The sequence below is a fragment of the Schistocerca serialis genome, chromosome 7 (genome assembly GCF_023864345.2).
Source record: "Schistocerca serialis cubense isolate TAMUIC-IGC-003099 chromosome 7, iqSchSeri2.2, whole genome shotgun sequence".
Taxonomy (NCBI): Eukaryota; Metazoa; Arthropoda; class Insecta; order Orthoptera; family Acrididae; genus Schistocerca; species Schistocerca serialis.
Genome location: NC_064644.1, coordinates 260,589,104 through 260,877,461, shown reverse-complemented (window position 1 = coordinate 260,877,461; position 288,358 = coordinate 260,589,104). Strand labels below are relative to the sequence as shown.

The window sequence follows — 288,358 nt, the reverse complement described above, 5'->3', positions numbered from 1 at the left end:
GCTGCAGTACGGCCCCTCCTACCATGGACCAGCCGGCCTTCCAAGATACACCGAAGCCGCCTTTGTCCCATCCCCTGGCCGTCTGCCAAAGCTGCCCCCTTTGTATGAGGACAACCACGTATCATGGTTTGCACTTGTGGAGCATCTGTTCAAATTACATCGTATGTCTGACGATAACTCTAAATTCCTATGTCTCGTCACGCACCTTCGGTAGCATTGCTGTTGCCAGTGTTTTCTTCAGTTCATTTTTCAAAGTACTTTGGCAACTGCAACAAACATTTTTCTAATCTTGCATTTGAAATGAGAATTGTTTCTAGCTCTGTATTTATTGCCGAGTTATCATTTGGTAATTCACTTGTTAACTTGAAAAGATTTTGTACTAATTGTAATAAGCTGACATTATTCTTAACACAATACTCTAATTTTTTACGTTTCTGTGTTCCTTTTTCACTGAAAAGTTTGATGACTAGCCTTTTGATGTAAGCTTCACAATAACATATATGCTATTTTGAACACCTCACAGAAAAAGCTTCACTGTTACTTCAGCCCACACAATAATTGTGGAAGAACTTTCTACAGCCGGCCGCGGTGGTCTAGCGGCTCTAGGCGCGCAGTCCGGAACCGCGTGACTGCTACGGTCGCAGGTTCGAATCCCGCCCCGGGCATGGATGTGTGTGCTGTCCTTAGGTTAGTTCGGTTTAAGTAGTTCTAAGTTCTAGGGGACTGATGACCAAAGATGTTCAGTCCCATAGTGCTCAGAGCCATTTGAACCATTTGAACTTTCTACACCACAATCTAGTCATTAAAACTATTTCTGTGCTTTTCACTAGTTTTCTTCCACTTTAAACGTGATTTACTATCATCACTCACTGCCATCTTGAGATCGCATTGTAGAGCCTCCACACAGGAGTGACGGATCGCAGAAATCCGTCGCGTGTGCAATCGATCACTACCGGCTAGAGATATTGAGTACCAGCAAACACTAATGCCTGCTTGACCCTCCCTTCTCCTCCCCCCTATTAGCAACTGCTGTGGGAAGTGATGTCAAACCAACATGACACTCGATGTGACATTCACCATATTGGTTTTCTGGCTTCTTGCTTTTTTTTCCCTTAAAACTTGCAGTATGCTGTTTCAATGTTTCGATGGAACAGCGCATTGAAGATTTAACATAAAAATATCATCCTTGGTACAGTTCTTGTAATCAAATGTCAGTAATGACATAATGACAATATGACCTTCAGGATATCTAAAGATCCATAATAATGTTGATTGTTTCATGTACTCAGAGTGGCCATGTGCATCAAGACATCGAGTTATGATGCCCATGAAAGGAGGTTCCTGTCCAGCTGTACTATTTTTTTTTATCTTTACCTTTTGTAAGAGATTCTGGTACCAACAATCACATTGTATTCATCCTCATGTGAAGCTAACATGTCGTATTTGGTGGTTTCTGTATTTACATTGGTGTATTATGAAAACACACAGGTTTTGTGGTGTACCACATTAAACAACTCTCCAAATTTCATCATTTTCAGCATGGTTAGTTGTGCTGAAGTGTTCAGGAAATGTACATAATTATGAACTGTGTGGAGGTATTGCACTGAGCACTGAACTTAAGTCAGAGCTTACATTGAACATACCGTATTTACTCGAATTTAAGCCGCGCTTTTTTTCGGTTTTTGTAATCCAAAAAACCGCCTGCGACTTAGAATCGAGTGCAAAGTAAGCGGAAGTTCTGAAAAATGTAGGTAAGTGCCGCCACAACTAACTTCTGCTGTCGAATATATGTAGCGCTACACAGGTATGTTTTGCAGACACAAAGATAAATACTGGCGCCAAAACCTCTGCGTCAGTAAATAAATTTAAAAAAAAGTAGAAGACGAGCTTTTTTCTCCACCCCGAGTTTCGACCACTGCATTTTCATACATTATCCAACGAAGTAAATAGGAATTCTGTATTGTTCATCTTCGAATGTTGTAGCCTTTCAAATATTTGTAGCAAAAAAAAAAAAATTCGTTACACAAAAGCAACAACAATGCACAAGGCTTTAGGATTGTTGCACGAATCGATACGGTGGGGCTCATTAAGATTTCACGTAGCGGCACCTATTGCTTCGTGGAATTTTGTGAAGTGCTTGTTGGTGTTAGTGGACCATAATGAAGCCCTTTCATTATAGTTCCGAATTCAAGAGGGGAGTTATTTCTTATGCGGAACAAAGTTCTAATCGTGCTGCAGGTCTGCGATAGCCTATGGGATTGATGAGAGCAACGTCAGGCGATGGCGACTGCAGAGAGGCAAATTATTTGAATGTTCAAATAGTAGGAAAGCATTTAGTGGGCCAAAGTGTGGGCGATATCATGCGCTAGAAGCGATTTTAAATGAATTTGTTAAGTAACAGCGTCAGTAATTCCTGCCTGTGAACACCGAAGTCTTAAAAATTAAGGCACATGGAATTGCCAGAGAGCAAAAAATCGAAAATTTTATGGCTAGTCCCAGCTGGATTGATCTGTTTATGAAGCGCTGGGGTTTTTCACTTCGGAGGCGAACTTCAGTTGCACAGAAGCTGCCGAAAAATTATGAAGAAAAACTTGTGGAATTGCAGCGCTTCATAATCAGGCAGCGCACAGAAAAGCAATACCTTCTTGGTCAGATAGGAAATGCTGACCAACCTCCCGTATATTTTGACATGCCGTCAAATTATCCGGTTGACGCCAAAGGAAAGAAAGACATCAGTGTTCTTACATCACAGGGTGAAAAACAGCGGATGTCCGTCATGCTTGCTTGCACAGCAGATGGACATAGATTGCCGCCATTCATAGTTTTCAAGCGAAACACTTTACCGAAATGGGAGGTGTTTCCAAAAACTGTAATTGTACGAGCAAACGAAACTGGGTGGTTTCCGGAGGACATCGTACTGGAATGGTTGAGGCGTGTGTGGAATCGTCGTCCTGGCGCAATGCTTGGTTTACGCAGTCTGCTGGTATTAGATGCGTACGCAGGCCATACAACACCTGCAGCAAAACGAAAATTAGACGAAAGCAAAACGGACTTGGCAGTAATTCCAGGCAGGATGACGTCAATTTTGCAACCACTTGACGTTTGTTTGAATAAACCATTGCGGACAAGCTCAAACGCATGTACACAGACTGGCTCTGGAAAGGCGACAGACAACTGACACCAACAGGACGTGTAAAACGTGCAAGTTTGTCGCAAGTGTGCCAATGGATTTATGACGCATGGAAGTGTGTTCCAAATAAGACTGTGCAACAAGCATTTAAAAAATGTTCGATATTCAATGCACTAGATGGTACGGAGGGCGATGCTCTGTATGAAGAAATGAGCAACAAAGAATCGAATGATAGTGATTCAGAATTATGACTGGTATTTTAAACATTTGTTTTAAATTTCAGCGTTTAATTTCTAAGTTATTTTCGTTCTTATTTTATACGTGTTGTTACTCTACATTACACAGTATAGAATAGCGTGGAGAGCTCCATCAAACCAGTCTACGGACTGAATACAACAACAACAACACACACTGCATTTGAATTTTGAAGTCATCACTAAAAATCAACTACGAAAATTCGACTGGCGAGACTGTTTGGGATGTATGCTTCGACCATAGATATTTATGGTCGAAGGATGTATGTCAATATGGCCAACTCAACATTCTGAATTTTATCCTACTTGTGACAAGAGATGGTTTCTAATAGGAACTTTTATGGACCGTGAATCACATGCAGTATCCTCTTCGTCAGAAGAATAATACGAATGTAAACATTATGCCATGTATTCTTGTGTTTGCTGCTATCACATTTAAATCCTGTCTGCCTAATACACTACGAAACTTGAGCGAGACAACAGCAAGCGCGGAAGACTATACATATCATGTCATGTTTATATTCGTATTATTCTTATGCCGAATAGTGATACAGCCAGAAATGAAGCACGGCAACTGATTAGATTTTTAAATCTAATATGACTCTAATTTCTGTGCAGAATGTAATGTACTAAAGATGCGTCTGCAAAGATTTTCAAACGGAGAAAAATTTTCGCTAAACTCTTTTTGCGAGCACCTTCTGTCACACACAGTCTATTATTTGGTTCTTGTTGATCTTTATCAAAGAAAGCAGCAGTGTAAGTAACAAAAAATAGCAGTCTCTTGCCATTGTTTTGCTAGTGAGACAATTTCTCTTTTTTTTTATTGTAAGCGGTGATAGCTCTCACAAAAGCAATCCATCCCGCGGGCGGCGACAGGTCGTAAACAGTCATTATCAGAAATTCAGAATGTGACGAATAGTACATGACATAGTGCAATAATGCATTTTCATCTTTGAGTGACGTAACACCTATAACAAAGAACTGCACTCATCAGATCAAAGCAAAGTAAGCAATCGATTCAAACCCGACGAAGCACGTGAAAAAGGGAGATTCCCGTATAAATACGGACGGAGCGCCGGACGCATAGCAATGGCTACGTGGCGAAGCTTAAATGCTGAGGTTACGACTCGAACCAAACTGCTGTAGCTGTATCTTCATCCATTCGACCTAAATTGTGTCTCGTGTTACAATGGTCCACCATTGTTTAGATTTGGAGGTGCGGTCTAAAACTTTGCTCTCCCCTTGAATTTCGAGTCTAAAATTTCAGGTGCGTCTTAGATTCGGGATATGTTTTTCCCTTGATTTCGAGTCTAACTTCTCAGTACAACTGAGCAGGTTATTTAAAAGTAGAACAGTAATTACTGATAACCAACACAACCTGATGAAAGACTGCGATTAACACTCCAGTTTTTAGTAGGCGGAGAGAGATGTAGTGACATATGCAAAGCAATTCAAGGAGTAATGAAATGTGAAATAGACATTGATAAAGTCTGGTACGTAGCTTTTTAGAGGTCAGGTAGCATGATACAGGGTAAACCATTTTTATTTATAGTCAAAAATCTCTGTCATAACAGCGATGTAGCTCACTTGTAATTACAAATAGCACGAATTTGGGTAACAAGCATGATCAGGTCTGTCATATATTTTTAATCAGCATAATAGATGCATACTCTGTCACAATCCTATGGCAGCCCAAAGCTGATTTATTAGCCGGCCGTAATGGCCAAGCGGTTCTAGGCGCTACAGTCTGGAACCGCGCGACCGCTACGATCGCAGGTTCGAATCCTGCCTTGGGCATGGATGTGTGTGATGTCCTTAGGTTAGTTAGGTTTAAGTAGTTCTAAGTTCTAGGTGACTGATGACCTCAGAAGTTAAGTCCCATAGTGCTCAGAGCCATTTTGATTTATTAATTTTAAAGTAAGTTAATAATTTGAGCGGATGGTCACATTTCCACAGCACTTGGCACTCCGAGATAGTGAAACACTGCAGAGAATAGTAACAGCGGTAGAATTTGAATAAACAGTTTTCATAATACTCATCTGTTATTCTTCTTTGTTATAAGTTGTAGGCTCAAAGCCCATTCTCAAATGTAATTATTTATACTGATCTAGAGGATGCTCGGCTTCATTTTGCTAAATAATATGAACACTGGTGGACTGTGTGATGTTGAACACATATATTTTCAATCATTTCATGTCAGAGTGCAAATAAACATCAACCACGATGCTAACACAACACACATAACTTGTACTCCATTTTCACACTTCAAAATTGGACTACTAACTATCCAAAGACAAAATTTACCTCTAAAAACATGTAGCAAAGAAAATACTATCATTTATTGACCTATCTGTACAAAATCATCTTTGAAACATACATTTCAAAAATAAACTACAAATTATTGTTTATCATTGCTTATCTTTTTAAGAAGATCATAATCATCATAATAATTACATTAAGTGTTTCTATATGTTGACATTGCATGGAGAGCTGCATCAAACCAGTCTCAAGACTGAAGACCACAACAACAACAACATGTTGACGTTTTCACAATTTCGTATAGCCACATGTATAGTTCCCCTGTGGTCTGGGGTTAGTGTCTTTGATTATTAATCAAAACATCCTTGGTCCTGCATTCAAAACCTGCCACCGCTTAAATTTGTATTATTAATCAGTATTGGCGGCTGAAGACTTCCAGCATAAGAAGTCACTCTCATTCTGCCAAACAACCTTGTCAAATGAGGGTTGAGGAGTGGACACAGTTTCAGGGCATTCTCTTGTCCTTGGGATGGGGAATTGCCCCTAAAGCAATGATCAAAGGCATGAGGATGCAGAAGTCAATGGACACCACTGCATTAAAGACACATAATGTGTATCCACAGGACATGTAGCCTGTAATTGAAAAAGTGTCATGATGATTTTTATTGGCTAAAGATTCTGGAATAGTCTCCCATTCAGATCTCCAGGAGGGGACTGCCAAAGGACAGGTGACCATGAGAAAAAGATTGAATAACCTACGGAAGGATAACATTCTACGAGTTGCGGCAGAAGATTGAACATGGTAGGGAACCTAGAAAATCTGAAAAGGGAAGTGCAAAGGCTCAGTCTCAATATAGTAGGGATCAGAGAACTGATATGGAAAGAAGACAAGAATTTATGATCAGATGAGTATTAAAGTAGTATCAACAGCAGCGAAAAATGGTATAACAGGAGTAAGATTCATTATGAATAGGAAGGTAGACCAGAGAGTTTGTCACTGAAAATAGATCAGTGATAGGATTGTTCTTATCCGAATCAACAGCAAAACAACACCGACAATGATAGTTCAGTTATACATGCTGATGTCGCAAGCTGAAGATGAATAGATAAAGAAAGTATATGAGGTTATTGAAGGGTAATGTGGTACATAATGGGAGATGAAAATTAACACTGACAATGATAGTTCAGGTATACATGCTGATGTCACAAGCTGAAGATGAATAGATAAAGAAAGTATATGAGGTTATTGAAGGGTAATGTGGTACATAATGGGAGATGAAAATTTAATAGTCATGGGGAACCAGAATGCAGTTGTAGGGGAAGGACCAGAAGAAAAGGTTACAGGAGAATATGGGCTTGGAACAAGGAATGAGCAAAGAGAAAGACTGATTGTGTTCTGTGTAATAAAGGAGGAGGAATACTGGGAAAAGGCCAGATCATACAGGAAGATTTAGTTAGATTACACCATGGTCAGGCAGAGATTCCGAAATCAGATACTGGATTCTAAGGCATACCCAGGAGCAGATATAGACATAGATCACAATGTAGTAGTGATGAAGAGTAGGCTGAAGTTTAAGAGATTAGTCAGGAAGAATCAATACGCAAAAATACGGGATACGGAAGTACTAAGGAATGATGAGATGCACTTGAGTTCTCTTAGGCTATAGACATAGCAATAAGGAACAGCTCAGTAGGCAATGCAATTGAAGAGGAATCGGCATCTCTAAAAAGGGCAGTCACAGAAGTTGGAAAGAAAAATGTAGGTACAAAGAAGGTAACTACAAAGAAACCATGGGCAACAGAAGTAATTCTTTAGTTGATCAATGAAAGAAGGAAGTCTAAAAATGTTCAGAGAAATTCAGGAATACAAAAATATAAGATGCTGAGGAATGAAATAAATAGGAAGTGCACAGAAGCTAAGACAAAGTGGCTGCATGAAAACTGTGAAGAAATTGAAAAAGAAATGAGTGGCAGTGGACTGACTCAGCATATAGCAGAGTCAAAACAATCTTCTGTGAAATTAAAAGCAGAGGCGGTAATATTAAGAGTGCAACTTAAATTCCACTGTTAAATGCAGAGGAGAGAGCAGATAGGCGGAAAGAGAACACTGGAGGCATCTGAGCCAAATGGCTGATCACCATCAGCAATTGGCTAGTTTTTCTTTCCTATTTACAACTAGTGTTCTTTGTCAGAGAGGTTAGAAGCACAGGGGGAGAGTCTTTGGAGGGGTGGGCAGTAGAGAGGCATGCCTTGGCTGTCAATGCGAATGGTCATACAGAGAGTTCTGCATTGGTTTGGCATGTGATAGCGTGTACATTGCATGTTGTGTGGTTATAGCGGGAAGTAGTGGCCTGTATGAGGAAGTAAAAGACACCTGGCCTTGCTGGAGAGGAATGAGTACGCGTATGCCACTGCTTCTAGTGTTTCACTATGGGATCTTGGCATGGTGCAATGTGCTAGTTGCAACTCATAAGGAATTATGGAATGACGGCCTTGGTGTTTGTGTGAGACGCACAGGTGGGATTTGTTAGAGGCTATCCATTCCAGTTTTGCTAGATCAGCATTGAAATCAGCAGTCTGCTAGTTGTTACGCAGTTTGAAGTGGCTGACTGTACTTATTGATCTGATCTTTGTGTCGGCTCAATATACCCCTCCCTATATTAAGATAGTCTGGTGTGTTGGTATCTCATGTGTGTTTGTTTAGTTGGCAGCTGTGGCTGCAAACTTGTATTTCAGTAACAAAATGTTTCCTTGCGGCACCAACGTGGGGCCAGCATTATTCAGTTTACATTCTCATTTCTCTTATTATTGTATTCAGTTGTCAGTACTGGCTGGTAATTTAATGTTTTAGTCTGTTGTAGACTTGTGGAAACTCCTACATTAAACTGGTGATTTGCGAACCGGCTGTAGTGTAACAGCCAGGTCATGTATGAGCAAAATGTGAAAGAACTCACACTAATTTAGAATTGAGAAACAAATCTTCGTTATTTTATTGCTGATTGTAATTATTATCTGTGGAAATTTTAAAGTCTACCTATTAATGTGATTCCTTTGCTAAACCTTTTGCTTCTGTTTAATGTGCCTTGTTAATTATTCAGTCAAATAGCTTGTTTTCAAATAGCATGTGTTTAAGATAGCCTTCAGGCCTGTTTCAAAATTAACTTTTCAAGTACTAGTTAATTACTGAGTTTTTAATTGTATTTCTTTAATTAGCCCTTCAGGCTGTGTGTGGGAAATTTTATCTGGCTAAGTTGTTACCATTGTTTTTAAAATAACTCATAAATTGATAAAGATCACTAGCTTGTACAGTCAAGGCTAACTTAATGTTAAATAAAGTCTGTGGTGCCTTCCCATCTAGTGTGTGCAAATAAACCAAAATTGGCCCTGTCCTTCCTTTGGTTATTTGGTCACGAGGCACTGAGTTGGATACCCATCCTTGTCTATCAGTGTCTATGAGGGGGAAGATTTGTCTGATATAGTAGAAGAAGAAACAGGAGTCAGTTTAGAAGAGATAAGGGATCCAGTATTAGGATCAGAATTTAAGAGAGCTTTGGCAGAAGGGATGGATAACATTCCATCAGAATTTCTAAAATCACTGGGGGAAGTGGTTGTAGAATGTATGAGTCTGGCAACATACTATGTGAGTTTCGGAAAAATAACATCCACACAATTGTGAAGACTTCAAGAGCTGTCAAGTACGAGAATTATTGCACAGTCAGCTTAACAGCTCATGCATCCAAGTTGACGACAAGAATAACATACAGAAGAATGGAAAAGAAAATTGTGGATGTGTTGGACGACAATCATTTTGGCTTTAGGAAAGGTAAAGGCACCAGAGATGCAATTCTGATGATGCAGTTGATAATGGAAGCAAGACTAAAGAAAACTCAAGGCACGGTCATAGGATTTGTTGGCTTGGAAAAAGCTTTTGCCAGTGTAAAATGATGCAAGATGTTTGACATTCTGAGAAAAATAGGGGTAAGCTATAGGGAGAGATGGGTAACATTCAATAGGTACAAGAGCTGAGTGGGAATAATAAGAGTGGACAACCAAGAACAAAGTGCTCAGATAAAAAGGGGTGTAAGACAGGGATGTAGTCTTTCACCCTGCTGTTCAATCTGTACATTGAGGAAGCAGTGACAGAAATAAGAGAAAGGTTCAGGAGTGGAATTAAAATTCATGGCGAAAGGATATCAGTGATATGATTAGCTGATGACATTGCCATCCTGAGTGAAAGTGAAGAAGAATTACATGATCTGCTGAATAGAGTGAACAGTCTAATGAGTACAGAATATGGATTGAGAGTAAATAGAAGAAAGATGCAAGTAATGAGCACAGTGAGAAACTTAACATCAGGATTGATGGTCACAAAGTAGATGAAGTTAAGGAATTATGCTGCCTAGGTAGCAAAATAAGCAATGATAGATGGAGCAAGGAGGACATAAAAAGCAGACTAGCACTGGGAAAAAAGGCATTTCTGGCCAGGAGTGGTCTACTAGTATCAAACATACACCTTAATTTGAGGAAGAAATTTCTGAGAACGCATATTTGGAGTGCAGCACTGTATGGTTGAGAAACATGGACTGTGGCAAAACTGGAACAGAACAGAATCGAAGCATTTGAGAAGTGGTACTACAGACAAACATTGAAAATTAGGTGAACTGATAAGGTAAGGAATGAGTAGATTCTGGGCAGAATCGGAGAGGAAAGGAATATATGGAAAACACTGACAAGGAGAAGGGACAGGATGACAGGACATCTGTTAAGACATCAGGGAATGACTTCCATGGTACCTGAGGGAGATGTAGAGGGCGAAAATGGTTGAGGAAGACAGAGATTGGAACACATCCAGCAAATAATTGAGGACAGAGGATGCAAGTGCTACTCTGAGATGAAGAGGTTGGCACACAAGAGGAATTCTTGGCACCTCTTCCTTTTAATAAAGACTTGTGCTTATTTACTCAATTTCTGCCTGGTACAAGCATGTACAATGAAATTTATCATCATTGTTACATCTGGAATGGGAACAAATTGCTGTGAGTGGAATATTTAGCTGTTATTTCTGAGATTTCTGGTGGACCATTCAGCCATGGGACAAGGTGGTGTCTGTGTCAAACTAAGCTTACTCGAAATGTGCTGCTGGTCATGTACATGTCATTTGGACGTCACATCCGGGTCTCTGAAGGCATGCAGGCTTGAAGCTGCTATGTGGATTCCTCATGCGGATACCCAAGGCAGATACCTCATGACTCAAGAGATTTGTTTTTGTATTTGTATCTCCTGTGCTTTACCTTTCCAGTCTCCCACCACTTTCTAGAGCCCCACCGTCTGGCCACAGAGGAGAATTCCCCTCATAACTCAGTACCAGCCAGGACTGGAACAACTGAATTACATTCTCCGCCAGGGTTTCGATTACCTCTTGTCGTACCCTGAAATGAGAAATGTCGTGCCCGCTATCCTTCCCACCCCTCCCACAGTGATATTCTACCACCCACCGAACCTACACAATATACTTGTCCATCCTTACACAACCCCTGCTCCCAATCCCTTACCTCATGGCTCACACCTCTGTAATAGACCTGGATGCAAGACCTGTCCCATACGTCCTCCCACCTCCACTTACTCCAGTCCGGTCACTAACATCACCTATCCCAGAATGAAATTTTCACTCTGGAGCAGAGTGTACACTGATATGAAACTTCCTAGCAGATTAAAACTGTGTGCTGGACCGAGACTCAAACTCGGGACCTTTGCCTTTCGCGGGCAAGTGCTCTACTATCTGAGCTACCCAAATGAGTACACTCCACTGCAGACTGAAAATTTCATTCTGGAAACATCCCCCAGGTTGTGGCAAAGCCATGCCTCCCCAATATCATTTCTTCCAGGAGTGCTAGTTCTGCAAGTTTTGCAGGAGAGCCTCTATGAAGTTTGGAAGGTAGGAGACGAGGTAGTGGCAGAACTGAAGCTGTGAGGATGGGGCAGGAGTTGTGCTCGCATAGCTCAGATGGTAGAGCACTTGCCCATGAAAGACAAAGGTCCTGAGTTTGAGTCTCAGTCCAGCACACAGTTTTAATCTGGCAGGAAGTTTCATCACCTATCCCATCAAAGGCAAGGCTACATATGAAACCAGGCATGTGGTCTACAAGCTAAGCTTCAACCACTGTGCTGCTTTCTATGTAGGAATGACAACCAACAAGCTCTTTCCCCACAAGAATGGATAATGACAAACTGTGGCCAAGACACAAGTGGACCACCCTGTTGCTGAACACGCTGCCAAACATGACATCCTTCATTTCAAAGACTGCTTCACAGACTGTGCCATATGGATCCTTCCCACCAACACCAGCTTTTCTGAATTGCACAGGTGGAAACTTTCCCTGCAATACATCCTATGTTCCTGTAACCCTCCTGGCCTCAACCTTCATTAGTTACTGTCCTTGTCCATTCAGCCCCTACCCTGTTCCCATTCCAGCACTACACAGCCGTCATTCCACCACCACACCCAGTCTTTTTATTTCTCTCCTTTTCTGCTACTTTCTCCCCCCTCCCACCTCTCCCCTGCCCTCCGTCTAATCTGCAGCACTTCACTGTCCACCACCCCCACATATTATCCCTCCCCCTCCCTGCTCAGCCTCCCCCTGACCCCCACCCAGTCGCCACTCCCATCATGCACTGGTGCTGCTGCTCGCAGTGTGGTTTCAGTTGCCTGAGACTGCAATAGTGTGTGTGTGTGTGTGTGTGTGTGTGTGTGTGTGTGTGTGTGTGTGTGTGTGTGTGTGCATGCGTGTGCGCACGCGCCTGCATGTATTTGTGTCTATTGTTAACGAAGGCCTTAATGGCCGAAAGCTTTAATCGTGAGAGCCTTTTTTTGTGCCTATCTGTGACTCGGCATCTCTGCTATATGGTGAGTAGCAACTTCCTTTCTCTTATACTGTTACATTCCATGCTGGATTTTCCATTTGTTTGATTGGTGATTTGAAGCATTTTTTGGAGAGATTTTCAGATCACGACAGAGCTGAGAGTGAGATTCTTCTGTTCCAGAATCTGTTTCATTGTAACCATGACGATACAGTTGGAGCCAATGATCTGCAAACAAATGAATTGTTGAAATAGAAATTCTTCCAATCCATATGTGGCATACAGCAAACCAGTGCTTAACAGTATTGGTTAAAAACAGTCTTGGTTGCAATTTTAGTTTTTTTATTTGTCAACGATGCATTTCACCTTATTTAAACATCTTCAGGTAATCGTTTCTAGATGGACACAAGAGGCACCAAGATCTGCATAATGCGTTCCCGTTCACAGGAGCGCATGGGAACGCATTATGCAGATCTTGGTGCCTCTTGCGTCCATCTAGAAAAGATAACCTGAAGATGCCTAAATAAGGTGAAATGTGTCGTTGAAAAATAGAATTGGAACCAAGACTGTTTTTAACCAATACTGTTGAAATAGAATCACGGAGAAGAAAAACTTCTTGAATTTGACCGCTGCTTATCTGATGTTGAGTTTCCAAAATTTGACGCTGGTATGGCAAACATTTTCAAAAAGGAAGCATGTGAAATCCACACACCAAATGAGATTGACTGAAGAACATTTGAAAGCAATTCTCTTTATTGAGTGCAGCAATACCAAACCAAACACTGATGATATCTTGAACAGTTTAACAAATCTCGCTAATGTATTTTGTTGCTTAGTTTGTGAGATTCGAGTATGTGCACACTAGGTCTGATGTTACTACCTTTCACTACCATTGCCTCCTTTGATAACTTTTTTGTAAATAAATACAATGACAAAAAAAATCGCAAAGCCAACAAGTTGTGTGACAAACGGAATTCGGTAGGCGTGTTTCAAAAATATGTTGTCTGTTCAAAGTTCACACCAGTCGCATAAGAGAGGTGTTAGTAGTGCCACTACGACAACGCAAATCAGGTTTGCCTTTAATACATGCTGTAACTGCCATGAGCTTTAGTTACCTTCAAGATTGGATGTGGTGCGTTGACGTCAGTTACAAATGCCTTTAAGGCTACAAAGACGCCATTATCAGTACCTTGCTGAGTTTGAATAAGGTCACGTAATAGGGCTACGAGAAGCTGGATGATCCTTTTGCAATATTACAGAGAGGCTTGGCAGAAACGTAGCCACTATAGACGATTGCAGGCAGCGGTGGTCACAGGCTGCAGAAGAATGGGCTCCGGATGGCCACGTGGCACTACTGAGGGAAGACCATCACGTTCGGCATATGCTTCTGGTGCTTTGCACTGTTTCTGCAGCACCAATCTGAGCAGCATTTGGCACCACAGTGACATGACAAACTGTTACAAACTGGTTACTTCAAGGACAGCTCCGAGCCAGACGCCACCAACAATAAACCACCGCCACCTGCAACTTCAATAGTGTCAATCAAGATCTCATTGCAGGGCAGGGTGGAGATCTCTTGTGTTTTCTGATGAAAGCTGGTTTTGTCTCAGTGCCACTGATCCCCATGTGTTGGTTAGGAGGAGGCCAGTTGAGGGTGTGCAACCAATCTGTCTGCGTGCTAGACACACTGGACCTACACCTGGAGTTACGGTCTGAGATTTTGTATGACAGCAGGAGCGCTATTGTGGTTATCTCGTGCACCCTGACTGCAAATTTGTTCATCAAACTGGTGATTTGACTGACCTGTTGTGCTTGCATTCATGAACAGCATTCCAGGGGATGTTTTCCAGCGAGATCATCAGATCTGTTTCCAATCGAGCACATGTGGGATGTCATCGGACAACAACTCCAGCGTCATCCACAATCGGCATTAAGTGTCCTCGTATTGACTGACCGAGTGCAACTCCATCCCATAAACTAACATCTGGCACACATACAACACAGTACATTCAATGTTTGAATGCTTGCATTCAATATTCTGCCAGTTATGTACCAGCAGTTCACATTTTCACTGGCACTTACATTAATGCATGATCTTGCAATCACTTTATGTAGACAAATGTATTCCCAAAATTTCGTTACTCCATATTAATTATTTTTTGGTATTGTGATTTTTTTTCTGTCAATCTATGTTGGTTGTCGTTGATTTTGGGCATTGCTTGCCACTCACCTACAATTAACACAGAATGTTGAACTTAGTTTTCCATCTTTTTCTTCGGAGTTGTTTGCAAGTGTCGTACAAAATGTTGACGCTACCCACACCCACGATTTTGATAGTTATCCGGCCTGCTGTGCAAAGTGTTTGGTGACCTCTGAGCTATTTTAAGGTAGTGATGTGCCACAGACCACTGCCTCTGGCAAAGGGAGAGTTACTACAAGCACTGAGCACGGAATGATTTACAAAGTGAGGAACTGTTGTGCATTCATTATAGTTATAAGTTTAGCCTGTATAGTGGTATTTTATTTGACACCTGGAGAGGAGCAGCGTTTGTGGTAGGAGCAACCCGTGTCAATTTTTCTAGTGTTTGTTGGCTCAGTACCACAATGTTACTAGGACAACATTTATGGCATTAACTGCCAAGTCTCATATTTTGTGCAGTCTATTAATAATATTAACAAATTTGAGTAGATTCCTAAACAGGTATTTGCCCACAGACTTGTGTATAAACAATTTCCAATGTTTCTTCCTACCAAAATGCCTTAGCTGTTAGAAGCCATAATGTGGAATAGAAAACTTTTGCATAAATGATGCAGAGCAAAAATAATGCGAGATCTGCAAATTTTTGCGACAATGCATAATCACTGGTTTTTACTAACTTTCGCAAAACTTGGCATTTTCCCCATTCCTGTGAAAAAATAATGTAAGTGACGCCAGAAGTTTACTAATATTGGTAACTAATAGACACCAAAATATTGGATTTTGTCTATTTTCTCAATACTGAGAACAGAGGTTAGCACAGGAAAGGAATTCGTGGCGGGCCGCATCAAACCAGTCAGTAAACTGATGACCAAAACAAAAAAGTGTAATCTAAAGGACTATGGCTCTAGATGCAACATCGGACATATGAACATGGCACATTTTTGAAAGATTTTTAATGTGATGTATCAAATAAACTAGATATTTTTATGATATGCAAGCATAAATATGAAAAACATCAAATAACGCACTTTTGTTTTCTAACACCATAAACAAGATAGAGTTGCAGCTTACAATCTGACTTAGTCACCAGCCCGTGCAAGAGATCGTGTTGTTACCACAAACTTCATTCGTAAAACAATAAAAATAATATTGAGTAAATATAGAAATAAATATTCTTTACAGTGTAATATTACTAGTGTGTCCTTCATTACAATGTTCTCTCCACATACTATGTCCATTTTTGAAATACCTCTCCCAATTGCATTAAATGTGTGTTAAAATGATTCATTTGTGTGGTCTCCCTCCTCACTTAGCGCTTTCAAATTTGGTGGTATTAGTACTGTTTGGATGGTGCGACTTTTGCTGTCGAGAAGGAGTGTGGTGCAGAGAGAGAGTGCTATTCTGTGCAGGTACCTTGGCAAGTCATACAGATTGTTTGCTATGGTAGAATGATGTGCAAAAGTAGTTTGTATAGGTTGGCAGTAGCTCCGATGACTGCCAACTTCTGTAGCGGGCAAACAATGTACAGAATAATGTGTAATTCAGTCACTGGTGTTGTTTGTTGATGTTTAGCATTTCATCAACTTGTCAAACTGTGTGCTGGTGTAGAGTTTATGCCACATCTCTGCCTACATTTTCTGTTACATTTTAACATACAATGTAGAAAGGCTTTTGTGTCATGTGCCCATGTTTAATTTAATGTAATTCCCATGGATTTGGAATCCCTATGGCCTCAAAAGTGCAGGGAGTGTTACTGTTTCCAGTAGAGGGCAGGTCGGAGGAGAAGGTAGTTAAGGGCTGCAGCAACCTGGAGAATGGTGAGTGTAACACAGGCGGCAAGGTGCACAAAGTGAGGTGGTGTGTTGTTGTGACCAAGCATCTGCCTTGGCCCGTTGGCAAGAGTGGTGCCTTTGCTCACTGCGGGTTTTGTGGGACCGAGTGTCGGTCGCAGCCATGAACATTGCTCATTAAAAGCTACTTCGGCTGGATGCAGAGTACTCGGTGTGTCCTCTGCTATTGAAGTTGTAAGCAATTTGTGCCCATTGTGGTGCCAGGTTGGAGTCCGGTCCGACCTTTGCAAGTACTGGACGTGGTGATGTCTGCCAGTTGAGATCCGTGGGTTTCAGACTACGAGTAATCTTAGTTACATCCTTCTCTTGGCACTCTCTAAGCAAGCATCTGGCAATGGGTGCTGGATTTTATGAGAAATCACGATGAGCATCCGATTAGTAGTAGTAGTAGCAGTAGTAGCTTTAGGATATAGGACAGCTCAAAGTATTTACAAGTTTAGACCCATTTAAAATCAGCTAATTCATATACACATACATTTACAGACTTCTGGTTAGATACAATCATTAGATTTACTTCTGGTATACAATACTTTTTTTTTTACAAATAACTTAATAAATAATGTAATGCCACACTGTTTACTCATATCTCACTATCAGTCACTGCACAAACTATACAGACATTGTTTCATAACACTTCACTCACTACACACACACACACACACACACACACACACACACTGGTGGTCTCTGGGCCATTTTCTGTACCACAACTTCCCATTTGCTATCCTGAAAAACTGACTCAGCATCCCTCTTTTATGAGTGAGATGTTGAGCTCAGAAAGAGGAAGAGGCGTTAGTATTGTGCAATGCATAGCTTGGGGGTAATTTTTTCTAGAAAAGGAAAAAAGAAGGAAAAAAACATTGTGTGAAGGTGTTATGTGGAATGTTGGATGTTTTATAATCATTATTATTATTATTTATTTGAATAACTTTTTTTAACCAAACCCCTACTCTATTTTATCTAAGTAATCCTTAAATGTATAAAATGTATTGCCTAACAGGTACTTTTCAGCTGCCTTTTTAAATACGTGTATTTTTGCAATTTCTTTTATCTGTTTTGGTAATCTATTGTACAGTTTTATTCCCTGATAGAAAATACTGTTTTGAGTTTTATGTTTATTTTTTCTTGGCAAATGTAAATTGAGTCTAGCTCTTGTTCCTTGGTCATGGACAGAACTGTTTGTGCAGTAATTATCAATGTTATTTTTGATGTGTAAAACTGACTGGTAAATGTATTCACATGGAGCAGTTAAAAAAGTCCCCAGTGTTTTGAACAGATCTTTACAATGACCTCGACTACCATTTTTGGTTACAATTCTTATGGCTCTTTTCTGGAGTTTGAAAATTATGTCCATATTTTGTGCATTTTTCCTAAAAAAAGACATTCTGTTTGCAAGTACCTTTTTGTGTTCACACCACTTCAACTGACAAGGGAACCTCCCCATCGCACCCTCTCGGATTTAGTTATAAGTTGGAACAGTGGATAGGCCTTGAAAAACTGAACACAGATCAATCAAGAAAACAGGAAGAAGTTGTGTGGAACTATGAAAAAAATAAGCAAAATATACAAACTGAGTAGTTCATGCGCAAGATAAGCAACATCAAGGAGAATGTGAGTTCTGGAGCGCCGAGGTCCCGTGGTTACCGTGAGCAGCTGCAGAACGAGAGGTCGTTGGTTCTAGTCTTCCCTCGAGTGAAAAGTTTAATTTTTTTATTTTCAGACAATTATTATCTGTCCGTCCGTCCGTCTGATGTGATCACTTTTTTGGGAGTGACTATCACATCCACAAGAAAACCTAAATCTGGCAAGGTAGAAGACTCTTTTTACCCATTCGCCAAGTACACAAGTTAGATGGGTCGACAACATATTTCTGTCATGTGACGCACATGCCGTCACCAGTGTCATATAGAATATATCAGACGTGTTTTCCTGTGAAGGAATCGGTTGACTTTGCGATCAAATGTTTTCGGTTCCCATTGGAGAGGCACGTCCTTTCGTCTATTAATCGCATGGTACTGCGGTGCGGTCGCAAAACACAGACACTAAACTTATTACAGTAAACAGGGACGTCAATGAACGAAAGGACAGATCATAACTTTGCGAAAATAAAGAAAGTAAACTTTTCACTCTAGGGCAGACTTGAACCAAGGGCCTCTCGTTCCGCAGCTGCTCACACTAGCCACGGGACCACAGCGCTCCTGAGATGATACGCTCCTTGATGTTGCTTATCTTGCACATGGACTACTCAGTTTGTGTATTTTGCTTATTTTTTTCACAGTTCCACACAACTTCTTACTGTTTTCTCGATTGATCTGTGTTCAGTTTTTCAAGGCCTATCAACTGTGCCAACTTATACCTAAATCTGAGGGAGGTGCGATGGGGAGGTTCCCTTGTGGGAATCAATATTCACTCCTAGAAATTTTGCATTTGTTACACAGTATGTAGAGGTGCCATCTACATTTAATTTAACATTGTCATTTTCTCTCTTCAAACTGAAATTCATGGCATTAGTTTTCTTTATGTTCAATGTCACTTTATTGCTTATTGACCAGTTGTAAACTTCCTTGAGAGCATTCTTTGCAAGGAGTTCTCTTGTTTTCTCAGTGACTACAATATTGCTGTCATGAGCAAAGAGAATTTTTTCACCACTGGGAAAATCATTGATGTATATCAGCAATAGATTGGTCCTAATATGCTACCTTGCAGAACCCCTATATTAATGTATTTTGGCTCTGATAAGTGTTTTACTAAATGTTTAGATCTATTTAAAGTATGTGTTACCTCTGCTCTTTGTACCCTATCTGCTAGGTATGATCGAAACCAGTCATTAGCTACCCCTCTTACTCCTAATGCCTCTAATTTAACAGAATCTTGTGGTCAACTGCATCAAAGGCCTTAGAAGGATCCAAAAATATGCCTGTGACACACTCATCTTTAATGTGCATGTCACTTGGTGTCGCGAGGTGGCTGTTTTGACTCCGTAACCTGGTTGCCCATTGTTATATATATGAAATGTACTTTATAGTCAGTGAAAACTGTTTAATCTAGCTACCTTATTTCTGAGGCATGTCTAGTTACCTGTTGGCTTGTATCATGAGCTTGAGCTGTTTACTAAACTGTTTGCATCTACTAAAAACAAAATTAAGGAAAATTTGATGCCTCAGTAGTCAAGTCAAAGTTTCCTGCATAACGTTTGTGCTTTTCTGCATTTGTAGTATGTTTAATTTTTACTAAATAATTAATGAGTTGTCTATGTGTTACAGGATAGGTGATTGTATCTCTTGTTAAGTATGGTCTGCTTAAAGATGCCTGTGTACCATGTGGAAGTTTTTAATGAAGGTTTCAAGTACTGTGGTAGTGGCAGTTGCCGTCCTATGTTACTAGAGAAGGAGGAATTATTGCTACTGGCGTTGCCTCTGCCACCGCTTCTATCATCATAAATTTGAACCGAATTTGTCAGTCATTCTGGCTACTCGAAGGCAATGGCATTTTGATAATTACTGCCAATAGCTGATGGTTGATATTTGTGACATATTCATTTGATCGTATGTTTTGCTGTTTGTAATGTAAAGGTATTTTTACTTCATTTAATATTCTTTACTAAAAGGAAGTGATTTTGTACTGATGCCGTTTTGTGGTGTTTGCTATCAGTCGTGTTATTGAAATTTAATCTTTTCAGTTCTGGAGGCAATTTGTTAATGTTATTCTTGGAATTTTGCTTTTTTAAAAATAAATTCATTAGTAAGAAACATTAATAAATCCATTATGGCTCAATACCTTTCCATTCAACACCAGCTACCTACCGCATTTCACTGGTAGCAGAGCGAGCTTGTAAACGAGTGGCAGGATTCTGATCATGTCTAGTGGTAGGGGTAAAATTTTATGATTACATTTGTGTGAACCAAATTACTGTTTGAATATTTTTGGTTTCAGGTGTATTTGTTACCGATGGTGGAACATGGATCCAAGATCGGTGGTTGGAATTTCTTATTTGACAAAACAATAAATTAAGTATGAGCTGGCTGTACATGGGGAAAATCAGTAAGGTAGCATGGGTGAAAAGGTGCAGCGCCTGCACGGGTCGCTGAGTCATGCGATTGTTGTCAACACGGACACCGTAGGTGAGGTATGCAACACTTGTTCTGTTTGCGACAGCCTCCTGCACAGCTTGCAGGCCAACCTTCAGTTATTGCAGGGCAGTGTGCCTACGCGTGCACGATTGTTTCACATTTCAGCACAAATGAATCACCTTGTTAATCACGTTGGCAACCTTAGTGTAATTAATTCAGATCCTAAGCAGAAGACAGTCATTGAAAGATTGAAGGATAAAGTAATTAAGCTTCAGATTGATAGGAGTCTCGCGAACTGGCAAGCAAATGCGGTGAAGGAAGAGTGTTCTGATCCCAGGGAAGGTTACAGTTCTAAAGTTGGTACTGTAGAGGGGGATAATTGTCATAACTGGAATTTATTTAGTAAGTTGCCTAATCCACTTCTGACTGTAATTCAGGGCATTTCAAAGTTGGGTATGGACACGAATGATCAAACTGTTGACTTGTTAGGGTTAACAGTTTGTCTGCAGAATAAGGGCAGAGTTTTACAACTTGCCGATATTGTCATTTTTCAGGCTATGTATCCGTTAGCCCAAGGCAAACTTAGCATAGTAATTGCTGACGCTATTGGAGGGGGGATGTCACTCACCAGGTTTAGGCAAAAGTTGTTAGAAAATGGTTTGTCTAGCAGGTTTCGTTAAGGACTCAATAATCGGTATGTTTATTGTGTCCAGGGTCCTGAGGAGAATTTGGCCCGGTATATTGAGGAAATTAGAATGGCAGTTACAGCGTTGTCTCTTAATGTTCCTGAACTGGAAGTTGTGAACAATATTATCGAAGGAATGCATCCTATGGATTGGTCGCGAGTGCTTTTTGTTGAGAGGCCACAAAGTATTTTGGACCTTGATGGGTTAGTTACAGAGATTGAGGAATTTCGTTTTAGGGATAAGAGGCGAGGCGCTATTCCAGATGATTCTAGCTTAATAGGTGAGAGATCTGTTGGCAGAGAAAGTTTGTTAGAGCATAGACCCATAAAGTCGGGTGCTTGTTATCATTGTAATCAGCCTGGACATTTTGTGCATGAATGTTCGGCACCCTGAGAGAAAGGGAAACAGAACTGACGCCAGAAGGGTGCAGGTTTCTGTGGAAGCCTGCGTAAATTAATTAGCAGGACCTGTAAAATCAGAGCGTCCGCTCCAGGGAATCTGCCTTTTATGCATGCCACTTTAGGCCATGAGCCAGTTTGTGCATTGTTAGATTCTGGCAGCAACCTTCCGCTACTTAGTGAATCTTGGTATCGTAGGTTTTCTCGAATTTGTAAATTTCCTAAGCTCCAAAAGTCCCAAGTTAAGTGTCAGAGTGTTAATGGCGGGATAATTTCAGTCATAGGAAATGTGGTTTTGTATCTGAAGATTGAACAGTGGCCACGGCCATTTGAGTTTATGGCGGTACATGGTTTGAGTACCGATGTATTATTAGGGTGTGATTTCTTTGAACACACTGGTTGCATGTTGAATTAAATAAATTTTGTCCTGGAAGAAAGTACCTGTTGTGATCATAAGCGATCATGACGAATATGTGCTGTGGTGGAAGATGGGTCTTCCTTTAATTTTTCGTATATTACATGTGTTAAATCAGTACCTGGACGCCACTAATAAGATTAAATACACCATTCAGCTAACAGGCGAGGTGCCAGCTCGGCAATCCCCTTAGTGATTATCACCCCCTAAAATGAAAGAACTTCACAAGATAATCGTTCATCAATTGGCCGATGGGGTTATTCATCCAACCACCTCTTCCTATGCTTTTCCAGTATTTTTAGTGGCAGAGGCCGGGGATCAAGGGTTCCAGGCAGTGGTTGATTATTGCCAGTTGAACCAGAAGGTGACTTTAGACTCAGTCCCGCTTTCGGATCTACATGATTGTTTTACCTGGTTTTCAGGTAGGTGCGTGGTATTTTTCTATCCTGGATCTGAATCAAGCGTATCATCAGATACTGTTAGCGGAGGAGTCAAAGCCCTTGACTGCATTTTGTATTGACTGGAATATATTTGAATATAATCTTGTCCCTTTTCGTTTGGCTATGGGAGCTGCTGTGTTGTCCCATCTTTCAGATTCTGTGTTAAGGGACTTAAAGTGTGTATATATTTACCTAGATGATGTCATGATTTATAGCGAGAACTTTAAAGAAATCTTAAGTCATTTAGGTCAGATGTTATGCTGGCTGCAGAATGCGGGGTTAATGGTTAAGGCATGAAAAGTTAGCCTGACTAGGAAGGAAATTTCTTTCTGGGATCACGTAGTTTCGGGCAGTGGGGTAAGAACTGATCAAGAACATACTAAAGCCATCCATCAGTTTCCGGTGCCCCAGAATAAGAAGGATATTGCAAGATTCGTCAGGATGACAAATTTTTTTCAAAAATTTGTGCCAAAGTTTGCACATCTAGTGGCCCCTCCTAATCAACTGAGGCGGAAGGGGGAGAAACTTGTTTGGGGCGAATCTCAGCAAGCATTCTTCGACACTCTGAAAGTCACTTTATCTAATGCTCCGGTTTTGGCCTTATCTTATTTTGAGAAGGATTTTGTTCCCCAAACCAATGCTTCTAATTCTAGGATTGCCATGGTCCTCTTACAAGAAAACGAGGGTGAACTACAGCCAGTTGGCTATGCCTCGAGATCTTAGTCCACCATTTAGTATATGAGTTAGAAGCGTTGGTGGTGTTATTTGGCTAGGAGTGTTTCAAGATCTATCTTGAACATAAATCTTTCCTGTTAGAAACCAACAACCAAGCATTATCATGGCTTCTAGCTTGGCCGTGGAAAACAGGACGCATAGCCAGATGGGCAGTGAGAGTTTCTGTATTCCGTTTTCAGGTGCGTCATATCAAGGGCATGGATAATAAAGTGGCTGATGCCCTACATCAAATGTTTCCTGAAGACGATTATGGCCAATCCAGTGAGTGTGACCAGGAGTATGTTTGTGTGGCAGCAGTTTTAGCCGAGATTCTGGGCTGGTTTGGTGATCTGAGTCAGCAGCAGGATGAGGATCCTCAGTTAGAGGGGTAGAGGTTCCGTGATATTCCATTTAAAGGTGAATTCTGTGTTTTGGGATTCGTTATGACTGCAAAGAGAAGTTGTGTCTCCCCAAGGGGTTGGTGCTGGGTGTGTTTCAGTATTTGCATAAGTCCTTATATGCGGGTCATTTGGGTGTTTATAAGACCATCATGAAAATATAGCAACACCTTACCTGGCCCACCTTAAACGGGGACGTTCAATAGTTAGTGGGCTGATGCCAAGAGTCTGTAAAGCAAAACTCGTTCAGCATATGTGTAAAGGGGAACTAACTTCGACCAGGGAGGAAAACCCCATGAACAAAATCTATGTCGATTATCTTGGACCCTTGCCACGCACCTGGCCTGGAAATAGGTGTCTCTTCATCATGGTTGATGCGTTCTCTAGATTTGTGTGGTTAATGCCAAGCAAGTCAGGAACGTCTGGAACCAGTATTGAACTTTTGGGTCAGCTGTTTGCCTTGTATAGTCCTCCCAGCGTATTAGTGAGTGATAATGCGCCGGCATTTGTCTCAAAACAATTTAAAAGTTTCTGTTTTGGTAGTGGGATATCTACATCTACATCTACATGATTACTCTGCAATTCACATTTAAGTGCTTGGCAGAGGGTTCATCGAACCACAATCATACTATCTCTCTACCATTCCACTCCCGAACAGCGCGCGGGAAAAACGAACACCTAAACCTTTCTGTTCGATCTCTGATTTCTCTTATTTTATTTTGATGATCATTCCTACCTATGTAGGTTGGGCTCAACAAAATATTTTCGCATTCGGAAGAGAAAGTTGGTGACTGAAATTCGTAAATAGATCTCGCCACGACGAAAAACGTCTTTGCTTTAATGACTTCCATCCCAACTCGCGTATCATATCTGCCACACTGTCTCCCCTATTACGTGATAATACAAAACGAGCTGCCCTTTTTTGCACCCTTTCGATGTCCTCCGTCAATCCCACCTGGTAAGGATCCCACACCGCGCAGCAATATTCTAACAGAGGACGAACGAGTGTAGTGTAAGCTGTCTCTTTAGTGGACTTGTTGCATCTTCTAAGTGTCCTGCTAGTGAAACGCAACCTTTGGCTCGCCTTCCCCACAATATTATCTATGTGGTCTTTCCAACTGAAGTTGTTCGTGATTTTAACACCCAGGTACTTAGTTGAATTGACAGCCTTGAGAATTGTACTATTTATCGAGTAATCAAATTCCAACGGATTTCTTTTGGTACTCATGTGGATCACCTCACACTTTTCGTTATTTAGCGTCAACTGCCACCTGCCACACCATACAGCAATCTTTTCTAAATCGCTTTGCAACTGATACTGGTCTTCGGATGACCTTACTAGACGGTAAATTACAGCATCATCTGCGAACAACCTAAGAGAACTGCTCAGATTGTCACCCAGGTCATTTATATAGATCAGGAACAGCAGAGGTCCCAGGACACTTCCCTGGGGAATACCTGATATCACTTCAATTTTACTCGATGATTTGCCGTCTATTACTACGAACTGCGACCTTCCTGACAGGAAATCACGAATCCAGTCGCACAACTGAGACGATACCCCATAGGCCCGCAGCTTGATTAGAAGTCACTTGTGAGGAAAGGTGTCAAAAGCTTTCCGGAAATCTAGAAATACGAAATCAACTTGAGATCACGTGTGGATAGCGGCCATTACTTCATGCGAATAAAGAGCTAGCCTGTGTTGCACAAGAACGATGTTGTCTGAAACCATCAATATATTGTTCCCTTCGAGGTGATTCATAATGTCTGAATACAATATATGCTCCAAAACCCTACTGCAATCCGATGTCAATGATATAGGTCTGTAGTTCGATGGATTACTCCTACTACTCTTCTTAAACACTGGTGCGACCTGCGCAATTTTCCAATCTGTAGGTACAGATCTATCGGTGAGCGAGCGGTTGTACAGGGCTATTACAAATGATTGAAGCATTTTCATAAATTCACTGTAGCTCCATTCATTGACATATGGTCACGACACACTACAGATACGTAGAAAAACTCATAAAGTTTTGTTCGGCTGAAGCCGCACTTCAGGTTTCTGCCGCCAGAGCGCTCGAGAGCGCAGTGAGACAAAATGGCGACAGGAGCCGAGAAAGCGTATGTCGTGCTTGAAATGCACTCAGATCAGTCAGTCATAACAGTGCAACGACACTTCAGGACGAAGTTCAACAAAGATCCACCAACTGCTAACTCCATTCGGCGATGGTATGCGCAGTTTAAAGCTTCTGGATGCCTCTGTAAGGGGAAATCAACGGGTCAGCCTGCAGTGAGCGAAGAAACGGTTGAACGCGTGCGGGCAAGTTTCACGCGTAGCCGTGGAAGTCGATGAATAAAGCAAGCAGGGAGCTAAACGTACCACAGCCGAAGGTTTGGAAATTCTTACGGAAAAGGCTAAAGCAGAAGTATTTCTTAAACAGGAGATTGGAAAACCGATGGATCGGTCGTGGTGGAGATCATGATCAACAATTCATGTCATGGCCTCCACGCTCTCCCGACTTAACCCCGTGCAATTTCTTTCTGTGGGGTTATGTGAAAGATTCAGTGTTTAAACCTCCTCTACCAAGAAACGTGCCAGAACTGCGAGCTCGCATCAACGATGCTTTCGAACTCATTGATGGGGACATGCTGCGCCGAGTCTGGGAGGAACTTGATTATCGGCTTGATGTCTGCCGAATCACTAAAGGGGCACATATCTAACATTTGTGAACGCCTAAAAAAACTTTTTGAGTTTTTGCATGTGTGTGCAAAGCATTGTGAAAATATCTCAAATAATAAAGTTATTTTAGAGCTGTGAAATCGCTTCAATCATTTGTAATAACCCTGTATATGATTGGTGCATAATCTGAAAGGAACCTAATTGGTATACAATCTGGACCTGAAGACTTGCCCGTATCAAGCGATTTGAGTTGCTTCGCAACCCCTAAGGCATCTGCTTCTAAGAAACTCATGCTAGCAGCTGTTTGTGTTTCAAACTCTGGAATATTCCATTCGTCTTCCCTGGTGAAGGAATTTCGGAAAACTGCATTCAATAACTCCACTTTAGCGGTACAGTCGTCGGTAACAGCACCATCAGCACTGCGCAGCGAAGATGACTGCGTCTTGCCGCTTGTGTACTTTACATACGACCAGAATTTCTTCGTTTTTTCTACCAAATTTCGAGATAATGTTTTGTTGTGGAACCTATTAAAGGCATCTCGCATTGAAGTCAGTGCCAAATTTCGCGCATCTTTAAATTTTAGCCAATCTTCGGGATTTCGCGTTCTTCTGAACGCATGCTTTTTCTATTGCCTATGCAACAGCGTTCGGACCTGTTTTGTGTACCATTGGGGATCAGTTCCATCTCTTACCAATTTATGAGGTATGAATCTCTCAATTGCTGTTGCTACTATATCTTTGAATTTGAGCCACATCTCATCTCCTTTTGCATAGTCAGTTCGGAAGGAAGAGAGATTGTCTCTTAGGAAGGTTTTTAGTGACACTTTATCCGCTTTTTTAAATAAAATTATTTTGCGTTTGATTCTGGTGGATTTGAAAGAAACAGTATTGAGCCTAGCTACAACGACCTTGTGATCACTAATCCCGGTATCAGTGAAGATGCTCTCTATTAGCTCTGGATTGTTTGTGGCTAAGAGGTCAAGTGTGTTTTCGCAACCATTTATAATTCGCGTGGGTTCGTGGACTAACTGCTCAAAATAATTTTCGGAGAAAGCATTTAGGACAATCTTGGAAGATGTTTTCTGCCTACCACCGGTTTTGAACAAGTATTTTTGCTAACATATCGAGGGAAGGTTGAAGTCCCCACCAACTATAACCGTATGAGTGAGGTATTTATTTTTTACGAGACTCAAATTTTCTCTGAACTGTTCAGCAACTATATTATTGGAGTCTGGGGGTTGGTAGAAGGAGCCAATTATTAACTTAGTTCGTCTGTTCAGTATAACCTACACCCATACCAATTTGCACGGAGTATCTACTTTGACTTCACTACAAGATAAACCACTACTGACAGACACAAACACTCCACCACCAATTCTGCCTAATCTATCTTTCCTGAACACCATCTGAGACTTCGTAAAAATTTCTGCAGAACTTATTTCAGGCTTTAGCCAGCTTTCTGTACCTGTAATGATTTCAGCTTACGTGCTTTCTATTAGCGCTTGATGCTCGGGGACTTTCCCAGCACAACTACAACAATTTACAACTACAATTCCGACTGTTCCTTGATCCAAGCACGTCCTGTATTTGCCATGCACCCTTTGAGATTGCAGCCCACCCTGTACTTTCCCCGAGGCCTTCTAACCTAAAAAACCATCCAGTCCACGCCACACACCCTCCGCTACCCGTGTAGCCGCCAGCTGAGTGTAGTGAACTCCTGACCAATTCAGCGGAACCCGAAACCCCACCACCCTATGGCGCAAGTCAAGGAATCTGCAGCCAACACGGTCGCAAAACTGTCTGAGCCTCTGATTCAGACCCTCCACCTGGCTCTGCACCAAAGGTCCGCAGTCAGTTCTGTCAACGATGCTGCAGATGGTGAGCTTTACCTTCATCTCGTAAGCAAGACCGGCAGCCTTCACCAAATCAGATAGCCACTGGAATCCAGAGAGAATTTCCTCAGATCCAAAGCGACACACGTCATTAGTGCCGACATGTGCCACCACCTGCAGCTGGCTGCACCCTGTGCTCTTCATGGCATCCGGAAGGACCCTTTCCACAACAGGAATGACTCCACCTGGAATGCACACGGAGTGCACACTGGATTTCTTCCCCTCTTTAGCCGCCATATCCCTAAGGGGCCACATTATGCGCCTAACATTGGAGCTCCGAACTACCAATACGCCCACCCTCTGTGATTGCCCGGACCTTCAAGGCTGAGAATCATCCTCTGAAACAGGGCAGGCAGCTGCATCTGGCTCAGCCAGAGACAGTACCTGAAACCTGTTTGTCAGACGCACTGAGGAGGCTTTCTGATCAGCCTCCGGGAACATCTTTCGCTGCCTGCCACGCCTTGGAACGACCTCCCAATCAACCACAGGCGAGGGCTCAGCCCCACTGCGGGCAGCAATCGGGGCAACCACAGTGGCAGACCGATCTGGGAACAGACGGGATGAGGTTGACATCTCCGTGACCCAAGTCTGGCTCCCCACAGTGGTGCCCATTGGCAACAGCCTCAAGCTGCACGACCGAAGTCAGCGCCGTTTGCAGCTGTGAGCGAAGGGATGCCAACTCAGCCCTCATCCGAACACAGCAATCACAGTCCCTGTCCATTCTAATCAATGTTGAACAACAGTTACTGAAACACGAGTCCATAGCCTAGACAATGCAAGGGAAACACGCAAAGAATGTATGAACTAACCTGTACAAATGCCTAACGACTGTGCTACAATCTGCCAGAATTTACGATTACAGTAACAAAAACTCAAAATTACACCTCCTATACGAAACTCACATGCAATTTAAGTAAGAATCTACGAAGTAAATACAGAAAAGAAGCTATATACGTTTCTTTCTGCGCTGTCAATGTGCACCAACTGCGAGCTCAGGCCACATAACCACGATACCCCCAGCCATCGTTTGCAAAGAGAGTGAACTGGAATTTGAAGTCAGCTCTTACCATCTTTCACTCACACTCGCAGACCAAGTGGGAACAATCTGTTGGGTGGCTAAACTTTGCTTTGACATGAGGCCCACAAGATGACTCCTGCCAAGTTGATGTTTTCTTATACTGTCAGTTCTCCACTTTCTAACATATGGGGGATCAACAATTTGTTCCCAGAGGATAGTGAGCATGAAACCATAAGGAAAAAAATTGGGAGGCTACTAAGAAAATATTCAGCTGGCGCATAGAAGGGAGGCTGCTCGCTACACTCAGGGAAGGCCTCCGGTCTCATTACCGGTGGGCAGTACAGTATTTTTGAAGAATTTCTGGGCACAAAGTAAAGGTGCTCAGAAGATCACTGCTACAATACTTCCTAGATTTGTTGGGCCTTATACGGTCGAAACAGCTATTCCCCAGTCAGTTTTCTGATCCAAGATCCATTTTCCCAGAAACTTAAAAGAGCCCATATAAGCCAACTAGTGGTCAAGGGTAACGAGGATGCTGGGGCAGGATTCAATGGACCCCCCACCCCCCCACACACCTTTTCAAGCAGAATTGTGCCGGGTGCCCGTGTTTCATTTCCCTAATTCATATGGATTTGGAATCCCTCTGGGCACAAGAACTTATGGAACGTTACTGTTGCCGCTAGAGGGCAGGTCGGAAGAGAAGGTAGTTAAGGGCTGCAGCAATCTGGAGAATGGTGAGTGTGACACGGGCAGCGAGGAGCGCAAGTGAGGCAGCATGTTGTTGTGGCCAAGCGTCTGCCGTGGCCCGTTGGCTAGTGTGGTGTCTTTGCTCACTGTAGGTTTGGTGGGGCCGATTGCTGGTCGCAACAGTGAACATTGCTCATTAAAACCTACTTCGGCTGGATGCAGAGTACTCGTATGTCCTCTGCTGTTGAAATTGCAAGCAGTTTGTGTGCATTGTGGTGCCGCATTGGGGTCCGGTCTGACCTTTGCAAGTACTGGATGCGGGGGCATCTGTCGGATGATACCCATGGGTTTCTGACTACGAGTGATCTTAGTTACACCCTTCTCTCGGTGCTCTCTAAGCAAGCATTTGTCAATGGGCACTGGATTTTACATGAATCACGGTGAACATCCAATTAGTGTGCACGTCACTTGGTGTCGTGCAGTGGCTATTTTGACTCCGTATCCTGGTTGCCCGTCGTTATATATACGAACTGTACTTTATAGTCAGTGAAAATTGTTTAATCTAGCTACCTTATTTCTGAGGCATGTCTATAGTTACCTGTTGGCTTGTATCAGGAGCTTGAGCTGGTTACTGAACTGTTTGCATCTACTAAACACAAAATTAAGGAAAATTTTATAAGTTTCCTGCATTTGTAGTATGTTTAATTTTTACTAAATAATTAATGAGTTGTCTGTCTGTTACAAGATATGTGACTGTATCTCTTGTTAACTGTGGTCTAGTTAAAGATGCCTGTGTACCATGATGGAAGTTTTTAATTAAGGTTTCTAGTGCCATTGTAGCGGCAACTATCATCCTATGTTACTAGAGAAACAGGAATTATTGCTACTGGCATTGCCTCTGCCACTACCTGTATCATACTTGAAGCATACTGGAAGCTTTTCTGGTTCCTACTAAACCAAAAACTATTGATGCGCTTCACATAGTTAAGCATTAGGTTTTGAGTTTTGGAGTTGAAGATGAGGCTACTTTGAAGGCAATGGCATTTTGATAATTACTGGCAATAGTTGATATTTGTGACATTCATTTGATCGCAGGTTTCACTTTTTGTAATGTAAATGTACCTTTTACTTCATTTAATATTCTTTACTAAAATGAAGTGATTTTACACTGTTGCTGTTTTGAGGTATTTGCTATCAGTTATGTTGTTGAAATTTCATCTTTTCAGTTCTGGAGGCAATTTGTTAATGTTATTTTTGGAATTTTGCTTTTTAAAAAAATAAATTCATTAGCATTTTTAGAAACATTGATAAATCCATTATAGCTCAGTACCTTTCCACTCGACACCACCTCCCTGCTGCATTTCAATTTTCATTACTGGAAGTTAGCACCAAGGTAATACGATCATTAGGTGTACTCATCCCACTACATGCCAGAGGGTCTTTGACTGTGAGAACAGTGTGTCTAGTGGAAGCTGTTATCATGCTGGAACATAAGAGGGATAGCAGAGATTTTTCTGAGACACTGGATGCCAACAGTGTATCTTTTATTATTTAGATTTACTGTTTAAATGTTAATTTACACCTCCGTCCATGCTCCTGATGTTACTTGCACTGAGAACTTGTTACCAATAATTTCTGTAACTTCATTTCACATTCAGAGCAATTACAAATTTCAGTAACTATAGATAGTCACTAGTGGATAAGAAGAACCAATCAAAAGTATGCCCTGGGCAGGTCCCACAAAGGTAACATAGCTCACTGCTAGTGTAAGATCGGATTCTGGAGAGATAATACATGAATTCAAGTATGACGTCTGATCGTGTGTAAAACAGAACAATTTGTTGGAAACTGTCTCAGATGACGTTCATGTGCAATACCAAGTTGACCTTAAAATCATGCTAGGTTTCTGGGGAGGATATGTGACAAAATGGCTAAAAGTTGCCCCATAAAACATACATGTGTGATCTCTAGAAATCTAATATCACATGAAGCATTTTTTGTAACTTTTTACAGTGCTCTGGAAATAAAAGTATACAGAAACTTTGCTACGAGTATTAATCGTAGACTGGCTCTAGGAACCATTTTCTTCATTTTGTGATTCTATGTATAAAGTCACTAAATCAAGTGTGTTCCCAATATTTCTTAATTACATTTTTTTTTTTTTTTTTTTCACACTGAGATTTTTTCCATTTGTCACTTCATTACGCACTGTTTACTTGTGTGTGGCAGAATCAGTGGCCAGCAGAGAAGAAACCGATTGGGACTACCAACTAAGTAATCTTTAGAAGACAAAAAGATGTATGCAAGTTACATGCAGTTTTACTAGGGAAAGTGGGCACAGCTGTTACATTCAAAAATTCACTATGTCTGTTACACCTGGGATCTTTTTCATGGACTGCCTTACATTCAGCAACCCGCCATGTAGTTTATGAAGTTACAGCTTGCATCTTTTGGGAATTGTACGAATATTGTACTTTTAAGCTTGCCCTTGTGCAGGAAAAATACTGTTAAGCAGCAGATAATTTGAATAGGATGTTTTAACCCTCATTACACATTACACTCTTATGTCCTGGATAAAAAGACCTGATACAGTTAACGAAGTGAAGCGCATTTTTAGGAAGTGGGCAAAAATTTACATGAGCTCTGCTCCTACTGCACAGACTGAACATTCCTCCATGAACATTATATGCAACAGTGAGAAAATGAAGGATATTCAAGCAGTATGTTTACAAAAAGAAAGCAGCAAACAAAAACAAGTATGCGACGGTCAGTTTCCAGAACTGGAACCTTCCTACTAAAGTGGATAAAAGAAACTCGTAAAAAAGTAATATATATATATATAAAATGGAAGGAAACATTCCACGTGGGAAAAATTATATATAAAAACAAAGATGAGGTGACTTACCGAACAAAAGCGCTGGCAGGTCGATAGACACACAAACAAACACAAACATACACACAAAATTCAAGCTTTCGCAACAAACTGTTGCCTCATCAGGAAAGAGGGAAGGAGAGGGGAAGACGAAAGGAAGTGGGTTTTAAAGGAGAGGGTAAGGAGTCATTCCAATCCCGGGAGCGGAAAGACTTATCTTAGGGGGAAAAAAGGACAGGTATACACTCGCACACACGCACATATCCATCCACACATACAGACACAAGCAGACATATTTAAAGACAAAGAGTTTGGGCAGAGATGTCAGTCAAGGCAGAAGTGTAGAGGCAAAGAAGTTGTTGAAAGACAGGTGAGGTATGAGTGGCGGCAACTTGAAATTAGCGGAGATTGAGGCCTGGCGGATGACGAGAAGAGAGGATATACTGAAGGGCAAGTTCCCATCTCCGGAGTTCGGATAGGTTGGTGTTGGTGGGAAGTATCCAGATAACCCGGACGGTGTAACACTGTGCCAAGATGCGCTGGCCGTGCACCAAGGCATGTTTAGCCACAGGGTGATCCTCATTACCAACAAACACTGTCTGCCTGTGTCCATTCATGCGAATGGACAGTTTGTTGCTGGTCATTCCCACATAGAACGCGTCACAGTGTAGGCAGGTCAGTTGGTAAATCACGTGGGTGCTTTCACACGTGGCTCTGCCTTTGATCGTGTACACCTTCCGGGTTACAGGACTGGAGTAGGTGGTGGTGGGAGGGTGCATGGGACAGGTTTTGCATCGGGGGCGGTTACAAGGATAGGAGCCAGAGGGTAGGGAAGGTGGTTTGGGGATTTCATAGGGATGAACTAACAGGTTACGAAGGTTAGGTGCACGACGGAAAGACACTCTTGGCGGAGTGGGGAGGATTTCATGAAGGATGGATCTCATTTCAGGGCAGGATTTGAGGAAGTCGTATCCCTGCTGGAGAGCCACATTCAGAGTCTGGGCCAGTCCCGGAAAGTATCCTGTCACAAGTGGGGCACTTTTGTGGTTCTTCTGTGGGGGATTCTGGGTTTGAGGGGACGAGGAAGTGGCTCTGGTTATTTGCTTCTGTACCAGGTCGGGAGGGTAGTTGCGGGATGCGAAAGCTGTTTTCAGGTTGTTGGTGTAATGATTCAGGGATTCCGGACTGGAGCAGATTCGTTTGCCACGAAGACCTAGGCTGTAGGGAAGGGACCGTTTGATGTGGAATGGGTGGCAGCTGTCATAATGGAGGTACTGTTGCTTGTTGGTGGGTTTGATGTGGACGGACGTGTGAAGTTGGCCATTGGACAGGTGGGGGTCAACGTCAAGGAAAGTGGCATCGGATTTGGAGTAGGACCAGGTGAAACTGATGGAACCAAAGGAGTTGAGGTTGGAGAGGAAATTCTGGAGTTCTTCTTCACTGTGAGTCCAGATCATGAAGATGTCATCAATAAATCTGTACCAAACTTTGGGTTGGCAGACTTGGGTAACCAAGAAGGCTACCTCTAAGCGACCCATGAATAGGTTGGCGTACGAGGGGGCCATCCTGGTACCCATGGCTGTTCCCTTTAATTGTTGGTATGTCTGGCCTTCAAAAGTGAAGAAGTTGTGGGTCAGGATGAAGCTGGCTAAGGTGATGAGGAAAGAGGTTTTAGGTAGGGTGGCAGGTGATCGGCGTGAAAGGAAATGCTCCATCGCAGCGAGGCCCTGGACGTGCGGAATATTTGTGTATAAGGACGTGGCATCAATGGTTACAAGGATGGTTTCCGGGGGTAACAGATTGGGTAAGGATTCCAGGCGTTCAAGGAAGTGGTTGGTGGCCTTGATGAAGGATGGGAGACTGCATGTAATGGGTTGAAGGTGTTGATCTACGTAGGCAGAGATACGTTCTGTGGGGGCTTGGTAACCAGCTACAATGGGGCGGCCGGGATGATTGGGTTTGTGGATTTTAGGAAGAAGGTAGAAGGTAGGGGTGCGGGGTGTCGGTGGGGTCAGGAGGTTGATGGAGTCAGGTGAAAGGTTTTGCAGGGGGCCTAAGGTTCTGAGGATTCCTTGAAGCTCCTCCTGGACATCGGGAATGGGGTTACCTTGGCAAACTTTGTATGTGGTGTTGTCTGAAAGCTGACGCAGTCCCTCAGCCACATACTCCCGACGATCAAGTACCACGGTCGTGGAACCCTTGTCCGCCGGAAGAATGACGATGGATCGGTCAGCCTTCAGATCACGGATAGCCTGGGCTTCAGCAGTGGTGATGTTGGGCGTAGGATTAAGGTTTTTTAAGAAGGATTGAGATGCAAGGCTGGAAGTCAGAAGTTCCTGGAAGGTTTGGAGAGGGTGATTTTGAGGAAGAGGAGGTGGGTCCCGCTGTGACGGAGGACGGAACTGTTCCAGGCAGGGTTCAATTTGGATGGTGTCTTGAGGAGTCGGATCATTAGGAGTAGGATTAGGATCATTTTTCTTCGTGGCAAAGTGATACTTCCAGCAGAGAGTACGAGTGTAGGACAGTAAATCTTTGACGAGGGCTGTTTGGTTGAATCTGGGAGTGGGGCTGAAGGTGAGGCCTTTGGATAGGACAGAGGTTTCGGATTGGGAGAGAGGTTTGGAGGAAAGGTTAACTACTGAATTAGGGTGTTGTGGTTCCAGATTGTGTTGATCGGAATTTTGAGGTTTTGGAGGGAGTGGAGCTGGAAGTGGGAGATTGAGTAGATGGGAGAGACTGGGTTTGTGTGCAATGAGAGGAGGTTGAGGTTTGCTGGAAAGGTTGTGAAGGGTGAGTGAGCTGCCTTTCCGGAGGTGGGAAACCAGGAAATTGGATAGTTTTTTGAGGTGGAGGGTGGCATGCTGTTCTAATTTACGGTTGGCCTGTAGGAGAATGCTCTGAACAGCCGGTGTGGATGTGGGAGAGGAACCGTTTTTCCCACACCACTGACCATTTTTAGCCGCTTCCCACAGGTTTTAACGCGATTATTTCTTCGTCAGACAATTGTTAGCCTCATTTTCATAATCTGCCACCACTCCTTTTAATATACTACACGCAGTTTTTTCGAAATTTTCCCGAATTTCTCCGTCCTTTAACGTGTTTTGGCGGCAACACAACCACCTAACCTTTATGCACATCGTTGTCTACCAACCCATGTCCAACATAGCCCAGCTGTAACCAACACCTTTTCGCCTTTTTTCATTCCAGATCTCCAGTTTCTTTCCGGTTCACCTTTATCTCTCCCCATATATTTTTATTTTCATTTTCATTTCACCTCATGTTACACTGTCCACCTTCTAATACCATGTCACCCTCACAACACCCCCACAATGACCCCATTAAGTTTTATTTACATTCCCTCCGCAAACATGCCTTCGCCCTAGCCAGATTACACTCCCATATCCTATTTTCTCAGGCTTGTCTGACATTTGGCATCACCCCCAAAGGCCTCACACTTAAAGTTCCCATCTCTGGCTGCAACCCTTCCTTCCATCAGTCCCTATACCAGTTCCAAACTGAACAATCCATTGCCCTCACCCACCTAATCCTTCACCTACACATCAACTCAGCCAATGAACACACCCGTCAACTCCTATCCTTGCAGCATCCCTGAATATGGAAGTTAATAGGAATATAAAAAAAGGGAGGAAGGTTTATCTGTTTAGCAAGAGTAATAGAAGGCAGATTTCAGACTACCTAACAGATCAAAACGAAAATTTCTGTTCCGACACTGACAATGTTGAATGTTTATGGAAAAAGTTCAAGGCAATCGTAAAATGCGTTTTAGACAGGTACGTGCCGAGTAAAACTGTGAGGGACGGGAAAAACCCACCGTGGTACAACAACAATGTTAGGAAACTACTGCGAAAGCAAAGAGAGCTCCACTCCAAGTTTAAACGCAGCCAAAACCTCTCAGACAAACAGAAGCTAAACGATGTCAAAGTTAGCGTAAGGAGGGCTATGCGTGAAGCGTTCATTGAATTCGAAAGTAAAATTCTATGTACCGACTTGACAGAAAATCCTAGGAAGTTCTGGTCGTACGTTAAATCAGTAAGTGGCTCGAAACAGCATATCCAGACACTACGGGATGATGATGGCATTGAAACAGAGGATGACACGCGTAAAGCTGAAATACTAAACACCTTTTTCCAAAGCTGTTTCACAGAGGAAGACCGCACTGCAGTTCCTTCTCTAAATCCTCGCACAAACGAAAAAATGGCTGACATCGAAATAAGTGTCCAAGGAATAGAAAAGCAACTGGAATCACTCAATAGAGGAAAGTCCACTGGACCTGACGGGATACCAATTCGATTCTACACAGAGTACGCGAAAGAACTTGCCCCCCTTCTAACAGCCGTGTACCGCAAGTCTCTAGAGGAACGGAGGGTTCCAAATGATTGGAAAAGAGCACAGATAGTCCCAGTCTTCAAGAAGGGTCGTCGAGCAGATGCGCAGAACTATAGACCTATATCTCTTACGTCGATCTCTTGTAGAATTTTAGAACATGTTTTTTGCTCGCGTATCATGTCATTTCTGGAAACCCAGAATCTACTATGTAGGAATCAACATGGATTCCGGAAACAGCGATCGTGTGAGACCCAACTCGCCTTATTTGTTCATGAGACCCAGAAAATATTAGATACAGGCTCCCAGGTAGATGCTATTTTTCTTGACTTCCGGAAGGCGTTCGATACAGTTCCGCACTGTCGCCTGATAAACAAAGTAAGAGCCTACGGAATATCAGACCAGCTGTGTGGCTGGATTGAAGAGTTTTTAGCAAACAGAACACAGCATGTTGTTATCAATGGAGAGACGTCTACAGACGTTAAAGTAACCTCTGGCGTGCCACAGGGGAGTGTTATGGGACCATTGCTTTTCACAATATATACAAATGACTTAGTAGATAGTGTCGGAAGTTCCATGCGGCTTTTCGCGGATGATGCTGTAGTATACAGAGAAGTTGCTGCATTAGAAAATTGTAGCGAAATACAGGAAGATCTGCAGCGGATAGGCACTTGGTGCAGGGAGTGGCAACTGACCCTTAACATAGACAAATGTAATGTATTGCGAATACATAGAAAGAAGGATCCTTTATTGTATGATTATATGATAGCCGAACAAACACTGGTAGCAGTTACTTCTGTAAAATATCTGGGAGTATGCGTACGGAACGATTTGAAGTGGAATGATCATATAAAACTAATTGTTGGTAAGGCGGGTACCAGGTTGAGATTCATTGGGAGAGTGCTTAGAAAATGTAGTCCATCGACAAAGGAGGTGGCTTACAAAACACTCGTTCGACCTATACTTGAGTATTGCTCATCAGTGTGGGATCCGTACCAGGTCGGGTTGACGGAGGAGATAGAGAAGATCCAAAGAAGAGCGGCGCGTTTCGTCACTGGGTTATTTGGTAACCGTGATAGCGTTACGGAGATGTTTAATAAACTCAAGTGGCAGACTCTGCAAGAGAGGCGCTCTGCATCGCGGTGTAGCTTGCTCGCCAGGTTTCGAGAGGGTGCGTTTCTGGATGAGGTATCGAATATATTGCTTCCCCCTACTTATACTTCCCGAGGAGATCACGAATGTAAAATTAGAGAGATTAGAGCGCGCACGGAGGCTTTCAGACAGTCGTTCTTCCCGCGAACCATACGCGACTGGAACAGGAAAGGGAGGTAATGACAGTGGCACGTAAAGTGCCCTCCGCCACACACCGTTGGGTGGCTTGCGGAGTATCAATGTAGATGTAGATGTAGATGTAGAATAAAAGTCCTTAATCTTTCCTCTCCCACATCCACACCGGCTGTTCAGAGCATCCTCCTACAGGCCAACCGTAAATTAGAACAGCATGCCACCCTCCACCTCAAAAAACTATCCAATCTCCTGGTTTCCCACCTCCGGAAAGGCAACTCACTCACCCTTCACAACCTTTCCAGCAAACCTCAACCTCCTCTCATTGCACACAAACCCAGTCTCTCCCATCTACTCAATCTCCCACTTCCAGCTCCACTCCCTCCAAAACCTCAAAATTCCGATCAACACAATCTGGAACCACAACACCCTAATTCAGTAGTTAACCTTTCCTCCAAACCTCTCTCCCAATCCGAAACCTCTGTCCTATCCAAAGGCCTCACCTTCATCCCCACTCCCAGATTCAACCAAACAGCCCTCGTCAAAGATTTACTGTCCTACACTCGTACTCTCTGCTGGAAGTATCACTTTGCCACGAAGAAAAATGATCCTAATCCTACTCCTAATGATCCGACTCCTCAAGACACCATCCAAATTGAACCCTGCCTGGAACAGTTCCGTCCTCCGTCACAGCGGGACCCACCTCCTCTTCCTCAAAATCACCCTCTCCAAACCTTCCAGGAACTTCTGACTTCCAGCCTTGCATCTCAATCCTTCTTAAAAAACCTTAATCCTACACCCAACATCACCACTGCTGAAGCCCAGGCTATCCGTGATCTGAAGGCTGACCGATCCATCGTCATTCTTCCGGCGGACAAGGGTTCCACGACCGTGGTACTTGATCGTCGGGAGTATGTGGCTGAGGGACTGTGTCAGCTTTCAGACAACACCACATACAAAGTTTGCCAAGGTAACCCCATTCCCGATGTCCAGGCGGAGCTTCAAGGAATCCTCAGAACCTTAGGCCCCCTGCAAAACCTTTCACCTGACTCCATCAACCTCCTGACCCCACCGACACCCCGCACCCCTACCTTCTACCTTCTTCCTAAAATCCACAAACCCAATCATCCCGGCCGCCCCATTGTAGCTGGTTACCAAGCCCCCACAGAACGTATCTCTGCCTACGTAGATCAACACCTTCAACCCATTACATGCAGTCTCCCATCCTTCATCAAGGACACCAACCACTTCCTTGAACGCCTGGAATCCTTACCCAATCTGTTACCCCCGGAAACCATCCTTGTAACCATTGATGCCACGTCCTTATACACAAATATTCCGCACGTCCAGGGCCTCGCTGCGATGGAGCATTTCCTTTCACGCCGATCACCTGCCACCCTACCTAAAACCTCTTTCCTCATCACCTTAGCCAGCTTCATCCTGACCCACAACTTCTTCACTTTTGAAGGCCAGACATACCAACAATTAAAGGGAACAGCCATGGGTACCAGGATGGCCCCCTCATACGCCAACCTATTCATGGGTCGCTTAGAGGAAGCCTTCTTGGTTACCCAAGTCTGCCAACCCAAAGTTTGGTACAGATTTATTGATGACATCTTCATGATCTGGACTCACAGTGAAGAAGAACTCCAGAATTTCCTCTCCAACCTCAACTCCTTTGGTTCCATCAGTTTCACCTGGTCCTACTCCAAATCCCATGCCACTTTCCTTGACGTTGACCTCCACCTGTCCAATGGCCAACTTCACACGTCCGTCCACATCAAACCCACCAACAAGCAACAGTACCTCCATTATGACAGCTGCCACCCATTCCACATCAAACGGTCCCTTCCCTACAGCCTAGGTCTTCGTGGCAAACGAATCTGCTCCAGTCCGGAATCCCTGAATCATTACACCAACAACCTGAAAACAGCTTTCGCATCCCGCAACTACCCTCCCGACCTGGTACAGAAGCAAATAACCAGAGCCACTTCCTCGTCCCCTCAAACCCAGAATCCCCCACAGAAGAACCACAAAAGTGCCCCACTTGTGACAGGATACTTTCCGGGACTGGCCCAGACTCTGAATGTGGCTCTCCAGCAGGGATACGACTTCCTCAAATCCTGCCCTGAAATGAGATCCATCCTTCATGAAATCCTCCCCACTCCGCCAAGAGTGTCGTTCCGTCGTCCACCTAACCTTCGTAACCTGTTAGTTCATCCCTATGAAATCCCCAAACCACCTTCCCTACCCTCTGGCTCCTATCCTTGTAACCGCCCCCGATGCAAAACCTGTCCCATGCACCCTCCCACCACCACCTACTCCAGTCCTGTAACCCGGAAGGTGTACACGATCAAAGGCAGAGCCACGTGTGAAAGCACCCACGTGATTTACCAACTGACCTGCCTACACTGTGACGCGTTCTATGTGGGAATGACCAGCAACAAACTGTCCATTCGCATGAATGGACACAGGCAGACAGTGTTTGTTGGTAATGAGGATCACCCTGTGGCTAAACATGCCTTGGTGCACGGCCAGCACATCTTGGCACAGTGTTACACCGTCCGGGTTATCTGGATACTTCCCACCAACACCAACCTATCCGAACTCCGGAGATGGGAACTTGCCCTTCAGTATATCCTCTCTTCTCGTCATCCGCCAGGCCTCAATCTCCGCTAATTTCAAGTTGCCGCCACTCATACCTCACCTGTCTTTCAACAACTTCTTTGCCTCTACACTTCTGCCTTGACTGACATCTCTGCCCAAACTCTTTGTCTTTAAATATGTCTGCTTGTGTCTGTATGTGTGGATGGATATGTGCGTGTGTGCGAGTGTATACCTGTCCTTTTTTCCCCCTAAGATAAGTCTTTCCGCTCCCGGGATTGGAATGACTCCTTACCCTCTCCTTTAAAACCCACTTCCTTTCGTCTTCCCCTCTCCTTCCCTCTTTCCTGATGAGGCAACAGTTTGTTGCGAAAGCTTGAATTTTGTGTGTATGTTTGTGTTTGTTTGTGTGTCTATCGACCTGCCAGCGCTTTTGTTCGGTAAGTCACCTCATCTTTGTTTTTATATATAATTTTTCCCACGTGGAATGTTTCCTTCCATTATATTGATATCATTAATTTGAATCCAACAATTACGTTTGCTATTGTCACTGTTGCATTTCGAAATCTTTTCTGTCGTCTTATTTTCCTCTTTCTGGTTTTGCCAGTAGTTTCACTTTGTATTCACCTTCTCCTTTTTACCGTAATCTGCTATACTATTTTATCCCGCCTATATACACTCCTGGAAATGGAAAAAAGAACACATTGACACCGGTGTGTCAGACCCACCATACTTGCTCCGGACACTGCGAGAGGGCTGTACAAGCAATGATCACACGCACGGCAGAGCGGACACACCAGGAACTGCGGTGTTGGCCGTCGAATGGCGCTAGCTGCGCAGCATTTGTGCACCGCCGCCGTCAGTGTCAGCCAGTTTGCCGTGGCATACGGAGCTCCATTGCAGTCTTTAACACTGGTAGCATGCCGCGACAGCGTGGACGTGAACCGTATGTGCAGTTGACGGACTTTGAGCGAGGGCGTATAGTGGGCATGCGGGAGGCCGGGTGGACGTACCGCCGAATTGCTCAACACGTGGGGCGTGAGGTCTCCACAGTACATCGATGTTGTCGCCAGTCGTCGGTGGAAGGTGCACGTGCCCGTCGACCTGGGACCGGACCGCAGTGACGCACGGATGCACGCCAAGACCGTAGGATCCTACGCAGTGCCGTAGGGGACCGCACCGCCACTTCCCAGCAAATTAGGGACACTGTTGCTCCTGGGGTATCGGCGAGGACCATTCGCAACCGTCTCCATGAAGCTGGGCTACGGCCCCGCACACCGTTAGGCCGTCTTCCGCTCACGCCCCAACATCGTGCAGCCCGCCTCCAGTGGTGTCGCGACAGGCGTGAATGGAGGGACGAATGGAGACGTGTCGTCTTCAGCGATGAGAGTCGCTTCTGCCTTGGTGCCAATGATGGTCGTATGCGTGTTTGTCACCGTGCAGGTGAGCGCCACAATCAGGACCGAGGCACACAGGGCCAACACTCGGCATCATGGTGTGGGGAGCGATCTCCTACACTGGCCGTACACCACTGGTGATCGTCGAGGGGACACTGAATAGTGCACGGTACATCCAAACCGTCATCGAACCCATCGTTGTACCATTCCTAGACCGGCAAGGGAACTTGCTGTTCCAACAGGACAATGCACGTCCGCATGTATCCCGTGCCACCCAACGTGCTCTAGAAGGTGTAAGTCAACTACCCTGGCCAGCAAGATCTCCGGATCTGTCCCCCATTGAGCATGTTTGGGACTGGATGAAGCGTCGTCTCACGCGGTCTGCACGTCCAGCACGAACGCTGGTCCAACTGAGGCGCCAGGTGGAAATGGCATGGCAAGCCGTTCCACGGGACTACATCCAGCATCTCTACGATCGTCTCCATGGGAGAATAGCAGCCTGCATTGCTGCGAAAGGTGGATATACACTGTACTAGTGCCGACATTGTGCATGCTCTGTTGCCTGTGTCTATGTGCCTGTGGTTCTGTCAGTGTGATCATGTGATGTATCTGACCCCAGGAATGTGTCAATAAAGTTTCCCCTTCCTGGGACAATGAATTCACGGTGTTCTTATTTCAATTTCCAGAAGTGTATATACTCAATAATACGTAACCCACTTCCAAACCATAACCAAAAAAATTTTTTTGCCGCTTTCAGCACTACCGCCGCTATAATATCCACCGTTTCTAGTTCACAAACAGCTCCTTTCACCTTTTAAACAACCATTTCGGCCAGTTCTAATAACTTTCGCTTTATTTCCATTTCCGTTTTTACCACACCACTGACCATTTTTAGCCGCTTCCCACAGGTTTTAACGCGATTATTTCTTCGTCAGACAATTGTTAGCCTCATTTTCATAATCTGCCACCACTCCTTTTAATATACTACACGCAGTTTTTTCGAAATTTTCCCGAATTTCTCCGTCCTTTAACGTGTTTTGGCGGCAACACAACCACCTAACCTTTATGCACATCGTTGTCTACCAACCCATGTCCAACATAGCCCAGCTGTAACCAACACCTTTTCGCCTTTTTTCATTCCAGATCTCCAGTTTCTTTCCGGTTCACCTTTATCTCTCCCCATATATTTTTATTTTCATTTTCATTTCACCTCATGTTACACTGTCCACCTTCTAATACCATGTCACCCTCACAACACCCCCACAATGACCCCATTAAGTTTTATTTACATTCCCTCCGCAAACATGCCTTCGCCCTAGCCAGATTACACTCCCATATCCTATTTTCTCAGGCTTGTCTGACATTTGGCATCACCCCCAAAGGCCTCACACTTAAAGTTCCCATCTCTGGCTGCAACCCTTCCTTCCATCAGTCCCTATACCAGTTCCAAACTGAACAATCCATTGCCCTCACCCACCTAATCCTTCACCTACACATCAACTCAGCCAATGAACACACCCGTCAACTCCTATCCTTAATAAAAGTCCTTAATCTTTCCTCTCCCACATCCACACCGGCTGTTCAGAGCATCCTCCTACAGGCCAACCGTAAATTAGAACAGCGTGCCACCCTCCACCTCAAAAAACTATCCAATCTCCTGGTTTCCCACCTCCGGAAAGGCAACTCACTCACCCTTCACAACCTTTCCAGCAAACCTCAACCTCCTCTCATTGCACACAAACCCAGTCTCTCCCATCTACTCAATCTCCCACTTCCAGCTCCACTCCCTCCAAAACCTCAAAATTCCGATCAACACAATCTGCAACCACAACACCCTAATTCAGTAGTCAACCTTTCCTCCAAACCTCTCTCCCAATCCGAAACCTCTGTCCTATCCAAAGGCCTCACCTTCAGCCCCACTCCCAGATTCAACCAAACAGCCCTCGTCAAAGATTTACTGTCCTACACTCGTACTCTCTGCTGGAAGTATCACTTTGCCACGAAGAAAAATGATCCTAATCCTACTCCTAATGATCCGACTCCTCAAGACACCATCCAAATTGAACCCTGCCTGGAACAGTTCCGTCCTCTGTCACAGCGGGACCCACCTCCTCTTCCTCAAAATCACCCTCTCCAAACCTTCCAGGAACTTCTGACTTCCAGCCTTGCATCTCAATCCTTAAAAAAACCTTAATCCTACACCCAACATCACCACTGCTGAAGCCCAGGCTATCCGTGATCTGAAGGCTGACCGATCCATCGTCATTCTTCCGGCGGACAAGGGTTCCACGACCGTGGTACTTGATCGTTGGGAGTATGTGGCTGAGGGACTGCGTCAGCTTTCAGACAACACCACATACAAAGTTTGCCAAGGTAACCCCATTCCCGATGTCCAGGCGGAGCTTCAAGGAATCCTCAGAACCTTAGGCCCCCTGCAAAACCTTTCACCTGACTCCATCAACCTCCTGACCCCACCGACACCCCGCACCCCTACCTTCTACCTTCTTCCTAAAATCCACAAACCCAATCATCCCGGCCGCCCCATTGTAGCTGGTTACCAAGCCCCCACAGAACGTATCTCTGCCTACGTAGATCAACACCTTCAACCCATTACATGCAGTCTCCCATCCTTCATCAAGGACACCAACCACTTCCTTGAACGCCTGGAATCCTTACCCAATCTGTTACCCCCGGAAACCATCCTTGTAACCATTGATGCCACGTCCTTATACACAAATATTCCGCACGTCCAGGGCCTCGCTGCGATGGAGCATTTCCTTTCACGCCGATCACCTGCCACCCTACCTAAAACCTCTTTCCTCATCACCTTAGCCAGCTTCATCCTGACCCACAACTTCTTCACTTTTGAAGGCCAGACATACCAACAATTAAAGGGAACAGCCATGGGTACCAGGATGGCCCCCTCATACGCCAACCTATTCATGGGTCGCTTAGAGGAAGCCTTCTTGGTTACCCAAGTCTGCCAACCCAAAGTTTGGTACAGATTTATTGATGACATCTTCATGATCTGGACTCACAGTGAAGAAGAACTCCAGAATTTCCTCTCCAACCTCAACTCCTTTGGTTCCATCAGTTTCACCTGGTCCTACTCCAAATCCCATGCCACTTTCCTTGACGTTGACCTCCACCTGTCCAATGGCCAACTTCACACGTCCGTCCACATCAAACCCACCAACAAGCAACAGTACCTCCATTATGACAGCTGCCACCCATTCCACATCAAACGGTCCCTTCCCTACAGCCTAGGTCTTCGTGGCAAACGAATCTGCTCCAGTCCGGAATCCCTGAATCATTACACCAACAACCTGAAAACAGCTTTCGCATCCCGCAACTACCCTCCCGACCTGGTACAGAAGCAAATAACCAGAGCCACTTCCTCGTCCCCTCAAACCCAGAATCCCCCACAGAAGAACCACAAAAGTGCCCCACTTGTGACAGGATACTTTCCGGGACTGGCCCAGACTCTGAATGTGGCTCTCCAGCAGGGATACGACTTCCTCAAATCCTGCCCTGAAATGAGATCCATCCTTCATGAAATCCTCCCCACTCCGCCAAGAGTGTCGTTCCGTCGTCCACCTAACCTTCGTAACCTGTTAGTTCATCCCTATGAAATCCCCAAACCACCTTCCCTACCCTCTGGCTCCTATCCTTGTAACCGCCCCCGATGCAAAACCTGTCCCATGCACCCTCCCACCACCACCTACTCCAGTCCTGTAACCCGGAAGGTGTACACGATCAAAGGCAGAGCCACGTGTGAAAGCACCCACGTGATTTACCAACTGACCTGCCTACACTGTGACGCGTTCTATGTGGGAATGACCAGCAACAAACTGTCCATTCGCATGAATGGACACAGGCAGACAGTGTTTGTTGGTAATGAGGATCACCCTGTGGCTAAACATGCCTTGGTGCACGGCCAGCGCATCTTGGCACAGTGTTACACCGTCCGGGTTATCTGGATACTTCCCACCAACACCAACCTATCCGAACTCCGGAGATGGGAACTTGCCCTTCAGTATATCCTCTCTTCTCGTCATCCGCCAGGCCTCAATCTCCGCTAATTTCAAGTTGCCGCAACTCATACCTCACCTGTCTTTCAACAACTTCTTTGCCTCTACACTTCTGCCTCGACTGACATCTCTGCCCAAACTCTTTGTCTTTAAATATGTCTGCTTGTGTCTGTATGTGTGGATGGATATGTGCGTGTGTGCGAGTGTATACCTGTCCTTTTTTTCCCCCTAAGGTAAGTCTTTCCGCTCCCGGGATTGGAATGACTCCTTACCCTCTCCTTTAAAACCCACTTCCTTTCGTCTTCCCCTCTCCTTCCCTCTTTCCTGATGAGGCAACAGTTTGTTGCGAAAGCTTGAATTTTGTGTGTATGTTTGTGTTTGTTTGTGTGTCTATCGACCTGCCAGCGCTTTTGTTCGGTAAGTCACCTCATCTTTGTTTTTATATATAATTTTTCCCACGTGGAATGTTTCCTTCCATTATATATATATATATATATATATATTACTTTTTTACGATTTTTTTTTATCCACTTTAGTAGGAAGGTTCCAGTTCTGGAAACTGACCGTCGCATACTTGTATTTGTTTGCTGCTTTCTTTTTGTAAACATACTGCTTGAATATCCTTCATTTTCTCACTGTTGCATATAATGTTCATGGAGGAATGTTCAGTCTGTGCAATAGCAGCAGAGCTCGTGTAAATTTTTGCCCACTTCCTAAAAAATGCGCTTCTCTTCGTTAACTGTATCAGGTCTTTTTATCCAGGACATAAGAGTGTAATGTGTAATGAGGGTTAAAACATCCTATTCAAATTATCTGCTGCTTAACAGTATTTTTCCTGCACAAGGGCAAGCTTAAAAGTACAATATTCGTACAATTCCCAAAAGATGCAAGCTGTAACTTCATAAACTACATGGCGGGTTGCTGAATGTAAGGCAGTCCATGAAAAAGATCCCAGGTGTAACAGACATAGTGAATTTTTGAATGTAACAGCTGTGCCCACTTTCCCTAGTAAAACTGCATGTAACTTGCATACATCTTTTTGTCTTCTAAAGATTACTTAGTTGGTAGTCCCAATCGGTTTCTTCTCTGCTGGCCACTGATTCTGCCACACACAAGTAAACAGTGCGTAATGAAGTGACAAATGGAAAAAATCTCAGTGTGAAAAAAAAAAAAAAAAAAAATGTAATTAAGAAATATTGGGAACACACTTGATTTAGTGACTTTATACATAGAATCACAAAATGAAGAAAATGGTTCCTAGAGCCAGTCTACGATTAATACTCGTAGCAAAGTTTCTGTATACTTTTATTTCCAGAGCACTGTAAAAAGTTACAAAAAATGCTTCATGTGATATTAGATTTCTAGAGATCACACATGTATGTTTTATGGGGCAACTTTTAGCCATTTTGTCACATATCCTCCCCAGAAACCTAGCATGATTTTAAGGTCAACTTGGTATTGCACATGAACGTCATCTGAGACAGTTTCCAACAAATTGTTCTGTTTTACACACGATCAGACGTCATACTTGAATTCATGTATTATCTCTCCAGAATCCGATCTTACACTAGCAGTGAGCTATGTTACCTTTGTGGGACCTGCCCAGGGCATACTTTTGATTGGTTCTTCTTATCCACTAGTGACTATCTATAGTTACTGAAATTTGTAATTGCTCTGAATGTGAAATGAAGTTACAGAAATTATTGGTAACAAGTTCTCAGTGCAAGTAACATCAGGAGCATGGACGGAGGTGTAAATTAACATTTAAACAGTAAATCTAAATAATAAAAGATACACTGTTGGCATCCAGTGTCTCAGAAAAATCTCTGCTATCCCTCTTATGTTCCAGCATGATAACAGCTTCCACTAGACACACTGTTCTCACAGTCAAAGACCCTCTGGCATGTAGTGGGATGAGTACACCTAATGATCGTATTACCTTGGTGCTAACTTCCAGTAATGAAAATTGAAATGCAGCAGGGAGGTGGTGTCGAGTGGAAAGGTACTGAGCTATAATGGATTTATCAATGTTTCTAAAAATGCTAATGAATTTATTTTTTTAAAAAGCAAAATTCCAAAAATAACATTAACAAATTGCCTCCAGAACTGAAAAGATGAAATTTCAACAACATAACTGATAGCAAATACCTCAAAACAGCAACAGTGTAAAATCACTTCATTTTAGTAAAGAATATTAAATGAAGTGAAAGGTACATTTACATTACAAAAAGTGAAACTTGCGATCAAATGAATGTCACAAATATCAACTATTGCCAGTAATTATCAAAATGCCATTGCCTTCAAAGTAGCCTCATCTTCAACTCCAAAACTCAAAACCTAATGCTTAACTATGTGAAGCGCATCAATAGTTTTTGGTTTAGTAGGAACCAGAAAAGCTTCCAGTATGCTTCAAGTATGATACAGGTAGTGGCAGAGGCAATGCCAGTAGCAATAATTCCTGTTTCTCTAGTAACATAGGATGATAGTTGCCGCTACAATGGCACTAGAAACCTTAATTAAAAACTTCCATCATGGTACACTGGCATCTTTAACTAGACCTCCCAATTGTACAAACTGCTTTCAGCCACTTGACCCAAGCATTATAAAATTCCAGAAACAAATGTACAGGAAGACTCTTGTATGGAAGAGGCTGGCCTGTCTTGATACCACAGTGAGGAACATTACCATCTTTTACGCTATGCATTTTGTGAGAAACCACAATCTCAGACTGCTTCAAGACACCTGGGTTTCAGCGGATACATACAGAACATCACACTATAAAATGAAGTACTTGCAGCTTAACAATGGCTGCAAATGAAGAGGCAAGAAGAAAATGCCGACTACCTTAGCTTTGATGAATATTTTGAATTTGACAAAGGTGTTGCAGTCTGTCAGTCCATGACAACTGATGAAGTCTTTTAGGAACAGATAGCAGAGAAACACGATTAAAGTGAAGAAGAGAATGACCTGGAAGCTTTTCTGGTTCCTACTAAACCAAAAACTATTGATGCGCTTCACATAGTTAAACATTAGGTTTTGAGTTTTGGAGTTGAAGATGAGGTGAACACGATAACTAAGATAGGCAATACAGTAACCTTTTGTGAAGTCAGGACGATGCACTATACATTATTGTGCTATAGTTAGTGTACAGTTTGTCAAAATGACAACTCCTATTCAATTACCAGTAGTGATTCACTTATGGAGGTGAGATATGAATGACTTTAGTTTGTTTTGAGAAGTGTAATAAAAATTGCAATTTTAGTGTAATTATATATTTTTTACATCAAATGCCAGGTGCATATTTTGACACTAGAGATTACATTCACGTCACATGATTTTTCAAATTGGCTGATAGAAGTGTACATGTCTGATATCGTATTTAGCCTATGTTGCCCTATTTAACACTTTTTTTTTCTTGTATACTACAAGGTGTACAACTTCGCTTCCGCCGTTTGCCGATAGGTCGGAAGAAACAGATCACAGACGTCAGGCAGTTAGCTTGGACCTCAATCAACATAACCTTATTCAAACATTAGTCGATTTGTGTCTGCATCAAAGTTGTTCTTGATTGAGAATGTCAGTTTACGAAGCTAATTCTCGTCATTTGCTGGAGGTGTTACTGTTTTGTTTGAATATGAAGGAAACAGCAGCTGAGTCTCTCTCAATTGGAGACATTGCTGAGTGAAGACTCTTGTCGGACTCAAGAAGAATTGGCACGATTAGTCAGAGTGACACAGCAAGCATTTCAAAACGTCTTGAGGCTATGGGCATGATTCAGAAAGAAGGGACTTGGATCCCGTGTGGGCTGAAACCAAGAGACGTTGAACAGAGTGAGTGTGTGTGTGAACAGTTGCTTCAGAGGCAAAAATGGAAGGGATTTCTGCATCGCATTGTGACCAGGGACGGAAAATGGGTTCATTACGATAACCCTAAATGCAAAAAATCGTGGGGATATCCCGGGCCTGCTTCCATATCGACGGTCAAACCGAATATTCACAGCTCCAAGATAATGCTCTACATTTGGTGAGACCAGCTTGGCGTCGTGTACTACGAGGTGTTAAAACCAAGTGAAACAATCACAGGTGCTTATTATTGAATGCAATTAATGCATTTGAGCTGAGCATTAATAGACAAACGGTCGCAATACAGCGAGAGGCATGATAAAGTGATTTTGTAGCATGACAACACTCAAACCCATGTTGCAAAAGAGGTCAGAAAGTTAAAATGGGAAGTCCTACCCCACCCGCTGTATTCTCCTGTCATTGCTCCCTCTGATCATCACCTATTTATATCATTGGTGCATGGCCTGGCTGACCAACAGTTCCAATCTCATGAAGAAGTCACATGTTGGATCGATTTGTGGATCGCTTCAAAAGATGAACAATTTTTTCGATGCGGGATTCACACACTGCCCGAAAGATGAGAGAAAGTAGTGGCCAGAGATGGAAAATACTTTGAATGATACAGGTGTAACCAATCTGTTCCATTGAAGCCTCAAATGTTGGGGAAAAAAACGTTGGAAGCAAAGCCGTACACCTGTTAACATAAAATTCTTAGGGCTTCTGGGTTTGATATTCCAAACATGATCTTTAAAAAGACACATTTTGATGTATAACTTATAGAAATAGGGTGTCAGGAAGACTACATTACCCCACAATGGAAACATCTACACATTATCAAATTGTGATTTTCCGTAGGAGGTTTTTCCACTTATGTTCAAAATCTGTGGTTCTTTCAAAAACGTGCTATTGAGATTCCACTGTATTCTGTTTTATGGGACAAGTTTGCATTAGGTCACATGTCCTGTGCGTTGATTGGCTAATGGAAGCAAACTGAGTGGGCGCAATGTTGATTTGCCTGTTTCTGACCAATTTTTTATTTACATATTTACACAGATGTACTAGAAAACTGACAACATGCTAACGCTCTCTCCACACTGAATCATTTTTGGTACGATTTGTTGCACAAAAATATCAGAACATCCGACATTGCTGGATCAAACAGTACCTGTATTCCAAGTTAAAAATAAATATTGCTTGTGGAAAAATTAATTTTTCCATGAGTAATCCATTAATCTTTTGAGGAACATGAAGTGACCATCACTTCAGGCAGAAGTGAATGAAACACAAAACACACTGCGTTGCACTTTCAAATTAGGCTGATAATTTTTATGATCACAGACTTATGTATCATGTCTGTTCCCAGAGCCAAATTTTATAGATGATGAACTAAATGACAACACGGCAGTGTGTCTTATGGACACCTCGAAGGGCAAGTCTCAACTCTGTACAATATTCTGAAGAGATACAGATCCCTTCACACTTTAGTGCAAAAGCAACTCTCAATGCCAACAGAATATGTTGACATTGTCAAATGGCTGGTGGCGTGCTGAAGTGCGAGTCTTCCATGTTCAAATTTAGACTCCGGGCACTTGTTTTCCCACTACAGTGATATATTGTCAAGTCTTAGAAGAGAATTTTGTCGTAACTTAAGTGTTTTCTTTTGAAAAACTTTCAGTGGTGAATGGTTGCCAAGTTTCTTTTCTAGTACTGCAAATAAATTGGGTCTTTGATGTCAATACATATAACTGTATAGTTATATTAAAAAACAAAGATTCTGTGACTTACCGAACGAGAAAGCGCTGGTAGATAGATACAATAAAAAACACACAAATTTCAAGCTTTCGCAAGCCACAGTTGCTTCATCAGGAAAGAGGGAAGGAGAGGGAAAGACGAAAGGATGTGAGTTTTAAGGGGGGGGGGGGGGGGAGAGGGAGGGGGGGAGAGGGAGAGAGAGAGAGAGAGAGAGAGAGAGAGAGAGAGAGAGAGAGAGAGAGAGTGTGAGTGTGAGTGTGAGTGTGAGTGTGTGAGTGTGAATTCTTTGGCCATACAAAGTGGTTGTTATTCTTCACGCCTTTGTCCAAAGAGCAAAGTACTGTCCACTTTTTGTTGTGCTTTCTCGCTGTTTACTTAAATCTCATTCACAGAAGCAGTTTTCGTAATTGTAAAAAATGTCGAAGCACACAGTAATGCCAACAAAAGAGCACAGGAGTTTGAAACTGATCGTCTGCAGCTTCTGATATTCTGTAAATACCGCAACAGCATAATATTTTGAGACAGAGAAGATAATATACTAAATGTGCAGAGCAAGAAGCACAAAGGAAATAAAGTAAATTCCAATATGCAAATGAAGCACCAAGCTTTGATCAGCTGCACCTCTGAAGTTGCCAAGAAAACTGAAAACTACTGAATATCTGGCTCGAAGGACTGTTTAAACACAAAAGCGAACATTCCACTTCATAAACTGGAAACTGATGATTTTCGGCAGTGGAGGAATTAATTAATTGAAGCTAAGCTGTGGTTACTAATAGTAAATAACATGATAATCAAATTGAAGTGTTCAGCTTGCTACTGTATATTCAATTAAGTAATAAATTTTGTTAGCACAGATATAAATTATTTTTAAATTGAATGGTTACAGTGGAGTTACTTTCGTTTGAGGAGCTGGTGACATTCCATGTGTCAAGGCATGGAGGCAAACTGTTGTACCTTCAAAATGATGAAAGGATGAGGTGATGCAGCAACTAGCTAGCAAGGATGTTTTAGTTTTAGCATATGAGACCACTGACAAAAGAGGTCATCATGTTTTTGACGTGATAGTAAAAACTGTTGAGGTGTGTAGAGAACAAACTTTTTGTTGCAAGTGTGTAAGTTTTCTGAGACAGCAAACTCTGCTCATTGTGTTCGTACAATACTGGGTCTTTTTGCAAGACTGTAATATTCAGTGTACACAGTTAAGGCTACTGTAACTGACAGTGCTACGTAGATGAAAAGGTGTGTAAATTCGTCGAAAACAATCATATGAGACCGTTTGCGCCATGTTCAATGTTGGGCATACAAGCTGAATCTGGCTGCAAATGTTTTTTCCAAGCATCTTTTGAATGAAAATGAACTCCGCTATAACCAACATAAAGAGTGCTTTCCCGAGTACCGGGAACAGAAAACATTTATATCTGTAGTTTGTAAGATGGATCCGAATTGTTTTCCCACAGCCAGTTATGTGGCAGAAAATTTTGAAGACCTAGTGAAATTGATTACGTTAATTCACCATCTTGTGATGAGGTAAGTTCAATTCTTGTGGAGACCATGTTCATTAAGGAACATGCAAACACTGATGGACATCAGTGTCTACTTAGGAGTCTTCAAATCATCCTACCTCAAATGAGTAACATTCATTCAAAACAGCTGGAAAATGACTTTGCTACTGTGGCAGATGGAATTTTTGATGAGGAAACCAGCAAGCTTGTGAATAAGGTGAAGAGAGAGACTCTTTAGGCGGAAATGAGAGAAACCCTTACGCATACCGGACTGCATCTCCAATCAAAGGTGGCAAAGCTTATTGCTACACATCCACATAAGTCTCTGTTCTCATTCCTAGCACTGTTTTTCGAGCCCATGATAGTAATCACAAACTACTGTTGACATGGCCAAGAGTCTCTGGTGTGTACTTTGAATGGCAGCCCTTAGCAGCATAGATATTCTGAAGCAATACAAATCTCTTCACAATTTGATTCAACAGTAGCTTTCAGCAGGCACTGCGGACATCATTAAATGCTTGCCGGCAACAAAACTCAATAACCCCTAATTTGCTGCAGTTTGACTGAAGGCAGTTTAGGTTGCACTTTCATACTCAGAGTGGTTATTTTCACAATATAATGAAGTGCTAACAGACAAGTGGCACAAGTCTACAGTAATCCCCATCGGGATTTGTCTAAATCAATAACTTGACTAAAAACCCTTGAGACAATCAAACAAGCTTCTCCTCACTGAAGCTTATGCCCAACATTTTAGCAGAGGGAGATGTTTATTATTTCTATTAAGATGCCCACAAAGATACGTTTAAGAAAGTAACTGGGAAGTTGGTCACATGTGTGTGAGGTGTGCTTGCTTGTGTGTATGGATGGTGTATGTCTCATACTGACAAAGGCTGTGCCCAAAAGTTGTGTATGTAACGCGTCTGTTTACATGGCCACCATCTACAACAAGCACAGAAAAATTTGTGTTATAAATAAAACTATAAGTAGTTCTAACTTAATCATTTTCGATCAAATGTATATGTTGGTAGAAAACTGATAGTGCATAACAACGACAAACGAAAAGTGGGAAGAAAAATGTTTGAGACCTAAAAAGCATGCTTATGTTTCGTAAATTGAGCGATACTGTGACCTCCAGCATGTGAGCAGATGAGAGGAAAAACAAATGCCAACTAAAGACACGAAGAACATTAAGTAACCACTTATTTACATAAAAAGCAAGACGTGAACTGTTTTAAGATCTACAAATAATACATATCAAAACAAAAGTATATCATTATAGATCCCATTGTTAATGCCTTAAAATGAAAAAAGATATGCAAAACACAGTAGAGAAGGCATTTTTTATTTACAAAACAAATACTTAGTGTGTCTTAATTGTGCCTGTCTGCAACTTGACATGTCTTCTTTACGGTAAGTAGCAATCTGTATTTTGCTACACTATTGTAAGAAAGTAAAATATTCAACAGAAGACCAACTGCTGTCGCCAGTTACCATGGAAAATGGCCTTTACTACAGCAAATGTTTCACACAACATGGTAGAATAGTGCAGCTACATGTAGGTAAGAAAGGAAGCATACTTGTTGTTCTAGACTGTCTAATATACTGACCAACTGTGTTGTCATAAGAAGAGTGAAACATTTCAATTTACTGCAGACGTAAGTCATACTGTACAGTCAAATTTGTTGTCTTCAATGTACCGTATTTCTTCATGTAACATTCAGCTAACTACAATGCCATCAAGGTATTTAAGAGAAGTCGACATTCAAGCAAACAAAATATTTTATTGAATACCATTGTAATACATAGACAACAAAATGACACGAAAGACTTAACTGTCTAGTTACAAGAACCTTTCAACAAAAAGGAAAAGTGATAATGAATATATGACATTAACATAAGATGACATTTTGAAACAAATAATTGTTTTCAGTGTACCGGATAATGAGGAAGAACATTACAGATCACCATTTCTTTTCCTGAATGCTGTAAGATCATTATAATCATGTCTTATTAACTTTTCACAAGAAAAAGTTTAAGCCCTTTTCAAGTAGAATTGATACTTCAGACACTGCAAAGTTCAAAGCAATGGTAATTTTTGTTCTGTAATGTATGTACTAACAGAACATTGCTGAAACGGATTCCCACCTCCCATACACAAAAATAACAAGATGCTGCCTTTTCGAATTTCAACTTTTGTCTCCACTGACGTATCATAATGAATGATTCTACTTGATATTTCACAGCTTGTGCTCTGTCTTCTGTCAATTAACATGTGGTAAATGTGTAACAATCTTAATTATATCCATGGAACACCACAACAGTCTTTTTTTTTAATTTTATGTATTATTTCATAAAACTGACCTGAACTCTATGACTAGGCACACATTTTAACAAGAAAAAATGTTCTATGGAAAAATAGAAACTTCTGACAAAATAATGAAACAAAAAATTCAAGATCATGAAATATCTGCTCAACTACAATGAACCATATATTTTTTTAACTGCTCCTTACTGAATTACAAAACTAAACATATCCTCAATATTCTCACAACACTCTGTGGCATCTTTCAAATACGTACTCCACATAACATATAAATACAGAGCTTCTGATATAATATGGGAGCATAACATGGTCAAATATTTGTCTTTGGAATGTTGCATGTAACACATTATTAATCTGTACATTGGAAATCTTGAACTAATCATTACAGATTTTTCAAATGACCACTAAAAATGTGTGTTTAAATCACAAAAAGTACAGTATTGCTTTTATTCTTCATGGTGAATGTATACTTACTTGACAGTTACCAAAACAACTGAGTTCTGTTTAATACACAGTTCCTGTGGTATTCAGACAGAACAACAGTTGTTAGAAATACTGCTGGTTTAATTGCATTTACTGACATATAAAACAAGACGTTCAGAAACATAATCAAAGATGCATCAGTACAGTGTGAAGTATGGATGAATTTCTATTACACCCAATTGTCATGAGGCTACAGGAGTGAAAAATCCATCCATCCCTCCCTCCCTCCCCCCCCCCCCTCCCCAATGTATATGATGGATATTTTCAAATAAGTTTGTCAATAAAATAAAAGTACCCCAGAACAATTTAACAATTTAGTTATTTGGTTCATTACATTTCAGATACACATGAATAACAGTTTAAGGCTCAGGCTTGTAAAGTTATTATTTTTTTTGTCGAACAACACTTGGTACAACAGAGCAACAACATACTGAAAAATTCCTTCGCAACATACTAAAACCAACAGATTATTGTCCACTGTTATAATACTATGAACAGTGAATTGTTAAAAAAAAAAGAGTCCTCCCAAGCAAAAATAGCCAACATGGGCAAAGTGGCCAGCTTTTGAACTCAATATGTTACGCAAATTCGTACCCGATATTTCCTGTGGAGCAATTTTACAGAGACTATCGAATATCTATAATCAGAATTTGATTCTACAGAAAGTACAGACTGAGTAAACTGACATTGCTAGGAACAGGTAAACAGTAGCAGCCTGTAAAATGACAAATTACAGTGCCAGAGATCAGAAGCAAACTACTGAGTTTTAAGCCTTGAGTATATCACCTTTAAGCCAAAATTAAAGAAACAAGTGTCCTCTTGTTATATTTCAGTAAAATATTCTTAATATAGACAATTTTAAAATAAATAAAGTTAACTTTTAAATATTCAGTACCTTTTCTTAATATGTGAACCATATTAACAGAATTGACTGGTAACAAGCAGATCAAATGACACACCAATACCACAACTTCCATTAAAAAACTTAAAAGCCTGCTTTCTTTCTTTTTTAATATTATTCATTTATTTCAGTCTTCAAAGGTTGAGTTAAATAGGCCTTGTCTGCGCCTTGAGTTGCAGGTATAGGACAAAATTCAAATTTTAACAAACTAGGCAACAATTTTATTTTGCCATCCCCCCTGCATCTATACAGTCACTGAATTGTAAACAGTGAAGGCAAGTACCAAGACTTGTTATGTCTGGCATTAATAAGGTAATTACAAAAATCAAATATGCGTATGAAAGTGAAGCCTCACACTACGAAGCATCTAATATAGAAAAATGAAGCCAGTCAAACTACAGGTACAAATCCTACTTTTTTTTAATCCTTGCTTACAAATATATTAGGATATGTCACTGACAGATCTCTCTATACCAAACACCTACAATATTACAAATATCAACATTACAAATCCATCGTTTAGAGATTTCCAGTACAAAATATTTGATTGAACAACTTTTTGTCTAAAGTCTTGCAACAATCCAAAAGGATTATTGGTAGAAAAGGGCTCTTAAATTCTGACTGTATCATACAACATTAAGATCAACAAGTAATTTGACAGTTGTGTCCTATTTAGATTTTCTTTTTAAATTTGAGCATAGGTTCAAACGTAATTGGGAAAAAAGGTGTGTCGCCTGCTCACAAATATTCAAGTAATGTAACATCAAAAACAAATCACAAAAAAAAAAAAAAAAAATGAAAGATAAAAATGAAAGCAAATATCAAATTATAAAATCTACATTATTGTTACATAAACCAAAATATTAAAATGAAACAGATAAAATGAACAACAAATACTTGGTGATAAATACAACACAAACTTAAGTAAAACAAGTTCGCAGAAACTTGATGAAATAACAAACATGCTTAAGCAATGAAGTGACAGTTTCTTATGAACTACAACAGAATGCTAACAAACTTAATGTCATCAATAAAAACAGTATAATAACATGGTTCAAAGAAATGTATACATTGAAAACAATACCTGTGATACTTTTACTTTTCAAACATATATTTTTAACTCATTAAGTGAACTGTGGCAGAACTGCAGTCTGCACACAAAAAAGGACTAGCAAAGTAACCAATGCACAAATCTTAAGTTTGATAACATCTGTACCATCAACTCTTGGCACATCATACTTAAAAAGAAAGGAAAGTCTTCATTTTGTACCAAAAACCCTTAGATATGAGTAACAAAATGGACCACCATTATTGGACCAACGACCTTACAGATCTTTTGGATTTGAATCAGTCAATCAATCATTCAAGAGTGACATTATGAATGAAAGATAAGTATATATACATGCACACGCACACACACACAATAGTACTTTACCTACAGATCTACCAAGCAACACATTACATTAAAAATGTTGTTTCTAATGGACTTAATATGCAAGATTGCGATTATTCTTACATTTCTGTGATGAATACATTTCTGATAAAAATTAATAAATATAAAATTTCAGCAATAACTCAAATTAATTTCAATATATTAAATTAAATTTGTAAACTGACTCATTGAGTCTATGAAATAGAACTGCAATGCAGGTCAAATAACCTTACAAATATGTTATGTTCCAACAACATTTATCATTTTAATTGTTAGTTTTAATAAAGTGATTTATAGCAGCAACATTTCCAATAAAATGAGTATCTGACTAAACGAAGAAATGTAAGAACACCTGCCTTAGAAGGTAATCCAATTCAAGTGCTATTATTCTATTATTTCTATTAAATAAATTATAACATTTACAATACACACAAGTACAACCTGTTGGTCCTATAACTTAGTACACACTGTATTCTTTCCTTATAAACTAACAAAAAGTGGCAGTAATAGGCCTACAACATCAAGCTTCTCATTTCTGGAGCCCCCTCTCAGTTACCCAAACATGACTTCAATTTCATGAAACATCCACAGAACTGTAAGTACTAAGTGTTAAGTACACTCTGGTCATCTGTCAAAGTATCATGAAAGTTCACAGTTAAAAACAGCTCTCATTTGAGCCAATTATCTACAGCATGATAAAAAAGAAGCAATACTACATGTTACATGTGTTTTGACGATATTATACACCGCACACTTTTCGGTTTTGTCAACAATATTCAACTGGTAATAAGACTAAACTACAAAAATGTAAATACCACAACATTTTTTACTATAAAGAGGTTTACCCACTTATTTAGGATTCCATAAATATAGATGACGAACAATACAACATGGCAATATTATTTTGCAAGTTTTATTATACCATAAAAATACACTTACATTGGCATATATCTTGGAAACAGTCTGTGAGCTTCAATAATCTATGTGCTCACAGAAAATACGTTCAAGGGGCAACCAATAACTGGTCACATTTAAAAAATAGTGAAGCAAATTATTAGTGAAAAGATTATATAAAAGCAGCTCTGAAAAATTGGACCATTTGTCAAGAATTGGTCTGTGCGACTTTAACTGGATGGACAAATAAGATAACTGCTGCAGATAGATCAGTCAGATTAAAATCGAGCTAGAACAAGAAGGGCTAAAAACATCATAAAAGTCCCTGTGGACTTTTAAAAATGACACCTGCAAATGCTTTTCTTTTATAAAAAATACTTTTGTGCGATAAGAAGCGAAGTTTGAATAGTAATCAATTACACATTATCAAATAAATGTTTGCTATAAAATTAAAGCTCTGACAAAATGAAAACGTGCTCACATTTTTATCTTAAAATTTCGAACTACATTAGGCTAAGAATGTTTATTGGTGTTATATGATATTTCTTAACAATAGTCTGGAACTGCCACTTCCTAAAACTGATTATAAACCTGGTGTCACTGGGTGCTCTGACAGGAGTAATTTGAATTATTCTTTAGTCATCAGAAGTGAGCACTTTCTGAATTGTCCAGGTATGGGAAACCTAATATGCTGTTGAAACCTAATTGTACTAAACTTGTTTTTTTTTTGTTTCTGTAAGAGCAGTTTATGTTGAATGTAGGATAATATACACTATTAAGAACAATAAACAAAAACAAACACAATGTGCACTCGGATACAATGTCTGTTGCCGTCTTCTTGCATTATTCCATGTACCTTGAAAAACATGGGTCTGCTCTGCCCAAGGATCATCAGTGACTCTTTCAATTACTATGTATCTTAATATTTGCCATCACTTTATTAAAAAAAAAATCTGTGTGCTCACTTCTGTAACATCTTGTTTGTAATGAATACTGTACAAACTAGTTTTCATAACCACTCCTGCCCCTTATTCACTATTTCTTCGAACAGCTGCAGAATTGTTTAAATGTCAAGACTCCAAATATTCATTCTAGTACTACAACACTGAGTTTAACAGTAATTCAATGACAAAAATTATATTATTTTTTTCACAAATTTAACAACTAATATCAAGTCCTCCTTGTGTGTTTCACAGGGGTAACTTAAGGAACAGTTTCAGATACTTCACAGTTCTCCACTAACCTTATATGAGGAAACTGCAATGATTAGTCCTCGATGGAAGGCAAAAAACTTTACAGAAGCAATCCACAATATTGTAACAAACTAGATGAGATACTTTATGTTTAGAGCATTGTATCGCAGTTACAAAAAGCAGGAAAACGCTACATTTTTTTTAAATACTATCTCAAACACCCAGTGGATAAATGTTCCCAAGAGTAATTGACTTGTTTAACAAGTATTTGATAAAACTGCTTGCAGCAATGAAGGACATGCATGATACCCCCTTTAAATTGAATTGCATATTTCACTTCAATTGCACCACAATTGAGGTTACCAACACAGTTTTTCTGTGGAGCACACAACCCATCACAGATTTGTCAGACCTACAGAAATTAACAATAGCCACAACATACAGTTTTAAAGTATCAACACATGCTATCAAAATAGATAATTATTAGACAATATTTGAAAGCATTCAACCAGTGGACTGCTTTCAGCTTAGCTTATCCAACCTAAAGAACAGTCAATTTTTTTTTCAATAACTGAGTAGAAACTTCACTATAAAAAGAGGCGTACAAGATGTTTTTTTAAAAAACTCAACCTGTCAGTCTTACCCATTACTTTACACTTCTCATACATAACATTCCAATTCACTATTTTACAAAATTTTGTACTTAATTACAATGGAACCTGACATGCTGATGTCCTGCAGATTTAAAGTATAGAAGTTGAGTATTACCCTAAATCCAAGTTTCTATTCTAAACAAAAACCTACAGCAGATCAGTGTCACGCACACACCTACCAGAAGGAAATATTAAATTTATTGTGTAAAAGAATGTTTTTCTGGAAGATTACATAGAAAAAATAAAATTTTTTGTTTCTTACTTCTTTATATGAAAGGCTGCAAAATTTTTAACAAAAATCTCTCATATATAAGGCTGCAAGTATAAGAGCATTTGCAGATGAAGCACCATCTACAGACTGCTGAACTTCTAAGTCCTATTGCAAAATACTTAAAATTTTCCCTATATATAAAAAACAAGTTTTAAAAGTTGTTAACTTTCCTTTGTTCAAAAGATTTCAGAAACAAGAGAACTTAGTTGTACTAACAAAGAAACAGACAATGGTTTTTATTAATCATTGTTAAAAAAAACCTTCAACACAATTCAGAAAAGTATCTACTGGATGACTGTTGCAATTCACTAAACATAAGACACTAATATAAATGAATAGCAAGGGGTCACTACCAAAAACAACAGAATTTCTCAGAACTCAATAGGCATAATATTTCATCTGAAAGAAGAAACTAACAAATGAGAACTTCAAAAACAATATATTTTTTTAAAACTCAGGAACCTTCTGTTTATCGCAAGTAAAAACTACAGCTCTATTTCAAGGACACGTCAAAATGTAAGCACTAAAATATTGTTGAGGGTGTAATGGAAAGAATTTATAATCTATCTCCAGATCATACAATTACCTCAAAGTGAAATCAGAAAGTATAAAAAGATATATACACGCACACAATAATCAACTTCAGTATATCTTATTAGTGGCAGTACCTTGTATCAAAACACAGTTCTGGAGGTCACTGATGACATCCCACTCAATGCATTTTCTTACAGAAAAAAGTAACAACAACAAACGGAAAATACAAAACAATAATATAAATTGGTCATGTTCTTGTGCTTCGCCACCGACAAAGACTGTAGCTATGTCACAGTGGTGTAGGCAATGTTACGCAGAGTGACTAGGACATAACTGATCTTGAAATGTTGCACTTCAAAGAACATAACAAATAATAAAATGAGAACAGTATAACAAAGGAAAGCCAACACTGCCATTCAAACAGCAAACACTTCAAAATTTTCTTTTAAATAAAAATTTAACAGGAAGCTGTTATGTTAACAGTGTTGCCTTTTTGTAGAAATCTTTGGACTCCCTTCATCAAATATATAACAGCATTCTGTTTGTGAATTTATAAATGTCATTTCTAAGCTATTCTACTCCTATGTCACAAAACGGCACAAAAACACTTATAGTAAAATAGAGCTTATTATGAAACAGGTGCAAGATTTCCAGAACTATACAACATGGCCCAGGCACCATTGCTTTTTCTTTTAAATGGTACACTGCTCAGAAGATTGTTACAATATATAAAAAACAAAATGTTTCGCCCATTTCTGTTAGCTGGGAGAAACACAGAAATGGTATACATAAAAGCACATAAATTATTCAGTGGTCAATTGGTAGAACTGGGACTTTAGAATGTATTTCATGCAGCTGTGAGAGTTAACACTGTAGCATAGTACAAAACTAACACTACTGTTCATAATTATGAAGAGAGGAGACTATGTATATATGATTCAAAGAATACACATCTGCATGAACACAAGCTCATCTGCACTCCTGTCTCATTTAAAAATGCATAAACAGTTAACAGCATTAGGAATGGTTACTCCACTTTCAAACTTTTCTGTAGCCAGTACTTCATTCCTTCAGTCAGTCATTCTGAATCTGTTACATTCCATTATGGAATGCAATCTAAACATCAGAATGGAGCAATTCACAGCAATGTGTGTATAAAAAAAGGATATGTTTCTGCCAGGATTTATGAGAAAGTTCTCTACAGAGAAACTTATCCGATGGCACAAAGGAATGGTCAATACAAAAGTTTCTCATTTTGAGATGTTAAGTACTGGAAACTAATATTTGTGTAAGAAAGGACAAGGACAAGATAACAAAGAAATGCACAATGCTAAAAGCTGGATTTATACACAATTCCACATTAAAAAGAGTTGTTCTTGCACAGATTGTCCCTCAGACTTTTACTGAATTTGTGATACTGCATTCATAAGCCGATAGGAGGGACTTGGACATAACGGTAAATATACAGTCTGTAATCCTTACTTGCAAGGACAACAGAGCCATCATCCATGAGGGCAACATCAAAGCATTGCGCATGTTTGACTTTTGACTCTAATGCAGATACAAGCTGTCCATCTTGTGTAAAGATTGTTAAATTGAAATTATTATGATTGTCTGCAATGAGTATTTCACCAGCAGAATTTATACCAACTCCAATGGGATAGTTTGTGATTCCTTCGCCACCAATTTGCCTGAGGTATGCACCTTCATAATTGAACACTTTAACACAATGAGCACGATTGTCGCTTATAAAAATCTCCTGGCGATCATTAACAACAACACCATTTGGAAATTCCAAGTGCTTAGAACAACCAAATTTCTGCAGTACGTTGCCCGACTGGTCAAAGATGATAACACGCATAACTTTGCATTCCACAACTACAATACGCCCTTTCCCATCAACAGTAACACCACGTGGGTGCTGCAAAATGTTGGCACCAAATTTGCGCACAAACTGGCCATACTGGTTGTAGATTTGGATCTGATGAGTTGGTGAACGCTCCGTGACGATAATATCACCTGATGTGCGAACGACAGCTACACGATTTGGATACAACAGCTGCCCGTCTCTTTTTCCACATTCACCAAATTGGAACTTGAATCGGCCTTCTCTGTCAAATATCTGTATGCGGTGGTTGTTGGTATCTGCTACGATTATGTCATTCTGTGCATTTACTGCAACTCCACTCGGTTCTGTAAACTGGCCTTCCATTACACCAAATTCACCAAACTTACAATGATATATCATCTTCTGTCGCTTTATTTGTGACTTTGGTGGAAATGCTGCAGCTGAAACCAATTTGGATGTGAGCTCAAGTACACTGTCGTGTGATGTTAAGCCATATGCATCTCCACTTCCACAACCATTCTGAAATGGACTCCCTCCTTCCGAACCACCATTTGACCATTTCTCGTATGGATTGCTTCCATTTAATCCATTAATGTCACCACTTACAGTTGCCCCAAAAGGCCCAAGACTGTTGGCACTGCTGAAACGTTTTGAAATTATGTTTGACTCAAATGGTGACGGTGATGGTGCCAGCCCATTCGAATACGGCCTCTCTAATACTCCGTTGGTAGGTTGTTGAGGAGCATGATGAAGCCCATTTATGCCACCATTTGTGAGACTTCCAACTGTAGTTCCATTCACTGGACGAGCTATAGGTGGTTGTTTAGTAGGGCCTACTGCAGGTAACTCAGACCCTGCACTGGATCGCACATATCCAAATGTGTTACGAACACCAACCTATAACAATGAACAAATTGTTTTTACATGCAAGACATAAGCAAAACCACAACTGAAATTCTTAAGCTAAACTAAGTGAAAATATTTTACCTAAATTAAGTATTACATTAATGAAAAATGTCTACACTAGGTAACTCCTGAGTTCCAATTTTTTGTGTGTGATCTATTGAACCAACATTTGATAAATATCCAAGATCAGTGTTACTCCAATACTTTAGTTTTGTTACAAATTCTGTACAGTATTTCCACGGTTTTTTTATTGGAATGATGTGGAATGACTCCATTTGCAAGAAGCATGTACACAATTTGCTTGTTGGGTGTGGTTACACGATAACCGTTTACACGATACTAAGTAATACACTGGCTCACATTTACTAACATTAGTCTTTGGCACTACTCAGGAAATATCACACACGTTAACATCTTTAATTTTAAATATTCTTCATTATTAGTTCAGTTCCAGTCTACCATTTCTGTAAGTATGCCATTCACTTTGACTTGCAAATTGTGTGTTGAGAAGGAAGACAAGAGGAACTCATTATGAATGAATGACTTATTGAGTAACTGAGTGTGTGGTAACTGCTAGTAGGAGCCTTGTCTTTAAGGTTAAGTCTAATACCACGAGTGAAAAATAATCTGAGAACTCACCTGTATTGCCTGGTAATTTGAGACAAACTCCAAGTCACAGTTGGTCATGACTGGTGTTGTAGTAGCGTCCTGTCCATAGCTTGAGAATGTGGCAAACCGAGAATCAAGAACCTTTCTAAGCATCAATGTTTCTGGCAAAGATGCATGTTTAGCTAACCTCTCAGCAAATTCGCAAGTGTTGATAATTCTGTCAGCAGCTTCTTGGGCACGCTGCCCAAGTGCTCCAAGAGACATGTGCCGAGCTGAGAAAATACTCTCCAATTCCTTCAGAAGTTCCTGCTTCCGTTCTTCTATCATTGAGCGATAAAATTGGAATGTTTCGTGTATCTCATTTTGAGCCTTATGGTACTGCACCTGTAAGATTAAAACTGACATTTAAAATAAAATAAAAAACCAAATCCAATAGAAATAACTTTTCTTACATCAGAATCTGAAGTATTTAGTAATCGGCAAAAAAGCATTTCCCACAGCTAGTGTGTGCCATAAGCTAAAGTACTTTTCTACAACACATACAAAATTTGCTTATCATAACCACTGGTGTGTACTGGGGTCTGGATTGTGCTTGTTGCCTTACTTAATCTCTTACAAGCTGTTTGGAGGTCTGGTACTACAAATGGCAAACTTTAAAGGACAATACTTTCGTACTAATTTACCGTAATCGTCATACGATTATTAATAAAGTATTAAGAGATTTTTTAAAAGCAAGCATGCCTAAAGAAAATGCAACTTTCAATATATATGCTGCTTTACTTTAAGGGGGGGGGGGAAATCAAGTCTCTGCTACTACTTTCGTGAGACATAAGCATAGAAGAATAGTAACAATCTGGGCAAATATAATAAGTATGAATATAAACTTTGTTATATCCCCCGCTCACCAATGATTTTTGGTTTAACAGATCAAATCAGAGAAGATGCTGGAAACTCCTATGGCAGTTTACACTATCCACATCCACATCTAGGAACATCTCTCTCTCAACAGTTATTGACTTTAACAATTCTTTGAAGCTTTATAATCATCAGCCACAGCTTGACAAACAGAAGTTTACATTCAGCATTGCAGACTAAACTAAGCAGAATTTATAATAAAAATTGCAGTCTTTATGTTATATCATGCATATGGTATCTGAAACCATAAAGAACTAGACAGAGATGATTTTCAGCAATTACCTGTAGTCGACTGGCAGCTAGCTCTATATTTTTGACAGTAGCTCTTATGTCTGCAGCTTTGCTACGCCCTTCTAGAACAGTACGTGCCACCATTTCTTGTTGTCTAGGACCCGCTTCCGAAACACGCTCTATTTCATGTGAACCTCCACTGTGATCCACACGTACACACTCTGCACACGCCACAACAAGACACGTGCGACAGAAAAGTGACACAGCTTCTGACTTGTGACGAGCACACCAGGCAGCTGAACTGTTTGTTCCCTTTTCACCAAGAAGTGTTGTTGGTTGCTGATTTGAAGAGAGAAAGAAAACAAATACTGTTAAAAGAAAGTCCATTTACTACTTTACCAATGTGTGTAAATACTCTATGCAGCACTTGCCAAGGCAGCCACTGATCTCTGAGCCAATGTACTGGGATCAAATTTTTTGAAGGCATCACTCTCTACGTCAGGTATAAACAACAAAATAATGAATGTATTGAAAGCATTCTCACGAAACAAAGAAAACCCATTATGTGCCAGAATAAAAGCCATCATCTGGTAAGCAGTCTTTTTGAAGCTGCAAAGAGGAACATTTTCATTTGTTCCGTATGGAGGAAGGTGAATGTTCTTGGCTTGGCACAGATAGTGGATGTCAGACGGACAATTTTTTATGTTGGTACTACACAGGTTGTTCAGAAATTAGGGGGCGTGTGGCAGGAAACAGTGATTTTGAAGTACGAAGTGAGCAATAATAGTAGTCAAATGTCAACTTTAATACTTATTTGCCATACTGGGTACTTTTACAACAAGAAAGAAATACAATCAGAAATATCAGCAAAAATTTGTTGGAGGTGCTCAGCGAAAGATCAACTTCCAGCTATACAGATAAATTTTTCAACACTTACAGCCACATCTCTTTCTCCATCTAAACATGGCATCCTCAATTTTAAGACTAACATATTACTTGTAATTCACTGATTTCAATAATCTACAGCATATTAATATGGGGCCACACACAAGGTAACTCTTAAGAAGTTTTGTGTTAACTCCTCAGTTTTCGGGGAAAAAAGTCTGGGTCAAGAGTCATGACACAGGATTCATTTTGAAACAGGTGGGATGTTTGTCACTATAGGTACAACAATGAAATTTTGTTTACACACAACAGGCCTGCAGTCAAATAATTTTCAAGATAAATAATAATTTGTTATTTCAATCCACTGCAGAAACTTCACAGTTGAGTGGCAACCTAGTAGTGTAACATCCGTCTTCAAATCACAGGCAACTTTTGTACATGCAAATACAAATCACACTTCTTGCATTTCTAATAAGGCTTTGGCAAAAGCAAAACACTGTCACAGATTTATATACTGCATTATGCCGAAACAATTTTTTCGGAGAATAGGAAAACTATCAGCGCATAGGCATACAAGCTTCAGTGAGGTGTCTTTGTTCTTACGTGGGGACTTCTGTTTCTGTCTACTGCATTTGCTGTGTTTTGACCAAAAGCAAACAGTTTTGGATTTGTTAAGGTTGGAATATTTGGCAAAAAAGTAAACTAATTTTGTAAGCCAATTTGTTACTGTGAAGGAGACCCATGTCTACAGCTTCACGTCTGAAACCGAACAGCCGAAGTGTGTGCAAGAACCTGTAGGTCTGCAGGAAAAAAGAAATCTATTTCATCTGCTCTAACTATGCCACAGAGCCACGAGCTCTGATGAGCAAGAAACCTACAAGGCAAGAGCCCATTTCACCAGCCTGTGTGGTTTCAGCAACCGACAAACCACCCTGTGCTTGCAGTCATTAGATGAACAGTACACCCTGTACATTAATTTATACAACAAAATTTGGTGCAAACATAAAATGTACCTTATTACATTCTGATGCTCTAGCTTGTGATGGCCTTGTTGGATAAGGTGCACCACCTACGCTACAAAGAAATGAATAGCCATGTACTATGTCACTCGTTATTACTATAGAAGTAAAATCTTATTACTTTACCAGTTAAATAAAAATTGTTTATTTTATTGGAACACTTATGATGACAAACGAATAAACACATCTTCTTCTCTATTGCTTAGTACTCTTGATACCCTTCCGACTTCAGCTATTACTCCACTAAAGATTTTAGCTTCAGCCTCACTCGAACATAATCCAATTACCTCAACACAGATAGTTATCTTGCAACCGTAACCTTACAATATCAATCACAAGATTCACAAATGACATTACTACTGTCAATGAAAATTAAAGAATTACTGGACTATTGAAATAGAATGAATAGTCTACTGAATTCACACTATCGATTGAGATTAAACTTCAGAAAGTAACGAGAAAAAGCAGAAACACGATTAGATACAAACTTACCAAAATTGTTAACCGCACAGTAGACGAGGTGAAGGAATACCATTACCTCAGTAGCAAAATAACGCAAGATGTCCGAAGCAAGGGGGATATAAGGATTGAACTTCAACAGGCACAAAGAGCATTCTTCATTTATAGCCATCTACTAGTATCAAATGTAGGTCTTAATTTGAGCAGGAATATTCTGAGAATATATACATGGAACAATGCGTTGTACTGAAGCGAATCAAATACTATGGTAAAATAAGAAAAAAGTAAAATAAAAAAAGGACTGAAGTACTCAAGATGATGTGTTACAGAAAGATACCGAGCACTCAAGTGTACTGTTCTGATATGCAATCAGGTGGTTGTCTGTGTAATTGGCAAGAAAACAAATATATGAGGAACAATGACAGGAAGAATGAGAAGACATTTGTTATTAGACATAATGGAATAACACCCATGGTACTACAGGGAGTCAGAGGGCAAAACTGAAGTGGGAAGACAGATTGGAAACAATGGGCATAATTGCTGTACCGTTGTGAAGAGGTGTGCACATGAGAGTAATTGATGGGGTGCATAAAGGAAGCCAGAAGACTTGAGGCTTATCTGTGTTTACAGAAGAAGTTGGGTTTCCAGGAATTTCAGTATTGCAGATAATGTCTTCCACATGCATAAACTGCTGCACAGGAGACTACATTACCGCCACAGAACCGTATGAGGTAACTGAAGGTCTACACCACGTCAGACCACCATTGATTTGAATGTAGATTGCCCAAACTCATTTCAAACAGGACTATGGAGACAAATACACCACAAAGGCTTCAGTATTGGAGGACAGACTTTCTACCAACATCACATACATTTCCTTCCTATGGCTTCTGGCCACCAAGAAGTATGCTCAACAAGGCATGAAATGTATGGCAGAGCATACTTTGTGCTACAGTCACAAACTGAGGATTGAAGGGGGGGGGGGGGGGGGGGGGAGAGAACCAGTAATTCGCCTAAAAGTGTAGAACATTTAGTCTGCTCAGACAATGAAGACATGCACATGATTGTTTCCGTGATCTATCACTGAATAATGGTGACAACGTGATTGCTATAGAGGAAGTGGCAGTTTTATCACTAACCGATCATAGACATATTTGTGACAAATGATATGTCAAGATATTTAATTACTGGAAATGGTTTAGTTACAATAATCATTATGATTACTGCGGTACAGCCAATAAACAGGCCACAAAGTACAGAACTTTGCATACACCACTGGTTAACTAACTATCACTAGAACCACCACAATTCTACTGTACATATACATTACAAATAGGAATGTAAATGTACCTATTTCCACTCCCAAATTGCTAGATTATTTTGTTGATAAATTTTACAAAAAACAAACAATGTTTCATATATCCATTAAAACACAAATGTCATCAGGAAAATCATTGCAAAGAAGTTACGAAACAAACATCTGCAATGCAGTAACTACATGCATGAACTGTGCTGCACAGGGTATGGATGCTTCAGCATCATTATTGGTTTTTGTGCTTAAGTGTAAAAGAGCTATTATAGAGGAAAGTGTAACATTTCGTTGAACAACACGCAAGTTCTTGTTTCAAACAGGAGTGAAGAATTCTAATACAAGATTTATAAAGAAAAAAATTATTTTTCAGCACTTTCACATCACATGTCGACATGCATGGATAGCAATTACTAAAAACCACTGCCTACATAACAGAATTTGTTTTTATCTGTTTAATTAATGCAACTACAAGAGAGAAAGACAAGTGTTACTAAACAGGCTATTTACTTTTACCTGATAAGGATATCAAATTATATTACACTGTGGTAGAAACAGTAGAAAGCAATTTGAAACTAATGAAGACTCCTACAGCAACAATACCACAACACTTCAAGTTGTTCTTAATTTTACAGAAAACAATAGTGCCATTCACTGGTAACAACAGCAACCCCACTATAAGTTCCCCACAAAGGCTCACAAGAAACACTTCAAAACTAACTCACCTGTAATTTTTACAGAGACTACAGCCCTCCCCTAAGCACACACATGCACCACTGTCTTCCTTAAGAATCACTTAATACCTGTAACTGAATGCCTGGTGACAATACAGGGGAACCAGCTTTGTTGTTAGGGTTGGCACCAATTGTCACTTGCATTATCTCTTCTTTCTCAAGTGAATGGACTGTGTGGCCCTCAAAGCAGTGCATGAACTGGTGGGCCATCATGCAGGCAGTGCACAGGAAATGGTTACAGTCAAAGCAACGTGCTACTGCGCCTGTGTCTCTTGATCTACAGCCAGTGCAGGGCTGTGAAAGATGTGGCTGCAGACAAAATTAAAATGTATTTTTGTACATGCTCTAGAGGTTTCCCATGTTCTTGTATGGATAAATGCTACATGCACTTTCTTCTAGAAATTTTAACCATGTTTAGAGGTAAGCATGAATTAATGAATCCTTAGAAACTTACAGGTAGCCGTATCACAGAAGCACTTTTGGCAAAATGAGATGAGTTAAATGCATGCACTAACTAATTTTTAGTGGACCTGAGTGGCTCTTGTGATCTAATGGACCTATCTAGGCAAGGTGAACAAGACTTGTATACAGTCTTCACAAATGTGCTGAAACTGTTGGATTTCTGTATCAGGATCGCTAAATATCTACAGCAACAAGATCAGAAAACATCTGGTTCTTAAACAGCCTCATAAAGTGAAAATTGAAACTTCCACATAAGTGCAAATCCATAAAAAACTGCACCCTGAAATCTAGCACAATAGGAAACCTATGATCCCCTATCTGGCACTGGAATTACAATTTAGTTCTGTCTATTTACGAATTGTAGCATTGTATTTATAACGAACAGCTGTTAAGTACATACACTAATGAGAGACAGAATTTGGTGTTGAAGTTTAGCCAAGACAGTAAGATGAAACAGGTAGGTAGTAAGGAGTATGCTTTGTAACAAGCACATTAATTTGATGAACACAGCATTGCAAAATGTTCATATATGTTTCTTCTGCACAGCGCGTACACAAATCGCACAAAAGTAAGGACCCAGGTAGAGAAGATAGCACAGTTTAATCAGCCAAGCAACGTCCAGTGTAGCAGGAAACATCACGGAACAGACAGTGCAAAGGTTAAAATTCAAACAATTCAATACTTCAACAAAAAATCTAACCAGAAGAATGGAAACACTGCAGCAAATATTTCAACAAATTATTTAGTGTAAACCTGCACAAATTTGTGTAAAATTAAAGGTATGCTGTACACTTCAAGGAGAAAGGCAAGATATTAAACGTAAGAATTACCAGGTGCAATAATACAGTGAGGAATATTATCATTAGAGAAACTTTCATTTCTGTTACAGAAATAATAATGAAAACAAATACAAAAGAAGCTAGGGAAGGTATGAGAAAAGAATTCATTAACAAAACCTCTAACAACAGTACAAATACTGCAAAATGGAAAGCTATGTATTTAATTCTGCATAAAAGCAGACAAATTTGTACGCTTAAGATTTGTTAATTGGAGCATTTGCTTTGAAGTGGCACTAATGATACAGCCCTGAAGAATTTATATTGGCTCTAAATGCAGCTATATTACCATGAAAAAGTTTTACTAACAATTTTGCATTTTCCCATACAGAACTGATGATTACTACTTCCACAATCAGCTGATGATTTTGTAAAGTATGGAGTGGATAAACTACGAAGAAGGTATAGTGGAAAGAAGTTACTACAAAACCTAATGTGTTAAATACGACTACAAACTGCTCTAGATCTGCTGCAAAATATAATGAAATCGAAGATAATTATTTAATGCAGAATTGCATTTCTCCTGTGACTATCACTATCAAAGAATGTACAGTGAGATAAAATTTAGTTTTCAAGTAAATGTCTTCCCTAGAAGCTCTCCATATTCTACATCATCAGTAAAGAACACTCACTTCAAGCGGATGGGTGTCCGAGCAGAGCACACAAGGTGAGCTGGAACTAGAGGAGGAACAGCTGCTGCTGAGGCTCAGGCGTTCTGCGTCTGGAGTTTCAGATATGGCGTTGACGGCGTCGGGGCTTGGGATGGCTCCAGGCGCAACGTCCACAGCAGAGGCAGCAGGCGGCGGGGTCGCCATCTTCAGTCACCACTCATCCCTGCCGGCAATGAACTATGCTAATACAAACCACAGTTTTTCCACGAGAAATTTATATGTGAAAATTTAAGTCTATAAAACCCTCTTACATAATAATGACAAAAAAACACAGTAATGTTACTTATCTAATAGTGAGGTAAGAGTTTTTCCTCTAACACGGAAAGGGTAGTAATGGATTTATGAACAATGCATTTTCTGGGCAAATGCCAAGCAGTGAGAATGCTAAGCAGTTATAGCACCTTGCAAATTTGGTGTTTGGAGGAAAGCAGAAGGGAAGTGAGCTGTCATTCGAACAATAGCAATATGAATGCAGAGATTCTAATGTGTAACAATCTGTTGTCGTCCAAAGAAAGATCTATTTTCTTGATCACAGCAATGCTTAATTGAAGATGGTTCCACTGGATTTGCACGAAAACCTGAGCTCTCGTTCTGATGGGAATAAAAAACACAAATTTTGGATAATTATTGTAATTTACATTTTTGTTTCAGGTTTGTCAAATCTGGCGATCAAGATTCGTGAACTGGGTTTCGGTAGGAATAGAACACTAATAATGTTTAATTATTCTGCCAAAATGAGCTAGTTTTCAAATAATTCTAGGTGGGTTATCCCATGTGCCACTGCCTTTCTTCCCGGGCTGGGTTTCTCCTCTCCTACAGCCAGCCACCAAGTTGTGTTCAATTTTGCCAAATTCTTCTAGTTATATAGCTGTTTCCATATAGTGGAACCACAAAAAAAATGTTTTTCTAGACCATTTTGTTATCAACGCGCAGTCTAAAATCCTTTTCAGTTATCTTTAGGTTTATGTGGCTTTCCAGAAGACCTCCAGTGGGACAAATCCTTGAATAACTTAATTTTTTTTACCTGCATACTTCTACAAGTGAGCAAGTGGTTTAACTAATAATCCTGTTTAAGAGGCAAACTAATGTATTTTCCTTCTGTTAACAGAGATTATAGAAACAAAGGTAAGACTGATACCAATTTCCTTATGGGTTCCAGTCAAGTAAACTTTCTCTTTGTCAGTTGTTGGCCAGTTCTCTGTGGGTGCTAACTATCCTATTTAAATTTAATATCAGGATTTTTACACTTTAAACTGGCGACTTAGTAAACAGAATCACTGCAGTTTATGAGTTAACACCAGGAACCGAAAACTGCTGGAGGTGTAATGAGCTATCTTTTGAGCAATTCTGGTACAGCCAACTACACTCAAAAACCTGATGTTGAAACACTATTTAAATATTGATAAAACCCAAATATTTAAGCCAAAGGTTTTGCACATTAAATGTAGGAGCACTGGAATGAAAATAGGTCCTTATATCTTCAAATGCACTCTTTTCAGTGGTGCTAATAATTAAATCACATGTCAATTTTAAAATACATGAAGTTAAAGCCAGGAAAAAAATTGGTAATTTTCGAGGCTGATAGTATAGCTTATCTATTTGTAGATAAATTAATGGTTCACTAATTTTCTGATGGGCAGACAAAATGCTCTGACAAATTATCTCATTCCAAGCGTTTTTTACAATCTATCCCTTGTTGAAATATGAAGGTTTGTCACGCCAAAATTTGGCATCAAGTCTGATAAGAGAATGTACCATGGGCACTGCCTCCTGATTTTCATTTATGCTATTTTGTATGCTGTGCAAAATTCTGTAGCATGGGCACAAGTAACAGGATCCGCATCTATTAATTCAGGAACTTTTTTCCCCCACAGGTTTCAGTTTCCACCCTGCATACTAAATTTGAAGAAAAATCTACCATTTTATGACTTCGTACGTTTTGACTATTACACTGACGCTGAAATTTTGCCTGTTATGTGCAACAAGAACAAAGATGATGACTAAATGGATTCTGATGCAGCAGGAGGGGGAGGAGGACACACTCAAAGACAGTAAGCAGAAAATATGCCGGATCTATTTGCAAATTCAACTCGTTATATTTTTCACAAATTTGTATGTGCCTTTCATGAGAAATATTAAAACAAATAAGGCATATAAAATCAATATTTTTAGTTTTAGTTCCATTTTCTGCTTCTCTTTACAAAGAATTGTGGTACTTATGCCACTTTTTTTGAAATTTTCTTGTGTTACAGTGAACTCGTTTATTCGGAGTTTTTCTGTGATACCCTGCACTTCGAATTACCAAGAAGTTCCTTCATGTTGATGAAAAGAATGTTTAAAACAAGCTGTTAGCCGCTTTCTTCTGATAAACTGTAGAACTATGTCTTTATATCACATTCTAATTTACTTGGACAAATAATTGGTTTCAGATTCACAGCCATCGCCTTATCCACATGAGGAGCATAAAAATAAAGACGCTGCAGGATTCTGAAACCTGAACATGAACCTGTTGCATCGTCACAATAAACAAGTAAGCTAATTACCTTAAATATGGATTGATACAGACCGCGTAGTCGTGAACTTAGCTGATTAACAATGTATGTGATGCTTAAATAATGGTTGGATGCTAACAATTATTGGTGCTAGTGGTTGGGGCAGTTTCAAATCCCTGGATATTTGGTTATTTAATAACTGTAACCGCACCTCCCACCAATGCCACTGGCGCCAAGAATATAAACTTTTACCTTTTTTTTTTTAAATATCCTGCACACTGAGAATCAGTTAGTGGATACACGCCCTGTGTGTAACTGCGTTTTGTAAGGTAAATAGATTGCCTTTGCCACTTTTAGCTGATTTATGTTCCACAAATTCTGCAATACCTGTCCTTAACTTTTTTTTTTATTAGGTCACTTTCTTGGCCACCTGTTATATACAATTTTTTCCAATTTTACACTAACCTGCTTATTGGCCACATGCTTCGAAAGTTAAAAATTGATCAGAACTGGACGACAATAAAATGCAAATCTTTCGTCTGGCGTGTGGTGAAGAGTATTTTGTTTACCAAGGCCATTTCCCCTTTTCCAGCACCAGTCGCTAACAGTTTGCGGGAAGAACGACTGCTGGTAAGCCTCGTCAGTGAGAGGTCGAATCTATTTTCAACTATGAAAATACTCTCAAGATTTAAACCGAAAAACGTAGGGCGCATGCAATCACTGTGTCCCGGATGGAATGGTCATTATTCCAGGACGTAACAGGAACGGTCATTCGAAGGGCTCTAAAGTGCGTACTGTAAGATCTATTACGACATAATCTTCAAGATATGCTAATTGCTCTTACGATATGCATTTTAGAGGCCTTGCTTACTTTTTTTGCTTTGAATGATGGTTCCTATCACATCCCTGAATACTGATCATTCCTTCTAGAACACACAGTATAATTAATGCATGAATAGGTCACCGCTTATTATCTACTGCATGCACCCCACGTTTTTCGTTTCATATCCTGCAAGTACTTCCGTAGCTGTTAAAAACTCACAATCACAAATTTCCAGGACTATGTCTGGGGATTAGGAATCTGTATGGGGCTAAGAGAACTTTTATATTTTTTTAGTCCAATTTAAAAATGTGGTACGTTAAAAATTTATTTTTATTTAAATAATTTTTCCTTTATCGTTCTGATAATGGTTATTAACTCTTAACTGGTTAACCGTTAAAATAAAATGGGAAGAGACCAAGACTGAGTTAGTCCTGCTTGTGTTTATGTGCCACCGTCACGCGTCACGTCTAACGACCTCATTTCATGGTCGTTTTAAGATTTAATATTTTTAGGAGAAAAATCGTAATCGCGTATTGTTTCTAGACTTAAAAACACCAACTGCGCAGAGTCAATTTGAAAAACATTGCGGAAGCACTGCTGTTCTGGGCTATAAACTTCGATCTCGAGCGAAGATTGTGTTAATGGCCTCGAGATATTTCCCGAGGAATTTGTTTCGTAGCTGCAGATGACTATACGTAAGCAGAAACAGTAGGTTAATTTGATTACCAGTACTCAGACAAAGCTACTTTTTTACTCGAATCAAGTCGCTGCAGTTAAGTACTTCGACGAAGTAGGTGGACGATACGAGGCGCCACAGTCTCTTAGTCGGCGTCATATCTTGAGAATGCAAGGCTTGCGGTTTGCTAGACGAATTTAGAGTATGCACTTCCCAGCGATCAGTATTAAGGGCTGTATGCCAAAACCATGTTATGTAATAGAATAAACCCGTGGAGAGATTTTCTTTCAATGTCACTTCAGCCAACTCAGTCGCTGATGTTCACCAACACACAGCTCTGAAATCTTAGCGCATTTATACATCGAAACGATGTTTAATTATGCGACGAGTCATACTTAAAATGTTTAACTATTGCGTTTACCTCTTAAGTTTATTACGGGATACGGCAGTGGGCTACTGAATTTTAAAGGCCACTGAAACAAGCCTTCGCGAAAATGGAACTTCGCTTTCGAAATATGAAGTCGAACGCGGAAGGAGTAAACTGAAGGTGCAGTGTGTGTGTGTGTGTGTGTGTGTGTGTGTGTGTGTGTGTGTGTGTTTGTTAGAACCAGGTTGCTTTATATGCAAATCGACTCTCCACACTGCTTCGAGGAGACATAACCACCAGTGGGCGCCATTCCGGACTGGCCTAGCGATCGATACGTCGACGCTTCCGACCACTGCCCGCCGACCAGTCGACGCCAGCCTACAGCCTGTTTGCATAACCCCGCCCACGGCGCCACGGATCCTCTAGTGGTAAACAGCACATCTGTTGGGGCGGGGTGACGCCACGCTTAGACACCAAAACTGCACGAGCTGACGGCGCCACGTAGCCCTATTTTTACTGCGTGGTACTCAACACCATTATGTACATCAATAAATGTGGTGTCCCTAAGAACGCATCACGACGCCAGTTAGAAAGCTTTTATTTTTAACACATGTATTTGTTTTTGTGCTATGTCTTCACAGAAGGGGTGCCGAGCACAGATTTTTGTTGCTATTCAAAAACCTATGCTGACGAGAGAAGCTACTACCTACATGCTGCTCAGACATTCTAAACGTATTTTGTACCCACCAGCATCAGAAAACTGCTATCACACATTCAAAAATTATTATTGATTGAATTTACTAGGACGATAAGTCTGGAACAAATAAAGACGTGAGGCGCACAGCCACGGACTGCTTTTCTAGCTGATCGAAGCTGAAAACAAGAGAATATTTCCGAGTTCAATAATAATAATAAAATCTACACACAACGCACTCTGCAGTACACGGAGGGAGTGCAATAATCTAAACAAGTATCAGCCAGCCATTCCTTCACTATTTCGTGAGTTTTACTTTCTCTCCTTAAGTGCCCTAACTTATTTCGGGAAAGAACAAAAAAACCGATGGTAACAGTTGAACTTTACCATCTCCTGGAAAACAGATTCTATACACTTACTAGCAGGGATTCATGTGAACGGATGTTTCAAGCAACTTTTTCGTTTTGTCTTTACCACCCTGTTATGGTTCTCTACGTAGTTCTCCGTGACGCTGAACACAGAATCATTATCATCACATGTTAAATATCTCGGCAGAAGATAGTATACCTGAAAGCTGCAGTAAGTCAACTGTCATACCTATCTTCAAAAATATGGACATTTTAAAAATTGTGATCACCAGATAGTAAGCTTACTGAACTCTACATGTAAATTTTTACCAATATCACCAAAAATAAATTGTACAGACACTACGAACCCATCGTGGGTGAGCAGCAAAATGGCTTTCGAAAAGAAAGTTCTTGCTATGATAAACACCAAGCGACTGAAGAGAACCAGACGTTTTCTAAATGATTAGTACCATGACCCTCGTGGTGGAATGGCGGAACCTCCAACAGCGCTCTCGCTATCGGACGCTGTTTCAGCAGCGATGACGCTGCGGCAGGAAGAGCACCGCATATTTGCGAAATGCTGAGTGTCACGCCACTGCAGAGACTTTTTCGTTTTTATTTCAACAGTGGACGCCGTGGTATATTTCCAGCAGCAGCAGCAGCAGCAGGAGTACGATTCTCAGGTGGTTTACCTATCCGTGAAAGAAAGGAAGTATTGTAAAAAAGCCACCGGTCCTACGAAGGAGACAAGGACAACGGAAAACCAATGGTGAGACGCGCTGACTGCTCTAAGACACGCACGTTGAGTTCAGCTGAAGTCGTGAATCCGTGTGCACTATTATGAAGAAAGATTTTAAGATTTCATCCATACACGGATTAAACTTAAAACCAAATCAGCCGATGAGGCGTTGTCTGCTGAAATCAATGATAACGAGTCCAGCAACCGAAGATTAAGTCGCAGGGCAACCAAAGGAGGACAGAGCAGAGTAATATGGGCCACTGTCAACCGGGCGCCGCACAGACACTGAGGTAGCCGTGGGTCGCCCAGGCATGACCAACGCGGAGCCGGCAGAGAACCACGGAGTCCCTGCGAGAGGCCCTCTTATCGAGGACTTCCACACATTCGTGGTCCCCTTAATTGATCTTAGTTTGTTGTACGTACTGGTATTTAGCCATTCTGTCTCCCAAAGCTGAAAAACCTTGCGGCGTAATGACGAACGCAGGTCAGTTGCAGGGATGCCCATCTCCAGAAGTGGTTTCCGTGTAGCCCGTTCGGTCAACCTGCCAGCAAGTTCATTTCCTTTGCTTTCGACATGACCAGGGGTCCGGATGAACACCGCTGAATGACTGGATCGTTTCAGGGTGTAGAGGGACTCCTGGATGGACGCTACCAAAGGATGACTAGGATAGCACTGGTCGATAGTTTTCATGCTGCTTAAGGAGTCAGTACATAAAAGAAAAGACTCCCCATGGCATGAACGGCGACACTGAAACGCACGAGAAATGGCCACCAGCTCTGTAGTGAATACACTGCAGCCATCAGGTAAGGAATGCTGTTTCAACACGGACGCCATGAACGTAGGCACAGCCTGCGCGACCATCAGCCACCGAGCCGTCGGTGTAAACCACTTCAGAGTCCCGGAACACGTCAAGAATCGAGAGGAAGTGACAGTGGAGAGCCGCAGGGTTAACGGAGTCCTTAGTGCCACGTGACAGGTCCAGACGAAGCTGCGGCCGAGGCGTACACCATGGAGGCATATGTGAACGGACCGCAAGTAAAGGTGGGAAAGGGAAGGACTCCAGTTCGGAGAGAAGGGACCGCACGAGAACCGCAATCGTTAGCTAGGACCTGGGCCACCGATGCGAGAGATGGACTGCCGCGGGCGGGAAAAGGAGACTAGTTCGGATGCTCAGAACTATGAATGTGTGCTGCGTAACTGGCAAGCAGTTTTACACCTCTGATATGCAATGGAGACCCCAGCCCCCACCAATACGCTGGTCACCGGACTTGTCCTTATAGCTCCTGTCGCAGGTCGAACCCCGCAGTGGTGTACAGGGACGAGTAAAGGCAATGCTGAGGGCGCTGCCGAACCATAAACCACACTCCGAAAGTCAACTCGGGATTGGACAAGGGCTCCGAAGAGCTACCAGCACTTCCGCTTAAGCTGACGAATGTGAGGTAGCCAAGTCAATCGTGCGTCGAAAACCAGTCCTAAGAATCGATGTGTCTCCACTACAGTGAGTGGATTGTCATGAAGGTAAAATTCTGGGTCCGCATGAATGGTACAACGCCGGCGTAAGTGCGTGAGACACAACTTTGCGGCTGAAAATTGGAGGCTGTGGGCTAGAGCCCAAGACTGCGCCTTGTGGATGGTTCCCTGTAGGCGACGCCCAGCAACACCAGTACTGGAGCAGCAGTATGAAATGTAGAAATCGTCTGCTTACAGAGAAGGTGAGACGGACGGCGCGACAGCGGCTGCTAGACCGTTAATGCCCACTAAAAATAGACAATACAGAGCCCTGCGGGATTTCAGTCTCCTGGATATGGATGGAACTATGGGAGCCACGAACTCAGACACAGAAAGTACGGAGGGACAGGAAGTTTTGGATAAAAATCGGGTGTGGGCACTGGAGACCCCACTCAATGTGGCAAGGAAATGATGACGCTAGGTCGTTTCATATGCTTTACGTAAGTCAAAAAACACGGCAACCAAGTTATGCCGTCTGGAAAAGGCTGTTCGGATGGCAGACTCGAGGGACACAAGATTATCAGTGGTAGAGCGACCCTGGCGGAAGTTGCTCAGACATGGAGCCAGTAGGCCACGTGATTCCAGGGCCCAACCCAACCGCCGACATACCATACGTTCCAGCAGCTTACAAAGAACATAGGTGAGGCTGATGGGCAAATAGCTATCCACATCAAGTGGGTTTTTACCGGGTTTGAGCACCAGAATGATGGTGCTCTCCCGCCATTGCGATGGAAAGATGCCATCGCACCAGATCCGGTTGAAGATAACCACAAGATTTCGCCTGTACTCACATGAGAGATGTTTAATTATTTGGCTGTGGATGCGACCAGGCCCAGGAGTTATGTCGGGGGAATGTGCAAGGGCACTGTGGAGCTTCCACTCTGTAAATGGGGCGTTATAGGATTCATGGTAGCATGTACTGAATGAGAGGACGATCCCTTCCAGCCTCCGTTGGCAATCGTGGTTGCGTCGGTATAACACCATTTATAGTCACACCGGGAACACCTGTGGGGGTCTCGTACCCGAAAACACGTTTTATCTTTACCCAGACTTGGGAAGATGACGTATGGCACCCAATGGTCGAGATGTATCTCTCTCTCAACATTCCTGCTTCCGTCGTTTCATAAGTTGGCGAACCTGAGCACGGAGCTCTAAGGAAGGGTGCCGCTTATGCCGCTGTAGAGCTTGCCGACGCTCCGTAATTGCTTCAGCGACTTCCGGCGACCACCAAGGGACTGCCTTACGCCGGGGGCACCTTTAAGTAGCGAAGGATCGCGTTTACTGCCGCAGACACAATTGTGCTAGTCACCTGCTCAACTATCACGTCGAGGTTACCGTGTGGAGGAGAGTCAACGGTGACAGCAGGGGTGAAAGTTTCCCAGTCCGCCTTGTTTAAAGCCCATCAGCGCAAGCGTCCATGGGCCTGCCGCTGGGGCAGTGACAGGAAGATGGGGATGTGGTCACTACCCCACAGGTCGTCATGTGCTCTCCAGTTGATAGATGGGTGAAGTCCTGGGCTGCAAATTGATAAATCAATGGCCGAGTAACTACCATGAGCCACGTTGATATGTGTGGCGGCCCCAGTATTTAAGAGGCAAAGGTCGAACTGAGACAGTAAGCACGGTGCCACCCCACAAGAGGTTATGGGTGTTAGAATCTCCCAAAAGTAGGAAAGGTTTAGGATGTGATCAGCCAGTGCAGCTAATACATTTAGGTGTAGTGCACCAAATGGAGGAAGATATACATTGCAGACAGTTATTTCCTGCGTCGTCTTTATTCTGACAGCCCACAACCTTAAGATGGCTTTGAAGGGGCAGATGTTCACTACAGATCGAGTTTAGGACATAAACGCAAACTTCACCTGACACTCCATTATAGTCGCCACGGTTCCTGTAAAATCCCTTATAGCAGCGGAGGGCAGGGGTCCGCATTGCTGGGAACCAGGTTTCCTGGAGGGCAATGCAGATAGCAGGTGTGGAGCTTAACAGCTGCCGCAGCTCAGCCAGGCGGTGGAAAAAACCGCCGCAATTCCACTGGAGGATGACGTCATCGTGACAGTGGGAAGACATGGAGCACTCAATGAGGTAGTTTATGCCTCAGAGTCACCTGCTGCCACCGACTTATCCCCTGAGCAGTCTATATCCATTGTGTCTGAGGGTCTAGCGAGATCTAGGTCCTCAGTGGACGCCAAAATCTGCACCCCACCCTCAGACGCAGAGCTTGTAGGTAGCAGTTGTGTGGGTGCCACCGCAACTTCTAGTCTTATGGGGTTTTCTTTTTGTATTTCTCGCGCTGCTCGTTGGGTTTCCCTAGCTGGGAGGATTTCCGTGGTTCAGTCTCCGGAACAGCGGATGGGCGTGAAGCCCTAAAAACAGCTGCTTTCGGGCTCTTAAGCCACTGGTGCGTGTCGTCTTTCCCACTAGCAGAAACCTGGAAGGGAGTGACCCAAGGGATCGGTGATTAGTCACTCCACACAACGTCTTTCCACTGTTCAATCGTCCAGTGTTTACACTCCTAAACACCAAGAGAGGTGTGCTTTGACATTTACTGGCGTGATATGTGGCTTATGAGCAGCCGCTTGAAAATAAAATTAAAGTTTTCTCACTTCCGGCGTAACTGTCGTAGTACTTGCGGTGGATACTGATGCAGTTTGGAATTCCTGTGGGATGGTCTGGATAGATGTCTACCTATCACACATTACGACCCTATTGAACAGTAGGCGGTCTCTTGTCAGTCAACAGACGAGATCGGCATGTACGCTTTTGTGCTGTACGTGTCCCTTCATGTTACCACTTCACTATCACATAGGAAACAGTGGACCTAGCGATGTTTAGGAGTGTGGAAATCTCGCTTGCAGACGTATGACAAGTGACACCCAATCACCTGACCACGTTCGAAGTCCCTGAGTTCCGCAGAGCGCACCATTCTGCTCTCTGACGATGCCCAATGAGTTCTGACGTAGCTGATACAGAGTACCTGGCAGCAGGTGGCAGCATAATGCATCTAATATGAAAAACTTGTCCGGATACTTCTGATCACATTATATATATATATATATATATATATATATATATATATATATATATATATATATATGCGCTCTCTGTCAGCATTGAGTTTGTTCGATTTTGTAACTTACCAGCTGATCATCTTACTGGCTGGACACGTATCTTTCCTTTATGTCATTACTGTTTATGTGCACTGAAGCTATTATTTATCAGCATGTGGACAAGGGAGGAAATGCGTGTTATATTACAGCTAACGTAGGGATGTTACGCGCGTCTGATTTCTTAAACTGTGTGGTTTGCGAGCTAAATTAAAGCTACAACTGCCAATGGGGAGCACTTAAAGAGTGCAAAATAATGTGAACTAGTCCGTCCCATGCGCCGAGTGCTGACGGAGCTATATCTCGTGAAGTTAGCTTTCTCGCCCGCGTCCACATCAGATAATATTAGTTACCTTGCTTCTGTGACGACGGCTTAACGAACAATCAACGACCAGGTCGTTGGAGACAGGGCACAAGCTCTAACTGTAGAGATATACGAGTCGTGTTCTTTCCAAAAGAACCATTCCAGCATTCGTTTTGAGCCATATAGGTAAACCCACCGGAAACTGGAACTTATATCGCCTAGTGGGACTTAACTATTCTCCTCACGCAAGGATGAGTTCGATGTTTCAGCCAACAGCACTCGCTAACTGGGACACTACTCCCTGGGAGTCAGAAATCTACTAACGTTCCGTGTCAGACAATTATCTGGTGGCATTTGCAACTTCTGCATTACATCACAATGACCATGTCGGCCGTCTACAGACATCGAATGTGTTCAATTGTACAGTGACACTCAAGTGTTTGTAGTGAACAGTGCTTAATTCTGTGGCCGATAGGCAATGAAAATGGGAACTGACAGACATCTTTGCTACTAAGGTAGACATCCTTATTACTAAATGACTAGTCCTGGGCACGACGCAGTTGCAGGTTCCCCTATAGCGGTTTCCAAGACCAACACAAATTTAATTTTCCATTATTTCCTTTGATTAAATTTAAATTGTCATAATCTACTCGTTAGGAAGTACAACTTTATACTGAAGGTTAACATTGTGGCAAGTATTACAGTTACGAACCGTGTGCCTTGAAGTAGCGAACACACTCTACGCAAATTACTCACACGTTATTCATCCAAATTAATTCTCAAACATCTGTGATGGATATGTGCAGGCAGAAGCGAGAAGTGACAATTTGTATGAAGGCTGGGATTCGAACTCAGGTCTCCTGCTCACTAGGCAGCTATGTGAACCATTAAGCCACCTTGGCACTAGTGGCTTTGCCCAAGTGGACGAACTACCCTAGCACGCCTCCGTCATCAATCCAAAGTCCCATTCGCACCTCAGCAATGCTGTTCGACTTCATGGGGAATACCAAGTGGGCTAGGCTAGTCCGTGCCACTGTGCCAGGGTGGCTTAGCGGTTAGCGCCTCTGCCTGGAGAGCAGGAGTCCCGGGGGTTCGAATCCCAGACTTTACAAATTTCCATTCGTAGCTTTAGTCTACACACACACACACACACACACACACACACACACACACACAATATTCATCCAATATTTGAGAATGAGAGCATTTACCGACTTCCAGCAGACTTTTCAGGTGATGAAAATGAAATAAAACATTAACTCATTCGTAAAACGACTACGAATTTTGAAGCTGTTTTATGCATAGCACTTCGATTCTTTAAACTGCCCATTGTGCTGCAATATGGTACCTCCAGTACCAAGCGTCATGCTATAAACATTAATACGCAACTACTGTGTGCCTCATCTGAAAAGTCTAGAAAACTTGTTAATAGAAATCATCTGGTACATAAGTGACTAGTCGCAACAGTGATCTGTTGGCTGGATGATTAAAGAGATCAAACTATTAGATATCATCAAATCCCTTCTCCTCTAACATACAGGCCTACACGATTGGAAATCAGAAAGAGCCTCCGCGCAAACCCGTGGGCGGGGGGAGGAGGGGGGGGGACTAAGGTATACGAAAGGCCAACGAAGGCGTGACAACGGACAAGAAGAAAAGGAGACAGAGGAATAAAGGCAGGCAAGGTGCCCCATCTTCCGAACAGCAAGAAGCCCCTGAAAGCGGAATGCATTGAGGGGGGACAACATCCCCAGCTCCTGCCACTTACCAGAGGTACTCCAGTCAGAAATTGCCTAGGAAAGTCTAGCAACACGGACAGGGAAAGAAGTGCAGAGAGAGAGAGAGAGAGAGAGAGAGAGAGAGAGAGAGAGAGAGAGAGAACATGAACTAGTTTAATAGACCACGCAAGAGGGGGAAGGAGAGTAAAGGAAAAGGCAGGGTGAGTACTAGTCTGGACCACCAATCCCAGACAGCCGCAGTCCAGTCTGGGCACAGGAGGCAACGGAGTGCTCTGCCAACCCCTTAATGGGCTGTTAATATTAAGTGGCCCTCCCATAAAGAGGGTGGTGAAAGAGCCCCTTCACGAATAGAACTTAAAACTGAGTCAGCCGCTGAGGCGTCGTCTCCTAACGCTATGGATAGCTAGTCAGGGACATTATAAATTTCCACCGCAGTGCGGCTGTGTTGGGACAGTCCAGCAAAATGCTGACCACCGAGAAACGGGAACCATAACGACAGTAGGGGTTTGTACTAGTGACGGAGGAGATGAACATGAGCCAGCCACGTATGGCCGATGCGGAGCCGGCAAAGGACGGCAGAGTCCTGAGAGGTCTGCGTGGAGGAGCCCCACAGATTCGTAGTCTCATTATCACCTGTGGTTTGTCTGGTGAAGTAAGAGTGAATCATTCTGTATTCCGAGAGTCGTAATAAAACTTGAAAAGCTTAACACAAATCTGAAGTGTTTCCGGAATACCAATCTGAAGAGACTTTACTGGTAGCTAGTTTGACTAGGCTACCAGCTAGTTCATTCACCAAGATCCCGACGTCGCCTTAGGTCCAGACGAAGGACAATGAGCATCCACATTGCTCAAGGTCATGCAGGGAATCCTGGATACCAATGACCAAGGGATGGCGAGGGTCAACACTGGTCGAGAGCTTGCAAACTGCTCAAGGAGTCGTCACAGACGAGAAAGAACCAATCGACGCAGGAACAGATATACTCAAGAGCAAGAGAGTTGGCTACCAATTCCATAATGAGAAAACTACATCCATCTCATCTAGCAAGGAACACAGTCGAATATATGCCTTGCGAGTACAAGCAAAGATCATGCGACTGGCAAGCCTCGAGCCGCCGCCACCACCACCACCACCACCACCCCTACTACTACTACTACTACTACTACTACTACTACTACTACTAAACCCCAGGATGGAGAAAAATTGGTCGCAGAGGTCCCCAGAAGGGATCAAGTCTAATAGGTCCAGACGAAGCTGTAGCCGAGGGATGCATCACGGATATGAACGTGAGTGGGTCCGGAGGAGAGGTGGGAAGAGAAAACAGCTGAAGTTCAGAGACTACGACAGGATACGGATTGACACTGTAATCCCTGATCCGTGCCACCATCGTAGGAGATGGATTCCCGTGTTTGGAAAAAAAGATGGTAGTTCCAATGCTTAGAGGAGATGTGGATGTGGACAGCATAATTGACAAGCTGTTGTTGGTGCCTGATCCGCAAGGGAGGGACCCCTGCCTCCACAAGTAAACTGTTCACAAGGCTAGTCCAAAAGCATTCAGTCAGACGTATTAACACACAGTGGTCTATCTGATTCAGTATCCGCAATGCTGAGGGCGGTGCCGAACTGTATGCCAGGCTCCCAGACGAGATTATATCAGGGCTTTGTAAAAATTGCAGGATAGTGAAATCAGTACCCCAGCTGGTGTTACTCAGGCTGCCGATGCTGGGGATGGGAAATCCACGTCAATCGAGAATCGAACACTAGTCCTAGAGAGCAGTAAGTCTCTACCACATTGATTAGTCGATTGTCGAGGTAAAATTCAGGTTTTGGATGAACGGTACGTCGTCATGTGAAGTGCAGGACACGAGAGTTGGTAGCTGAAAACCGAAAGCTATGGGTGAGGACCCATGCATCGCCTTTCTCACTGCGACACCCACACTTTAGGAGCAATAGTAGATGCAGAAGTTATCAGCATATAAAAGGGTTGATACTGATGACCTCACAGGTGCTGTCAGATCATTGATGACTACAAGAAATTACAGAGCCCTGTGGGACCCCTTTATCTTGAATAAGTGGGGTACTGTGGGAACAACCAACTCTAACCCAGAATATACAGTGAGACACTTCTGGATAAAAATCGGGAGCGGACCCCAGAGACCTCCGAGTATGACAGCATGGATGTGGTGTCACCATGTGGTGTCTTAAGCCTTTTGCAGATCAAAGACTACGGCTATGAGGTGTTGATGTAGCGCAGCTGTTCGGATGGAAGACTGCAGAGAAACTAGGTAATCAGTGGAGGAACAGCCTGGGCGAAAACCACCCCAGGATGGAACCAGAAGACGCCAAGACTCAAGAAGCACACACAGCCACCGGCTCATCACGCATCCAAAGAATTACAGATAACATTGGTGAGATTTACTGTGCAATAACTGTCCATATCTAGGTGGAGGTTACCCTGTTTTAGAACTGGGGCAATGATGCTTTCTCGCCATTTCTATGGGAACTCGCTCTCAATTCACCAGTAGGTGCTTCACCATTTGGCTGTGGATACAGTGCGCCTCGGGGTATCTGGGCAGTAGGCCACAACACTGGCGAATTCCCACTTGCTAAATGGAACGTTGTATGGCTCCAGGGGGGCTTGTAATGAAAGAATTGCTTTCGATCCTGTTGTTTTAGAACACAAAAGACAGGATAATTCTCAGACGCTGACGCCTGAGCACAGTGCAGATCAAAATGTTCAGCAACGGCATCTAGATCTGTGTAGACAGTGCCATTCACGCTAATACTCGGTACACCTGTAGATGTCTGGCTGCCACAGAACCGTCTGATCTTAGCCCAAACCTGTGGTTCGATGGTAGAAAAATACCATTCCCAGCATTCTCGCTTCCATCGTTTTATCAGGTGGGGAACTGGACACGGAGTCACTTGGAAGGCAATGAGGTGCTCCAGCGATGGGTGTTCCTTATTGCATTGGGGAGCCCACCTACGATCTCTCTTGGCGCCTGCTATCTCTGATGATCACTTAAGTACTATCTTCCAAGGGGGGGGGGGGGGGGGGGCGGAGGGAGGCGGGGCAGGCCCGAGAAACGAGAGATCGCTGTATCAGCTGCCGAAAAATTGGCTGTAATCGTATTCTGGACTTCCATATCAGTATCTCCATGTGGCGGGAACTGTCCACATGAGTGACGCTGAGGAAGGTACAGGAAGATGGGGAAGTGCTCACAACAGGTCGTCAGTCGAATGAGAGAAGACAAGGACTCTAAATGGATAGGTCAATGGCCGAGAAAGTTCTGTGCACCATACTTTAAGTGTGTGGGGATACCAGTATTCCAGAGGGAAAGGTCATGTTGTGCCAGGAATTTATCGAGGTTTTACCACGGGCAGTGATTGAAGTTGCCCTCCCCTCCTCCTCACAAAGAGTTATGGGCGTTGAAAACACCTATGGTTAGGAAAGGTGGGGGGAGCTCAGAAGCCAATACAAACAATCTTCACAATCAGGGAGGGAGATAAACACTGCAGATGGTAGTACTGTGAAATACCCTTACCCGAACAGCAACAGCCTCTGAAGATTTATTATAGCATCCAGAACATACGTGCCAACTCTGCCCGACACCCTGTCATAGGTAGCACGATTCTCGTAGTATCCCTGGTATCCACGAAGAGCCGCGGTCCAGGTTGCTGGTGGGGCAATGCAGAAGGCAGGATAAGTATTTCAAAGATGTCGTAGCTCAGCCAGGTGGTGGAAGAAACCACTACAATTCCATTGGAGAATAATGTTGACGCTGTACAGTGAGGCCATGAAAGGACCAAAGGGGCAGGTTGTGTCCTGAGTCACCTGCTACCACTGGTTCAGGGGGGTTATAGCAGCAACAGACAGGTTTCAGGATCCGTTGTGTGGTGCAAACTGGGGCCACTGGGGCCGCCATATTCTCCGCCTAGGCCACAGGATTGAAACAGGTGGGATGTAGTTGCGTGGAGGTTGCCCAAGTGTCCTCCTTTGACAACTTTTTCTTGCCTTTTTTCTTCTTAGAGGATTTCGATGATGGTGAGGGCTCCTCCGAATCAGTTTCAGGTAAATATGATGATCGTGAAGCCCTGTTTCTTCAGCCACTGGCTGGTATCCAGTTGCAGACCGGCTAAAACCATGGAAAGAGATATTCCGAGGCAGTCCTTCCTAGAAGGCGATTCGTCTCTGGCAGGGAGGTGGGGACCAATGTCCCTTTTGGATGGGAAACCATTGATCCCAAGGCAAGTGTGGGGGAAGCAGCAAGAGGGGAGCCCTGAACTATCAGAATGGCAGGCATGGGTGAGCGTCCCTGATGTCCCACTGTATGAGGTAACGGGCGGGAGTACAGTCGCCAAAATGGGGCGACGTCGTCCTAACCGTATCATATGACATTGTTGTACACGCAACTGCTCGTATTACTTCCTGGCCTCGTGGTAAGGTAGTTTGTCCGGAGCAGGAAGAATGGTGCTTTCCCCAAACAGATTGGGGATGAAGGCACAAGTTGCGTTTGCATGCAGCAGTCGTCCACAGTCCTACACATGGACATAGCGCTACAACGCGAAGACATGTGCCCAAATTCCGAACACGAAGCACCGCATGCGGAGAAAGGGGGAGGAGGGAGAGAACATGGTTTCTCATCGCATCGGTATTACCACCACCTTTACATTTTCAAGCAATGAATCGCCCTCAAGGGCCAAGATGAAGGCACCGGTGGCGATCCTGTTGTCCTTTGGCCCCCTATGTACATAAGAAACGAGGTGTCTACCACGTCGCTCCAAGCTGGCACGTAGCTCGTCATCAGATTGCAAGAGTAGGTCTCTGTGGCTAACAATGCCCTGAATCAAATTTAGGCTGTTATGGGGAGAGACAATCACCGTTGTCACACAGCTTATTACAAACGAGTAGTGCCAGTCACTGAGAAGGAGATGCTGTTTTGATCAACATTGCCCACTCATTTTCGAGATGGCTGCAACTTTCTCAAACTTGTCCTCTATAGTTTCTACGAAGACTACAGGCTTTGTGGCGAAGACGAAATCCCCATCAGTCCTTAGGCAAACGAAATATTTGGGGGAGGGGGGAAGTATTTTTCGGCCTGCCGGTTAACCCTAGATTGCTCCCACGGTGTAACCAGGGAACGAAACTCTAGTGTCATATCTCTCTGCATTAAACGAGAACTGTCCTTTGATAGAAATTGCTGGGGCTGTATAACCACAAGCAGGAGATAACTTCATCATCTTCATTTGCGGCTCGTACGGCATGGTGCCACCCACTCCAAACGAGGGCTCTCCATGGCGTCACCCATCCTCTGCAACGGCTACCCGGCCCCAGTCACGACAGGCACATACTCCTTGGCACGGATGGGGAGTTTTCAGCTCACGCAGCAAGGGTTGCAGTCAGGGGGCTACGACACCGCAGGTAGTATCGCGCGCACACACACACACACACACACACACACACACACACACACACACACACACACACACAGGAATAACTACCGTGATGGGGTTTGGGTATATTACCTTATTAAATGTAAGGATGAAAAAGTGCTCGGGTACAACGGTGGAGCGTACATCGCATTGGACGACCTGCCCTGTACGATCTTCTGGAGGATTTTGAAAATTGGTGGCAGGAAAACTCAACAATGGGAATCATGTGCTTATGTAATGGAAAGTTGTAGGAAACGCTGGAAGTGGAGACTCCATTCCCAATCATAAACCAGATTCAAGCAGGGTCTGCACCAAGAAAATTATCCGATGGAGAGGCAGTGAGGGAAAGAGATAGTGGCAGTGTAAGGCTGCACCACGGAAAGGAAGTAATACTGCAAAGGCTGGGGCCCCTTGGTAGCCGAGCACGTACTCAGAAAGGAGCTCCGAGTCCCCCGGGGGAGAGGGCGGTTTGTATTTATATTTGAAAATGTTCTAAAATTCGATTACTTCGAGTGATTAACAGCGTCTGCACGATAGGTTAGATTAGATTAGTACTTGTTCCATAGATCATGAATAAGACACTTCGTAATGATGTGGAACGTGCCAGGTTAATAAAAAGTGTATACAAGATATGTAATAACACAAAACATTACATGACACTCAATACTTTTAATTTTTTTGTGGGGGTTGGGGAAATTACCCACTTACTATATCCAAAAATTCATCCAATGAATAGAAGGAGTTGCCATTAAGAAATTCTTTTAATTTCCTTTGAAATGCTATATGGCTACTGTCAGACTTTTGATGCTATTAGTTAAGTGACCAAAGACTTGTGGCAGCATAATTTACCCCATTCTGAGCCAAAATTAGATTTAACCTTGAGTTGTGAAGATCATCCTTTCTCCTAGCGTTGTAGCCATGTACACTGCTATTCCTTTTGAATTCGTTCGGATTGTTAATAACAAATTTCGTAAGTGAATATATATATTGTGAGGCTACAGTGAAGATCCCTAGTTCTTTAAGTAAGTGCCTGCAGGATGATTTTGGATGAGCTCCAGCAATTATTCTGATTGCACGCTTTTGTGCAATGAATACTCTTTTACTCAATGCGTTACCCCAGAATATGATGCCATACGAAAGCAGAGAATGAAAATAGGCATAGTAATCTAATTTACTCAGATGTATATCTCCAAAATATGCAATGACTAATAGGAATAAGTAGCTGAACTCAAATGTTTCAGCAGATCCTCAGTGTGTTTTTTCCTGTTCAACCCCTCATCAATGCATACACCTAGAAATTTTGAATATTCTACCTTAGCTACCGATTTCTGATCGAAGTCTATATTTATTAATGATGTCATTCCATTTAGTGTGTGGGACTGTATGTACTGTGTTTTGCCGAAGTTTAATGAGAGCCAATTTGCAGAGAACCACTTAATGATTTTCTGAAAAACATCGTTTACAATTTCACCAGTTAATTGTTGTCTGTTGGGTGTGATAGCTATACTTGTATCATCGGCAAAAAGTACCAGCTTTGCATCTTCGTGAATACAGAATGGCAAGTCATTAATATATTATTAAGAACAGCAGAGGACCCAAGACCGAACCTTGTGGCACCCCATTCTGTGAAGGAAATATTTCTGCGCTTGTGAGGTAATACTTTAATCATTAGATTATAGTGGAACACTCCCAATGTGGCCACAGCGGCTCACACAACGAAGGGCAGTGCTCCTCTGTCGGCGGCGAAGGAGAACATTAGCATTTCCAAGGCCGCGCGGAAACTGGTGACTCAGCCGCCACGTCACGTGACACCGCGGAGGTAGTCTCCCATGTTCCACTCACGCCCATCCGGCCTTACACCTCGAGAGGTGCGAACAAAATTCCCCACGGTACGCGAGGCATTCGCTGGAAGCGTTATTTCCTACAATCTGGCCACGAGCACGTTGGCCGCTTCAAACTGCACCCTCTGCTTGACGTAACTGCGCGGAACGAATTGTCCCCAACAGGACAGCTGTTTTTAGCCACCCGAGCGAAGAAACTGTGAGCCTGACCCAGTATGCTACGATGCATTGAGTTTTGTGTTTTCCGCTGGAATATGCCTCTTTACCAGCGTAGTCTGCGACTGTATTTGCATCCCTGGGACGATTTGCGTGTGGTCTGAAAAAAAAAAAAAATGGTTGTTCTGATTGTCCGGTAACGTGTTGTGGTATCTGGTACGAAATCCAGTTTCATGGAGCTCACCATGTTAGTGCAAGCCTATGTCTCTGAACAATACTGCAACGTACATCCGTTTCAATGTGCTTACTGTATTTAAGTCTGTATCTCTCTCTGCAACACACACACACACACACACACACACACACACACACACACACACACACACACCTATATCTATATCTCAATGTGTCCTGTCAACCAATCCTTTATTCTAGTAAAATCATGGTGTACTTTTCTCTTTGATCAGAATCAGAACCTATCCATTAGTCATCCGATATTCGCATCTTCAGCTTTATTCTGTAGCATCACATTTTAAAAGAATGTATTCTCTTCCTGTACTTCACCTTTAACTTCCGTACGAACTTTACTCTGCACAAATGCTTTCAGACAAATACTTCTGAACTCTGGCGACTACTACATGAGAGCATCATGATGCAACAGGCGGCTGTTATTCCGTGGACATTAAATTTAGATTAGATATCTAATAGATGAGATAGATACCTCTTTCAGAAACGTCTTCCTTGCTACTGCTGACGCCCAAATAGTAAATTAGTGCACTACTTTTCGTGTCTTATTTTCTAATTCCATTACCATCTCCCGATTCGATTCGACTACATTAAATTACTCTTACCCTTCGTTTGTTAATATTTTTTACAATATCTGCCCAAGACACTCATCCATGATGCCTAAATCCTCCAGAGTACACCACGCCTACCATCCGAATCGGGACTACTGCACCCGAGAGGATTCCATCATCCTGTTTCTGGCGTCATGGAGTTGAATTCACGCATCTGGGTCCTGTCGGACGTCTGCTGCAGCACAAGATACACCGTGGCAGTGATCGTCGGAATCTCTATTCACAGATGGCAGTAAAAGACTGTCGCACATTGTGTTACTCCTTACGTCTTAAGACTAGGGAGCCTGTTGACGTGAAAGTGATGGTTTTGATGTTTATAATCTACTCTTAAGTTTTCATGCCTATTTCCAGAAAAGCTAACTAATTCACCTGATGATACCACGATTACTTCCTTTGTTTCGCATAAGAATTTAAAGAAAAATCTGAATGCACAGTTTGTAGTTGCTTTGGTAATATTCTCCCTCAATTTTAATTTTTTTTGGGATAGTATTTCAAAGCTTGGGCAGTAAACGGTTACGCCCTACAACAGAGCTGTATTTCCTATGTATCAAAGCGACGTAACTTTACACTGGCGCCTGGAGCACGCACGCAGGCACGCGCTTTTATTTACATGTATGTTGCGAGAGGTACTGTGGTTGAGCTCCTTTTAAAAACTTAACACTGGCCGAAGCACCTGGGTGAGACCATATTGGATTTCGTCAAGAAGAATCTAACTTTTATTCACCAATGATCATTTTGCAATGAAATAGGCTTCGTCATTGTATAATACAGGATGCAGTAATACATACGGGTATATCTTTTAAACTAATGTCAACTGTACCATACATATTAAACAACACAATAATAAAATGCGATAGCGTAGGGTTTTTGAAGAGCTGGTGTTACACTATGAAGTACTACGGTACAAACACTGTGCAATAATAATGGGAGAGTATAAAGGACATAAATATAGAACATAGAAGCATAATTATACACAAACAGAGCACATAATGATGCAGTAGACTACAGGAAAATTTACATCTCAAAGAATTCTTAAACATGGTAGAATGGGAAGATCTTATAGCCAGACGTACCATTTAATTTTAAAAATTATTAGATGAATAGACCGAACACAGACTTTTAATTTGTTGAAAAATTTGGTAAGGTATGTTCTAAGGCAAATCACTGATTACTGCAATGAAGAAGGGTCCAAGAATAGATCCACGGAACAAACTTGCTGATTTCCATTAAGGAGGAATTTACGTTGCTGAGACAAACTTTTTTGTTGCTTAAATAAAAATGCATCACAGTAAATATGCTCGCATGCACCCCATAAAACCCAACTCCTCTTATGTCACAGGAATGTGATGATGTATGGCTTGCGGGGCGCTCAACTGCGCGGTCATCAGCGTCCCCACAAAGCCCCAATTTTTACACAGTCCAAGTTTTCACACATTCAAATTTAGCCACTGACACAAATGATGATGAAATGACGAGGACAACACAAGCACCCGGTCCCCAGGAACAGAAAGTCCCCAACTCGGCCGGGAATCTAACCCGGGACCCCGTGATCCAGAGGCAGCAGCGCTAACCACTAGACCACGAACTGCAGACCCATCTATCCATGCCTTCGAGAAAGCCAAGGATATCTTTAAAAGGAGAGCAACCACAGTAACGCTCGTTACGTACATATGACTAAAGGCACACACACACACACACACACACACACACACACACACACACACACACACACACTATTTTTCGGTAACAGGAACTTTATACACTCTTTTTAGCATCTGCACTGAAGTCATGGGATAGCGAGATGCACACTTACAGGTGGCAGTAGTATCGCTAACACAAGGAATGACAGGGCACTGCATTGGCGGAGCTGCCATTTGTATTCCGGTGATTCGTCTGAAAAGGTTTCCGGCGTCATTATGACCGCATGATGGGAATTAAACAGAAAGCGGAATGGTAGCTGGAGCTAGACACAAGGGATATTCCCTTTCAGGAATCGTTAGGGAATACAATAATCCGAGATCCAAAGTGTCAAGAGCATGCCGAGAATACCAAATTTCAAGCAATTCCTCCTACCATGGACATCGCAGTGGCCCTGAAGTTTGCGGAAGTTGTCAGTGATAACAGACAAGCAACACTGCGTGAAATAATCGCAGGTATCAATGTGGGAGGTACGACAAACTTATCCGTTGGGATAGTGCGGCAACATTTGGCGTTAATGGTCTGTGGCAGCAGATGACCGGCACGAGTGGCCTTTGCTAACAGCACGACCTCGCCTGCAGCGCCTCTCCTCGGCTAGCGAACATATCGGCTCGACCCTCTACGACTGGAAAACCGTGGCCTGGTCAGATGAGTCCGAATCTCAGTTGCTGAGAGCTGATAGTAGGGTTCGAGTGCGGCGCAGACCCCACGGAGCCGTGGAGCCCAGTTTTCAACAGGACACTGGTTGTTCCATAATGGTGTGGGCTGTGTTTATATGGAATGGACTGGACTGGGTCCTCTAGTCCAATCGAACGGATCAGTGACAAAAATTTTTTATGTTCGTCTACTTAGTGACCATTTGCAGCCATTCGTAAACTTCCTGTTTCCAAACAACGATGGAATTTCTATGGATGACAATGTGCCCTGCCACCGGGCCACAATTGTTCGCGATTAGTTAGAAGAACATTCTGAACAATTCGAGCGAATGATCTGCCCACCCAGATCCCCCGACACGGACATAATGAAGAGCTCAGTTTGTGCACAAAATCTTGCACCGGCAACACGTCGCCACTAGCCCGGCTGTTCAAAATTTGAATTTTGTGGTTTACATTTAAAATGAAGAATGAACCAAAAATTACATACAAAAAACACACGATATAAGTTAAAAGTGCATTATGCTTAGTAAAGTAGCGTACTGAACAGGTCGATCCAGAACTGTGGTAAAACTGAGCGGAAGGTGCGATATAAAACTATTATATAAACCGTGAAGCGCAATGGAACTTTCCTTTTACACGAGTGGCAAACAAGTTTTAAACTTTGTGCTTATATATAAGTGGCAACGTGGAACTACGCGCCACAGTCATCAGTTAAAAGAACATGACTTTTGTATGTAATTTTTCGTTTTTTCTTCATTTTAAATGTAAACAACTAAATTAAAAATGTGAACAGCCGGGTTAGTGGCCCCGTGCTGTTCTCTCCGTCAATAGATGGCAGCACTTTTACCACTGGCTTACCAATTTGCCGCCTCGCTCGCGTCCGCTACTCCCTGTTCTGCGTTCATAGGCTGCACACCGCGCCTGGTACACGCGGCGCTCGGGGACCACAGCTCAGCTTAACTGTCGTCATATCATTTGTATACATTCCTTACCCAGGCAGTTGTCCGTAGTACTGTTTGGTGTCACTTGCGCAGTGGCATATGTTTCGTAGCACCTTGCCCGACCAGCGGTTTCGAAATGTTTTTAAAAAGATTAACTTTTTGCAAAAATTTAAATTTGATTTTGTTTTTGTGTGTGTAAATTATCTCCCGTATTTTACTATTTCCAGTACGACACCTGAGGATGGGCTTTTAACTGTCCGAAGCCGGTCGTGTGAAAAAGTAATTTACAACTGTAGCAGTATTTTCAACCTCTGCTATAATACTCAGTTGCGGATGTTCTGCCAACAGGATTGTTTGTTCCAAAGACTTGTTGCGTCCATGTCACTGCACTGCTGCACTACGCCGGGCAAAAGGAGGTCCGAGCATATATTAGGAGGTATCCCATGAATTTTTCATCCCAGCGTAAAACAGTAAGGATGGACGGGAACATTTACATGCGTTTCAACTAGTGAACCTGGCGTAGGCAATACGCTGGTCTGCGGAATTTCGTCGGCACGGGTTGCGGAGGTGGACGCCGGATATCCTTAATGGCGGAGTCCTTGAACCTCCGCAGGGACATCCGGTTCGGCCTCCAAGGAGCAGTGCGCCGGGGCAGCTGCGGCGCTGCGAAGCAGCCGAGATGTTCAACACTGCCGCCGCGTCAGTTCCTTGGATCGCCCTGTACAGCTGTTCGGTGTCCAGATATCAGGTGCAACGCTGAAGCCGCAGAAACTTCAACTTGCAGCACCATTTCACGGGATGCAGGGCCCTAATTCAGCAATGGTACGGTACGCTCCATATGGTTAGGTAAACTTAATTGTTCCGAGAGTGTAAAACTTTTACCTGTAACTGCACACTAGCACACACTAGTCCGACTTTTTCACAGTGAGTTCTCTGTGAACTACCCCCTGCTGCCGAGGCTCTATCGTATTGAGTTACTTTTCACATTTTCACGCGATAAGTGAGCCTGAAGATAACTGGGTACTGCTGTGCATTGTAATACTACTATCGCATTATAATAAGCAATAGAAATCATCATCCTCTAAGATTAGTTACTTAAGACTGCTTTTCGAGAAGAGCTCGTTCTGTCTTCAAGATCTCATAGCATCTTTGACATCGGCTGGTTCTGTTTACTGAAAGAGCGTTACGGACCTAGAACCGCGGCTAAAATACTTCATACTCATCTCTCCCCTGACTTGTGAGAATCTGAGGAAGATAGCCTAAAAGTATTGTACGCTCTCTAAATTTCAGAATCTCCCCCCCCCCCCCCCCCCCCCGAAAAAAAAAAAAATATCCACGTGGCCTGCTTGCCCTCTTCGCAAGTGGAGGTGTCAATTCCACTTCGTATCTCATTTCCGCGTTTTGTCTAGGTCCAGTAGCAACAAACGACGCTGTGCACAGTACCTAACAGGCTTTCTGTTTTATTCAACAGCAAATAACTTACGGGCGTGCCGGACCGTTAACACATACACTATGTGATCAAAAGTATCCGGACATCTGGCTGAAAATGAATTACAAGCTCGTGGCGCCTTCCATAGGTAATGCTGGAATTCAATATCGTGTTCGCCCACCCTTAGCTTTGATGGCAGCTTCCACTGCAGGCATACGTTCAACCAGGCGTTGGAAGGTTTCTTGGGAAACGGCATCCCATTCTTCACGGAGTGCTGCACTGAAGAGATGTATCGATGTCGATCGGTGAGGCCTGGCACGAAGTCGGCGTTCCAAAACATCCCAAAGGAGTTCTATAGGAATTCAGGTCAGGACACTGTGCAGGCCAGTCCATTATAGGGATGTTATTGTCGTGTGATGTACAGACCGTGCATTATGAGCAGGTGCTCGATCGTGTTGCAAGATGCAATCGCAATCCCCCAATTTGCTCTCCAAAAGCGGGAAGCAAGAAGGTGCTTAAAAGATCAATGTACGCCTGTGCTGTGATAGAGCCACGCTAAAGAACAAAGGGCGCAAGCCCCACCCATGAAAAACACGAACACACCATAACACCACCGCCTCCGAATTTTACTGTTGGCACTACACACGCTGGCAGATGACGTTCACCGGTCATTCGCCACACCCACACACGGCTATCGGATCGTCACTCCACACAACGTTTTTCCGCTGATCAATCGTCCAATGTTTACGCTCCTTACACCAAGCAAGGCGTCGTTTGGGATTTACCAACGTGATGTGTGGCGTATGAGCAGCCGTTCGACCATAAAACCCAAGTTTTCTCACATCCGCCTAACTATCATAGCACTTGTCAGTCAACAGACGAGGTCGGCCTGTACGCTTTTTTTGCTGTACGTGTCCCTTCACGTTTCCACTTCACTATCACATCGGAAACAGTGGAGCTAGGGATGTTTAGGAGTGTGGAAATCTCGTTTACAGACGTATGACAAGTGAATCACCTGACCACGCTGGAAGTCCGCTTCACCATAGTGCCTCGCCTTTATGTGGCAATTTTATACATTTTCTCCATATACTGTCTCTCAACTTTAGTTCACGCTGTTGCCACGAAACTACCGGACTACTTATGCTCCTTGTTTGAAGAAATTAAAATCGATACAGATTAAAATTCAGAATTTTTCCAGTCGACCTGTGGAATGGCGTATTTCCTTGCTGTCCATGGCTCCTACCCGTTGGAAACTACAGCCGTCTAGAAATACACGAAGTGCATTCGCAGTTGCTAACATAACAATCAGCTGTAAAAAAGAATGACAACGAAAATTTGTTCCGGAACGGGATTCCAAACCGGATTTCCCGCTTTACGTGAGCGGTCGCCTTAACCGATTTGGCTATCCGTGCTCGACTCGCGGGTAGACCAACATTGTTAATAACGATCTTTGGTGCTCAACCGCGCGGTCAAAAGCCCATACGCAGTCCCAATTTTCACACAGTCCTATTATTATTATTATTATTATTATTATTATTATTATTATCTAGCCACTGTCACGAATGATGATTGTGACGACGAAAGGATGAGCATAACACTAACACCCTGTCCCCGGCCAGAGAAAATCCACAAACCGGCCGGGAACCTAACCCTGGACCCCGTGAGCCAGAGGCAGCAACGCTAGCTACTGGACCACGAGCTGCGGATTGAGAATAATGGGATATCTACTTGGTAGAATTCCTTATCGTGTTTTTTGTAAATATGGCACAGTATTAATCAGCCAGGAAGCTTCATATCAGCACACCCTACGCTACAGAGTGGAAGTCTCATTCTGGAACCGTTAACTGCTATAGGTGAATATTTGTACGGACTTGCAAGTGAACCCAGAGCTACCACTAAATTTTTTAACTACTGCCTGACTTCGATGAGTAGGGTTCTTGCTTGGCTGAATTAATAATGAACTCTGAACTTTCAACTTTATGAAGGACTGCATAAAGAACTGGTCTTCGCTCTGGTGCGTCCTAATAAAAATTAATATGGCGCTAACTGAACTTAAAACCCGCTGTTTTGGTTCTGTTATTTATCAGTGCAGTTAAGCAGCGTGAACAGTTTGCAGCAACTCACAATGATTTCAAACATGCTACCAGGATGATAATCTTCAACCCTGTAAGCAATCTTACACTATCGCAAATTACTGCGTTAAGGATTCTCTACCGTCAGTGTAACTTCCATCCTAAACGTTGGAGGCATCTTATCAGCAGGGGACGGAAGGAATGGAGGACAGAATCATATGAGTTGGGAGTGATGACAAAGAACCCTTACATTCCCGATAAGATTATCAGAAAAACCGCCGATTCCTCCTCTAATCGCATTTTACAAATAAACAGCACCTGGCACCTCTCCAGCTCCCGTGGTGTATACAAGAAAACCGTTATAAAAGCAAATATTAGGAAATTAGTGGCCCTTTTCAGAGTGTACGTATCATGTTCAGAACCACGCATCGAGGTAGCTCTCCTGCCCCTTGTGCTGTTCGTTTTCTGAACTAATCGCTTGTAATTGTAACTGATGATAGTGTCACGCTGCAAAGCGAGCAACATTAATTTGACACGTGGCTCCTTCAAATAAATTTCAGTACCGTCGGCCGAAATTACACTGACGTGCGTACAGAGAGAAAAAAAAAAAAATCTGCTGACTTCTCAAATTCCGAAAGTATTTTTACGCCGACGAAACATCATCATAAATCAGAACAATCAATGAGATGCGTGCCATGTGCGCACGCAGAAATTCTCGACAGAAAGGAGTTTAAACTGCCAACTTGACAGAACTGATGTGAGTTCGAAGTAGTATCGTGCCAAGGTCCACTGAACGTATGGAAGGCCTATGTCAAGCGGTTGTTTGTTATGCACATAATACTTTTAAGATACATTACTCTGATGCCGAAACGGAGATATTTAGTCTATACAATGTACATGCTATTTTATTGCTATGAATATGGATGTCAGCTTTTCGATTCAATTATCTGAATTATACCCTCATATTCTGTTGAAGGAGTCTGATAGTTGGTCGAATGTTTCTTGTTAATGAGCTGTGAAAAGAACAGTTTCTGTTGTTTAGTTGATATGTCATTGCCAACAGATCCTCCATAAGCTATGCGGAACTACCTGGGGATCTTTAGCTCTGGATTTGGTGTACTCAGGTGCCGAGTATTGTGCACCTGTTTGGAAGAACAATCATCACACAAGGCTTGTTGACACCGAGCTGAATACGACAATGCGCGTAATATCTGGCGCAATCAGATCTACTCCAGTTTATTGGCTACCACTGTTAACCGATATAATGCCGCCTGATCTACCTAGATGTACTGCCCTTAGGAGAGAATTTCACAAGATCTTCAGGAATTCTAACCTATCCGTGCATAGCGACCTGCCACTTTTAAATCCGTAGAGACTGAAATCACGCCATCCAACTCCGTGCGATGCTCCCGACATGGTTGCTACGAATTTCAAACCCCTCGAAGAATGGAAAGGTTGGTGGAAAGCAGTGACAGATGTGCGCCTGTATAACACCTTCTCAGGAGCTAAACTTTTAAGTTGATTCGAGCTAGCACGCAAGATATGGACTACCCTCAACAGAGTCCGTGCCGGCCACGGCCGATGCAGGGATGCTCTCTAAGCAGAAGAAGCTGCCTAATCCAGCCTGTGCTTGCGGGGCTCCATACCGGACTGTTCACCACATTGTCAGTGAATGCAAGATTCGAGCCTATCACGGTGCTGAAGAGGACTTCCTGCTAGCAACTCCCGATGCAGTGCGCTGGATTGAAAGACTAAATATTCAATTGTAAAGCCAAACTTAAGTTTCATATGTACATATGCATATGTAATTTAATTTTATACGACTGTATTAGCCATACTCTAAAAAATAAATAAAAATAATAATACCCTCATGAATAAATCCGAAGTGTCCCTGAAGTTACGAAATAAAGGTAACATGTTCAAACTCTTTTCGTATTCCATGACAAAAAACTCGCTTGCGCTTCAAATATGTTGCAGAGGCACTTACCCTGATGTTTTTTAGCGACTTGTCTGTTTTTGAGAAAATCGATTTTGAAGTTCTTTGCGAGATTTGTTTACCCATAACATTACATGTATTCCGAGCAAGTCAGCGTAGCGTAGCGCAGCGGTGAAGGTTCACGGCTGCCGTGCTCGAGGTACCGTGTTTGAATCCTGCTCGTGTACTTTTTTTCAAAATCTACGTAATTTTTTAGTTTTATTTCAAAGAGTGTCAACACAGCGCAAGGTGTGCGAAATTTTAAAGATATATTCAGTTATTAATTTTTTCTATCATACAATATTACAAAATCTAATTTTTCATCATCCACATTGTTGGATGTGCCAGAAAAATATTGTGGGTGATACATAGAAACAACCGAAGCGCAAATTTTCGCAGCACCACGCGCATTTTATGAAAGTAACAGTCTTGCAGGCGCACGGTTTCTTCATGAGCGACACCGGGAAACAATTCTTTTGCATTCGAAAACATCTCTTTCATCCGCTAATTTCGATGCGAACCATACGTATCTAATCAGGACCGCTTAATTGATGTATTATTAGTGAATTTAATTTTATCGAATCTTCCCTAGAAGCGATTTCTCTATTGTCTTTCATCAAGTCGGGAGGCTTCTGAATAATTGTCGTGAAGATTTTCACCAGTCGGCAAAAATAAACATCGCAGGGCTGGCAATAAGGAGTGCGCTTTGGTGGGACCACTTTTAGGGTGCAGGTGCTCGCTTTCCTTTCATCAGTGAATTGATGATAGTATAAAGCTGAAACTGTTTGCCCCCCCCCCCCCCACGAATCGATAATGTACAAAAAAAAAATTCTATCACACGTACGGAAGAATTACAGAACGCAAAAATTCTTCGTACACCAATTTCGTGAACTTCCCGGATTTTGTGCAGGACACGACTACATTTCTGTATTTCCCCAGTCAGTTCGTCAACTCTTTTTTGAACGTTAGGACGAAATTTTCCGGACGGTTCTTGTATACATAAAAAAACATGAAAGCAGGATTCGAACACGGTACTTCCTGCGCGGTAGCCGTGAATCTTTACACCGGCGCTAAGCTGAATTGCTCGGAATATATGTAATGTTACGGGTATATGAAGTGCGCAATGAACTTCAAAATATAGCCAGGTCATCAGGGTAAGTGCCTTTACAACATATTTGAAGCGCATCAAAACCCGTGATTTACAGTGTGGAGGGTCCTCTTGTCAGACATCTGACATAAAAGAAATCGGGACGACTGAGAAAAGATTTTTGGGAATTAAAAATAACCAACAAAATAAACTCATCAAACTGGAAGAATTGGGAAATGAACTTTGTTGATGCCATCAACAATAGTTTTCTTACAGAAGTTCATCAGATCGAGTTACTAGATCGTGGTTTTCATGCTTTTCATTTTTTATTGTTGATTGGCATAACTGAGTAACAAAATACGTTTTGGGAATTAAATGTTTTGGGTTGGTTCCGTGAAGTGCAGTCCAAGGCCAGATATTACTACGAGGGCTTGCTGAAAAGTAACGCATCTGAAACTTTTATTCGGTTCTCAATACCGGTTGAAGTACTCATGTCGTGCGTTTTACGCGGTCTAGTTTCCCGCTTTGCTGACGCAAGCTGCAACGCTCTGCCGCTAGAGGGCTCCCAATTGTAACATGTAATATGGATATGGCGGTGTTAACGAAACTGTGTGTGTGTGTGTGTGTGTGTATGTGTGTGTGTGTGTGTGTGTGTGTGTGTGTGTGAGAGTGAGAGAGAGTGTTGTAATAGAGTTTCCAACCGCAGGAAAGATGCCTCCAATTGAAATCCATAGAGAAATGAAAACTGCACGATTATAGTTGTATCGGCATCAGTAATGAGCGACGGTGAGTTGTCCATGCTCATAATTAAGGAAACGGTGGCGCTATGCTCAACGTGTGTTACAGTGCTCTGGGTGGACGACCGCTTACAGTAACCGACGGGACTCACCAGAAACAGGGTTGATGACATTGAGAATCGTCGGGTAACAACTCTCAGGCAGGTGTGGCGCATCATTAGAGCGTGTACAGGCCATTATTGCAGAAGAGCGGTACAGAAAACTGAGCACGGTGGGTGCCTCTAATGCACGCTAAGAGATGCAACAAGAGAGATCGAACATGAGTCAATTAAGGGAGATTGGTTCCGTAACACTATGACAGTTGGTGAAAGCTGGGTTCACCATTTTGACCCCTAAACTAAGATAGCATCAATGGAATTCCGGCACAAGCTCAGAGTTATGGGATGTTCAAGCTCTGGTGCACTTTGAATTCACGCCTGAAGGCACTACCGTAAAATCTGCAAGTACTGCGAGACCCTCAGGAAACTCCAAGCACGAATTTTAAGGGTTCGTCTACACATGGGGGCACCCTCGCCTTCAGCATCACAATGTCAGACGATGCACGAGCGCTGAGACATCTGCAACAATCCGACGCCTTGGGATGACTGTCATCGTCCATCATCCGTACAGTTCTGACTTGGTCAGATTTGATTTTCATTTGGTTCCAAAACTTTAAAGGGAATCTTCGAGGACTTCACTTTGATAGTGATGAAGCGGGGGAAGCAGAGGTAAGGTCGTGGCTGCCTCAACTAAGTCTAAGATTCTACTGTGACGGTATCAACAAATCTGGCTCTCGTTGGGAGAAATGTGTGCATCGCCAAGTGACTACGTTGAAAAGAAAGGTGTAGACCAGAAGAATACACACGTAAAATCTTACGTTTGCTTTATTTAAAAAGCTTTAAGAGTTTACAAAATAGAAGTTCAAACATAAAAATTCGGAGACATTACTTCTTAGTACGTCCTCGTGGAATGTTTCCGAAAATACCCTCAAATTGGCCGCTAGAAAAGACGTAACAGCCTAGTACTGAACTAAGACAGTCATCCCACCAGTTTGTCATGTTACTGTGCAGCCATGTTCAGCAGGTTGCAGAACTCTTGTGATTGAACGTATTGCTTTTCGCGGTACTATATAGCGTTGCCGCGAAGAAGAAGAAGAAAATGTAATCTGCAAGGGAACGCGCATCATGGCGTTGAACTCTTCTCTTTCTGCAGCTCGATAAGGGCTCTACGAGGATTGAAAAGATGGAAGGTACTATTTGGGCACGGTTTTATGGAGTTTCACATCCATCTGCATAGCGAAACAGAGCCGAAACGACCGCCCGCACCAAGGAATAGGTTTAATTTCTGGTGAATATATGAACCAGCAATCAGTATTTCCCGTCGAGGTCTGCAATCCTAGAGCTGCACTTCAGTTGAGTCGCAGACAATCACTGGTAGCGATCTGAGAGAATTTTGTAATGAGTAAAAAGGCCTATACCCAGATTTCAGGTGAGTCAAGTAGATGGAAATGCCCAAGTTTCGAAGTACGTTGGAGAAATTACCTAGTTCAATATCCTGTATTCTTAGTGCAGATAATTAAATCGTGCTGTTTCCAATACATAACCGGACAATGCGAGTCGCGTACACTGTTCGCTCTGTCGATATTGCTCTTCAACTTCGAGCTGAAACAGCACTCTCATTGTCATGAAGGCGAGAAGAGTTGTCAGAACAGGATGCGTACCGCTGTATAGGCATACACAACGGCGACATCAATCGAGTACTGAACCGCTATTGTGAGCCACTAAAAATTGAATATATCTATCAGTGGTTGCCCACCGTCAACACCAGCGGACGCATAAAAACTGAAACTTAGATACCTGGACGATAATGCATCAGAACTGTGGGCGGAGTTTTCGAAGGAACTGTCAAGGCCATGTCGACGTAGACAGTGCGCAACAGTTCACACCCCATCAATTTGGCCTCTAGGCGTTAACAGTGTAAGGCGCAGTATCGAGACAGTGTTCTCTATTTTGCAGACCTACACTCAAAATTTCGTTCATGACACACTCTAGTCTACCACGCCCACTTCGTTAGCATCTTCCTCAAGTGGGTCAAAGCACAGTTATCTGCTGATACTAACCCCACTAAGTATGCTTGGGACCAGATGGAACTTTTAATGTGTCGTCGCAACTCTCACACTGGATGACCTCTGAAGGACCCCAATAGGTTACACTGCATGTTACGGATCAAAACCATCACAATATTATCCAGCAACATGTTGAGATTTCCGCCTATACTACGCCAGCCACCTGACGGTGAGTGGCGGAGGCTACATCTGCTACCATAATCTCTTCCCCTCTTGCCCATTACATCCGCGAACGCGGGGACAATGATTGCCGTCAACACTCCTTATTATCTTTAATTTCTTGGGTTTTCTCGTGGTTGTTTCGCGAGACGTTTGTGGAGAGAAGTTAAGTGTAGCTCGACTTCCCGGAATAAGCTCTCTCGGGACCACATCGTTATGCGGAGCGCCTATCGTGCCGTCTGCTACTTAAGTTTCTCACGCTTCTCCGTAAAGGCGCGCGCACGGTAGGCCAACGAAGGGCAGGAAAAAGATTCGGCCGAACGTGGGTCGCCAACGCACTTGCGTTCGGGCTCTTATCCTCACCAAACCAAGGAGTTGGGGGGACGAAGAGATTCGGTTGGTTGTTTGGGGTTTAAGGGACCAAACAGCAAGGTCATCAGTCCCTTGTTTCAAATGTGGTCCATTCGGCTAGTGTGACATCTCAGGAAAGTCAGAACAATAAAAGGGAAAAGGCTAAAAATGTAAAAGGGCAGTCATGTTGTCAATGGTAAAAACAAAATGAGGGAAGTCAGCAAGAGAACTAACCCAACGCTATGCTGAAGCAGCAGAGGCAAGACCACCTGCGACTTAAAAGGTGCAACCGCGAGAATAGAGAAGTGCGTATGGGAAAAGGAGACTAACCAACCCTTAAAAAAAAATAAACAGAGTAAAAGGGTAAGAAAAGAGGATCTCGGTCACGGACGCGAGTCGGGAATCTCCAAACACGGCTTACAGTGGGAGATACCTCAACACTCACCGCCCTGCCCCAACACCAGAGAGATCAAAACCTTAAAACTGAGAATAAAAACCACTTTCCCGGAGGAAACCGAGAACCAGGGATACCATCCGGGAATCGTCAGCCAACATCAAAGGTAAAGTTTGAGGGGTCTGTACTTAGCACGCAGAGCCAAAAGAAGGGGGCAATCAACCAAAATGTGGGCTACTGACTGGAAGGCTCCACAACCACAAAGTGGGGGTGGCTCATCACGCAAAAGAAAACCATGGGTCAGCCTGATATGGCCAATGCGGAGACGACACAGTGTGGTAGAGTCCTTTCGGGAGAGGCGAAAGGAAGAACGCCACGAACCTGGTGTCACCTTAATCGCACGAAGTTTATTAGACAGGGGAGTAGCCTCCCAAGAGTTGGCCCATGACTGTGCGAATTGGGATTTGATGTGAAGCCGTAAATCCGCTGCAGGAGGGGTTACAGAAAACGGGGAGTAAGTGACTGCTCCCCCAGCCAAACGATCAGCGAGCTCATTACCCGGGATACCCACATGGCCAGGGACCCAAAGGAAGTCAACGAAACAACCAGCACGGTAAATATCAGCGAGATGGTCATGGATGACAGAGACGAAGGGATGGCGCGAAAAATGGCCAGAAGGCCACTCATTGAGTCCGTACATCACGAAACGCGGTTGTGTTGGGACTGTTTAATAAAGGTAAGGGCCTGGAAAATTGCCATCAATTCCGCAGTAAACACCCCACATGTAGGTGGCAGCAGATGATTTTCTGTTCCAGAGGACGTGAAGGCATACCCCCACATGATCAGCAGATTTAGAGCCATCAGTGTAAAACAACAGCATCCCGAAATTCCCATAAAATTCTGCGGAAAAAGGAACGGAACACCATCGGGGGGATGGAATCTTTCGGACCTCTTCGGAGATCCATCCGAACTCGAGGCCGAGGAACTAACCAAGGGGGGGGGGGGGGGGGTGGAGGGGTGGAGCGAGGAAGACAGGACAAAGAAGGAAGCTGAAAATCACGGCAAAGAGACCCAAGGCGGAGCCCAACCGGTAAACCCGCCCGAGGGCGGGAATCGGGTGGGCGACGTTCATGGTATGGGAACAGGATAGAATAGGAAGGATGAGTGGGAGAAGAACGGATAGTGAGGGCATAAGACACCAGAAGCTGCGATCACTGAACAGAAAGGGGGGGGGGGGGGATCCCAGCTTCAACCAGGAGACTATCAACAGGGCTAGTAGGGAAGGCACCGGTGGCCAAACAGATACCACGATGGTGGACTGGATCCAGCACGTGCAGTGTGGAAGGAGCAGCTGAACCATAAACTTGACAACCATAGTCCAAGCGAGACAGAACTAGAGCACGATAAACGCTGAGAAGGAGGGAACGGTCCGCACCCCAAGAGGAGTGGGCAAGGAAGCGAAGGACACTGAGTTTACGGAAACATCCTACCTTTAGGAGTCTGATATGGGGCAGCCAAGTGAGCTTGTTGTCGAAAAGAAGACCCAGGAAACGAAACTGTGCGACCACAGGCAATCTTTGTGCAATGAGATAGAGCTCTGGATGAGGGTGGATCGTAGTACGGCGACAGAAGTGGACCACCCGCGATTTTAAAGGAGAGAATTGAAACCCGTGTGAGAGAGTCCATGCAGAGGCACGCCGTATAGCTACCTGGAGCTGCCGCTCTGCAGAGGCCATCGAAGGGGAACTAACCCAAATGCAGAAATCATCCACATACAGGGCAGGGGTGACCAAAGGACCGACAGAGGCCACAAGTCCATCGATAGCAATGAGGAACAGGACACTCAAGACAGAACCCTGTGGGATGCCCGTCTCCTGGGTCCGTGGAGAACTAAAAACAGTACCAACCCGAACCCTGGATGACCGATGGAACAGGAACTGGCGGATAAAAATGAAGATATTCGGCCATATGGAATCGCAGTTGGCTCTGATAACTGGTCTAGATTGCTCTATTGTTATTATCATTATTATTATTATTATTATTAATAGTCTCCGAATTTCACTCCTAACTCAAGTATATTTCAAACACAATAAATACACATCCGTTCAAAAGACATAACAAATCGCTACCGAACGAACGAACCCACTACTTGTCTACTCGGAGAGGATTTTCGGGGCCAAACCACCGCCAACGATTTGGTGTTACCGAAGCAGACCGAAGCCCAACCAACGCCAACAGCTTCGTTGGCTCAGATTTGCCGCCCGCAGACACTAAGCATGTATGTTTCAACGAAGCGGTGGGTTATTTGTTGGCCTAGTGTGGGCGCCGTAAATCTTTCGTGCCCACAAAACGACACCGTGACGAAACGTCCCCCCCCCCCCCCCCTCCCCCGTACTAATCCACCCTGGTAAGAATCCGAGACTGACGAGAAAAGAATCGGTCGAACATGTGTTGGTAAGCCACCTGCTTTGTAGATGAATTATATTTCCTTCAGATTCTTCCTACATCGGCTTTCCTTACTATTCGTTTTTACGCGGAGTAATAAATTAATCTTTTCTTACACTTCAAAGACAAAATTGTACATTGTATTTACCCTATAGCCACCACCGACATTTTCGTTCTTGATCTTAAAAAATAGCCGAGACACGTATAGCCTTTCTTCTTCCGCCCTCGTATAAGGTCGCATTTTCTTATTTATAATTTCACATGAATTCATACTTTCATTTCATAGCAATACAGCAGAAATCCTGCGACTAATTACGTCTTCATATTTGACTGTTTCACCTTTCAATTACATCGGGAAGCGGCTGGTCTGGTGTGTCGATTGCACGCTTTCGCTTCATTACATACATATTTGCAGTTTTCGTAAGTCTAACCTTGCGGTCTAAATTTCTTGTGTTATACATTTCATTTCATGTCATGTCCAACACATTTCATTTCAATCTCATCTCTTCGTTTATTTTGAATGGGATACATTACAGTGGTCACTATGTCGCTTCTAGGTATTTTACGGTAGTTACTGGTTCGCAATTTGTCACTAACAGTGTAATTGTACAGCGGTGGATTTCTTCTCTTGTAAATGCGCATTGTGTTAAATTTATTTATGCCCAGGGTAAACTGCCAGTTCGATATGATCTTCTGACTCCTTTTCACACGCAACACCATCCGCCTCAAACCTCACGCACCTTATGTTAAATACATCAACTGCATGTATTTTAAGTGGTAACAATTCTATCACATTTCGTTGGAATACTCCTGAAATGGCCTTTACATCTGTCGATTTTGTTCCGTTAACAGACGTGATGAGTTTCACGTGCAAGGAAATCTCGAATCCAGTACTCTATTATACTTTTTTTTCCCTTCACTAAACGACAGTGGAACTGTGTCAAATGCATTTCTGAAGTCAAGAAATACATCAAACCTGACCGCCGATGTACAGCGCTGTGTATATGAAGGAACGAGGCGAACTAGGTTTTGCAAGGTATGTTTGCGAAACTTTTGCCTATTTTTGTAGGGGAGTTATCGTTTTCCAAAAACGTGTTACGTCAGCGTTTTATTTTTATTCAATAGTTATTTTTCTTTCTCTTGGCAGTATGTTTAACTCCCTGTTCCCCTTGACTAAAGGGGTCGGCGCAAGGACAGTGCATTCAAACATCGAGCTCGCAGAGTTTCTGACGTCATAGCGTGGGACAAGTACGTTGGAGAGGTCTTTCCGAACGTGCAAAGCAGTAACTACCGTGTCAGATTTTCTGAAAGTGTGTCTGAATGTAGACCAGAGAGATGGAAGAACGATAACACGTCACATGACGCTATCTCTCCTCAGCACAGAGTCGCGAGACGCCATATTGGCTTTCTGTTTAAGCTCTTGTGTATGTAATGAAATGACGAGAACGTCATGCAGGTGGTTAAAGAATTATTTTGACTTGCGTATTATGAAAGTAAGCCGTTTCACAGCAATGGCATGTTGAGGTTCTACAGCCACCAAAAATCCATTGTTCTTGGTAGAATTTGTTATACAAAAATGCCACTTTAACATACCTATGATTAAAGCTTTGAGGAGATGATCAGAAGCAAAGTATGGTCGTACATTATTCAACAGGTGCCGTGTTGCTGGTTTGGGTCTCATTGGATCCAAATATTTTTTTACTGACCTTCGCGTTTTCTAATAGCTTCTGATACTGTATCAGTTTAATGGACATGTATTCTATAATATTCGATTTAATGTAATTTTAATTGTCATGTAAATTTAAGCGCACTCTTTAGGAGGTTTGAGTTTTTTGATTGTTTTTATGTACAAGACAGCTTGCGCTGCTTGCAGTAAAATTTTTTGCGTATTCTTATTTCAATTTCTGTAATCATGTGCCTTAAAGATTCTGCTACTGAATAGTTACAGTAATGAAAGTAAGGGTGACAAAGAGTTTTACTAAAAATTGAGAATAATGAAATAATTTTTTATCTCGTGTGGAGAACTCTGTAAATTTGTACTGCACTATTTGTAATGGAACTTTTTAAAGCCGATGACGTTACTGACTGGACATGGTACTTTCCTTTTTGCCTTACAACATGTTCACAAGGCATACTACAGGCGTAACAAGTGACTAGAATATGGACAAGGGAGGAAACGTCCGTTTTAGCAGGGCTAACGTAGGAATTTTACGGCCATCCATTTCTTGCTATGTGATCTGCGAGCGAGATATAGCTGACAACTATAGCTGCAGCCCGCTGCGATCGAGTATACTGTATCACTCTCATATGCAAAAATCTCAACTTCTGAGTGTTCAGCAGCAGGTTGAACGGGGCACGCTCAACGTTTGTGTTCGAAGGCACGGTCCGTGTGACGACGGCTTAGGCCCTCGCACGTCGCAGATATAAACGTGAGCTGTTTAGATTCGTTTGAGTATAGAATAATGCAGGGTGAAAGGGGAACCTGTAGGCTGCGAGGAGGATCGAGATGGCTAACTAGCGGGCGCCACTGCCGCGGTCGGGGAGCTTACCAACGGGAAGCGGCCTCGGCCGCGCAGTGAAAGCTGAAACCCGAGGCTGCGCGGCAGCTCTGCGTTCCGTTACGCAGACGCGTTACGCCGGCCGGAAAGCGACGGTGAAAGTCGCTTCCTCTCTCCTCCTCTCCTCTCGCTTTTATTACTGGCCAGGCGCTGCGTTAGGTAACCCGTCTCTCCATCGGCGGCGTAACTTTTGGAGGCCACAGTCTCCGGACTTCCACTGATGCGCTCTCCCGACATGCGTTCTTGAAGACAAGCAATAACTCTCATTAGGGTAATAAACGCCCTCACGCCTGTGGTTTTAACAGCGCGAGAACGACTGAGGCGGATCGGAGCACATGGCTGAACGCGAGGGCTCTCAAGGTGCTCTGAGAGAAGTCAAGGGACTCCGCGTTCAGGAGTGCAACATGCAACAGCCTGCGTGTGGACAGTGAAACCCGTACTCGAGGACTAGCGACGGAGTGGCATGTGCGCGGTTAGTACATTAGTTCCAGTCATGTTCTACGTGTAAAAAAATAAAATAAAAACCCGATTGACTGACTGACTGACTGACGGGGTTATGGGACTAAACTCCGAGATCATCAGTCCCGCGAATCAGAAGTTACGTGCGTTTAAGATACACGTGTCTGCTTACGACGTGGTGGATCCAGTCTGAGGGGTCGAATTATAAAGCGAGGAAACTAAAAACAAAGTAAGGCATAAAAAAGGTATCTCAAATCTAAAAACTGGAAAAACATGTTTAAAATAGCAGTCTTTGCCCGGGGGAGTGGCCATGGGCAATTTTCCATTTAACCAGACTGAGCCATAGCAACACGTGGCCAGGTACAGTTAGTCTAATATATTATTGGGCTTTGTCAAGGACAGTTATCAGCCGTAGCGACACAATGAGGGAAAGCATTTCTTTGGAGAAAATTCTTACGACTAATCTAAGATTTGTACCTCCGGGTACCCTGGCAGGAAGCCATGCTACATTCTTAAGCGCCTAACGTGTTTATTATGCGAGACTAGTCCAACGTTTTATTGTCACGAAATACAGTAGTTACTGTCCTCTTTAGCTACACAGATACAAGATTCTTTGCTACAGGTTTCACGTTGCTGTTTCGTAACTGTCCTCTTGGTGAATTCCACGTTATCCTCAGCGTCAGCGATAGCTTTTATGTAGCCTACGGAGCTCACTTTGGAGAAGCACCGTCGCTCTTTGGACACACAAACTTCAAGTCCTTAGTCCTGAATCGGGAGTCCGCGATAATCGCGTCGCGTATTGTGGTTTACGAAAAGAAATCCGCGGAAGATCGCACAATAGCATGCGCGAGAACGACGCATGCCACACGCGCTGGCTGATATGTACGGGAAGCATCTGACCGCAGCTTAACCCAACACCTGCCTACTTGATAAGACTGCGCCATATGGACATTCTTGCGCGCGGAGCTAGGTGGCTCGTCCTAAATCGCGCGGTTGTGTGTATCCGTCTGAGGAAACCCTAATTTCATACAGATGGATGTCGACAACGTGTATTAGGGATATTGTAGCCGCCCTTAGCATCCACATACGTAACATCATTCCGTAGGTGCAAAAATATATCTAAAAGCGTTTACACAACGCTGAACAGCTTCATGCAACATTTTCACTGAGCAAGTATCGTGCAGTGTAAACACACCTTAACAAAAAGCCACAAGAGGATTCTGACGCCTCAGATTATAGAGCTATTAAACGAACCGTATTTTAACTGTCACATAACATAGCGTTATTAACTGAATGGGAAAATTAGATTTCTTCTCTCACCCATTCTACAACAACCAGTCCAGTAACGAGAAGCACGTTCTTCCTTTCTAGTGAACGTATAATAAAATGTACGAGCGTCCAAAATCTACCAGCGTCTATACTAAATTCTAACGTGCAGCACGATTTGACTGTCACATCCTTTCATTAGTAGGAGGTAGAATGTTTTTGTGATAGTGCTGCATTGCCTAGGCAAGGAAGGCTGTTTTGTGAAAAATTCTCTCCGGGTAGTCACATTAAGCGCTGAAATGAATTCAGCGTGATACTACGTCAATCGTCACAAACTGACAACAGACCCGAGGACAAACAGTGGCAGTGATTGTGTGAAGCTACAACAGAACACGGAAGTGTATTCGGATGTGGTAGATAGTTCGAATCATAAGGGAAGAAAGTTCACTAGTATATGGCCAGCATAGGGATGAGAAGCAGATTAATTATGCGTCAATGTCCCTGGTTACATTTCAGATCTGTCCACAGTGGCTCACGCAGTAATGGTATCAGAGTGTGGAAAGAACCATCTGTCGAATGCTGACGTTAATCTCTGTGACCTCACCTCCCTCTGCGGTGCTATTGGAAGGGAGCAGGTTGTGAGCCGGCACCTTGCTTTAAACCTTGGGAGGGCGGTGCAGATAGTAATAAAGTGGAGCTATAGTTTCGTTGAAATATTTGTATTTCACATTACGTAAGAAAAAGATTTCCGATAAATACTGCCAGCGTCTGATTCTCACTTCCATGAAGCACGTGCGGAAGCTCCCTCATCGTTAATTTGCTGCCTTATTTCACAAGAATTGAGTAGTAGATCCTGTCAGTAGGAATGCTGAGGAAAGTCGCGAGTAATGATTCATTACACAGCCCCTTCGTGAACGGTCCGAGGATAAATTTCGTGAGCCTCAATCTGAGTATGACTGGATCCACAATCCGTCCAATACCACTTGTCTAAAGCAAAACATGAGGAGCTAATAGAACTCAATTGATAATAGAATGCTTCGAAATAAATTTAAATCTAAGTCTCTAGAAATTTGTAGAGTACAGACTCTGAATAACCAAATTTAGCAAGAAGGGCAGTGGACATGTTATCCTCCCTTCAACTTAATTATATGAAACAACATTTTCCGCAATGGCATTAATCACGACGAAACATCGGTCTCGGCTACAGCTGGAGGGGGTGAGGGGGGGGGGGGGGAAGGGGGGGGGGGAAGGGAGGGGGGAGGGAGGGGGGAGATCTACGAACTGCTGTTTGAAAGATTCGACAAAGACTGGAACTGCTTTCTTGGCGAGTTCAAGCACTCTAAATAAATGTGCAAATTTCTGAAAATTTCCCAGTTTTGAACTAGGTACATTTTTGTTCTGTTTATTTTCTTTCTTGATACATGAAAGTTTTAAACTGGCATTTAAATGTTGACCATTGTCCTATCGTCATTAGTATGTCGTGATCTTTCCAATATAAAAACCATTATAAATGAATTGAAAGCGATGCGGATGGAAACAAAACTTTTTTGTAAAAAAAAGATTGTAGTGTCTTACACATATTTGCACAGTTCCAATAAACTGAACACGCAGCCGCGGTTATTTATGAACTACTAGTTTTATCTGTTAACCTTTAACAGCTTTGATTAAGACAAATGCATGATAATCATAAAAAAGTAACTGATGTCCTCGAAGGATTATTATTATTATTATTATTATTATTATTATTATTATTCATTCTTTCTTTACTTTCTCAGACTTTAAGTCTGGTTAAAAATGGAAAGTGACGCGGACCTTGATCAAGCGTCACTTCCTTTTAACTGTATGGTATGTGTTATATTGCATTTAGGAACTTTCGGGTAATTGAACATGTATCAATAATTACAGATTTCTGTAGTTGTATATATAAGTTTGGATGTAGCTGTATTGCATTTATGTACTGGTGGATATTGTGTGGTATGACTCCTGTGGTTGATAGTATAATTGGTATAATGTCAACTTTATCCTGATGCCCCATGTCCTTGACTTCCTCAGCCAGTTTTCAATTTTTTCCTCCTGTTTTCTTTTGTATATTTGTTTTATTGGGCATGGATATTTCGATTAGTTGTGTTAATTTCTTCTTTTTATTGGTGAGTATGATGTCAGGTTTATTATGTGGTGTTGTTTTATCTGTTATAATGGTTCTGTTCCAGTATAATTTGAATTCATCATTCTCCAGTACACTTTGTGGTGCATACTTGTATGTGGGAACGTGTTGTTTTATAAGTTTATGTTGTAAGGCAAGCTGTTGATGTATTATTTTTGCTACATTGTCATGTCTTCTGGGGTATTCTGTATTTGCTAGTATTGTACATCCGCTTGTGATGTGATCTACTGTTTCTATTTGTTGTTTGCAAAGTCTGCATTTATCTGTTGTGGTATTGGGATCTTTAATAATATGCTTGCTGTAATATCTGGTGTTTATTGTTTGATCCTGTAATGCAATCATGAATCCTTCTGTCTCACTGTATATATTGCCTTTTCTTAGCCATGTGTTGGATGCATCTTGATCAATGTGTGGCTGTGTTAGATGATACGGGTGCTTGCCATGTAGTGTTTTCTTTTTCCAATTTACTTTCTTCGTATCTGTTGATGTTATGTGATCGAAAGGGTTGTAGAAGTGGTTATGAAATTGCAGTGGTGTAGCCGATGTATTTATATGAGTGATTGCTTTGTGTATTTTGCTAGTTTCTGCTCGTTCTAGAAAGAATTTTCTTAAATTGTCTACCTGTCCATAATGTAGGTTTTTTTATATCGATAAATCCCCTTCCTTTCTGCTTAATGTCAATCTTTCTGTTGCTGAATGTATGTAATGTATTCTATATTTGTGGCATTGTGATCGTGTAAGTGTATTGAGTGCTTCTAGGTCTGTGTTACTCCATTTCACTACTCCAAATGAGTAGGTCAATATTGGTATAGCATAAGTATTTATAGCTTTTGTCTTGTTTCTTGCTGTCAATTCTGTTTTCAGTATTTTTGTTAGTCTTTGTCTATATTTTTCTTTTAGTTCTTCTTTAATATTTGTATTATCTATTCCGATTTTTTGTCTGTATCCTAGATATTTATAGGCATTTGTTTTATTCCATCGCTTCTATGCAGTTGCTGTGGTTATCCAATATGTAATCTTCTTGTTTAGTGTGTTTTCCCTTGACAATGCTATTTTTGTTAAATTTGTCTGTTCGAAAAGCCATATTTATATCATTGCTGAATGTTTCTGTTATCTTTAGTAATTGGTTGAGTTGTTTATTATTATTATTATTATTATTATTATAGTAACATAGTAGCAATAATAAGTAAATAAATATCTTGGGCCGTTATTGTGCCAAGCGTGGCAATTACTTAGGAAGGAAAGGAAACCAGAAAACGTGGCAGGGGGGGGGGGGGCAAATTTTTCATGTAGGTGGGCGCGACGGAGAAAGTTTGAGACATCCTGGCTTAACTACTCCCTGCATCCCCCCTCCCTTGCCCCCTCCCAACACACTACTGCTGAACAGAATACAGTGTGAAGAGGTTACAAGGAGAATATCAACGAACTTCAATGAAGAATAATACACTCTAATTACATCAGGTAATGAGCGATTTACATTACGAAATGGAACGCTGGACATGATAGACGGGCAGCAAAATAACTACTTTTTATATCTTCTTTGCTTCGATCACGAAGTGGCAATAGCAAGACAAGCATTTTCAAAGAAATTTGTTAACGTACGAACACTTTAGGTGAGAAGATTTTGAAATGTGGTGTTACAAAAGAACGCCGAAGAGAAAAATTTATGGCACAACGTAACATTAAAGCATGGGGGTATCAATAATTGACTACTACTTCACGCCGCGGGATATTCTATTTGCTTTCTCGTGCAAGCGCTTGTGTACAGAGAGTTCAAATGGTCGTCGAGTGCAACGTTCAGGTAAATACGAAAAGCCGCCGCCGCCGCCACGTGTTTTCTAAGGTAATGAAAACTGTTACATTTTCGTCATATGATTAATTTCACGGAAATATTTCCCTGTTGACGTGACGGTATTTTTACTTAGGAAGACTTTCGACATTTTAATACCTCCGTATCTTTTATAGGAGCGTTGACCAGAAAGTAATGCACCGCATTTTCTCTTCAACAATTCTGCATTGAACATAAAGAGAATTACACACACGAAAGAATGGGGTTTCATCTACACATCCTATTTTTCCACGTAATCTCCATCCCGCTCTAAGGCCTTTCTCCAGTGCGAAACATGGGTATGTATGTCCTGTCGTACGAGACCTTGTCCTGGTGACGGAGAGAGTGCTTCACTGTGTGAATCACCTCATCTTTCTCAAAATGTCTTCCACGAATGACGTCAGCTCACTGCAACTTGTCAGGTGTGGCCGCCGTGGATGGTCTCCCAGACCGCCGCAAATCTTCCGAGCTCCGCCGAACCGCCTTCTGCTGACCTCACCCTCCGTGTACAGCTACTAACTGTACTTCTGTCGACAGCAGATGCTCCATAGACTTTGCACAAGCGTTTGTCAATATTGTCCACAGTTTCTTTCGCTGCAGTAAGAACTTCAATGACGGCACGTTGTTTGTAACGTAAATCACCTAAAGACGCCATTTTGAAACTGTGCTGAAGCTACTCATCTGTCTGAAGTGACAAACTTGGCGCGCTCACACAGGAGACTTTAAATAATACGTAACGTTTCGCATTCGTAGCATTGTTTTCAGCTGAGAAAAAAAATGCGGGGTGTTAGTTTCTGGACAACCCTAGAAGAAGTTAGTGTGAGCCTATTGACAGATTAATTTACTTAATAGTTGGGGTCTGTTACTTTCTGCTACAGTGTTACCATATCGGCTACCGGCTACCGCTCATTTATAGGTGACACACTAACACCGCGAGTTATTTCTTAATGCTTAACGTGTAACGCGGAGCAATGTTGGAAGGTATGACCGAAATGCAAGATGCTTTGTCGAGAGCTGATTTTAACTGACGAATGAACGAATTCGTCCTGTAGCATTGAATTTAAACTCTTGTCCCAACCTAACCCCAACCTCCATACATGCAGCGTATCCGGGAAAAAGGCGGATAACCATCTGTGGCACAACTGAGTAACCATCACTTTATTCACGGCGATGAAAGCATCTACGAGCAAACTCAAGATAGAAAAATTTGCGCTTTACCAACCGATGAGCAGTAGTAGATTATAAACGATACTGACATATTCCAACTGAATAAAGGATGATATGAAGAAAACTGAAGACAAAAAACCAATACGATAGTGAAAATGACGCGGCAAAATATTAGAAGTCAATTACCTAAATAAGTTTTTTATGTAGGTTTAAAAATTAAAAATCTTTCACGAGTTTCGAACCTACGACGTTCTGCATCACTCATTAATGCGCTACCCACTACACTATTAGGAAACTTTTCTAATGTACGGCGATCTTTGTGATAACAACCGTACACCTGATTTTGAATCTCATGTAAAGCGGAAGGATCCAGTAGAGTTTGGTTACTATTCTTACTAGGTATGTCGTTAGTATTTGCGTAGGTGTGTCATGAGATACGAAATTAAAGGGCCAGTTCCAGGATGCGGGATCCAAACAGCAAGAATGAACAATGTGAACTGAGTGATTGTTGTTGGAGCTTGGTAACGGCGAACGTTTCGGACGTAACGTTAAGCACTCTGGAACGAAACCATCTGCAGCCCGTGAAGTGCCAACTATCAAGTAATTTAAATGAAACCATAGCTTTATATAGACGATACAGAACGACAGCAGTACACTACTTTATGAAACGTCTTTTATAAGAGATCAGTGATCAAGTCACTTCAGAGTGTGACACGGTCTCAGGAGCGCCGTGGACGCTGTAGTTGGCTGTCGGGCCACATGCGGCGTCAACGGCGGTCTCTCGACGGCGAGGCAATAGGGGCGCGGCCCTGTAATCCCGCTACGCGACTGGCCACAAATGGTGGGCCGGCAGTGACGCGCTGCCCGACATCAAAGGCCACGCGCGGTTTGACATGGCGGGATTGCGCGCGCGCCAAGGCCGGTTAAGCGGCTCACGTGGAACCGACGCTTTGCGCACACTTGCGCAGCCCTCTCATTACACGCTGCCACTGCACAGCCACCTGCTCGGCGGATTTTGGCCACGGTGTACAGCCAGCGGCTGTGCTACATTTACGGTGACAGCGCCACGAAAGTCCAAAAATATTTTGTCGGAAAAAATATCTCAACACTAAGCACGAGTTGTGCGACGTAAACTTAAGTCGGTGGGGGCGTTTCCACATCTGACGGATATCTAGTCGAACTGTGCACCAGTTGCACAACAGAGGCGCTAGTAGCGCCAGAGTAAGGATGAAAATCAGATTTGCTGTAAATACACACTCACGGTCGTGAGCATTAGTTACCTACTGGATTGGACTTGGTGAGTTGATGTTAGTCAAGATTGCCTTTAAGGCGATGAAGACGCCACTCAGCACCTCTGAGTTTGAACGAGGTCGCGTAATCCGGCTAGATTACTGTAGAGAGACTTTACAGGAATGTAGCCACTGCACATGAATGCTGGCGACGGGAATGTAAGGTCGCAAGAACACCAGGTTCCGGGCGGTCACGTGGCACTACCGAGAGAGAAGACCATCGTGTTCGGAGTATGGCTCTGGCGCGTCGTACTGCATCTGCAGCAGCAATTTGAACAGTAACTGGCACCTCAGAGACAACAAACTATTACAAATCTGTTACTTCAACGTCAGCTCCGAGCAAGATGCTCTGTAGCGTATATTCCACTGACCCCAAGCCACTGCCATTTGCGACTTCAGTGGTGTCAAGCGAGAGCTTTCACTGGAGAGCTGGGTGTAGGTCTGCTGTGTTTTCCGATGAAAGCTGGTTCTGTTTCGGTGCCACGGAAGACCGTTGGTTAGGACGTCAGTTGAAGGCCTGCAACCGACCCGTCTGCGCGTTCGATACACTGGACCTACACCTGGAGTTATATTCTGAGGTGCGATTTCGTGCTACAGCAGAAGCACTCCCGTCGTTATCCCACCCACCCTAACTACAAATTTGTACGTCAGTCTGGTGACTCGACCTGTTGTGCTGCCATTCACGAACAGCATTCCAGGAGATGTTTTCCAACAGGAGAACGGTCGCCGACATACCGCTGTTGTATCCCAACATTCTCCATAGAATCAACACTTTGCCTTGACCTGCTCCATCACCATCGACCGAGTAGACATGGGGCATCATCTGACGCCTCCAGCGTCTTCACAATCAACATTAACCGTCCCTGTATTGACCGACCAAGTGCAACAGGCATGGTACTCTATCCCACAAACTAGCCCACCCGGTTGGCCGTGCGGTCTAACGCGCGGCTTTCCGAGCGGGAAGGAGCGCCGGTCGAGGTCTGGTGAGCCGGCCAGTCTGTGGATGCCTTTTAGGCGGTTTCCCATCTGCCTCGGCTAATGCGGGCTGGTTCCCCTTATTCCGCCTAGGCTACACTATGTCGGTGATTGCTGCGCAAACAAGTTCTCCACGTACACCACCATTACTCTACCACGTAAACATAGAGGTTACACTCGTCTGGTGTCAGACCTTCCCTGGGATGGTCCACCGGGGCCGAACCGCACAATAACCCTCGGTTCGGTGTGGGGTGGCGGAGGGGTGCAGTGGACTGCGGTAGTAGTCGTGGGATTGTGGACCACTGCGGCTGCGGCGGGGATCGAGCCTCTCAGTCGTTTCTAGGTCCCCGGTTAACATAACACAAACTAACATCCGGCACCTGTGAAAAACAATGCATGCCCATCTGCACGCTTGCATTCAACAGTAGCAGTTACGCCGGTTAGTACTGTACCAGGATTTCACATTTGCAATGGCTAATCTCGCGCTTACATAAACCTGTGATCTTGCAATATTAATCACTTAAATATGTTACCTAGACAAAAGTGTTCTCTAAATTTCATCACCCTACATTAATTTATTGTGTTGCAGTTTCTTTCCGTAACTGCTGAAAGATTCACTGAAGGCTGTGAAGCAGTGTTCTGTACGGGTCTAAACATTGACAAAAGCGAGGCTCTGGAACTTTGTGCAAGACGACCCTTATCGAATGTCAGTTTCGACGTGTGACGATTTCGAGTGTGACGTGTGCAGACGGAGATATAACAACACTGACAATATATATCTTGCTTCTATATTTTCTCGACTGGTAACTTATGGAAACAAACTATATGCTACGTCGCCCGAAGTCTAGGTTATGCTGCAAGGTGACACCTTGCTGGCTTCCCAAAGTCAACGAATGTGATGTCACGAGACTAAAAGTTTGTTACGGTTCGTATTTTACGAATTCTGGATTTCGAAGACCTGCTTATTTTCGCTATCGCTCTAAGATTACAAGTGATATCAGCGCGATCAATATTTCAACAAGAAAAAATCCTTAACAGAGAATTTATTATACGGCATTCCTGGCTGGGAGATCGCATCTGGTGGTGTTCGGCCACCTGGTGGAAGTCTCTACATGACTCCACTTCGGCGACTTGGGCGTTGACAAAGATGGGATGATAAAAGACGATGAATAGGATCCACTATGATTAACAATGTTAAGACTGACTTTAGTGTTTGAATGCGCTTAGTACTAACGTACTCTAGAAGACAAGGAATATTTTCTACTCTCCCGAAATTTAAGAGAGCAGCTGAGTACACTGAAGCAGGTTTCCACGTTGCTCTAAATACACACTCAATTCAGCCTCCAAAACAATAACGTAGTTGCAACTTCCACATATTTTTAACCAACTGCAAATTTTCTTTTATCTTATTTTACGATATAGCATAATCCTACTGCTCTGCAGAAACAGTCGTAAATGTTAAAGAGCGAGTCTCAGCGTAGCTCCTGTAAGTTATGCATTTGATCTGTCATATATAACGACTCATCAACATCTTTTATTAACTTTTCCACAACACAGCTAGCTTGAGTAGTGGTTGAAATCAATGTAGTGTAATAAATGATAATTATAATTATTATGTCGACGAGAGTTAACAGCTGAATGGCGGGAAGGCTTGAGCAACGGTCTTGAAGTAGCTGCTTTTCTTCTAATGTACCTACATACATATAAAGTAATCTACAAGCATTTTCGTTTGATTGGGAGTTCACTCGTACTAATCCGTTCGTATATTTTACGTAAGTTTGCATCTGCCAATTAATAAAACTGCTCGTTCCGCAACCCCGAAGGATCTCCATACACAGTATTCACTAAAAAAAGTATTATCAGAATCGGTATTTTCAAAGTTGTTCAACTATACTTTTTGTTGTTGAGAATATGTAAATCGTGAAAAAGATTGCAACTAGGGCGTATCTGCAAATTCATTAACATTTAACATTGACGGTGGTCACGCTCTATCTTTTGCCGAACGCCGTGAACAGCCATGAACTATTTGACAGCATCAGTACTGCCCCAATTCGCCGGGTTACTTTTAAGTTTTGTTTTCACTGTTCGCACCCTTAACACAACATAAACACTTACACCGAAACACGTCATTTGTTGTTCTTCGTGCACAAGGTCTTCGTGAGTTTTCTTGCCATCTGATCTTTCCTCATTTCATCGTCACGCTATAAGCACTAGCCACGTCTTTACTGCCCCATCAACATCAACAGTGTCACACTCCTTGCTCCACCACAACTGTCTCCACACATTCAATGTAGTTTCCGATTTCATCAAATGGTGTTGAGATTTCACAATTTCTACTACCGATAGAGCAGTTCAACTTTTAGTGTTAACAGCACGTTCTTTTCCCCTTTCACTAGCTCGTTTCCTATTTTGTGCACCACTTAGGCTTTCTCACGCCGATTAACAGTGTGACAGACCACTGGAGAGAGGAGGGGAAAAAAAAAGGGGGGGGGGGGAAGGAGCTGAAGGTTAAATGACAACCGACAGCCAGAGCAATGTCGAATTTACGTGAATACTGCACATGCGAAGAACTGCTGCATATCAATTGTGAGTAGCGATAACAGTAGCCACCAAAACAGAGCAACAATAGAGCTAGAGAGAGAGAGAGAGAGAGAGAGAGAGAGAGAGAGAGAGAGAGAGAGAGTAGCTGGTGCGTAAATGCTTAAGTAAGATGAAGGACAATACGCCAGGAGAGCATGAACAAATACACCCAGAAGTTGTAGAAAAGTGCGGAGGGCGACACACCGGAAATAGCTGTTGATGACAAAAAGTAAGTCACAGCAGTTTAGCTTATAGCGGTTCATAAGAGGTGCACGGACTCTTGGCTTATCACAGCTACGCAGCTGGCGCCTGGCCAGAAAACAGGAAGAGGCCGACGTAGCTACATCCGGCTACTCATCTCGCTCACGCAGTTCTCCGTTCTAAATGCGGGCTCGCAGACGCAAACGCTACTATTTCACGATCAGTTCTTGTTACTTCAAGCGAGAAGTTAACAACTCGCCTTCTCGCAGCGTCAAGTGATATTGTGATGGTACCTAATATTTACTGCTTGAACAGCAGCTCTTCAAAACAGTATCTCATACGAGAAAACCGGCTGCATATTTATCAGTGGTTCTCCGTACTTTCGGTACTTTGGCTATGTACGGCTCTGGAAAGAGTAACTCGACCTAGTCATAGAGTCGAGATGCAAACTTTTGCTCTGCCGCCCCGCAGCTAATTCGCTGCAAACAACAACCTGTAGCTCTGGATCCTGCAATCAAATTGTATATGCACTGGCTAGAATTACGAGTTAGTAACATACACAGAAATACAAAATAAAAATTAAATGGGTAATTTTGTAACAAGGGTTCAATAATAACGTCTGTAATTGATGCAGACGGCAGAATTATGTTGAATAATGATTATCCAAGAAAGAACATCTCAAAACAGGAAGCGATTCTACTACAATATTCAGTTAAAATCCAGACACAAAATACCTTTTACAAATGCATTATAGTTACGTTGAGTGTGTTAGGAGACTGGTTGCAAATTCCCCAGACTAAATAGTCATCAAATATACATGAAAACTAAGCCCATTTCGCAATCATAATACACAAAATATCCACCAGCACAAAACAGTTCAGAGCTCAATATGATGATCCGCAAATTAACACACGCAGTACAGAAAACAGTAACTTATACGCTGACTATTATCAGTGCCCTAAATCAAGGGAAAATATTTAGGACTGATTCTGGAGCACGTTCAGACTTGTCGAAATACATTAAGTCCCTTCAGAAGTGAATGTATGGTAGTGACCATTCCCCATCCCTGATTGAAACACCTACACGATCGATATCTCGTTACTATAAGTCTGCCTCCTTCCAGCACTCGACATGAAGTGTCCAGGATCGCACCCTTGAGCGATTCACTCCAGAACTCCGTCTCCGCTTAGCTCCCGCAGTGTTCCCCTACTGTTTGCTTTTCCACTGACTGAAGGCCGTCCCTACGAAATTACATCGGTCTTACGTTGCACAGACATGATTTGATTCAACTTTGCCGCTTCCCGTACTAAACTAATATGTTGAAGTCATAATTTACTTTAAATTTAAGTAATAGTTGGTTCATAAATAAGCCAGCGTTCTTGCTGAAATGTGCTCATGATGAATGACAACAGATCGTCCTTAAATTTTTTTAAGCAATTATTTATTCCTTCTAAAATGAAGGATTTTTGTTTCCCTTTTTGAATTGTGGTGTCCGCTAATACATGCGACTGACCACTTTCAAACAAGCACTTTTTTCTAGAATGAAATTTTCACTCTACAGCGGAGTGTGCGCTGATATGAAACTTCCGGGCAGATTAAAACTGTGTGCCGGACCGAGACTCGAACTCGGGACCTTTGCCTTTCGCGGGCAAGTGCTCTACCAACTGAGCTACCCAAGCACGACTCACGCCCCGTCCTCACAGCTTTAATACCGCCAGTACCCCTTCTCCTACGTTCCAAACTTCGCAGAAGCTCTCCTGCGAACCTTGCAGAACTAGCACTCCTGGGAGAAAGGATATTGCGGAGACACGGCTTAGCCGCAGCCTGGGGGTTGTTTCTAGAGCACTTGCTCGCGAAAGGCAAAGGTCCAGAGTTCGAGTCTCGGTCCGGCACACAGTTAATCTGCCAGAAAGTTTCAAGCACTTTTTTAATAGCACTTTCAGTCAACATTTAAGTAAGGTTACTGGCAAAATCGTTAACTGTTCATTAAATAACAAGTATCACTAAATTTGAGGTATTCATGCAGCATTCATTTCCTGTGTAATAATGGATACGATGTTATGACAAAAATTTGCATAATGAAAAGATTAAATTAATAAATTAAGAAATAAAATAGATACAAATACGTAGCTTTCACTGATATAGCTACTACAATGCTATGCTGTCATCTGGGATATCGCATGCTGAAATTGTATGAAGGTTTAAAAGTTTTTAATTCAGAGGTTCACTGTGCAATTGAAGACGTGCGCGGAAAAACGGGCTAGCCCTCAAATGTAAAATCTTGTGAGTGTTGCCATCTGTTGCTGGTTATGGGAACTATCAAACTGACAGTCTCACCCCAAAATATCATTTAGGGGTCAGACCAATGTCAGTTTTTATAGTTCCCATATCCAGCAACACATGGCAACACCTACAAGTTTTTACATTTGATGGTTAGCCCGTTTCTCCGCCCATTTCTTCAATTGTTTATTCGCTGTGAAATATTAACTTATGTAATTTTAAAGACTTTGAAACGTCGTTGTGTCATTGGATGCGCCTAATTTTTCCGAGACCGGAGGTGTATTCAGATTCCCCTTCACATGTACCGGATTTGTTGTCCAAGTTCAGAGAGCTCTAAATCGCTATCGTTAAGCTTGTCTGACACTCCGTCATTTCTTGTCCACCTAAGAGACTGTCCGTCGCCAAAACCCCGTATTGGGATTTACCCACATCCGGTCCTTCGCTGACGCACCTGGCTCGCCTGCCAGGCCGCGGCCCGCTCTTGGCCCTGGCGCCGCACAGCTTCGCAAACAAATTCACCTTACCTTGCACCAATTCTGCGCGGCCGATTAGATCGCCTACTTACGCCTAACGCTACACTTAATTTTCCATTCTAAATGAGGGCTCATAGACGCAAAAGCTGCTATTGCACGATCCGGTCTTGTTACTTCAAGCGAAAAGTTCTAATAACTCACCTTCCCACAGAGCCTCCATCGATATAGAAGAGGACCAATTTAGACTCTTGCCCAACAACTTCAGATCTCAAATAGAAGGCCACTACTTTACAGTAGCTAGCCACCTGTATGCCTGTAGTCGCATTTCTGTTAAGCGAAACATCACTTTCCATATTTTAACAGGCAATTCCGTTGACAAACTTTGAAATTAATGCAAGTGCTAGAATTGTACAACTGCTCTCACCATTCTTTGAAGCCGCGTCTCTGTTCACTAACAGAACTTTTGTGAACTTCGACGTTCCTGAAGAGATTCGGCGACTGTGTGCAAGGTGCTGTTGTCAGCGACTCCAAATTAGTTTTTTTCCAATTTTGGAGACCTTTCGGGAAAACGACTACCTTCTTGCCACATGCCCCGCCTATTTCCATTTTAGTGCTTAGACCGCGGGTTTAACTAGCCTGGGGCAACGCCCAGTGACCTACGAGAACGAGCTGACCCCTGATGCACGAAATAATGAAAACAAGTAAAAACAGAAAAGTGAAAACAGATGTATGATTGCAAATGCCATGACATTTTGGTGGCCTACAACTGTGTTCTGCAACCAGGCGTTTCCTTTGAAGGCGATGGAAGTGGCTTCCGCTCTGTTCAGTCAATAGCCCACAGACTGCCGTCTCCTGGAAGACGTACGCTGCATTTCCGTGAGCACACAACCCGAAAGTATGCATAATCGAACTGGCAATAAGGCTCGTTAATGAAAAGGTTAATCCTAGCAGTACAGCAATGACCCTGCTTTAGGCCGATAAACATTATTTTCTGACGTGCTCCTTGCTACTAGTGCTCCAATAGAAATGATTGCACAGTTTTCTATCTAGAATTTTGACTATTTTAGTTGTGTTAAGGGTTCGCAAGATCTAAACTCAAAAGTTCGGATGCTGTGTCGGTAAACAATTCATTATGAGAACGGGTAAAAACGGTATCAAAAATACGACGACGACTGAAAATTAGGCCAAAACTTTTTCGTTGTTTACAGCACAAATATTCGTTTTGTCTGGCTAGTCATTTACGAAAGTTTAATTATACTGGAAGATGGGTAAATCTAACAAAAACCACAAACATCGCTGTGGAAATTTTGTTTTCTCCATAGATACAGTTTTGCTATTACTCTCTCGATGTAGAAGTTGCTCACTTGAAAACACGAGTTATAACAACAATGTAAACGCCATTTGTCCACGGCACTGTAGTAAGACACTAGTCTCATAAAACAAGGTTAATGTTCGAGTTATAAGTGTCACTGGATCCGCTTGTTCCATTGTTTTCATCATGTATCTGGAGTATATTTTATCCCTGGCTTGGACATTCGTATACTTTACTGACTTTGGTCACTGCATGGAAATCGTTTGCGCTTATGGCCGCTCCAACTCTAGCCTAGCCCCTTCTCTTTCTGTATCTCTCTACGTAGTTCTCTGACTATCGCAAATTCGTTTAGAATCTTAACTTTCGCAGGCGTACATTAAAAATGTTAAGTACACCTCGGTCGAAGAGTTTCTTTTATGAGGTTTACAGACTTTTACATTTGACAACTGTGTTTCTTCAGACAGCTCTCTACTCTAGTTCTATATGGCGAAAGACCTTGTTGAAGTCGTCTATATTGTTAAATAGCTAACCAAAATATACGTAATTAGAACTAGCTTCAGTCGGTTCCAATAATGTTTCCATTCTAAGTCGAATTTTTAAACGTCAACTCCATATCAGGTAGTACGAAAACTGTTTACATGACATGGTGCCGAGTGCTCTAAGCAGAATTATAACTGGTCGCTACTCTCATCTTCGGTATAGACTTGCTATTTTAGAAATTTCGAGTCGCACCGTTATTCGTATTTCAGGTAACGTATTTCACAGCGTGAACTGCAGGAAAGGCAGCACAAAAGCGTATCCCAACGTGACTGACAAGATTTTCAGCATTACTAGACACACAGATACAAAATTACAACATAAACAGCAGAACTATAGACAGGAAGGCCAAACTGTTTACTTATGCAGTTTATCTGAAAACATCTTAGTTACACAGTAGCTCTGCTACTTACGGCAAACCAGTTTTCGCAAGCTGAAATCAGCACTCGATGTGTTCCAAATCTGTGGAAAGGAGGTTCGAATAATACGTCGCGCGAGTGAAGTGATTGGAAAACAACAATCACGATTTTAGATGTAACAGCTTTTTACATACTGCAGACATACCCGACAATCTAAAATCAGTACCATAGGACCCATGACAAATAAGGTTGTGACATGGCACTCGATATTTTGACTGAATTATTGACTGAACATATCTTACACTGACAGAGCGACGATGGGAGTTAAGTTACAATTTCTTAGAGGCTAATATACGAAAAGATTATTTATGATTTTCAAACAAGACAATCTCCACGACAGAATTACAAAACAAATGGAAATCATGACAAGCAAGGAACTCCAAGAATTCGTTAAATGCCGGGAACCAGGAACTTCCTTTGTGTGGCGCCTACGCTGGCACATGTACGAGTATGTATGTATGTATGGTTGTGATGTCGCTCCAACTGTTACGACAATCTTGTCCCTCGTGCGCTGCGGAAAGGCCTGGCTAGTTGGAGCTCCGGAAGTAGATAGGGCGCGCGTGGCCTCCTTACAGCGCTCTGAGCCGTCTCGTAACTAGGACTGCTGATATTTTGCAAAATATTGGTAATCCGATATGTCGATATTTACAAAATCATTTGCGGCCCTCCATATATCGAGGCAAGGTACTGATACGTCGACGGAAACAATATTGATTCACTGGCCTATGAAAGTATCGGCTGCACGTCGTAAATACGCTGCCAGTTTAGGGCTGTACATTTAAGTATTGATTTATTATTAGATATTCCGTACATCAACAAGCTAGCAGCCTTATTATCTCCCTTCTAGCAAGAACTAAAAGGAAAACAATGCACGTTGACGCTTGGCGATAACCACTTTGTTAACTCCATGGAAGTGGCATAATAAAAATGTCCGATGGGTCAGTCGTTTAATTTCGTCTTATCTGATTTGTCCGGAACACTTTATGTCTACCTCCCGGTTTTTTCATTTCTGCAAACGCGCCTATTAAGGCAGCATTTACCCTCCCACGTACCCGCCACCACGAAGACCAATCTTGTTTAGATTTTTGTTTATTTCCAGGAACTGTTTCTGAGGAACGCCAATGTGAACAAATAGCACACTAATTGCGTTAAAACTAGTTAACGAGACTGATGTGCTATTTCTTCATATCAGAAATCTTTTTACTCCATTCACACTGCCACCGTCAGTGCAATCTGACTGTCACGTGTTCATGGTTTTTTGGAAAAATATCGACGTCTATATTTTATCAACAGCCCTACTCGTAACCACACTACCAACGGCGGCTTCCCGCAGTTCCCAGGTCTGAATCGCCTCCACGCAATATGAGCTGTTCTTCGCCGGTGAAGTAAAAAAGGTTTTAATGATTGGAACGCCCTGGTACCTTACCAGAGAAGGCTCTCATCACCCAAACCTGCTGTACACAGAGCTAATTAGCTATCACTCAACGAAGTGTACCGTACACAACGCCTTAGCGGAAACTAAATTTGGTTGCGTCACTAGAAGCATGCAGCCACGTACCAGTGTGAAGTGGCACGCAGTGTTACTTCGCCAGGCAAGCAGGGGAAGAGAGGGGAAACTGCCCCCGCAAATTACTGATGAGAAAGAAAAACAGGAGTGCTGAAGGAAAAACTGACGGAAGAAGCAAGCAAAATTTACCGAGAGTTAATTCCGAGATGGATAAATTGCGACAGGAGGTACCCTATGCTGAGGGAAGTGAGATTGAAGTATCTATCCCAAATAAGACGCAATAAAGTATTCACAATAAATACCCGTCTTCGAAAGGAATACATGTGTTAGTAGGCAGCAACTTCTGGGTATTACAAATAATATAACGACTTTGCTACGGGATTTGATCATCATGTATATAACACATGCTTTGAGAGGGACAGCATTAGCCATTCTGAAGAAACGAATCTTTATATGAGCGAATGTCTATTCCGAATGATTTCCACGTTAGAACATGTTTAACTTTTGCCAATTTTTCTTCAATAACTCAAACCACACCCTCCACCGAAAACTTGTCTCTTTACACAGTTTAACTGCACTAAAAAGTCCTATTAATTTTTCTCAAGTAGTAATAGTTTGTGCGTTGAGAGCGCGTGAATACTGAAAATCTCGCGCAACACGCATGCGCTGTAGCTAATGTACGCCAAGCTGAGGTAGCTTTCAGGCTCTGTCCCAACAAATACTGCTAACCCTTGCTTTCAAGCGACGCCCAGCGTCGACGGAAAGCTATTTCTTTACCTGTTACAAATGATGTTTACAGCAGCAACTGAACATCGTGATCCATGGTGGTAGCAGTTAGCGCGGGCCGGTGCGGCAGGCCACATTGCAAAAACGGAACTGCAAACATCTACAAAAACACCACAAAAAACACGCCTGACAACTCTTATGAGGGACACCACACGTATAAAGGGATCCACAAACTGCATATATTAAGAGTAAGGAGCCGTATTTCACCCACGGTATCAAATTTATGTTCTACTGAAGAAGTGCTAATAGCTCTTTAAGTAGGTGTTTTAGAGCCCATATTTGCCGGACTTTTGTTTCCAATTATCGTTCCTGTCGTATCAATGGATACTGACAATTCCTCCTGGGACACCCTATATCTTCATGACATGGGGGAGTGGCACAATGCACTGTGACAATGCTCTCACGGTGTTAGTGTGCGACGAACATTTTCGAAGTACAGCACCGGTCAGTGTTTAATTTCCCTGCCGTGCAGGACGTATGAATACGACAGCGCTCCATAGTGTATCTCCGGCGTTAACATTTAGTGCTGCCACCCTATGTCTTCCAAATCGCTTTGCCGGGTTACAGTTATTGGGCAAATGTCACTAAAATCTGGGATGTAAAAAGCCGTGCAAATTAATTTGTTACGCTAAACACAAATGTAGTTATAATTTGAAGGTTAAAACTTTATGCTGGACCGGAACTCGACCTCTAATACCTGAGGAAACGGTGGTGCACCACGGGCCATAGATGACAGCGGTCGTGGACGACTGGAGAGAGATGTACGGGCGAATAGGCCTGCAACTGTCCAGTAGCTGACCGCACAGATGAACCAAGGTGCCTGCTGTTCATCGGTGACGAAGGCTGGAATTTGAGCCCAAACACCACAACTGGGCGTCCACTGACAGGCGACGGGTTGCCTTTTCAGATGAATCAAGTTTCATACGCGATTGGACAAATGGCCTCCAGAGTGGAGGATGGAGCACTACGGTCTGAGAAACCTTTTAGTGGCACTTCCTAGGTGATTACGAAATTCCAGAGGGCACAATTAATGAAGAGAGATCAGCTGTCCTTGGGGATCATGTCAACCATTACATCAGTGTTTGCTCGGCACGATGGCATCTGCCAGCAGAACAGTGGAATGGTCACACAGCTCGCACTGTGCGTGCGTGGTTCGACGAACACCAGGATCGGTTTATCCTACTCCCATGGCCACCAAACTCCCCGAACTTTAACCCAGTCAAGAATCTGTGGGATCACGTCGCTAGGGCTGTTCGAGCCATGGATCCTCAACCGAGAAAAATAGCGCAGCTCACCACGGCACTGGAGTCGGCATGGCTCCACACGTATAAAACATTCTCGGTATTCTTGCAGCGTCAGTTCTAGATAAGATCTCGAGCTTTCGACGATTACCTCCATAGTCATCGTCAGGAGCTTACTGTCTTCACTGCTGCTATGGTAGCCTCTATATAGCCCGAAGACGGCTTCTGACTGGTCGGCGATTACGTACTGCTGTCTCAGACGGTGTCACTGTGTGCGCCGGTGGCGCCACCGCTTCCGTTTGAACGTAGACCTTGGAAGGAACATCTCTGCTGCTTCTCTGCATCAAGCGCTCGTTTCCACGCACAGCTCAGACGGTATCCGCTATCGCGGTTAAAGTTCTTTTGGCTCATTCTTATTTCTACAGCCTCCTTAGTAACAGAATCCCAGTACGTGGAGGCATGGGACAGAATTTCAGTTTCATCGAACAATATTATGTTTCTTCGTGAGGCTGTGTTCCGCAATTGCCGATTTCTCCAGTTCTTCAGTGACACCGTCTGAGACAGCAATACGTAATCGCCGACCAATCGGAAGCCGTCTTCGGGCTATATAGAGGTTACCATAGCAGCAGTGAAGACAGACAGCTCCTGACGATGACTATGGAGGTAATCGTCGAAAGCTCGAGGTTTTATCTAGAACTGACGCGACAAGAATACCGAGAATGTTTTATACATAAGTGCCGTCGCGAAAAACTTCGTTCCCATGGATCCACAACCCTGTTGATACCTTCCAGAACCTCAATGACTTCCTGCACGCCTCGCAGAGGTCCGCGCTGCAAAACGCGGGTATCTACGCTCTAGGTAAGTGATCACAATGTGATTGGACAATACAATTCGTCTACATTCCTTCACCCTATTTTACTTTTGCTGGAGTCCATCTTATAACCGTTTTTCAGGACACACTCCGTTGTATTAACAGGAAAAAAAAATTAAGCTGCTGGTTTTCGCAGAGTTGAGCTTTCACGCGGGGCGTAAGTCCAAGATTTTTCGATGTTCGCAGACCTGACCATCGACGTGATCAATGAAGTATGCTAAACAAGCATTCGTTTTCAAGCTGCGTCGCTTCCAATTAAAGTCCTCGCGCTTTCAGCAGCTGTCTCCAACATAATCATCAGAAGTAAAAGTAGTGACTGGTCATGCTAGAACTAGGGACGGAAGGCAATTACAAATCATATCGATAAGGGCCGTGGCCAGGCAGCGCTCAGGAGTGAGTATATCTAACTGAACTGTTCAACAGCAACATAGTGGGAACCCTACACATGTTGGGAATATTCGGTGAGACGTGATGGCAGGCATGTGCTCCAGGTGCACCGTATAAGCCGGTGTGACTGGGACGGACCGCCAGTTTTACGGCCCAGCTGCCAGACAGCACCACTGGCTGCTGCCGCGGGGCCCGGCGGTGTCTCGGCGCGGCCAAGGTCACGCACCGCCCTGACCACGGAACACCGGCAGGGCGCGAGCGGCAGCTACACACGCAACACCGACCGGCAACAGGCCCGCTCACGCTCCTTTAATGGTTAGGTTTGCCCACAACGGAAATAGTTGCTACCTTGACTGCCCGGGATAGCAGCGGGGCAAGAAAGTGCCGTCTTTGAAACAAACACCCTACCTGCTGGAAGTACACTTAATGTGTACACTCAGGTGACAAGACATGGGATAGCGATATGCACACATACATATGGCAGTAGTCTCGCGTACACAAGGTATAAGAGAAGTGAATTGGCAGAGCTATCATACTCATATGAAAAAGTCTCCAACATGATTATGGTCGCAGAACGGGAGTTAACAGACTTCGAAAGCGGAGTGGTAGTTGGAGCTAGACGCACGGGACATTCCACTTCGCTAATTGTTGGGAATACAATGTTCCGAGCCATAGTGTCAAAGTGTGTGCTGAGAACACCACATTTCAGGCATTACCTCTCACCACGGACAATACAGTTGACGACAGCAGTGGCGTTTGTGAAAGGGTGTCAGTGTTAACGTACAACAAGTGTGAAATAACCGCAGAAATCAATGTGGGGCTTACGACGGATGTATCCGTTAGAAAAACGCGGCGAAATTTGGCGTTAATGGGCTATGGTAGCAGCAGACGGACGCGAGTGCTTTTGTTAACAGCACATTGCCTCTCCTGGACTCGAGACCGTATCGGTTGGACCCTAGACGACTGAAAAACCGTCGTCTGGACACATGAGTCCTAATTTCAGTTGGAAAGAGTTGATGATAGGGTTGGAGTATGGCACTAACCCTACGAAGCCATGGACCCAAACTGTCAACAAGTTACTGTGCAAGCTGGTGGTAGCTCTATAATGCTGTGGGCTGTATTTACATGGAATGGACTGGGTCCTCTGATCCAACTGAACCTATTACTGATTGAAATGGTTATGTTCGGCTACTTTGGGACCATCCGCACCCACTCATGGACTTCATGTTCCCAAACTCTCATGTCATGTCCCTGGACCAGAATTGTTCGCGTGTTGGAGAAGAACATTCTTACAATTTGTGCAAATGATCTGGCCACCCAGATCCCCTGACATAAATCCCATGTAACATTTGTGGGACAAAACTGAGGCCAGTACGTATACAAAATCCTGCACCGCAACACTTTCGCAGTTTAACACGGCATAGCCCATATCAATTGAGGCAGGTTAGGAAAAAATCTTACCTTCATAGTCTCTGATGTTATTGAATTTAGCATATGTTAAAATGAAGGATTAAGTAAGGAACACTTTTCTCCAAAAAATTTCTGTCCGAGATATAGCCCTCCAAAAATGACACTGCGCATACCATTTTGAAGATGCGAATTTTTGGAAAAATTTTTAATATCTTTGGAACAGTTCTAGATATTAGGTTGCGTTTTTATTTGAAAGATAACTCCTTAATGATTACAAAGAAATGCTCCATTTGGATATACGCGTCGAAGTTCTTTTGGTTTATGTGGTAGCAAAAGTTCACTATCATTTCGTTTAACTTATAACTGGTGTCTATAATCTCTGCAATCCACTAGTCCAGTCACACACAGAAGCCACAAACATCCCCTTATCAGAATGAGATTTTCACTCTGCAGCGGAGTGTGCGCTGATATGAATCTGCCAGGAAGTTTCATCCCCTTATCAGGTTGTGAATCTGATTATCCTGCTGTTTCTGAGGTATTGACCGAACCAACGAAATTTCTTCTTTCTTGCTCTTTAAAGTGCGTGCAATATGAGTTCGCCCAAAACTGAGTCCAAAAATGTGTCTCCTGAATTCCGATAGCAACATAAACATAGTGAGACAGGGCAATTTATGTTACCTACACTAGTTTTAACGGTACATTTGGAACTACTTTTAACTATCATGAGGTGATTTCGAAAACACTACTAATCACGTGATCAGCTCATCTCTTACTAAATTGAGGGTTAGTACTTTCTCCCTCCAACCCTTTCACTTATGTGCTGTTTCCTGTAACTAATAACAACTCATCTTGACTATAGAAAATACGTGCCGCATGGAAATAAAACCATGCCAGCAGCTACACAACCCTTCAGCTGACGAAGACGACTAGTAATGTGGAAGTATTTTAGTACAGAGAGGAGAAAACTATGTCGAGACATTTGTCTGAAGTGTGCTTCTGTAAACGGCTGTGAAAGTTGGTCACTGTTTAACACAAAAAGCGGTTAGCGTGGTGGAACTGTGCCGTTGCCGAAGGCTGACGGGGACGAAGAAGACAACGAGACAAAGATGTTCTGCAAGACATCAATGTACAGAGAAAGCTCACAGCAACCACAGAAAAAACATTTATGGACACTAAACGCATAGTAAGTCTGTAACAGTTATTGGAAGGAACAACCTTGGGGAAACCAAAGGAAGACAGATGCTTTAGAAGGTGGTGGACTGGCACATTGCCGTGTTTCTGATGCGAAGCCTCCGTTTTTCAGAACACTTTTCTGCACAATGCGTGTAAAATAAGCGAGGCCGTGGAAAGGATTAAGTTAATTAGAATCTCACCTGAAGTCCGAATACGCATTTTGCCCTTTGCCTTGCAAGGAGGAAGAAGAGAACACCAGCTCGTGCATATGTTTCTTTTTATGTTGACAGTAGTTACTCTAAAACGTGCGAAGAAGTAGTAGATTACCTGCTGATGCACTGAAGCAGCACGAAAAGGGAGTAGAAAATGTCCAGAAAGCGACGACGTGGAATGAAATTTTAACTGGAAGCAGCGCGTGAAGACTGAACAGTTGTAACCTTCGTTGTACAGCACACAAAAAGCATGTTTACGATTTAAGGCTGCTCTTTAAAAAAATTTACAGTAGTAATCCACATGGTTTCAAATACATGTGAGTCCCAATGTGAGTGCTAGTCGATGTCAAGCAGTGGGTAAGGCTGCATTTGAATTCGTGAGCAGCAACGTTTTCAAATCAACGTCCTCATACAATGATTCAGGTTTCCTAAAATCAGTTCTGCCGAATCCCTGAGCGTTCTTTATCAAAGGCATGGCTGACAAAGTGCGATAAGGTTGGATTAAACAACACAGCAGTGGAAGCGGAGACCACCACCACCACCACCACCACCACCACCACCACCACCCCCACCTACGAAGGCCTGGTTGGCCGAAAGCTCATTTTTCTAACAGTCTTTTTGTTATGCCTATCTGAGGTTCAGCATTTCCGCTATATGGTGAGTAGCAACCATCCTTTCCATAATATTGTTAATTGAATCCTGGTTTTTCCATCATTTATAATTGGAATGATAACTACAGTGCCTATTAAGGGGTCGACACCGGGAAAGACGAAGGTAGCCTCCAAGTGCCAATGCAAGTGTAAAAAAATTATTTTGGAACATCACGATACTGAAGTTGTTGCGACCAGTGTATAATTTTCTTGCTGAAGTGTTCGTTTAGACGTCGAACTGTGCAATTCAGGGCCCGCCGAACTAAAGCAGCTGTCAACGGCAATAGTAGCCTGTCGTTACAGCGGAGGCGTTCCATCGTTTCGCCAGTAGCCAACAACCAGCTAGGCTGCTGAATTAGCAGCAATTGTCAGCTTTCACCGAGCAGTAAATGCCACAAAACCATTAATTCAGCTAGCTTTCCAAGCGTTTTTACTGGGCAGGTTGAGTTGCTTCAGCAACATTCGTCGGCCTGGGCCTGTGTGTGACACAGCACAAACGTAAGTAGCAAAGGATAAATATTTCAGTACAAAAATTTACGCCTTGGCCTACATTTCATAATGCACGTGACATCGTTAGCAGCGAAAGTGCATTGGTGGCCAAAATTCCCAAAATTCTTCTGTCGAGTGAATGGCTACATCTTTCGAGAAGAAAACGTTAATTAGACGCGAAAGCTGCCATGTTGGTACATGAATTCTTGCCTTTGTATATTCTAGGAAAATGTTCAGTACTTGCCACTCTTCTAGAGTATTTGTTTTGTTAGGATCCCTGGGTTTTGTGGAGTACAAAGACAGCTATGACAAATGGGTCTCCTTTTCTGGCCATGAGCAGGCTATTTGCAGTAATATGTTATTCAGCTTCGCCAGAGAAACTTTCTCCACACGGGAAACTTCCCAATTTGTTAATTGCTGTGGCTGTCGTGTGAGTGCTGCTGCGTAAAATGGGACCTCTCAGATTCAGAGTCTTTCATTAACACACAGCACGATAAAGTTTATTGAAAACCAGTTCTGCTACTTAATAAAGCCATCCTTTACCTTTGTTTGTTGCACATAGATCTGAATGCCCGAAACTATTTTTCAAAGGACAGTGGGTATACAAAACTAATGCTGCAATTTGTTATCACCACTGCAATATCTACAAATAACAGAACACCCAGGTAACACGGCGTAGTTAATTACAACAGGCGATACTGAGGAAATTGATTCCGAAATGGAACAGTAAAGTAGTAGGCGAGTTTTGTTATTCGGGCACTGCAATAACCGACAACAGCCTAATAAGATATGACAAAATGCTGACTGACAACAGGAAGAATTTAAAAATGGTTCAAATGGCTCTAAACACTATGGGACTTAACTTCTGAGGTCATCAGTCCCCTGGAACTTAGAACTACTTAAACCTAACTAACCTAAGGACATCACACACATCCATGCCCGAGGCAGGATTCGAACCCGTGACCGTAGCGGTCGCGCGGTTCCAAACTGAGGCGCCTAGAACCGCTCGGGCGCTCCGGCAGGCGAAGAATTTATATTTGGTAACAATGAATATGGAAATTTAAGTGTTAGCTAGTCTTTTCTGAGAGTCTAATGTAGAATAGTATGCGTGAAATGTGGATGATAAAGGAGTTCAGAAACAAGAGACTCTTTTGGAATTTGGTACCACAGCAGAATGCTAGAAGATTTGATAGGCGCAACGGGTAAGTAATTAAGAGGCACTGAATCGGACTGCGGTTCGCAGGGAAACCAAGACTTACTACGGTTATCGAGTTCTCGTGTATGTTCGTTGTTGTAGCTGTGCGGGGATGTGTGTCTTAGAAGATTGACCCAGTGTTCTGACTGAAAACAGATAGTGAATGGTATGTAGTTTTCATTACAGTATTTTTGTTTTCTACATCAATTTTAATTCTAGAAAAATAGTGAGCGTTTTTCCTCCCACTCTACGTTTCCCACGTAGATATTCTGACATTTTTTTAGAGCGCTACGAAATTATCGATATAGGGGTACAATACGCATCCAAAGGAAAGTACTGACACTTGCACCTAACAGTAATATCGCTGTAGAACATTAACTCTGGCGCATTCACATCGCATTCTCCGTTAAAGTTTGGTGAAGGCTCTGCCCTAGCAGCTGCGCCCGTGCGTCTGGCAACGCCGCAGGGCAGCAACACCAACATACCTGTCGCCCTCCTCCCCAACTCTACTGCTCACACAACAACTCTTACACAAAGGCCCCGAGTTCGAGACTCGCGCGCCAACCAGCATAATAATGTAACAGCTGTTACTTCCCTCTATGGAAAGAGAAACTTCTTATTCCGCAATATTCGATGACTACCCAAATCTCAGTCTTCGTCAGGCTGTAAACGAAGTACCGGACTAATCAAATTATCACAAGAATCTTACAGCTACACTATTCTGTAACTTCTCTTACCCGAGGACTATTTCTAAGCATTTACCATTTATCTTACGGTCCTGTCTGAACTGAGTCGACAATACTTTGTTTGTCGCGCTGTGTGTGGGCCAAGCACCTTGCAGAAGCATGACACGGGTCATCGAGCGGCAGGCGGCGTTTCTAATACTTCTGTTTTCTCACAGTCTCATATGCTTTTCGACCAATGGCCTTGCTTGTTCCAAAAATACGTAACATTCCATTGGCGTCGCAAAACCATTAGCCGTAGCATATCTGGCTAGTTTTTGTACTTTCTGGTATGGTTAACGAGCTTATTTTAACCGACATCATGCACTCTTCTTTTGTATCCGCGCTGGCGTAGGAAATTTCTTTCTCGTCACCGGTCACGATATTGTCGAGCGTCGCTACTTTCGCATAGTAATGGAAAACGAAGTTCAAAATCCAATGAGATTTCTGATTCTCAGAAATGAGCTTTGAACCTCAAGAACGCACAACTTGGGGTGCCCTAACTACTTGTTTAGTCACGATCGCATGCGAAACATCGGGAGGACTGAGGCAATCTTTACTGCAGAAAATTATTCTGATACACCAATTTTCGTGTGTCCATTCCCCTTGCGAACTACAGACAGATGGCCGCTTCTGTCAACTATATTGGTCCTTCCGCTCTTATCGACACCATGGACGAACAGTCCCTTCTCTCAGCGTCCGGCCCGTATACAGCACAAATTTCATTAATGTTAATAGCTTTAAGATGTTCAACGAACGTGTTTCACACTTGACAGGATCAACTGCAACACTCATTCTGAAAGACCACTTAAGGTCCACAAAAAGTTTACTTCCTCGCCACTGCAGTCTTAAGTATGTAGACCTAACTAGGCCAGAGTATACACCGACTATTCCTTTCCCCTAGTACTTCCCACGCTTCGTGAAATCTAAGGATAGTTTCCTAACAAAACTCTTATTACAATGATGGGCCGAAAGGACGAAAGGAACTTTCGCATTGTGTGACACTGCCAAACAAACATAGCTTGATGAAATTTTGACCATATAGGAAACGACTGCTACAATAAATTATAGAAGGTAGCGAAGGAAAGTGCAACAACGGAAATGACTTGATAAAGACAGTAATCGCACTGTCGTCAACGCGATTTATGGTGGCAAGGCAAGGCGCGTGTGATCACCACGGATGGCACATGGTTGGTAAGGCAGAACACCGCATTTCTGCATTTTCTCCCCCAGCGCGGCTGACGATTGTTGGATCGTCGCTGGTGCACGTGAATGTGCTGGAGTACGACTCCCCAACGCGTCCCACCCGTGCTGGACTGCTTTTACGACGGGGAAACGGACAGGCCAGTCCACTCTGGAGACGTACTTTCGTTTCAAAGCTCCTCTCCCGGCGTTGTTCGATGAGATTGCGAATTTTTTCATCCATAAAAATGCAGTCAGGGCCGAACGCATCGTTGCGAAGACCCACACGAGGATGGAGTACAGTTTCACAATAACGTTGGTATGCGAGTGTACCGTGTTCAAAGAGTTGGAGGTCAGTAAGCCCATGCAACATCACGCCTTCCCTTTCCGTAATACCTGGATCACCAACGTTCGTGGATGCATTAAGTGTTCCAACTCTCGCCATACGAGGGTACGCCCAGCGTTGTAGAGCAAGGCCGTTTTTGAGATAGGAACATTGTGTGGGGGAGGCATAATGTTGCATCGGCGCAGTGACTCCGGATCTTTTAATACGATACAATCAGCGGTCAACTGCGTGCCTACTCCCTTCCCCATGTGCTTCTTCTCAGGGGTGCATTTGGTCCGACTTCTTTTCTATGTCTGAATGTGCGACCGCATAGAACAGCGCTGGTGGAGCAACTCTTGGAACGAGACAATTTACCCCTTTGAGTAATAGCATAGGAGAAACAAATGTATATACTATAAGAATCTCCCATTGGGTTCACTTGTCACTTCCAGTTATCTTTTGCAATTTCCACTTGTTAAATGAATTACCAAGAGAAATGAAATTATCTTGTTAAACATGCAAAAAAGTAATGTAAAACCAAAAATGTTCAATATAAAGTGGTAGCATGTAATCAAACATGTGAAAAATTGGAAATAAAGAAAATAAAAATTGTAATGCCTGGCTGATAAAGGACAAACAGATAAGCCCTAGAAAGGCTCGTTTTCTCTTCTCAGGTTGGTGGTTAAGCTTAGTGCAGCAGTGTACGATCTGCGAAGGGCTCCGTCGCGATGCTAACCTGTGAAGTGGAATTCTCAAGCACCAGTTTTAAGAATATAGTTATTTTGACAAATGAATAAAACGATTTAAAGATCTGGATTTCTACCAACTGGGTGGTGGTGATCAAGCTAACATTAAAATGTGTACAGGCGAATGAGCCAGTAAATTTACGACTAAGACCCGTCATCTGAAGAAGTGTGTATCATCTATTATTTACCGAAACAATAAGCAAGGCGATACTGAGCAAATTTTCATCTAATACAGCAAACACGAAATTTGTTGCTACACTTTTTTTAATGTACATGTCTCAGAATAACTTAATTCTACCATGTACTTATCAGTCAAGTGTGTGTTTATACAGCTTTTGAAATTAGTCATTCTGTCTTTTTTGGTTCCAATAAATACAGAGACCGAGGTCTTCAAACGATCCGTTATTTTGCAGGCTCTGTCGCGCAATTTGTGCGATTTGTGGTAGAGTGGTCTTCGATGGATAGCGATACGTAGAATCTTTGCCAGGTGTTGACAGCGACGATTTTATGTCATTACAAATTTTACTTAATTATCTTCAGATCGGACTGTGTTACTAAAAATTATTTAGTACAAAATGGCAGCTCACACTGCCAACTAAAAAAAAAGAACACTGGACGAAGTTTAACAGCGAACTACGACAAAAATAGTGTGTACCTAACAGCAGTCATTCAAAGCCAGGTAAATTTTACTTTTCTTTAATTATGCATTTCCCACTAACAGAGTGTCGATTATATGAAATACACAGATTACAATTACGAAGAACTGAACTGGAACCATCACACAGTGAAAGTTGGGGGAAGGTGAACCGAAGACCGTTTTACTGGGAAATCACTTCGAAATTTAACAATTTTACTAAAGAGATTTCGTTAACACTATGCTTGTCCGTAAACTTCGTCTTCCTGCCGCGGCGTGGGAACCTTACCAGGTAGGTTGACGGAGGGCCGGCCGGAGTGGCCGTGCGGTTCTAGGCGCTACAGTCTGGAGCCGAGCGACCGCTAAGGTCGCAGGTTCGAATCCTGCCTCGGGCATGGATGTGTGTGATGTCCTTAGGTTAGTTAGGTTTAATTAGTTCTAAGTTCTAGGAGACTGATAACCTCAGAAGTTAAGTCGCACAGTGCTCAGAGCCATTTGAACCATTTTGTTGACGGAGGACGCCGAGAAAATTCAAAGGAGGGCAGCTCCTTTCCTAATCTCGTGAAATGAAGGAGAGAAAGCCACGGATATGACAGACGGGCTGGGGTAGCTGTCGTTGCGGCCATCAAAATCATCCTAATGCGACAATATTTTGCTGGTTCCCTTCTACATAGGGCCAAATGACCAACGTAATAAAAGCAACACAAAGAAGAGCTCGCAAAAAGGTTTCCACATTCATTTACCTCTTGCTATTCTAGAGTGGAACGGTTGGAAAAATGAAATCCAAATAGTTTGATATGACCTGCATAGTAGTTATTAAAAAAGGCCAAATTACAGGATTAGTATTTCAATTCTTTTTGGCAGGTCTTTTACAGCTTTGAACGACTGGGCTGCTAGCAAAAACTTGTCGGATGTTTTCTTTCGGCTCTTCTCGTATCTGGCAACTATTGTTCTAAGTAATTTTTCACATGGTTAATTTTTTTATTGTATTTCAGCCTCGGATAACAGTAAATCTTATTAGCTGTATCTTACTACCAATTCGTCATCAGATAATCTGAATACGTTACATAGCAACTTGTCAGCTCTGTAACCACTGTGCAGCTTCACTTCTTCCAAGTGATGTGCTGTTGGAACGCAACGTGACTGATGCGCCCAACTGAGGCTCTTGTCGCGTGGGCGCAGACGCCGCAGCTACATAGAGAGACGCAGCGGGACGTGCGCTGCGTGCCCAACGCACGACGCAACCTTGAGATACCACGGCGCGCCGGCCCCGAGGAGGGGGGAGCCGAGTGTAAACACGGCGCAACGCACGCACTCGCGCCTGCGCAGTGGGGCCAGCGCTTCGGCCAGCCTCGGCGGGCGCCGGGGTGCTCCGAGTGCGGCCGACGCCCCGGCGGCGTTGCCGTCCCAGCGTCCGCACCCCTCTGGCAGGGAGAGGTGGTGGCTACGCAACTTTGGGGGCGCTGCCGGGACAGAACTGTATTAAATTCTCAGCAAATTACATATCCCAGGAAATATTCCCAACTGCTAACACTGACTGCGTAACAGCGTGATTGCTCTCCAAGGTGTAATCGAGAGAATTCACGCCTTTCTGAAAAGTGATCGTTACTTCGGTCACCGCTCGACTGTATGGGTTTTTATACATGGACACGTTTTAGAACAACAATTATTGATTAGCCTATATTTCTTGGTATGGAGGACGCAGCCTTCACTGGACAGTAAGCAACTTCTGGTGTGCCTCGAAAAAGTGTGTTCATCCTCCCTACCACGTTATTTTCGTGATGTGGCAGACAATAATAGTAACCTCAGACTTTTTGCAGACGGTGCAATAATATATAAGTAACTATCTGTAGAAGCTACACAAATATTTAGGTCGTAAGATTTCAAGGTGGTGGTGAAAAGATAGACGACGTGTTTTAAAAAGCTCCGAAATGAACAACTGCGCACTTTACAACACGAAAACAGAAAATGAGAGCCAAAGCTGTAACAAATAATCGAGACGTAATTTTTGGGGATATGAAATGGAATGGTTGGACAAGCTCAGTCGCAGGTAATGCGGATGGCACACCTATGTTCGTTCATTGGTAGGATAATAGGAAAATGCATTCTGTCTAAAATGGACACAGTTTACGCAACACCCGTGCGACCAATCCCTAAAGTACTGTGGGACCTATATAATTTTTTTTTCGCGTCTCTTTGGGAGGCTGACTGGCCACAGAAGGCTAATCTATTGGGCTTACCTAGAAGTAGTCTTTAATGGCGATATTTAACGTAGGCAAACAAATGCACGAATTGTCAATTTTTTCACTCACATAACAGCGTCCAGGAATTCCTGAAAAATCTGATCTAAACTCTGCAAACCACTTAACTACGTGGCAGACGCCAAGTCACATTGTACGCTATTAGGGTTTCTTCGCGTTCCATTCACAGAGGGAGCGCGGGAAGAATGTTTAAATGCCTCCGTGCGCGCTGCAATTAATTGAATCTTGTCCTCACGATTTCTACGTGAGCGACACGTAAGGGTGGTTGTATTTTTTTTTTTTTTTTTTTTTTTACGAGTATTCACGTTTATCTCCAAGAGTCGGCACTCAGCGTCACCGTGATACTCCAAGCGTCAAACCTGTCACCATTCAATATCCCCTGCTGGTCGTATCTGGTACGGGTCCCACACACCTCAGCAGTATTCTACAGCGGGTCGCCAATCCGAACTGTGCCACTTGCTTTACCTACGACTGAGTTCAAGAACCAGTATTACAGTGACATATCCAGGAATCTACTGTAGATCTTTATGTATAGCTCTCTCTTAGTAGTCCGTGAACCTCAGGTTAATTACTGCTGGCACAGATACACTGAATAATTTATCTTCCCGCGCTCTGACCCCAAAGACACAGGCCTTCTGATTACAGCTGTGTACGTTAACTTTTACTGTGCCTTAGTTGCAACTGAAGTATTTTTTTCCCCAATACAAATCTGAAGTACACATTTGCGAATGTTCAACCGTATGCGCAAGTGCTGCCGACTGTGGGCATCACTATAAAAATATTAGCAAGTCTGATGCAGTGTTCAGCAGCTCGTGGCAGTGCGCAGCAGCCCACAACCAAAACACCCGGTTGTTTCGTTATATTCCACTGTATAATTGGATATTTTTGTTATTTTGTATGGTAATTATTGAATGAACATTTCACTATTCACTACAATAGGGAATAATTCGTAAATATTTTAGTCCATAAAATGAAGCAAAGTGTACGATGCATATTTTGAAAACGGATACTTTATAAATCTTGCGTCTAAAACCTTTAGAAGACCACCTAACAGCATTACCACAGAAAAATTTTCCCTCCTACAGAAAAAAATTGGGTTTGACAGAGATACGTTGTACACCGCGAATATCGTTTCACTGTGGTTTGCACAGTATGACTGGATGCACAATATGGCGACATGTCATGTTAGACATATGAAAGGACGAAGTAACACGAAACAAACTTTTTAACCGCCGTTTTACCTAACGAATACGAAGTATAATTCTTTTGTTCAACAATCTAATTGTGTAAAGAAACCTACCTTGGTAAAAATCGATTTCGACAACTTAAAGAGCAGTTTGTCGTAACGTCGCACTATGTATTTAATTTGCCCTCTTCCGACGGTAGAACTAGGATACACGAATATCGAGAGTAGCGAGGAATGTTAACTACGAGGTAGCATGACATGATTTTACGCATACCAAGCATTACCAACTGAGTCACTTTGAAGTATTCAATTAAAATTGTTTCAGCCACAATCTAACTATTACACCCTCAACATCTCGTCTCAACCTTGTTGTTGAATGTAGAGCAGACGAACCAATAATAAAAGTTTTTACTACGATTCTTTTATTCTCTTTCCTTTTTTCCGTAAGTTAGTGAGTTATTAACATGAATAAACCTCTTATACAGACTGTAGCTCTGTAAGGCGACTGCAGAACTTATCACAACAACGCTAATTAACCGACGGCATTTCTCTATTTGCATCTGCAGTAAATATCGTACAAACCCATATGTTTCCAATTTTATTCTTCACGTCGTCTGATTAGTAGATAACATTTCAAGTCATGAGTGATGGTTAGGAAAGGAACTTTATACCAAGTGGGCGGTAGGTTGTTTTCAAAACATTAAGAAGAATTTACTTTCAAGAACAACTGGTATAGTAAGGACTGTTACTCACCCATAGTCTTTTCAGCATACTAACCTGTAACAAAAGAACAGAAATTTAGCATCTTTTCTCGTTTCGCATGTAATGCACATATTTAATACAAGCAACATCGAAAAGGCGATGTCACGTTCTTAATAAGTAAACGTTTGTGCCCTTTTTATATGTGGATCCTGACGGTGCAGAACACTGTTCCGTTCTTATCCGAAGCGAAGTGTGAAATCACGAACTTTCGCATAGGGCAGCAATCTGTTTCATGTTGGAAACATACTTCTAAATACAGTAATTTCTCTGAAACTAGCAATCGCAGTTTGAAGAGTAGAACTACTACTTAGATCTACGACACAATAGGAAGAAATTACTGTAGCGCCATTTGACAAAGCAAAGAGGATATTGTTATCTTTAATAAACGTAGCTATGGAAACTGACTGAACGTCATTTAGTTAGGATTTTCTCAGAATTCATAAGGTGATTGAAGATGATGATGATGATGATGATGATGATGATGATGATGATGATGATAACACAAACACCCAGTCCCCAGGCAGAGAAAATCCCAACAGAATTACGGTATTTAACAGCTTAGCTGAATCCCCCTGTATATACGCAAAACCGTATGAATTCGGAAATGGCAACAACGGGTACCACAGAACTATTACAGGCGAAAAAACTTGTTAGTTTCATTCTCTCTTTAGACAAGAATAAAATAAGGGTATATCAAAAAAGTTCCTTTTCGTATCTCTTTGCAACGTTACACACCCAGATATATAAACAAACTTGTTAGTTAGTTAGTTTCATTCTCTCTTTAGACAAGAATAAAATAAGGGTATATCAAAAAAGTTCCTTTTCGTATCTCTTTGCAACGTTACACACCCAGATATATAAACAATGTGACTGCGTCAAGCAGGACACGTAATACTGTATCCGAACATACACGTTTGTTCCTGCTACGCACCCGCATTTAAAGCTAGCTGCCATTTATCACACCAACTACCGACCGACCACCTTGCAAAACACCGTGCCCTGCTGCGTGAAGTGTAACTGCGTGCTGCACATCCTCCTCCGATAGGAACTGTCGACCCTTCAAGGCCCGAAGGGACCGGAGGCGCGATAAATGCATGGGGAGAGATTAGGACTATAGGGCGGGTGCTTCCCACTTTACCATAATGGATGAAGCTGATCTCCCATATTTACCGGAGTCTGAGTCGAACCGCGACCAGCACTGAACTTGGCGCATCATTACACGACGGTCGTTTTACGCACACACACATTGAAAGGTCTCTGTTGGATTCCTTTCATGTTAATTTCTAAAATCTGTTGTCATTTATGGAGTAAATTCCTCTCCTAAATTTACTGTGGCGTTTCTGACTATCTGGGAGGAGACTGAGTAGTGGAACGTGTTACTTTTACACATAAACAAGAACGATCTGTCACACTACTACACTTTAAAACACAGTTTACATGTAATTCATGTCACACAGTCTCATACGGAACCTACTTCCGCTTTCTTTTATATACTGTATATGATAAGATACTGTCATCCCCCTTCCCTTCTGTGTGAGGATGAATGAGCAAATGTATTTCTAGTTGCATGCTTGATTGTAGCAGACAAGCCTGTCTGCTAGAGAACAGTAAGACCAACGTCGGAACAGGTAGCTACGCTTTCTAAAAGCAGAGAGGTTTCTATTCTTAGTATGGTCCTGTCTGTCCCTTGTCATGTTGGTATAGGAAGCTGCCTCTCTGGTCACTTCCGTTTGTATCTGTTAAGCACGCTCGGTAGGGGCCCAGGTCAGTCTGTCCGCGGCGAGCGTCTGAAGTGGTAAGATCTCCAGCTAAGCGCGTGTCTGCTAAGTCCGTAGGACAATGGATTTCTTAAGTACAGCCTAACTGAAAATTTAATCACCTTTGTTTCAGGTTTGGATCTAAAATATCTAATGTTATCTTAAATTGCAACGCAGTGTATTTCGAGTGTGAAGTTCAGAGTATCTTCCAGTAGTTGCTTTGTCACTACTATGTGAGTAAAGAGGAACCACATGTTGATCGGTAACTAAGATCATCAATCTTAAACGCGAATGTGCGTGAGATTATAACGTCTCGTCTTGACAATATTTTTCAATATAGCAACTTTTCTTTATGTTCAACCCACGTGGGGTGTACTTTGTGAGACCAGTACCACGTGCTTATACAATTGTTTGACCCATGAGGTTAATGGTAAGACGATAGTAACCAGTTCGAGGTTTTTCTTTTGTAAATTGCGATCGATGTAGTTTATTTTAATTATCAAAATTATTGTGGAGTTACACTTTGTGTAAACCAAGTTGACCACGTGAAGCATGTGGTGTAAATATCAAAGTAGCCCTCAGCTATTCTTTTCGGGAAGATTTCACAGAGAGTTCGTATGAATTTAGTATACCAGTGTGTGGTAATTTCATGACAGACAGGATTGCGCTACGAACATAACTTCTTAGGGTGAAAATTGAATCGGTTGGTTATGGTTAATTTCCTCTAGGATATATTTCAACGTTCTTCGTGTGTTATTTTATGAATGCAGTGTTGTATGTAGTCTCCCAATCTTGGCTCCCTATTTGATGTGTTTTGTAAAATTACAAACTCACATTTTCACAATCCTAAATAAGGCACCAGTTTAGTAATGAATCTAGTTTGATATGCTGAAATTTTAACGGAACAATGATAAATGTTGAATGTCCAAATATAAACTGATTAATTTCTTTTTATATATATATATATATATATATATATATATATATATATATATATATATATATATAATCACCGGTTATCGTAAGATGAGTACTAAAAGATTATAATTAATGTTAGTCTGGCTGGGAATTTGGTAAGCTGGACTGGATACCTGGTGAAACAGTTGCGCAGTAATGCAAGGTTAACTTCCTCAGATAGCTCACAGCTTTTAACCCACTTTTATGGTCTTGAATATCAGCACCACTTTCGGAACAAATTAAAGCAGCAACATTACAACATTGTTCTGTCTCCGGTGTATGTCCTCCGGCAGCCACGAAAACAGCGCGTCAGCACGCTAGTCCTGTTCGGACGCATTTGGTGATAACGTTGCCATATTGGTTTCCGCATTTCCCTTGGCTCGCAACCTACGTCGTCAATTATTTGCTGGATGTATTGCACACACTCTTCCTCTACGGTTTCTGCCCTCTACAGCTTCCTCTGGTACCATGGAAGTTACTCCCTGATGTCTTAACAGATGTCCTACAATAATTTCCCTTCTTATTGTCCATGTTTCCCCTCTATTCCTTTCCTTGCCGTTCCTGCAGAGTGTCACATCATTCCACCTAATTTTCAACATTCGTCTGTAGCACTACATCTTAAAAAAAGCTTCAATTCTTTCAACTTCCTGTTTTCCCACAGTCCATGTTTCACTACCACACAATGCTGTGCTCCAAAAGTACATACTCAAAATTCCTTCCTCAAATTAGGGCGTATGTTCGATACTAGTATACTTCTCTTGCTCAGGAATGAGCTTATCGCCAATGCCAGTCTGCTTTTTATGTCGTCCCTGCTCCTTCCGCCTTTGGTTATTTTGCTGTCTAGGTAGCTGAATTCTAATTTCGTCTACTTTGTGATCATCAATCCTGGTAAGTTTCTCGCTGTTCTTATTTCTGATCCTTCTCATTACTTTCGTCTTTCTTCGACTTACTCGTCAACCCATATTCTGTACTCATTAAGCTGTTAGGTCCAATCCACGAATTCTGTAATTCTTTCTCGCTTTCACTGAGGATAGCAATGTCATCAGCGAGTCTTAATATCCTTTCACCTTGGATTTTAATTCTACTCTTAAACCTTTCTTTTATTTCCACATTGCGTCTTCGATGTGGCGACTGAACAGTAGGGGCGAAAAAGACTGCACCCTATTTAATCCGAGGACTACTACTTGGTCTACCGCTCTTATTATTCCCGTTGTGAAGCTATTTTGCATATACGCGTACGCTACTTCAGAGTCATGGTAGTCAATGCAACATCGAGGACGCAAACTGACATATTAACTATATTCACTTTTAATATAAAATAGGATGAAAGTTTAACTGAGTTCAGTAGCAACTTCTAATATGTTTTGTCAGGTCGCTGTACAGCATTATCGAGTCCAGAATCTTCTTCGCGGTTTTCTCAGCTGTTCTTTGACAATAGCTAACAGAGATAACGCAGCTATTTTACGCGCGTCCATTTTCGTAAAGAAACAGATTAGCGCGCCAGATGCATCCGGAAACTGCCGCTGGAGAGCGCTGAGGTAGCAAAGCTCTATGAGAAGCACGCTCCGTGAGATGCAGGTCGTTCCAGAGCGTGCCACAACCACAATGGACAATGTCTGGCGTGCTTCGTGATAAACACTTCCCGTGTTAGGAAGTTTATTAGTGTAACATTATTAGCGAAAGCCGCGATCAATCCAACGGTAATGCTGTAATAGGCATGGTCCTGTTGGACGTCGTATGCCTTGCTCTAATCTTTTCATTAACACACCCCGCCAGTTTTAGCGGAACCTACAATTAATTTTGAGTATACAGTCCGATTAAAATTACTTTATAGTTGACGTCTGTCACTTGTCGCAAAAAGTGTTGCCTCATCGACTGCCGGGTACCGCTGTTATAGGTGACACGAACACAGCGGGTCACTTCACAAATACTGATTAACGTGGGACACAGAGCAATGTTGTAATTGGCCGCCCCGAGATATAACGGAGATGTGAGATGCTCTGTCGACAGCTTATTTTAGGTGAGCAATGAGTGGAGTGCGGCAAACGACGCGTTTTGGAGCAATGAATTTTAACTCTTGTTCTAAGCTAACCACACGCTCGTGATGTGCAATGTATCCTAGAAAACGGCGATCAAGAATCTGCGGCAGAACTAAAACCGCGATCGCACTGCTCACAGCGATTGAAGCTAACCTCTACAAGCAAACTCAAGACGTACAAAATTCTGTTTCAGTGCTAAAAGCAAACTGTAAATCCCTCGTTATCATTGGTCATCTGGAACTATCCATCCTCACACTGGCTGCACGAGCTGCCGCGTTACCAACCGATGACCAGCCCTGGTTGGTACTTTCTTACAGGTTATAGGTGGCACAAGCAAATTCCAAACGAAAGAAGAATGATAGGAAGAATAAGAGCAAATAAAAATAGTCAATGCGATGAAGAAAATAATGCGACACAGTTTGGGAAATTCATTACATTTAAACAAATTAACTGAATGAAAGTTATAAACTCAAATAGATTTAGAAATAAAGTTCCACTATATCTTACGTGATTCGAACTTACGACCTCCTGTACATTGCGCTATACCATGACTGAGTTTAATATTGCATTTGTAACTGTGAGAACCCAGTCGCAACGATGATTGCAGTCTTCAAAATTTCATCTTCACGCAATGTTGTGCGAAGCTTATCTAATGTAAGCCGACCTCTGAAGACAACTGTATATGAGATAAGTACCAGACCTATGAAAAGCCGCACAAGGAACTGCAAGTGAAAATGAACTGACCAATTATTGCGGCAGTTTGGCAACGGCAAGCGGTTCGGGCATGACGCTGAGTGCTCTGATTGGAGGAAACCAGCTCCAATGCGCGATGTGTCAACTGTCAAGTAATTTTAATCTGACTACAGCAGTCGTGAAAAAGAAGTGACAAAAACCTTCGGACTCACCGTCCATCGAACTAGAAGTTCTTTTGGATCCGTAGTCTGGTACTTAACACTGCAGCTCGGTGGCTCAGTGTCCACATCTGAATGTAATACTATAATCTTCTGGCACGTGCGCGCTCGTTAGTACTGTTCACACACACACACACACACACACACACACACACACACACACACACACACACACACACACACTATTCGGCCGCTGTCATGGCGCTGAGATACCATTAAAATACGCGGGCAATATCGCGTTTACGTAAGCGAGCTGCTGTGAAACGTGAGATTTTCCACGAGCAACGAAGCCCGCGAGCGAGCCGGCACACGAGGGAAGCCTAATGCACTTCTAGCGTATTGTCCGCCTCCCGTGGTCCGAAAGCAGCCGGAGGGGCCCGTAGGCACAAAGCAAACAGCGCAGAAAGAGCAGGAAAGGCTCAGCTCGGCTGCCTCTCCACTAAAATTTCTCCACCAGATTCCGCGTGGCTACTTGACGGGCGAACTGGGCACAGAGTTTTGAGGGGTCCCCTTCTGTTGCTTTTCGTACAAGCAATTCTGACTTACACAAGTGATCAGCGAGGCAAAGAAACCGGGCGTTTTCTTCTTTTTCTCAACCTTTGGTTAGCCATAAATGAATTTATTACTGGAAGTTTCGTACGTTAATGATCTCTTTTCGACTTAATCACGATAACGATAGACGCATTTTCTGTACATGTGCATAAGATGTCCAATATCCTCTACATAAAATGTTGCCCTCAATGAATTGAAGGGTCTCCCTCAGTGCTAGATAGGTACTGTACGGCGGACAATCGAAAATTTCCCACTGAAGTTACTCAAAGAGTCATTGGTTTGCATCAGCATTGTGTGGATGGGCATCGTTATTGGTCAGAACAAATCCAGAAGTCAGCATGTCTCTTGTTTTGAGTGGTTCTCCACTTAAAGTTTCAAGATAAACAGTTGTATTAATTGTGGCCCCCGTTTACATGAACTCGGCAAGCAATACACATTTTCGGTTCCCTAACACAGCAGCCACAACCTTTCGGATGTTGAAGGTTTAATTTGTTAGATGAACGTGTGTGCATCCACTGCTGTGCCTTTTGTTTCAGATTGGTCGTATCATACCCAAGTCTCAAATTGGCGCAATTCACTGGTAGAAACACTTATGAAGCGAGTATTACTGGAAAGCTTGTCCACATATACTACAAAATGCCTTAATTATATTAGCAACTACGTTGGAAATTAATCATAGGTGCACTTAACTTTTAATAATAAAATAATTTATGAGCACTTATTTATGACCTATCGGAGGCCGTAGAGTGTATATTAGTTTCTCTGGAAGTCGAGTGCTGCCTAACCAAATAAAGGTGTGAATTTTTAATTTTTCTTTATAGTGAAACTTTTCTCACTTTAGTGCACTAAAATACTTTACTGGCAAGAAAATTTTGTTCACTTTCACCTAAGCCTATTTTAGCCCGACCGGCTAGCCGCGCGCTCTAATACGCTGTTTCCCGAGCGGGAAGACGTGCCGGTCCCCGGCACGAATCCGCCCGTCGGATTAGTGTCGAGGTCCGGTGTGCCGGCCAGTCTGTGGATGGTTTTCAACGCGGTTTTCCATCTGCCTCAGCGATTACGGGCTGGTTCCCCTTATTCGGCCTCAGTTACACTGTCGGCAATTGCTGCGCGAACACTTTCTCCACGTACATGTGCACCACAATTACTCTACCATACAAACATTGGGGTTACACTCGTCTGGTGTGAGACGTTCCCAGGGGTGTCCACTGGGGCGTAACCGCACAATAACCCTGGGATAGGTTTGGCGGCGGCGGCGGTGGGGTGGGGTGGGGTGGGTGGACTGCTGTGGGGTTGTGAACCACTGCGGGCAACGGCGGGACGTCTCCGTCGTTTCTAGGTCCCCGGTTTAATACATACATATAGACATAAATAAGATCCACTTTTAAGTTTCGAAAGTGGCAAATGATATGTCAAACAGCTGTGTTAAAAAGTTGTTCTTAGCGTAATTTCATAGGAGAGACGAAATTAAAGGTGGGCTGAACCTATCGATAACATTTAAGTTCCCGACGACGAACTCATTGAGATGGAATACAACATCGCATCGGCGAAGAAAATCAGTCATATCCTTTTGAAAGGGTATAAGCTAAGTAATTTATGGAAACCAGGGAAGACCTAAATCTGGGTAGCCGAACAGGAAATGAAACTAAATTCTTACAAAAATGAGTCGGCAGTCTTTACCACAGCGCCACCTAACTCGGTAGGGACGCAGTCACGAACACCTCTTACGATAACGGAGTCCCAGCCGCTACTGCCGAAAGAGGGGAATATTAAATGTGCCATAGCATCAACACTTAAGAACAATGTTTTGGAACCATAAGAGAAAAGTATAGATTGGTATCTACAATTTACTACGCGGAGGCGACGAAGGAAGACACATCCTAAAACGGGGTTTGATAAATTTTGAGGTTGATAAATTTTGGTGAAATTTGCAGCAAGACCAACAAAAATAAAAATTAATAAACGTAGCTGAAGGAGGTTTCCAAACTTTTGCGAAATGCATGTTGCAATTTCATAACATCAAATTAAATTTTTCTTCACTTTTGCAGACTATGCAGTCAACTTCTAAAACGAGAAAGCTAAAATAATAATAATTTGTGTTATGTGCTACAGTAAAACGGCTTCTTTCTCCCCATCTCTACCCAAATTATTTTTTAACTAGCCACCAAAATTTTGCTTGACCCCCTCCCAGTTGGAAGACCGAATCCATGCGTACCGATAATAAACACGCACTTCTGTGCCATGACTACTTTACTGTTACGTCTAATCCTAAAAATATAGCCGGAGATAATTTCCATTTATTGTTTACTGCATACAATCGTGTAGCAAGAAAACTGTGTCCTATTCTCTCAGAAGGGTGTTCTGACAATGCCAGGATGGAAGACACTGCACGTGTTTTATGTGGACGACGCATAAGACACACTGACTCGGCAGGAACGGCACACCTTGGAGGAACCTCTCATTTATGTTGTTGGCTCGATTGGTTGCAGATGTGAATTCTTGGCGGGTGCAATTACTGTCGACATTTATTAACAAGCAATAGAAACGTGCTTTATAAACACGCTATAGCCGACCAAACGAGTAACAGGCGCTTCACGTACGGAAGAGAAGAGGGGATAATGTTGAACGTACTACCAAAGACACTGTAATTAAAATTTCAAGTTTTACAGAATTCGAGAACAGTCTTAACGAAGTAGTAAGTAGTCGACAAATTAAAGGTCATGATATGAAGCTCTAATGTCAGAAAAGACAGTTTCTTTAATAGCAATTTCCCTCCGAAAGTCGCGTAATGACCCAAAATGTCATTCATCACCGACATTCAATCAATTACTCTCAAAAAATATGTTGGTCACTCATTACCGTAGAAACGCCATTCACTCTGAGCTCACCGACATCCTCTCTCCAACCCTTTAGGTAGCAGACCCGTCTTTTCGCAAAATTTCGAAATGTGACACTTCCCATTATCTGCTGTGATTGTGTTGACGTTAAGGACAACTCTCAGCGTCCCTGTAAACTTTTTCACAAACAGATGTAGTCGAAAATGGTGGGATGAAAGATTTCACAATCTTTACAAATTGGTGGATCATCCCGTCAGAGTAGGTTTCGCGCCTTAAGTGTAGCTGGCTGGCATGAGGTTCGCTAATACTGCGTCATTCAGTTGATTGACGCTAGTTTCATAATCCTCTTGTCGGACAACAAGATAGCATGTGGGTGGACGGCACACCGAACTAAAGCCGCCACTACATGCTTCTTTGTCGGCTGCTTCATTTCCTGCCTGGTCTTACAGCTGGGGGAACCAACCTGAACAACAGAGGAGCAATACCGAGATGCAGAGAAAATCTCGTCGAACAAGCAGGCGGTGGATTCGCGGAGACACAAACTGAATTCTAGGAAAGAATATAACAGGAGATAGGATTTACTAACGCCTGAAAAATGCTGCACAAATATGTAGAAGATCTTGATACGGTTTCCAAGTGTTGCTACGATTGGCAACTTGCTTTATATGTTCAGAAATGTTGAACTACGCACTCCACATACAAAAATAATTATGCTGTTACTATAGTATCAACAAATCAAAGTTGAAATTGGCCAATTCATGCAAATACCTGTCAGAGACAGCAAAGGACTTGGAAGAGCAGTTTAACGGAATGGACAGTGTCTTGAAAGGAAGATATAAGATGATCAACAAAAGCAAAACGAGGATAATGGAATGTAGTCAAATTAAATCGGGTGATGCTGAGGGGATTAGATTAGGAAATGAGACACTTAAAGTAGTAAAGGAGTTTTGCTATTTAGGGAGTAAAATAACTGATGATTGTAGAAGTAGAGAGGATATAAAATGTAGACTGGCAATGGCAAGGAAATCGTTTCTGAAGAAGAGAAATTTGTTAACATCGAGTATAGATTTAAGTGTCAGGAAGTCGTTTCTGAACGTATTTGTATGGAGTGTAGCCATTTATGGAAGTGAATCATGGACGATAACCAGTTTGGACAAGAAGAGAATAGAAGCTTTTGAAATGTGGTGCTACAGAAGAATGCTGAAGATAAGGTGGGTAGATCACATAACTAATGAGGAGGTATTGAATAGGATTGGGGAGAAGAGAAGTTTGTGGCACAACTTGACTAGAAGAAGGGATCGGTTGGTAGGACATGTTTTGAGGCATCAAGGGATCACAAATTTAGCATTGGAGGGCAGCGTGGAGGGTAAAAATCGTAGAGGGAGACCAAGAGATCAATACACTAAGCAGATTCAGAAGGATGTAGGTTGCAGTAGGTACTGGGAGATGAAGAAGCTTGCACAGGATAGAGTAGCATGGAGAGCTTCATCAAACCAGTCTCAGGACTGAAGACCACAACAACAACCTGGATGCAACAATTTGTAGAGGTGTGATAGGGGACGATCACATAAGATCAGTCTTTAATAAGTCTGGTGGTAAACTTCGGTTCATTGGTAGAACGCTGTAGAAATGCCCTATCTATGAAGGAGATTTTTAAGCAATCACTGATCTATCATGTAACAGAGTTCTATTGTGTGGAACCTATACTAAATAGCACTAACAGGCGACATTGGAGTACAGGGAGGCAGCACAAATTGTCTCAGGTTTGTATGACCCATGAGTGTCATAGGAAAGCTGAAGACAGTTCGCGTCTATCCCGATGAAGCCCATTTATAAAGCCTCAAGAGCCAGCTTTAAATGTTGAATCTATGAACACACTACAATTCCCTACGTATCGCTCCCGTAGGGATCCGGAGGACAAGGTTAGATTAATTACAGCGTGCACAGAGGGATTCAAACATTCTTACCGCGTTCTATACATGTTGAACGGGAAGGAGACCTGGAATTTAATTGTAAGGGCTCCCGACCACACGAGATGTCGGCCCAGTCACCAACCAGTTGTCGCTGTACTCGCCTGACGACGTACTTTGCGTCCGATGTGAAATTCTGTAGAAGCGCCAAACGTGGACACTTAAAACTAAGCCGACCTTTTATGCAAAACCTTCCTCGTCATCATGGGTAGTGTCACAATCTACGTAAATAAAATGTTTACCTTTTTCTTTAAATTAACAGATTCAACCTAGCATTGTATTAATAATGTAAAGACAACTGTTTACAACGTACCATAGTGTTTTACGAAAGTCGAGACGAACCACATGACATACAAACACTTACGGTCGATCATGTCAATGAACTACCTCTAATTGGCCTATGAATACTACGTAAGCTACAGCGCATGCGGGTAGCGCGATATTTTCTATAGTCTCTCCCTGTCTTCGCGCAAACTATTACTCCTACAGAAAAGAATAACTGACGTATATTGCAGGCATTTTAATTCTATTGTAGACTGGGATATGTTTTCGCAAGAGGCGATGGTTTTAGAGGTATTCAAGAACCACGTATAAAAGCGACCTTCAAATGCTGCTTCCCCGCAAACCCGGTGAGGATTGTTAGTACTTTGCTAATGTAACTCCCTCCTAACAACGTACAAATATTTTTGACTACATGAATTATTTTCCATACTGGACTCTAATCTTCACTGACTGGGCTATTACACCACCGGCTTAATCGTGCACTTACAAATTTTAAAATTTACCTTTCTGTCAATATTAAGGCAGTTTTTTTCAATTTTAACTGCATCCAAGTACCAAATCTTTGTTTGGCTGGCCTCACTAGGATACTACTGTCAGAGTTAAGTTTTGATCTAATTTTAAACGCAATGAGTTTCTGTATACATCTTGGTCTTTTCAATAATAATAATAATAATAATAATAATAATAATAAGGGAATAGCCGATTAAGCCGGTGGCTTAACAGCCGAGTCAATTAAGACCAGAAAGGGTCTTTTATTGTAAATTATTCGTGTACTCACATTTTTGTACAGCAATAGGAGGAAGCGCCATGAACGACATACGAGAACTCCTAAGCGGGGGTCGTTTGAACGTAATTTTTTCGTTTTTCATGAGCAAGTTCAAAACCACGGCCCCTAGTGAGAAAGCTTACCCCAATACAAAGTTAAACTACACTTAATTTTCTAGAATGAAGGCCATATTTTTTCTGTAGGGCTAACAATGTGCACGAAAGGAGCGAGAGGATACTGAAAATCTCGGGCCACACGCAATGTTAGGTGGCTTTTGTTGGCCAGTTTGAGGTGGTTCGTAGACTTCATAGTCCACAACTGTCTAGTACAAAATTAGTCGTCTCGACCACCTTTACATCACTGTGGTAAATTGTCAATAATACACCGTGTAAAATTCGCAGAATGAGGTCTGGCAAAATACACAAATGTGCGACGGATCCTCGATAATTCAGTCGTTGCAACTGAACATTCATTCACTACTTCGCTGATCTCAATTTAGATATGGTTTGGTAGTGATCTGTCATGCCGCCCTTAGGGGCAGTTCCATTGCGTCTGTCTTGATGGTGAACAGAATCGAGAACTGTTCTCTACAACGGAAAGAAAAACAAAGAACGCAGTACAGCCTAGCTGTCAGGGGCCACTGTTCGTTTCCGCCACGGAGCAGATGTTCTGTAAGCGTTTACGGTGTTTATCCTACCATGGCTGGTGTCATTATGTAATATTTCGCGTCTTTTGGGCATCTACTAAGAACCAGTTCTGTTTACATCAAGCAAACGTACATATGTTTGTTAACTTACTTCCTAGAACATATCACTTTTTGTATGAAATAAATCTGTGTGTTTTGCTATGCGCAGCTTTCTGAAGAGGTTTTGAGGAAACTAATAAGTTAAATATTTTGCTTATTACCACACATAGCCACTTGATAGTTAACTGGCTATCTTTCGTTACTGGTCGAATTTATGACTTCTAAAATTTAAGTAATTAATCAACACATATTTCCATATAATATTCTGTGTTTAACAAGTGAAAGCCTTTGCCTCCTGTCCCGTCTTAAGACACAGTTGGGAACTACGTAATATGAATTCAACAAGTGAGTACTGCTACAATAAGAAACGGGTGTTATTCATGTTTCGGGAGCTATCGACAGGAGCAGATGAGCACCGTGATATGGGTTGTCTTGTCAGTGTGACATTCGGAAACCTACGCCAGTTTACGAATGGACTCTAGAAGTTCTGTTTCGATGCTGCTCGAGAGTAAAGTCGTGTGTGGTGGTAATTTAACTGTAAATGCCAACAGGCAAGGCGTACACAACAGAGAGAGAGAGCGCTGGTAGGCTGGTGAGAAACGGTACGGGTGTGCGTGATGTGTGGCTGGGCACGGAGCTAGCAACCGGCAAGCAGGCAACCTGAACAAAGGGAGGGCAGCGCCCAGCGCCTCGGCTCAGCAGAGAACCAGTCCGGCCAGGGCCGGCGCTCCCACGCCTTTTGTTCGGCGTCGCCGGGTGCACGTGGCCCGGCAACCACCGCCATGGACCCCACGTCCCTTCCCGATACCATACACACCCGTCACAACAAACAAGGATGACGTCGTACTTGGCAAAGCGATCTCACACTGTAGTACAGAGCGTCTCAAAAGATTTACCCGATTTCACAAGAGCACATCATCTAGGTTAAGACAGAAGCATTTGGTGTATGTACCGTCTACTGGTGTACCTACCATTGGGCCTACGGCCTCCACTGTCGCCTGATCTCAAAGGGACATCCCATTATATGGTGTTCGTGGAGGATTACCATATGTCCGCAGCTCGTGGTCGTGCGGTAGCGTTCTCGCTTCCCACGCCCGGGTTCGATTCCCGGCGGGGTCAGGGATTTTCTCTGCCTTTTGATGACTGGGTGTTGTGTGATGTCCTTAGGTTAATTAGGTTTAAGTAGTTCTAAGTTCTAGGGGACTGATGACCATAGATGTTAAGTCCCATAGTGCTCAGAGCCATTTGAACCATTTGATTACCATATCTTTATGAAACTCTCATACGCGCGCTAAGGGTCATAAGCAGCCACAATCGTGTATGAAGAATCTTTCTGAAACAGCGAAACAATGAAAAACATCCGACACCGTACCATTCACTGATGTAAACCAATACCACATCTTACCCACAATCAGTCCAAATCCCGAAACAATGGAGCACAACACTTAGCACAGAAACTACGTATATTATGGACACGAACTTTGAGCACAACTGACTCATAGGTGATCAGTGCTCTTATTTAGACTGAATTGACAGAAGTCATGCGACATGCAAACACGGACGGCGAAAGTATCGCGTATACAAGATATAAAAGGGGAAAGCACCACAGGCACAAAGATGTGAGATGGTGCCAGTGCCATTGAGACTAGCCACTCGCGCGAGTTCTACCAGCGTCAGGAAGTGGCGCTGAGGATGAAGATATCGACTTCGCCTCAGCCAACTGCCGGTCGAGTACAATCCTCTAATGACAGGACAACCGACAGAAGCCTGCTCTGAAGATAGAAGAGCAGCTCTCACCCACTTGGTTATACATCATCGTCCAGAGCAGACTTAGAAAGAGGACGTCGTTTAGTGAACTCTTAGAAGTGAACAGACTGTTGTAAAATTGCATTTGCTATGTACTGTGAAGTTGACCGATTATTTACATTTAGCCATTGGTCTTTTTTGTATTAACTACATGCAGAGTTCCCGACAATCATTCAACAAGTCACAAAGATAAGTAAGCCTTAAAACTACCTTGTGTGACTTTGCTGGAGTGTTGTAGAACCTTCGTTCTCCTATCCTGTTATCTGCCCTTTGAGCATAGCTCTGTAATGGTGGCAACGGGAGTTGTCTTAGCGGTGTACTGCTCCAGAAGCCTTTTCACGAACTCTCACACGTTGCCTCCACAGTAGTAGCGACGAGGCGTTTACAGAACTGGGGGCGAGGGTTTACAAAATGCATTAGTGGAGTAGTCATTTGCACTCGGGTGTTTCACGTGAAAAGGTTTCTTAAGTTATTATGGCCGCATGACGGGAACGCGGAATGTTAGTTGACGCTAGATGGTTCAAATGGCTCTGAGCACAATGGGACTTAACTTCTGAGGTCATCAGTCCCCTAGAACTTAGAACTATTTAAACCTAACTAACCTAAGGACATCACACACATCCACGCACGAGGCAGGATTCGAACCTGCGACCGTCGCGGTCGCGCGGCTCGAGACTGTAGCGCCTAGAACCGCTCTGCCACTTGCAGCTGGACACAAGGGGTTCCATTTCGAAAATCTTTAGGGAATACCACATTCCGGGATCCACATTGTCATGAGTGTGCCGAGAATACCAAATTTTAGGCATTACCTCTCACCACGGACAACAGATTGGGTCACGGCCTTCACTTAACGACAGAGAGCAGAGGCGTTTGCGTACAATTGTCGATTCTAACAAAGAATACAGCAGGAAATAACTGCAAAATTCAATGCGGGGCGTTCGACGAACATATCTTTTAGGACGTTACATCGAAAACTGACGTGAATGGGATATGGCAGCAGACGACTGACCTAGTGCTTTTGCTAGTAGTACGACGTCGTGGGCTAGGCGACTGGGAAACAGTGACCTGGTCAGATGACTCCCGATTTCAGTTGGTGAGAGCTGATGGTGGGGTTAGAGTGTGATGCGGACCCCTCGAAACCATGGACCCAAGTTGTCAACAAGGTACTGTGCAAGCTGGTGGTGGCTCCATGACGGTGTGGGCTGTGTTTATATGGAATTGACTGTTTCCTGGTCCGACTGAACCGATCTTTGACTGAAAATAGCTGTTCGGCTCCTTTGAGACCATTTGCAGCCATTCTTAGACGCCTGATGATCAACAACTGTAGATTTTTTTTATGGATGAAAATACGCCAAGTGACTGGGCCACAATTGTTCGCGATTGGTTTGGAGAACGTTCTGGACAGTTCGGGCGAATGATCTGGTCAACCAGATGGCCCGGCATGAACTCCAAAGAACATTTACGGGACGTAACAGAGGTCATTTTGAACGTTAACTCCAACCCGCTACATCGAGTTGCTGCACTACGCCCGGCCAAAAGAGGTCCAACACGATATTAGGTGGTGTCCCATGACTTGTCACCTGAGACTATATAATGCAAATGAACTTACGGAGAGACCAGAACTGACGTCTAGAGCCACCGCTGCTCTTTATACCACCTTTCATTTGCAATACAGTAAATGAATGTATCTTGTTTCTTGGAACATTAGTTTTATGTTAAATGGAAGCATCTGATGATTGTTGTTTAATGGTTCAGATTGTTACAAAAGTTTAAAACAATTTTAACGCGAACTGGAAGGGTAACGACCAAAAGCCATAAACAAATAATAAAGAACATGGAATATTTATTACCAATCGGTAATCGGGTAAAGCCTAGTTGCAGATTGCCTGTTTAATGGGTTCTAGTGGCAACAAAAACTTTAATTTCAAGATTTCATACATGTATTTAAAATGTCACTATATACTCGTTAAGAGCTGCAACAAGGACGACGAGCAAATTACTCCCGCTATTTTCATCCCGTGTTTAATAATGACAGCACTTAGCGACTTCCAACTGACTTCGCACAAAACCTGAAGCTTTTACGAAACACTTGTTCGTTGACGCCACTCACCCAACGACTAAAGAAGAAAAAAAAAAGATCGATTACTACATTTTCGCTTTTCATGCAGTGTAATTGCAGCATCATGCATATTTTAATTCATTATTTTCGTTAATGCTAACTGTTCGCAATACATTTTGCAGACTGTCCAAATATACCAAAGGATATACCTGCAAAATTACATAATTGTACGACATATAGTTCGGAAAATACGACGTTTCGTATATGGGAGTCCAATTCTTTGAAGATTAGGGGTAGATGTTTACTGGTATTCAGAATAAGAAAACATTACGAACTCAAGAAATTTCGAGAACCTTCTAGAAATGATATATACTAAATAAAAATTGTCTGATTAGTAACTGGATTTGAACTGGCGATGAGCAGCAGGCCAGCCATCGACACTAACCACTATTTCACACTCCATGAAGAACAGTTCGCGGCAATACTAGTATTACGTTGCAATACGTTACGTATTTATTGTTTTATTTATTTAACCTGATCAGATTAGGGCCATCAGGCCCTCTCTTACATCGGACCAGTGTTTTACACATGCAGCATTTCACACATCAGAGCTACATTTAAGTAACTGTCATGAAAGTACTAGAAATCTGTGGCACATTCAAAGTAGGGAACGTTGTATTTGCGTGGGAAGCGGGGTGGGGGGGGGGGGGGGGGGGGGGGGGGGGGGAGAGAGAGAGAAAGAAAAGAGAAGGTAAGAGAACCTCTCCTATCCTACAGAACTGTAACAATTTGATAGTCAAAGCGATCTCAGGCTTCAGGACAGATTTATTTATGGGGGCCTTCGAGATACTAATAGCGGGCTTTGTGAGGTCACAAACCGAACGAGACATGAAATTCAAGTATTCATCTTTAATACAGAAGAATTCCAATAAATGTGCAGGAATCTGAACCGCAACAATCATCTCATTGTACACTAGCAATATCCGGTACCAGCCTTTTACGTACAGCCTTCGGGCTGTGCTAAGTGTGCTATTTGTATGCAGGTTTCCAAAACAAAACCAGTGCCTCTCAACGGTAGCAAACACGTACATATATTACGAGTTTGGAGTGTTTTAACTCCAGTTCCATGACTCAGAATTTACGCAAAACTAAAAAACTTAAATTTTCAGGTCTCTCTGATTTCCGCCTGGCGTTTCATATATTTACGAACAGATGAAAGGAAATTAACATGGCAATTACTACGAATGAGAAGAAAATTTTGGCGGATTACGCGATGCAAGGAACAATTTTTGTTGTTGAAGTTAAAACTGGGCGGTGATTAGTTCTATTGCGCTTTCCAAGGGTAATAGTTCCACTCTGGTAGTGAAACTTTTTGCTCGGGAACCAATACTGACATTGTAGGACAGCACCTCGGGCCGCACATGTATCGAACTGCTTATTAGTGGTAACCTACATAAATACTATGTTATGAGCCCCAAATAGGCAATTTGTACTGAGGGCCGCGATAAGTTGGCAGCCGAACCCCCTAGCACTGATCGTTAGGAGTCGGCACTTTCGGAAGACCTCGTGTCGGTTGTTCTGTTTCAAATTGCTGCCCACTTCCGCGACCACAAAATTGTGGATTGTGATTGCCTATCTAACATTTTATTGTGCTGACTGTGTGGGCGTATGGTTAAGTGATTAAGAACAGTAATTGCAAAATGCAATGTAAAGCACGATCATAAATGTTCACTAAATGTTTTGAATGTTGCTTACTAAATGTTTTGAATGTCTCTTCCTTATACTCGCTACATTGTATTACAACTAATACAATTAATTTAATTTCATATTACTTGCTACAAAAAAGTAACGGATTTGAAGATATACCGGCTTCTAAAATGAATCCCTGCTATTTCTGTGTTAAAATTTATACCACAGCAGCTGGTCAGTGTCACTCGCGCAAGCCCGTGAGTTGTCGATATTGAAAGACAGGCAGTGAAACATCCCGTCCCCCTCCCCGACACCCACTAACCCCGCAGTGACCACGGTGCTTACCCCTCTGCTCCTGAGGTCAGCGGCCAAACCAAATTCACAAAAGTTAACAAAAAAATTAGTCGACCTTAAAATATTACTGTCTCTCCAATATTTTTTGGTTACTGAGAAGAAAACTTACACTCCTGACATGGGAAACTCCCCATCGCACCCCTCCCTCAGATTTAGTGGTAAGATGGCCCAGTGGATAGACCGACAAAAAACTGAACACAGATCAAACATGAAAACAGGAAGGTGTACTGAACTGTAAAAACAGGTAACTGATAAAGCTGGGTCATTGACGTGTCTGTTCTTCTGTAGTCTTGGCAATTGTCATACTACGCACTGGATTAGTCATATTACCGTCACCCGTAAAGGTCATTAACATTCAGAGCAGGTGAGATGCCGCATAGACAAAGATATTCAAGTGACTAAACTTCCAAAATTGAACGCAAGACTGAAGACGTGACATGTGTAACAAACACGAGTTGCGTACGTTTGGAGATCCTTTTCTTGCACCTCGTTTTAGCAAACTGCCTTACAAGAAGACAGACACAAAACTGAATACAACGAACAGACGCCTAAATGACCCGACCGACAGTTCATGTGTGTGTGTGTGTGTGTGTGTGTGTGTGTGTGTGTGGGTGGGAGGGGGGGGGGGGGGGAGCGGGAGGGAGATTTCCCACGAGGGAGATTTGCACACTGATCTCCCCTTTCGCAGTCCAATACCGTGACCCCCCACAACCAGTACATCGATGCTATTGAAATTCGCTTTATGTTGTACATCTTGAAGTTTGACTTTATTGTTTCTATTTTGCTTCTTTTTTCACAATTCAGTAGGCCTTTTTCTGTTTTATCTGTGTTCAGTTTTTGACGGTCTATCGACTAGGCTATCTTATCATTATCTTCCCTCGTAAGGTGGTCTTCACTTGACAATTTTTGATTAGATTGTTACATGCATATTAGTATAAAATACGGCCAAGACCCGCGGACCGCACGAATACTTTATACGGGCCCCATTCGTCCCGAGGGCCGCAATCTGACGACCACTGCTGTAAAACTTTATAAAGATACAGCAGCCTAAGGAGCGAGCGGGGAAGCGGAGACAGTAAGGAAGACCAGGATTTAATGCACATCTACGACAGAGTCTAGTAGAATTGGGGTGAGAAAACTGCCGTGTACTTTTTCAAAGTACCACCCGGCATTTCCCTTAAGCGACTTACGTGAAACGACGAAAAACATAGATCTGCATTGACGGCAAAGAATTTGAATCTCCGTATCAGTTTTAGCGCTAAAAGCAAACTGCAGTTTCTCGCTTCATTGGTTCACAGAAGCTACGCTCACACTGGCTACACGAGCTTCCGCGCTACCAACCGATAACCATTCCATTCCTAATCGGCACTGGTTTGCTGATTACAAGCGACAATTCCAAACGAAAAAATGCAGGAAGAATAAGAGTAAATAAAGTCAATACGGTAACGGAAATGAGTTGGCAAAGAACTATAAATAAAAAAATAAAATTTAACCCATTAACTGAATAGAAGTAATAGTCTTGATTAGCTATAGTTAGAAAAATTTCGACTTCATTTGACGAGCCTCGAATCTATGGAGTTCTACGCAGCAAGTTCATACGCTAACCACTGAACAACACTTCACTGCGTTAGGTGGTTATATTTAGGCCTCTGGTGACCCAGTCGCAACGAAGACTAGCATCCTTCAAAGATTCCGCTACACGCAAGGTCGAGCGAAGTTTCTCTAATGTAATCGGATCTCTGATTACAATGACTGACCAATTGTGGCAGTTTGCTAACGGCTAACAGTTCGGACGTGAAGTCGAGCTCTCCGATTGGAGCAAACCAGCTCCAACCCGCCAATTGTCAACTATTAAGTAATTTTAATCGGACTATAATTAAACTCGCGGCGAGATGGTCGAGAGGAAGTCTGCCGAGCTGTATGGGCGGGTTTGATCTACATTACAAGCTTGATGTGCTAAGAGAGAAATCTGTCAAGACCACAATAGACATTTTCATGTATTATACACCCTTAGCGGTGTCACACCTGGTTACTAACGAGACAGAAAAGAAAACGTACCGGTATAATCCGGCTTTGTTCGCACGAACGATAGGCTGGCTTGTAAATTGCAGTTGCATGGACGTCGACATCAGCCAATTACGAGGAGATTTTGTATTCCACAGATTGCTGTCGACATGAACACGAAAGGCTCGCAGACAAACAAGACGGGAGTCTGGCACGCGTCTCCCGATTGCGACGGCGGCGGCCTTGAATGCCCTCGTGCACGGGTGACTTCATGCTGCAACCAGCGGCTGCATAGCAATGTATAACCTGCTGCGCCTTGACACCGTTGTGTCCGTCCGACTTCTCCGGAGGCAGCGGACGCATTGCGTTTCCTGCGTGACGCTGTAAACATGCAGTATCTCGACGCCGGCGCTCAGCTTTCGCTAAGAAGCCCGTCAACTATCAGGTAGCCAGCCCGCTGCGCCAGCTCCTTAGTGTGCGCATTATGTAGAACGTTGGATGAACTTCCGGGGAAAATCGTGGTGCATACCCAAAGTGCTGCGAGTCTGGCAGTGTTTAACACCGAAACTGCGTATTTTGGCAGCACAACAGTTATTAGTGCTCTTAGAAATACTGTATGAAGCCGTAAGAAGGGGCTGAAGTTGCCGTCAACCTTTAGATTTGTTTGAACACCACAGTGCTTTACTACATCTATATCAATATTCCGCAACCCATCTGACGCCGTGTGGCGGAGGGTACTCCGTACTATTACTAGCCGTTTCCTTTCCTGTTCCACTCGCAAACGGAACTAGGGAAAAACAACTGTCTATGCTTCCGTATGGGCACTGACCTTATCTTCGTGGTCCCTGCGCGAAATGTATGCTGGTGGCAGCAGAATCGTTCTGCAGTCAGCTTCAAATTGCTGTTCTCTAAACTAGTGTTTCTCGAAAAGAACCTCGCCTTCGTTCTGGAATTCTTGTTTTTGAGTTCCCGATGCGCCACCGTAACACGTTTAGTTCGAATCTACCAGTAACACATCTAGCAGCCTCCATCTGAACTGTTTCGGTGTCTTCCTTTAATACGATCCCAAACTCGTAACAGCATTCAGAAACGGGTCGCAGTAATGTCCTAAATGCGGTCTCCTTTACAAATGAACCACACATTTTTTAGAATTCTGCAATAAACTGTAGTCTATCAATCGCCTTTCCTACAACAATACTCACATGTAAGTTCGATTTCATATCGCTTTGCAGCGTTACGCCCTCATATTAAAACGGCGTGACTGTCTCAAGCAGGACACTACTAATGCTGTATCCGAACATTACGGGTTCGTTTCTCCCACTCTTCCGCTATAACTTACATTTTTCTACATTTTGAACTAGCTGCCATTCATCAGACCAAGTACGAGGGTCGTTCAAAAAGTAATGCCCCACTTTTTTCTATCTCGGAACATATTTGTTGTTAAGTATCAGAATTTGGTGACAACAGACAACATGTCTTGCTTTTCAACGTAGTCTCCATCACGTTCTATGGCCGTAAGCCAACGTTGTGGAAAAGAATGTATTCCCTGCAGGTGAAACATCTTGTCCTCTTGGCATAGCTGAGTTTTTACTGCATGACCGACATTCATCATCTTCAAACCATGTTCCCTGTAGACAATCTTTAAGCGGCCCAAAGAGATTGAAGTCAGAGGGTGCCAGGTCTCGACTGTAGGGTGGATGAGGCAATGATGTCCAACCCAGGATGTCCCGAGCGCAGCTAATCATGGAGCTCTGTTTCTGCATTTCCTGAGGCTCTAGTTTTCTTCACCCATCGCCCAACTGCACTAGTATCAACTGCATCATCGCCATACACTGCACACGTTTTCTTTTTCTGCAAACAACAATTCAATTACTGCACGCTGCTTGCAACGTGAGTCATATGTACGCCTCTGACGCTATACTACGGCTCTGCCATCTGCGAAAACGGTTCGAAACTGGCGCTCAGAACGAAAATCAAATGTGAAGCACCAACAAGGACATGTGTGTTTATTTATAGCTTTTTTTTTAAAAAAAAGTGGGGCATTACTTTTACTGAACGACCCTCGTAGAGATTCTAAGTCATCTTGAATCCTGCTACAGTCACTGAACTTCGACACCGTATAGTACGCCACAGCAGGAGTACTCACCGTCGAGAACAACATACTGTGTTCTGTAACTTAAAAGTCTTCGAGGCACTCCCATATCTGTGAATCTATATGCCCGTACCTTCTTTTAACGGTCTTGAGTGGGGCAAGTAGTCTTCCGCGCGTTGTAGAAAAATACGTGAGAGAATTTGTACACTAGTACATCTGCTTTCTGACTTCTGCTCTAACGTACAACGAAAACCTGTCTTTTCCCGCTAAAGCAGACAACTTAGTCATACCGCTAGCGGTCTACGCATCGACTACTTGCGGTTCGCTCAGTGCTTTCGTTTAAATTTTTAGATCAAGAAAATACTGCAATTTAAAGATATACATAAAACGCCTGTGAAAGTGAAAGGCAGTAAGAACTTCACAGATTTCGTCACTGATCCAAAAGCTAAACATCTTACTCTGTGCGTGAGCGCGCGCAGCAGCACGTTCACACGTACGCCTACAGAGAAAGATAAAGTACCATAAACATAAATTTCGGATCAAAATTACGGATATTCTCTAGCAGTGATTCCCAACCTGAGAGAACTGCCGCCGCACTCCGCAATGTACAGCAGAAAACTTTGCTCCCAGACATTGCTTGAAACAAATTTTTAGCAAGATAGGATTTGCCAACAGAAAAAAAGTAGTTACTAGTCATGTGACAAATATACAGTTTGATTACAATACTTTTATCGTAGTTAAAATTTCAGTAATTTAAGGCAGATCACTAATATTCTAGCCTCTAATTCCATCTCAGCCCATTACGCAAAGAGCTCCCCGCTGTCAGTGTTGCTCGGGCAGCAACTGCGTGTTAGATCGCAGTCAGTGTTCCGCTAATGGCTCCGCGCGGATGTGTTATTCGTGGCTAAGATCGTATTCTTATCATAAGAGAGAGAGAGAGAGAGAGAGAGAGAGAGAGAGAGAGAGAGAGAGAGAGAGAGAGGGGGGGGGGGAGAGGGGAGGGGAGGAAAGCACAGGGAATGATGAAAAATGATTCGGAATAGTTCGACGTCAACTGGTAGTACATCAATGGTGTACGTAAAATATACAAGCTGTCAGCACTTCAGTCGCTGTCTGACAGTGGTGTCAAGCTCTGAGCCATGTTATCCGCTCGGCCTCTGAAGATCTTTGCTTCTGTCTCGACTTTTCACGCTACATAATTTTGGAAATGCGTGGTAAGGTCTTATGCGACCAAATTGCTGAGGTCATCGGTTCCTAAGCTTACGCACTACTTAACGTAACTTACGCTAAGGACAAAACACACACACACACACACACACACACACACACACACACACACACACACGTGGGAGGACTAACCTCAGACGGGGCGACGCGCGCCGACCGTGCCAAGACGCCTAAGACCGCGCGGCTAATAATTTTGTTTAAATTCCTATAGCAATGCCTAGCGGCGCTGTACCTCTAGGCAGCTATGCCTTTCAGTCAGTGCTACAGCAGCCTTTTACAATTCCCGGTATCGCGAGAGTACTATATGGCGAAATCGGAGTTCATATACTCCCTCTTACATCTTCAACAAGGCACTACAACAAATTACACGCAATATACAGCAGAAAGCTTCGCATCAGACTGTGCTCCAAACGGAAAACAGTTTGTAATCACTTAGCACATCAAGAAGTAACGTGTGTAGGCATCCGCCATAGTGCTCCACTTTCCGTGCCTCTGATGATTCTACCTCAAAAATCTGAGTATGGGAATTTAAATTGTTTTAAATTTCGAAAAATTCTGGCGACAGCAAACGAAGAAAGGTTTTCCCTAAATTAGCGCAAATTTCTCCCATCAACTGCTTTCCAAGAAATAAGCTCTCAATAAGGTCTGCATTGCTCTACGGTATCTGAAACGCCACTTAACGCTGTCACCTGAGGAAGTACAAACGAACAGACCGCCTGGGAAACGCCTGTGGGACTTTCTTCCCGGGAACGAGATATTAGGTGGCGCAGAAACGCGGCCGAATTGCGCGTTTCCTGCCATTTTCACGCCCATCTATTCTCAGCCAGACGGCTGTAACTAGGGTTAACGCCCCGGTGATTTCAGGCGGGTGGCGTGAACTGCAAGGTTAACGGTCTCAATCAAATGGAAAGGAGCGGAGCCGAGAGGAGAGTAGAGTGGCGTTACAAAACTGGCGCGCCGCGCCTCCGCAATGAGCAGTTCTGCAGAAGGCCACAGCGCAAATGCCAAGCGCCGACCGCCGCACAAAACACGCAATCCGACCGGCAAGGAGAGTGAAGCCGTCTCCAGAACCTTCTACCTTACTGACGCGACTGACAGCGAAAGGCTGACTTGTCAGCGTTCAGAGATTTTAGTCCATTTCGATGACTTGTCTGGTGTAACTCTCCACGCTAATTTGTATGTGCAAGCCTCAATCTCTTACTACGAAAGTCATTCAATAATAAGAGAAATTTATGTACAAATGGAAGTTTGCAAAGGATTTTTATGCATTCATGACTTCTGGTTGCATCACTGGGATGAGCTAATGAACAGCTAACGGATAAAAATTGTAAACAAAACAACTTTAACATAGCTTTTAAAGATGGTGACCCCGCTCGAAGCCTTTCGAAGACGTTCGTTCATCCGTTTTTGTTTTCTGAAGGTGGGAAAGGGTTAAAAATCTTCCCCCTGAGCCATCCGGGGTGGCCGAGCGGTTCTAGGTGCTAGTCTGGAACCGCGCGACCGCTACGGTCGCAGGTTCGAATCCTGCCTCGAGCATTGATGTGTGTAATGTCCTTAGATTAGTTAGGTTTTAGTAGTTGTAAGTTCTAGGGGACTGAGGACCTCAGAAGTTCAGTCCCATAGTGCTCAGAGCCGTTTGTTTTCTTCTGATATTACGGTATGGTGGAAGCTGCATGAATCACGAAAATTATTGCAAGCCTTTTTTTTTTTCTGCAACAGTTCACGAACGGTTGAACCCCGGTAACTAACGAGCAACGTCCTGCCATACCATTTGAAGTGTCCTTCGCTTCAAACCCGGATTGTGGGCATTCGTTAGGACACGTGTTACAACTGAACATACCCGAGGTGACAAAATTGACGGCATAGAGATATGGACACATATCAATGGGGGGGGGGGGGTACTACCGCGTAAACAAGGTGTAGAAGTGCAGTTATTTGCACTCAGGTGATTCTTGTGAGGCTTCCCACGTTATTATGGCCGCACGTCGGGAATTAACAGGGTGAACGCGGAATAGCAGTTGGAGCTAGATGCAAGGGGCATTCCATTTCCGAAATGCTATTATCTTGTTACGAATACCCAAAAATATTCAGGTTGACTGGGTTACGTGTTGTGGCAGAGGTACGTTAAAATACAGCCGAAAGGCGACAGTAAAAGATAAAATTTTACCTCTATAACAGTTAAAACATGCACATCATGGTGACTCATTTAGTATTACCCCATCAATGTATATGTACAGCGCTTGCGTAGCATACTCAACTTTTGGGCTAATGTAAGCTTCCGGTAAGAGAGGGCGCTTTTTAAGTATGTGCGAGGAGGGTGCATGACAGTGGAAGAGCATTATTATGCTGTACTTTAAATGTTAAATTTTAAGTTTCGAAATTATGAACTATCATATTTAGCTTTGATCACATTTAAAATTAACGAAATGGCAACAACTTGATACCTTGCAATTTTAACGTTTAAAGCATGTGTAGCATAATAATGTTCTTTCACTATCATGCACCCTCCTCACACATACCGATAGCGCCCTCTCTTCCCGGGAGCTTAACTTACCCCAAGAGTTGCGCCTGCAACGCTATTGCACTAGCTCTACACCTGCGAGGTGGTACTAAATGACAGCCACCAGGATGTGCCTGTTGTAACTGCTACAGCGGTACAATTTTATGTTTTACTCTCACCGTTTGCCTATATTTCAACGTACCTCCAACGCAACACGTAACGCAATAAGTTTGTGTAAGTACTTGTATTCGTAACAAGATATTATACATGTGTTTATAGTATTTTTAACATGTTTTCGTCCGCAGCTCGTGGTCGCGTTCTCGTTTCCAAAGCACGGGGTCCCGGGTTCGATTCCCGACGGGGTCAGGGATTTTCACCTGCCTGGACACGACAGTGTGTGTTGTCCTCAACGTTTCATCATCATTCGTGTACGTCGCGAGATTGGACTGTGTAAAGGTTGGGAGTTTGTACGGGCGCTGATAACGGCGCGGTTGAGCGCCCCCACAATCCGAAACATAGTTTTCACTGTTGAACTGTTTAGGTTGTCACTAATTTCCTTGTGAAGAAGACTTTTGAAACCATGGTCAAGGTGTTGCAAATCTTCCTTCCCTTTTACAACTGACTGGCTGTTTATTTCTTCAAGAAAATTTCATCCTACCATTGCTGCTTCAACCACGTAAGAAATTTCCAAAGCTAATAAAACCAACGTAATTGAGATTCTGCGTCTTCAACCGTTTTAATGGGTTAGCATCAAATATTTAACACATTAACTCATTTGCAATCAAATGTTTGAAGTTGCGATGGTGGGGATAGGAAGGGGTTGGTACTGGCAGTACTCTATCAATGTAAGATTGAGTTTGCAGTTTAAGAATACAACAGGTTAAATCAGTATCATTGCACCGATGGAAACTGGTGGATCCCAGATGGAAACATCAGCCTATTGATACGTCTAACACTACAGATGAGCTTTCAGTCCCTGAGAAAAACTATTGATCATACATACGCAACTAATGCTGACAATGGTATCACGTATCGATACCACTCGACAGGCGTATAGATATTGATAACCAAACGCCAAAATTCCATCCAGCGCCCACAATGGGCGTGCGGGATCCGGTGGACCCGGTAGAGCTCGCCCGCAGAGCGATACCTCCAGCGGCGCTATAGTTCGAGCGCCCTCTGCCGTCGCAGTAGAGTACGGCCTGCGGCAGCGAATCGGCCTCACTCGATCTCTGAGAAACTTCGCCACGTGATGCTACGCATTGGTGCTTAAGTACACAGAGGCTATTCCCAGTTTATGTTGTGATAGCTGAACTATTTCTTTCCACATGATTTGTAATGAGTCTTTGAACGATTGGAGAAATCTTCCTTTTGCTGTGTACTTGTTCGCTGCTCACTTCTGCTCCTGTCCAACTTTCCTACGACGACAGTTGCTGCTCCAATCTGTAGCCCACCTATCCGTACCGTTGTGTACGAAGTCGTACGCAACACAATTCTTTAGAATCACCCATTGTGGAATTTACGAACCCAAATGCAAACAAATTATACGAACGAACAGTAGTGTTAAGTCTTAAGTGTAAGTCGTGGCCGTTGTGACAAGTCCGCAGCGTTCGCGAAACAGTCGTTAGTCGGCGCAGGAGGCGGAAGCCTTGTTTGGAGCTGAGGGCATCTGGCCGCCATCTGGAAGGCGTGGTAACTCTCAAGCCGCCGTCCGCGCCTGCAGAGTTGCGTCACGGCCTACAAGGCAAGGCAACGCACGGCAAAAACACGGCGCGCGCAGTGGCCAGCGCTAGCGTGATAGCGCCTGGACCGCTATGCGACTCTCAGGCACGTCCGGCTGCTTAGTTCAGGCTTTTGCTGCCTGAAGTGACCCAATTTCATAGCGACTTGTATGATATATGCAATACTTTAAATCTGCCCGGGTCCATGAATGGTGTAGTGCACGGTTTTTCTGCTATGCCAAATTAGTGAGAAAGTGAAAGCACATTCCGAAGCACTGAGTGTACGCAGAGTATAACGATCTGACAGTTCCTAGTTGACGTGCGGTGTTCAGATGAGTAGCAGTAGACCCCTATAGAAAACTTATCTCGCGAACTATGTATTGTACCATGATGTTTTGCAGGTACATTCAATGGTACACGTAGACACTGTCTGCAAAATTTATTGCAAATGGAGTCAATGATAAAGTTTTGCGGGAAGGGAACGGGGCTGTGAGCGAGAGAAAAATTGTAAGTGTGTGTAAAGTTATTTAGAAGTCGCGGAGTGCTCTCATTCTCGAATAATGTATGAATATAGTCTGGGTAATATGTGGGCTGTGCCAACGGCCTTGTCACAGTGGTAACACATGTTCCTGCCAGATCAGTGTAGTTAAGCAATGTCGGGTTAGATTAGCATTTGGATGGGTGACCGTCCGGGTCTGCCAAGCACTGTTGTTGACAAGTGGGGTGCCCTCAGCCCTTGTGAGGCCAATTGAGAGTTGATTGAGAAGTAGCGGCTCACATCACTAAAGCTGAAACCGCTCGAAGAGCAGTGGGCCGACTCGATGCTGCTCCATATTCACATTTGGTGACGCCTTCCGGCTGAGGGTGGCTCAGATGTTGGTCGGAGCCACTGGGCCTTCCGAGGTCTCTTGCGACGGAGTAAATTTGCGAGCTGTACGTTATGCTGCTTTCTAACATACAGCTTTCTAACTGTGTAAAAACACGTATTTGTTGGTTGGCTGATTTGGGTAGGGGACCAAACAACAGCGAGGTCATCGGTCCCATCGGATTAGGGAAGAATGGGGAAATAAGTCTGCCGTTGCCCTTTCTAAGGAACCATCCTGCCTGAAGCGATTTAGGGAAATCATGGAAAACCTAAAGCAGGATGGCTGGACGCGGGTTTTAACAGATTCACCATCTTGACTTAATTACAGTGTTTCTTTCGTAACACGAGGGACAAAAATCAGGCTTTTGCATTTCTTGGATGGAATTGATGCGAAGGCATTCATTGTGAGGTTGAATTATTGTGTTAGTACTTCGTTCAACCTAAGTTCTTCCAAATTACCTCAAAAATGCTCTTTGGCATTGATTATGTTAGAGTTGGTATCTCTTTCAGTGAAACCGTCGCCCTCTCTTCTCCTGTCGCTTTTTTCAGCTCACACACGGCCTCAAATTTTCTTCCATTGACAAACAAGCCTTAAGGTATCCCCAAAGTTTTTTCCACGGGGTGCAAATACAGGCTGCAAACCTCAGCAAAAGGTAGATATTTTTATATTCAAACCACTTTTTAGTTGCAGCGGAAACACACACACACACACACACACACACACACACACACACACACACACACACACACACACTACCTTGTTGGAACATCAGACCTTCGCCCTCTAGGTCATCGTACATTCTGATCAGTTATATCTCTACCATCTTAGCGTTGATGTTTTCTGTTCATTCTAATGCTCCGCTACACAATGCGTGACTGACTTTCAGCACGGAAGGCTGAACAAATTTTAACACTTCCACTATCAAAATTTCTGCTCATTCTTACCTGCTCTGTTCTCAGATCATGTCAATACTATCGAAACTTATCCAGCGCATCTAAATTAAACTTTTAATCACTGAAGATCACTTTATTCCAGTCTGAAGTCCATGACATTTTTTCAGTGAACTCCAATCTAGCCTGTTTATGTTTGTGTGATAGAGCGGGTTTCTGCAGTCTTTCCTTGACTGTAGGATGATTGTAATTTGACAAATTTTGTTGTACAAGTCTGGCAGTTATTGGAAACAGTAAATCAGCAACAAGCTGGAAAGCACAACTGTTTGCGGCCCTTGTTTTGCACAGAAGTAATCCTTTCTACACAAGATTTCGCATTACTGCATTTGCACTGTGCACCACTGTTCCAACCGATAATTTTAATTTTCCTGCAAATATTAATGCTTCTACCCTGATTTCCTCTACTGTAGAAGAAAAAAATAATCATGTGTTGTCTTTGCATATGCCGCATTAGAAATAACGGCTTGGATATGGAAACAATTTTTTTCAATTTGATTCCAGTCCATAAGAATTTGACAAATAATATTTAAATGTTTTTGTTGTTCTGTGCCAATGCCAACACATCCTATCGCTGTGTGGTGTGGAGTTTTTAAGATAGAAGCCACCCACGATGCCCGCCCAAATACGAGTGTCCCACAGTGACCAGCAGCCGGCGCCCACAAGCTCACACCGCCCGGCTCTTGTTTTACTTATCTGTTTGAACCCGTGTATTCGTAGCAATTACTCAGCGGGGTGACGTCACAGCCGAATGCGTGTGAGCGCCGCTGGGAGCAGTACGGCTCGAAGGCTTGCAGCACTGCCAGGCGTAGGTTTGCCCGCGTGTCAGCCTTCGTTGAAAAGACTTCACAACGTTCTTACAGTGTTCGGCAGATACTATCCTTTGAAAGTCAAAGCGGTCTCATTCTTTGACTGAACATTCTCTGACTCGTTGCGTAATACAACTACAGTGATCCCACAATAATGTGACGAAAGTCATGGGATAGCGATATGTACACATACAGACAGCCGTAGTATCGCGTACACAAGATACAAAAGGGCAATGCATTGGTGAAGCTGTCGTCTGTACCTAAGCGATCAATATAAAAATGTTTCCGACTTCATTATGGCTGGACGACGGGAATTTAGCTTTAAACGCGGAACAGTAGTTGGAGCTAGACGCATGCACATTCCATTTCGAAATATTAACGGAATTCAATATTCCGATATCCATATTGTCAAGAGTGTGACGAGAATACCCAATCAGCATTACCTCTTGTCACGGACATCGCAGTAGCCAATGGCCTTCATTAGATGACCGAGAGCAGCTGCGTTTGCGGAGACTTGTCAGTGCTAACAGACAAGTAATACTGCGTGTAACAACCGCAGAAATCAGTGTGGGGCGTAAGATGAACGTACCCTCTAAGACAGCGCAGCGAAATTCGGCTACGGCAGCGGAAGACGGACGGGAGTCACTCCGCCAACAGCACATCGCCTGCAGCGCCTCTGCTGGGTTAGTGAGCGTGTCAGTTTGACCCTGGACTGCAAAACCGTCCCCTGGTCAGATGAGCCCCGATTTTGGTTAGTAAGAGCTGATGGTGGGGTTCGAGATGGCGCAGACCTCACGAGGCTATCTAAATGGCATTGTGAAAGCTGGTGGCGGCTCTATAATGGTGTGGGTTGTGTTTACATGGAATGGGCTGAGTCTTTGTTCGAACTAAACCGATCATATACTGGAAATCGTTATGTTCGGTTACTTGGAGACCACCTGCAGCCGTTCACGAAAGTCTTGTTCCGAAACAACGATGGAACTTTTGCGGACGACACTGCGCAATGTCAGAATATTCTGGACAATTCGAGTGAATGATTTGGGCATCCACATCACCTGACATGAATCCCATGGAACATTTATGGGAGACAATAGAGAGCAGTTCGCGCACAAAATCCTACGCCGGCAACAGTTTCGCAATTATGGATGACTATGGGGGCAACATGGCACAATATATCTGTAGGGACTTCCAACGACATGTTGCGCCCAAACCACGTCGAGTTGCTGCACAACGCCGGCAAAACGAGGTCTGACACGATATTAGGAGGTATCCAATAATTTCTGTCACCTCAAAAACCATTTCTGTCTTCAGTGTACTATTTGTTAAAAGTTTACATAGATCAAATTGTTTTACAGTGCAATGTCTAAACCACCACTCATGATGCTCGTCCAACAGAAATGGAAACAAAGAGTGTATGGAGGAATTATGTCCTGTTTCTTCAGAGCGTATAGATATTTCACCACATGTACAGTAGAAGATACGCTGCTTACACTTCAGCCGAAACAAGCTTTTCTGAATTCTTAAGTTGATCCACCACACTGCCCAGATATCACATTCGCGGACAGTTTTTTCTCCGAAAGTGAAAGGAACAATTCGTGGGCACCACAGACTCCACTACGCGGCTAACTGTGCCTACAGAGCGGTTCTAAGTGCTTCGATAAGCTGCACCAGTGGTTACAAGCGTGATTAGTGGAAAGTCCCCGTATCCCCGGTTTAATATCAAATGTGGGACAGTCAGCTATGTTACTACTACTCAATTATTGGAATTCATGTTTACATATTTTTGATATAACAATTGTAGACGAGTTTTGGTTTGTAGCCATGGCAGATGTGAGTGGCTATAGCTGCACCATTGAGGAGCGCTTAGAAGCAAGTGTGTGGGTGCACGAACGGGATCAGGGCAGATGAGGTACGTTACGGACGAATTGCGGGGCTCCACCGCGAAAGGCAACACTTCTGCACTGCCAAGGGCGTACTTTTGCATTTGGCAGTGTGCACGGCTGCCGCGGAGTGAAAGGAAGAGGACGCGAGAAGAGATACGTGCTAGTTTCACTGGTGCGATTGAACAATCTTCCATGAAGTCGAAATGTAAACTTCGGAACACTGTACACCGAAGATAACAATGCGAGATCACATGAAAAGACTACTTAAGGTCAGACATTTTCGACCGTCGTTCGTAGAAGAGTTAGCAGATACAGATCGGAAAGAGCTCGTTTTCGCATGCCGCATTTCCAAATGCAGTAAAACGTACCAAGATTATGTTTTAAGGTGACTGCTTTTTATCGCAGCTCGCGTACATGAAGTATTTTGTTTGGGTCAAAAAGAACCTTCGTACACAGTTGAGTTATAAGGGACCCGCCTCAGGGAGTGGTATGTGCAGCGATGACATCAAAACGTCTGCTTTGACCGTACTCTTTTCTCACAGAACGCGTATGGTCACAGCAAAAGCGCCTACTCACTATGCCCTTGCAATGCACGAGTTCCTAAATGAAATACTTTCCAGGACGGTAGATACGACGTGGTTCAACAGCAACCCCACCTCCATTGAAACGGCCATCAAAAGATTCTGACCCCACCACATAAGAGAACTAATTAAGAGGCGTCATTACGGTGCATTTATCTGCACGTCGCTACAATACAAACCACGAACTGTGCAATTCTGTTTAAGGATGCATTTCCCTCAAGTAACACAGGATATGCTCAAGAATGTCAAGAACACGGACGCGTATGGAAATGCGTTTACAACGCCAGGGGGTATATACCGATATAATGGACACTTAATTACCACTTACGTAAGTGCTTGCGCTAAAGAAAATCAACTACCATGCCATACTGAGTGACGGGGACTTCTCGCCCACTCTGTACTTTGATATATGGGAAATTTGAACAGTAAACGTCTCTCTCGGGCTCAGACATTGTCGAGGCGGTGTGGCAGCTCAGAGTTCCCGATTAGCTTCTGTAGGAGCTCAGTGCTACGACGAAACCCACTACGCAGTCAGATGATTCTTGTTAAGTCAGTTCTCAGATTTCTGTTAAAGTAAGGCGATGCGTGAACCCAGCAAGGCGACTACGGCGCCAGTGTTTATAACTCACGCGGCCTGTTAAAGCAGCTCTCGCAGGCCCCTTTTCCTTTGAGGCCTGTAAAAATAATCCAGCCGCCGCGTGGGCACGAAACCCGGATCAGCGCGATGCGCAAAGAGAACCATTCTCTTACAGCACGGCTCTCTGTACCATTACACACGTCCAATGAGGTGCTTGGCCACTGAAGTGTACACACACACACACACACACACACACACACACACACACACACGTCATTATTGGCATCAGCATTTAATGGAATACATTACAGGAGCATAAGACGATTTCTTGTTAAGTGTAGCTATAGAAGACTAATATAATGGCCCAGAATCTATTCTTTAACCAATTACACCGCGCTGGTATCTCCCTAAACAATCTAGTTAAGCCATGTAAGTCACGACGGTGTATTATGGATAAAATGACATGATTTTGTGAACTAGATATTGATGCCCTTGCTTCTTCGGGAGAACAGTGTAACTGAAGCTAAAAATGGGCTGAAAACCACTGTATGTAGCCAAACAAACAAGACATGGGGAGGTGCCAACTTTCAAAATGTTCATGTTTTGCTGGTTGCTTGTTCTTGGAGGTTAAAGAAAACTAACAGAAAGAAAATAGTATCAATCGAATCTCATTAAGGATTGCCCATACAAGAAACAAAACACTCAGTGTGCGCACACGGAAAGTATACACAGTGACTGTCCCGCCGAAGTACTACATCAAACTACTGTCTTCCTTGCTGGCATATAGAGGAAGAGTTCCGTCAAAAATTTAAGGATATATATCACTGTAGAGTTGTTTAAGATATAAAAGCACAAACATTTATGAGAAACAGTGGGAACTCACCTATATTAATTACCCGAATGAAATCGGGTTTTGCAGCTTAACGCGCTGTTATGAACTTCCCTGATAGATTAAACGCTAGGACAGGACTCTAACCCTGCCTTTCGCTCCAGTTCTCTTTAGCGAGCTACCAAGCAACACTCATCCAGAACAGTTCTGAGATTACCTCATTACTACTCACCACACTTCGCAGAGAGAGAGAGAGAGAGAGAGAGAGAGAGAGAGAGAGAGAGAGAGAGAGCGCACATTACCGTGTTTGAGAAATACGTGTACAAACGACACGGGACGTGCAGAGGACAATGAAACAAGCAAATGCTTGTAATAAGTAAATGCTTGTAACAAGCACAGGTCTGGAAACCAATGGTTTCCCATGTATGACGTGTGCGCCAATCGTACAATACTCTTTATATCTACGCGTAGTTCATTTCGAAACACCGAAGTGGGATGTATATTACGAAGTGAAATACGCCCCCGTTTGATTTTATCATTATTCTGGATACTGATAAACAGCGTTTTGAGGAATGTCTAGGTCGTAGCTCGCCAATATGATGGTTACGGAGGTTCTCAGACTAACCCCTTTGGATTTTTTGTGACAGGATATTAAAAAGTTTGTGTGTATTACAACTCTGTTCATAGAGAAACTCTGGGAGAGCATTATGGGTGGTGGTTTATGCACTCGGAACACGCCAGGATTTTTGAATGAAGAGTCGTGCTGAAGCCTCCTTCACGGGAACTGGAGTCTAGCGGGGCAGTTGTTGAACAATGTCCTCGACGTGCGTACCTGCAGTTTGGACCCTAGGAAGAATGTTGCAAAGTAGTCTGTCGTATTACATCGTATCAAGGCAACCGTTGGTTTCCGATTAAATGTGTATTAGAATTATTAGTTTATTTCATTGTTCTCTATTCGCCCAATGCGGCTGTACATGTAATAGTCAAACCCTCTGTATCCAGTACATATTTGAACATGCCTGCAGTAGTTTAACCTTCGTCTCTTACAGTTAAGTCTTCTAACCCATCTTACACTTCTGTGAACTGCGAACTGACTCATCCTTGACGTCTCCGGGTGGGTCCTGCAACCTCTTCTTTTAGAGAAGTTCTCACGAATCTCTTCTCCCAATTCAACTCAGCATCTCAACTTATCTAAAAATACACAATGATGAGAAGGGATTTTTAAATTGAAGTTTTCGAATAACAATTGGTTTATTACATTTTGAGTCTATGAAATGTTCCTACCTCGATCGTGAGTTCACTTCGAGTACGCGCGCAACACAAACACGCGCGCAACACAAACACGCGCGCAACACAGACACGCGCGCAACACAGACACGCGCGCAACACAGACACGCGCGCAACACAGACACGCGCGCAACACAAACACGCGCGCAACACAAACACGCGCGCTACTGTCCTTTATTCCCTTCGGTAGTCGTCAAATAATTGAACCGTTTCTTATTGAACAACAAGAAACCATAGAATAGCTACTTCGCGGCAATGGACCTGTGCCTATGTTCTTATTTAGTCACCCCGTGAATCGATTCCGCAGACGAACTGCGTACTCGCCTTTTCCGTAGCTTAGTTCATCCACTCCCTAAATGACTAGCCATTCCAGTGCCACTTGCGATCTTCAGCCCTGCAACTAATGACTAACAGTAACATTCGATAAATCGTAGCAGTATCATAACTTTATCCTTACGTTGTTCATCGTCCACATTTCTCTTCCGTACGAGACTACCTTATCGACAAATAGTTCAAAGAGGACATCCTAAGATTTTTATAGGAATTTAGTTTCCTTGACAACGTTGCTCGCCTATGCCTAGAGCTTTGTCGACGTCTGGAAACACATCAACCTGCAGGGTGAAGTTTTACACTATCTCAGTTCGCAGATAGGTGGAAGATTTATGCAACGGCACTCCTCGTTTTGTTTAGTGGACCGTAAAGAGGGGGCTGCGATCAGGCGGTGCCATTGTTCCTCGCGAACGAGTTGTTTAGCGTCGCGTCGTGCGCGGCCGACGGGCAGTTTTTGGTCGGAAAGAGCGTGCCGCGCTTGTTTACGGCCCCGGCGCCGGAGTTTCGCATTTACTTCTCCGGTGTGCGTCGGGCTCGTCCGATAGCGGCGCCGTGGGAAGGGAAGGGGCGGGGCGGGGCGGGGCGGGATTAATGGCCTGCTCGCCGGACGATGACGAAACGGAACCACCTGCGGCGCTGTATCGACCAGCCGAGTCGACAGGCAGCGGCCACACAACAGGGCCAGGCTCCCACTACAGACACTGCTTGCAAATTTCATAATCACGCTTCATCGCAGCAACAGCGAAATGTGCCAATTTTCACGACTCTCGCGAATTTGTCACCGGCAAACGCCGCTACACGGAGCAGACGTTTCGCTATGTTCATCTACATCTATATCCTGAAGCCGCCTAATGGTGTGTGGCAGAGGGTACTTTTTAAACCACTGTGTCCCTCCAACGCTGTTCCACTCAAGTGGAAAGAATGATCGTCTCCGAGCCTCTGTATTGGCTCTAATTTCTCCAATTTTCTCCTCGTGGTCATTACGTGAGATCGTATGTGCGGGGAGGTAATATCCGACTCTTCCCGGAAATTAGTCTCTCGAAATTTCAGGAATATTATCTCTGTGGTGCACAAGGCCTCTATTGTAACGTCTGCCAAGGGGGTTTGTTGAGCAACTCCGTGACGTTCTCACGCCGGCTAAACGATACTGTGACGAAACGCGCCGCTCTTCGTTGGATCTGGACTACGGTGTTGTGTTATTCCATTGTTATCGTTGTCACGCAAGTCGCCGGTCTCGTCAAATAGAGAGACTTGCACTAGGTGGCCGAATAACCCCATGTGGGATCATATGCCCAATAACGCCATATGATTCAATTTCTTTGATTAACATTCATAAAAATTAAAAGTATCGCAGTTTTGCGTGATCTACAACGTTAACTCACAAGTGATGGTCATTTTATCATTATATTACATTTAAAAACATCCTCCTGCACACATGTTAAGGTAAGTGATGTCTCAAAACAAAGTATAAAAATGTATCCTGTAATATAATTTAGCTGTCTGATTAATTGATTTGTATTAGTACTAGCAGCTAGTTTTCTATTGGAAACGGAAACAAGAAATTAAGTGTGTACGCTGGACGCACTACTTCGCCTGTTTACGTAGCGTTTCTGTAGCAACGTCTCTCCACGCATCTACAGAGGGCGACTGCTTTTGCCTACAGCCGTTTGCATTTCGCAGTTTAAAGCTTCCAAAAGCGCTGCCAGGTGTCGGGGATTTCCTCAAGTGTGCTGGGAGTGTGACAGCAGTGAAACCTAACTTTATTAACACTTCATGCATGATGCGGATTTTCAGGTGTCATTATGATGTCACATCTCCTGAACTATAGTAGGTAGGTGGTTCTTACATGGCGACTGTTGCCCGGCTGTCAGGGATGTGCATACCAAGTTTTGTAGGAATCTAACCAGTAGCTTAGGATGAGATGTGAAACATGCAACATACATTTTTCATTAGTATGGATGGGTGGATGGATGGATTGATTAAGTTAGAAGTATTATGTTCACATTAAATCTGTGAGACTAAATTTATGTGACAGCAGTACTGCTTGACTCCACTGATTTCCAGAAACCTGTCTACCGTCTAAAAGAGAAACCTTTGCTGCCTTTGAAACAACTGATAATATATCTGTAAAATGTCTCCTCTTAAGTAAAGTTTTTTTGGTGATTCCAACACGGCTTGGATTTTCCGAGATTGTAATATTTCAGAGCGGCGGAGGATTTAATAATCTGATTTATATTTTAATATTAATTCAGCTGATGCGTTAGGTCAACATACAAGATGTAGAACATCTTGTATCTTGCAGATCTGCTAAATAATGGTTACTTTCCTAAACAGTTTTGCTTTAATTCTACTATTACGCTACGGCTACCTTTGTTTATGTGAGGCACAATCATGGAACTAGCCAAACAAGTTGGTACCCCATGGAATCTATTATCCTACTACAGTCTTTACCTGTAACTATCGTCAGTAATAAAATATGGGGTGACATTTTTTTCCAACATTCGAAATACGAATTTCTTACAGGAATCCTGAACTTTCGTCAGTATTGTATGGTATCAATGGACTCAGCACCAGAAAATACTCTGCTGCTGTCAAACACCTTAAATACAGAAAAATGAAATTCACTTTATGTAAGTTACAGTTTGTTTGGAAGTGTTTAGTTGTCACCATCGACTTAGCTTCGATGATAGATTACGAAATTACATCACATTTCCAATGACATTTCATCGCTACTGTCGGGTCATGGGTGTGAATAGGTCGACGAAAGGGGGCGTGTAATCCGCTACTGTTAGATTGCTTATAGCAGACAGGCTCCAAAAGAGAAACACTGGGAATTATTTCGTCTTCGTGTCCAAAGCGGTTCATAAGGAGCGGAAAACGCTTTGCATTCTTTGAACGTTTAGCCCAAAAACGTCAGCCAGGCGGTTTGAAGGACGCCCCCGTGAAGTAGAGGCCTGCCAGTTGGAGGGCTTCGCTACCCGCGGTACAGAGTGCCTAAACAGCGCGCTGCAGGCCCGCTCTAGCAGTGCGGGAGCACTGGAGCACTCTGCCACTGCCTCCAATCTCCTCCACGGCACGGCGGGTGCACGCCATGTGGAGAGCCAGCAGCCTCTCCAGCGCCGCGCCACGGCGCAGAGGGGAAGTAACGAGCCCGCCGTCCCTCTCCGCGCGGCCAACACTGCAGCCAAAAACCACTCGTGGCTGACGCATCCTGCGTGGGCCTAGGATAAAGTTTACACACACACACACACACACACACACACACACACACACACCATGGAATATTTTCGCCCTAACTGCGACGCCACTGGTTTCACTACTGTTGCCCCTTCCCCAACCCCCCCCCCCCCCTCTCTCTCTCTCTCTCTCTCTCTCTCTCTCTCTCTCTCTCTCTCTCTCTCTCTCTCTCCAGCTCACATCAATTCATTATCGATGACACCGACTGCGTCTTTATATGGCTAGACGAAATAATTGCGTAAAATACCATCAACAATCTATCTCTACGAGTGCTTTGAAACAGTAGTCGCGCCCAACACTAAATACGAATGCCCTGTATTAAAGGGCTTCGGTTCGATCCCGCTTGCATAGTTTGACAGCAACACTGACCGTCGATCGATGCCACAGCTGCAGACTGAGTAGGGGCGGCTACACACTATAATGGCTCGTTATGCAAAATAATTTATGGACACAGAAGTGGTAGTAAAAAAACTGCATGGAATTAAACTTCCTGCCAGATTAAAATTGTGTGTCTAACTGAGAATTTAACACGGTACTTTTACCTTTCGCGCGCAAGTGCTCTACGACTAAGTTATAGAAGTATGACTCACGTGACTCGTGCTTGTGCAGTTCAGTCGATAGAACACTTGCCCGCGAAGGCAAAGGTCCCGAGTTTGAGTCTCGGTACGGTACGAAGTTTTAATTCGCCAAGAAGTATCCTATCAGTGCAAACCCCGCTGTAAACTTGACAATTTTTTTCTCCCCCTCCCCTACTCGTATTAGGTATTTATCTGGAAAACTCCTGGAACTATGCGTCTTGAGAGCAATATTTTATGCTAGAGTAAATTAGACCCTCGAAAACATGGAGAACAAAGCATTTATTTGTGATGCTACCTAAGAAAGTAAAAAAATTAAGTGAACAAATTAAGTACGAAGCGGGTACGGGAGAAAATTAAGTGAACAAATTAAGTACGAAGCGGTTGCAGGAGGAAATCGATGGAACACCTTTGCCTGAAAGATTGACACTGGCAGGGCATGTACGACGTGCAGAAATTCACTTTGTTCTGTCAGGGGAGCTAGACGACTAGGAAACAGTTGTTTACTAATGTCAGAATAATATGTAAAACATTAGAAGTCTTACATACTAATGTTTTTGCCAGAGGGTTCCAGGAACACATTTCAGACTATGCTCTAAAAGCATGTGGGAAAAAAAGAACACCTGAATCTTCCAATGTAAGCTCAGATTTCTCTCTTATTACGATGGCCATGATCTCTACGTAGATGGGAGTCAAAATATTTTGGCATTCAAAAATTCGTGATTAAAACATCTTTAACAAATCTCGCCGCAACGAAAAACGCTTATGTTTCTATGATTGCCACCCTAACCTCCTAACGTTCTATGATACAATGCGAGCTGTACTTCGATCTTTTTAGATCTCTTCCGTTAATCGTACCCGGTAAAGATTTCATACGCGCAACAATACTCCAAAAGTGGGCCGAGAAGCGTAGTGTAAGCAGTCTCTACTATATTTGTTGCATATTCTAAACGCTGTGTCAATAAAAGTATCTGGTTCTCTTCCTCCCCCCCCCCCCCCCCAAACTTTTTCTATGTTGTTTCAAATTTAAACAGTTGTCGTAAATGTAATCCTGAAGTATGTAACTGAAAAGATTATCTTTCAATTTGTGTGATTTATCATGTAACCAAAATTTATGATCTTTTTAGAGCACCTGTAGAGACCTCACGTATTTTCTCGTTTAGGGGCAGTCACCAATTTTCGCACCACGCAGATATCTTGTCTGAATCTGTTTGCAATTAGTTTTGATCATCTGGTGACTTTACTGGACGGTAAACAAGGGTGCTATAAGCCAATAATCAATAAGTGATGCTAAGATTGTGTCCCATATTGTTAATATAGTCTAAGAGCAGTGTAGGGCATACAACAGTTCTTTAAGAAACCCCTGATGTTACTTCTGTTTCATTAGTTGAGTCCCCGTCAGTTGTTACGAACTATTATCTTCTGATAGATTATCAGAAATCCAACTGCAGCACAGACGGTATTCCATAGGCACAGGATTTGATTAGTAAGCCGTTTTGAGGAATCGCGTCAAAAGCCCCCTCGAAATAACGCAGCTCGGAAACAACTTGATATCCACCGTCTATGGTATTCTTTACTTCGCAAGAAAATGGTATTTATGTGGAGATGAATATATTAGCAACAAATCTGGCTAAAGACCAATTACCAAAATAATTTCACACGGTCAAAACTCACGAACATGTAAGACTTATTACTTCTGAGTGCACTAAATCTTTCTCGGTTGTGCATGAAGAAAAGCCTGTCCACTCAAAACCAAGAGTAGCTGGTTGGTGCATTAAGGAGAGAACATATTTAGAAAGTTGGCTTCCTTCATTAGCTTCAGGCGTCCACACGCCAACACTGCATCCGTGAGTACCTGGCGGTGTCGTGCGCACAGGTTCCCACAACATGTGCCAAGTCAGGCGTTCCAGAGCATGGAGGCGTCAGCAGCCTCGCTCTGCTCTACGTCACAGCCGGCCGAGGACTCCAAACGAAATGAAACGCACACTTGGTCTCAAAAACTTACTGAAATTACGCCAACAAACACTGCCTGCGTTTGAGCGAATCAGTTTAGAATATTCCTGTCAGTACTTGTGTGTACACGGTTGGTAACTGGATTAACCAATCTTAAACTAAAGTACGCGCAATAGCTATAATTATTGGTCCGCATGACAACAAAGACTCCCAATTAACTCTCGTACATGGGGTACCGGCGTGAATAAGCCTCGCTGCCATCGTTAGCATGGTGTTCGTCCCATGATGTGGCCAGGAGGGGGGGGGGGATTTGGGGGTCTTATTTCTTAGCATTGAAGTTAGACCTTGATCTCTTACAACTGCTGGTGTTTGACCACCAGCAAAAGATAACGTACTACGCGTGTCATCCGCCCTGATGCCATCCACTCCGACCAGGGGCCTTTCCCACGGGCGCCACCCAGCCGTAGCAAAGGCCATCTGGCAGGATGGTCATCGCCGCGAGTCCCGATGCCCCAGAGTGAAGGGCATCTACTCCTTGGCATACTCGGGGGAATTAACGGCGCAGGCATCAGCAGAGCGATCCCTTTGTGGTCAGGGGGCTACAACCAACAGGGTACATGGCAGCCCCACCCGAGTGTGACCTCACCCAACAACTGGACAATGGGCGGAAGTGCAGATCCACGTCTATGTAGGATGCGAGAGGTCTGGGCGCATGATCGACACTACGCACCATGTAAGGCGCCCTTCCCCAATTGGCTCGCTCTTCGGGAAAATTTTGAAAAATGGAGGTCAAACCCTACAGGGCATTATTACATAGAAGCCAAAACGTGTGAGACTCCTTTTAGTCGCCTCTTACGACAGGCAGGAATACCTTGAGCCTATTCTAAACCCCCAGACCCGCAGTGGGCTGACTGTGGAAACTGTTTACGAAGGGGCGCCACAATATTAAGAATCAGAAAAAGTAATTGAGTAAGAGCTAAAATGAAGCTGAGAGAGAGAATTGAAATAAAAATTATCAATGTTAGTCTATGCACGTGTTGAAAATTCCATACAGTCGGCAGTCAAAAATTTTTTAATGCAAACCAACTGACAGACGCCAACGCAGCAAGCCCCGACGTTCTTCGAAAGAACAGAACAATGAAGTAACGGACCATGGCGATGTACGCAACAATGCCTGGAACAGAGACTTCGCAGAAGATAGATACAGCAAAATGTTATTAACTGAGCTTTATATTAATCTTACAATAATAATTTTGAAATGGGTGAAAATATTAATCTTGGCTGCATCACAGATTTCGAGAGCGACTAGAAAGACACCAGAACAGATCGGCAATGTCTAAGGCAACGTTTCAGTTCTGCGAGAGGGAGGTGGGGCTGGTTACGTGCACTGTCAGAACTCTTCTACTTTTAGCATCTAATTTCCTAATCTAATTCCTCAGCATCGCCTGATTTAATTCGACTACACTCCATTACCCTTACTTTGATTTGTGTGTTCACACTACGTCTTTTCTGGACACTACCAACTTCGTGCTACTGCTCTTCCGCGCCTTTCGTCTTCTCAGAGAAATATAATTTGGACGACAAATCTTCAAGTTTTCATTCCCACTCCCTTAAAGCTTAATTCTCTTTCCATATTTTTCGTCAGTTGCTCAAAGTACGTTCATAATAAATAACATCGGAGATAGGCTACAATTCCATCTCATTCCCTTTTCAACCGCTGCTTCCCTTTGATGTCTTACAACTCAAAAATGCTGTCTGGCTTCTGAATACGTTGTGAAAAACCTTCCTCTCTCTGCATTTTCTCTCAGTTAACTTCAGAATTTCGAACAGGCACGTCCAAGCAACATTTTAATCTACAAATCCAAGAAATCTACGAGGACCGTTCTATAAGTAATCCAAATTTGTTTCCCTGGCCAATTCCGCTTGAAAAATGTGGAATATGTTTTGGGACATCGTGGAATATTCTCGTTTCGGCCCCTATAGTTCCATAAATGTGAGAGTGGGGCGCTACACACACAGCCTTCAAAATGGCGTCGTAACGAAAGTGCGTTCCAGCGGCGAGCTGTCAGTGGGTCTCTGGCGAGAAACCTGACCATTGCAGATATTCATAGGCGCACGTAGAATATCTATGAAGAAATAGCACTGAACAAGAAGTCTTTGGCCCTGGCGTCATCATAGCAACAAAGACTGTGCCCAACGACGGGTGCACTCCGCTGGGAGCAGTACTTGGATGACTTATTGATGCAGAAAGACGTTGCCTTCTACGTACCAGTGGAATGGTAACATGCGGGCATATAGGCCTCCGAAGTCATGCGGGCATATAGGCCTCCGAAGTAAAGTGGCTTAAGGCCGGCGCTTTGTACGGAGATAATGTAGATAAATAGGATTCTGTAGCCAAAAGAGTGGGAAACAATGTGGTGTATTGGAATCCTGAGTAAAACCTGGTTTCAGAAAAGAAATTGTGTTTTTGTTACTTATTGAACGCCCCTCGTAGGTTTGCATCTCTCAATGTATACGATATTCCAAGTTAAGTTGAACGGCCAGTATTACATCGCGTATACCTACATTTCTCAGGAGCCCAGCTGATCTTTGCCACAGTGTACTTCTACCAGTGTTTCCATTCGTCTGTAAATAATTCGAGTCAGTATTCTGTGACAATGACTGATGCTTCACACGTGTCGAGACCTCTCTTCTTTGAAACGATCTCCCTGAATGTCTGTAGGAATTACGCCTGTCCCATACATTTTGCATAGCAAGTGAAATACGTTTTTTCACGTTTGAACTTAAATATTTCAGTGCTCGTTTGTATCATTGGGTGATGTAATTTTATCTGGTTGTGTCAGTTTTGCCTGAACTATGACAAAACAATCTTACTCTGAGAACATTTCTCGAGGAGAGAAACAGCTGTCTGGCTAAAATACTTTAAAAATGAATGAGCAGTAGTTGTTGGAATAACATCACCTGCTCCGTCCATCGTCACCGCCTACCATCCATCATGGTAGAAATCAACTGTGTCCAACCTTTTTACTTACCCACACCACATTAGAAGAACACGAGTACATTTGACACACACACACACACACACACACACACACACACAGACAGACAGACAGAGAGAGAGGTCGGAGGTAGTTAAATTTTGAGATTCTTCACTCTGAAAAAGCAAGAATGTGAATTATGTGAGATTTGACTTTGAATTTAGGAAATTAATTTATGACTTTAAATTTCGATCTGAATGGCTGCAATTTTAAGGGTGTTCATCTGAGACTTTGATTTTATCTTTACTCTGCACGAAAATAACTCTTCACAAACGTACGTGCTTCCACACAAGGACGACATATAACACGTCTGTGCTGCAAGTGATTCGTCTCTGGGCAGGTATGATTTGTAAAGACCACATAATCAAATTTTTATTTCAGTTGGGAGTCAGATTGCAACTATATGCATTCCATCTGAAAATCTTATGGAATGCATCTGTATTGTTTGTAAAAGTTGTCGCATAAATGCAACAATTTTCGTTATTTTTATGAAAATCCTGAAATTTTTTCAAATCTCTGCATAAAATCTGAATGTGTGGTTGCGTATTTCATCCGGTCTTTAGGATTTATTATAACTTTAGATAAACTGAATTTATGGAATTTTTTATCTACTGTGTGAGGTGCGCACTTCTTGGGCCACGTTAATAATTTCTTTGGGCCGCATGCTGGCGACGGGTCGGAGACACCTGGTAAAAATAGCCTGAAGATGCCCACATTTTGACCGAAACCGCTAACCACTGTATTTCATTGCGGTCAAAACATCAGTTTTTAAAAAATCTTAGCTCTTCAAATTAGAGTGTTGTGGCTAACATTATCTGCCAGAGCAAGCGACGCCGGCGCGAGTGGTGTGGGACGGAAGGGCTGGGAGACATGCAGCCAGCGCGCTTATCTCACACAAGCCACTTCCCGGCCGGCACGGCGAGAAGAGCGGCTCGCCTGCCTGCCTTTCCCAGAACGCCGACACAGGAGCAGTCAGCAAAGTCGCCTCACGTTGCGCTCCGCCGGTTTGTACTGCGCTAGCATCGTGCAACTAGAGATAACTTCTGCATATCTGAAAAACGCAAAGAAACTGTTTCGTCATTCTCTAGGAAGGAAGGTGGGAGGAAGATTAGGGTTTAGTATCCCGTCGACAGCCAGGTCATTAGTGACGCGGCAGAAGCTCTGTTTCGGGGGCGGGCAAGGAAAGCACACATGCTCTTTCAAAGAAACCATCTTAACATTTGCCTAGATCGATTTAGCTGATTCTCAAGTTTTCCCGTCGTATCGATAGATCACTATCTCCCGCTCGAATACATGGCCTTGACGAATGACCTATAGTTCGATTAAAATTACTTGCTATACTCTAATATTGCTTTATAGTTAGGCGTCTGTCACTTCCCGTTACTGAGCTGCCACATCCCCTGCCGGCTACCGATCGGTTACATACGTCACAAAACCACGGCGGGTCACTTCACAAATACTGGTTAATGTGTAACGCGGAACAATGTGCGAAGCGACCGCCACGAGGTATGACGGAAATGAGAGACCGTAGAGAGCTGATTTTAAGTGACCAATGACAGAACTGCACCAGACGATGCGTTCTGCAGGTCTCAATTTACACTCTTATTCTAACCTTAACAAAACCTTCTGACTCGCAATGTATGCATGAAAACGGCTGTCAATCTGCGGCAGAACTGTTAATCAGAAAAGTTTCAGTACAGCACTAAAAGAGAAATGTATTTTCACACATTCACTGGTTATCTGAAACTATCCTCACTTTTTACACGAGCTGTTGCGATACCAACCGATGAGCAGTACTTTTTGACACTCTCTTACAGGTTACAGTCAACACAGGCAGACTACAACCAAAGAATGACTAGTACAAGACAAGGGCAAATAAAGTTACACGATTGTCAAGATGACGTGACAAAGAATTAAATATGACAAACCAAATACCTGAATGAGAGTAATTGTCATTTTGAAAAAAAAAAAAAAAAAAAAAAAAAGAAATTAAAACAAACTTTAACTTTCCGAGACTCGAACCGAAGATTATCTGCGCGTAAGAACTCACCCATTATGTTGCAGCACCACATACAGTTTCTGCGTGATATTTATTTTGCTACAGGTACGATGACTTACTGCCTCAAAAAATTTCGTTCTCGTCCAATGTCTTATGCAAGTTGCCTGTTTTAAGCTGATCCCTGTGATGAGTAGTGTCTGGCTAGCTCTGTGTATGAAACGTGCATGCGTGCGTGCGCGCATGCACGCGCGCGCGCGACAAGGAATTTGAAGTCTTAAGTCGTGGGCATTTTAAGTGTGACGTTGAGCACTGATTCTTGGAAACCAGTTCCAACGCATTGTCAACTGGCAAATTTTAATAAACAGCCAGTTGGTATAGTTTTGGAATAAATTTGGGGCATCTGATAAAGATCTCAAAGTTCTGAAATATACAGGGTGACAATTATTGAACCATATGAGAAAAACGCGAATTAGTTACGAACTACGGCGTGTACATACTTTATTCAACAGGTAAACGCCACTACAGATATTCAGATTTAGGGTATGACATGTTCAATATTCCTGCCATCATTGACGATGATATGACGCAGGCGACCAGTGAAATTCTGCACGACCCGCTGAACTGTCGGAAAATCTGAAGTGTCGGAACATCGATGCTGCCGATAACTTCCTCAATAACTTTTCGGCTCACCAATGGTTTTGGAATTATTGCTGTACATCTTTTCTTTAATATGGTCCCAAAAGGAAGGGTCGCATGTGTTCAGATCCGGAGAATATGACGACCCCAGAGACAGAATGCGGTCCTGAAGTGCTCCTCCAGGACATCAAACACACTCCTGCTTCGATGGGGTCGAACTTCATCTTGCATGAGCCACATCATCTCGAAATCACGGTGACTTTCGATAATGGGGAAGAAATCGTTTTCAAAAACATTCACGTACCGTTCGGTAGTCATGTCAACGAATATCGCACCGATTATTCCGTGACACGACATTGCACATCGCATAGTCACCCGTTGAGGGTGAAGATACTTGACAAAAATGCGGATTCTCAGTCCCCCTAATGCGCCAATTTTTCTTACTGACTGTACCCATCCAAATGAAAGTGGGCTTCTTAGCTACACCGTACCGAACATGTACATACTAATTCCCATCACGCCCCGCGGCCAATCGTGCAGTTTGAACGTCCTAACGCAAACCTTTCAGAAGTTCTGAAGATTTTATTTCATATAGTTCAATAATTGTCACTCTGTATTAGAGGAGTTGAAAGAAAAACAGTCGATTTAGTAAGTAAATTAAGAATTTATCATAGTCCAAAAGCTGTTTTATTTTTCTTAATATCTCCGCGAATCTAGATTGAGTCTAGAAATTTTACTCCTGTTAAGATTGTCCTTTCGATGCACAACGATGACGAAAGCTACAGGTTTTTATTGCTGATAGGCAGTCTACTGTAAACTGACCTTTCCACTTACACTGGAGCGAGAGCGTTGAAGGGCATTGCCAGGTTGTCACACCGAGTTCATGGAGTCATTCCAGCATCCGGTAAGATCGATATGGCAAAAGATTCACCATGATAGGTGGAAGGGGAATGGAACCGTCCCTCTTGTCGATCAAGATTTCAACGCTTTAGACAAGAAACCGTGACGACTACCTCAACGAAATGTATCATACGCCGTTTAATATGGATACTGACCTATGACACGAATTAGAATTTGGAAATTTGTGAATTTCTCCATTTTCCCGGAATTGCAAATCGCTTATCTCCCATTACTGATTAAAGTACCCACTAGTTATGTACAAGGCCACTATTAACTACAGTTGTCAGTGACTGCTTGTTAAGAAATGGAAATCTGGGGAGACGTCTTTACTTTTGATCTTCCCATAACCTGGCTGATGGAAGAGAGAGATTTCATATTCCGCTGCAACAAGGTCACTGGAGACAGCACAAACTCTGGTAAAAGATATAGACAGTCCCATTTTCAAGGTAGGAGTTAACGCTATTTAGGTAAACTATGGTAAACATACATCTCTGTAGCTCGACAGGGATTAGAACACAGCTTTTTCTGAAAAGGAGTCAAGCTTGCTAACCACCATTCACCTAGCTATGTTGCTGAAGGTAATACGAATTTCAAGTCTTACCCACAGGCTTTCGCCATGGTTATTTTCGCTTCACCTTTACATTGCTACGCCCTTACGACCTTTAAAATATAAACTAGCGTGGAAGTATGTTACAGTGGAGCACGTGACTGCAAATGCAATGAGACACTGTAACAGTATCCTTGCACCGCACCCTATTTCGAACAAACACGCTGAAACGGTGCTTGTACATTCCACTCCTTAAGAGAGACTACGATACGTTAGGTTTGCAACAAACGCGGCTGAGTATCTGGATCTACTTCACCATCTGAAAACATGTGTCATGCCTGAATGACACTTTCAGACAAGTTAGTGACAAGCACCCTATGCTACTCTACATATTATGCACCACATATTTTACCACAAGTATTGCTATCACTACAAGCACTCGTCAACTCTACCAGGTGATATGTTACACATTAGCTGCCGAGATGACAACTACAAAGCAGCAGCAATCAGTAGCTGCCGAGATGACAACTACAAAGCAGCAGCAATCAGTTAGTGAAAGGTGACTGTTCTGCTTACTCCGCATTGTACCACCCTTTCAACGGTAACAGTCGTAACTAGGTGATCAGGTACACAACTTGTTTCCATTGACGCAAGGAATCTGGTGAAAATGCCACTTAGAAAAATGAAGATACTGCAGTGTAAATAGCTTTATCCTATTCATAGCTACAGTGCATTAAATACTTTTGTTCAACAAAGCTGCCTGCACTAATGTTCTTTCATGAAAATCTCCTGGACGGTGCAAGGGTTGATGTAACAGCTATTGTTAGCTGATATTCACAGGGCTTTACAAGAGCTGCATTGTGTCTGGTGAACACGACATGTTGACGTACAAACAAATCACAGACAATGTCCATTTGTGAAGCGTGTGCTCATAGTTCCAGTAAACCGCAGCGGTTGACCATAGCTGACAACAGCACAAACAAGATCGACCGCTTGAAGTATTTCACACAGCTCCCTGACGTAAGCTTCTAAATTATTTCTCTTCCTCCCGTAGCCATCAAGTTAGCCAGAACGTCGATGTGACCCATCGTCAGGGAAGTGTTAGAAACGATTCAGAAATTTATTTTCGTATACAGGGATTAAGCACTCAATACGCGAGCGTAATGATGGTATCTTGGCTGCATAGTACTTGTTACCGCAAGAATAAAGGTTCTAATTACTGGTACTATGAAAACAAACGGCGCACACGCTATTGACTTCACCTTGGTGAAGTTCAACGTTAAGCTGATACGTGTTTATCAGCTTCGCAGTTCCCTTCCACTGTCGCACGGTTCACCTCTTTTTCGGTAGAGGCACCGTCAACATAGCTATGCTTAAGTACTGAAGTTACACCAGCCACTTCGACCACTATTTCTTCGAAGACAGGCGGAAGCACCAACAACTGTATGGATGTAAATGTGCTGTCATAAGCCTCAACTGTCAAACGAGAAGTAATATTAAAGAAACTTAAATCACTGGTGCTCATCAGCTTGATCATCTCATTTCTGATATATTGATTATAGCTACGCAAAATGAATATTTACAATTTTTGTAGAAGTAGTTTCTGAAATTACGGCCGTCTTCAGCGACATGATTAAAACCCATACTGCGTAAGAAGCATTAAACGTGTGTGTTCGATGTTTATTTCCTTGCATCACGAACAGTTTGTTCTTAGTGACATTCTATTCCAGTTTCGGGTTTTCTTACTGGGCCGTGACTGAATGACAGCTTTGCTTACTATGATAAAACATGTGTAATGCGTCTTTTCTGTATGAGTGTATGAGTATTTTTAATGATGTCGCTGAACATGAGCCTAGTATCCCATATTAGTTCAGCAGGATTGAAATATTTAGCTTACACTGCGTTGATCGATATTTTTATTACACAAAATACCAACCTGTAACACGTAATTTTATATCCACTTAATATTTCAGACCACAAAAATACAGCACTGCCAAATGATAATGAGAATAAGCTGACAGACAGCGAAAATACGACCAACCTGTAATCTTAACAGCCAAGAAAAATTAGTGAAGCAGCTTAGGAGTAGTCACATTTCTTCCTGGGCCAGTAAGCGGGGAAAGCAAATCTGGCAGTGTTCTTTTCATCGCTACCATCGTGGTTTTTGCCGTAACAGATTTAAGTGAGCTACATTAAAACTTAAGGCTATGGCCACGTGCTAAATTTTCCAGTGGTAAAAACGTGGCGGGAATCTTAGCAAGTGTGCCGATCACACACGTTAGGACAAGCTGCCAAGAGTTGGAAGTCAGAAGGGCAGGGCACTGAGGAAACTTCGAAAGAATAACATACAGTGTTTCCTTTGACAGCAATTCACCTTTCGCAATCTTATTAGTCGCTCATCGAAGTTAATAAAGAGGAAGTTTCTTCTGCCAGAATACGCTGTATATTTTTTAGAGTATTATCTATCTCAATTTATTACCAAGACATCTATTGCGAAAACTGATTTCTAATCAAATACATTGATCAGGGATTTATCTTTTCAACTGTTCTAGTACCTGTAGCGATAGCAACAACTATTTCACATACACTGAGGTGCGAGGCTACGGCCATCAAAGACTCAGAACTGTTCAAAGCAACTGATATAGATAAAATTAATTTGTGCACAGACATTAAATTGCCACTTGCAAACTGTCCTTTCATTTGCATTTGTGGCTTACGAGGGAACTGGCCCATACACAGACCTCAGAGAACCTTTGCAGAAAAACAGTACACCTTAACTTTTTTTTCAACGACAGATTATCAAGAACTGGACTTTTTGTTGAGTGTTCATTTTGGCATTTTAGCAAGTAAATTGTGGATTTTTCACCGGCATATATATATATATATATATATATATATATATATATAGCTCTGATCTCGAGAACTGACGTACGGCCGGGAGAGCGGTGTGCTGACCAAATGCGCTTCCACATCCGTATGCACTTCCACATCCGTATCTAGCGACGCCTTTGGTCTGAGGATGATACGGCGGCCTGTCGGGGCAGTTGGGCTTTCATGGTCTGTTCTGGTGGAGTTCAGTATTAGTTTCTTAGAAACGTATGTTGAATTTATTGACAGTTTCAACAGGCTTAGTTCAACATCTTATAATTAATGCCGACTTACAACTTTGAGGACACACTGTCGAGTCCGTGAGAAATATGACTGCGTTTGGAACTGGAGGAACCAAGTGGAAAGTTTGTGAGATCAATTTGCAGAGAGTTATCACGTAGCAGTGCCTTGGCAATCTTACTGTAAGGGCTATATCTCAAATGACTGTCAGAAAGAGAATATGAACTTTCTTGTACGAAAGTATAAAGTAAAAACTTTTTCCTACATATCAACACTATTTCATTCTTGCAGTTTCACTTGTTCACACTCTTCCCGAAACGTGGTATGGTTATTGCTAGCCACGACTCACTCTTCATGTACCTTTTTTTGTCTCGGGATCTTACATCGTAAATACACAGATGATGTGTACGTCGACAGAATCCATGTCGCACTTCTCAACACTCAAATGTCTGATAAGTGCGCGAAACACTGACGCCGCGTCATAAACTGGAATTGCCGATAATAAATAGATCGGGGCGCATTCTGCTGCTTGCTATCTTTAAGATGTGTGTGCACCAGCAGTGTGAATTCCGAAGCTGGATAACCACCCTCGCTTAGGCGGTATTCTATTTCTTCTTTTGTCGAAATCATTCGTGCGGCCGTAGCCTACATGTCTATGTCCGACGTGGATTTGTGCCGCGCTACTTACGAATGGTAGTGAAGTACATCAGCCAATGTAGCACAATACCTCCAGTGGCCCAGCCCGATGCAGGATGCTGCCTCAACAGGTTGCCTGGCAGCTTCCAACACCTATAGTAACCAGACAACGCGTTCTCAAACCGATCGAGTGCGGGCTCCGCTGAGCGTGGAGTCTAGCTAGCCGATATGACGGCGTTGAGCAAGCGACGCGAAGAATTGCCCCTGCTGGCTGGCGGTCTGCCCCAATGCCGGCGCTATTGGGTAATTAGGCCGACACGGGCGTCGCGTTTCCGAAGAAAAAACCCGCCGATCCGATCCGCTGTTGTAACGCCCGCGTTACTCAAGCCCAACAGCCTGCAACGCTGGCGGCCAGAAGACGCGAAAAAAAAGCCTCGACTTACGCCAAGAAATGCTCTTTCAGTGTCGCAGTTAGGACAACCCACCGCTCTAGAGGAGAAAGTTCTACAGGGCGATCGGAATAACGCACAAATCAAACGTAATCAACTGCATTAAGATTTCGTAAACTGACACCTTGTAACAGACTGTCAAAAATGTTGCCCTATTCATTAACACATGCATGAACTTGTTTTACCGTGTTAGAGGCCAATCTGCGACACTAGTTGATACCGACTTTACTCTTCGCTACGCTAATCTTTAGTTGTGTGTGTGTGTGTGTGTGTGTGTGTGTGTGTGTGTGTGTGTGTGTGTGTATGTGTATGTATATTTTCATATATCCTCTTAAGGTAGCGCCAAAGAAAGACGGGAGAACAGAGGGGGGCGCCGCCACTGATTCGATTAAAAAAATCGCTTACGAAATGAACTGTTTCTTTATATGTACAACACGTGGCACAGCCCTGCTACAAGCAACAACTTTCATCTGCCTCAAGATGCGAAACGTGCAGTATAATTATATCTTTGTACACAATACTGTTCTCTAAATTCTTAAAGTAGGGCTCAGTATTCGAAGATACAATACTGTAAATTACACTCCATTTTTCCGCGACTGCAAGGTATTTTCTCGAAGAAATTCGATTTTCGGTCGACCGAATTACTGTATTTTTACTATTCATGTGTCTACTAAAGTGAACACCCACTTCAGTGAAGAAAACACGATCCAGTTCTGCGATTCCATTCAAGTGAACAAATGGCCCAAACTGTGCGGTACGCTGGACGTTTTTCTTTATCCAACACCTTCAATTTCTGCACATTACAAAAATAAATGGAAGAAATTTAGACTGTGTATTTGTGCGAGCACCACCATATGAAATAGGCGGCTGGACCGCTGGATATTTTGAAGGCGGATGCAGTTTCACATTCCTAATTTTAACAAGTTTGGTGTATGTCAAAATCGCCCATCTCCCGGATCTTGTCTGCAACTGATCCACATCCCACGAAACGACCGATTAACCTCGTTATTGTTTAACTGTTCTGCACTGCATCATCTGGATGGTTCCCACAAAATTAGCACACGAACGACTGGCAAAATACTATTTAATGGGAAGTCTTTGCTCTTGGGGCAAACGACACGACTACCAAGCAATACTGCAGATGTCATGCGACCTGTACCCATTACTCCTGGTCTTCGTTTGTTGTCAGAAGTACCTATTGTTTTCAACTTACACACGGAGAAAATTTCGAAGTTAAGAAAGGAATATACAGAAACAAAGAAAAACAACTGACACCAGGACAGTATGTCTTTCCTACTTTGACACTGTCCCAAAAGAAAAAATTGTTAATGTATTGAGACCACACAAAGTGTGAGTTACTTTCTCCACAAACGATAAATCAGGTGACAGACTGCCTCAATACAAAAATCAGTAAGATAAATCCTCCATCTCAGGTGTATACAAGATAAAATGCAATCAAAGCCCTGTACAATGTATAGGTCATACCACATGAAACTTAAACTAGATTCAAAGAACACAATCCAGTTAGATACAACACACCCAATAAATCTTCCATGGTTACACACGTTCAGGACACATGACATTCCTCTGATAACAAAAAATGTTACTTCACAAAAATCACTGCCAGGTAGTTTGTAATTTAATACTTTAACAAGATGTTGTAAGGAGAGAAATAGTTTTATAATTGCTGTTTGTATCGCTGATTCACAATGTAAACTGGTGTGGCGACACCAAACGATGTGTCCTGTCACGGTCGCCAGTGTGGCGAAATAAATAAAAATTAAATTTTTTTTTTTAAAGAGGAAAAGTTACGGATATGGAACTTCAGAATTTTTGAAAGGCTTTTTTTACGGATTGTATTGACCGGCTTGAATGCGGACAAATTCAGTGCTGCGTGAAATATGGCTGTAATATAATTTACCATTTCGATTAATTACATTTTGAATTTACGTCATTGTTGATTTAATCAGAGTTCTCACCTTAGACGTAGAATTAGTCCTTCTGCCACAATATTAATTCATTAGTCGCCATCGATGTTGTTCTCTTTGTTGACCGTGTGTATCTTCCTAAGTCGGCATCGGTTCACTTCACGAAGACGGTGGAAACCAAGGAATGCAATGCTACGTTGCTTTAAATAATTTTCGTAACACTTCGATACTTCTCACTATTTTTTATTCACAGCACAATAAGACTTGCTCTGCTCGTCGCACAAACCATAATTACTAGCAATATGGCTACCTTTCCGCACACACCAAAAATTACGTCCATCCTCCACAAAGCAACAATCTAAAGTGTCTCTTAGCTCCTCCTTGGAGTATGAAACAAAAGAGAATCCAATGTGAACATTGCAAAGATTATAATCTACATGCCTCTCAATTTAATCTTTGGCGCAGCCTTTAAGGTATTGTATGTCTCTGTGTCGGAATGTGTCATTACACTGGCTATGAATGATTTGAGGCAAATTACCTTATCTTTAATTCATGCTCTTTGGTGTGTTTATACTAGTGGATCGTGTTTGTGTGAAAAATGAGGCCAAAAATATTTATTACTAACTGCACGGTTCTGTACACTGGAACAGGTTGTAAGTAACTCCATCACCATTTCAAATGTATAATCTTAGTGGCATGTGCCCGTTATCATTTTTGTAGCAAAATTAAACCGTAAATAACTAACTTCATTCAGCTGGTACACATGTAACAACATATCGCTGTTTTCCACTTGAAAATGAGAATATAAACTCTCCAAACGCGTCGTGGGAGAAAATAAGTGAATTACACTTTTTTAGCTGAGTTTTATCTGAGCCTGTAATACCTGCTGTGCTATTCTGCGACAGCTGGTGAAAGAATCCAGATATTTTCATGTGAAAGATTTTTTTCGGTCGCTGTAGGAGGACCTGACTACCCATGACACACCGACGCTAAAAGATTATGACATAAGGCAGTCCTATATGGATGTGTGAAGACAGCAATTATATTTACCTCCTGCGTATACCATGAACATAACGTTTTCGAACAACAAGCCGCGTGTGAGAGATCACGTTTTCTCAGCGTGATTAACGATGTGCTCCCGGGTGTCCTGCCGAGTTGTTTCTATTTTATGCATAATATTTCAACGACAGACACTGTCGTCATCTTCAGGTGCTGCTAGTTCTGTGGTAAGCGTACTCGCTTTCTGGACTTTAAGCAGACAAGTAACTATTGTTGGTCGCAAGCCGCTATTTATAAAGCCAGTTCGATTTCCGGCGCCCACTACGTCCTTTTGATGTCGTCCTGTTTTTCAGAGCCGGCACTGATACTCCGTGAAACGCAAATTCCCTCAGTTTTCCAACTATGGTGAATATGAGGGCCAGCGAGATTGGTAAATGAATGCCTCACCTAGTGATTTGGGACGGGCAAGTAACCAGTAGGAAGGACATTTATAAACTGGCATTTTCCAAGAAACCTGGCCGAATCAGCTGAAAATGCCCAAAATGTGGGCTGAAACATTAACTACCTTATTAAAAGGAAAGAACAGAAGCTTTTTCTTTTACTAGTATTCCAACTTCCGGTACCAAGGAATGCTAGGTGTTGCTAACAGCTGCTTATATTATATGTCTTATTTCTTTTTACTACTCATCCCCCCCCTCTCTCTCCCTCTCTCACACGCACACAAAATCGCGCGCGCTGTGCCACTTTGAACAGATGTTCAGTGATGCGCTGGTATAAAAATTTGTTTTGTAATGTAACACACTTTATATTCCGTGTCAAATCTGAGTATTATTGAAGATTCATTACTGATGGCAAAATTATTACTGAATGCATTAAGCAGCTTACTTGTGTTTCTTGATGAAAATCTTATTCTTCAAATGTTACAACTGTTTTAAGAAAAAACAAAAATGCTTTGTTGTCAGTTGTAACGGCATTTGAGAGACTAATTTCTATTCTTCTTCTTTCCGTATGTGCTTTCGCGTGACAGCACTGGTGTGATAATAAAATGACAACACTAACAAAGATTTAATAAAGAATCGAGTTGCAGAAACCTTTTCCAACACACGGTAGCAAAATATCAGCTTTATAATTTTTGTAAGCGCTGCTTGTAAATTTATCTTAAAATGCACAAATGTAAGGATATTTATGAATTTTGGCCATTTGCCCATGGATTTATCCAGGGCATTTGTCCCAACTTATAAATGCTCAGGAATTTTACAACCAGTCGCCCTACCACACGCGTTATAAAAATTGAAATAGCCGTCCTAGTCAATTAGTTTTCTGATATTTATTTCGAGAGAGTCCTTAATTATATTGTCCCAGAACTGCGTTTGCACCAACATACTGGACCCTTGTATTTTATTTCATGATTATATTCAAGGCAGATTTGCTTGGTTGTTTTCACTGGGTATGTCGCCAAAGTTTTGCATCCTCCTTCGATTGTTATGAAGTCTGTCCCACAAAAGGCATGCTACAGTTCGCACGGAACGCGATACACACGATCTTCGGAGTTCTATATTATCTTTAAAATTACAAATAATACTTCAATTTTAGTTAAAGGGAGCAAAATACACTGGGTGCCATGTTTACTTAGGAGTCTACCGATCTCTCCGGGAACTGAGCCAGCATATGGTTGAATACGCTGTTTTGGCTTCTCTTCCTCGGTCCCAATCTCAACCTCTTTCTCAAATGTTACTTTGATTGCACCGCCCATTCGATTTGATTATCTGAATGTGCAGTCCTACGCAACACTAGTCTTAGGTGTAATTGGGCACGGCTGATTTAGAAAATCGACGCACGTTTGCCAATGTCTGGAAGGCTCAAGTCGCCGTCATCACCTATCACAAAGAAATTTGGTGCCACAGACTCTGGTCCATAGAGGTCTAACATTTTCAGACAGAGTCTCGCCGAAGTATTACAACACTTATGAACAGTGTTACGATCATAAAACTGAAAGGGCGACGCAATCAAAATTAAGAAGGCCTAAGAAAGATGTTTTAAACGGACCGCGGAAGAGGAGCCAATAATGGCTATCTACCTGATGCTGACCCAATACGCGGGGCGATGGGTGGACTAATAAGGAAACATCCAGTGTATTTCGCTCTCTTCAACTAAGACCAAAAAGTATTCTTTACAATGTTAATCTAAGTATCCGAATGCCAGGTGTGTATCACACAGCGTGCGAATATAGCTTGGCTTGTGAGGGGCACACTTTCAGAACAATCGAGGAGAGATTGAAGTAAACATCAGACACATAGCCGACTAAAACAACCAAGCAAATCAGCTGCCGCCGAACACTGCCTCGAATGTAATCGTGAAATGAAATACGACGACAGCAGTACTATGGTGCAAACAGTTTCTGGGACAGCATAATTAAGAAATCCATCGAAATAAAGATTTAAAAGATCTAATACAGATGATCGGCGGTTTCTGTATAAAATAATGTCTGGGGGCCGGCTTTCAATTTATTAAAATCCCGCGGGCCATCACATCTACCAGAGTTGCAAGACGGGAGAATTTGCGTTTCACGGAATATCAGTCCCGGCTCTGAAAAACGAAAGAGCGTCAAGGGGCGTACTGAGAGTCTGGAATAAAACACTGTACTACAAACAGCTGCGTGAGACCAACAATAGTTTCAATGTCTTGTTGGATTGCAGGCAGCGGGTGCACAGTAGCTAAACTCTCAGCACCCGAAGAAGAGGGCGCAGCTGGGTCGGTCGTGGAAATATTGTGCATAAAATTGAAACAACTCTATAGAACACCCAGACGCCCATGCCTGTTCCCCAGTACTGGACACAGCTCTTGCGTAGTACGAGTATGTTTAACCATTAACTTTGCTGTAAACCCTCATGGTTTAACACTGCAGAGACGCTTGTAAATTAACCTAGGACGCTGTATGCAACCGTATCTCATCTTTGCTGGCCAAAGTCACGATGAAAATTCCTCTCTGCACCAGGTTACAAATCAGATACCCTCGAGGCAAACGCCATCGCAGAATCGAGCGCTAAGCAGGTTTATCAACGAGGCATTTTACCTTCTAGGACACCACATTCCTTTGCCTACTTTCCAAACTTTGTATACGAATCGCTCGTATTTTGCTCTAAACAACTTATTTCTTCCGCAGCACTCAATATCTAATTAGCTTACTATATTTACACATTCTCAGCATAAAGATACCCAATCTGTGCTGAAAGAAACCATATTTAGAAACATTTTCCAAAGGTGTTACAATGCTGGTTGAGCCTGGGATGCACACCAAAAGCTTTATTCTTTTTTCGAATGCTTCGTTGTGCACAATTCGTGTCTTGCTATTTTTATCTTTTAAGATATTAGTGCTTCAAAGAAAATGATTTCAGGTAGCAATATAATTACCGCAATTACGTTTTCAGTTATTCAAGCAAATGCCAGACAGCCGAGAAATATGTCGCTATGAATGTATGTGCGGCGCCTCATATCTTCTACGGCGGTGGTTCCAGTGCGCAGGAATGAACGCAAGCTACGTAATAATCAGAAACAAGAACAAAGCGTATGCATTAGAACGTTGTAGATACCGAATGGAAGCTAGTGTATAATGATTACTGAAACAGAATTGCACAGTAGAGACAGTGCTTGGTACTGAAGTGACAGCAATCCAAACAAGCTTAGTTCTCGCGACAATCGGCTATGCGGTATATTGAAATTTCGCCAAAGCAATACAATGCGATTGAAATGGCTCAGTAATTCGCAGTGTACTGTGTCAACATAAATACCAAATTCGGGGCAATCATTGCTTACAACACAACGGTTTGACTTTCCACTGTAACAAATTTGTCAGCCAAATAACTAACACGAATAATTGTTCTTAATGAATAGATCAATTCTGTTTTAATTATTGTTTTCAACTGGCTACTTAAGACAATAATTAACTCCTTCCAATACTACTGACAATAACAAGCTAGACTAACAATGTATACAGATTCTCAAAAAGTTAAACACTTTTTACTACCTCCAAACAATGTAACACCTCTAAGTAAGAGTGATTACTATTATGTCGGTTCAAAGGAGAACTATTAATTTCCATGTTATGTAGACAGTCGATAAAGATATTTTAGTTGGTGATTCACACTTAATGTGCAAGTTACACAGAAATGCAAGGAAAAGTATTCGTATTCGATAGTGAATATCCTACCGAATTAACTACAACTGAAAACATAATCCACGAATGTTTTAACACTGTTACCGGATTAGTTCTTTGCCAGTTGAGGTTACCTGCAATGACCAATGAATTATACTGACATTCCATGCGCTACGAAAAAGCTCAACGACCATTATCTTACAAACCAAGCACGAATACTTACAGCCAGACTTAACAGATTTTTCGGAGGCTTTTAACTCTATCCTGAATGATGTTCGCCTCGCAGGGGAAGGCTGCGTCCCGTTGCAGACAAATGCGCCAATTTCACTGCGGGGGGAGTATTTCAACACTCACCAATCTCAGTTAACATCCATGCTTATGTGACTGAACTAAGTACTTCCTTGGCGCAGCACTACATATTTCAGTCTGTGGGACAGACCAGGCCGTTAATCGCTGGCACCTAATACTTAGCTCCTACAGCGGCGCCTGCTATCGCCAACACCACGCGTCATTTCTCGCTGAAATGGACCGTAGCAGATTTTGTTAACTACTCAGCTACGCGTCGAGAGAAACCCAGCCGCAAGAGGCAAAATTTGAACTATGAAGTCACGCTTTGTTCAATCAACCGCGGAACCCATCAAAAGACCTTGTTAGGAGCTTTGAAAACGACAGATAACGTTCAACCCCATCGACGAAGGAAACATGTACGTAAATTCCATTAAAACAGTATTCAGTTATCTATTCCCTGTGGTAAAGCACTATGCAGCAAAAAATTATAAAAGCACGAATGGCAGAAACCAACATGTTGACCTTGAGGTTAGTACACCATGCACTGATTCAGTATTAAGTTTGCTTATTGCCTCCCACCCACACACACACACACACACACACACACACACACACACACACACACACACACACACACACACACACACACACACACACAGAGAGAGAGAGAGAGAGAGAGAGAGAGAGAGAGAGAGAGAGAGAGAGAGAGAGAGAGAGACACATAAAACTACGTGTCGTCCCCCCTCCCCCGCTGCTACGACAATGTCTCGCTATCTTTTAGAATTTTTCTTGGTTCCACACGTGCATTATGCCGTAAGAACCAGTCGTGATGTTTGCAATAATATTCCCATATAATTAGAATAGACAGGTTCTAGTTATGCGAGGAATTGTGACAGAATGAATGTTCCACAAGGAAGCAATTAGAGAGATTGAAAATCTGGGGTTTATCATTAATGTTTATTAATTTGCTGGAGATACAATGAATATCTAATTTTTAAAACAGTACACAAAAATTTATGTGCTACGGCAAAGTTTTTTTAAAAGTATGAATAACTCCGCCTAGCGTCTTTTTCAATCCTATTAGGGAGTAACTAATAACCTCTAGGCCTTGTCACATAGATCGAATTAGCTTGTTACCGGCAGCTACCAGACACAATCACCACTGTTTAGTGTGTAGCAGAGCATAGGAACGAAGAAAAACGTGAAAGGAGTATAAATATCTGCTGAATTTTAAACACTTCCATAGCTGAATCCATTTTCGCATATTACTTCCTTAATGACTAACAATTAGTCAAAACTGTCGACAAACTTCTGTTTATATTCGGCAACCAAAAACAAAAAATCAAGTAACTTCACTCAAATCAGCAATACATTAATCACCTCTAATCGTTTGTAAGTGTACATTAAACAGGTTTCAGTAACTACACTCCCACTACAATTAAATGAACACAATCATCTGTGCTTCACACAGCTAGAATTGCAGTTTAATCTGATCCAGTGCACAAAAGTTAGTACACGACAAACAATATCTAAGCTAGCCGAGGCAGAAACGACAAACGCACAAAACCACCTGTTGCATTTCGTAACTCTACAAAGATACGAAATACTCCATAGCACCTGTAAGATGAACAAGTGAAAACTTTATTACTGAATAGTGAATACGCAGGAGTCGCGCGTGTATGCGTTTGGTGGAGGAAGAGTGAGTGACAATATGAGAAAATGAAAATATTTACCGGCCTCATTAGAACTGTCACTCACACGTAACGAAACAGACCAAGTGCGCCCGCTCGAAATCAACTGACTTCGCGTCCTCAAGGCGCGTGGAAATCTATAGGAGATGGTAGAAGGGACGTTTTCAATAATAGGGCGGCTGTGAACGCCAAGGTTAAAGCATTCCCGCGGGGGCTAACGGGACAGAGAAAAATTTGTGGCAAGCCATTGGGGGTCCTCAGCGGGGAGCGAGCCTTGTTGCCAGACTTCGTTCGTTGTTTGACTACACGACGATACCTAACGGTCACCACTGGTAAGTGACAAAACAGGCCTACAAAATGAATGATAACACTAACCACTAGTATGTGCATCGAGTTTTAAACTAAAAAAATTAAAGCTGACTAGTAACTTGACAATTCAACAACTTTTTATATAGCTCCATACACAACACTAAAACTTCAATCGCTATGAGTTATTCAAGAGTAAGGAGTGACACCTAAATGACGTTAAGGATTACGACGTATTTTTATCACCAGTGCGACGCAACATCCGCCTGGGAAACTTTGCCAGTGTACGGCAGTGCGCTAGGAGTTGCTACCAAGTTGTACGACAATGGCGCCCATTTTGATAATGAATGAAATCCACAGAGGTGAAGTAACAAAACCTTAATGAAGCTTTAACAGTTTAGCCAGATGCTTCTCAAAACAAACGTCAAATCTGACCCTTTGAAATTAGTGGCTCGGGTTCACCGGTAAAAGCGTTATGCCGTATGTTCCCTTCGTTTTTCATGTTATGGGATAGGATACTGAAGAAAAACTGCAAGTGACTTTTCTGTTATTCGAAAGTATTACAAATGCTTCAACCAGTCAGCATTAACTGACATTCAACGTAACCGTTACTAAGAAAAGGTTTCCAACTAACATGAACGATTCGAATGAAAGCTGTACGTTCGGGACTAAGATTATTTATACCACGTGAGACTGACGACTTTAGCACCGTTGGATTGCTGATTATCCTCACGGCCCAGCTTACAGAAAAATTATGAGGCATATTCATAGATTTGACAGGCTTAGTCACTACGACAGTACTGCGGAGACGTTCGGGGGATTTTCAGAAGAAACACTATTGCCGAACACAAATGATACTACCGCGATTATTAAAATCTAGTGCAAGGGCCAGGCGAATAAGATGAGAGATTAAGGTGAGTACAGAGATATACAAACTTCTCTCGCGTGCCATTTGCGAAAGGGGCCAGTAAAGTAAGGTCGTAACAGTGCGAGGCACCCTTCGCTATGTGCTATAAAGTGGACTGTTTGGTGATTATGTAGATGTGATTGCTACTCCTGCAGCAGTTACGACTAGAACAGGCGCCCTGAACGTTTCTGGGTATAAAAACTACGGGAAACTTTCAGCTGTTCCGTATGGTGCAGAATTTAAACAGCTTATTCCCTGAACGAACGGAGCGCATTAAGCCTGGTTCACACCCGAGCGAGCAACCAACTCAATAAGTTCGTCTACTGTGATTTCAATACGTTATTTACTTCGAAATATTAAATTTGTGAAGCACAGATCTGCAACAAGGGCTTTTTTTATGGTTTTAGGGCGCAAAACTGCTACAGCCATACGCGCCCATTCTGTGGCTCAGGGAAGGGTAAAAAACCGTATGTTAAATCACCAGCAATGGGAGTTAAATTCAAAAAGGAGGGAAACTAAAAGCGGAAGGAAATCTTAAAAAACTACTATTGAAGGGGGGGGTTGTGGTACCCAAAAGACGTTCAAATGACCAATGTCATCTCACTGACACAAACTCTAGGACGCGATCGGCTGAGCGCGTGTCATCTGCTAGAAGGGAAGATGTATCAGGCGACAGCTGTTAACGAGCGCGTAGTGGATTAAAATAGGGGCACTGAAGTAAAAGGAGTCTCACCGTCCACGGCTGGGAGCAGTGTGGAGGATCGCCACTTAAAAGATGTCGGTGGTTAAAAGGACAGTGCCCTATCTGGAGTCTAGTTAAAATTACCTCGCTTTAATTGTTTATCAAAGACCTTCATCGCGATATCAACATGCCAAAAACTTAACTGTGTGAAGTTACAGTGCCTTCTTAATTGAGATTTGCGAAGTCGCGCAACGAACAGAATACGTAGTTTTTGTTAATGGTGGATACCGTATTGTAAAGGCAGTACACACATGTCTCACATTCATTTCAGTGTATGAATTTTACGGATATGTAAAGGGAAAATGGGGAATTTTAGAAGGAATTCTTCAGTGGGGGGAAAAATCGCGGTCTGCTGATGAATAATTCAGTCAGATACTAACGTAATTTAAAGGGCAGTTGAATGGAATGGACGGTGTCTTGCAAATAGGTCATAGGACGATCAACAAAATTAAGACAAGGGTAAAGAATGATTCCGAGTAAAACAGATGAAGCTAAATATTTGATTAGGAAATAAAACACCAAAAGTAGATTTGCGCAGCAAAAGAGTAGGTCATAGACGAAGTGGAGGATATAAAACGCAGACTGGTCATAGCACGAATAGCATTTATGAAAAGGACGAATTTATTGCACCAAATATAAATTTAAGCAATTCGGGAAAGAAAACAGAAGCTTTTGAAACGTGATGCTACAGAAGAATGCGTGAGACTAGGTGAGTAGAACGAGTAACTAACGATAATGTACTAAACCGAATCAAACTGGGGAGGAAAAAAATCATGGCGCTACTTTAGCGAAAGGATTCGGTCGATAGGACACATCCTCAGGCTTCGAGGAATCTTCTGTTTCGTAATGGAGGGAAATGTAGGGGATATAAATTATAGAGGGAGATTGCAGGATTAACACAGTAAGGAAGTTGAAATGGCTGTACGTTGCAACGAAACAGCTCTTCGGACACGAGGCTTGTACAGATATACTAGCGCCAAACCATTCTTTGTTGGAAGACTACCACGTCAAAAAGAAGGTTGGTGATACCCAGTGGGATACGCACTTGCAATTTCTTTGACTCAAAACCGAAAACGTCTACGTCATAGACGATTTACAGGAAATGGGTATCCAATTGGAAGACTACTAAAACTTGAGTGATCTTCACAACACCGGTGGCGACGTCAGAATCAGAGATGTGACAACCAGTAACTGGTATTAACTGCTCAGATGAACGCTGCGCTATCCAGTGTATGTACGAGAAACAACTGATTAAAAAACAAAATACTGAGGACAGTCACACTGGTTGGAAACGCTGGTTCTAACAAGCGAACCTCCCCATCGCACCCCCCTCACATTTAGTTATATGTTGGCACAGTGGATAGGCCTTGAAAAACTGAACACAGATCAATCGAGAAAACAGGAAGAAGTTATTTGGGACTATGAAAAAAATAAGCAAAATATACAAACTGAGTAGTCCGTGCGTAAGATAGGCAACATCCAGGATAATGCGAGCTCAGGAGCGCCGTGGGCATGTGTTTAAGGTGAGCAGCTGCGGTACGAGAGGTCCTTGATTCAAGTCTTCCCTCAAATGAAAAATTTACTTTATTTCCGCAAATTTATGATCTGTCCGTTCGTTCATTGACGCCTCTGTTCACTGTAATAAGTTTAGTGTGTGTTTTGCGACCGCACCGCAAAACCGTGCGATTAGTAGACGGAAGGACGTGCCACTCCAATGGGAACCGAAAAGATTTGATCGCAAGGTCATAGGTCAACCGATTCCTTCACAGGAAAACACGTCTGATATATTCTATACGACACTGGTGACGGCATGTGCGTCACATGACAGGAATATTTTCTCGACCCACCTAACTTGTACATTTGGCGAATGGGTAAAATGATTCCTCTACCTTGCCCGATTTAGGTTTTCTAGTGGATGTGATGATCACTCCCAAAAAAGTGATGAAAACATAAGAGTTTGTGCGCTGTAGTCGACTGACATGTGTTTCGATGTTTGTTTAGGTGTAGCGTCTCCATACTACGGCGCAGTTATCTCGCATCGGACGGACGGACAGATAATTGTCTGAGAATAAAAAATTAAACTTTTCACTTGAGGGAAGACTTGAACAAAGGACCTCTCGTTCCGCGGCTGCTCACGCTAACTACGGGACCACGGCGCTCCTGAGCTCACATTATCCTTTATGTTGCCTATCTTGCGCATAGACTACTTAGTTTGTATATTTTGCTTATTTTTTTCATAGTTCCACACAACTTCTTCCTGTTTTCTCGATTGATCTGTGTTCATTTTTTCAAGGTCTATCCACTGTGCCAACTTATAACTAAATCTGAGGGGGGTGCGATGGGGAGGTTCCCTTGTAAGACGGCCAACTAACGTTAGACCGTCTAGTCACATCAATGCGACCACACATGAAAAGTATCTTTCAGCACGGACCGGTACGAGATGTGTAGGAAGAGTCCATGGTGTTCTGGGAGGTACAGACCGATATGTGGAGTCATGGTGCGAACAGCCCAATGGGGGTGGTCCCACAGATGCTCGACTGGGTTTGAATCCGGGGAGTTTGGTGGCCAGGAGTGTATGGTAATGTCATCCTCTTGCTCTTCAAACTACGCACGTATACTGCGAGCTGTGGGACACGTTGCACTGCCCTGCTGGTACCGTGCGGAAAACAATCTGCAAGTAGGGATGAAACATGGCCACCCTAAGGATAAATGCATACGTTAATCCACTGTGCCTTCCAGAATGACAGTATCACCCAGGGGGTGTCACGAAAATATTATCCAGACCATAACGCTCCCTCCCCAGCTTTGACCTTTTCGACGACTGTTGCTGGTTGTGTCATCCGTACGACGGAACATCAAAGCGTGATTCATCCGAGATCGCCTATATTGCCACTCAGTGAACTTCCAGTTGTGGTTCCGGGGTGCAAATTGCAGCCTTAGTTGCCGATGAACTGGAGTCACATGGATGCAACAACCGGGCGCCTGTTGCGGGGGCTCATACGCAGCAACGTTCGTCGAACGGAGCACAGCGTTGGTAGCCCCTTGGTTCATTTGAGCGGTCGGCTGCTCAACAGATTTACTTTATTCGCTTATACACATTTCCACAGCCGTCGTTTACCCAAGTCACCTATGGCCCGTGGTGCACCACAGATGCCTCTGCGTCAGTTATGGGTAGCGCCATTTTGCCATGCGTGGTATACACGGTGATTCAGAAAGACGGAACGTTTCAGTTGTGTATTAAAGACAAGCTGTGAAAAATTTAAACACTGGGCATGCAACTAGACAGCAGAAGGTTCGGAGTTTTATGTTCGCATAGACACTTTTTACAGTGCACTCAAAGAGAGCAGCATACGTTGCTCGGTAAACATCGAAACGTTAATCCATTTTATTCCACACGTATCAACAGATCCCTTTTTATGAACTAGCTTGCTTCAACTATTCGATTTCTCAGCTCTTTATGAGCAGCTGCCATAGGAAGGACAAAGTTCTGTCTTATGTACTCTCATAGAAAAAATCTCAAGGTATGAAGGCTGGTGACCTTTGAGGCCAAGAAAAATGCACAAGAGCTTTTCCAACTCTTCCAATCAAACGTTGTGGAATGGTTGGTGGTAAGATAACGTCGCACATCAAGGAGAAAGACGGGGCACAGTCATGATAAATATGAAATCACTGGAATCTTCGTTGAGGAAACAATCAAGTTTGCGACCTGTCCATGAATGACATTCCTGTCCGTTTTCCCATAAAAACTAAAGGTTTACAAATTTTGTAAACAGTAACATTACGGAACACTTTCAGTTTCGGTGAATCATGTTCGACGACGCCAAGATTCTGTGACCCCCCAAAATCTTACATTCATTCAGGCATTTCCTTTATGTGATTAATCATGGGTCCACAACCTTTTAGCTTACATGGGCCACTTTGGAGAAAGAGCATTTTTGGGCCACACATAATGAGAGAATACCTTTGTGTGTAAGGGAGTATCAAAAATATTGAATTTATCCCAACTTTACATACGTAACATCACTGTTTAGAAAGTTTAAGTTCCTGGCCAGCCCGTCCTGTGGGCTTCCGAGAGCTCCGTGTCGACTCCTCTCTGAACGCTCGACATTTTCATCAGACGTGCGTGGCCGTCCAAGTCTCTTCCCTTTGCACATTTCCAAAAATTTTGTACACCAGTCATATGCTCTGCCTGTAGAGTGGCGGATTCATGCGGGGTAGACAGAGCGATGCACCTTGCACTTTCACAGCGAACTGGCTTCGCGCAAATTCCAACAAATATTTTGATTCTTCTTATCCTGTAGTCGGCTTGTTACAAACAGCCAAGTTATATCAAACCTTTGAGCTTTCCTCCATCCAGTGAGATGCGCAATTTAATTATTTTTTTAGTTTGTAATGAACAACTGAAATAATCTTTTTTGAATCAACCGGTACTTTAACCAGGGCGGCACACTAACAGTTCACCAACTTTCGGAAATGCATCCACTCTTTATTCGAAAGCCAGTAATCACGATGTTCTGGATGTCAGATAAATCACTTTCTGCATTACGACAAAGCCTGAAATGTTTCTGCAGCTTCCCCTCCCACACGCTCCATTAGCCCTCCACTGCTAGTTCTGCCGCCTGAGTGGTTATTGCACGTTGAGTCTAGTACAGACGGTAGTCACATCGGTATTACCAGAAGATTTAGTTCAGAGGTGTTCTTAATGTTTGCATGCGTCGATTCTGTGCTCGCTTCTGTTCGGTCTAGGGAGGACGCTCGTTCATAGGTACGGGCAGCTCGTAGCAAACTGTCACCTGAGTGCTCGTCCTCTTGTGTTCGCTCTCATTCGCTCCACGGAAAACTACGGTTCGGTGGCGGACCGCGCGCCTGCAGAGCAGCGAGCAGCTGCATAGAGAGACAGCTGAGAGTCTGCGCGCGTGCAGGCCGGGGTGGAGCGGAGCAGACACACAGATGCCTGTGGGATGCGGGCTGGCCTTTCGCGCGGCCTGCCCGCCAAACCGGTCCCGCCGCTTTCACTTTCAGGCGGCGGCTGCCCACGGCTCCTCTGCAGCAACTGGGCCGTGCCCCCTCCACACGACACCGCCGCACCGCACGCCACGCCACGGCATGTCTAGTTTCTCCGCCCGCCCGACCAGGGCAGCATTTTTTTCCGCTTAAAAGCTGGTTGCTACGCTGGCCGATGAAGGATTCTTGTCCGTACCATATTAATTGCCAGTGTTTTCACCACCTACCTTGGGCGTGGCCTATAAAAAATCGGTACTTCATTTTAAACTTTACAAAACGAAATACCGTAATATCCTATTACTATAATTCAATGAGTTACTGTTGGAATCTGCCAACTCTCACAGTCGTGGGTAAAGCAGGTGATAAACTTAGGTTTGTTGGTAGAATACTGAGGAAGTGCAATCAGTTTACAAAACAAGCGCTTACAAATCCATCGTGGGATCCTAGAATACTGTTATATTGTTTGGCATCCGTACAGATAGGACAAACGGGGGTATTTAACGTATACAGAGAAGGGCAGCACAAATGGTCACAGGTTTGTTCAATCCGTGCCAGTGTCATAGATACTGAAGGAACTGAACTGGGACTCTAAGAAAGACGTGGTAAACTATCCGGAGAAAGACCATTAAATAAATTTCAAGATGAGCTTTAAATGATTACTTTAGGAATATATTACAACCTTTTACGTATCGCTCACTTAGGGATCGTGAGGATAAGACTAATTACTTCACGTACAGAGGTATTCTAACAATCATTCTTGTCGCGCCCCATAAGCGAATGGAACAGGAAGAAATCCTAATAACAGGTACAATGGGACGTAACCTCTGACCTGCACCTCGCGCCGGTTTGCAGAATGTAGATGTAGACTGTAAAAATATGTATGTATATGGATGTATGCATGCATATAAGTACATACACGGCGTGTGATCAAAAAGTAACAGGAATTTATACAGCCGATTTTCAATTTTTTTACCTTTTTTGTACACACGTTCCTGACGTATGTTTGCATTATCAGCCGTTTTGAATATTTATTGTTGATAGGCAAAAACGTTATACGTGTTTTCCAGCGATCGATGAATTTTTACTTCCGAAAAATATGTATCCAAGAACTTTCATTACATTTTGCCTGAAAAATGGAATAAGGAGCAGCACCACATTCGTAATGTTGACTGACTTGACGGAACTACTATGAGTAAGACAAGAGTTTACGAGTGATAACAACAAGTACGTTTCAGAGAGGGTCAATAAGGCGTTGACAACACCGTTCTGGACGTCCTATATCCGTTCATAAGAATAAACCCAATGTAAACAACCAAAACTCCGTGATTGGTCACAAAAGCCGTAGCACAAGTATACACGTGTTTTTACGCTCCTGGAAGTAGGTCCGACTTTTGATATATCGTATTACTAAGTTACGTTAAATGAAACTAAGATATTCAAATGTATAAATAGCCATCAACGTTTTTCTTAATCACGCTTTAGCTATGTAGTTTTTATTTCAAAAATCGTGTAGTCACAGCCTCTGCAGCGTTGTGCTCTTGATTGTCGCGCTGTTAATGCGTATTATGAAAATGGTTGAGGATGCTTTCTGTTCTGTAGTCAAACACACGCGTGGAACATGGTTAAAAAGTGCCGATAAATACGCTGTTCTTAAGGTTTTTCATTAATTTATGGAGATAATGGGCTTCGAAGTTTTCCCGAGTTGTACGCAATGCGGATATTAACAAACTCACGTCTAATGTGTAGTGCAGTCGGTAGCGTATTGGCATGTGAACCAGAAGTCGATGGAAGACTCCTACTTTCCTTTCTGTTAAGAGATATTCCGGTTCCCCCCCCCCCCCCCCCCCATCGACTTCTAGAATCGCCTCCATCTGGAGCCAAGCTGCGGGATTTGGCCCGAGTAGCAACAAAACGGTTAAAGTTAAGCTGCGAGTCGTACTGGAACTAAAGCACGCAGCTTTTTCACGCGTCACTGCAGAACGCTGGCGGGATGGCTCGTCATAAAAGAGAATGCTGCGCCTGGTTAGCTTCGTGGATTATGTTGTTGAAAGGTTCGTTATCTACGTGGCAGGTAACACTCCCAGAACTGAAATGTATTTCTCGGATTCGGAAAAGGAAGCAGCTAAGCGATTACCAGACGACTGACTAAGTAATACCTTCACTGGCTTCAATATTTAACTATATGCTTAAATCCTTCAATACTCTTACGTTACACACAGCTCATGCAGGAAAATTACCCTGTGCTTGAGTCAGGAATTTTCATCGTTCTTAATTTCAGTTACAATGGTATATTAGCTAAAAACGATGACGTGTTGCGGTTTTCGTCTAAGGAGCGTATTGTGGCAGATTTGCAGTGTATTATTTCATTCTGCTTAAAAATTAAATGACATTCGAACCTGTATTGCTCCTCCCATAGTCTTCTTACGTGTGTAGGCGTCCCGTATCATCGCAAAGTCGATGTGCGCGTAACGCACAGCTCAAAACGCACCCTTATTATCGTACTTTACAGTACTCTAGACAGCCTGGCTGCAGTCCCACGCGAAACAGAAATCCAATGAGGTGCCAGCAAACCCGGAAGAATACGTAGTGCAGTGTTTACATTAGGCTTATTCTTATGATGAACGGATTATAGAACATCAGTTACTGACAACAATGTGGAAGAAGTGAAGATAATGACTATGGAAAATCGCCGAATCACTATCAGAGGATGCCGATGATGTCGGCATATCCTTTGGCTCACGCCGAGCAATTTTTTTCAGATATTTTGAGCATGAAACGTGTACCGGCAAGGTTTGTTCCGAAATTGTTGAATTTCGTCGCGTAGACTTTCCTTCGGAATTGCTAAATGAAGTCGACAACGATCCAGAACTTCTAAAGATTATAACACGTGACTGGACATGGTTGTACAGGTATGACGTCTAAACTAAGGCCCAATCGTCCCATTGTGAACTACCTGATGAGCCAACAACGAAAAAACTAGGCAAGTTCGATCACATGTGAAGGTTCTTCTCAGTCTTTCCTTAAATTACAATGGGATAGTGCATCTTGAGTTCCTCCCTTATGGTCGTAGAGTCAATAAGGAATACTATCTGGAAGATTTGTGCCGTTTCCGTGAAGCAGTCCGAACCCTATCAGGATTATGGAAAAACTACTCGTGGAAATTGCACCCCGATAAAGGTCTCACACTCAATGCTTGTCCGTGATTTTTAAGCAAAAAAAAAATATTAAACCGTTATGTTGCCTCTGCCACCATATTCGCCGTGTGACTTTCTATTCCCGAGGCTGGAAGACCATGAAAGGGCGTCGTTTTGCCACATTTTTGAGAAACAATCACTGAACGAGCCGAACACCACAATGGAAGGTGAATTCCAGAAATGCTTCCACGATTGGAAAAAGCGCTGACTAGTGTATACCTGAGGGGGATTACAGTGAAAGTGGCAAAGTTGATGTTCAATAACGATAGATCGTTTAAGAAAAAAATTCGTTATTTTTCCTCACACCTAGTATGCATGTAAGTCCCATATCTTCTCCTAAGTCACTGGAGCGACTTCAATTCAACTTCATACATCACTCGCCCACTGAAAAGATTCGTTGTCACGGTAACAACTACTTACTTACGAAAAGATCTGAGTTAAGGATGAAAAAGCAGAGTAGCCCAGGACGCACACATACCCGTACTTTAAATTCTTGCACTATTGGGCAATATGAGCACTTAGCGACTGGCAAAACCTTTACTAAACTCCAAACCTCTACGAAGGTTTCTAGCGGACAGTCCCCCAATAAAATGATGAAAGTAAGTTTATCGCTTAATACTTTTTAGCGTTGCTTCACGTCGTTTTCATGCTTCTTTACTAGTAACTGCACTCGCGACTAGTTTCGGACAGTATTTACGTGCGCCACTAAATGTAACAGTAAAATGTCATCGCACTACCCTCGGTTCAGAGGATGCAACATGAAAAACTGCAGGGTGAAATTCGTTCGACATAGGGATAAAATATGTGTATAAACACACGTAATATATGTTTAAATTATGAAATATATTTGAGTAAGATATCCAGAACAGTAAAACTAAGGATCACCTTCAATACAAAAAACTGAATACCACTGAGGACTAGAACACACAAGATAGCAACGTGCAAAATGTGGCCAAATTTAAATACCCGCGAGATAACTCGAACAAACGAAAGCAGTCGGTCGGTAATAGAGAAGGTGAAGATGAAGTTTGGTCTTCCTTGTTATCACAAAAATAAGTCAACGGAAGCAAAGCCTATGGATACTAAATAGTTACAGTGAGCAATGCGAACTAAATGCGACTGAGACCTAACACTATGCACACATGGTTCCAAACTGGAGAAAGAAATACTGCGCCCTATAAGAGGTGGAAGATGGGTTCGAAGAGATCGAAAGGAGTTAAGTGGATGGGAAACAGAAGTACACATCGACCAATTAGCCAGGAATTCTGACATGACAGAAAATAACGACAGTAACTTGTGGAGCATACACGAGAAGATGGTACTATTTCAAATGAGCTGAAGAGAAGGCAAAGAGTGAAGCAGTTTCGGGAGAAAAGGTAAATCCAATCCACCAAAGGGTTAACTGTAGGCCAACCAAAAGTACTGTACCTAATTTACAATTTTAAAATGTTTGATACTTATGACCGACGTGATGAGCACTGATATTTTGTGCCGAATGTCATGACCGTATTCTGTGCACTGCTAACATCTTCAGTTCTCGAAGTACAGTCTCCTTCCTTCAATGACTTCTGGACACTGGTCAGTTATTACCTTACACTGATATAAAAATGGTCTTGTAGTTAATATTAGAGGACCAGAACGCAGATAGTTTGCTTTTCATGGCTGAATATGAAATTGCTCTACTCGCAATTTATGGAACAATTCATCACCGTTATTATAATCCTGTCAGTGGCACTATTTCATTGTTTTATTGTTTCCCTATTGAACATACAGTCATCTGGGTATATTAGGAGGCAAGATTATATTTTAAGCAACCTATTTTTTCATATTAACATGTTAGACAAAGCCAGCTGGTTAATCACCCTCTGTCTTCAGAATTACGTCTGGCACATGATTACTACGCATGACACTTTTGTACTTGGCAGAGCGTTCAAGACCACATTTTTCAAATTATCCCTACCGCTCCACCAATAGCACGTGGGAGTAATTAATATACAAATCTTTCCAGGCTACCTGTGATTAATCACTGTCGTCGTTTCAACGCAATTAGGAAGCAACGAAATACCTTGGCGTTTACAGAAGAAAGCAGACAATTTCGTGAAAATGTTGTCACAATAAAAAAATTTTGATTACTGCTCTGCCAACACTAATCGTATACGCACTATTTCGTGATAAAAACAGAGCCGCCCTTTTTTGGAATTTTTACGATGTCTTAAAACGACCCCGATTTTTTGCACCTACGCGTTCTGTCAATGAAATGTTATCTTCCCTGCATTATTTATGTGATCGTTCCAACTGAAGTCATTCGTAACTATGTTCTACGAATTTTGCTTTGCTTACAAGCTCTAAATTACTTGTTTCTATACAGCTAAGAAAGAAAATTTTGTTTACTTATCTCAATTTCGTATTGCCTTATTCACACTAACCATCATTACTTAAGCATATTCCATAGAGGTAACTCGGGAATTAACTTGTGATTAGTTTCATGTAGATATCATTTTCATGATTAATCTTAATGCTATGGAACGACTTATCTTACATTCATATGTAAATAGGGCTACAGGTTGGCCATTTACAAGTTTATTTTTATTTTACTGGCACAATTTTGCAATTCCTATCTACCACCATAAAGATAAATTTTACGTAACAAAGGAAATGTTTCAAGGACAAACTTTATCTTCAAATTTAACTCCTGACATTTTATATCGTGGTTACATATTGACAGAAGGGTGTCGTCTAACATTTCCTTTTACTACGTATTACTACCTGAAATTTCATCTCACAATCTAGGTGTGATGGTCGTGCTTCGCTACTATTGTGCCACTTGCGCGGCTGTATATATGTAATTCACTTACAGGTAATTTACAGAGGTTGGATGCATAATATGAACATTAACCTAATATGCTGTATGAGGCATTTTAGCCAAAGGAAGAAAAAAAATTTCTCTTAAGAGCGAACTTACGCAATTCCACAGGGGTTCACAGACTTCCCACAGAGCGAGGTGGCTCACACTGGACTAGCATTCGGGAGGACGATAATTCAAATTCGCGTCCAGCCATTCTGATTTGGGTTTTCCCTGATTTCCCTAAATCGCTTCAGCCAAATGCCGGGATGGTTCCTTTGAAAGGGCACGGCCGACTTCCTTCCCCATCCTTCCCTAATACGATGGGACCGATGACCTCGCTGTCTGGTCCCTTCCCCAAATCGACCACACGACAGACTGACACGTTTCAGGATGTCAAATCAAACACCTTTCAGCCGTCTAATTTCCAAACTTATTTTATTTGGTTACCAGTTTCGGCGTTTGACTACTCCATCTTCAGGCCCCTGACCCTGGCGTAGTAATCCGTCGAAACTGATAGCCAAATAAAATAAGTTTGCAAGTTAGACGACTCTAATGTGTTTGATTTGACATCTGTAGCCAACAGCCGAGTCCCGCAACCATCTCTGAAAGATGGACATACAGAGATTTTACCACGTTTGTTTGAGTAAACTCTCCACAAAAAGTAACTATGAAAGTAAGAGGTTATTACTGGACAACATTGTCACAAAATGTCGTTTTATAGATAATGACAAACAGCACGAAAGCGGGAGAAAGTTTGCCTTGCACGATCAGGGGTCTCGCGATAAAAATTACAGAAAACAGGTACCTAGATACAGCCAGCGAAATAAGACTTGCAGAGGAAGTCTATTTGGTTTGTTGAAGCAGCCTGTCACGTCAGATCATTCCCGTTATCGGTGGCTGCAGCGATCCACTGTTAACACCACAGCACAGTTAGGTCTATATCAACAATATCTCCAATATCTCCAATATTTGGTTTAGTCATTTCCTGCCGCAACCCTTCCTTGACATTTGCCTAATACGGGGTTACATGCTCCGAGTAAAACTATTAACAACATGGCTTTTCCCGATGTTTTTTTAAACATTTGTTCTGATATCTGTGTTATTGGTTAAGGTTTAAAATTTAAGTAATTCTTGAATAAGGGATGTCTCACTTTTTAAAAACTATATTAACCTTCAACAAACATAGTGTTCTAGAAAGTACAGGGATTCTTAAAGTGTTCTGTTAGTGAAAACCCTTGGCCTAGAGTGATGTCACAAATAAGTTCTGTTATTTCTTCGTAGCAAGGACCCTATTACTTATTTGTAAACTCCCTCCTGGCTAAGAGTGATTAATTCTTTTTCTACGATTATATTTCGTTGATAGTCTCTCCATGAACTATATTTTCACATAAAAGTAGCTACTTCTCTAGCAAACTTTGGACTGCTATCTTTGATGCCTCATTACTAGACCACAAGCACAGACCCCTGCAGCCATCAACTTCGAGAGAAATTTAATTAAATTTATACTACATGAATGTATCAATGTGAAACGAATCTACAACCGTTCAGAAACTTTAAACATTCGCGCCAGACCGAGATCCGATGCTATTCCCGCATACCCCATGGTAGAACATTGTTTCTATATAGCGAAGGAAATTTTAGGAGTAAACATTGTCACAAAGCAAGTTTAACTCCTGCCTTGTCGCAAGCTCAGTGTCATTTTTCATCTGTCACGAAATGGCCACTGACCCCAGGTATGTTTTTTTACAAAAGTAAACTGAAGAAGTACGAGGGATTCAGGAGTCAAGCTCGACTGAAAAAGTGACTGGCCGAGTACAGCTGAATAAGTAAAAAAGTGATGTCAGTTCACTATTTCTTGCGCGCGGAATATGGCTGAGATAGCTACAGCTGTATTGGTTTCTCACCAAATTCATTCACATGATTCTCTATTAACGTAGACTACTGAATCCCCTTCGAAAGGTCACGATAGCCTTCTCTGCGGTATCGCACACAGTTTTTACATATTCTGTCACTCAAAACATGCTGCACAGAGAAACAACGAAAGCGAATCACAACAATCAGATGTTACTGGCTATCATCGTCTGCAACAGATTTGTACCAGGAGCAGTGCAGACAGATAGGCAATAATGAACAGTATAGGGCAGTATGACCAAATTCGTTCTTACATTGGCTGTTGCTATGGTAACTGCCCTGTAAACAGCTATAGTCATTGGGCTCTGAACAACTACTGTCATTAGCCTATTCGATTTGGCTTAAATATGCGCACACGACACGAGAAGATAGATATTGAAAACCCAGCGAAAAATTATGCAACACGATCCCAAACCAGCGTTTTTCCTTTGTCTCACTAGACAAACGCATTCTCCTCGTCCGAGAATTATATATAATCCTGACATAGCTTCAATTCTCTATTCACACATCACTAAGGCCAATGTAAATAAAGACAACGGCGCTGGAAAAGTATTCGGGTTTAATACAAACAAAATAACGAAAGATACGAACGCTTCACTGCAGGTGTTATTTCCATTACCTACAAAGTCAGTTTTAGGGTTCAATCGCTGACAAACCTAACGAGTTCCTCGGCAGAAGCTAATTTCCATCTGTGTATTTGCTACACAATCACGAAAAGTGTGGAGCTCCACCTCGGCTCGTGTTATCGTTATGCCGGCTGTGTGGCTATTTTTTTTTTTAAAGTTACGAGCAGAAAAAATTAGAACAATTTAATTAGAAATACCACTGTTCACATAGCATTATTGGTTCCTTTACCTTTGACAACTAAATGTATGGACATACGTAAATTTAAATCACAAAAAGTGAGACATTACCATTCTACAACATGGTGATACGGATGATGGTTTGCATTGCTGCTTTCACACGCTTCGCTTTCAAAGTAGACAAACACTGCTTTATCACATAAAACGGCGACGCTTGATATTACTGAAGAGAAGCTACCCAGTTGCAACAGATGCATCTTCGCAATGACATCTCAGTTCGTATCATTCCACATATACTCTTCAAAATTAAACTTTCGATTTAAAATTCATAGGAAATGTTTCATTACATAATCATCATGACGATGCGAGTCTCCCAACGAAATCACAACACGATATTGTTAAATCATGGTGTATATGTAAACTATGGAATAAATCTGATAAAAGCAATCTTCAACTATTCTGGAAGAAAATACCCAACTTCTGTAAAATGAAGACGTTAACTCATATCAAACTTTTGAAATTTTACACAGAAATAAATCGATGTTAATAAAATACTGAACTGAGGATAATATTAATGTTCAGTATCAGAATAAATATTTCTAGTATATCCTGTAAACCGACTTTAATGATTAAAAACTTTCCACAGCGCACCTTTAAACAATTTATACTGAATTGCCTACAACGCAGTGCCAAACATTCCAAACTAGGCTCTTGAATGCTCTATACAGGTTAATCAGTAATTTTCATCCAATCTCTTACCACAAAATGTTTTCGAGCATTACAACCACCACGTGCGACAGTCTTCACGACATCAAATAAATATCCAGGACAGACATGTTTAAACAGTCAGTAAACCTGAGACTTTCAAAGGGGAGTAATTTTACAACGGTCTTTGACTTTTCTGATACATGTTTAGTATAACTTGCTAGAAAGTAAATGTAGAGTAATTTAATACCTTTAGATATATGGCGAGAAGATTACGTTGCACCTACAACACATCCTTACCAAAGTGGTGGTATCAAACGTACGTAGGTTAATTGTGCGTTTCACTGCGAGATGAACTGAAGACATTTAACCAAACTCTTCATATGAATCACATGCCAACGAACAAATTGACTGGTAGCGTCACCATGTATCAACAATTAACAGTTGCTGCAGCAATGTAACCAAAGAACGTCGACGGAAGTTACACACCAGAAGCAGTGCTGTCCGCATCCTGGCTGCCAACGATACTGAAGCTTCTCTTCCCGGCGACAACCATGACTATTAGCAACAACAAAATAAGACTGGCGAATGATATCTCTAAATTCTTTGTTACTCTTTACTCAGTATGACGTGTTTAAAAATATGCATTCTGGAACCCTGTTAATAAACATTGTGTTCCTAGAAGTACAAGCACTCCAAAATCGTATGTATCAGCGACGTAAATTTTACATCTTAATAACCAAAAACATTAGCGAACCCTCCCGTGACATTCTTTGATGACAACCCTTATCGCAGCAAATTACCAGTAGCATGACATTACACTGCCAAATGTTCACAGGAGGAATGGATGTTATTTTCTGGAAAATACCAAACCGCACATAAATACGTGAACTATCTGCAACAAAGTAAGTCAAATTTTTAGAAAATAGTAATGAACTTTCACTGTAAGCTAGAAGGATCACAAAGATCAGGTGGTGAAACTGCGACTATCAGTACAAATAAAAACACTCAACTCTATAACAAACTGAAGGTCACACTACCTAGCGTGTTTTCCACAGAGCTAACTTAACAGTAGAGTAGTCTGACAGCTACGAACAGCACTTGCGACTCCGTTTCTTAAGGGCGCGTTGAGAGGCCCTTGTTAGTTGTTGCGCAATACTGAAACACGATGCGACCGGAAGGGAGGAGAAAACGTCACAAACGAAGGCGTGAAACTACTCCGCAGAACGCCAGTGGGTAAGAACGCAATCTGTGGATTCTACTCACAATCAGCGTTCCTTTGTGGTTGCATGGCGGAAATTTGCGCGCAGACAGTGGTAACGCACTAATTTGTTCAGATTAACAATGCAAGAGTTCTACGACGACCTAAGGCTTGCCCCCTAATTTTATTAACGTTCCAATACCTACTTACATCAGTTGTCTTTCCCTTCAACCGAACCGCATCTTCCATACTCATTCAAGTGTGTAACCTTGGCTCGGTACACATTCAAGCGATATGAAGACGCTGCACAGAACGCTTTCACGATTAAAAGAACTTGACAACAGTGTTCGGCTGAAGATGCACTCAAATTTGTGCACCCACACCATCAAAAGGTGCCATGTAATTTAGTCACTTATCAAAGGAAACCGCGAAATGAGCTACATTGACGAAAAGCATTTGTTTGGTTAATTCTCTAATTTTAATCCTCTCAACATCAAGACGTTTCTGTCTTCTGCATTTCGCAATCACCTGCATTGAATTTGCCTATCTTGCATTTGTTGTATTACCACGTACACATTACACAAAATGTTGGCTCATGGTTGCATACTCCAAACTTTCATCCCATTAGCTGCACAGTTTATGTTTACTCCTGGGACTTCTCTTAACTTCCTTTGTTTACAATACAAAGAAGTAGAAGCAGAAATGAGCATACAGCAACTGCCTAGAGGCAGTTTCTGGCTTCCTTAAAAACCTAAACGAGTTTTCAGACCATGGTGATTTTAAAGAAAATAGGAAAATCTTGTTTCGATAGGTAACAGACTTTGAATAACAGTACCACATTCGAAATATTGGTTGCGGTACGATGTATGTGGTGCAGTCCGATGGTTGTATCAGGTAATAAGGCACTAATTTACCTGTGAATTACCGCAACTGTAGTCAAAGAGTGAACACGAAATAAAACACCTGTGATGACATATCTACAGCGTAGCCCGCTCTATGGCCGCCTCCATACCGTAATGCACTACCCGTTACTGAATGGTAGATTCAGAAAATCTACACACACACACACACACACACACACACACACACACACACACACACACAGAGAGAGAGAGAGAGAGAGAGAGAGAGAGAGAGAGAGACGATACTTTGCTGTACGTCATGTACACCTATCTTACATTAACTATGTAGGCATAAGTTTGCCACTACGCAGCTCTTTGTAGTTGATTGCTCCCGGGACTGCCACTAGTGGTCACCCATAGTGATATTATATGTAAACACTTAAATTAATGTTGACAACTAGACTAATAAAAAAAAAGTCAGCGCAAAATCTGTGCGATGTGGTCTGGGGATCATCCATTTGATGCATTACACTTGGGCCATGCAAAATTAAGACCGCTGGTACGAGTGCGTGTACTACTTTAACATAAATTACTGGTGCTTTTCTATTTTTTACTCCGGCGTGTAAGCAGAATGAAGAAAATGGCTGCGTCCTCAGTTTGCTCACAAAATAAAGTTAGTACAGGGCATTTTATAACTAAATCAGCTGCTGAATCTCTCTCCGGCTACTATCCGACCAGTGTCACTATTTTAGAAACCCCCTCCTCCCCTCTCGGCACGGTGACAGTTCCACAACACACTTCAGTAACATTGAAAATGCTGTAACATCACCTACCATTACTAAAATACTCCTCGCGAACTGGCCATTTGAGGAACAACCATCACACGAGTAAACAAACGCTCGATCGCACGAACAAGCGGGTCTGCTATGCCAGGTGTTTGGAAAAAATTCACGGGCAACATTGGGCAGCATGACGTTGCGTACCCGCTAAATAAACGAAAAAATGGCACATGTAAGTCCGGTCAAAGAACACTTAAGCCCGTCGGGAATAAACTGCTAAACGGCTATTCACGAAGGAACGTTCAGTTTTTCTACCAGGCGTGTTTGTAACATATTTACTGGGAGCTTGGTAACAGCTTTTTCAAATATAAACGTACTGGAATATCAAGAACATCTGAGGGGAATTTTTGATCTTGCTTCAAAATTACGTCACTAGATTAATGTGAAAACCATTCTGATAACTATGAGCTGTTCAAAATAACCGAAGACGGGGTTCTCTGCCTGCTTTCGCAGGCCACCTGTTGTACAAGTCCTTCGTTCAACCCTTACTACGTACGTAACAAGGTCAAAACATTGATACATATTTCCTATTCTACACATGGAAGCAGAAGCAAATGCAGTCTTAATGACTATCAACACTACAGCATCTATATGACAAGTGTGTTGAACAGCAGATACACAACGATGAAAGTTATTGCGCAAGCATGCGCGATGAGGGCACAGCATGAATCAGAGTAGAGAAATTGTCAGTCTTTCGTCACTAATTAAGGTGGAGGAATACTTTTACTTTTCTCGATTCCGACTGTACCACGAACTACGCGCTTTTTACAGACATTTAATGCGCCCTTGCCTCTAAACAGTATGTTCAACAGACTTACTATATACCGTTATAGACTGGGTAGCTACCTGAAGTAGACACACGGAAAGTACTGCGAATCAGGATCCGAACAGATATGCAGATGTACTTTATCCCGAAAAACATTATTTCGCTTTTAGTCAAAGCAAATGTGAGTTTATACAGCTACGTGTGATTTCAAAAACCGGCTCTCGTGATTTATACAAATGTCAAATATCATCACAAAACTAACCTGTGTGATTATTTAACACGTCCAATACAGCAGAGGAGAAAAATCTTTCACTTCTCATTTTGAGATGTTCATCAATATTATTCTTTACGAAAGCACTCGTTCGATGTGTGCAGATCGACAGAGCAAATGTTAAATGAACGGAGTAAATAATCGATACTACGCAACAATACCGGGGAACGCGCGCAGTGTGATAAGCGGCGACTTATCAAGACCGGGGAAAAAAAAAAAAAAAAAAAAAAAAAGAGAGCAACCTGTAAACAAAGGCAGGCAGACCGGCCGACCCGCCGGTGGTGTCTAGGACTGCCGCTGGCCGCTTTTCCCGCCCGCCAGCTTTGGGCGGGCCCAACGCGTTCTTTGTCTGCCGACGCGCCGCCACGCCGCCAGAACAAAGGAAGCTGGGCCTCCAGAAGGTTCCCGCGGACGCGCTTAACACCCCCGAGGCTCACCGCCGGTCGCACTAATTGCCGGCTTCACAGGTACCGGTAGGAGGATTCGATAACGAGATATACTGCTACATCCTGGCAGGCTCCTTTGTTCGCCGGTCCCGCCATAAGGCCAACTGCTCCGCCGCGAGCCGGCAACGTACCGTCAAACTCGCCTCTGTAGACTGTAAGGGTACCTGACAGATGCGACACCGGTTGGGACTTACCTCAAAGACGCCATCCAACAGATCCCGAGAGTGAGACAGCAGCTGTTGGTAAGACTTGTGGCCCGATCAGAAACCGTGTCAGTTCTCTCGCCAGCGAGTGTGCACTCCCTCTTCAACACAAAGGATACTCCGGCCCACCAGCCAGTCCCATCAACATTCACTCACAACCTCTCAGACCTTACGCCAGAACATAACTGGCGGGCACGGAGACGCCGCGCCTCGGCGGGAGCCGGGCAGAGCCCGGACGGCAGGCGGTGGGGGCAGGCCACGTGACCGCGCTGCGCAGTGCCGCTGCGCAGAGGACGCCGACGGCGGCTGTATCGACTGGCGCGGGCCGCGAACACGCGGAGGGTGCGACCGTGAGACAGGGGGAGCCGGCGGCCGGGGACTGCGCAACGCTGGAAACGGCACCCACGCCGAAGGGCACGCACCAACCACCGGCGGACCGCGCCACTACTGCACGCTCGCTGCCTCCGGCTTTCAACCGGCATTGTACCCTGCCTCCATCTGAACGTTAAATGTGCACTCGGGAATTACACAGAAATCCACAGGTTATTTCAGCAAGGCGGAGCTGAGGTTGGGTAATCGTCCCAGAACGCCGTAAGGTTCATTGCTCTCACCCCGCCAGCTAGCATCTACATACGAATTGTGATCAAAAGGTAACGAGAAATTTTATTTTTCTTAAAGACTCTTTCTTTATTCATCAACATTAACTTTGTCCTTTTTAAGTAATCCCCCTCAGATGTAATACATTTGTGCCAGCGCTTTTTCCAATCCTGGAAGCAATTCTGGAATTCTGTTCTCGTTACAGTGTTCGCTCACTGAGTGATTCTGTGCTTCTCAAAAATGGTGGCAAAACGACGTCATCTCATTGTTCTCTTCAACCTCGGGAACAGAAAGAAGTCGCAGGGGGCCATGTCCGGTGAATACAGTGGCTGGGGCAACATTAATTTCGACGTCATACCCATATACCCATGTTTCGTCACCTCTTACAACTTTCTTTAGAGCTTCTGGATCGTTGTCGTGTTCGTTCAGCAATTCATGAACGATGTCTAATCGACGTCTTATCTGGTAAAAATTCAACAATTTCGGAACAAACTTTGCTGCTACACGTTTCATGCCCAAAGCATTCCAGATTCTGCTTGGCGTGGGCCACGGATATGCAGATATCATCAGCAACCATTCTGATGGTGATCCGGCGATTTTCCACAACAATTTTCTTTACCTCTTCCTCAATGTGTTCAGCAACTAATGTGCTAGGGCATCCACGATGGTCGTCGTCTTGAACGTCTTGACGACCCGCTTTGAAACGTTACACTACTCGTAAACTCTTGTCCTACTAATAGTAGATTCGCTAAAAGCCACATCAACATTTCGAATGTGATGCTGCACTTTATACCACTTTTCAAACAAATTCAATGCAAGTCCTTTGATCCATTTTTCGAAAGTAAAAAAACACGTATAACCTTTTCGGCTGTCAACAAGAAATTAAATCTTGGAAACAGCTGAAAATGCAAACATACCTTCGGAACATGTTTGCCGACAAGATAAAATAGTTTTGAAAATCAGATGTATAAAGCCAACGAAATTAAAAAATTCCCGTTACCTTTGATCACACCTCGTATCTCTACCTGAGAGGCTAATTTCCGCAAGTTTTAACTGAAGACCGTGCTTCAGTTGAGGAAGAAGAACGCTGACACTCCAGCTTTATCAAACGTTAAAAGGGCGTATGCCCATTTAAAACTGCCTACATCAGCGATGGGAGAGGCCACCGGCTGCCATCCTTATTTCATAAGTAAAGATAAAGAAGCTGGTACACTTCCCTAAATGTCGTGTAGGGCACCCGCGAGCACGCGGAAGTGCCGCAACACGACGTGGCATGGACTCGACTAATGTCTGAACTAGTGCTGGAGGGAACTGACACCATGAATTCTGCAGGGCTGTCCACAAATCCATAAGAGTACGAGGGGATGGAGATCTCTTCTCAAAAGCACGTTGCAAGGCATCCCAGATATGCTAAATAATGTTCATGTCTGGTGAGTTTGGTGGCCAGTGGAACTATTTAAACTCAGAAAAGTGTTCCTGGAGCCACTCTGTAGCAATTATGGACGTGTGGGGCGTCACATTGTCCAGCTGGAATTTCGCAAGTCCGTCAGAATGCACAATGGACATGAATGGATGCAGGTGATCAGACCGAATGCTTACGTATGTGTTACTTGTCAGAGTCGTATCTAGACGTAGCAGGGGTCCCATATCACTCCAACTGCACACGCCCCACACCTTTACAGAGCCTCTACCAGCCTGAACAGTCCCCACTGACATGCAGGGTCCATGGATTCAGGAGGTTGTCTCCATACACACGTCCATCCGCTCGATACAATTTGAAAAACGAGACTCGTCCGACCAGGCAACATGTTTCCAGCCATCAACAGTCCAACATCGGTGTTGATGGGCCAGGTGAGGCGTCAAGCTTTGTGTCGCGAACCCATCAAGGGTACACGAGTGGGCTTTCAGCTACGAAAGCCCATACCGACGATTTTTCTTTGAATGTTCAGACGCTGGTAGTTGTTGATGGCCCAGCACCGAAATCTGGAGCAATCTGCGGGAGGGTTGCGCTTCTGTCACGTTGGACGATTCTCTTCAGTCGTCGTTGGTCCCGTTCTTGCAGGATATTTTTCCGGCCTTAGCGATGTCGGAGATTTGATGTTTTACCGGATTCCTGACATTCACGGCACACTCGTGAAATTTTCGGACGGGAAAATCCCCATTTCATCGCTTCCTCGGAGATGTTGCGTTCCATCGCTCGTGGGCCGCCTGTAACACCACGTTCAGACTCGCTTAAATCTTGATAACTTGCCATTGTACCAGCGGTAACCTATCTAACAGCTGCCCCAGACGCTTGTTGTCTGTATAGGCGTTGTCGACAGCAGCGCCGTATTCCATCTGTTTACATATCTCTGAACAGTGTTTGAATACGCATGCCTATACCAGTTTCTCTGGCGCTTCAGTGTAAGTCGGAACAGCGGGATCTGCATTTATGCCACTTTACCTCTGACGTATGGTGTATGCGACGAAAGCCACTGTAAAATGCCTGGCTGAGGGCATTACGTAACAACGCTAGTGATTTTCTGTCGTATCCCATTCGCGTAGCCAGCGAAGGAAAGATGTCTGTAAGTCTCTATTTCCTGCAGCTGCTTCGGTATACACTGCCTGCACTCAGAAAACATAGTGGGACGTCAATGTAGCTTCGTTCAGATGCACATCATCGACCGGTATGAAAATGATTAGTCTTACAATTCTCTGTGGCAGATAGAACGGCCCCCAGAGTGCATTCCTATTGTTTAGTGTTGTTACAAGGCCTGGTAGAATATCAATTGGGGATGAACAGTGTCAGAAGTCGAGTGATATCTGTGAAGGACACGGTAGCGTCGCGAACTCGTGTGAGGCAGCGTTATCAGGACGTGTCAAGAGTTTGAAAGGGACCACATTGTGGATCCTTATTTGGTCGGCTGGTTGAATCGTACAATATCCAGATCTCTGCAGCATTTGGAGGCGACAGTAGCCCGTTGTTGGAGTGCATAGGAACTTGAGAGCAGACATACACGTCAAGATTTCTGGTAAAACTTTTGAGAAACAGCGAACTTGAAAGCTATATAAAATTGGTGAAGAAACAGTCTAGATCGCGACGGTTATTTTATTTAAAGTTGCCGTTTTCGACCAATTCTTAGACCATCTTCAGTGTAGCACCATCAGCTGAAGATGACGTGCTGAACAGCCAGCAGAGCTCTGTCGCTGAAAGTGAGCGGTTTCTGTTCTGGATGTCAGCTTCAGCTGATGGTGCTACCCTGAAGATAGCCTACGACTAGGCCGAAAACGACCACTTTAAATAAAATAACCATCACGATCTAGATGGTTTTTTCACTACTTTTAAACACGTCAGGGTCCCAGTCGACCGGTGTCCTCTAGACTGAACTCATCGAAATTTGCATGCACAATAGGGTGAGGAAGGGTACAATAATCTCCACCTTCCCAACTAAGCGACTTGCCTAGCAGATAGGAAAGCCAAAGCCAAGGTCCCTTACGTGGCATGCTGCTGAAGAGGACTGGAGGTACTCGAACAAGAACGGTAATTCCTAAATGTTCACAATAGCTAGTGATTATAATTTCTTTTATTCTCTGTCGGACCCAATAATAAGTTTTTACCCAGGAGCAGTTACAAAAACACAATGGGACACATTAAAACGGTATTACAAATACGGATTTTAAAAATTGTGTGTCTTCCTTCAACAAAGCATACTTTAAAATAAAATGTGGTCTATACCCATTGAACAGCATGTCTCATACTTCCGACCTTTGTATCTGCACAGTGAGTGTACTGATGTGTGCAAACTTAGCTTACCACTTAGCGCACAAACGGACAAAACATTTGAACTGTCTTCTCAAGCCCAGGGTGTCAAACAGACATTCTAAATGACTATGACCCTGGCCGTCTAAGGCAGCTAATATCAGGTGCAGATCGTAACAAAAATCATTTGAAATGATGCTGTCATGTACCTAGGATGCATGAATTAATGAAAGTGAAAGTTTGGGGTCTAATCTAGAAAGACAACTCAGCTATTCCCTTTTTTATTCTACATATAACTTACAACTGTTGCCTTCAGGGGTCAAGTGATAAGCAACAATCGTGTTCAATTACTTTTGACACTCAGTAACAAAATAATTAATTCTTAGACGTATTGAAATGACGATTATTAAAATTGTTATCTCTACACAAGAAAATTATTTATCACAGGAAAGAATAAATTTGCTTTTTGAACCAATGAAAAAACTCTCATGTACTCAATGGGAGGTAGGTAGCTTCTGATATCAAATGGTCAAAGTGTACGCAAGTTTGAATGAGCAAAATCTAGACTCAACGTTTACCGTCGCCTAATGCGCAATGGTACTTTACCAAGCGGCATCTGCAATGGCGTTGTGTCCATGCTGGATCTGAAACGCTAATTCTCTACTCTGGCCTTGACTAAATACACTCAGTCGCAACTTTCCTGCTTCTGTAGAACGTTAATCTTCCCCTAGTCGAAATAATGGCTATTCCACATTCGCTATGGGTTAGTGCAATGTGCACAATTTCTTTGCCCGAAAGATTCCCGTAGGAATAATTAACTACCGCTTTGCTATCTGTCGCCACCATACGTTACGCATATCGTCCTCCCTTTGCAGAAAGCAAAGCTTTCAACACCCTCGGCTTATTTCCACACACTTTTGTGGTTCGCCGCGATATGAGAGAGACAGTAGAGCCTTAAGGTCTCAAAACGCTTTTATGTAATGGGGATCTTCCCCCCCGTGTCGCGTCTGTGTCGCCAAGTATGGCTGGGTCACAGCCTGCCCCTTTTAATGACGTGCAGCCACTTACCCTCGGTCCCGGCCGTATTTACGTTAAAAGGAATAATGTATTGTTCCGGCCTTATCCCTTTCTGCGCTGAAGCTTGCCGTTCTCTTGCTAAATGGGGTTTTTACGATATCATTAACCACCTGCTCGTTTCGTCTCCAAAATGCGTTTCACTTTAATTTGTTTGTTCCAGGCCATTGTCCATATTGGTAGAGATTGTTTTGTTAGCTTTCAGTTCAAGAGATTAACAGCAATTGCCTTTTGTTGATATAATATAATTATTAAACCCGGACGCCTTACATGCATATGGTACATGTTTAAACGTAGTCACCGGCCCGCTGACAAACAGAAATTATGCGAAGTGAAAGCAGCTGTCAGAAGGAGAATGAGAGACTCTTTTAACGAATTTGAAAGCAATATTTTATCTGCAGATTCTGAAAATAACCCCAAAAGATTTTGGTCGTAAGTAAAATCTATGAACACTACAAATAATTCAATACCTTCTCTTGGCGACAGTACCGGTAATGTAACTGATGATGATTAACAGAAGGCCGAAATTCTAAACCTAGCTTTCAAAAACTCGTTTACGATAGAGGACTGCAGCACCATTCCCCATTTCAATTATCGAACAAACGAAAGGATGGCTGACATAGTGTTTAGTGTATCTGGGATTGTAAAACAGTTAAGATCCTTAGACGCCAGAAAGGCATCTGGCCAAGACGGTGTCCCCGTAAGATTTTATGTTGACTACGCTACAAATATAGCATCATTCTTATCCATCGTCTATCAGAGATCATTGGAACGGCGGAAAGTTCCACGGGACTGGAAGAAGGCCCAGGTCATAGCAATCTACAAAAAGGGTAGAAAATCGGATGCACATAATTACCGGCCAATTTCACTAACATCGATTTGTTGTAGAATCATGGAACATATTTTGTGTTCAGACATAACGACATTTCTAGACTATGAGAAGCTCATCTCCAGAAACCAGCACGGTTTTAGGAAACAGCGGTCATGCGAGACACAGCTGGCCCTCTTTGTGCATGATATACAACAGGCTCTAGATACTGGCTCCCAGGTTGATGCCATATTTCTCGACTTTCGAAAGGCGTTCGACTCAGTTCCACACGGTCGCTTGCTACACAAAGTGCGCGCTTACGGTCTATCCAACGACATATGCGGTTGGATAGAAAGTTTTCTAACAGACAGGGAGCAGTATGTCGCCCTGAACAGGGTAACTTCAACAGAAACAAGAGTAACTTCAGGTGTGCCACAGGGCAGCGTAATAGGTTCTCTGCTTTTTACGATTTACATAAACGATCTGGTTGATGGTATTGACAGTGGCCTTAGACTGTTTGCTGATGATGCTGTAGTCTACAGGAAAGTAGTATCACAAGAAAGTTGTGAACAAATCAATGAGGATTTGCAGAAAATAAATGCGTGGTGTAATGACTGGCAGTTATCTCTCAATATTAGTATGTGTAACCTACTGCATATAACGAGGCGAAAATCCCCATTAATGTATGAGTACAAAATAAGTGATCAGTCTTTGGAAGCGGTAACATCAGTCAAGTATCCGGGTGTGACTATTCTAAATGATCTCAAATGGAATGATCAGATTACACAAGTAACGGGTAAGGCGAACTCTAGATTGCGGTTTATTGGTAGAATCCTGAAGCGATGCCGTCGTTCAACAAAGGAAATAGCTTACAATACGTTAGTTCGTCCAGTCTTATTGTTCGTCTGTATGGGACCCTTACCAGTTGGGTCTGATTCAAGAGATTGAGAAGGTCCAAAGAAGAGCGACAAGATTCGTGACTGGTACACTTACCCATCGCGAGAGCGTTACAAATCTCATAGAAAGTTTGAAGTGGGACACACTTGCAGATAGACGACGCGCTAAACAGAAGGAGCTGCTCACTAAATTCCGAAATCCAATCTTCACCGAGGATGTAGAGCATCTATTATTACCACCAACTTTCAGATCGCGTAATGATCATCATTCAAAGATAAGGGAAATAAGAGCTCGTACTGAGGCGTTCAGACAGTCGTTTTTCCCTCGCGCGATCCGCGAGTGGAACGGAGGTGGGGAAATATGACTTTGGCGGGTATTGTGCCCTCCGTCAATTACCGCTTGGTGGCTAGCGGAGTATATATCTAGATGTAGATGTCATGTACATAACATGCGTTGCTGCCTGTGTCGCCTTTCGAAACAAACTTGTTCCATTGACTCACTGTATTTGGTGTTGACAAGAGTAAGGTCTACTTTTGTCCCTCTAACTACTGCTCGGCCCAGTCTCGAGTTTCTCTTTCGGGCAGTGGTAGTTGTACGTTAACAGTGATATAAACAGCATTTCTATGTTTAATGATGAAGAATCGGCTGATATGCATCTCTTCTACGGGTTCACTGATGCAGTGGAAAATTGCGGAAAAACGACATGCTCAGCTGTTCCTGCGGCGATGGCAAGCATGTAACAGTAGTTATGAATCTATACTAAGGAGCTCTGAACAGTTCAAGGAGAAGGAATAAAAATTTGGAGTTTGCCAAAGACGTCGTAACTCTGTCAGAAACAGCAAAGGATTTGGAAGAACAGTTGAACGGAATGTGCAGTGTTTTGAAAAGAGGATATAAGATGAACGTCAGAAAAAGCAAAACGAGAATAATGGAATGTAGTCCAATTAAATCATGTGATACTGAGGGAATTAGATTAGGAAATGAGACACTTAAAGTAGTAAATGAGTTTTTTTGTTTGGGCTGTAACAATTAATGACGACCGAAGTAGAGAGGACATGAAATGTAGACTGGCAATGGCAAGGAAACCATTTCCGAAGAAGAGAAATTTGTTGCCATCGAATATAGGTTTAAGAGTTAGCAAATATTTTCTGAAGGTATTTGTCTGGAATGTAGTCATGAAGGAAGTGAAACATAGATGACAAACAGTTTAGATAAGAAGACAATAGAAGTTTCCGAAATGTGGTGCTACAGAAGACTACTGAAGATTAAATGGGTGAATCGCATAACTTATGAGGAGGACGTTAACAGCTGAATACAACTGAACATAAAAGAAATTTGCAGCACAACTTGACTAAAAGAAAGGATTTGTCGACAGGACACATTCAGACACATCAAGAGATCATCAGTTTTGTACTGAAAGGCAGCATGGGGAATAAAAATCGCAGAGGGAGAACAAGAGACAAATACAGTTACCAGATCCTAAACGATGTAGGCTGCAGCTGAGATGAAGAGGCTTGCAAAGAATAGAGTAGCATAGACAGCTTCAGCAAACCAGTCTTCGGACTGAAGAGCACCACCACCACCACATCAACAACGTAGGCTCCCAAGGATAATAAATCTGCATATTATAATAGTTATTGCGAAGTGGAACATGCATGAGCATTACATATTTATATTTTAAGAAGATACACTTCAACAGAACAGAGTACTCACAACAACTTATGTAACATCGTAACTTACGTAACAGAAAAAGAAACAAAATTTTAAGGTGATAATGGTTAACGATTTTTCGCATTAGGACACAATATGCATTATAGAAGAAGGAAAAGCAGGATAAAAACGTTAAACAAGTAGAACAAGTGTCATATGTGTATTTAAGAGAGAATATCATATAACGTTGTGTAGTGGCAACTTCTGCCACCAAATGTAACAGCAACACCAAATGTAGCAGTAAGAGGTTGAAGGCAGTGTATTAAGACTCGTCCCAGCTTTCCAAGTGATTTGTTGTTTCCAACTACAGTGACCCCGTTCCTTTCGATCTGTGTCACTGGGCCCTGCAATGCTGAGGACATCTCTTTGTTGTCTGCTAAACGGCTTGGTGCAGAATGGCTGCCTCAGCAACCTGTGCAAGCACTGCTGTCAGTTGGCCTTGTCCGGCAGTGGAGTTGCGGCATCGTCAGGGTGCCAGCAGTTGACTCAGCAGTCTGTGACCCTGATGACTCAGTGCTGCTTGGTGTGAGCCGCAGGCAGCCAGCTGTGTGCTTAGTGTGGCTAAGATCGCGGCGACAACAACTGCCTGCGATTCGGAGCCCAAATCTGCGGCCCTCACCCCAGGGTGCCTCTGTCGTGTGTTGGAAGCCAGGATGATTGCCTGCGGTAGCGAGCTGTGGAGTGGGCCCCCACTGGCTGGCTACAGACCCTGCATTGGCCTCAGAGGGTCGAACCATCCACCCACAGTGGACTAGAACAGTGCTGCTGCTGCTGAGTGTAGCTGGTGGTATGACATGCCCCGCTGTCAAGGAGAGCTGCCACACTTGAAAATAATGTCGTTAGAAACCCACACCTATTTATACATGGCTGTGCACCTCTGTTTTGCCATACTCACTGCTTCGCATCATGTACTCATAACATGCTAGGTCGGCCAGTGGGCCCATTATGCCTGTGATTTGCGACATACAACCGCTACCTATACTCTTTCAGCAATTTGACGGCCCTGTGGCCTCTATTCTAGTTCACAATGTTGGTATGTGTAACTCACTGGAATGCAGCCTGCAACTGGCTGAAACTTTCCCTATCCTAAACGGTGGTGCTGCTACAGTTGTGTAGGCGATTTGTGGCACTCTAGGTCTTCATCCAGCAACCGGATGTTATGTTTACATTGCTGATCATTTGCATGGCGCCGTCGACTAGGCTAGGACAGGACTGCACAGCGCCCCATTGCAGGCGTAGGAAGGGGGTGAGTGAGGATTCTGGGTGCATGTGGGTTGTGTCATAGTGAGCAGGTAGTTTGCACATATACCGGGTGCAAATTTCCCACATTTCTGGCTGGGTACACATTTCAGTGGGTGCAGTTTTCATATATTCAGTTGACCCGGTCACATTGTGCACCAAGCACATCGTAGCGACCTTTACATCCGCGTCCGCCATCCGAGAACAAGTAGTGGACTGCACGCAACGTTGAGAGGTGGCATGAGCCCCCTGTCATTTTTCTATCTTACGATTTTCCTCTCTAATTGCATGCAGTGAAAAGTCGCTATTTCTTCACACACGGACTTCTCACGCAGCATCTCTCGTCACCCGGGTGGTCCGGTGACAGGCGGGCTCTGCTGATCTGGAAAGGGTTAAGCCGACGGGTGTGAGGAAGTCGAGTGAATGCTTTGCAGACGCCGACATTGTCAAAAGACACGCCCGTAAGGGTCTGAAGTAGCAGCTGGGCTAGAGGTTCTGTTACTTCGCAGAAACTTAGCGAAAACACTTTCTGGCGGGCTACCAGCGAGGCGTGGGAATGACTTGTGTACCCAGGCAGTTATGGCGGGAAAATTCCCGTGCTTTCTGCAAAATAGTAACTGTGATTGGCTTGCTCAGGGCATAGCTCCGTGACGTAGCTAAATCAGCGCAGAAATTGGCGCCAAGAATCTCCATTGGTGGAATGGTAGTGCTCCAGCAATAGAGTGGAATTTTCCGCCGGTTTTTGAGTTGCTGATTGGAACGTTTAACCACGGCCACTGTCGTGGGGGCAGGAATGTTGTGTGTTTGGCCTGTACGGGTGCTCTAGGTAGTCGGCTCTCGCCTTTTAGTCGAGGACGTCGAAGCAACCAGCCATCGCCTCCGGTACGCCAAATCGTGTTCTTGCAGTTAAGAAGACAGATTGGTAAGGTATGTCCGCAGCACCGGCAGACAGGAATTTTCCTAGGTGATAATCAGAGCTCAGCAGAGCGCGCCTCTTCGTCTTTTTCTAACTTTGTTCTGTCTTGGGTAGCAGCAATTAATGTTGGGTTGGCTATGTGTTTTCTCTTAAGATTTGAGTTGCAAGGAATTGGCTCCACATACCACTTCGTCATAATCCTCACAATCTAGTTTAGGGACAACTTCACATTCACAGCGTTTGTTTGAGTATCCAATTTGAGCCAATTTGATGTATTGTAAATGTTTCATGTGTTTTTGTTTATTATTTTGTGTTTAGTCTTAATAAATCATATTGTTATTTTGGACAGAACTTTCATTTTGTTAATCGGTAGAGCAACCGTATCATTCCTCACTATGTTAATGAAACCTTCGTTTATTTAACTTATTTATCAAATTAAATTATTGCAGGTGCCAAACTCTCTTCTACTCCACTGTCAGGGTTGATTAGAGTCAGTTCGCGTATTTTTTTTAATCCTTGTGCAACAGCAAAAGTCGGAGTTAGAATAGGGGGGGGCTTAGAGCATCATTTGCATATGTAGATTCTAGAAGAATTTAGTGTTAAATACACTGCTAGCCCCGGCACCTCGCATAAAATGGCGATCCTTAGCCTCGGATCTTTCCTGTGAATCACTGATAAGCCAACAGGATTCTTAGTAGGAACATTCAATTTTTTTTCTCTATTTTTTTTAGTGAGTAATACCCAACTTGTTTTTCTTGTAGTTCCGTGATTAGTTTTAAGTAGCGGCGCATGTTGTTTTCATTATATATATTTGTTTGTTTGTTCATTGTTTTATATGTTTCTTTGATGTGGTGTCCGTACCCCTTCACACTTTGTCGGGTTTGTGTGCAGTTTCTGTGCATGTAATGACAGCGTTGGAACGGCGTTGTTGAAATTTTGTGACTATGTCGAAGAATATATGGAGTAGATTATTTTTATTGTGCATTTTAGATAAAATTGTTTTTCATGAATGATCACGAGAAGTAAGGCACGACTATTATCGAGCGAAGTTAAAACAAAAGAGGATTGCATAATGGATAAGGGGCAGTTTACTGACGGGGATAGGTTTGGAGATGAGATGGGCACATTTTTAGCAGGACAGGACGACAGGGTCGTTGATGAGGAAGGTGATTTGGACGCGATCTTAGAGGAACGTCGCCGCCGTGATTATGATAGTGAGGTAGAGGATGAAACAGAGACAGGCACACAGGTCGAGACGGTAGCAGAAGTTTATAATCAAACGAACGAGAGCAGACAGGGGCCAGCTCGGTCACGTCAGAGCTCTAGCGCCCAGGTGTCCAGAGTTACATCGCCCATAGGTGACGAGGATCAAAAAGATGACATAAACCGAACACTGAGCTTCCTACGTTCAATGAAAGAAGAAGCTGACGAACAACGCAAGAAGGAGAAAGAAGAAGCTGACGAACAGCGTAAGAAGGACACGGAGGCAATAATTTCGCATATAGGGGAAATTCGTGGGGAATTATTAACAATCAAGAAAGAATGTGGAGAAGCAAAACAAATGTCAATGGTAGCACAAAAAGTAGCAGGCCTAGCCAAATCTGCAGCAACAGGGGCAATGAAAATCGCAAGAGTAACTTCTCAACTCGCAGGGCGCTTCCGACGTGCGGCACAAGTCCACTCATAATTCCTAGCGGCCTTAAAGACTTAAGGTAATATCGCGGTTACGAACATCACGAAACGAATGAAAGAAGTAGAGAGTCGGATAGCAAAACTAGAGCGAAACGGGCACTCGAGCACTGCGCGTTCGGATACTAATGATGGAGTACACAGGATTGTGTCTCCGAGGAAAAGCCCGCCGTGCTCTAGCCCAGTGACAGCGTGCGGAACGAACAATGCACACGCAGAAACAGCGAGTAATAGCTCCAATGACTGCAGCCCACTTAGAAGAGTGAATGCTGAATGCCACTTCCACTGTGATACAGACGTAGCACATCACAGTTATCAGCAAGATAGATCAGGACACTCAGCAGACGTGCAAGTATCGGAAACGAGTGACAACACCAGTGCGAGGATCGGACAGAATTTTGATCACAATCACTTCCTGTCGATACTAAAACTCCAGAAATTCAAAGATAATGGAGGGTCGATGCATCCGAAGAGCTGGGTGATGCAATTTACAAATTCATTACCGTCGTCATGGCCAACCCAGGCCAAATTAGAATTCATGTGTGGACACATCGAAGGCCAAGCCGCGGAAAAGATGCGGGGCGTGGCAGCGACGTGTCGGACTTATCAGGAATTTGTTGGTGCATTCCTGCGGACCTACTGGTCAAAGGAAACGCAAGACAGGATTAAAGAGGAAATAATATTTTGTCCTGAACTGAAAGTGTCCGGGCATAGGAGCGCAACCAAATTTTTTGATGATTTACTCAAGAAGAATCAGTTTTTAGATAGTCCATATAGCAACGGAGAAATCATAAAATTTTGCTTTTCCAAATTGCCAGTTAGGTATCAACAGACACTTGTCGGGAAGTGTGGATCTGACATAGATGCATTTAAGAGTCTACTGCGCGAACTCGAAGTAGTCTTTGATAAACAAGACGCAAAGGACAGGAAGAAGAGGCAAAGTAACAAATACCACGGGCCAGCAAGGGAAGACGACAAAAGATCGCATAATCGCACTGGTCAGTTAGGAAACCAGGGTTACGGAAATCAAGGTTACGCTATTCAAGGTTATGGAAACCAGAGACACGGAAACCAGAACGTCAGGGAACAGGGTCAATCTAGACAAGCAATCTGGGACAGGAGGAATGACGAACGGCAAAGCGACCGTAATTGGAGAGAGCGAAATCAAGGACAACAGGAGAACCAGGAGATTGAAATTAGACCTCCAAATCCTAATGCACGTCAGAGGAGGGGGAGTCTAAGAACGGATTGACGCTAGTCCATAGGACTCCACCACTTCTCTCACACAAAGAAGTTCGTGGAATAATAGTAGTTTAAGTGGTGTACATAGTAGAATAGGCAAATATATGAACCTTTCTTCGGGGAACAATAATCGTTGCATTAATAGATTAAGATTGTTAAAGTATTAACACGCTGCGTTTTCTCGCATACGAATTTACTGCTGTTAACTTTTTTTTGTTTATGTTCGCGATCTCCTCTGTCGTTGCGATAAGAGGCACTACCTTTCCATGAGCAATGTTTTTGTCCTTTCCTATCTGGTGTCCATGTTAAGGGATAAAGATGAGTGACGAGATGTCGCACAAACGGGCGCATACAAGAACGTGCTCTTAGAAGCGTTCTGAGAAGTCGTGATACGCTCCATAGCGGCTACAACCAGTTCGTGAGACGTTCGTACCAATGCTTGCAGGCACGCGTCAGTGCACTGCAAGATTGTGGTATATTGCGTGATTTCGAGGATGAATATGGGCAGTATAGTTTTTGCAGAGCTGCGCCAGCATCGTTGTCTTGCAAGTCGAGGTGAACCTGTGAGCGTTTGACTCCAATGGTGCCCTAGACGATAGAAATGCGGGCATAAAGCCTACCATGCCAATGTGCTGGTTGGGGATTTAGCGTGCTGCTCGTGACTGTCACAGATGAATAACCAGGGACTTATACTTGGATATTCGTGACATACTGTGTAGCTGGCGTGTGTTGGGCGACTGAGTCCGCAACAGGAACCAGTCCTGGCTTGGTCATATTACATTGCCTCTGGAAAGGTGTGCTTTGATCGCGAAAACCGCATCACATAGAGAAGGAAGTTGCAACTATAAATTTATTGTCTTGTATAGCCATGGCTAACCCAGTCTCTGGAGATTCAGTGAGGCGTAGTGAGAATTCAGAGGCCATGTCGTACGGCGCGCACATCTCTGTCGTCGTCAATAGTGGCGAGCAGCGAGACATCTCAGCGTAACAGGAATTATGTAAGAGTATCGTATAAGGTGAACAAAAATAAATAAATAAATAAATAAATAAATGGTACGATATACTAGGATAAGTTAAACTGCAGGATTTAACAATAACTAGATTAATATTATTGGGGTTTTCTACCACAAGTAGGAATGTTTGGCGCGCGCCTGTTGGGATGTTATTTTTCAGGTCATCAAATCACAGACCCGAGATGGAGGGACGACCGGCGAGCGAACGTAGAATAGTTGCATGTTCTTTATAGCTCAGTAAAACTTCAGCCTGCGTAATAACATAATTTATTCAGAAGACATAGAATGTAGGTCGTTGGCATATGGTAGTTAATTCTTGAGCATGTCTACTGTCGACCTATATAAGTAATAGTAATATTGGTGCGGGCCCGCACATTTAGTTGTTCATCCATTACATAGCATCAGTTATCACACACCATGTACAATACTGAGATCGGTCTCTACACAAATATCAAAATAAATTATTTCCATGTCTAGATTAGATACACCAAGATTTTGTTATAATGATAGCTACAGATAAATAACTATAAAATTAAAATTAGAGTGTCTGAAATGACAAACCATCAATGTATCGTTATGTAAATTTATTATAACATAGAAGGTCATGGGGAAAAGTTAGGCATAAGATTTTTGTAAGAATTGTGCAGATGAAGGGGATCGTGGCAATGCAGAGGCCAGCCGGAGCAAAAACAAGAGGTCATCGGCTACCTGCAAGAAGAGAGCGTCAGCGCGCCACCTGACGTGAAGGGCGCGAGAGCATCCGGTCCTACAAGCTGACAGTCACTGGGCCGTATACCTGAGGGATTAGGCGGCAGACAGCCCTCGCCGGGCCACAAGCGAAAGTGAGGCTGGCCGTTGACACTGACACGTGACCCATACGCGACAGCCTGCTAGCTCTCCGGACGCGGCAGCCGTTTGGAGGGATTCCCTGAGGCAGACCACGTTGTCGTGAGTACACGAAGAAGATCACATATCGTGTCAGAGCCTGCGCCTCATGTGCCTCAGGACAGAAAGGGACACTATATACTCACCTGTTTGGGTTTTTACAACTCACTAGCATTGGCCGATCTGCATACACAAAGCAGTATCGTGCCACACTAACAAATGAATGGTCTCATTCCTAACTTCTCCTCTCTATTAGAGAGCAGTTGTAGCAATCGTCGCTCCTGGTTCGATCCTGTATGGATGACCTCACACACTTGTGGAGTCACTCCACATGCCATCATCCCTCGTCGGACTGCAATATTGGGAAACGTAAAGTACTGTCCAGCGAGAGAAGAGACCTAGACTAGTGATGTATCCCAACAAGTAGACCTCAGAGACAATTAATCGACGTGAGGAGAGCCTATCACTGTGTCTTCCTACCGTACTGCAGAGATGATATGCGTGGGTCTTGGTGCAATCTCAAGAGAGTACTGCAGATGCTCCAGCACACCCTATTGCCGTTGCAACAACGTAGCAACAACACCCAACGTTTAGCCCTATGTGATGTCAGTACTGTGGAATTTGTGAAGTGCTTCGAATATTTCTAACAATGTGATTTAGTGCCTCATTCTCGCAGAGACGTGAACTTTGTGCAATGTGCACGCACAACTTGATGCCCCATGAACCTTGTTTTTTCTTCTTAAATTTCTTTCTCTAGTGTTGTTTTTGTAATATATGTTATACCTTGTATGTGTTTGTGTTTTACACTGTAATTCTTATTACAAATTACTGTATTGTTCTCCACACCATGTTTTCTTTGTATTTTGTATTTATTGTTGTGTGTATGCAAACAGTGTGCCTGAAGTCCCCATAAACTGAAGCAGATACCACCACTGTCATTGTGAATGGACCATCAGTTCAGGGAACATTTTGTAAAGGTTATTCTTGCTGCAGGGAGACAGAATGAATCGGAGGTTGTAATTAGATTCTGAAAGTTCACAAAGAGATTGTTAACTTAAATAGTATCATGTGTGAGTGGGTTCAGGTTAGTTTAATGATTAAAATTGTTGTAACATCTTGGGCATTTAATTGCGGAGCACTCCAACTCTTATTGTAAAGAATAAATTGCTCCATATTTGGCTCACATGCTCGGGCCATATTTAGAGAGTGAATGTCTGTGTGAATCGGTGTTTGGAAGGGGCTCCCTGGGTATGAATGTGTGATGTGAGTGTTAATGTTCCATATTAAGAAGGTGAAGTTGGCTACATCATAAATAATCCTCCCTCTATGAGCTGCATTTTTCAGTTGCAGTGATTTTCTTTATAGAGTGCGGCATGTGCAGCCAGTTTGCGAGATTGTTCTTGGGCGATTGACTCACTACCTTGCTCCTAAGTGAGCCAACCGCTCACCAATTACAATCTAAAATGGCGTAGGGGCTATGAGAGGTGGCATGAGCCCCCTCTCATATTGCTATCTTACGATTTTCGTCTCTAATTGCATGCAGTGAAAAGTCGCTATTCCTTCACACGCGGACTTCCCACGCAGCGTCTCTCGTCACCCGGGTGGTCCGGTGACAGGCGGGCTCTGCTGATCTGGAAAGGGTTAAGCTGACGGGTGTGAGGAAGTCGAGTAAATGCTTTGCAGACGCCGACATTGTCAAAAGACACGCCCGGAGGGGTCTGAAGTAGGGGCTGGGCTAGAGGTTCCGTTACTTCGCAGAAACTTAGCGAAAACACTTTCTGATGGGCTACCAGCGAGGCGTGTGAATGACTTGTGTACCCAGGCAGTTGTGGCGGGAAAATTCCCACGCTTTCTGCGAAATAGTAACTGTGATTGGCTTGCTCAGTGCATATCGCTCCGTGACATAGCAAAATCAGCGCAGAAATTGGCGCCAAGAATCTTCATTGGTGGAATGGTAGTGCTCTGGCAATAGAGTGGAATTTTCCACCGGTTTTCGAGTTGCTGATTGGAACGTTTAACCACGGCCACTGTCGTGGGGGCAGGAATGTTGTGTGTATGGCCTGTACGGGTGCTCTAGGTAGTCAGCTCTCGCCTTTCGGTCGAGGACGTAGAAGCAACCAGTCATCGCCTCCGGTACGCCAAATCGTGTTCTTGCAGTTAAGAAGACAGATTGGTAAGGTATGTCCGCAGCACCAGCAGACAGGGATTTTCCTAGGTGATAATCAGAGCTCAGCAGAGCACGCCTGTTCGTCTTTTTCTAACTTTGTTCTGTCTTGGGTAGCAGCAATTAATGTTGGGTTGGCTATGTGTTTTCTCTTAAGATTTGAGTTGCAAGGAATTGGCTCCACATACCACTTCGTCATCATCCTCACAATCTAGTTTAGGGACAACTTCACATTCACAGCATTTGTTTGAGTATCCAATTTGAGCCAATTCGATGTATTGTAAATGTTTCATGTGTTTTTGTTTATTATTTTGTGTTTAGTCTTAATAAATCATATTGTTATTTTGGACAGAACTTTCATTTTGTTAATCGGTAGAGCAACCCTATCATTCCTCACTATGTTAATGAAACCTTCCTTTATTTAACTTATTTATCAAATTAAATTATTGCAGGTGCCAAACTCTTCTACTCCACTGGCAGGGTTGATTAGAGTCAGTTCGCGTATTTTTTTTAATCCTTGTGCAACAGCAAAAGTCGGAGTTAGAATAGGGGGGGCTTAGAGCATCATTTACATATGTAGATTCTAGAAGAATTTAGTGTTAAATACACTGCTAGCCCCGGCACCTCGCAACGTTTTGTGTCATCACGCACATCTAGTTGGAGACAAGTGACAGCCGGACTAGTGAGTTATGAGAGTTGTCCAGAAAGTATGTTGCGATCGGTCATGACATGGAAACCACAGTGAAAATCAGAAATGTTTCATTTGCAACAATTGTAAGTAGGCTGTTTAGGTTTTTATGTTGGTAACGCCACGTAGTGCCCGGTATGAAAAACGCTGACTGCGCTGTGTGCAGTCTGTGGCTGGTTGGATTCATTGTTGGAATATTCGCTTGTGTAGTGTTGGGCAGTTGGATGTGAACAGCATGCAGCGTTGGGCAGTTGGAGGTGAGCCGGCAGCAGTGGTGGATGTGGGGAGAGAGATGCCAGAGTTTTGAGAGGTTACTATGAGCTGGAGAGGACAAGGGGTTATTTTTATGAAATCTGTTGCGAAATTGTGATTTAGTATGTTTCAGTGCCGGATGCGCCTGCCACACAGCAGACAGCGGATGAAGGCTGGCCGGCGCGTTATGCAGGTGACACTGTTTTGCAACATGCGTCAGTATGTGTGTACGTGCGCGGCAGCCATCAACAGCCAGAACGCAGCATTAGCAGAATTATGCAGGCGCGGGCTGAGTTTGGTGCGGTTGTGTTAGCCAACTCATCGAGAACATTCTAATAAAGATGGCGCCGCATAAAAAGCGGCTTCAGCAGTGGTCTGCGCTATTTAGAGGTGGTGTTGGCATCAGTTTGAACGATTGGGCGATCGGTAGCTGTTACGTCGTCGTCATCAGTGATGCTGTCCCCGAGGACCAGCCGGCGGAGGGCGTTGCCCGCTGCTGCACCGGCGACTCCCGGCGTCGTCACTAGCTGCAGTGTCTGCAGGAGGCGAGGTAGGCTGGACCTCATGCTGCTAACCTCCTTCCGCCTGCACAGCCGTTGACTGAGCATGGCGTCACATTCGCCGGGCTGCGTGCATCAGCACGTCTCCACCACGACACAAGCGGTGGGGCTGAGCTACCGGAAAATGTATTGGAAGAACCAACAATAAAGAGGAAGACTGCTAAAAACAGCCACCTTCTTCTACCCAGCCAAGCCCTACAACCCCGACCACGTCACCCGCTCCGGTCATCCTATTACAAGTGGTGTTAGAATTAAGGTAAATTCATTGTTTGTTCTCTATCAAATTCTATCATTTGCTAACTATGCGTATCAGTAGTTACTGCCTTCAGTAGTTAGAATCTTTTATTTAGCTGGCAGTATTGACGCTCGCTGTAATGCAGTAGTTCGAGTAATGAAGTGAGGTAAGTGATTCATAAAAGGTATAGGTTATTGTTAGTCAGGGCCATTATTGTGTAGGGGTTATTGAAAGTAAGATTGCGTTGCGTTAAAAATATTGTGTGTCAGTTTAGTGATGATCAGAATAAGTAAAGAGAGAACTGTCTGAGTACGTTCAGTTTTGCTCAGCTGTTTGAAAAATCAAATAATGTGAGAGTTTTTCCAGCACTGTCATTCTTTACATACAAAGGGGAAGTTTCATATGTCGACCCTTAGCCAAGGATACCGCCCAGAATCTTCTGATTTTTTCTTGTAGTTTGAGTAATTACTGTAGTTATTGTTTATTGCTAGCACATAACTGTAGAGAGAATTTCCATTGTAGTTGTAGCTTTTCATTGTTGTACAGAAAACAGTTGTGTCACGCATGTAGATTTGCACCAAATATTTCGCAGCTGTGCTTGCTATTAATTAGATATTATTTTCAGTGCTATGTTAATGTGTTTTCTTATTTTTGCTCTTCAAATTGTGCTTTTCTGTGTTATCGTGTGAAATACGTGTTAATTATGGTGTGTGAAAAACGTATCACTAGGTTCCAAAGTAAATTAAGAAATGATAGTCACGACGAGCGTAGCTTATTAGCACTGTAATGAATTAATACACTCCTGGAAATGGAAAAAAGAACACATTGACACCGGTGTGTCAGACCCACCATACTTGCTCCGGACACTGCGAGAGGGCTGTACAAGCAATGATCACACGCACGGCACAGCGGACACACCAGGAACCGCGGTGTTGGCCGTCGAATGGCGCTAGCTGCGCAGCATTTGTGCACCGCCGCCGTCAGTGTCAGCCAGTTTGCCGTGGCATACGGAGCTCCATTGCTGTCTTTAACACTGGTAGCATGCCGCGACAGCGTGGACGTGAACCGTATGTGCAGTTGACGGACTTTGAGCGAGGGCGTACAGTGGGCATGCGGGAGGCCGGGTGGACGTACCGCCGAATTGCTCAACACGTGGGGCGTGAGGTCTCCACAGTACATCGATGTTGTCGCCAGTGGTCGGCGGAAGGTGCACGTGCCCGTCGACCTGGGACCGGACCGCAGCGACGCACGGATGCACGCCAAGACCGTAGGATCCTACGCAGTGCCGTAGGGGACCGCACCGCCACTTCCCAGCAAATTAGGGACACTGTTGCTCCTGGGGTATCGGCGAGGACCATTCGCAACCGTCTCCATGAAGCTGGGCTACGGTCCCGCACACCGTTAGGCCGTCTTCCGCTCACGCCCCAACATCGTGCAGTCCGCCTCCAGTGGTGTCGCCACAGGCGTGAATGGAGGGACGAATGGAGACGTGTCGTCTTCAGCGATGAGAGTCGCTTCTGCCTTGGTGCCAATGATGGTCGTATGCGTGTTTGGCGCCGTGCAGGTGAGCGCCACAATCAGGACTGCATACGACCGAGGCACACAGGGCCAACACCCGGCATAATGGTGTGGGGAGCGATCTCCTACACTGGCCGTACACCACTGGTGATCGTCGAGGGGACACTGAATAGTGCACGGTACATCCAAACCGTCATCGAACCCATCGTTCTACCATTCCTAGACCGGCAAGGGAACTTGCTGTTCCAACAGGACAATGCACGTCCGCATGTATCCCGTGCCACCCAACGTGCTCTAGAAGGTGTAAGTCAACTACCCTGGCCAGCAAGATCTCCGGATCTGTCCCCCATTGAGCATGTTTGGGACTGGATGAAGCGTCGTCTCACGTGGTCTGCACGTCCAGCACGAACGCTGGTCCAACTGAGGCGCCAGGTGGAAATGGCATGGCAAGCCGTTCCACAGGACTACATCCAGCATCTCTACGATCGTCTCCATGGGAGAATAGCAGCCTGCATTGCTGCGAAAGGTGGATATACACTGTACTAGTGCCATCATTGTGCATGCTCTGTTGCCTGTGTCTATGTGCCTGTGGTTCTGTCAGTGTGATCATGTGATGTATCTGACCCCAGGAATGTGTCAATAAAGTTTCCCCTTCCTGGGACAATGAATTCACGGTGTTCTTATTTCAATTTCCAGGAGTGTAGACATTGAAAGTAGTAATTTCGTAATTGTGCACAGGGAAATTGGCCAGGCGGTAAATATTGGCGTAGATAGTGAAACGGCTAGTGAACGGGTAGTATTGTCGATCGATCGGTCGGCAATAGCTCACCTCAGGAATAGAAAATGACGGGACAAAATCTTGGAAATACTTTAGATTCAGGTTTTGCATCAAAACACTTTTCTCAATCAAGTCAAGATACATTTTCCGTTTTTGAAAATGTGAATGTTCCCGGTGCAAATGCACTGCCGAAAGGCACGGAGGAACACATTCCAGACTCTAATACATTGTTATTGCAGTTATTGCAACAAATGAAACAAAATCAAAAGCAAATGGAACAAAAGCTTCAAAAGTTAGACACAATGGAACAAAATATTCAAAAATTAGACACAATGGAACATAATCTCCAAAAGTTAGACACCACGCTTGAACAAACAGGTGAAGGTTTAAATGCTGAATTTCTTAAAATCGAATCGAAATGTCAAAAAGTTTGTAATGAAGTAAAAACACAGATTTGTGACCATTTTCAAACTATTTTTTTGCGTCATGAAAATGCATTGCAGAATCACGAAGCAGCTATAAAAGAACAGCAAACTATTGTTCATGAAAATCACGGCATCTTGTGGGCTAAAACTGACTCAGTTGCATCTGCTGATTCGGTTACGCAACTTGCAAAAACTCAGGAAAACTTAAAGGACATAGCAGATACTCTAAAACTTGGTTCAGAAAAACATACGGAGGAAATCAGTTCATTATCGGGGAAAGTAGCCGATCTTTCGGATCAGTTCACTAACTTATCTACAAAGGTAGATGATGATCTGAATGACACAAGACCGGTAGCCTTCACTAACACAGAAGAGTATGAACAAAATAAGAAATTGAAACAAAATCTGAATAAAATTAATACACAGTACAAAAGAGAAATGCGGAAGGTACAAGATCAGTTGACACAGGTAACACAAGAATTACATATTTCTGAGGAGACTTGCGCTACAACATGGGAAGAGGAACTTAGAAATACGGAAAAGCCACAAAATAATAACACAAGGAATTTTGGAAATTATGTAAGAAATTGGCAAGGTGCACCAAATTTTGAGATGGAACCACCGACACGACGAAACAATGGCCGATATGCGACTCGCCGACATGGTGATTTTGACTATAAACTGTTCATTACTACATGTAAATTCAAAACATTTAAGAATTCTGGCAACAACATTCCTCCACAACCATGGCTTCATCAATTCTCTCATTGTTTTCCTCCCAACAGGTCATTAGAGCACAGATTGGAATTTATGTGTGGCTAATAGGAAAATGAACCTGCTGTAAGAATGCCTTCGATCATTCGCGATTGTCACAGTGAAGGAGAATTTTATCATACCTTCCTCTCAGCATAATTGTCTCAAGTTACGCAAGATCGAGTAAAACATTGCATCATAATGATGAAACACTTCGAACAAACTGAATTTCCCAGTCTGGCAAAATATTTTGGAGGCATGTTGCACAAAAATCAGTATTTGACAAATCCGTACAGCCCATCAGAACTTATTCACATTTGATTCATTAAATTGCCTGAACATTTACGACATATTATTTTGGCAGCACGTTGCAAAGACGACATTGAAGCTTTCCAGGGACTCTTACAAGAATTGGAAATTGACACTGACAATCACAGGACGCGAAACTCGGAAAACAACAATCCGTTACAATTTCGTGATGATAGAAATAATAACTGGACATAACAAGGCTATTCTTACAACGCAAATCATGACCAAAACAGACACCACCCGTTTGACAACCATTGGCAGAGTAATAATAATTACAGGGAAAGGTCACCTCTCCATGGTAATGACTATGACAATCATAGAAACAGATAATATGGGAACCAGAACTATCATTATCAAGGGTGACAGAATAACTTCAGACGCAAGACCCCACCGCGCAGTTACGACTCAGGGAGAAATTCTCCACCACGGGACCGACAAGAAAGAAATTACAGAAATTACCGACATGACGACAGACAATATAATGTTAACAACAGACCAGAATTTAACCAAAACTGGCGTGATTCAAACAGAGCAGGACCCTCTCGACAAGTCGAAATTGTAGAATTTAGATCTCCAAATCCCAATAACGACGTGCAACAACAAAGAGGTAACAGACAATGACTTGCACAGCAGGCAGCCACGTGCGCCAACTGGGCTTGAGAAAAATAACATAAGCTAACCTTGAGAAAAATTCCAGTATTTTTTACCAACGTATACCACATGATAATTGCGTTGAAATTGAAACTCTGTGTACTAGGAAGACTTACGGATTACACCACATTTCACATGTAAAACCATTTATTAAGAGATAATTTGCTTTCTGAATTAGTCGTTGCTATAAGATTTCTACTTCACGTTACGAGTACACTTTGTCACACTTAGAAACTGTTAATACGCAACAGTGTTTGAAGTTAACTATCCAGTCAAGAACCTAGGGAACATATCTAGACAGTAGTTACGACTGCATTGTTATAGTGAACAGACGACACAGTGTTGTTGTGTGTACATCTTGCTTGTTAGTTGCACGATTATGTAACGACTATAAGGCTTACATGCTTAAAACATTTACTGCTAATGAGACTTTAATGCAACATTTTGGTTCACTTGAAAAGACATTCTTTATTTGAAATACAGGGCTATTACAAATGATTGAAGCGATTTCATAAATTCACTGTAGCTCCATTCATTGACAAATGGTCACGACACACTACAGATACGTAGAAAAACTCATAAAGTTTTGTTCGGCTGAAGCCGCACTTCAGGTTTCTGCCGCCAGAGCGCTCGAGAGCGCAGTGAGACAAAATGGCGACAGGAGCCGAGAAAGCGTATGTCGTGCTTGAAATGCACTCACATCAGTCAGTCATAACAGTGCAACGACACTTCAGGACGAAGTTCAACAAAGATCCACCAACTGCTAACTCCATTCGGCGATGGTATGCGCAGTTTAAAGCTTCCGGATGCCTCTGTAAGGGGAAATCAACGGGTCGGCCTGCAATGAGCGAAGAAACGGTTGAACGCGTGCGTGCAAGTTTCACGCGTAGCCCGCGGAAGTCGACGAATAAAGCAAGCAGGGAGCTAAACGTACCACAGCCGACGGTTTGGAAAATCTTACGGAAAAGGCTAAAGCAGAAGCCTTATCGTTTACAATTGCTAGAAGCCCTGACACCCGATGACAAAATCAAACGCTTTGAATTTTCGGCGCGGTTGCAACAGCTCATGGAAGAGGATGCGTTCAGTGCAAAACTTGTTTTCAGTGATGAAGCAACATTTTTTCTTAATGGTGAAGTGAACAGACACAATGTGCGAATCTGGGCGGTAGAGAATCCTCACGCATTCGTGCAGCAAATTCGCAATTCACCAAAAGTTAACGTGTTTTGTGCAATCTCACGGTTTAAAGTTCTGCGAAAAAAACGTTACAGGACACGTGTATCTGGACATTCTGGAAAATTGGTTCATGCCACAACTGGAGACCGACAGCGCCGACTTCATCTTTCAACAGGATGGTGCTCCACCGCACTTCCATCATGATGTTCGGCATTTCTTAAACAGGAGATTGGAAAACCGATGGATCGGTCGTGGTGGAGATCATGATCAGCAATTCATGTCATGGCCTCCACGCTCTCCCGACTTAACCCCATGCGATTTCTTTCTGTGGGGTTATGTGAAAGATTCAGTGTTTAAACCTCCTCTACCAAGAAACGTGCCAGAACTGCGAGCTCGCATCAATGATGCTTTCGAACTCATTGATGGGGACATGCTGCGCCGAGTGTGGGAGGAACTTGATTATCGGCTTGATGTCTGCCGAATCACTAAAGGGGCACATATCAAACATTTGTGAATGCCTAAAAAAACTTTTTGTGTTTTTGTATGTGTGTGCAAAGCATTGTGAAAATATCTCAAATAATAAAGTTATTGTAGAGCTGTGAAATCGCTTCAATCATTTGTAATAACCCTGTACTTTCTGAGAGAGTACAGATGACCTAGTATTTGGTTTGTATGGCAGCTACACGATTATACCACGACGCTATTAATGATTGACACAGTTTATATTATGACTTTTGCGCTGTATTTATATGTGCACAGTTTTTCTGTATTCTTCTGGAAAGTAAAACATGTTTTAGTAGTAACGTTTGTGGTATAGCTACAATGAGACAGCCTTTTCCGTAGCAGGAGGAGGAGGAGGAGGAGGAGGATATTGGTGTTTAACGTCCCATCGACAACGAGGTCATTAGAGACAGAGCACAAGCTCGGATTAGGGAAGGATGGGGAAGGAAGTCGGCCGTGCCCTTTGAAAGGAACCATCCCGGCATTTGTCTGGAGTGATCTAGGGAAATCACGGAAAACCTAAATCAGGATGGCCGAACGCGGGATTGAATCGTCGTCCTCCCGAATGCGAGTCCAGTGTGCTAACCACTGCGCCACCTCGCTCGGTTTTCCGTAGCACAACAATACGTTACAGTACAGTACTTTCTTGATCATGGCAATCAGCGTAATAACTACGATATCTATACACATAGCATTTCACTTTTGTTTACGACGAGGTAAGTACATTGACTTCTACAGAACTTTGCTTACGGACGACGATAATTACGACACTTGGCACATTTTTACCATTAAGTGATGACAGAAATTATCTTACAGCAAGATGCACGAGTTTAGCCCTACAGGGAACGCATTTGAGTGATTAATCTTTGTACTTTGAACGTTTTAGAAAGATTCTTGAATTATAGAGATACAGAGAAGGTTTTCGGTGAGAAATTTCATTATGTTGTTGTGATCTATAACACCTGAGGATATAATTACATTAATCCTCAGGGGGTACATGCCTACTTTGTGTACTAAGCATGTGGCACATGCTAGGAGCCCTAGCTAATATGGTATTTGCTTATTCAGTTTTACACATCAGTACCATATTTCTCTAACACAGAATTACACAACTCTCTGATCATTTAAGAGAGACAAAGATTTTTTTTACTACATCAGTGAATTCACACTTACAAAACTGTATTTTGTCTGTACTTTGTGAACTATTCATAGCTGACCGTGGTGGCCACGCGGTTCTAGGCACTGCAGTCCAGAGCCGCTCGACTGCTATGGTCGCAGGTTCGAATCCTGCCTCGGGCATGGATGTGTGTGATGTCCTTAGGTTAGTTAGGTTTAAGTAGTTCCAAGTTCTAGGGGACTGATGACCTCAGATGTTAAGTCCCGTAGTGCTCAGAGCCATTTTGAACTGTTCATATTTTTTTGGAACCACTGTGATACTACGAGAGCTTTGAATGATGTATTTGGCATGGGATCATGATTTTTGAAGTATGTTTGCGGTATATGACACTATTGAAACGAGCAGAGTTTTTTTTAAGTTTTGAAATTATTGAAAGAAGCTGTGACGATTTTGAGATGTCATTGATGTGGTATGATGAGATTATTATGACGATGAAGTGTATTATGGTGTTGAGATATGTTTATGATCAATAAGATGATGCTATATGGGGAATGTGATTGCGTTTATATGTATATGAATAATGAATAGGGGTTAGGGGCTCTGATTTGTGAAAAGGCTGTTGGAAACCAAGAATCACACTTTAAGAGTTATAAAATATGTGTACATGCGTGAATGTATCACAATGCCGGCGGAAATTTTTCGACACTGTTTTATATGAGATTTTGTTTTTATACACTTCTAGTGTAAATTTTCAACCTGTGAAATTGTTTTTATTTTGTATGAGACTGTCACTGTAGCGGAAACTGCTGTCATAAATATTTCAGTAAAGAAGGTAAGTGACCTTGATGTAATGCGCTGTGGGCACCCAGCTGCGTGTAAGTCGCCTGAAAAAAAGCCATTAGTGTGTGCCTTTCAGAAGCACATGTGTTCAAAAAAAGAGGCCATTAACCTCGTTATTGACATTTCTTTGTAGAAAGCATCGCAAATACAGCACGCTCATGCACAAAAACATATGATTACACTTTAGAGCTCGTAATTTTTGATATTTACTAAAATGCCTATGAAATCATGATAAGTATTTTACCTCTACACACCAGATGATGACTATTGTCTTTCTAGTTGAGAGATTCTTTTATTGCCTTATAAAATGTATATGGCTAGTGAATGATGTTTCATACCTTGCTTTATATATATTTGCCTATTTTGTTTGATATCTTCCTGCAAGCTATGCTGCAGCATTGGTTAGAATAAAATTTAATAGATGTACTAATGGAACTCTTTTCTGTCTACAGATCCATTAAATACTAATTTCATGATCTACTTCCTTTAAAAAAAAGAGCACAAACAGACTTTTCCCTTCACATGAATTGCATTCATAAGTTTTTTTAACGACTTGGTAGCTTGTTTGGTAGAGTAAGTTATTGTGATGCATCACTCTAGTGTTGCTTTTGCTGCTGCTGTTTGTCAGGCGTTGTCCTACTGAATTTTACGTTTTGTTAAGCCAGTTTTACTACTGATTTATTTTTCTTGTTGCTGCACATTGGCTCATATTAGTTGTAATGTTGCATTTGACTTGCTAATTTGTATTTGTTGCTGCTTGCTTTGCCACTTCTCATTTTTTCCTCATTCTTGTTTGTTAATGTTCGTGCTGCTGCATTGCCTCATCCCTTAGTTAATGCATCTGAGCTCAGTAGATTTAAGTTAAGAGGGGGTAGGCTATATAACAGAATGAGTTGTGATGAATTGGAAGAAATGCATTGAGGAGCTATGAGAAAAAGATTTGGCAAAAAAAGGAGTGTACAATGAAGAATAATTATTTTGAAAGAGGATATGAGCAAAAAAGTAGGGTTTAGGGACAACAGGTTTAGGTAGAATTTTCTTGGAAACAAATGATGAGATAAGATACTGGAAAATAAAGAAAGCATGCTTAAATAGGACCTTTTGCGGAAAAAAAGGTTGAAATAAGAGGAAAGATCTATGGAATGAAGTTTTAGGTTGGACTGCAGTACCAAATGTCACAATGAAAACAAACCCTGTCCTTTCCTTTTGTGTTATTCCGCTATGTGTATGTGTACTCTTGTGTATTTGTGTTCTTCCTGTCTTTATGTGTTTATCTGATAAGAGTTATGTTGTAGAATTTTTCCGATACTAAGCTACATTCACTATGATGTGGTGTACCGTTACCCTCAAATATAATTTACGCTTTACTTTGTAATGATGTTTAGACATTATTTAGTCTGTTCTGTTTTTAATGCTCAGGTGTGAAGTTAATGTTTCAAAAGATATTCTCATTTTGTATTTATTTACTTATGTCATAATTCCTGTAACACTGATGTATATGTTTATTTCTATTCTTTTGTAACAACTGGATTACCACTAATGTTATCATTATATATTTTAACGATTTTTTTGTACCTTTGTAATTGTATTCTCATGTTATAAAATTAAACACCAGGTCTTCAAATTAAGTATATAGTAGGGTTTCATTTCGCTGCACACATTTCTGTTGGTCATAGTATATGCACAATATGTAAGAAGTTAAAAGAAAGGGACTGTTAGTGCTCGCATGTGTGTCGATATTCCAGCAAGGGACTGGTTAATAGCAATGCTAGTTCTAAATACATTTAAAAATTTTTTTTTTTGTGAGTGCATAAGTGCTGGTTCATGGGCTTGCTATATTATCCACAAGACTCTTCGATGGTGATTGTGCACACGCACAGTCGCAACGGATGGCTGCTAGCCATCTCTACAAGGACTACAGTGTGTCTGCATCTGCGGTGGCCCACTAATACCATCATCTCTTCAAGAAATACTGTGGGTCTGCTCTGCGATGACCTACCTACCAATATTTTTCAAAACCACTACTGACTCTGATGTGGGTTTGCTCTGTTGTGGCCCATTACCTGTCTGCATGTCAAGAGTCAGCACTGTCTTTCCGTTGAATGGACAACACTACTTCTTCAAAACTGCATGGAAATCAACTACTTCCATGTCACTTTCCTTTACTGCTCAGACTTGTGCATAAAACTATCATTCTTACTGTGATGAATGATCAGGACTGTCTTTATGGACCGTGAGGACGATTGTTGCTTTTGACCAACATTGTATCAATAAGTGTGTGCATTTGATATCTTTGTTATTGTAATTATGAAAAATTTTATCATATCAGTATTGTCCATTGCCCAAAATAATTTGTAAAAATTTTTGTGGGGAGCATGGGGGCTATGTAAGTAGGCTGTTTAGGTTTTAATGTTGGAAACGTCACTTAATTCTCTGTATGAAAATCGCTGACTGCGCTGTGTGCAATCTGTGGCTGATTGGAATCATTGTTGGAATATTCGCTTGTGTAGTGTTGGGCAGTTGGATGTGAATAGCGCATAGCGTTGAGGAGTTGGAGGTGAGATGCCAGCAGTGGTAGATGTATATAATGACTTTTGAACACTATTAAGGTAAATTCTTTGTTTGTTCTCTATCAAATTCTTTCATTTGCTAACTATGCCTATCAGTAGTTAGTGCCTTCAGTAGTTAGAATCTTTTATTTAGCTGGCAGTATTGGCGCTCGCTGTATTGCAGTTTTTCGAGTAACGAAGTGAGGTAAGTGATTCATAAAAGGTATAGGTTATTGTTAGTCAGGGCCATTCTTTTGTAGGGAATACTGAAAGTAAGATTGCGTTGCGCTAAAAATATTGTGTGTCAGTTTAGTGATGCTCAGAATAAGTAAAGAGGGAACTGTCTGAGAACGTTCAGTTTTGCTCAGCTGTTTGAAAATCGAATAACGTAAGAGTTTTTCCAGCCCTGTAATTCTTTACATACAAAGGGGAAGTTTCACAGTTATCTACACCTTTGAGAGCTTTCTCTACATACATGAAATGTATTCGCAGTTGCGAATATCGACAACTGTAGAATGACAACAATGAAAATTTGGGACCGACCGGGACTCGAACACGCATTTCTCACTTATCGCCTTTTCAAGCGTCTGTCAAAGCACGACTCACAGCCAGATCCAAACTTCCATATGTCTCAACCATGTGCCTAGAACCTGTGCTTGTACATCCATTATGTGTATTCCCTTACAGGGAGAAATTGTATTTGAAATCTGCTTGCCTGGTGCCGGCGGATAAATACGACATTGCAGTGCCTGTGTTATTCCGAATTACACTGCAATGTTCCTTCGGACATGCATGCATAGTCGACGTTCCGGCTTAAACATCTGTCGTAGCGTTGTGCCAACTTTCCAGTACCCTCGTTATAGACGGTAGCTGCCTGTGCTATCCGCCAATTCTCTACGCTGGTCTGCAGCTCGTTGTTAGAGCCAGTGGTTCATGTGAGCAGGGACGAAAATCAGAGGACCTACGTCCGGACTGTATTGTGGGTGATCAAATACTTCCCAACGAAAACGCCGCAGGAGCGTCTTCATTGCCCTGCAGTGTGCGGCTGAAAATAGTCGTGAGGAAGGAAATGCGTGACAGTTACACGTTTTGTGGGGTTGCATACAATTAAGCGAAATCTCTAGTCAGGCACCCATACTTGGCGAGAGACATTATTTTTCGGGCATCTTTACGCGCTCACTGAAATGATCTTATGGCATTGTTGGCCGGGAGGCCCCGTGCGGGGAAGTTCGGCTGCCGTATTGCAAGTCCTTTTTAGTTGACGCCACTTCGGCGACTTGCGAGTCAATGATGATGAAGAACACGCAACACCCAGTCATCACGAGGCAGAGAAAATCCCTGACCCTGCCGGGTATCGAACCCAGGACCTCGTGCGCGGGAAGCGAGAACGCTACCGCAAGGCCACGAGCTGCGGACTACGTGCTCACTGTACGTTCAGAACAACAAAGTACAACTTGAAGCGATTGAGCGACATACGAGAAACACTGCTCCACACATCGAATTTTCACTGTAGTTTCCGTTTCGCGACCGATCGGAACTTACTTTCTCGATACACCTCGTACTGCCCCTGCGTGGTTTGCCATAACACGACAACACAAACGGTTGCTTTTGAAGTGGTGTTGTGATCGGGAAGCATGGACTGCTGACGAATTGCGTCCGTGTTCAGCGATGGACTAGGATTCTGAACTGCCCAGATAGCCATCTTTGGCGAATATGGTAGCGACCTTGGTAGACGTCCCACTTTTTCCAGTGTTTTGGAAAGGCAGAGCTGTGTTACTACTTGCATCACGATCTGGGGACCTGTTGGGTATAGCTCCAGGTCGTGATTGTGAGAACTGAGCCGTGCGTGGCTCGTGTTTGTGCCATCTCTTATTTAACACCCTGTTTTTACCATACTGCTACCTCGTTATGTTAATTTTCAATTACTGGTATCACTGAGTTGCTGCCTTGCCTGCCCGTGAGTGGAAGCAGCAGTGCTTATCGATATAGGCCGTGCTGTGTTATCTTTGCTGGATTGCTATTACTTCCTGCTTGTCGTGTGTCGGCGAAAGAGTTGGAACGCGCCAGCAGTGCAGTTTGGACCTGGCAGTGTTTGAGTTGGCACGCGGCGCAAGTTCAGTCGGGACGCAGCAGCAGTGAAGTCGGGGACGGAGCGCCGGTGAGGCGCCGACAGCCAGTGCTCGCCGCCTGCTGGCGACACACATGAAATGTCTGATGGAGGGAGATTGGAGCGGGACGACCGTTGGTTGGTCGTTCGGTTGGTCGTCTCATCGGCCGACGTGTACCTGATCCTTTCACCGTTTCCCGCCTGGGCAGTCGGTCGCTTAGCGTGGACCAGCTAGGAATTCTCGGTAGGGCGTAGTTTGGCTGGCCCATTGGTGGTCTCTACGTGGTGTCGGTGCGTGTGGCGCTGTTCCCATTGCTCCGAGATCCGTGGCTCACCGACCCTGGACACGAAAGTTGAGTTTTGATTAACCTACCAGTAAGTCAAGACTGCTCACAGTGTGTCGTTTGGAGTACATTGTCGGCTATTGGGCTATTCCTGCGAGCGACAAATGGTTTTCAAGTTGGAAAATTCTAGCCACCCTCCAGTGGAATTTCACTATATTTGGTTATTCGAATTAAAGTGCACCAGTGGAATCTTCTGCCTTGTGGCCGTTAACGTTCCGGTTACCTGCTCTGGCCGTTGACGTAAATTTTAGGCAGTGTAGTTTCCTCATCCTGTTGTTGCTGTCCAGCACGGTGTGTAGTTTGACAGCTCAATGTGTGATTGGGTGTGGGCGCCAATGTCTTCTAAGTTGTTTCCGTTGAACTCCCTGTTGCGCCCTGTTCGGGTGAAGTGGAAGTTATCCTGTCGGTGGGTCCGTTGGCTGTCGGTCGGTTGGGTTGTCGTCGGATCGTGAATGGTAGGCCCGACTGCCTGTCTCACCTAAGCGAGCGTTAGTGTTTGAATTACAGACCGACCCTCGAACATCTGAGCACCCTTGGGTGCACTGCCCTATTTTTAAAAAAATTGTTGTTGTTGTTTGTACTTGTATGGCTTCTAACCGATTTTTAAAAAAAATCAGAGTTCTTTTGCTCTTAAGGCCTTCAGCCTAAGTTAAAGAACTGTTTCACGTAAGGCCTTTGGTATTAAAAAATAATTAATGTTATGGCGTTTTAAGTGTTAGGCCTTCAGCCGATTTGAATTTAACTTCTTTACTTCAGCCTTACTAAAGATCTGTTTTAAGATAAGGCTTGCCTGTTAAATTTCTGATCACGCTTGCTTTTTAGTTATTGGCCTTCAGCCGTTTTTAAGTTAAAGTGGCCTTCAGCTGATAATTAAGTCTCAAGGATTAAAACTGTGCATCTTTTTTTTTTTTTTTTTTTTTGAAAAAAACATTGGGATTTGTAGTGTTTGATCAAATAATAAAAAAGTTGTATGTTGGAGTGTAGCTGACCGCCCTTATTTTGGCCCCTTTCCACAATTTATACTATCTGTCCTGTCCTGCGGGATTAGCTTGGCGTTTAACAGACTACACAGTGGTATGTAATGGACATCCTTCGTCCTCATGTGTTACCTCTCATGTGACAATTCCATGGTGCCATTTGTCAAAAAGACAGTGGTCACTCACACATGGCACTTGTCTCTATGAAGCGTCCCTGTGTCAACGGTGTATACCCTTGGCCATTAAGATCCCCAGATCTGTCCTGGATAGATATGTGGGATCAGCTCGGGCATCATCTCCATCCCAGAACCAGTATCCAGGATATTAAGGACCAGTCACAACAGCTGTGGGCCAGCTTGCCTCAGGAGAGGATACAACGGTTTTATCACAGCCTTCTGAACAGGATCAGTCATGCAGCCAGACCAGATGGGCTGCAATCTCATACTGATAAGTGGTCTGATGCTGCCAAGTTCTTTGTAACTTTGACTCGAGTTTGTAATCACTGGAACAATATCACATACGCTCTCAACCTCAAGTTTCATTTCGTTTCCTCTTTCCCTTCTGGATCCTTCACTTCGTTGTTAGGCAGTGGGCACATACTGCAAACCACTGTGGAGTGCATGGCATGTTGTGCGGGAAGAATGTCTGGCTATACCTCTGTGCCTGGCACTTAGTCCAATCTTGACTACTCCCTTCGGGAGTGATATCAAAGGGGATCAAGGTTACTTCTAGATTCTTCAGCTAATACTGGTAAGTTGGTTTCACGGGATAAATGTTCGTCTACGAGATCAAGTTTTTCAGCATCACCATAACGCTTTCCAATGAATCAAACAAACCTGTTGCCCTTCTTTGTATGCGTTCAATATCCCCTATACCCCATTTGGTATGGCTCCCGGACGCTCGGGCAGAATTTAAGGATTAATCGTAGGAGTGTTTTGTAAGCAGTCTCTTTTGCAGATGGACTGCGTTTCCCAATATTCTGCCAATGAACCGAAGTCTGACGCTTGCTTTACCTGCAACTGAGCCTACGTGTTGGATCCAGTTTATGTTCCTTCAATCTGTTACGTTCAGTCAGTGATTGATTTGCAAAAAAAGAGGTTCCGATACTGCGACCTTCCTGGGGGAGTTTTTAAAATGTCAACTTCTTAAAACGTTATTTCAACGCTTTTCTGGACATTTTAAAAGTGTGAATACAACATTTGTACTGGTTAAAAAATAATACTACTATGTGGACCAACTTCCTTTTATTACACTTTTTTTAAATTAAATAGTATTTCTTAGTTTACGGTTTGTCACGAAAAAGGTGAACTCACGTAAATTTGGGATATAAGGTACTGAAAAAGAGATATATATGAAGTTTATAAAACTGTCTAAAGCTCTGAAAGATTATTGTTGTACGTCCCACCTCTCTCTCTTTCCATGCTGTTCGTGTCATACTTTTCCTACAACGGAACGCTTTGAGAATTCTGGTACTTTGATAGAACACCTTGTTTATTTTGAAGGGTAATAAAATTTAAAAAAAGAGAGGAACTTATTTTATTCAGCAATAACTTCAATTTTAAAATCGTAACACAAAATCATAATAAAATTTTAAAAAATAATAGTTTTTCGCGAAGCACTTAACACTTCCACGAATCACATTTTTGGAGATCATGCCATAGCGGAGTCCCGTCCAAGAAGCAGGCAAGATTCCACTTACCTTGAAGGATCAAAACGAGTCAGTTGCTTGCCATTATATTTCAGAAAAAGTAGTGAAGAAACAGTTGTGTTAACAGAGAGGCCCTACGTCAGTAATGATCAGATTCATTAGAGAAGACTCTCTTTCACATTCGACTTAAAAGTTTTCTGGGTTTGGTACCGCGTCATAATGTAAAAAAATTACTGCTGCTATAGAAAAGCCAAAGTTTCGACCACGATTGCAGCGGCCTTCTTCTGGGTCTAATGGTGCGTTCTAGCTATATATTTCTAGCTTTATATTTTGTTGTTGGTGTTCACTCCGCATGCCATTATGTCATAATTTTAAAAAGGTAGTTAGTTTATTGGTCACTTAAGCTGACCATGATGTCCGTAAGTCTTATTCCCAGAGTACCAGTCTCTCCTAGAGTTTACGGTGTTCCAAAGATAAATAAGGAAAGTTGTCCTTTGAGGCCAATAGTGAATGGGATCAATTCTCCCACTCACAATTTGGCAAAGTACCTAGCCTGCAAACTAAGACGTCTAGTTGGCAAGACGGACTCTTATGTGAAGAACTGGACACACTTTATAGAACGCCTAAAGGGAGAAACAATTTTACCTACGGACATCATGGTCAGCTTTGACGTGAAATCACTATTTACGAACGTGCCAGTAGATGAAACTATCCACATCCTTCAGGAGCATGTCCCGCCAGAAATATGCGACCTGGTTGAGTTGTGCCTGACTTCAACGTACTTCAAATGGCAAGGAAAATACTACGAGCAGACAGACGGCGTAGCAATAGGGTCTCCCCTATCTCCGCTGGCAGCCGACATATTCATGGAAGCCTTTGAAGCAACGGCCCTCGGTTCAGCTCCTTTACGACCACGTTGCTGGTTTAGATACGTGGACGACACGTTCGCTATATGGCCTCATGGTGAAACGGAGCTACACAAGTTCCACGAATATTTGCACAGTATGCACGGGAAGATACAGTTCACACTGGAAGTAGAAAAGAATGGTGCTATCCCATTTCTAGACGTCGAAGTGTACAGGAGAACGGAAGGCACACTGGGACACAGAATATATCGTAAGCCTACACATACTGACAGGTACCTGCACGCCCAATCCTACCACCACCCAGCGCAGAAGAACTCTGTCATCCGCTCCTTGGCAATCCGTGCGCAGCGCCTAAGTGATGGTCAAAACATCACACCTGAGCTTAAAAGGTTACGCACAACGTTTTTAGCCAATGGCTACAGCCATAAGTCGATAAACACAGCCTTGTCGACGAACACAAGTAAGAAAGATAAGCAGGAAATAGACAAACTGCAGCCAACAGTACACTTACCCTATGTGAAAAACGTTACTGACCGAATAGGCAAACACCTTCGCCGCGTTGGGGTGCAGCCTGTCTTCTATAGTGGTCGTAGGATCCAGGACGTGCTAGGCTCCACCAAGGACAAAGTGGATGCATTACACACTGCAGGCGTTTACAAGGTGGAATGCGAATGTGGAGAGGCATACATCGGCGAGACTAGTAGGCCAATAGCAACGCGCATTCGGGTGCACGAGCGTTATATTCGTCTAGGGCACCACAACAAATCCGCAGTGGCAGAACATTACCATGACTGCGGAAAAAAAATTCAGCGAAGCCTGTGTGTTGGCCAAGCAGCCAATTATGACGAAACGCAAAATCAGAGAGGCTACCGAAATACTTAAACACCCTAACAACATGAACAGGGAGGATGGTCTCAGGCTTGCCCCATCCTGGCTGCCAGCAATCAGAGCCCAACAGACCGCACTGTCAACACGGGGCACGAGCACTACCGGCGAGTAACTGCCGCCGCGCGGCCGACGTCCAGCAGTTGGTAAACAGCAGCAAACTTCTCATTCGACGGTGGCCACCAGTCATGGTACATAACACAAGAGCCAATGGACAACAGAGGTCACGTTCTCCTTCCACCGCAATAACCTATTAAAATAAAGTTCCCTCTCCTTCTTCCTTAAGTGACCAATATACTAACTACCTTTTTAAAATTACGACGTAATGGCATGCGCAGTGAACACTAACAACAAAATATAAAGGACACTGCATAGCTAGAACGCGGTACCAAACTCAGAAAACTTTTATGTCGACTGACTCTGGCCGCGGAAGCCTACGCAGTTATATCTCTTTCACATTCATTAGATGACACTGGAGTCGTCTTGATGATAGTTGTCAATGGAAACAAAATAATGGGATACTTTGTTTTGTTTTTACTGTTTCCACCAAACCTCTCATAATTGTCAAAAACATACTCAGGATATGTTTTTACCGTGTTTCGTTTGTTCAGCTTAAAACGAAGTGCACTAAGTAGGCATAGTTTTACGTTACTTCAAGTGCAGTAAATGTTTTATCGCGCCACAAATCAAAATCTCCGGTTCTGGTTTTTTTTTTTTTTCGTCACAGGTATCGGCACGGGATACTGGTGCGTACCATCATAAATCAGGCAGTACTGCCAGTATTTGTGTGAGTTAACATTCCATTTCTGTTTTATCGATATTGTGATACGCAGTAATGGGTAGACTGTATGAACATTCGGAATATTTTCTGAATATTGAAACTAAGTTATCAGTCCTTACATCGATTTGTGATCTTATAAATAGTGACTGGATAATGTGTAAATTTTTTCAGACATTACTTTATTACAGATAACTGCATAATCTTCGAAAATTCAGAGTTTACTATTAATATTGCCCTCCAATCCATCGATGTACATCATAAACATGAAGGGTCCCAATACGCTTCCCCTGTGATACGTATCTGTCGATGACACACTACCTGAGGTACTACTATCCCTACCAAGCAATCCTCAATCCAGTCGGAAATTGCTTTTGATGGTTCGTACGACAGTACTTCGTGAGCCGTGAGTCGCTTCGGTGTGTATCGAAAGCGTGTTTTTACCTCTGTGCCACTGCAGCCAAGCCAACGATTCCTTCGCGTCCCACCAGGGGGCGCGTGGCGTCCCTACCGAGCCGATTTAACGACGGTGCGCGTGAACTCGCTCTCAGTCATTTACCATCGATAGTTGGAGGATGGCAATCCAAGGGCCAGTGCTTGTAGTCATGTGGGACATGGACATTATAGACAACTGCCGGAACTGAATATCGCTTTGAGCGGGAGAGTGTGTTAATCTGTCAATTTACATGCCAGAGAAACACGTCGCTCGGATTTGGTGGATACGGCCTTAGTATTACGTCTGCTGCTGGATATCTGCAAACATCACGGGTAAAGTGAAATGGCTGAGCCCTTGGATTTGCTTGGTCAGCGCCGTAGTGCGTAAACTGTATGAACATTCGGAGCTATTCGCTGTACCAAAGGGTTCTTTACACTCACCTCTACTTACATTAGGCTCCCTAAACCTGAATCTGTAAACCGATTTCCCAATATCGCTTCTCGTTGGTCATGTATACACTCCAAAATTGAATCTCGAAATCCCATTGTAGCTGCTGGATTTTCAGTTCCACAATCGATTTTCGCTCCCACGTAAGCGCACAAGTTTTTTCAAAACGTGCTTTGGTTCTCAGGTTACGTTTCGTAATTAATATTTTTTGATTGAAATGGCCGGAGAGATTTAATTGTACAGTGAATGATACATGGAAATATTAAAATGAGCATGAAGCTGTACAACTCTAATACTTGATTAAAGAGAAATAGCGATTGTACTGATTCAATCAGAAACTGGAAAACTGTTTTCCAGATGCCACATCTTACTAGATCAGCAAATCCGCTTCGGGCTTTAACATGTAAAGAGGACAGCGAAACACGTTTTCTGAAATTCGGATTTTTCTTCCGGAAGATGTTTCACATATAGACGGCCGCTGTGACCGAGCGGTTCTAGGCGCTTCAGTCCGTAACCGCGCTGCTGCTACGATCGCAGGTTCGAATCCTACCTCGGGCATGGATGTGTGTGATGTCCTTAGTTAGGTTTAAGTAGTTCTAAGTATAGGGGACTGATGACCTCAGATGTTAAGCCCCATAGTGCTTAGAACCATTTGAACCATTTTTAAGTTAGAGGCCGGGAGCAACGCCGTTCCAGAAAAGCTAGTCGACCAGGCTTTCATATACTGCTTAATTCAGACAGGCGTTAAACAGTCATCGCAGCTGCTAACTGAGAGGAGGCCCATGTCAGTCATCGAGCTGAGATATAGCAGACTGCCTCCACCTGATTATGTCTTCAATAGCTGCAGGCCACTGCCTGTACTAAGTGTGGAGGCTGCTGACTTGGCGCTTTCCCACATGTGGGTCAACCGCTGTCTGACAGTCATCTGCTGCTGGTCGCCTTCCTGGTGGACCGAGATTCGAGCCTGGGTCACCTAGCTGACCAGCTCAGCAGTAATTTGGCTGCTTTCTGTTTTAAGTTAAGCCTTGAGAGTGGTTTTGTTTAAATTTTATTTATACATTATTTTAGGAACTAGCCTGAGTAATCTCAATTTAAATATCAAACTATATACATTGCTGCCTTTTTCTTTGGCTCAGATTCGTATTTTACTTGATTATTTAGCAGGGACGAAATAACATATTTCATTTTATTTACAGTCATTTGTTGTCTCTTCTGATTTGCTGCGTTTACAGAGTTAACTGAACTGCCAGCTAAGTCTTTAGATGCTTTATGTATATTAAAGGGAACATGTACTAATAAAAATGTTTCGTCTGTTCTCTCACTAACTAAAGTTATACTACGCTTTACTTGATCTATGTAGTGGCACAGCCACCTGAGCCGAGTGGTCTCAGGCGTCTTGTCACGGTCCGTGCGGCTCTCCCCGTCGGAGTTTCGAGTCCTCCCTCGGGCATGGGTGTGTGTGTTGTCCATAGCGTAAGTTAGTTTAAGCTAGATTAAGTAGTGTGTACGCTTAGGGACCGATGACCTCAGCTGTTTGATCCCATAAGACCTTACCACAAATTTCAAAAATTTCCGGAACCACCTGAGTGAGCTCAAGGCTTACATAATTTCCCCATTTCTATTTTTAACCTATAATTCATGTGTTACATATTGACTGAAAATATTCTACGTAGTTATATGAGCCCATTTATTCCATTCTGTTTTTTCATAGTGACTCACTACCTGTTCTGACCTTAAAAATAACGTTTTATTGATACTGACTTTACACTGAGATGACAAAAGTCATAGGATACCTCCTAATTTCGTGTCGGACTCCTTTTGCCCTGCGTAATGCGGCAACTCGACGTGGTAAGGACTTAACAAGTCGTTGGAAGTCCCATACAGAAATATAAAGCCACAGTGCCTCTATATCCGTTCATAATTGCTGAAGTCTTGCCGCCGAGGGATTTTGTGCACGAACTGACCTCTCGATTATGTCCCATAAATGTACGATGGGATTTATTTTGAGCAATCTGGTTGGCCAAATCATTCGTTCGGTTCACCCACAATGTTCCTCAAACCAGTCCCAAACAACTGAGGCCTGGTAATATGAAACATTGTCATCCATAAAAAAATCCATCGTTATTTGGGAACATGAAGTTCATGAATGGACGCAAATGGTCTCCAAATAACCGGACCTAACCATGCCAATCAATGATCGGTTGTGCTAGATCAGAGGACCCATTCCATTCCATCGAAACACAGTTCACACCATTATGGAGCCACCACCAACTTCACAGTGTGATGTTGACAGCTTGGGTCCGTGTTTCGTGGGGTCTACCATCAGCTCTTACCAACTGAAATCGGGACCCATCTGACAAGGCCACGGTTTTCCAGTCATCTAGGATCCAACCCACAGGGTCACAAGCCCAGGAGAGGCGCTGCAAGCGATGTCGTGCTGTTAGCAAAGGCACTCGCTTCAGTCGTCTGCTGCCATTGCCCATTAACGCCAGATTTCGCCGCACTGTCCTAAGAGATATGTTCGTCATACGCCCCACACTGATTTATGCGGTTATTTCACACAGTGTTGCTTGTCTGTCAGCACTGACAACTCTATGCAGAAGCTGCTGCTCTCGGTCGTCAAGTGAAGACTGTCGGCCACTGCGTTGTCCGTGGTCAGAGATAACGCCTGACTCTGATATCCTTGGGACACTATTGACACTGTGAATATTGAATTCCATAACGATTTCCGGAACGGAATCTCCCATGCGTCAAACTCCAACTACCATTTCGCGCTCTGTCTGTTAATTCCGGTAGTGCGGCTATAACCACGTCGGAACCGTTTTGAGATGAATCATTTGAGTACAATGACAGCTCCGCCAATGCACTGCCTTTTTATACGTTGTGTACGCGATACTACTGCCATCTACGTATGTGCATATCGCTATGCTATGACTTCTGTCAACTCAGTATATTATTGCGCAACATTTGTATTCTCGATTTGCTTGAACTCAGACCTTACTTATGAAAGAAATACATAATAACTATTTGGAATACCTCTTGTAAAATAGTTTTCTGCTTGAGGTTTTTTCTTAATTTTAATGTTAATTTCTTTTTTTTCCTGGCTCCATTTAACTCCCAGTGGTCGCTTGCTATGGTATTTTACTTCCGTTAATAAGGGTTTGTGTGGTCAAATGCTTTTCGGAAATCAAGAAATACTCTATCTACTTGTTTCCTGTTTCAACCGGTATGGCATTCTGCCTCTGTCGAAATGTAAATGGTCGCTTGGGTCGGCGACTTTATGAATAAATCGATAAGTTATTTCTGCAATGCTGAGCTGACGTAGGGTAAACGTCATAGGACGCCACAAGGTTCAGTGCTCTGTCTTCACCAACTGGAATCTACATAAGGCGGTCGTTTAGAAACGAATGCCTTCCAAATATTTTCGCCGGCCGGTGTGGCCGAGCTGTTCTGGGCGGCCAACCCCTTAATCTCAGAGCAGCACTTGCAACCTACGTCCTCAGTTATTTGCTGGATGTATTCCAATTTCTGTCTTCCTCTACAGTTTTTGTCCCCTACAACTCCCTCTAGCACCATGGAAGTTATTCCATGAAGGCTTAGCAGTTGTCCTATCATCCTGTCCCTTCTGATTGTCAGTGTTTTCCACACATCCCTTTCCTCTTCGATTTTGCGCAGAACCTCCTCATTCCTTATCTTAGCAGTCCACCTAATTTTCAACATTCGTCTGTAGCACCACATCTCAAATGATTCGATTCTCTTCTGTTCTGGTTTTCCCACAATCCATGTTTCTCTAGTATACAGTGCTGTGCTCCAAACGTACATTCTCAGAAATTTCTTCCTCAAATTAAGGCCTGTGTTTGATACTAGCAGACTTCCCTTGGCCAGGAATGCCTTTTTTGCCAGTGCTAGTCTGCTTTGATGTTCTCCGAGCTCCGTCCGTCATTGGTTACTCTGCTGCCTAGGTAGTAGAATTCCTTAACTTCATCTACTACGTAACCATCAATCCTAATGTTAAGTTTCTTGTTGTTCTCATTTCTACTACTTCTCATTACTTTCGTCTTTCTTCTATTTACTCTCAAACCATACTGTGTACTCATTAGACTGTTCATTCCGTCCAGCAGATCATTTAATTCTTCTTCACTTTCATTCAGGACAGCAATGACATCAGGCGAATCGTATCACTGATATCCTTTCACCTTGAATTTTAATTCCGCTCCTGAGCCTTTCGTTTATTTCCATCATTGTTTCTTCGATGTACAGATTGATCAGTAGGGGCGAAGGACTACATCCCTGTCTTACACTCTTTTTAATCCGAGCACTTCGTTCTTGGTCGTCCGCTCTTATTACTCCCTCTTGGCTCTTGTACTTATCGTGTATTACCCGTCTCTCCCTATAGCTTACCCCGATTTTTCTCAGAATTTCGAACATCCTTCACCATTTTACACTGCCTAACGCCTTTTCCAGGTCGAAAAATTCCATGAATATGTCTTGATTGTTCTTGAGTCTTGCTTCCATTGTCTTCCATTATCATTCGCAACGTCAGAATCGCCTCTCTAGTGCCTTTACCTTTCCCAAAGCCAAACTGATCTTCATCTAACACATCCTCGGTTTTCTTTTCCATTCCTCTATATATTATTCTCGTCAGAAACTTGGATGTATGCGCTGTCAAGCAGATTGTGCGATAGTTGTCGCACTTGTCGGCTCTTGCAGTCTTCTCGAAAGTCCGATGGTATGTCGTCAGACGCATATATTCTACCCACCAACTTGAATAGTCTTTTCGTTTCACTTCCCCAATGATTTTAGAAGTTCTGATGGAATGTTATCTATGCCTTCTACCTTGTTTGATCTTAAGTCCTCCAAAGCTGTCTTAAATTCTGATTCTAACGCTGGATCCTCCATCTCTTCTAAATCGACTCCTGTTCCTTCTTCTATCACATCAGACAAACCCTACCCCTCATAGACGCCTTCAATGTACCCTTTCCACCTTTCCGATCTCTCCTTTCCATCTAACAGTGGAATTCCCGTTACACTCTTAATGTTACCACCTTGCTTTTAATTTCACCGAAGGTTATTTTGACTTTCCAATATGCTGAGTCAGCCCTTCCGACTATCATTTCTTTTTCGATTTCTTCACATTTTTCATGCAGTTATTTCGTCTTAGCTTTACTGCACTTCCTCAGCGACTTGTATTTTTGTATCCCTGAATTTACCTGCACACTTTTGTACTTCTTTGTTTCAGCGATCAGCTGAAATATTTCTTCTTTTACCTATGATTTCTTCGCGGTTACCTTCTTTGTACCTACGTTTTTCTTCCCAAACTTCTGTGTTTGCCCTTTTTAGATTTGTCTATTCCTCATCAACTGTACTGCGTATTGAGCTATTCCTTATTACTGTATCTATAGCTTTAGAGAACTTCAAGCGTATCTCGTCATTCCTGAGTACTTCCGTATCCTACTTCTTTGGGTATTGATTTTTCTTGGCTAATCTCTTAAGCTTCAGTCTACTCTTCGCTTACTATATTGAAATCAGTGTCTACATCTGCCCCTGAGTATGCCTTACAATCCAGCATCTGATTTCCGAATCGCTGATGTAATTTAACTGAGATCTCCCCGTATCACCTGGCCTTTTCCAGGTATGCCTCCTCCACTTGTGATTCTTGAACAGAGTATTCGCTATTACTAGCTGGCATTTATTACAGAACTCAATTAATCTTTCTCCTCTCTCATTTCTCGCCCCAAGCCCATATTCTCCAATAACTTTTTCTTCTACTCCTTCCCCTAAAACTGCATGCCAGTCCCCCATGACTATTAGATTTTCATCTCCCTTTACGTACTGTATTGCCCTTTCAGTACCCTCAGATACTTTCTCTCTCTCTTCATCTTCAGCATGATAATCGTAATATTAATACGTGAACACGAAATTTAAATATCGATTTTGAATATTAATTGTACCCGGAGGCCAATGAGTGTTATATAATGCGAAAGATACTTCGCCAAAAGACAAAATCATGCGTTTAAGTAATAGTTAATGAGTGGTAAAAGCAAGTAGAGGTTTCTATATTCGTAACTGTGATGATACCTTCTCTATCACGCGTTAAAATCCCCAACAAATGCATATCGACAAATGGAGTGCAGCTAACTTCTGCCTGCGTACCAGTCAGGTTCTGTGGTAGAAATGTCACAGGGAAGTAACAACGTTTCGTGGAATCGCATCCTAGGGACTGTCATGTCTATTTGGGTCATTCGCGGTAACACAACCAGTGCGGACAGCTACAACGTGACAACTTCTAGGTCGATGATGTTGTCAGCAGTGGAAATCAAGATAGCATAGTAACGAAGTCTGTAAATAACTTGTATATTGGCGTCGTTATTTCGCTTACTTTCCTGTGGTCGTTTTCCGCCGTTTCCAGAAAATTTTAAGTAAGTCCGTAATTTTTAATTTCTTCATTTTGAATAACTATTAAATTCATTTTGAATAACTTATTAAACGGAAACTATTCTTCTTTATGCTATGACTAGAAGAAGAACTCTAACAGGTCAGCGTGAAAAGCGCAGAGCTAAACAGACAACTTTTGTGGATATTTATAATGATAATGTGTCTGGTTTATTTAACGATCAGAATATTAACACGTGAATATCAAAAAATGAAGTACCGATTTTTCAAATTAATTATACAAGGAGGCCAGTGAAACTTATGTAATTCGAAAGGTACCTTGCCATAGATATGCATAAAAAACTATGTGTGTACGTTGCCATTAAGAGAGGTAAAAGGAAGTAGACATACACGCATGAGAAAAGAGATAAGTTTTCTTCTGTTCTTACATTGCTACTCCCCATAGTAACGATCAGTTGTTATGGTACAAATTACACGATAGCAACAACGTTTCGTGAAATCACGTTCTAGGGACGCTCATGTTTAAATGTCGCAGATGGTTCATTTGCAGTAACACATTCACAGTGAGCAGCTACAATGCCACAACTGCTACTTCGTTGATGTTGTCAGCGGTGAGAAACATAAAGAAGTCGTCGGGGACAACAAACGTTATTTAGTGTCGTTTTCTTCCCTTACTTTTGCCCCACGCTAAACTGAACTAACGTTATGTTTGGCTGCCACCATGACCACAAAATCTGAAATGTTCCTAATGTTCAATTTCATCATTTTGAATAGCTACGTATATCCTTATTACACGGAAATTATATTGAGGCTATGCCTCGAAGAAGAGCACTAACGAGTCAAACTGAAAGACGAAGAGATAGACACAATTTTTGCTTGGACAAAATAATAGGAATAATGCGAACGTTGATAATGGTAATCCTACTGTTGTTTTTAAAGATACAGTTAAATGTGCACTGAACGTAATTTCAAATAATTTTCAGAGTTATAATTGCAGTTTGATGAATTTACAGTCCATCATTTCGCATCTGATGTTGCTTTACGCGATACAACGGCAGTCACATTGTGCTGTCATAAGTTATTTTGCCACCAGTTGCACAAAATGAATTTTTCAACGCACTGTGTCAAGGACTCACTTAAAAGATCAAAAAATTCCAGAGAAATCAAAGAATTATTCCAAGAGTACTCGTAGATGCAATGCAGCATTTGCTATGGGTCATTTCTGATGCTAAAATTTCAGAGTTTTGCATGGAGACTATCACTTTAAGATAGACGACATTTTTTTATATCATTTCTATACTGCAACATACAGGAATTTATGGTGAGATCGTTACCTGCGAGTGTGCATCGGCGTAATATTTCATTGGCAGGATTTTCAGCTTTATAGATGTAACGACTTTGTGCCCAAGGCTGACTTAGTTGGTCGAATTTCGATCACAGGTGGCAACAGTATTCATTACTACCTGTTCGGATACTTTTGACCAGATAGCAGACTCATGCCCCTGTTTGACGCTGTACACCTCCAACTCGTCATTTCTTTCCGATGACAACTTCTTCGACCATTAGGATTCGAAATAACTAGTTTCGAATCGAATGCCACCTCTCAACCATGCATTATCGGCCTCACCTATGGGCACATAAGTTCACACTGTGTACGTCAGTGCCGGCCGGTGTGGCCGAGCGGTTCTAGGCGCTTCAGTCTGGAACCGCGCTACCGCTACGGTCGCAGGTTCGAATCCTGCCTCGGACATGGATGAGTGTGATGTCCTTAGGTTAGTTAGGTTTAAGTAGTTCTAAGTTCAAGGGGACTGATGACCTCAGATGTTAAATCCCATAGTGTGTATGTTAATTATCTTAACAGTTGTGAAATTTGGAGAGGTACTGGCTGAATCGAAGCTGTGAGGGCAGATCGTGAGTCGATGCGAGCATAGCTGGGGTGGTAAGAACATTGCCCAAGATGGCATGGCGCTGAGTCCATGTCATTGTTCTGTACACAGTTTTAAACTGCCAGAGTGTTCTGTATGACAAGGTTTTTTAAAAAAATAAAAATATTATGCAATCAAAATCGGCTGTTTTTAGGGCTCCGTACGTCAGTCGGTAAAAACAGAACCCTTATGGGATCACTTTGTTGTCTATCTGTCTGTCTGCCCGACAGTTAAGGCCCTAGAGGTATCAAGTTGAAATTTATGTCGCGTACAGGGAATAGACAAAATAATATGAAGACCTGTACTTACTTGGAAATGGTTTATTAATAAGGGGTTAGATCCCCATTTGCCTGTAATACAGCTGCGATTCTTCTTGGAAAAGTGGCATATAATGATTTTATAGTCTCCAGTGGAATATTATGCCACTCTTCGATCAGAACCTCTTCTAACACCTGTAGTGACGAGGGAGGCGAAAATCGGCGCTCCAATTCCGTCCACAACGGTTCGATAATGTTCAAGTCCAGGGCCTGTGCTGGCCAGGGAAGACGCTGCAGTTCAGTTGCATGCTCCTCATACCACGATTGTACTGTCCTGGCTTTGTGAATGGGTGCATTATCGTCCCGAAGTATGGCATCATTGTTGGGAACAACATTCGAATCACTGGGTGCACCTGATCATCTAAAATTTTCACATAATCATTGGCTGTAAGACCGCCTTTAAGAATAATGGTGGGACCAGCAGAATATCATGATATGGCTGTCTACACCATCACACTTCCACCTCCATGCTTAACATTTGAATAAAGCAATCAGGACTGTCCCGATGTTGGAAATAACAAAAATGTTGACTCGTTGGGCCATTTGACGTGTTTCAACTGATCAGCCGCCCAGGATTTATGCTAATGACATCATGTTTTACGGTTCTTTACGTTGGTTGTCGTCACTAATAGTTCTGCTATAGCAGCTCGTCCACGAATATTCGCTTTATGGAGTTCTCGGCGGACGGTGTCGATAGATATGGGCTCTACAGTCACTTTAGCCGTCGTAGTTTTGTGTTGTTTTGAGACAATTCGTATTAGCGTATGACGATCTCTGCCATTAGTTTTGATTTGCGCCCAGCATTACGTTTACACGATGATATCTTTCCATGTTTTGTGTAGGCTGCCAGACTGTTGGAACAGTTGCTCTTGAAACATTCAATAAGTTGGCTGTGTTGGATACTGATGCTCCAGCTAATCGGGCCCCCACAATCTGCCCTCTTTGGAACTCTGTTAGGGCTTTCATTGAACGTCAACCTCGGCTTCTGAATGCAAATACAAAGTGTGCACTACTCGTAAGCAACCTGCACTGATGGCTAGACCGTGCTGAGCACGCACAGCCTAGCGCGGCACGTGCCTTACCTGTGTTGTTGACCGTCAAACACAACTATCCCATTACCACCATGTTCACATAATTTTGCCTATCCCCTGTATTAAGATGAACGGTTCCATGGCGGCGTAAATAATTTAAGCTTCTAAGTCGATGCAATCAAAAGGTACGACCATGTACATCACGTATGTTGATAGTCCCAAACTCGCTCAGCAAATCGTATAGATGAAATAGAAATACATGTATCTATCGGGCCAGATGGTCTAGAAGCGCCGGCACGGAAGCTCAGCGTGTCCTCTGTAATAAAAAGAAAAATCTCTATCTCTCATACACACACACACACACACACACACACACACACACACACACACGGTATAAACATCATGAATAGAAGTTAGTCTTCAACATATACTTCGTACTTTGTTAGGTTGGCAACAAGTAGGTAAACATGCCAAAGAGGAGGAAACACGTAATTGAGTTGCAATGTTTACGTTGTGAAAAGCGTTGTCCGGAGAAGTAGTTATATCGACTGGCAAAAGAACATAGTACACCACAGGAAAAAATGAGAAACATGAACAGTGTGAAGAAGGTCAGAAAGCAAAGTTGTGCTTATATAGCATTAATAAAAGTAGTAGTGCGACCTCCAGACCAGATGTGAGCAGGCGCAGTTCAGTAAAATCATAAGTAATTAGTTAAAAAAAAAAATCGCGACGTGAACTGTTTCATAATCTAAAACTAACAAAACTGTATCCTTATATATCCCACTGATGATGCCTTAGAACAAGATAAGGCGAAACGCGTTTGGGATAGATAAATTAAGTAGGAGCAGGAAAAGGCAGTTTTATTTACAAAACAAGTTCAAAAAATATGTGTGTGAAATCTTATGGGATTTAACTGCTAATGTCATCAGTCCCTAAGCTTACACACTACTTAACCTAAATTATCCTAAAGACAAACACACACACCGAGGGAGGACTCGAACCTCCGCCGGGACCAGCCGCACAGTGCATGACTGCAGCGCCTTACACCGCTCGGCTAATCCCGCGCTGCTACAAAACAAGTATTTATATCCTTGCTGCAGAGGATGGCCACGCAAACAAACTTGTCTGAGTGAAGTATTCAAAGATCAGTTTGAAGGGGTATCATGTGACTACTACCTAGATCAAATCCCGAGAATAATGACGAGAAAAAAGCTGTAAAGTGCGTGCGTGGAAAGTGAGAGGTCGTGGGATCGAAATTCCGTCGATTCATAGATTTTTCAGTTTTAGTTTTAACCTGGCCTTCACTTCTGAACGATGTGAAGAGTCGCCAGAAACGAATTTCTGAACGATGTGAAGAGTCGCCAGAAACGAATTACGTATGATACCCCCATATTATAGTACACTGTGGTCAAAAGTGTTTCGGAAGTCAAGAAATGCTGTCTCTACTAGCTTCTCGTTTTAATCGGTAGAGTATCCTGCTAGCCATCTAAACGTGGAATCCGAATCTAAACGTAGGTGTGCATTTGGGTCAGCAAGTTTAAGAATAAATCGATCGATGAGTTATTTCAGTAACGCTGGGCTGACGTTGGATAAGCGTCATAGGACGCCTCGAGGTAAAGTGCTCTCTCTTCCCCTCTTAGAACTTACATACCACAATCGTTCCGAAACGAATGCTTTACAGATATTTTCATGGAAACAGACGCAGAAAGCACCTTAACACGGTTAAACTGCAGGTTGCCTTTCCCCGGTTGGATAACTGGGGTAGGTTAGGAACACGCAAGTTGCCGAAGTGGCGTCCCTTAGAAAGATTTGCACCAGGCCACTGAGCCATGAGAAATTATTATTATCTACAAACATAATTAAGTTCGTACGAAACCCTCAGAACGCGAGTCCTGCTCCCACGTGCACTTTTTTTTATATATGTAATTTAATGCTGTTCCATCAAGACCTGCTCTAAAAATGTCTACTGCAGTTACATAAGACACTAGTTAGAATCTAATACAGTTCAAATGTCAAGCTTGAAAGCCGTCCGTTAGAGAAGTCTGTCAGATCATTTATCTTTACGCGAGTGATCAGTCGCTGGCGGGGTGCAAAGACAAGCTATGCACAGTATTCGTCTGCTGTGAATGCCACAGTATTTGGCTGTAAAGAGAAGGTGTACCTGTATGGAGTAGCAGAGGAGGAGTAACTGAGTGAGCAATTCGGCGTGAGTGCACTACAGCTTTGAAAGCGTGCCCGTTAGACTGGCAGGAAAGCACACTCGTGTTTCCAGGGTCGATGGGACCAGATGCCTCACGAGGGCCCTGCCCACTCTAATTTGGCGACGTCGTCTGATGTTTCATTTCGATGGCCATTTCTATACTGAAACATACAGGAATTTATGGTGAGATCGTTACCTGCGAGTGTGCATCGGCGTAATATTTCATTGGCAGGATTTTCAGCTTTATAGATGTAACGACTTTGTGCCCAAGGCTAATCCGTTGTTGAAAACGAGAGACTTTGTTCCACGTTCAAGGATCAATATCGCATCTCTGATGTAGGCCATGACATACATTACAATCCCATTTATTTAATATTACTCAGTGAATTCAAGATTATGTGGAGTTCATTTTTGTCCTGATTCAAATGCTTCGTGGAACTGTACTCCACATGGTCCGTTAGAGGACATACCTAACCTTCCTGCTACAATTTCTCACGTAGTTATTCAATAATAATACGAAGTTATTTTAATTCTTCTTCAATTATTTTGAACCCACAACCATTTCTGAAAACTATTATGTATCTTTGGGTTGTTCCCGTGTGCTCGTGTATTCTTATTTGGCTGGCTCTGAGCACAATGGGACTCAACATCTGAGGTCATAAGTCCCCTAGAACTTAGAACTACTTAAACCTAACTAACCTAAGAACATCACACACACCCATGCCCGAGGCAGGATTCGAACCTGCGACCGTAGCAGTCCCGCGGTTCCAGACTATTCTTATTTAAATCAGTAGTTGATCCGAGCATAATTTAATAGGCACGTTCTGTCCTCAGCAGAATCGTTTTTCAGATACACTACCATCAGCAAAAATATTTTCAATTCTTTATATACATTTTCAGGGTGTATGAGGTAGGTTTGTGCTGCTGAGATCCTGCTGATCCTGTCGTGTTCAGAGTGATTCTTGTGAATCACGTTCATTATGAATGGTGTTAGACCATACAGAGCGAGTTTTTACATCCTCACTGCAGCATGCAAATATACTTTCAGATCGTATTTGGAGGTTACAGTGTGTTGATCGTGCCGGCCGCTGTGGCCGAGCGGTTCTAGGCGCTTCAGTCTGGAACCGCGCTGCTGCTACGGTCGCAGCTTCGAATCCTGCCTCGAGCATGGATGTGTGTGATGTCCTTAGGTTGGTTAGGTTTAAGTAGTTCTAAGTTCTAGGGAACTAATGACCTCAGACGTTAAGTCCCATAGTGCTTAGAGCCATTTGAACCTTTTTTTGTGTTGATCGTGATGTTGCTTTCACTCAAAATACATGTTCAGGCTCTTCTTAAATTACTCATTGTGCTATGAAAGTCTTTCCTTCTTCTGGGTATATTAGTCAAAAAGCAGTCAGATTGCTTTATTATTCATTCATAGCGAAATTTTTTGTGAATAGTACAATATTTTGAGGGCATTTTCACAATAATCATACCAGTTTTGTACTCAGGTGCAAACAAAGGAGTTGGAGGCCTTTAAACTTGAGTTCTTTGTAGCAAAAGAAAACTTTTAAGTAGCTAAAGATGGGAAGTCAAATCCAATTTGTGTATTACTATATTCTTTCTGTTCTACACACGTTCAGGGTTTCATTGCCGTTTCAGAAAGATTTACAGTCCTGCAAGTCCATCATCGTGATACCTGAACTACGTACCTTCCGTCTGTTACATGTCTCGGCAACGTTTAAGCCTCTATATGTCCGAGACGCTTTACTCACCATGTGATTTTTTTTCCAAATCAGTCTTGTGACTGGTTTGATGCGGCCAGCCACGAATTCCTCTCCTGTGCCAACCTCTTCGTCTCAGAGTAGCACTTGGACCCAATGTTCTCAATTATTTGTTGGATGTATTCCAATCTCTGTCTTCCCCTACAGTTTTTACCCTCTATGGCCCCCTCTAGTGCCATGGAAACATTTCCTTATGTCTTTAAACATATCCTATCATCCTGTCCTTTCTCTTTGTCAGTGTTACCCATATGCTATTTATTGCTGTAGAATAACATTGTATGGTAACACTTTTGTAATAACACTGTATACATACTGACAACATGATGAAACCGTGCTGGCATTTTTAGCTATAGAAACTGATCAATTCTATTCATGTGTATCATACCGTCTTTTTTAATGTGATAGTAAGCTTAGGAGCCAGTGGATGGGCACGTCGAAGCTAGTGGACCATACTGAAGCGAGCGCAACGCAATGTAGTCGTAACACTCTTTAGAGCTTTCAGGACTACGCGCTACAATACTTTAACCCAATTCAAGACATGGTACTTCTGATCAGTGACCATTATCCTTCCCTGAAATGTATATTTTGGTATCATCATACACGGTTATTATGCAGTAATAAATTACATATGGAAAATACTGGCAAGAAGAAGAGACAGGATAATGGGACATGTGTAAAGACATAGAGAAAAAACTTCCGTGGCACTAGATGGGGCCGCAGGGGTAATAACGGCAGAGGAAGACAGAGATTGGAGTACATCCAACAAATAATTGAGGACATTGGGTCCAAGTGCTACTCTGAGATGAAGAGATTTGCATAAGAGACAAACTTGTGGTGTGCTACCTCAAACCAGTCAGAAGACTGACGAAAAAAAATCTGCTTTCTCCGATCACGAGACACTACGGAGAGGTTTGGCATTTAATCAGGATGTTGACGGAAAGTCTAGTGATCAAGAACTTCGTGCCACCACCTCTCCCCCTTTGCCGAAATGACAAACATACTGATAACATGTGATTATAAACTAGCGCATATCACAGGCGAGAGGTCAGGTTAGGAACTTACGAAGTTCTATTTTTGACGGTCTGCGTGCTGTTGTGTCCAGTAAAAAACAAAATGAAGCTGTATAGTATTGTTAGCTTGGTTACCCCAAGAGGTAGTTTCAGCCACCTAGTCCGAAAGGATTTTCTGCCTCTGAGCACACTGGTCAGTTCCCTTGCGAATAAGTAAGAGTTGTGTCCTATGTGTATTTGTTGTATGGCGTGAGTGTGTGAATGTGTGTATATTGTGGTGGAATGTTTGTATTGTATGATAGTGATGAGAAAAGGGAGAGGCTGAAACTCGATGTCGGTACATAGTCTACTATCAAATAGCACCAAAGTGTCCACTGAGCTATATGACCCCCAAAACATTGTCACAAGTCCTCGGTTCACGAGACATTGTGGAGAGATTTAGAATTTAATCCATGACTTTTGCGAAAAGTCTGATGATCAGGAACTTAACATCACCACACCTCGTCACCTTGCCAACCAAATACTGGCAGCGTAGATTTTATCCATCACAAGGATTCGAACCGGTTTACCTTCAAGTTCAGCGCCACCACACAGCTAAGGAGGCGGATGTTGTGTTCAGTGATGGCGACAATACTGGAACTCTTAGAAGGTTATACAAATCATCTGAAGCAACTTGCCCCCTAATGTCTGCCATAAGTGGACTAAAAATATACATTGCTTGGAAGGACCATGACCATCGTTCAGAAGTACCATGTTCTGAAAGCTATTGAGGTATAGTGGTGTGTAGTCTTAAAAACTCTGAAAAGTGTTAGCACTACACTTCGTTGCGCTCGCTTCAGTTTGGTCCGCCAGCTTCGGCGTGCCGTTACATTCGCTCCAAAACTATTACATTGAAAAAGGCGTTGTTATAACATGCGTAGAATGCATCGCTATTTTTAGCTACCATTAGCAGCACGTTCGTATTATATGCATATATTTCTTTGCTTTAGTGAAATTTTGGTTAGATTCTTTTCTCATAAGTACGTGCACCTACAAATATCCATATAACATATGTTACTGAAATGCCATGCAGTCTAGCAGCAGGTTACTCATTACATGGATCCTATCTTTAACGTATGTAGGATCCGTCTTCCGGAATATCTCAAGAGTGAGGTATTCAACACCAGCAGAAAAATGCTCCTATCTGAGTACAAAAGAGGCGAATGTGCTCTTGCCTATAAAAGACTGACTGAAAAGTGGCGTACCAACTGCCTCATTGTACCATCCGCAGCACCTTTAAAATTTTTCTCAAAAACTTTGGCTTGCGAATGTATACGCGCTCTTTTTAGCATGCAACTCACTTCTAATTCCCATAAGATTCCCAAACTGGTTCGGTCCATATTACCACCTCTGAATGTCGCCTAGCCTACAATCTTAGCAACAACAGTACCGGCACATGTTTTCCACAGTCAGAGGTTCAGAGGCATCGGAACCATTTTCGCTGATGACTTCCGACTCGGTGGTTTCCTGACCAGGGTCCCTTACATCAAATTGATACATTTACCCTTCTCCATCATCCCTGAAAGTCTGTAGCATTGCCACGCTTGTGGCCGAGCGGTTCTAGGCGGTACAGTCTGGAGCCGCGCGACCGCTACGGTCGCAGGTTCGATCCTGCCTCGGGCATGGATGTGTGTGGTATCCTTAGGTTAGTTGGGTTTAAGTAGTCCTAAGTTCTAGGGTACTGATGACCTCGGAAGTTAAGTCCCATAGTGCTCAGAGCCATTTGAACCATTTTTGAATCTGTAGCATTCTCGCGTAACCTCCCTGTGTAGTGGTCTCTGAAAAGCTTTAGATGCCGTGGAAGGCGTGATTGGATTGGCTGTGAGAATCCCCTCACTACAAATTTACACTCAGAACTAAATGCAAAATAATCACTTAAGTGCCTAGTGGGCTTTTTATGATTTAAAGATAATTATGGTGACCCTGTAAAAGGCTTATTCGAATGACTGCTTCACGTGAACAACTTAGTTTCGTGTTAAAAGTGCATCATGCACGTTCTCACGAAGTAAACTGCTCAAAAAATGTTTTGCTCCATCCGTATCACTTTCATAGTTGGTGTATTTTTGATAGGAAACCTCTTTCTCAAAGCTCTTTCTGCCACATGAAGTATCTGCGTATGGACAGCAGTGTAGTCGTGATAAAGGTAAACCTCCCTCCTCAGCGCAGTACAGTAGAAGACACTATGCCTTCAACCTCGAACGAGACAATGCGGATTGCGCACACAGTTCAGCCTGTCAACATGTCTCGAACCACCATTTTAGGCTTGAACCATGCACGGATTGCCACTTTACGACAAGAAAGGTTTATAAGCAGGGGAAGTTCTGCTGTGTCCCATTGGCGTACACCACACAGACGCATTCGGACATTCAACTCATTCAGCTTGGAAAACTGGCTGTTATATTTGCAATTTTCATTATTTAGGTTGTTTCTTTCACTGTTCAATATTTTCACGTTTTAGTTGTCGTAGGTTTAGCGCAAAGCTGCAGTTGTGTACCTTGTTTATCGATTCAAAACAACTAAGTTATCTTTGGGTCAGTCCGTGAGGCACTCAGAAAGCATTCTTTGAGTTCGGGCTACAGCGACCAATCGGGTCACAGCCCCCCCCCCCCCCCCCACCCGTTGGGAATACTGGATCACGGGTTGAGTAAGCACTTTGGGTCCTCGAGTGCTTGTTTTGGTGTCTTATGGCGTGGTTTGATGTTTGCTGTGCGGTGTCATGGCAAATGGTTCTGAGCATTATGGGACTTAATATCTGAGGTCATCAGCCCCCTAGACTTAGAACTACGTAAACCTAACTAACCTAAGGACATCCCACACATCAATGCCCGAGGCAGGATTCGAACCTGCTACCGTAGTAGCAGCGGGGTTCCGGACTGAAGCGCCTAGAACCGCTCGTCCACAATGGCCGGCAAGATGTGCAGAAAGAGCACACTTGAAATACGTTGTCATTAATCATTCACAGCGAACGTATGGTTTATTCGTATTTATCTTTTCGATTCACATCGCGAAGTTACTGAATCTTTTACGATTTTGACGTGTGTTTTATATGTGGAAATCCAGTCTTTGTGTCTTTGTGAGGAGAGTATGTTTCGGGGCTTGGTAGAGATTATGTTTGGTATGAGTTCATCCGAGTGGCAGAACATTAATTTAGTCAGTTAACATTCATCAATGATTTGCAACAAGTATTTATCTTACTTTTATGATTTTCTTGCGTGTTGTATTTATTTGCTATGTGTTTTCTAAGCATTAATATTACACGTGCTGCTGTGATTTAATTGCTTTTCTGATGTCAAGTGTATGAGTTTACATTCAGTTATTCCTTCAAGTCAGTTTTTCCTTGCCAGTCAGTTTCCTATTTAGACAAATCTGTGTCGACTTGCACTCAGCAGTTAGCGTACAATCATTTGATGCGATTCATACCTGGCCTGTAGCAGTTGGTAAAAGTTTATAAATCTCTTACTGATCTTGTAACACAATTCCATCTGGTGATGCGAATGGTCTTGTGACAGACTCAGCGAAATGGCTTCATAAGGAGGGTGTAGCGAGTTACCTAAGTAAGTAGGAGCAATTGCACGAGAAGACGTATTCAGTACTCAAGAACACGCATTCAGGGTGCTGATACTGCAGAAATCGTCACCTGGAGCTTCTCAAGGGGGAAGTTCACATTACACCACCAACAGGGCTGCTGGATGCTGACATGACGAGAAATCGGGGGCAAATGATGTCACGATTGCCCAAAAATTACACCAAGCACCTCCAGCCTGTTATGGGTTAAGAGGCAGCCGGCCG

At 42.9% G+C, this 288,358-nt stretch overlaps 1 protein-coding gene across 2 annotated transcripts; it reads right to left on the bottom strand.

Annotated features, from left to right (window-relative positions):
- Positions 1 to 62,069: 62,069 nt before the first annotated feature.
- Positions 62,070 to 231,243, bottom strand: LOC126412739 (brain tumor protein). 2 transcript variants are annotated; one of them, XM_050082473.1, is made up of 5 exons: positions 231,073 to 231,243; positions 73,107 to 73,308; positions 66,822 to 67,109; positions 65,655 to 66,008; positions 62,070 to 65,006 (listed from the first exon to the last, which is right to left on the bottom strand). In XM_050082473.1, exons 2-5 carry the CDS (start codon positions 73,287 to 73,289, stop codon positions 63,684 to 63,686), a joined length of 2,148 nt encoding a protein of 715 aa, XP_049938430.1. In that variant the 5' UTR covers positions 73,290 to 73,308; positions 231,073 to 231,243; the 3' UTR covers positions 62,070 to 63,683. The 2 variants fall into 2 exon arrangements, with proteins under 2 accessions (XP_049938430.1, XP_049938431.1); XM_050082474.1 differs by lacking the exon at positions 66,822 to 67,109.
- Positions 231,244 to 288,358: the final 57,115 nt, after the last annotated feature.

Excerpts from the sequence above, each read along its gene's own strand:
- LOC126412739 (XM_050082473.1), bottom strand. The coding sequence starts at position 73,289 with ATGGCGACCCCGCCGCCTGCTGCCTCTGCTGTGGACGTTGCGCCTGGA. Across the intron at positions 67,110-73,106 it reads CGGACACCCATCCGCTTGAA|CAACCAACAACACTTCTTGG; the intron begins GTGAGTGTTCTT and ends TCTTCAAATCAG. Across the intron at positions 65,007-65,654 it reads CAAATTACCAGGCAATACAG|GTTGGTGTTCGTAACACATT; the intron begins GTGAGTTCTCAG and ends TCATTGTTATAG.